Genomic DNA, 250,073 nt, shown 5'->3' with positions numbered 1-250,073 from the left:
AACCGATAGATTAGTCAGGAATTCTTACGTGCTCCACTGTGTGATCTGAGTCAGAGAGCCACGCCCTTCCTACACCAATAAACTGCTTGTCTGTCACCAGCAAACATTAGACCCAAGTGTCAGCCTGCATGTCCAGTCATGAAACTGGGTCCTACCCCTCAGGTTTGCACTCCTCCTGACCCACCCGATCCCCACAATCACTCTGGCCTGTCAATCACCCAGCATGCTCTCAAGGAGGGGAGAGTTAGCGCACAGGACGAACAAACACAGTATCAAAAGTGGCTCACACCACTGCGAGGTGGTCTCCACCCATTCACACTGACAGGTTAAACAGACTCCACTAAAAAAAAAGGCCTCCTCTGGGTGGTAAACATTACACACTATAGAGATGAGATTGCTGGACTGACAGATGTTTAGACTGCAGTTACAGGTGTCAGAAATGAGAACAGGTAAAAGATTAGAATGGCAGAAAAAGTCTTTCAAAGGCCTAATAACAGGTATATGTAGAAAATAGCAGAGTATAATTTTTACTGTGGCTGACTCTGATCCAAACGTGTCTCACACAAACACGACTGAATACATTGGTTATTACGTTGCATATGTATTAGTGTTGTCTTTTCCTGGTTTTTAAAGGCACATTACACAAAAATGAGATGTCATTTTCTGTTCAAAAATCTCATTGTGTTAATATTTTGTGAAAGGGCCAATAGTCATCCATACAATATTGTTGCAATGTCGAAAAAGATTGTGACATTTGATTTTTTACGAAGTGTTTTTGAGGCTTTTCACACCAGCAACGAAGCTCTGGGGATGGCAATCTCAATCGATTGGTCCATCGTCAACAGCAAAACACTTCAAAGATGGATTGACATGTACAAACACAGAAGACACATTCTACAGACTTTTTGTGAACCCTAACCGTCACAGGTTTCAGTCAAATATCTTAATGAATGGCCCTGAAGTTTTGTACAGACATGTGTGCTTCCCCCATAAGAAAGATATGACTTTGCTGATAAACCAACCTATATATCAGTTGACACCTATCACAGATATAGAGATAAATAGTATCAGTGTAGATGTTGTCTGATATGAGCTGATATAAAAACTTTGTTTTTACAGAACATAATGCAAAAAAGATGCTTGGAGTAGCCTAATAATATAATTATTACATTTCCAGTGGAGTTTACTGTTTCAGTGAACTGATGTCATTTTTGACATTGAAGTTTATTGTTTAACTGTAAAATGTCCAGTCTCCATTACATCATATCTTTGTCACAAGTGTTTGATAACCACATTTAAAGGATCTTTGCAAAAAGTGTGTGCTTTTTCAAAAAAATCTGTAATACTGCAGTTTAATAGCCACAAAACAAATGACATTCCCATGAGCCTCAGCTGCACTTTGAGTTCAGTGATAACTCAAGAAATGTTAGCATGCTAATATGCTAAACTGATATGGTGAACGTGGTAAACTAACTAACTGCTGCTAGCTAACGTAGACTCTTACTCTTTTTGTTTTCTTAGAGAAATACAAGGCACTTTGTTAAGGTTAGGAAAGTCAAGTATGGTGACGGTGAAAGATCAGGGTCTTGATAAAAAACTGAAAAGGTCAACAATGACTGAAGGCAGCTGTGTTATCTGCCTCTTCCATGGAGAAAAAAGTGGTTTTGAAGCCACAAAATGTTTTTTTCAAAATCAAATGAATTCCCCTACTTCCCTTTAAAGTTTCAGCCAAATCTGAGTTTGAGCAGAGCAGATAAACTGAGTGATGCATAAATCAGTATCAGATGTTAAAGAATTGTGACAATTAATAACTGTGAGCAAACATCGCTACGTACAAAGAACAACTTGTACTTAAGATAACAGCTATAATGACTCATTCACACCTGCACATATACAAAATAATACCACTCAACTGATTTATGCTCAAATCATTCATAGAAATCTACTAATCCCACCGTGAACTTCTACACCGACACATTATCAGCTGACCTGAAATTGCCATCGGCGAAATGAATAATTTCTACTGACTATTCATTCTTTCCATCGTTCCTCCCTTTCTTCCTGTTTTTCTACTAAACACATTTTTCCATAGGCCCCGGTCACTCACCATTTCCTCCCTGAATCACTCAGCCCCAAATCACACACTGTCTTACGCTTACCCTTTGGGACTATTCAAAAGCTTACATGTTCATCCTATCTCAAGATCCGTGGTCTCATTCCTTGAATCTTACTTATTCTTCCCAGTGAGCCTCTTCATCACCGACATACCCGTCAAACAGTCCCTTTTCTCCGGTGATGTATGCCTCATGTAGAGGTCTTGTTTTCTTGAGTTTGATCTACCCCCTCTTTGAAGTGTGTATGTTTCCAGGTTTGGGGCAGTGATGGCCTCTAGCTAATGTGGACATACTGCAGTTTGGTCCGAATACTTTCCAGAAGAGCTATAAATGGCCATATTTCTCATCATTTGTCTCCAGTGTAGCTCTTTTATCTTTGCTGCACGAGGCATTCCTTCCAACATGCATCGCGCCATGTGCACGTGTGCATACATGCGAGTGTGCACATGTATTTGTCAGAGTGTTAGCATTTAACACACAGTATGCAGTTTCTGCCGCAAGGTTGTCCGTCAATGGAAAATAATGAAACAAAGATGTAGTTTGATGACATCATGAGGTAGTGTCAAGTTGTATTCATGTTAGGTTTGGTCACATTTGCAGACTTCCTTCCTCACCGACACATCATACAGTGTTTCCTTGGAAGTTATGGCAACAAGTGACATGAAGCGAAATGAAACACACTTGAATAAAATAACAGATTTTTTTTTGCACAGAGCACAACTCAACAAAATATATCACAAAGGTCTCGTCGTTTTTAGACATTATAATGCTGAAATGTTTTACACATTACATATATGTGTGTGTGTATGTATATATATATATATATATATATATATATACACATGTGTGTGTATATATGTATATAATGTATGTAGCGTAATGTATGTATATAATACAAGGGTCCAAATGTTTTTTTGACTGCACGGTGCATTTCAATATTAGATTTATCTTCATTTAACCTCTGTCAACGCAGCAACCTTGACCATGAGGGAGGCTGAGATACTCAATCATTCACACCAAGAGACCACGCAGCAAGGAGACTCTTAATCTGTAGCCCTGGTTCACAGTTTATGTCCTGTCCCGTGGCAGCCCACCTGAAACGCATCCATTACATCTCCTCTCTCCGCCAGTTCGCTAAATCCCACCGATAATTCCATTATATTGTGTTTTATTAGCTATAAATCACACTGTGCTGTCACACCATTCGACATCAATGTTATTTATGTTTGTGACTATTTCATCACACAGATATGAGCAAACAGGAACAAAAAACTATCAGGTAAGGGAGTCAGTTTTTGTAAAAAATGGAAAGGATTAGATAAAAAGATGAAGAAAGACTTGACAGAGAGCAATTACCCCTAATGGTAATGAGGTAATGGGAAATATCTGGACCTGAACGATGTGTGCAGAGAAACTGTCACAGATTAATAACCTCAGAGGACGAATAATTTGCTGTTAAGAGATCCAGCTGAAACCTCCTCCTACAACAAAAATTAGCATCTGAAAAAAAAGCTGACATTCTAACTTGGCTGTGCATAAAGCAGTTAAAAACTAACAGTCGAGTTTTACAGCGGAGACCTAATGGCCTGGGCGAAATAATAAATCTGATGGATTTGGTGAGTGGGGAGAAGGACCTCACATTAGGGACAGAGCGTGGCTGAGCCTGAGGGAGAGCCGAGGAGCCATGCAGGCTTAAAAGTGTCCTCACTGCCTCTGACGTTCTTTAACCTCTTTTGTGGCTTTGAAACCTCATGTCTTTGGCCTCCAGTCACTCTCTATTTATGCAAGAAAATAAAGAAGAGAACGCTGCCCCTCCTAAATCTGTAAACTGCAATTAAGCTAAATTCCAAGTTTATTTCCAAAATGCCGTCCTTGCTCCAGACCATGTGAGAGACTTGAGTCTAAAATTATCACACTTTTGGTCTGTAGGCCAAGACGAAGCCAACGCTAGGACTGTCTTCTCACAGGCCACAGGATCACAAAGATTCTGTGGAGGGCTGAAACTATTGTAGTAATGATTTGGATTGTCATAATTTAGAAATGTATAGTTTGAAGCTCCTTTTAAACAGGAGGTACTGTAGTATAAATGACAAAGAAAGTATGATAAAATGTGACAAAAGGACAATGGATGCTGCTGCTGCGGCTGCTTTTAAGATGACAGAAGGATCAAGAAGAAAGAAGGGAAATGTAGAGTCACTGTAATGACATCTCAATGATGAAATGAGTTATGTTTATTGTCTTATGTTCACTCAGCCCCCAGAAAGCCAAAAGCCTTGTGCAGTGAGACAGTTTAACAAGAGGCATCCTTTTATGTTTGCCCCTCTAACCAAAGGTCTGACATCTGGGAGGCAAACAAAGAGAAAGCCCACGCGCCCCTGCACATCTGTCTCTCTCTCACTCCCTAACCGTCTGTCTCTCCATCATGTGTTTACACGTCGGTAGAGTAAGTGACAGGGCTGTAATCGGAAGTCTACTACCGTGTCATTTGGAAGACTGTTGTCTTTTCCTGGGAGCGTGGTGGTCAGCAGAGAAAAACAAGATTTACATCTTGCAGGGAGGGGCAAAGTGTCAACCATGCATTATCCCCTATTGGCTGTGGTCAAGGACGGGCGTTAACGTGTGGGAGAGGTAGACAAAAAGATGCAATTTCTTTAACTCGTGGAAGACATTTTTATATCACACACCAGGGAATGTTACAACTGGAAAATACATGCAACATATACAAAAACACATGCCAAGCCTTTCTATAGAAGGGCTTGTCTGTTGGACTTTTTCTTTGTGTAAAGGATAAACCAGGTGTTTGTTGTTCTTACCGTCGGTTGCATCATGTGTCAGTCAGCGCTTGTGCGAAAGCAAATGCCACCTACAAACAAGAGAGAGAGAGAGCAGATTTTTGTAAAAACACTTCATAAATTGTCAATCTGTGGTCTTGGAAAAGGAATTGGGGCATTTCTGAGGTAATTTTGTGAACTCAGTATTTTTGTTTTCTTTGTGATTGCCTTTGATATCGGAGCAGTTTCCCCCCTTTGAATTGGAAATAAAACCAATAACAACCAGCACAACTTCCTCTGTAGCGTTTTTATTACTGTTTATTTATTTCTTCACAATGTTTATTGTTTATTCTTTCTAAAACTATGAGACGTTCACAACCACAGGCCTTCTATCACCACCTGGAAAGAATTAAACAGAGAAGCTAGGAATGAACTATATTTCTCAGTGTGTTCGCCTAAACCTGGCAACATGGTGAAAGGACGGGATTTACAGAAGAGACACAGACTGAGATCTACAGTCACAATCATGCAAACATTTTAATGTGTTCCAAGCAATATACCACAAATGAGGTCTGTTTCCTTCATATCTGTGGACATGAATACATTGGCATCACCTCCGAAAACTGAGAACACACCCATAATTAAAACAGAAAGCCTCTCAGCATTGATTAGTCATGGACTAATTAGGATTTTGATGTTGCGGCAGATGGTTTTAGTCACATTTCATGTTGTCTGGAGGCTTTGTAATGTTCAAATTAATGCACAACAGTGACTTATAAACACTACAATAAGCGCTGTTTCCCATATTTTTGAAGTATACTGTGAATATCTGAGATAATGTGAGAAATATTCACCGCCATCTATCCATTCAACTACATAAATTGCTCATCGTGTGGAAATCCAAACTCCATTCATGTCTTCTTTTACAGAAGATATTTATTTGCATAAACATTTTGGATGAAAAAAAAAACATCTTTTGACTAAAGGGCAGAAAGAGTGAAATGCCCCAGCAGCGCCATGCCCTGCTTTCAGATGAATCCAGCCAGACAGACACGCTTAATCTTACACAGGTTCAAAGCTCTGCCGAAAGCACATGTGGCCTCAACCTGAACAGAGTTAAAGAATATAAAAGCAAAAGACCCCGAAGAACAAAAGAAGTTCGAAGAGACACAACTGTGAGTAATGTATTGCTGAGTGTTGTGTCTCTGGGAAACCTGCAAGACTGCTTATTTTTACTAGTCATGTGTGTATGTCTGTGTGTATCTGCCATGGTAATGCATTTCACATTTCATTGGTGGGTGTAGGTGAGCTCAGCATCCCTGCAGAGAACAACAGACTCTTTTTTGGTCAGTGATTGCTGACTAACATCGGGCATCTTTCCATGTTCATTCCCATGACTCACGCGGCTACATCACCCCCCACGAGACTCACCAAAGAGTTGAACATCCACCAACGCAGGGCACTTACTAAGACCAAATGGTCAATGAGGAGGCATTCACACGGATTTTAAAACCTAAAGCCAGACGTAAACCCACCAGACTCACTGCCACTGACTCCTCACAAAGCAGCCACGAGGTATTCATCTCCTAAAGAAAGGCTCGAGTCCATCCCCATCCATCCATTTAATGCACCATGTAGGCCTAAGCTAGACGTGAAAGTGCAACTAAAGACCTTTATGATAAGCCCTGCTGCAAAAGCATTCACACACTGGTATCCCAAATGTTTAACGTCCCCATGAAGTCAAAATCACTGTTTAAGTGTTTGTTTCACATATGTCTTGCTCCATACGTCACCTATACGCCATAATCAGGCCCAACAGTGGCAAAAAGTCATTTTCAAGGTACTGTAATGGCATTTTAGAGTTTGTAACTTTCTGGAAACACATTAAAAATGTTGATGACTCATCCTTCACTCGGGGGCATATATTCATTTTTTGTCCAGTAAATGCCTTCTTTATTTTATGACGCTGCCATGGATGTGTTAAAAGAAGAATGTTGCCAGAAGAGTGAGTTGCTCACTTTTTCTTGCTTTATAACTTGTACAAAAACCCACTTTTGTAACTTTATTCAGTGATTTGGGTGAAACTGGGTCATGTTTTATGGAGAGAATATTTTGCTGGTTTTCCCTCTGCAGCACCTCGGGCTGCTCTGCCTCTTGAACAACAGTGGACGGATAGTTTACTTGTTGCTAACGTTACTGCTAACAAATATGCCGATAACTAGCAGCTTCTCAATGAACACCACCGGACCGTGGCCGTACACGGCCTCCGAGAACAATGACAGAAGAGGGTTGCAGTACCGAGGTGATTTTTGGAGTTTCTTGGTAGACAGATATAATGTAGTTAGCTGCCATTAGCTCAGTAAGCGGTCCTTGCTGACTCAGCCTGGGTTGCCAGGTGCCAAACCTGGCAAGAAAACCACCTTGGTATTGTATTCCCTTACTCAAATTGGCCTTTGTCCTCTCTGATGCTGTGTTGTTCTGGCCCGGTCCGGCCTGTTAACTGGGAGTTGACTGTCCGGGGAGAGTCAGCATCATCATCTAAGCGGTTAGGGGGTGATGTGAGGCGTAACGTACTTTAGACGTTATTGGCTGCTGCCTGTTTTCACAGGAAACCTGTAACGATGCCAAGGCAAAGATCACTCGATTAGCCGTTTCATGGGGACTTCATGGGGAAAAAGCACATGTATGTGCTAAAGTTCCCATATTCAAGGTTGACAGAAGCTAGTTTGTGTCCCATTTAATTGTCTTTTAGAAGACCCAGAACCTCCACCTGCAAGTCATGTACTGTTTTTGCATAGAATCAGAGTGTAACAACTTAAATCACAGCACAAAGTAATTAGCAAAAAGCAAGGAGATATTCATGTTGGTTTAATTACCACCTGAAATCATGTATGGATTGATCCTGTATGAATTTTCCCATAAGATAACATCGTGAAAGAAGCGTGGATACATTTTACTGACACAACCTCCGCGAAATGACTCGTTTGATTGTCATAATTTGAGCCATTATAAAATTTGGAAAGTTGAGAAGAGCCGCACGATTAAATCAATTTAGTCCCGTTCAAGTTAGCCGGGCGCTAAACCAGAAGTTAGCCAGCTCGGTCGACAGTCTTTAGTGTGAACGCTCTATGGGCCCCACAGAATGGAAGATCTGGGTATTTCTATTGCCGGGAAGTCTAGCCATTTTGGCTTCAAGCGCCACTGAGCAGGAAGGAACGAGGCTCTGTCTCCATGTCTGTGTCCAGGTTTTAATGTAAGGTCCATGTAGTGATGTTGATTTCGCTAGAATGGCAGTCTGGTTGCGATGGTGGTAACTACAGATGACTATTAACCACGCACCCATTTTTGTTTGAGGGAGAAAGTTGACTTATACACACAGGAAGAAAAACTGACTGTGGGGGGGGGGGACTTTCAACACAAAAGGACAACAAAAAAGTAAATCATGAAATTCGATTTATTCAGTGAATTACACTAAAATACATCCTCAGAAAAACAAGCCAAACACTCGCACTGTAAGAGATGTTTTTGTTCATGTTTGAAAGGAGCTCTTCAACATCTGTGCCACATATTGTTTCACATACCAAAGGTTCCATATGAATTATTACCATCTTCACAGTGCAGGGTAAAAACAGTGCACACTGACAGGCAGACAGTGAATCTAAATTTAACCTTGGTATTGTGCACGTGTACAGTGTTTGGCGTATGAATTTAATGTCACACCTCTGCACGTCTGTGTTTTTGAGTATACATCAGAGTATACACACACACAGCTGAGCACTTGCAACTTATGCTCATTAACCTTGTGCTCTGGGACCACCCCAACATGTTAAGAGTGTGAAGGTAAACATTTCTCAATGACTTCGGCAGGGGGAAATCCCTGCAGCAGTGTGGGCTGCATTGTGAAGGCCAAATAGTGCTATACTCAATCTAAACAGACAATGTGAGAGCTGAGGGACTCTCTGAGTTCACGGTTCAGCACAGAGATGTGGAAACCATGCAACAAAAAAGAAAAGAAAAGAAAAAAAAGAATAGATCTACAGGCTGTGTAACAGCTGCACATGTTTTTCACTCAGCTGATTTCATGCGAAGATTTGAATTACTATTCAGAGGAGTTTAATTAGTCTTCTTTGTCTCGCTAGATTTATGCTTTTGTGAAGAATCTGTCGCTGTCATAAAATAGCATGAACTTTCAGACTCGTTTTTCATGCTGTGGAGAGACATTATGCAAACATTATGTTTATCCACCACAACAGGATTATGTGACGTGATGCCTTCTTCAAAAAAACAAACAAAAAAAAAAAACAGGTGTAACAAATAGCGTTATTTATGGCTGTGTCTCTAGGTGTGTCAGCCCTGGATCGGTGCATGCTGACTCACTGACATGGCTAACTGGGACACAACAATGGAACGAGGCCATCACTGATCTTATTAGTTCCACTTGTGCTTTTCCACTATGAAAACTCAAGATGTCTGCAGGAAAAAAGGCCTGTTGCATAAAATGAACATGCAGTTTCCATTCCTTTGTTTAATAGTCAATAATCGTAGTCGAATGAACTGACATTTGGTTTGATTTCAAACATTCATCAGGATAATGTGTTCATGTTAGCTCTTTCTTGCTGGGAGGGGTTTTGTTGCATTCATTTTTGCCCTGACCAATCAGTAACGAGTGACATGTTCCTCTCACCAGCTTTGTCAGTCAACACCAAGGGTGTGGTCGGAGAAGAAGTTTCCACATTGATCAAAAATATATGTTCATTTATGAATTTGTTTCAGCTTGTTGCCATTTTTCTGTTGCTATTTTTCAGAAATGTATGAAAGCTCAGTGTTCCACACACATTGACATTACTTGCCCGTGTGTACTAATTGCAGTCCAAGTATTTCTGTTTTTATTTATCTTATTATTCATCTGAGAGAACAGTTAGCTAGTAGACAATCTAGCTAGCTAGTAGACAATCTGCCCTTGCTCTACTCTGTCACCCTCTACTGACAATCGCACATGCTCTGCAGAGAAACCGAGAGAAAGAGAGATACTGCAGTTGAGAAAACGAAATCAGGGGCCAAATAATCCAAAATGCGAGGTGTGTTTTTTGGGCGACTTTATGAAACAGACTGCTGGCAAAGACAGTCAGTTCTTATATTCAGTTTGGGAAAGACTGAAGTTGGTTGGCGAGGTAAGAAGATGACGCCCCTCTTCTAATGCCACCAAAAAAGCTCTGATTGATCAACTGTTCCTCCACCAGGGAAAATAACCGTCAACGGGAACAAAAGACCTTTTCATGACAGACATTTTGACTTTGTCATAGCAGGGAAAGGATAGGGGAAACAAATTTTGTTGACAGTGGCTCAATTCCATCAAGTGTCCAAGTAAGTGAGCCAGCATGCACAATACCAGGGCCCTGGAAATATCTCAACTAAATCAAATGCAGTCATTTTTTAATGTGATCAGTTACACCTGTGCTTTTTCTTCTATGACGTGCCAAAACGTCTGCTGTGGAATAGACTTATTTGAATCGCTGAACAAATCTGTGATGTGGATTGATGATTCAGAGGTCTGGTACCAGGCTAAGATTACAGTACAGGAGGTAAAGCAACTTAAAAACATTTTAGTTTAGGCTAAAGCTAAAATTACACTAAATTTTGTAATCTACTCCTGCTCACCGGTATTTTCACAAATATCCACATGCAGCCCAAAATGCATATGTGCACATGTGGACACACAATGTTGTATAAAAAGAACCACATGTGTGTCCACTGTATGTCCTACTGCCCACATCCATGTCTGGTTTGAATTACATCAGGGCCTTAAGGGTTAAGTCAATGGTTATTAAACTTACTTAACTTTTACAGCCACTTTTGACCCCTCATCACTGGTCGGTAGGTGAGCTGTGAGCAGTACAACCTAAGAGTGAAATCCCCTTATCCCTAAAGGACCATTTCACCATGTTTTTAACTTTGCTGAGCCCTGTACCATGCTAGTGCTTTCCCACTGCATCCAGTCTTTATGCTGAGCTACGCTAATTGTGTCCTGGCTCTAGCTCCATGCTTACTGCACAGACGTGACAGTAGAGTCGATCTTCTTATTTAGCTATCATCAGAAAAAAAGCTGATAAGCTCATCTCCAAAATGTTCAACTATTTCTTTGAAGTCAGGCACTAAAAATGTGACTACGGTTCGAGTAAGGATTTTTGTGGTGGTCAAATTAAGAAAACCTTAACTCACTTGCTGATGAGCTTTAGCGAGCCAAATAGATTCATTAAAGATAATAATAATAATAAGGTACACCCATCAGCCACAGTGAACGGCACACCTTCACCACAGTATTTCACTGTCAACCTGCCAGCTGATACAGTGGTTATGTCTCATTCACATAATTACTCTGGAAAAAGCTTCAGGTCCATGACTCATCTCTAATGTGAAGTGATGCACTGAAAGCTGTGTTACTGTGTTGCACTGAGCCAAAACACTGTGTAACATCTTTTTGCCAAATTAAGCAACTTTTCAACCTTTGAAAAGTTGCTTAATTTTGCCAGAAGTTGGCTGTATAGGGTATGCGTGCCTGTATGAGTAGAACAAGGAACGGTCACAAACCAGAAACCAAACAATTTGTCAGCCAACCGCCAATAAACCAGATAGAAGAAGAGAAAGAAGAAGCAGAAGAAGAAGCAGAAGAAGAAGAAGAAGAAGAAGTAGAAGAAGAAGAAATAGAAGAAGTAGAAGTAGAAGAAGAAGAAGAAGAGGAAGTAGAAGAAGATGTAGAAGAAGAAGAAATAGAAGAAGTAGAAGTAGAAGTAGAAGAAGAAGAAGAAGAAGAAGAAATAGAAGAAGTAGAAGTAGAAGAAGAAGAAGAAGAAGAAGAAGAAGAGGAGGAGGAGGAAGTAGAAGAAGATGTAGAAGAAGAAGAAGGAACAAAAGCAGTTGCCTTGGCCATCTACAAGAGAAAGATGGAGAGGAAGGAAGGAGGAATCCAGAAAGACACTGATGGCAGACACAGGTAGTTGTTTTCTTCTTCTTCTTCTTCTTCTTCTTCTTCTTCTTCTTCTTCTTTGTCTAACCAGTTGATTAGTCATGTGAGTTAAATTCAAACCCAGAATTTTTTATATTTACACACTATACAAACACCGATAGTGTCTAGAAAGGTGGAACAGAGACAGTAAAACAGTATAAAATGTCTTCTCAAAAACTACATAGTGCACATTTTAATTCTTAATTCTTCTTCTGAAAAAAGCAAAAAAAACAAACAAACCACATATTGAGTGAGTTTGAAATTAACGAGGGTTTAAAAAACCTTTTCTAATGCTATACTTCAAAATGTTCATAGAATATGTTGATGGAAATATCTTTATTCGAGCTCCAACTGTCATTACACGACTAATTGGAATGGAGAAAGGAAAGCAATGCAGTAAAGAAAAAGGGGATCCGATTAAAAGTAATGATTGAGCAAATAAACCAGTAAAACCAGCAGATGAAAGAAAACTGTTTTGTCACTTCCTCACTGGGTAAATAAACAACCACACCAGATGTCCCCCAGTATTTCAGTCCCACCCTGCCTCTGTTCTCACACCAGAGCAGAAAGGAGGACATCTATAATCTAAGCCTTTCCCAGTCATACACAGCATCAAAAACAAATGTGCGCTTGTCATCACCACCAGCAAGGATGAATCACATGAAACGGCATATATACAAAAGACACAAATCAAAAAGCACAAACTCCCACAAATGTTTCAGACTTACCGAATGTCTCTATCGCACAATTAACAAAAAATCTCACCCAAGCAAAGCCAGCTATGTTTGACTCATGAGGAATGGTTACTGTTAACCTTCAAATCAACCACCAGTGACTCACCACTGTCTGGAGTATCGCAGGCTTTTTAATGGCCTACAGGTTTTCCATCAGCATGATCCAGCCGTGACCTTTCTGTTGCATTAGCACCCCATGTGGACCAATAGAATCAGATGCACGGACCACTGATACCATTCTGGACTTGTTCCAATATTCTCCCTGGAAACCTTCACACACACATCTCATTACACCTTTAATTCAGACAGTATGATGCCCTTGCCTGAGCATATTCACACCACTGCACGTCTGTTTCTGTGTGTTTCTGCTTATGCACAACAGACGGACGTCTAAACGGTTCCAGGATGGCATTCGCCAGTAAGTTTTTATGTTCTTCTGGAACTCCCTTACACCTTTTATCTGACACTTCTCCTTGTCACATATGTTAGCAAACCAGCCTCACGGTGCACACACATCTCTCAGCCCCCCAAGGGCCCAGGCTGCATCTCGTGAGCTTTCGGGCTCTCGGTCCAGATAACACAAACCATCAAAACACTCCAGTCCGCAAACCCAGACTCCAGCCCCCTGGCTATGCTTTGGTTAACCTCTCTATCACGCTCAAAGCCTCTCTTCCCTGCTGTTGTCCAGACACAAACACACAACCCACACAGCCAAAATCATAAACACAGAGTAAAAACCAGACTGCACTACTGCTTCAGCCCGGCGCAGACCAGAACAAAAATACTAATGTATTCTATTCGTCACCACTCGATCCCTTGATGTCACCGTCCATCTATCTCTAAGTGCTAACCGTTCCCCAAGACATAACCAGAGACCCGTGCATCTAAACAGGTGTGTGTGAACCGCTTGACGCTCAGCTTCGGAACAGCTGAGCAATCCATGTGAGCCAGAGAATCAGGCGGAGATCTTCTGTCTGTCAGACAAAGAGCAAAACAGATGAATCTCTGAGAGAGCATGAGAACGAAAAGCTATTTCCTGAACAAAAAACACACACACTAAAAAACATTATAGCTATCCAGTGCCAAAGAAAATGTCTGTGCCCATAAATATGTGCCCAAGAAACATGCTAACCAAGAAGTGGGTCGGAAAGCAACATTTCTATGAATGAGCAACAGTTTGGCTGGACTGCGTAATTACTAAACACACAGGACATTATCTATCATCCTCTCCAAGTCTATGAGTCACAACAGGCAGTAAAGCCTCTACAGTGAGGAAAAAACATGTTGAGAGAAAGGTCAAACCCAAGATAGCACTTATTTAATTGCACACACAGTCATGGAGAGGCTCATATATATAAAAATATATATAGTATCCATATATACATTACACATGCAATATTCCTGCTATTAAACAGATGTGAATTCAGCTATCAGATGTGGTTTTGAGAAATCATTTTCCTTTTATCCAGTCTGTCAGGCATGCGGTTCAAGGTTTGAAAACCCTCCAAAACCTGCATGAAGTCAGTCTGACAGCTCCCAGAAAACAAAGGACTTTTCAGAACAAGAGTAGGGAGAGTCAATACGGATTGGCAGCCGGCCTAGGGCACATTCATCATGCTATCTGCAGAGAGGGCCAAAGGCCTTCAATTCAGTTGTAAAATGTTTTTTGCTGGTTGTTTGAAAGTCACATCCTCTTGGATAGCCGTCTCGCTGGTTTCACCACTCACATCGTACCCAAACCGCACTGATCCCTATTTGAATATCTACGGGGAAGTCGATAATCATTCCAAGACAGATAATCTTTAGCGCATACGTAATATAGCCAGTCGCTGCATGCCTCATTGGCTGTTCCACTGCTCTCTTTCAGAAGTTTTGCCTCTCATTCTTAAATCTCCTGTGACCTTTATCCTCCCTGCTCTCTTTTATTTCCACCGCTTCATCAGCTGTGTTGATTAGCCGTTCCACAACGGGGCTGTTAGAGAGTCTAGACTACTGTAGACTGAGGTGGGAGTGCATACACACCCCACAACCACACTCACACTAATGTGTAATCTCTGAGCGTTTTGTGCCCCGAGCAGCTACACTCGTCGAGTTTTGTCTGGGTGGCTGTGGTATTCCACCGCTGTGTGTCATTACGGCAAAGCTAATACCACTCTGCACACCCTCAGTGTCCCACCGTAAGTATCTGTGTACATACATACGCATGCATGCAAACATACCTCAAACCACAAGCATACATATGCATCGCAGCTCATCCATCTTGTTGGGGTGAGAGGGACAGGAAGGCTTTGAACTCCCTGACCTCATTCTATCATGCAGACTTGCTATATGTTGCTATAATTGTGAGGACTCCTGCTTTGAGTGCTCACTTTGCGTTACCTCTTAAGACCTAAAACTAGTCCTCAGAGAGATATAAATACAACTCTCTATCTCACACACACACACACACACACACACACACACACACACACACACACACACACATATTCACCATTTCAAATTATTCAAACTAATATGACCCTGGAGACCCCTGAACCACTATTACTCAAGCACAGCGATGTTATCTGAAATCCATAAAGTGCTCCTTGTTAGCACCCAATCAACTCCTCATTTATGGACCCAGGGAAAAGAAAAACACCCCTCGGGGCTGTGAGCAGACGAGCAGTGAATGCAGACCTTTAGAGTGCTTAATTCATTACCCTCCGGGCTAAGTGGAGGGCACGATGCACTGCGACAGTGAAGGGAGGCACGAGAAGTGAAAATGAGCAATGGCTGCATGCTGAAATATGGGGGTTTGTGTTGTATGACTGTGGTATTATCAAGCAGAAACACTGTAATGCATGCACACACACACACACACACACATAGAGTACACATGTAATCATGTGCACTCACAGTCCACCAGGAACAGTCCCGTCTTTATCCCTGTCTTTGGCAACAGTCACTTCCTCAGGATATGGACCAGTTTTGTTTAACTTCAAACACTGCCTCTCCCTGGTTCCTGCCCTGTCCTGTTCCCTCTGTCTCACTCTCCGTCTGTCTCAAAGTATCCCATATTATTTGTTCTATGTCCTTCTCATTTCCCTTCTTCCTCCAAAGAACACAGCAACATGAACTAAAACAGGAAGAATGAAGAAAGGAAAGAGTGACAAGAGGAGGAAACCGCAGAGCTTTCTAATCGTCAGAAGGCCTGAGCTACCATTCCCTGCTGCTCACTTCCGCCAAGTCAAACCAACACAGCCATAACTTATAGCCTCACCCCAATACTAACCACAGACTCAACCCCAAATTACCATCTGCCAAGCATGACAATCTTGTGAGCCCACCCACAACTCCTGCGATGCCGCTACCTCAAAGCGGGACAAAGACCGACAACTACCACCTCTGCCACATTCTGCACACTATAATCAACCGGGGAATTATTGTGTGCATGTGTGTGTTTCTGTGTGCATTTCACATAAGAATGCGCATTGTAGTGCGTTTGCAGGCGTGTATTCATTAAAGAAACTGAAGGGATTAAAATAGCTGATGAGCAGGTGTGTGTACGAGAGACACCACAAATCCTCTCAAGCTCTGCCCAAAGTGTAGAGTCTTCCTGCGCCGCTGCACCTGACAGCATTGCTGCCTCTGGTTACTCTATCAAGCGCACTCCGCTGGTGCAGCAGAAGCTTCCTGATCTTATCTTCCTCGTTAACGTCTGCCAAATTTGTCACAGGTATGTACTGTGAGAAATTAAAGAGGGGGAACTGAGCCGGAGACTACGGCTGGAAAACACTCAAATCCCATTTAGTCTGCTCATCACCCCGCTGCAGTGTGTCTAAGGAGAATGAGAGCAGAGTGTCGGTAGCGCCTTTGCCACTGTGCATCATGCCAAGCTGTAATTATGATGATTTAAGGGCTGTTAAATGCAATCAGTCTGTCTGAACATAATGCCAGCATGTGATCAGTCGCAAAAGGACAAGACAACCATCTTGATAATGCATCTGACTGGATTAATCCATCGTGAAATCATTATCGTTGTCATTAGTGATGTTGTAACTGTCATTAACGTCGAGTCCAGCCCCTTCAAGAGAACAGCTTGGCAGCAGATTGGCTGAGATGCTGAGCAGCTAACCGTCAACGGTAGACTGTCAGATTTATTCCTGGAACCGAGAGGAGGGCAGCTTCAGCTTTATTTTTCCTTCTCTTTGCTCACAGCTGTACACGTCCTGTTTGATTAAAGCAGGTGATTCATTCCATTCCCTGAATTCAGTGTTTTTCTACTGAGTCATTTGTATTATATAAATCTAAAACACACTGCAGCACTGAAATTCACTGTAACACAGGCCGCTGGTCGGGGTTGCTACGTGTCACATTTTGAGACATTTATAGTGTGATGCTCCAAAGTAAATGGCTTACTGTACGGTGTTCACTTGCAATGTTTGCGTTATTTTCACGGCTGAAAAATTATACGAGGAAATTGTACTTGTGTGAGAGTGGGAGATGGAAGTTGGAGAAAGTAAAATGCTGCCATGAAAATACATCACGGTGTAGACAGTAAAGAAGGGGATTTATTTCTGCATGTCACTTCAGAGAAGAAGCGATGTGTTTTAGAAAAAACACAGGTGAAATAATAAAATTCATGATGGTTGAATTCCATATAGCTACTTCAGTTTCAGGGCCGTGTAAATGTGCGTGCTGGCTTACTGTCACGGCTTAATGTCACATAAAGGAGGGCCATCATTCATGTTATTACAAGGAGAGTAAAAGTTGATTTTCCTACGATGGGCAGTCAAAATGTCGGAAAAAAGAAAAGGCCTGTATAAGACTAAACCACCGAACAACCTGGAAGACATTTGATTGTCTCACTGCAAGACTTGTTATATTGTCCAAGTAATGTTTTCTCAAAATGTACGAGGTGAGGGGCAGCCGAGCAGTCATTCATAGGATTTTCCAACATGCACAACACAAATCACAGACGCGCAAAAGTCCTGGCCAACAACTGTCATCTGCCTCTCCATAGCCATCCTTACATTAAGAGAGATTATCTGGCTTTTGAAGAGTAGTGCTACTTACTTGTTCCACAGCCAGAAAATTGCTGTGCCAGCGCTGGAAAAAAGGTCTGGCTGTACATATTTTCAATTTGCTATAAGGTGCAAGAAACTCTCTGGCTTGTTTTTATATTTCTTTAAACCGATCACAATCAGGGTGCAAAGCCCTGGAAGCAGCAAGAGTCCTCCTGCAAAATAGTGTTAGGGTGAACTTATTTTGGCTGTGCATTTGCAAACGGGGAAGTGAGTCCTTGCATTATCTTCGCTTTATCCCCACAAAAGAAAAGATGACTGCTTACTTGTTTATGTTCGTACCACGGGCGACCACATGAAGGTTAGGGTAACTTTTAAGACATTTTCAGATTGTAGGTCGCTGGCTCGGAGGTTGTTGTTGTTGTTTCCACGAGAGATGAGATAAGAGAGGGTTTTTTCGAAAATGCTAACACAGATAGTGGAAGGGAGGAGAATGCCAAATGAAGGAGTTTTTGGCAGGCTCAAACCGAAAGTCTTCACCCACCTATAGGGAGGGAGAGTTGAAGGGTATTCAGTTTTTCCAATCTGCAACTAGCTGCCACTAAACACACTGGACCATTAATTATTGGATTATAGATTATAGTCAGTTATTAGATCAGTGGCATCTCTGCTCAAAGTTATGGAAACCTAAGTTCTCCAACAGAGAAGGTTTAAAGCTTTGTAGCTGTTAGCTGAAAATGATTTTAAATGGTTTCCTCTAACATGGCTCCAGACACAAAACAGGAAGTGGACTGGCTGTTTAACATAAGCTCTTTGTTAGCAGCGAATCTAGTCACTGTCCGCCATCAAACTTAATTATTAACTTAAGTATCCCTCAACTCTAAATATCAACAACATGTGAGGCCTTCACAGCCTCATCTCAGAGGCCCACAGGTCTGGAGGGGTTGGGCTGACAACTGCAGTCCTGGTGCTTGGGGCTCTTGTAAAAACCAGGGGGACCTGTCTGCACTATATAAAAAGACATCAGTAAGGCCTCAGTAACACTGGGAGTGATCCTCTCCAAAATAACAAGCATGACCTTCTGTCTTCAAACATGGGATTTCATCACCTACTCATGGCACTCATGGCAGGATTGCATCAGTGAGAAGGCCTTGATCTGTTGTGTGTACGTGTTGTACAATATGGTTTTTTTTTTGGTTTTTTTTGTCAAAGAAATTGTGCAACCAACAGTATTTTCTCTCCAACAGGTCTGGACTATTTCAAATTAAGCCAAATGTTTTGAACAAGACTCAATAAAGAGAATTAAATTAAATTAAATGAGTTTTCCGAAACTTTTCTACATTTGATAAATTTTCCTTTCCAGACCTGGAAAATGCAATTTAAAATTGACCCGACTTTCCCTGATTTTCCAGGAGTGTGTGAACCCCGGTGGTGCTCTCAGGTCTGGATGTCTTTCTTATTCAGTCAGGCAGAGTGGCTGATGTGTGTCTTGGCTCGGCCCCCAGTGAAATTGAGATGAAATATGAACGGAGACAGCAGGCTACCTGTTATCACTTTAAATATTTTCCTTCCACATACCCAGAGTTAAACTTCAACAAATGACTGCAAATTAGATTAAATACAGCTAATGTCATTTGAATCAATCTCTCCTCAGAGTTGATGATCTTAATGTAGTTCACCAGTCGTTGAGCGGTCAAAGCTCCATAGTTCATTGACTATGACTAATACGACCCACTTTAAATCACTGACAATAATTAAAACACAATGATGAGAACATGTGATTGATGTTGCGTAATGAATTCCACACTTCTGGAGAAAGTTCTGTCTCGGTTCCAGACAAGTGCTCAACAGATGTAACAATACTTATCAGAGGAAATATGGGATTTTGCGCCACTCTGGCTTTAACATCACAGGGCCTTCTTTTGCAACTTTCCTGCTGCACATTACTGGAAAATGTCAATTACTTGTATACATCACCCCTTGAAATTAATACAAGATACAGTCTCACTTTCTAAAAAAGGAATGAGATATTTCAGACAGCGGCCTTTTTTCACGCTGCCGTCTGAAGTAGCGGCAGAGAATCATCTAAATTTTGGCTGCACAGACGTAACTATTATCCTTTCAATAGCCTCTATTAAGTTGGAATCGTCTTGACCACTAGAAAATGAAGGGAAAGCAGAGACATACTGGCAACTTGAGCTCATCCTGCTGCTTAATATCCCATCATTGTGCTTGAACATCTCTGTAATGTTCCTATTAGCTCGTCATCAGTGGACCATTTCCACAGAGTACTGCCCCCTCCAGCTGTGGTGTGGGACAGCTGCCCATGTTGGCCTTGTTTTGCTTCCTTGTTTGGCTAGTTTAGCTTCACCTACCTGTCAACTGAGTGCTCTAATGCCAAACAATCCCAAACAGGCAGCGTCTGCTCTGCACAGGAGAATCAACTGGAAAACTTTTGCCAAAACAAACAGCGGCACAAGAAGTAACACTTCCACTGAAATGCAAAGGCTGGCAAAAATAGTTACCAGCACACAGCGGAGGATCACACACCACCTCACACTCCTGCACAACAGTAGCTAAGGCTAAGGCCCCTTGTCATATGAGGAGTTAAACCACACAGAATCAGATCGGTGAGGACAAAACGCCAGCCAATCAGAGCAGAGGATCCAGCCAGGTTATACAGTATGTTTTATAAGAGAAGGTCTCTGGCACTGTTAGTGATTCCTGCTAATAAAAAACCATCAGGGGCCTTCCTGTTTTGTCTTCACGCCGCTGTAAGAGCTGACAATCATTCAGGCCTGAAACATTCTTCAGTGTGTTTTCTTTACCTAGGCAATAAAGGCTGGAACCTGACCTCTGCACAGAACCATGGATATGCCTCTCCAAGGGCTTCAATAAGCATGTAAAATATAAGCCATACATTTGAAATTTTAGGTCATATGGGCTCTGCTCCATGAGCGCAGAAGATCGGCCGTGGAAGTGGACTGTCAGCTTCCAAAAGCATTGAAAAACATAATGTGACAAGCATGTCTGAAAATGTTGGATGAAAGCAGAAGGAAGTGTTGCACAGCCTGCCTCCACACGTTTTTGTCTTTTTAGTCTTTATCAAGTGTCTGACACATTTTTCTGCTTTCCCGTCTACATCCAGTCATCAGCACCTCCCTACAGACCTTGGTATGGTGAACATGTGGACTGTTGGCCACGTTGACAGTTTAGAACCAAAACCTTGCATAAAGCCAATATTAACAGATTGTTAATGGTCCACTGTTTGCAAGATTGCTTTAATAGTTTGTTTAATTTCAAGTTCTGAATGCAAAAAAATTAAAGACAAGGGCGATTTCAAAATTTCTCAAAGAGTTCATTGTTTGCTGCTGCATTGTCCAATCAATGTAAATGGTACCATATTAATGACTGACCACAAATTATTGCTTTATTTATTGAAACAGTTTCCTGGGAGCTCATCAGAAAATTTGGCTAGATGCTAAGGTGACTTCAGGATTAGGGATCTATTTGCAATCTGATCTGATGAACAATTTGTTGGTATTTTACAATATTTGCTTTGATAAGTATCGAGTAGATGTTAACACCATTTTACGACTGGCATTATCACTTGGCAGAAACGATTTCATTACAATCAGAGCTTAACCACATTAAACTCCAGGTGGAAATGCACTCAAGCATTCCTCAAACCATTTCCAGAGTTAATCATGGCTGAAATGCGACCACAAAGAACACAAGCTTAAATGGACTTATGTTTTCATTTACATTGTGAAATCAATGTGTTGGGCAGACACGCAGCAGATGGCGGTGGCTGCATTTCAACAGCATTTCCGGCTTAATGCCCTGAGGAAGTGATGTGATCGTGTTAAATTTGCATCGGAAACAGCGCTTAGATCTCAATATGGCCTTCAAGAAAAAGTTTGACATTTTGTGGAAATATGCTTAGTCACTTTCTTATCGAGATTTAGATGAGATGATTGAAACCACTCTCGTATCTGTGCGTTGAATATGGAGATATAGCTAGCGGCCAGTTAGCTTAGTTTAGCAAAAAGACAGGAAACGGAGGGAAAGAGCTAGTGGGCACTGTTAATGAGTTAATAAAAATCCACATACCACCACCTCTGTAGTCCATAAATCAACATGTTATATCTTCAAATCAAATCAAATCAATCTTTATTTATATGGCACTTTTCATGCAGTTTTGCAGCACAAAGTGCCTCACAGAGGATAAAAACAAACAAACAGAGCAAGACAACATCATAAAAACCCCAAGCCTCCCACACCCATAAACATACACACAAATACACAGTTACATACACACTCACGTACATACATAGACATACTGACATACATACACCCCCACACACACAAACATACACACACCCACAGACATACACTAGTTATTGCTAAGGAGACATGGCTCGGCACAAAGATCAGAGGTGAGGAACAGCTACCTATCTTCTTTGCTTAATCTAAATGACTATAACGTTTCACAACCTACTGGAACCTCTTATTACAGGTCATTTAACAGACAATATTACTTATAACAAGTAAATCTCAGGTTTTAATGTTTGTGGTTGAGGTAAAAGATTTGTTTTCATCAGTTATGGTTGAAAAAAGATGATTATTAGATCACAACACATAACTGCTTACTTTCTATAAGTCAAACTTTTCATTTATAAACGAATAGGGCTCTACATGCTATTAAAGTTAGAAAACATATATTACATCCTGTGCAGTGGAGTATGTTGGAGTATATCTCACATCACATTACTCATTAAATAGTTAAAAGGTCATAAAATTAAGTTCTGAGGGTTTGAACAATCGTAATGATGGATCAGTTGTTGGGTCTGAGGGGTTTAAATACTTCGGTTAGTATACATTATGACATTATGGCACGGACGACTGGCCGACATAGTGAGAGAGTGTGACTTAAAGGTTTCTATAAAGATGAGGTCCAATGTAACATGATAACATGTTAACAGCCAAACATTTACACAGAAGTAGTCATCGAGCCTCTCACACAAAGCTTAAACAGTCGGTCCTCAGAGCTGAAAAAACTTCTAATAAGCAAAAAAAATGTTCCAACTTACAATAACATCAAAATTCAACAGAAACATACTATATTACTCTCTGACAGATCTAAATCTGAAAACATGCTACAAACAACGCCCAACATCAATAAATACTTCAAACTCAAAACCACAGAGAAGACAAATGAAGCTCGCACACATTCAAACACGCAACATGGGGCGAGTGGACTGCCAAAATAAGTGCTGTGACCGTGCAGAAAAAGAAAGCTAAATGCACTGTAGCTCATTTGAATATATCCAAAGTCAGCCATGCTCATTTGCTTTTGAAATAAACCAAACATAACTTCTCTATTTGTGTTATAACTTAAAAAGAGGGGCAGAGATTAAACTTTGGGATTCTTGGGGAAAAAAAATTAAAGCAACAAAGTAAATCATTGTGACTCAGTGGCGGTTTTAGGGCAGACCATTTCTCTTCTCTTCACCAACATACTTACTGTTTTCAGAACTGCAAATCCAACTGTGCCAAGGTCATGGGTGACGGCCCGGCATCTGATTTGGATGTGCTGACATTCGCTGACTTTCCCTGACCCGCTTCTTTGTTTCCCTCACTCACCGACTCTATCTTTTCCTTACCCATTTTTTACTCACCCGTTCAATTACAGCCTCTCATCAGTCCTCCCCTCAGTCGCATACTTTGCACGCGAAATGGTAGTTCATGTAAGAATACAGGTCAGAGGCAGAATAAGAAAGACAAGAAGGCCTTGTTAGATGTCATGCACGATCGGTGGATGTTAACATGTTACTTAGGTGCATGAATACACATACATACCATGCATTCATGTACGCGTGGCAATAAAAAGGCTTCTTTTAAGTGCTGAATGTGCAAATGACGCTTATCTTAAAGGGGAGTTCCGTCAAATGTACACATGAAGATCAGATTATTCAGCATGGGGAGCACAACATGCTAAAACAGTAAAATAATGTCTCCTGTAGCTTTGGAGGACATTTTCTAAAGTTCAATTCTACATTGCTGGAGCAGCAGTTAAAAGCTCTACTAGGCCGTATTTTTGATATCAACATTGAATCCACTGCATCCCTTAAACTGACAATAGAGAAGTTTTCTGTTTCAGCGCGTCATTATCAAGTAAATGTTGATGATAATAATGAAACCATCTGCATTTACATTGGTTCCCTATAAACCTCACTATCACTATACAAGTTTGTTTGCCACCGGGCACGTTTTCACCCGGAACAAAAGAAGGTTAACTGGCAATCCAGCAATAATATCACTTGGAAAACGCTAGGGGGGAAAGTTGTCTGAAGGTTTTTCTGCATCTCTCAGCTCATTGTTTTGGATCACTGCTTTAGTCCCTGTGTGCTACATACTCAACACAGCAAGAAAGGCGAGCATCTAGTACAGCTTAAGAGCCTCAGTTCTCTGTTTTTTTGTTGTTGTTGGACTAATCAAGGCAAAGTGAGGAGGAACTCAAATGGGATGCCCCAGTTGCTTTGTTGCCTCTGGATTAGTGTTTGTAGGAATGTTTTTCTAAAAACACAGAAGAACTTTCCAAATCCTATTGTTGATACTTGATTAGTTTGCCAAAGGACTCCTGCTACTTTATTTCAAACTCTCTTCAAAACGATCCCTCTATGTTTATCTTTTGACAAGACTGTACAAGTGTTAATAATAGCATCATAAGTATGTTTATTGGCATTTTGAGCAATTCTAAGAAATGCGTCAACAGTTTATAGACCTCTACAGAATGTATATTACAATCACATTTATTGAGTCTTACATATTCTGTCATTGTTAAACCTTTACAAAGCTTTTTTTTTGGTGCTTTATTAAGGTTAAAAGGACTTCGACATTCATTTATAAGCAGTTATCTCTGTACTTATTAACAGTTAACCGCACTTTTTTTTACTGGATCTAAGGCAAGAAGAATCCCTATTAATATTAAAAAATCCTTTATTATGTACATAATATGAATAGATATTAACGATTTAACATAATTCATTTGCCGTTCTTTTGTAGTTTTCTGAGTTGTACTAGAAACTCACACAGTTAACCGCTGTCCGCTGCTGCACGTCCTTGACACCACTTTAAGAGCCAATGCAGGATCGTGTCCTGGGGACTCTGGCTCTGAATTTTGGGATCTGTTGGTTAGAGTCTGGTCACACTCTTATTCAACCTGTGGTGAGGTTCTGGACCTATTACTGTCCAAGTGGCCACGAGGCCACTCTGTGGTCCAGCTCATTGTGTTCTGGTGGTTTGCAGACCTTGGTCCTCACGTAGGGGATCTGACTGCAGCGCCGTTGTTTGTCTGGCCGCAGCTACGTACATGCTTTCAATCTGCAGGCTGCGTTTCAGAACAGTTAATGCTCTGTGGTCATTTGCATTTTATTTTCTGCTCTGGCTTCAAACTTTTTCCAACAGTGATGCAATGGAGATGTAATGCTGCTATCGCAGCCCATCAGCTCAGTGCTGTGTGTAAGTAGATGTTACAGGCATATGGCTCATTTGCAGTGAAGAGGCCTGTTGTTATGAGCATTATGTTGAAGAAAAGACACTGTGGGTGTGAACCTGATGGAGACAGGTGACTCTCAACATGTTCATCTTACTTTAACACTGCACTCTCTTTACCCCCACTGTCTCCTCTGCAGGCCACTCATTAAAGATTTCACTAGATGTTAAACCATCTTCTCAGAGGCGGGTGGCTTTTGGTTGGTGGTACATTTTCGATTTTATCCACAGATGTCTTAAACATCTAACATTTCTCAGTTATGTTTTTAAATATGGTTTATTTAAAGAGGGAGGCATCGGAAGACCAAGTCTGCTATGGATCTATTGAATTGCATATACATTATATTATATAGATAATACATAATATTTGAACTCTTTTAAGTTACTTAATTTAGTTAGATTTCTATAGTTTACTGAACCACACACATACATGCATGTTGGCTTATTTCAGATACTGCTTTGACCAGACAGTTTGCCGGGTTCATAACTGATTTATCACCACACTGCTCCACAATAAATACCATTAAACTAATTATTTTTGGAAAAGTTGTGTTGAAACAATGATCTTATCCTTTCTGTATATGGCATTTAATCGACTGTTCTATGTCACATGGCTAACGTTATGGACGAAACTCCTCAATACTTTTTATTTGTTCTCCTTGGACAGAGCTGAAGGTTCCCTTTGCTGCCGTCATAAACACTACCAGAGTAACGTAAATCACACCGCTTTCACAGAATTTCATGGAAGTAAGCCATTGCATCTTCTCTCGTAAGACATCAGCAGATGTCTGTTGCAATCAGGTTTGTATCTCTGCTCAGGGTATTTTTTATTTCGAGTGGTGTGCACAGGCTTTATAGTGTACATATGGAAAAGCTGTTGTTTAACAGCTTTACCATCATTAAGAAGGAGATTCTCAGCATGATTGTGCTGCTACCACAGACTGTGACTGTTGAAATTATCAAATCAAAAAAAACAAAAAAGGACACATTATTTATTTTGTTGAAGCAAACCTGATGACACTGACAGTAATCAGAAAGACAAAAATCTAACAGTAATCTTCAGGAGGTTCACTGAGCCACAACAAGACATGTCGGGAAACACCTAATCCTCCTGAAGACACCAGCTCTGAGATGTGAGACACTTACCGAGGCTCTGTCCTCAATCTCTGGATATCAGTCACCGTATTAGGTGACAAGTGGCTGCCTGCTGCCATTCTGATTCGGTCATTAGCCGATCAGGAACGGCAACGCTTCTCTTCCTGTTGTATAAGAACTTTGTCAGAGCTTGAGGAAATAATATCCTGGCATTCACTGGCTTGTTTGCATCAGCGGGTGTGACAAGAACAAATTGCTTGTTTTTGTAAGGATTTTCACATTAGTCTGTGTCAAACACAAACACAACATTGTGAGTCGGATAATACATTGGCACCCTACCACCCTGATCAGCAAATGAAAACCCTAATGCTCTGGGATTATCTCTGAACTCTCTCACACGTCACACCTACAGGGCTTTTTCCGAACAGGCCTGTTGAATCACTCAGATTTATCTGGGCCCTGTATAGTAAAATCAATAATAAATCAAATTGTTTAAGTGCTTTTTGTCAGTGTTTTGCTAAAGCACAATGTTTGTTTATAGACATACATTTGAGCAATAAGGCAGCGATTTCAGCTGTTATCGAGCAGTTTATAGAGCATGAGATGTAGTATTTGTTTAAACACACTGCATGCTTAACACATTTGTCGGATGAAACATAAATAGGATTTTGAACGAGGGACTATTACAGCTTGTAAAACATCAACTTATTATGACGTCTGGAAGCTTAAGAAGTTTGGCAAAACATGACATTCATGTTGTTGAATCAGTTTTCTATATACTGTAAAAAATACTGATCTTAAAATTAGTCATCATAACGTTGAATTGTACCTACCAGCCACCATAAAATAAGCTTTTTCACCATAGCCCTTTTTCACTATTGTAGCTGAAAGATACAATAGGACTAAGGTCCTCTTAAAATCATCATCGGTTTGATATTTTATGATACAATGCTGGAAAAGAAAGAACTGAAATTCATATTTTCTTTGGATGCGTCAATCCATAACTTGCAGGAGGTATTTTGCCGCTGCAGAACTGGAGACTTAAGGTCAGGCTTTAGACAGTCAAAAGTATTTAGTGAAACTATCGAGTGGAATAATTCATATCATGGAAGCTGCAGTGGAAGAAATGATATAAAATGTCCTACGAAAGAGATAAAAGTTGCAAAGAAATGTCTGGAAAAATATAGCAAAGCAGAATTATGGGATAAAGGGAGTGACCTGCTGCAGGATTAAGTAGTGATAGATGTATCCTGTAGGTTCAGCTGTACAGCATTATGTATAGAGCATTTCATTTTCTGCTCAGGTGTCAAGCTTTTGGAATCTTCATTTTTGAGTGAACTTATCCTTTAATACAAAATAATGTTAATAAGCATCTTATAAGGACTTAAAACAGCTGAATTACCGATTAATAAATGCTTATTACAAGGACCTAAATATATTGCATTACCAGTGTTCTGAAAAAATATATATATTTGGGCGTGCAATGGCTTAATGTTGGTAAAGATTTGAAGAAACTAGCGAGGAGGGACAGTAATTCCTGCAATTCCTGCAATTCCCTGAATAAGTGTTCAGTGTTGCAAATTTTCCATAAACATTAATCAAAAGGCAGGAAGGCGAGTGGACAGAGGCTGCAGCGTCCACAGAATTAGACTATAGCTGCGTGGCACAGTGCCAAGAGGATGTCCGGCCCGTAGTAGCAGGGGAGTGCGCGCTGAGGCTGGGTAAGGACAGACCAGAGGCTTGGAACCGGTCCAGGATATAGTATGAGGTTCTGGATGAGGTCCAAGCCAGCTGGGGAGCAGCAGAGTCAAGTCCTACAGTAACCTGGATCTGTGTAGCCTGGCCCGCAACGCTGACAGATTTATCAACCTGGACCCGGCTTGGCAGAATCGCCTGCTTAAACTGCAATATATCTCCAACTATATCTCACTCATTCACTGCACCACTGTTTCTCTGCTCTTTGCGTTCATTACTTAAGGTTTTTTATCATGATGTGATCATATCACATATCATGAACTTCTGCCTTTTGAAGCAGATTTTACTCACAGTCCTGACTAAATTATTTCAGCGACAGAAAAAAAAAAATCCCTCTCATACTGTAGTCATGTGTGCATAATTGAAAATAATTACGCAGTCAACACGGGTCCATTAATTTCCATGACTTTATGAGTTCATGGCACATCTCCTATGCAAACAATACCTCATGCTGTAGCAAGCTTTCCAATAACAATCAATTATTATTTTCTAATCCATTGATGTTAAAGCAAACTTAATATTGCTAACCATGGCTGCAGGCACATTAGCTGCAGTAATAAGACTGCATGAGGTAAGAGATGGCCCGGGAGGAGGCAAGGAGTCAAGGAGTGTGCTGTGCTGCTGGGGTGAGGCGAGTGCTGAGATGCACACCTGCCTGCCTGATTAAGCCACGGACAATGAGGTCTCTGTTGCTACCTGTCCACCTGTCTACAAAGTGGAGCCCCTCAGCTCTATCTCTGCAGCCCTGAATTCCTCTCCGCCCCTCCCTCGCTTCTGTCGGGGTCTGCTGGATATTAATAAGTCCGGACGCACACACAAACACGCTCTCATACCGCCGAAGAAAATTGATTTACAAACAGCAACGTCCAGCACATTTGACCGTCATTTGCACACAGAGCATATTACCTTTTTCTGTCCAATGCTAAAAAAACTCATAAGCTGTCTGGCCTGTTCTCGGCAGCACCTGTTTAAGATCTTGTGCTGCTATAAAACTTTCCCTGCTGACTTGGATATTAGTCACGTTAATGTCTCCATTAAGTTTCTCCTTCTGTGGATATCGATTAAAGATCAGGTCTTTAATGGGTCCTCTCCTCCACACTCCTCTCCTCCTTACAAAACAAAAAGGTTTGATTTCTGTACTTTCAAGCAGCCGAACAGAAGCATGCACTCCTGCTGTGTCCAGATCCTTTTTTATGTATGAGACATCTGCGTGGCTCCAGGTCAGCTCAAGTTGTCTGTTTTTTTGCCACTGTTTAGAAAAATGTGTGTGTATGAAAAACTGAAGAGAAGAATTAATGTGTGTTTTTATGTGCAAATAGGGACGGAGAATGTTAAAAGCTATCCCAGCCTGAGTACTTAAACTTCTTAAAGACACAGCACTTAAAACAATCAACATAATAATCAAGTAAAGATATTCAGTACTGCTGGATTCTCTGTAAAAGACCTGTACATCAGCCAAAACTAACAAAGTTCTCGCTTGCGACTGCCTTGCAAACTCCTTATTGTCTGTTTTTAACCCATCCTTAAACCTTTCCTCCCCACATACCCTGTCTAAACCACCGCTATATGAAGAATAGGCTCAGTATCACAGACGCCAGTGAACAATGATGTGAATATAACATTAACATTTAGAGGGATTGTTGGGTCTGATGCAGAGGAGTCTCCCCGTAACTGGAGGCATTGCTGTGCTGCAGAATGGACCATGTGTGTGTGTGTGTGTGTGTGTGTGTGTGTGTGTGTGTGTGTGTGTGTGTGTGTGTGTGTGTGTGTGTGTGTGTGTTGTTATGTGAGCACTTTCAAGTAAAGCTAAAATGATTAGTCAATGAATCCATCAGGTAATGCACAGAAATGTTCAATAACTGCTTACTTAATGCTTACTCAATCTCATCAGTAAGCAAAAATGACAAGAAATCACTAACTTAGCTTTTCAAATGTGAAATGTGTAATCTATGACAGTAAACTGAATATCTTTTAAGAAGATATCTTAAGATGCAGTCAATCTGCATTTAGGGAAACCATAACAGTCATTTTTTTAAACTATTTTCTGATATTGAGACAATATGAGATAATAGTTTACAGATGAATTGAAAAAGTAAATAGTGATTCATTGCAACTGTACTTCCAACACAAACGGGGAAATGTTTGAAAATATTTTTCAGAAGAAGAATAGTCCATTATGGCTAAGGTGCATTTCATTAGTGATTCATGATATTTTAACTCCACTGACATGTGGAACCAACAGATTTCGGTTTATAGAAACATTTTAAAAGGCAGGTTCAATAAGTTCACTTTCAGACTGTGGATCAGCAACTACGATGCAGCTCTGCTAAACTGATGCAAATAAATAACGTCTCTCTATCACAAAAGACAATTCCAAAATATAAATTTACAGCCGAGCAAAAACAATTTCTGGAACCAACAAATCCCCCCACTGCACAGCTGCATTCTTCAGTGTGTTTGTCATGACATTATACTCACAGGAAGTCAAAGCAGTATCATCCTGGGAACTGGTGTAACAATGGTGGTCTTGCTTTCTGCCTGAGAGGCCCACATCCTCAGCTTTACACCATACATACAAACGTCAAGTGTAATATGGCAATTAGCAAGGCCAATTAACAGTTATAAATCCACTCCCCTGTTGCGTATGTGTTTAAGAGAGCGTTCTCACTTCATGAGAAAAAGCCTCGATGTAAATGTGCTGTATGTTTAATGGTCACTCAAGTAGGAACCATTCAGTTAAGCACATTTTAAAAGCTACCAGACGCAGGATTTAACATTCTTGGATAACAATGGTAAATGTTCTAAATGTAGCGAAAACCTACAGAAGAATGGTGGTAATGTGTTCCTAAAATAAAATAAAATTTATAGTCCTTGTTTTTTTTCCCCCTCCCTTTCAAGCTCCCAAAAGGCACAGACACACTTTTAAAAAAAATGATAATAGATGTGAAACTACCTACAGTTAAGAGACCGTGATAGTTTCCAGCGAAACAAAAGCTCTGACATTCTGACCGAGCAAATTTGTCAAAAACGATTCGCCACATTTTTCCAAAGCAGACTAATGAAAACCTTTTTGGAGAAAGTGTCTAAGGCTGTATTGTTAAATGCCCACTTTTAAAGCCCTCCCAGCTGTGCTCTGTCCCGCTGCCAACCAAATCCATTACAAAAAACCTCAAGGGTTCCAACTTGTATTGTTTTATGTGAATCTAATACCCAATGTTCAGATTATATGGCCCCAGATCCAACTTCTCTGCAAACATAGCATCAAAACCTTTGTGTGGCTGGAAACTTTGTTATGGCCCCAGACTGAAAGAAGGACACATCAAAGTGGTGGTTTATCCCTATCACTGATAATCTTTCCCACAATTCTCCTCCTCATTGTTTCGCTTTTCGCCATATCAACACACGCGGATTGTCAGGAATATCATGTGGTCAAGTGCCAGTGGGGGGTTTGGGCTGGCGCTCTTTAGTCCAGGAGCAATAAAATAACCAATAGTAAGTTGAGCACTCACTCCCAGAGTTCATAAACCAGCTATTTATTAATGTGTTATTAATGGGTGTGCCAATACAAGTGAATAAATTACAATCCTTTCCCACAGTCTAAACATTTCGCCAGTTTCTCCTTCAACTACTGAGTGGCCGATGAATAAACTTTCTAAAATTTAAATCAATGTTTTTGCTCCGGAGCAGCAGCAACAAAGGTCCATTTTTCAAAAACAGTCAATCAAAAACATCCATGACGTTCTTTGATTCCATATTATGTTACTCACTCCACTTGAACAATATGCACAACAGACACAGAGCTCAGGGGGGATTAGGAGCACAATCGACTCTGAGTGGTTTCTGTGCCACTAAATATCACATGAAATTAACTTTGCAGTATTTTTTGTAATTGAAAACACAACTTGCAACGCAGATGTCGGGAAAAAGGCGTAAATATGAACTGTATGTCTGGGATAAAGTTCACTGAGGCGGAAGGTTTTATTCTGCTGTTTGTTATAAACATCACACTAAATCCAATCAGTGGCGGGTAGAGTGCTGAAAATCCATATACCATTTGAGAAACCTACTCAAGTAACAATAAAAAAGTACCGGTTCTTTTGCATTTTAATCATTTAGGTTGACTGCTATCTAAAGTACAACGATTTAAAAGCCCAACAGACCGCTAGCTATGAGATAAGTTAATGTAATTACCATTTTTAAGGATGCCCAACAAGCACGTCATCATGTGACTGATGTCTTTGTTAGAGTTTGGTGTGAGAAAGCATGGCCAGACCTGGCCGTGGATTGTCACTGGGAGCTGCCTCTTGTTCTTGGATTTTGCGCCGGCATCATCACATCATGGTTAAAAGACAGGTGGTATTACACTCAATAACCACGTTTAGGGTAGAATAGTTGTAACCAAGGTTTAGATGTCAAATTTAGAGCAGTAAAAAGTAAACTACTGGCTCAAATGTATACTCAAGTAATGAGTAGAAGTAAAGTTTAAAAAAATACTCATGTGCATTACTCGTAACATGCCATTACTCATCCCTAAATCCCATGTTCCCACAAAAAAATAGGTTTTAGATACAGGAATACAACTCTGTATAGAGAGGCTTGGACTGTCTTTATTTGACTTGTTCCAGCCTCTTTGCTGAGATAACGGGCCACACTGACATTTATGAATGTCTCTGGCTATATTTAGACAAATAAAGAGGAGCTGAGAGAAGAGGCAGACAGCAGAGAGGGCCACAACCTGCTCTGTACACTCCACATCATGGTAGATCTGTCCAGCAGAGAGCAGACTCACAGCGAGCCACAGCCCAGTGTTTTCACTCTAACAGGCCAATTACTTCAAGATGTGTGTGTGTGTGTGTGTGTGTGTGTGTGTGTGTGTGTGTGTGTGTGTGTGTGTTTGGTAATGAGTGCGGACGTGAATTCGTGAGTGTGTTCGTGCACGTTTTCAGGCGTTTGCAGGTGACACAAATAGGATTTTCCTCATTAACTTGTAGCATTACTGTTTTCTTGCGACTCAGAGTGTAGTGTGTGTGTGTGTGTGTGTCCGGCGCTCCGGTATGTGTGTGTGTTGCTACTGTGGTATGTCACCTCCCGTGATCTCAGGGGGCTGTTTTCACAGACTCGCAGTCTCATTAGTAGCTGGACTATTAGCTGTGATTAAAATGCTATCATGTACAGCTTCTTCTCTTTCACAGCTTCCTCTTCCCCTCCCCATAAAGGTCCAGGCTTGTCGGTTAATGAGGCAGTTTATCTGTCTGTCTGTGGACACGCACACACACACACACACACACACACACACACACACACACACACACGCCACAGACCAGTAGTTACCTTTTCACCTGAAAAAAGACATGCGGTAGGAGAAAGGAAAAAGAAGTAAAAAGTTGTTTTTAGACCGCAAAGCAGAAACAGATTTATAAAAGGATCCCCCGCAAATCTTTCATGTGCTCTCTCTCTTTCTCCCTCTCTCTGTCCCTCTCTCTCTCTTTCTCTCCCTCTCTCTCCCTCTCCTGCCAGACACATTAAGGAATGTATCATTTGGTGTGCTTTGGCAGCGGATCAGCGTTGGCTGGCTCAGCGAAGTGAGCGTGGCTGCAGATGGCTATCAGCCTTATCTGCTGCTAATAAATCTCACTAAAGGATCTTATGTTCAGACTAAACTCTGTGCCCTTTAACCTCGCTCTGTCACCCAACACACCAACACACCAACCTCCCTGCCCCCTAACACAACCTACCCAGGTTTTGACTGGCATTATATGGAGCTGATTGGTTTACCAGCTGCTGCGCTCATATCTAGCAGAAGGGGCCTCTGAAGCTTTTTCATTTTGGTCCATCATAGTTTACAGTAAAAGGGGCAACAATCAGATCTCTATAAACCACATGCAGTACACTGTATAGTCTGCCGTCTATCTGACTGCAGCCAAAGTGCAGTGGATGCTGCATGTTATACAAACTTGGCTCTAATCAAGGGGAGACTGACAGTCTGCATACAACAATGAAGTACAAAGACAAAAATACAGAATGATGGATTATATACAATTATTTTACCATTATGGTTGTTGTCTGTATAGTGCTGTTGAGTGTTTAACCCGCTACCATAGCAGACAAACTCATGCCCTTGATATAATGTGTCCTTCTACTATATCTCCCATTCCACCATTACAATACAATCATTTTATAGTTAATATTTTTATTTGGGTGTCTACTAGAAAATGTTTACATGCTTTAATGTTAACAAACAACAACATTATTTTTCATTGCTGCAGGAGCTCCAATCAGCCTCTGTCTCAGTGCCCTGTTTCTGTGCCTGTCTCTTTAAGGCCAGCCCAGTCTCCTCTGATTGGTCAGCTCTCACAGGCATGAGCACGCACTACCCACTGTGTTTCCCCATCAGCTCCACCTGTATTAATCCACTTAGACCAGCAACGCCATCACAATGTAAAGTCTACGGGCCGAGCGGGAACTTGCAGACGGGACCAGCAGGAGAAGCTCTACTCTGCATATTCAGAGGGCCACATGCCCAAGAAGTAAATCCAGATGCTAGCCAACTTTTTTCAATGGACTGAATAGGTGCCATCTTTTCATTCGGCATCTTGTTCTACTTCTAAATCTATGTCTGCCTGTGTTTATCAACAGCTGCTGTAAGGGTGGCATGTCTGAAGGTGGTGACTGTAGTTGTGACATCTCATTGTTATGTCCTGACAGCACATTCGAAGACACAGTTTCTGAATACGGGCTGTGTGCAGTTCTCCATAGATTGAGCGTTTTGCTACTTTCACAGTATTTATAAAACACCTAGACCTGCTTAATAATCCAAAAAGAAATGGAAATCTCACTTTCCACATGTGGGACCTTTTAAGGAATCTTTTGACATTTGGGGAAATGCGCTTAATTGCAATCTTGCAGAGAGTTAGATGAGAAGATTGAAAACATAAGTGTGGTATTGAATGTCAAACTATTACTTTATTCAATATTCATTTAATAGATGTTGCACAAAAGCGTGTAATGTTGCTTCACATTGAATTATCTCAATAACTTTTATTTTTTAAATTTCTGATGGTGTTTTTTCTGTCTTTGGACAAGGAACAGTTGAAGTTTATTTCTCCTAAAGGGAACATCTGCATCCCAGATAGGTCGATGATCAAAGAGTCAACTGACCATCACCTCCTAACCATACAGCCTACTAAGATTTGGCCAGGAGGTGTTTACTCAGGCAGGCATATCCACACCTCGGCATGGCATGATCCGAAGTCTGGAGCTGCATCCTTCCACAAAAAGTCAGGGTGGGCTGGATACCACCTCTGCCCTTTCAGTCCTAATCACCGGAAGGGAAGAAGACTCACTTTTACCGCAACCGCTGAATGTACTCAAACATACTGTTATAGTCACACCAGAACAATGCCACTACAAATCCAAGCACAACATCTGTTCCAGTCAGAAAGCAAGCCGCTGCCAGAAACATGTTCGAAAACGAAATAAAAGTGAGGGAGGGAAGGAGAAATAAAAGAAAAGAGAGACACATGAAAGGAAAACCAGAAGGTCTCTATTTCCATGTGATATTCAGTGTTTTTTGTGGCACGCTGTGTCATTTTCCAAGCCGACACAGTCTTCAGCTCTGAGTCCTGGATCTTTTCTCCAAGGTGATAAAAATCACTTTGACATTAAAAGGTGCTAATTGCCAGAAATTTAAGTGAAATTAATGAAAAGAGAAAGGATAAATAACATGAGCACTTACAGGAATGAACATGAATATTTATGGTGTGTGTGGGTGTGTATGTCAGTGTGTGTATATGTCAGTTTGTGTGTGTGTGCGTGTGAGTGTGTGTGTGTGTGTGTGAGAGAGAGAGAGAGAGAGAGAGAGAGAGAGAGAGAGAGAGATAGGGTATTTCGTAATCATATATTGGAAAAACTGCAAATCAATGAATTTTAATCCTTAACACAGCAAAAGTTAAATTTCTTCTGCTTTGTGCATTAAATCAAAGTAAGAGAGAGAAAGGAGGGTGGATGGACAGTGAGCGTGAACTTTCATAAGAAAAAATCTAACACTGCAGTAAAGTTCAATGAATAAATAAACAAGATAAGCTTAAATCAGGTAGTGTGATTCATTTGTAATGTACCTGTATATACACGCAGGCACAAAAGGGGGTTTCTTCTTTAAGTATGCAAATGAACCTAGTTGTGTGCATGACATTAAATCAAGTCTGTGCAAAGTGTAATAATTAACAAGGCCAATCAATCAATAAGACATCACTGGCACTAAAATGAGATAAACAAAAGGGTCTTTCTTCTTTGCTCTGAGATGTTTCTGTCAGTATGATGTGTTTGCAGAACTTTATGCGAGCTGCATTGTTTCCCTCTAAAAGCAAACTGGGGTCTTTTAAAAAAGTTCAGCCACAGGCAAAACTTCCTGAAAAAGCTCTAGAGCAGCAGTCACAGACAGAGACAGACCAAGCTATAGGTTTACAGCCCACAGAGCCCCTTCTCACACTTGGCAGGAAAAGTTAAAGGCAATTACAATAGATTAAACAAACGCTTTCTTAAGGCAGGCATGTAAAATAGGCTGTTAAAGTCAGGTAAGTGTTCCTCTGGTGTCAACCTCTTAAAGTGTGCCCATCTCCTCCAAAGGGAATCTAATCCACAACATATGGACATAATGACTGCCAAGGACAAGGGTGGAAAGACACATAAACTCTCAATTATATGCAAAGTCTAGTAAATAATTGGTTTTCAACTATTAATTCTCACAGACAATTAGAGAGGCTTTGCAAAGATAACACTACTTGATTTTTACTTGAAAGGGAAACTTTCAAGATTCACTGAAAAATGCAGAGTTTGTTTTGTGTTTTCTGATGAAAAAAAAAAACATTGATCACCACTTTTGACAGTAAACAAGCTCAGTAAACCCTGGTGCTTACAGAGAGTCAAGGGAGACATAAGGAGAAAATAAAATGAGCTTTTGTCTATTGATTATATTCCTACAATACACAATATTGAGTGGTTGCATTGTATTCTTGCATCAGATTTTCCTCTGTATCTTTCTATTACTGTACTTTATTAAATCAATCATCCATTTCCATCACCAGATTACACAATGTTTATTAAATGAATTAAGAAATGAGTATAGTATTCATTCCCTGTATGTTTGTTAGGAGAATAGCTCTAAATGAAGACAAATGAAAAGGTTTCAGACATGCAGTTAACAAGACTCGGTCCTCTTTGTGCGTTCTGGGCACTGTTACTAGTACTGGCTTGGTAGCCAGCTTTTTAAAGACCTGTGGTGAGTCTATCCTAATGACTCCCAGTGCGTGTATATATACAGTGTATATGAACACACAGCCGCAGAGGGCACTTCAGGACAAATGGCTTCTGTTAAGGCGCTGGCTGTGAGCACGAGGATGGGCACTTAATTTTTAAGGAGGCTGAAAGACTTTGGATAGTGGAACAATTACAAGATGGGGATGAATATTGAGCTGCCCAACTGCTTGGCTGTTTTAAATTTAGAAATCTGTGGAATCAGGTGTTCGCCAGGAGCCATATTAAAAAGAAATCAGGAGGGGAATATGAGAAGTTCAACAGAAACAGGTATAACGGTGGGAATTTTAACTTGTAAACTAACACACCCGCTCGGTGTCTGCTTCCACCTCTGAGATTTGTCGGGGCAGCAACCTAATTTTCTGTCTCTGGGGGCTTTGCGTCAGGCAGCATGTGGTGTATGAAAAAAGCAAAAGCTGGCAGTGAGTCATTTTTCTTCTACCCCAAAGGACAGTCCAGGTGATCTACGGAGTGATGGAAGTCATGGCTCGAGGTAACTCGGGAGTGATATGTGTGTGTGTTTGTTAGGGTGATACTGAGTTCACGCTTGAGAATTTATACGTGCTACATACATGAGACAACAAGCTAGTGCATAAGACAGAGAGGGAAAGCTCAGAGGAGCTGAATGCTTGGTCTGGTAGAAGCAAAAGCTGAACACACTGAGAAAAAGAACAAAAAAGAACTTTTGCCCCCACTTACATAGCCGGGTCATGCCCTCTCTCTTCAAAGGCCCTTCTCATCTGCAGCCCTCATTATTACTCCTCTCTTCCCAAAGGAGGGCCTGCTGTCATCTGCCCAGTAGCCTCTGCTGACCACCATCCATCTGTACACCCTCCCAGCAGCAGGCCTTTCAGCATACTCATAAAGGTTCAGGATCTACGGCATCAACACCACTCTAACAGGGTCTTTGTTTGGTTAGAGGGCACTTGGCTGCGCACACATTTTTTTTTCTTATTAATACCCTTCCTCCATGGTGAATTGTGCAAAAATATTTTTGGGGGCAATCTGTGTGTTAACTAGGTTTTTTTTTCTTCTATGTTCAATACAGTGGACACAATTTAGACAGCCTGTCCTCATCTTAAAAAAAAAACATATAGACTATATCGACTGTGCAAGCAGCTCGTTACAACCCACATCTATGATAGGACAGCAAAGAGGGACAAAGTCCGCATTAGGACATAACTGGGGTTAACTCGGAGTTAACCTATGTGACATGCTTATTTAAAGTCTAATTATTATCATTTCCTAAACCTAGCTAAGTAGGTTATTGTGCAAACTTAACCAACTAGTTTCCTTTCCTGAACCTAACCAAACTGTGACAACTATAAAGTAGGCCGCTACAACAGTCATGTCATTTTGGGAACACAAATATATGTAGTTTTGGCACTGATTAAAGCCATAAGCATATAAGCACAAACAAGTACATGTACAGTAGTAGAACAAGTAGATGGGGACTTGTTTTAAAACCTAAAACAACAACAGAAAAGCACATAAAATGGCTCCATTCAATTCGTTGGGTGTAATCCAAGTCTCTGGAAGCCCCAAGATCCCAAATTGATTGGAAAAGATGTTATACAAACCCTTTTTTAGAGAAGAAATCTTCACTGTAGCTGCTCAGATGACAGTGTTCAATCTGGCCTCTCGGGGCTTCCAGAGACTTGGATTACGCTGGACGAGCCATATGCTGATATTATATTGTTTTTTCATTTTTTTTCCATTTAAAGAAGATGTACCCTGACTTTCCATTGGCATGGAGATGAGTAGATTGGGCTTCATTTTTGGGTGAACTTTTTTTTTTAACAATACAAATGGTAGGCCTACTCTTCACTGACAAATGATTGGAGAAGCAATTTTACTAGGTTTTGTCCCTGTCACAATGTCACACTCATCTCAGTGGACTTGAGGGGTCTGAAGGGGTCCAGGTAGCATGTTTAGGACTCTGAAGATAACCATCTGGTAAATCAGACTACGATCAGACGGCCAAACGTTGTGTTAAAGGGTGAAAAATATTTTTCAAGCATCAGGCGTTGAAAAATTGACTGACCTACAGTAACTCTGAAGCCTGATGGAAACATGTGACAGGTCTCCAAATAGCGAAGAAGCCATAGAGAGGAAAAACTCGAATGAAAATGCTGCTTTGGAAAATGTGTTCCTGTAACCTGAGAGCCCGGGGTGGATAGTCATCTGGAAGCTCCGTTTACCTTTTCTCTCTCTGTTTTTACGCGTACGTCCTTGCCTGTGTGTCAGTGTGACCCAATGCTTTCCATGTGTGCGCGGGGAAGTCGAAAGTGTCATTTTTGTTTTGGTGGGACCAGATAGATCACCCATATGTCGAGGGCCAGGGAGCAGCACTACTGCTTGGTGCTGACGCCATCCTTCACCACAAAGCCCAATATCAACAAAGCAGGGAGGCTGTGTTTTTGACATTCAGTTTTCTTTTCCCTTTTTTTAACCAAAAAAAATCGTCATTTAACAATTACAGAGCATATCCATAAGCACTTTCCTCCTGCCCACCATTAATCCTCTAAATACTGCGGCTGGACGGACTCCAACTGCTGTCTCTTTGATCTATTAAATTGAGCCTAACAAAGGAAAATTCCATGACAACAGATGAGCAAATAAAGAAAATACTAAGTCACTAGCTGGGAAGATCAATTCACTATGTCTCCAGATTACTTTGTCTGCATTTTTAAAATTTGATCAAATAAGTAAACAGCCATGTTATTGTTTGTTGATTGTATTATTTAAAAACATAACAAATCCCTGAAAAGTGACTGGGTGAAGTAAAAAATGGAAAGAGAACCAGATTTATGGCCTCTTATGACTTCTGTATGACAATAATCTGGTGCCTGCAAGGACAGAAATGTAAAATGTATACATTGACTGATTCCTCAACCGCTTCAGACTAAACAAACAACAGCAATCTTGTCAATTTTGTTTCATTAGGTTTTCCATGTTGTTGTAATTCTATTCATCCTTTTCTGATCTGCGGCTTATCCTAAATGTCATTCCCCTCTGCTTCATATACACCCCGGTGGAAACAAAACCTTTCTCTCTCTCTCCGTCACACACACACACACTCCTCACTTTCCCCAAACGTATCCACATGCGGAAACAGTAGTGAGGTCGACGCTGTGGCTAAGGGATCCTGGTCTGTGTGATGTGGAAGCTGAACGTCTAGTGTTTCAGAAAATAAACATAGCAGGATTGTCCCAGAGTAACACACACTTGCCGGCAGACAGACTCATAATATTTCCCCCATCTGATGACAGCTGGGAGAGTTTTCCACAGTGATAACAGGAATGTTTTCACACCCTCTGGACACATACAGTCTCCTCATTGTGGCCAGCTTCATACAGAGACCCTGTTTAGGGTCCAAGGCGCATACAGTTAAGTCTAAATGAAGCCGGCACGCCCGCTGGAGACAGTGATAGAGGATACGTCTGTCGGTCTGGCTGCAGTGTTTCCCTCAGTCTCCTGTAGGGACTTATCTTAGATTCTTCTTTGCTCTGTTTTAGATCAGCTTGTAAGCCTCAGACTCTATTATTTGAGTCATTCTTCAATCTTGATTTCTCTCTTTGAGCCAAAACTGTCCTTTAAAGAACTCTGGGCAAGCACATACATCATCATATTGCAGCACAAGCACATATGCAATATGCAGATGTAATATAATACACACACACACACACACACTCGCATATCGCATCGCCTTTGGAATCGTGAGCAGCAGCGAGGCCTAACACAGCGGCAGCCATTGATAATTCTTGGGATAACACAGACCGGCCTCCATCGGCTTCCCTTCTCAAGCAAGTCCTCTGATATTACACACACACACAAAAACATACACACACTCTATAATACACTGAGACCATTCAAAACCACAGATGCACGATACATCAGTGTGCATTCAACAGCAAGGTGAGAGATCGCTGCCGTCCAAGCTCCTTTCCTCGGACTCCATCTAGGAATATCGTGCTGGCTTTCCCACTCTCTCCCAGCAGGAGCTTGCATATCAAGTACACTTTGCAAATGCATGCTCATAAACACACACGCCGCAGTCGCACTTCCTCTCCCAAAAACTGTTTGAGGTGGGGCCAGCAGTGACAGTGAATTGCTGATCAAACGGAGAGCCACGCTCACCTGAGGCGGTTCAGGAAGCCTTGAAGACCCCTGGGGTTCAACTGGCTTCCTGTGCGTTCCACGAGCCCCGTCCCAGCAGGTTCAGAGCAGGTGGGACGGTGGTGTTACACACACCTGATTGACTTCATTACTCCTTTTCCTGACGGGGGTAAAAGAACCATTAGCGCATTATAACACACCTGAGAGAGCATATATGCACACATGCACGCCCGCTGACAGTCCTCACATGAATACACACAATTAACACATTACCTGACAGGCTAACACACACACATACTATATAAGGATCAGGAAACTGGACTCATCAGTATTTAAGCATATCCTTGACTTTTGAACACATTCAGAAGAAGTACAACAGCTCTGAAACAGACAAAAAAATGCATACTGTCAAGTAAATGTCAAGCATGTCCTAAGTGTAATCTAATAAAGCATTGTCAGCAGCGTGAATGATCAGAGGGAAGATGCAGGAGATAATGTCGGGAAAGAATTTCTACATCTGACCAGCATAACACTGCAGAGAGGCCTCTGCATTCTCCAGAATTTAAGATAAGCAAAAGATAACCTTGAGACAACCAGAGTCTGTCAAAGCCAAAGCATTGGTATGAAGATTACAGTGGCTAAAGCTATGACAGGAAACTGCAGGTGTTGGTGACCCGGTGAAGTTCTGGCTCTCAATTCTAGTCCATTTCTCCTTGATGTGACAAATAAGGGATTGATTCACAGCCGGTACGCCATCTTATCTGCACTGACTGCAACTAACTTTTGATTAAAAAGGCAACTATTTTTAAAAAATGATTTGTTGTTGCACCATATCTACTGTATACATTACAATGCTATCCCGAGGCAGAATATTTTTCTTCTGCGTAGACAGTTGTGACACAAAACTGATGTCCCGGTAGAGCACTGCATGCAGATAAAGTATGACCACACTCTCCTAATGGCACCACGATGAGCTCAGTTGCAGTGGATCAGCCAGTGTCTGCTCACTCACAACGATGGCGGCTGAGTGCACTGACACGGTCGAGCAAAGACTTTATTGTGGAATAAATTGCATGGTCTGAGCAGAAAGAGAAGACTTTGCCACATTTCATTAACCTCACACTGAGCTGAGCAGGTCTGATGAAGTCATACGTTCTGAGGCTCCCATTTTGCTTTAATTTAAAAGACGTTCGCCACAGTACACAAGTAATCAATCATGTCCTCGCTCAGGCGGCCCCGGGGGCCAAGATACGGACACAGTCACATACACTCACATCTCTCCTGAACCATATGTAAAGACTCAAAAGCACAAACAGTTTACACAGCAGGCGTGCTGCATGTTCAGCCATTCTTTACTCCACTCTCACCCACAGTTTTTCTCTCATACATTCACTAATGCAGAAAACACATCTGTGAAGCAACATTCATGGACCGGTGAAGCCAACTATTTGAGGCTATAAACAAAAACAGTGATAAAGCCTCTTCACTCCGTGTTAAGCTTGAGACAGCAAGAAGCCTCAGAGCCGAAAATAATCACTGAAGCCTGACGTTATCTAATCACTTTCTACCAGAGCATGAAGAAGTTGTTGGAGGGCAGGCAGGTGTCGATACACACATAGAAAAAAAAGGATTGAGCAAAGGGAAAAAGTGAAGGAATAAAGTAAAAGGCTGCACAACGTGACGACGGATTTCATATAGTGTTGGAACGATTCATCGATTAGTCTATCAACATCAAGTGTAAACTCACCATTATGTCACCCGTTGGTTTGTGGACTACTGTTTCGAAACCCTGAATTTTGCATTAGGGCCGTCACTATTCTCACTCTTTGGAGCCAGAACTGACCAATATATATGAGCAAGAAGTTGGAGCTGGATCTAACCAGAGCCCTTGAATAGAGAGAGTCACGACAACGTACGTTTAAAATGTCGTTGAGTGATTCACGGAGACTTCAGATAGTTCCAGGAAGTTCTGAGCAGGCAATGAAAATGCATGCATACAAAGAGAGAGAAGTACGAAGTTTGGCAGTTCGTACATGATTGATTGATTGATTGATTGATTGATTATAGTAATGGACTGCAGCTGACTACCGGGAACTACTGAGAGGCGTAACGATACATCGGCCATTACTTTAAAAAAAAAGTACATTGTAGTAAACTCTTTCTACACAAGGGCTCTGGATCTGACTGAGAATCCAAAGACACACCGTCATTGATTTGCTACTCACAAGGTGTGCCACGCCCTAAAGCGTACCTTGCTTTACGTCTCTTTCGGTCTAAATGGGATCTTCATTTAGAAACTGAGCATCACGCTATCGTTTGAAACCAGAAACTCATTAGGAAAGAAGAAGGTTAATTTTCTCATACGCTTATATACACTCAAACTTCTTTTTGAAACCAGTGGAGGGTTAGGGTTAACCCCTGCTGGTCATTAGAAAGGATGCAAGTTTTAATCACTTCCACGTTGCCTTCACTTTTCAGATCTATATCTTTATTATATCCAGTCAATGATCAACAGAAAATGAATCCACTACAATTCTGATCATTTCATTGAGTAGTCTCGTTATTGTCTTATATTTTAGAGACTATACGATTAATTAGTTTTAGAAAAATTGTTTAAAAGTCTAAAAATAGTCAAAACTTTCCCTGACAAAGAAAATAATAAGTAGTTGCAGCCTTTTTCACGGGGGAGCTGAGTGAGAAAACAAGAGAAGCTGCAGTACCAGCGGGGATTTAGAAATATTAATGTGGGGGGAAAAACTCTGCTTCTTAATGAGGGCTGTAAATTGAAGTATATTGTGGTTTAAACTGGCAGCCAATGGAGCCTGTTGAGTACATGGAAAACAGCGAGATAACTGCAGGCTTTAGCAGTCTTAAGCTACAAGCAGAATGGAGAAGCCTGTCAGGCCCTTTAAAGCCCTCCACATCACTCACTCTAAGCAGTCTGTCCGCCTGCAGGAAATACCTCCTTACAGCAATACATTTCAGGACATCCACTGGACTTGTCCATTTAATAAAGTGTCCAATCTGCGGCCAGCTCTGGACCCGATTTCATCATAATTTCCTTCCCTCAAAGTCGCAGTGGAGCTAGTGACCAGAGTTCCTCATTTTTAATAATAACTCAGCGTATTAGCCCAAGAACGAAGATCAATCCTGTGTTTTTACTCCAGTTCTCTGGCTAAAGAGAACAAATGCAGCAGCTGAAGTATCCCACCACCAACCGCCATTAAAAATGCTGAACCTCCACCATCGTAACGTCTTTAGTGCTGCAGCTTTCTCAGCATGAGTTGGACGACGTCCCAGAAACATTAAGAGAAGCTTTGCATTCGTAAACCGCAGAGAAATATCGTAGGACAAGCTCCATGCTTTGCTGCTGTATCAAAGAAATATCACTCCAGTGTTGGCTAGATTTACGGCAGATCTTGAGATAAAAAGTCCAAAAATTCCGCTCTTCAAACAAGCAAGTCTGTATTACATCAAGTTCTGGCAAACATTTCTGTATATATTACAGTCACTGATCTCACTACTATTCTCTTCGCAGTACTCATCGCCATCATTGTTTTTAATATAAGTGAACTATGTCTAAAGTGAGGTGGAAGCGTAGACGGGGAGAGCGGTTCCTGGCCGTGTGGGGCTCTCGAGCCCAAAAAAAGCTCTGAACTTGTTCTTCAACCGTAGCTCATAAACATTCGGCTGTGTTTTCATTTCCGAGAGGAAAAGCTGTTTTTACCAGACTTTGCTCGTTTTTGGCAGATATGGCCTCTATTGCATAAACATTTACTCCACCAAAAATATTCTTACAATAATACGTGTATTCTTTTTATTTGAAATTGATGAACAATAAACTTACTGAGATACATACGGGAAGTCATCCTATATCCTGGCAGATAATTTGAAAGAATAGCAATGAAAGCTTTTCTTTTTTTCAAACCTTTAGAAGCACTGAGAGAAAAAGAGCAGGTCCAAGTGGGTTTACAGCGCTAATTGGGTGCTAACAACGTTCCTTGATTGTTGTTGCAGTAAACTTCCTCATAAATGTCACGTAGCAGAATGGTATATATCTGTACACACGTATCGCACCTCCGAGTGGCAGGTTTTTCAGTTCCTAAGAGATGCTCATTAGGAAAACTCATTCTTCTTTCTATCATGAAACAATGAGTAATTACAGTTGTATTGATAGGTCAGTGTTAGAGGTCGGGAAGAGAAAGAATTGCTTTAAGTTTCATTCATGGGCCATGTGTTGCTGTAAGGATATGACCGCAACTGCTGATGTATTGTTGGTCACTAGCTGACATGTTTAGAAATCCACATGGTTGTTCAAGAGTGTCAAACTGTCAGAGGATTGTTATAATATTGTTACAGTGTTTACATTTAACAACAAGGGTATCCGTGAGAGAAAAGAGGCCAAACACGACGTGTGGGTATGCCACAGAAACACAAAAGACACAAATGAGGCAAAAAACGGTGATGTGAATCTGGTTTGCTTTATTGCACCCTTTAAAAATTAGTTCCATCATAAAGCTGGACTCACACACTAAATTTTACTGCTTCCAATTTCTGGATTAAATTGTGGGAGACAGGAGTATAACGTTGTTGCTCTTACAAAACACAGACACACGAAGCTGAGAGGCTGGAAAATGATCGAAAAATATTGCTGAAGTTTTTATCGAGCAGCTCTTATTATACAAAGAGATGTGACCGGGGGGGTGGGGGGGGGGGGGGGAGTGAAGAGAGATAGGCTGGGAAAAAGTGGAGGGATCTGTGATTGGCAAAAAGAAAACAACTGATTTGGATCACTCGTATATGTAACAAAAGAGGCTCTATGGAGTTATCCAAAAGAATATTAGTTGCATACCTCGAGTATCAACCACTGGCTTTGTGGATACTTGAAAACACAATTGCAGATCAATAAAAAAACTACTGAAGAGTCTTCCAAGACCCTGGTGGAGACGTGGATTAAGACCCGAGGAGGGGATGGGAGACGGATGAGTCAGTGATGTTGTGGTGGCGGAAGGACAGCGCTGGGAGCCAGGGGGCTTGATGCCACAGGGAAGAGAGCCAGTCTGGCCAGCGGGCTCTTGAGTATACACTAACTAACCATCATCAATGTGGTAGCAATCAGCTGTGGCGCTGGAGGAAAATGAAGCTGAAGGAAAAAAAACCTCCCCCCACCCCCCCAACACAAGGCGCCCCTGTGTTTTTTCCCCCCTCTCCTTGAGTCAGTGGTGCCGATTGTTCGTTTGCAGGGATGAACAAACTAACATGGCTGTTCTGGGCAAGGGGACAGAGACAGACATGCCAGTGGTCGAGGCAACTGGCAAGACACAAGACACCGCAGCATCCATCCCAAACTTTGTTTTCCTTCTGCTTCCCCTCTTTACCCCAGAGCACAGATCCTCTACTGCTATCAGAGAAGATATAAACACTACTATTTCATGTGCCGTTTATGCTATGCCATAAATGCCTTCTGCAAGAGCCATTCTTGTGCGTTTTTAGGTTTTAATGGCTTCACAAGGTTGTTATTCCTGCCTGGTGCTCTGCCCAAAGCCTGAGGTGAAGAGGTTTTCATGTTAGGGTGTTGAAAACCATCAGCCAAGTGAGAAAGGTCTGACTTATGGGCGCTCTAAATCAGATCTGCTTGGTTTAGATCAAGGCATCGCACTGCTGTTAAAAACACACTCACAGCCACAAACAGACACAGTCGCAACCATTAACATAGTCCGAGACACATCCTCGCCAAGGAAGCACGTGGTAAATCATAACCCGCACACACACATACAGATAATGTCAACCCAGTGATGATTATCTTTACAGACAAGGATCAGCATGCTGCAAGCTTTAGTGTACATTTTGTAGCTTGAATACAGTGTTTCTGCAGCATAGTTTCCACTGAAAAAAAAGTGAAAATAAACAGTGAGACCTTCAGTATTGGTGCCTTTCTCGACGAGTGTGTGGACAGCATGGCTCTGCTATTTGTCTCTATTTAATAACCACTAGAGAAGCACCCACAGATCCAGCTTGATGTTTTTCAAAAACCCATTGAGTTATGGTTTCACCGCACTGATGTCACCGCTTAATAGCAATGCTGAATTCTGAACTTTCCTCTTGCACTTGAATCATCTCATCAGCACAAGAAAAAACGAAAACAAAGGACAGGCCGTCTTCGTTACTACTTACTGCCGCTCTGCTTTCTATGCAATCAGCGGGGCCATTTAGCGAAATTAACTTATTCAAATTGTGGGACCGAGCGTAGACCATGGGAATTGAAGAAATAAAAAGCAGAGCTGTATGGTCGGTTTATGGTTTTTCTGTCATTGTGTTTGTGTTGAGAAATACCAACCTCAACCAGACACATATGCACGCTCGCTCATTTTTATTCATGAAAATGAACATGAGCAAATTGCAGCCTGGACCTAAAAAAAACCAAGAGCTGCGAGTAAATAAGAAGCAGAACTATATAGTTAGTCTATGGTTTGCCTGTCTGACAGTATTTGTGTCGACTAAGAAGCCCCCCGATCTTTCTCTCTGTCTCTCTCCATCGCTTTCTTCTTCATCCTCTCTCTCTCCAGCTCTGACTCATTCTCCATTACAGTCCCAGGTCTGGCGTCAGACGAAGCACTAAGTCAAAATGCCCTAATCAAATAAGCTGTTTAAAGCGAGTAAATGCTGCCTCTTAGTCTCCATGGTGTCCTATTTGGTTGAACTTTTACCATGTCTGCCTCTACTGGCAAGTCAGCCACTGGAATACAAGGCTTTTATAGCGTGAGCTCTGCAGTATTGTTATATGTTTGCGCATATATGGTTTTAATCTTCCCAAATAGAGCATGAGCTCATATTTGGTTTTTGTAGAAATAATAAAAGAGCAAAGCAACTGTTCATATCTGTAACCATGTAAATGTGTTGTTTATGAAAAAACCAAATTAAGGACCCTGGTTTAAAGTTTGAGTGCAAAAACAGGAGACGTCTCAATAATGACATCATGGGTTTGCCAACGATGACATCATACGACCCATCCAAAACCTTTTGCTTCTTCTTTTGCATGATGCCGGACAGAAAAGACTGTCAGAATATACACTTTCACAATGCTGGAACAGAAGCCATAAATTAATGGTAAGCATGTAAGCAAAAGTTAACATCTTAACTTAACTTCCTGTGACAGAGGTCATGCAGTTTGAATATCTTACGTAGTATAACCATCTCCCTTTTGGATTTAGCTCTGGCTCCATCTGTCCTGACTCTAACCTTCCCTCCTGCTGCTTCCTGCCCTCTCTGACCACCTCGACTGCCACAGCTACTTCAGGAGGCGGCAGATCAAACGTGAAGCTGCATTTACATTACCATACTTTCTAATTACTGACATTTTTCAGTCTGACAGTTCGGGAGATGAGAGCAGGAGGAAAGATCGTCCTGGCTTAGCTCGCTGCTTTCAAGGGTCGCTGGGTTGTCTATTACTTCCCTCATGGCCTTTTAAAAGAGGCTCATCCATCACTCACTGACAGCATCTGTCTCACTGTAACCTCTTTGGCCTGATATAAAATAATATTTTTTAAAAAGTCAAGTCTGTCAATGTAATGGACAGCTCCTCCCACTGGGTGGCTGGAAGTCAGAGCTGTGAAGCATGTCACTCAAGTAATCTGTGTGTGTCCGTGTGTGTGTGTGTGTGTTAAGTGTGTGTTTTAATAGAAACAAATACACATTAAAGCAAGGCAAGGAAGAGCATGAGAACAAAAATAAGAATACATGAGAAAAACAAAGAGCTAGACATGTTTTTGTTGGTAAGCGGGCGACCCGGGCTCAGGGTTCCCCTCTGAATTGAATGACGGGGCGTGATGAAAGGTCTGAAGAGGAAAGCCCCAATAATGAGGGGCTGCAGCCGTGTGTTACACAATGCCATGTGTGGTGCCTACAGTAGCTCCCACACACAGACCCCCCTTTCAGTCTAATTAATGCCCTCAGGGCCCGTGTTGCAATTCCTATACTACTTAATGAAAGAAAGATGGCTCTCTGCAGTATCCAGCTCTCTTGCAAAGTCTTTAGGTAATAATCTGTCTGTACATGATTCATCTCTGCCACAATACCCTATTATTATATTCAAATGATGCATGCAGTGCATATGTGTGTGTGTGTGTGTGTGTGGGTGACTGTAGTCCATGTGTACCGCTGTGTTTGTTTTCTTTTTATGACTTTTACTTGCCTCGGGAGCATGAACATGTGCATGTTCTGGCCGCATCTTTTGTGTATTTCTGCACTTCTCTTTGTTTGTTTGTGTGTGTGTGCGTGAACATGTGAGCGTACAGCAGATTGCCTGTAGTGCCGTCAGGGCCTCTTCTGTGCTGTTTCAGTAGGTTCCTGTTTAAAACAGACAGGCAGGGTTCACGGTGTGCCAAGCTGGCATGCTCCCTGGGATAATGAGAGACTATGCCTTGGTTTGGATTGTTGATTAAGGATTATTCAGCAACACAAACAAGCTACTGTTCAGCCATGAGCGCACACATGAAGCGTATTGCAGCCTCCGGGCCAGATTTGGTTTTAGCGTACAAAGAATTGTCGAGGGAAAATACACTGAGAACGAGAGGAAAGTTAATACTGTAAATGTGAAGTTGTTAGATCTATGTAAACTCTGGATGAACGGGCTGGCATCCCCTTCACGCCTGCTCTCTATTTGTTTCTCTCTGCTGACAAAGTGATAGCAAGAAATGCACGTGTGCTGCTGCCAGTTACAAGGCAATTAACAAGTCAATATGGGATTTGTTTGTGTTATATTAACTGTCCTAATTCAATAAAAGCTTACTGTACAAACTGTAGAAATACAACATCTCATTAACAGCACCAGAGCACACAGTCATTTTTTATTTCTATTTACTGGACTTTGGGGAAGTCTGTTTGTACCTTGGCAATTGTTAGACAAATTAAACAGAACAACAGAACCAGTGAAGACTGACACTAGTTAAAGTTAAAGTTCTCTATAAAACATTACATTTTTCTGAAAAAACCAGCACACACATTAAAGTTGAAAGGCAAAAACGAAAGACTCTCATAAATATTAAAGGGCATCGGTCCAAATTCAATTCAAAATCTGTGCTATTCATAAGATTAACTGCTGTGATGTGGTGGCAGTGTTTTCACAGCTTACTAGTGCTCCCGCAGAGGCTGTGTAAAAACACAGATCACTACAAGAAGGTACCACCCAAAGAAAATAAATAAACCAAACTGTGGCCAATCATTAATTGTGAGTTGCAAGAGAGAGAGAGAGTTACACTTTTATTTGCTGCAGGGGAGGACTGTATGTTTGGTCGGAGCGACTCTGTTTATCCAACAGTAAAAACAGCACACAAACAGCATCAATCACTAACTGCATTAAGTATGCAATTACTTTAATCTGTTCTCCGACGACCATGACAAGAATCTTATTTTGACATTTCGGGATACCTCGGGTGGAAAGCTATTTTTATAATCCTATATCAATTTGTGCAAATTACTATAAAATGTCACCATATGCTAACTATTATGATTCCAATTATGACTACAATGATGATTACAATTATTGACCCATGGTTGAATCTCAGCCGGAACCACAAACTCAGCGAGATGAGACTTTGGAAAGCTCGAGAGGTAAAGTAGATATTCAAATTATGCAAGTAAGAGTGAGTCTTACCTCTTGCGGAGCTGCTATAAAGTCCAGGATAAAGGATAAAGGATAATCCCAAATGATTCACCGAGAAAAAATAAGGCAAAACTATTCAAATCTGTGTTTTTCCCCCTTTGCTACTTGTGTTGATCAAGCGCCTCTAGCTATATCAGACACAGCGCGGACTAAGTGGCGTCCAGCCGCAGTGTGTCAGAAACAGTGCAAGTACAGTTGGTCCAGATTCATTAATGTTTGGGAATCGATTTGATTTGTTCACTTGGAGGACTCAAGTCTTTTGATTCGTCCAAATGCAGAATCAGATATCATTAGTGGGAAAAAATAAAGGCTGTTTCCAAGAATGTGTACTATACTGTATGTCCCTAAAATGTCTTAGTCTACGTCCTGAAATGTGTCTACTTTTGTTTCGACAGAATAACTATGAGCCACAATACTGACCGAGATAGCTAGCAGAAGGGGGGGCAGGGGCACCTTGACAGAATAATTTGACCCTCCAGGTTTGCAGCATGAATCTGGTCCTGCAAGCTACATGAAAAGCATTTTTATTAATCCTTTCTCCTGCACTTTGCAACGATGTTCTTGCATAGAGTGTTTTGTCACATTTCTGAACTGAATAATGAGGTTTCACTCCAAGCAGAACATACTTGGACCTACATCGTCAGGGAAATTATATTTTGAAATATGCCTGTTTGCTTTCTTTTTTTTTAATTATTCTTTTGGCCTTTCATGCATTTTATTGTATAGGACAGCTGGAGATGTGACAAGAAAGGGCAGGAGAGACAATGAGAGAGAGAGACAGAGAGAGAAAGAGAAGGGGCAACATGCAGCAAAGGGTGACGGTTTGGAATTGAACCAGGTCTCTGCTCGGGACTAAGCCTTTGACCATGGGGTGCACACTCGCCCAGGTGAGCTATGAGGCACCTCATGATCTGCTTTTATCACCACCAAGAAAACTGACACTGCCATCATGTCTGTACGCTGAATATGACCCTACATGGCAGCAGCAAGTTAACTTAGCTTAGCCAGGCTAGCCATTTGCCCCTGTTTTCGGTCTTTATGCAAAGCTACCACACATCTAACTCCCCCTATTTACTAAGATGTTGAGCCCCAATCTTGACCAGGGTAATTTTGCAGGGTGAACTAAGCCTGACACTTTTAAAAGTTGACCCATGCATTTTAAGTCCAGTGTGAAAGGTGTGTTGAGACTGATTGAGCCTGAAGGTAGTCGAACCGCTGGACAGCAAGCACATAGAGTGGGAAGGGAAAGGCGGGATGGTATGAGATGAATTTTGGCATGAACACTTTATGCTGAACCATATGCACATATTGAGGGAGCATGTGGCCAAAGCAAAACAATTTTACATCGAGGAAAATAACTCTGTTTACATTCCTCATACTTCCCATTCCCAGAGTCGTGTAGTCCAGAGCAGAATCACGTTTGTGTCAAAATGTTTATTTAGATTTTTATATTCAGCTTGCTTACACACCTGAAAGCAAACACTGGTGAGGAAAAGAGTCTCAGTGCAAATTAAAGAGGAAGGAGTCTTTGGTAGCACACTGCTCCCTCGTGTTTCCATCCTGCTGTCTATCTTGGCCCTCGCAGAAGGTTACTCAGCTAATGATGCTAAAATTCACCCAGCAGTAAATTACACCTGGCGCAGGAGTGAAATCAGTGGCAACTGCTTTTCCAAGGTGTTCTTTTAATAAATAAATCTTGTGTACTTCCCATTTTCAGAACATATTGGTTTGGTTTTGAGGTGAGGGAGACAGCTTCTAATCAGCTTATAAAAACATCTGAATAATTAAAAATGAAACATTACACTGTTACCATCTGTCAAATACTCAGCGTGGACTATCTGCCAAAACGAGGCCTACCTCTGCCAGCATCAATCAGCATGAATTCGGACATGCAAGTCTGACAAGACGCAACACTGGTCCCCGCTGACAGGGCTGGCTGATGTGATGCACAAGGTCAACGAGGAAGTACGTTCAGAATAACAATATACCAAGTAACGTACTACAGCGTGTCACTATGTCACAGCTGACAGCAGCCACTGCAGATGGAGAGGTGTGGCTGATCAGATCTGGAGGAGAACAAAGGTAACCATCCTCCATGCACACATACTGTATGTCAAACTACAAATGAAATGGGTCACGCAAATTAACAATTTTCCCACTCCTCACTGGTGTCTACGTAGCGGAGTATTCCCCACTGATTTAAATGTACTCATTATAAAAACAAGACCTGGCAATGAAAAGTGCTTTAAAACTGCATTAAAACATAATACAGTATTTGTTGAGACCATGTGCCAGTAATTAGAGAAACCTTTCCACTTCCTCCATAATTTTGTAATTACAAGCATGCACACACACTGTATACACACACACAAACCCGTGAGAAGGAGGCCCTATACTGACCCTGTCCTTAAAGAACCCCACTGTAACTCTACGGTTCAAGCCAATGTCACATAAAGATTAACAAGCCTGTCAGATGTTCATTTTGTGAGAGCGATACACACACACACACACACACACACACAGATCTCTATCAAGGGCTAACGCAAGTCAAAGTACAGAAATTACTTAATTACTGACGGGCGGCAAAATAAAAATGATGTAACAGTGAACGGTCAACAACTTAATGACTGACAATGGATGGTGATGGTGTTACTATGAAGAATTTTACACACTAAAATCATTCAAAATTGTCAGTTGACTCCTTCCCGTGACTTTTAATGCTGCTTCATGTCATCTCACAGCACAAAATGTGGTATTATGCACACAGGCAATTCACTGAGCCATTATTTATAAGTTAGTCATATGTGTGTTAACCAAATGGTCAATTAATCCAAACAAGTCTCAGCAAGTACAGCCGTGCAGAAAACAGAAAAAGTGAGGGGATCACCAAAGTTGGTAGAATTCGGGGGACTATACGTCATGCACACCAACAGGCTGACAAGCTCTATGACAGGTGTAGTTAATCGTCCAAACTGCCTCCAGTAATAAGCATCGTGAATCAGCACAGTATGTCGGAAAAAAAAACATTGTCTTTATTAAACTTCGGTGTCATCCAATAGTTCTCATATTTCAGTCTGGACCAAAGTGGTGCAGTAAAAAAAACTTATTTATACAATATTGTACCATAAATCCACAAAAAATGTAAGAATATTCTGTCAACATTGTTTTACCTTTAATTGGATATTTTTCATGTGTCGACACAAGTGAAAATTTTACTTCCTGTTTCAAGCTGTTGTCGGGTCAAGTAAGGTACCTTTAAATTACTTGGTTTGATGAAAATACTGTATAGAACGTGATCACCCAATCAGCTTTCCTAAATAAATAAATGCAAAGGAACCACTCGACACATACACATTACACTACCTGGATTATACAGACTCACAACAAACACACAAAGTAAACCCCGGCCCAAACCCTGACCTATGCATCCTCAGCTCCAGTGCGACATTCTTGGTGAGGGGCACTGGTGGGAACCTGCCAGGCCCAGTATCCTACGTAGGGGCTTTAGGCAGCTGAGAGAACAGAGCCGTCTCAGGGAGCGGGACAGCAGCATCATTATGAGTCCCCAGGATAAATAACCCAGCCTTAATGCAACACGGCGTAGCCTGGCCAGGGCTAGCCAAGCCATGTCAAACGGGCCTCAGATAGGACGGCCCACAGGGCCCAACATCTCGACAAGTATACAGGAAATCCAGATAAATACATAAATAAATAGGAGTGTTGTAGTTGGCAAGCCAGCGTTGTTTGAGAATACCTCTGTATATTTGGATTGCTACTTGAAGCACCCTGCACTGCTGGATATTCAATGTCTATACGGGTCTTTCATGGGCCGAGAGTTAGGCTGAATGTGGGGTTTGATGATCAGGAAGGCAATTAAAATTAACCACACTTCAGGTGTTGAATCTTTAGCCTGTGAAAAAAATAGATTTAATATGTTCTCGATGTCATGATGCACTATTAATGTTAAAGGCGGTACATTTACATGAACACACGATCTAAATATATCTAAACATAGTAAACTATCACATATCATATACATGTGAAACGCAGAGTGCTATATCCATATCATGACAGGCTTTCATTCAGTTTTAAAAAAGGAGAGTTCATCCAAAGGCTCTCCCTGCTATCACTTTTCTGTCAGTATAAAACACTATGGACCCAGGGCCCAGGGCAGAATGAGATGGACTCATGTGAGCCAACACTTTATTAAAAAATCCAGCCAAATTATATTTGACTCACGAAATTCGTTCCAACAGCCCCACTGTAGAAACAATATTTCAATATAAATCCACAAAAAATTAAAATCTCATTGTTGTTTGTGTAAGTTTTTAAAGGGACAGTTCACCCAAATGCTGGTGGGTACAGTATGTTTGGTTGTACTCAGGTTATAAAATATACAAATTGATTGTTGTTCATGCAACTTAAAGTTTTAAAAAGTTACATTTGAGTAACTCAACAGCAGTGTCTTTTCCAGTCCCAGTGCGGGTTACTTAAAGATCCCTTCCAGAAATGTTTCAAGATGTACATATAATACTATATAATATATATAATAATAGATAATACTTTGTGTCTGATAGGGTTTCTATCCATGAATATGCAGATATTTTTCATTTCAAAAGTTTACTGATATACTGTAACATCTGACAAAGTGACTACTTAAAAAAATCCAGAAAACCAATTACCTCAAAATCACCAAGTAGACTAATATCTTAATAATAATAATTTGAACTTTACTTGGTAATTTCGAGGTAAGTGGTTTCCTGACTTTTTCAAAGTAAAGTCATCTTTTAAAATTAAAAAGAGGGGGGCTTTGAGGTAATCTGCAGGCCTCGCCGTCAACACTTTTCATATGAACAATTTCTCCAGTGGAAAATAGTGCCAGTGAAATCTGTTGACAGTGAAGTCTGTGGATTTTCTAAAGAAAGAGAGAAATAAGAGCTGCTGTCGACTTGTCAGTTCTCAATGCTTTGAGCACCACAAATTAAATGCCTTCACCTCAAATGTATTGAGATCAGAAAAACCCATCACATTTAACTGAAAATGCATGGCAACACATCAATCGTGGCTAAGTGTTTTGTAATTTGGGTGACCCTTTACGAGAAACTAAATTTATGCAATGATGTAATCACGTCAGCCTCTTGCCTTTGTGTCTTCCCTGCTGAATCTTTCATGCACCATGTTGCCCTGCTCTGATTCATTGTGATGCTCCGTCTTTAACACTCGAGAGGAACACAGCACACAAAGTCTCAGACTAACAGAATCTGCATGTTGGGAACGTACAGGCTGCCAGTTTCCCTTCTCCTCTGTTGTTCTATTCTTTTTCTCTGCCAAAGCTCTGGAGAAGAGGGGGGGGGGAAGAAATCCCCTTGCAAACGACAGCTGAGACCTGGGACATGTTTTAAATTTGGACACTAATGTTGGCTCTTTTTACAGCCCTTCTGTAATATGTTTTATGTGCCTCCCAAACACTGGAACAGGGCTTGCATCCCTCTCCCCACCCTCTACATCCATCTCATACATCACATATAGAGGTTGGATGTCAACACACCCCAGGTCCCCTGCACTTTTTCCCATTCACAGCTTAAGTCATGTGGCTCAATATTGCAATATGAAGCTGTATGGAGAGACATGAATAGAGAAAGTGAAGGGAAGAAGAAAAAAAATTATGTAGAGTGAAGAGCATAAATCTTCACATTCATGTCGTTTTAGTGAGGAGAAGAGATGTTTTGGGAAGAAAAAAAATGAGATAAGGGGTAAGGAAAGGTCATCATCCGCTAAATAGATCCAATGTGTCAAGGATTTTGCTGACCAAAGTAACAAATCGCTGGCCCTTTAATTAGCAACAGAGCATATTTGCGGACATGAAATGGAATATCTAATCTCCAATCGTGGTTGGAAAGAAAAGGGAATGACTCAACCACCTCTATTTACCAATAATATACTCAAGTTTGTTTCTTTCAACAGCTGAAACCCGTACTCTATCTTGGTTTGTCCTCAGAGAACTTTTGTACATCTGTAATCACAATACTTCTGTTTTTCTCTTTGCTAAAGAACATCTGAACTCTCGTAATATTTCAATTTAATTGAACATGAGTCATTTCAGATTAGAAATTAAATTGATTTGTTGCTCACAGGGCAAAGAACAAATGAAAAATACAGATGATGTGCTCTCTTTCATAACTAATGTCTCGTATCGTATTTTGAAAATACATGCACACACACACAGACACACAGGATGCACATAAATATGGTGTGAATAATATGAAGTCTGAGGGGGCAACTCCTCTCCTGTCTCATCTTTCTCTCCTGGTGAAAACAGGCCTCTCACCACGGCTGGATTAATGATGAACACATGTTAGGAGGAGGTCACTGTCTTCCAGTGGCTGCAATTTAGGATTAGCAGATGGAAACAGCTCAGCTCCCACTCTGCCTTTCACTTAACCCTTCTTCTTCTCCCAAGCCCTCCCCTCGTTTTAAACCCCCTCATTAATTTCCCTCAAATCACCAGTTGAATTGCAGGCCTCCTGTTCCCTCCAGGAAGGTCGGCCTCATTCTCCGAGGAGGAACATAAACAACACAGACAGACACATGAGGTGGGGAGAAGGGAAAGATGAGTCTCTGGATGCTAATACCAAAGCGCTGTGGCAGGGAAATGCACTGGCATTCAAGCACTTTGCGGCTCCAACATTAACGGCGACGGGCTGTATGTCACAGCCACAATGCATGCATGTACATTTTCTGTGCTGGAAGCAAAATAGCACCGCAAATGGCATCAGCGTGAACAGATAGGCGGACACACAAGCGCACACGATATCACGATAATCCCTCGCAATCCAGGCTACTGTCATGGAGGTATGAAAGCCTGCCAAGGACATGTGAGAACCGACACCAGACCAGAACAAATAAACCGCACCGTAAGTTTTTCCCCCACCGCAGAACAGGAGGAAAAAAGAAAAATGGAGTGAGTGGAGAGAAAAGCTACAGAGGTTTAAAGGGGAGAAAAGCCAACAGCACGCGGCCCAGAGTGTGCCTCGCATGCAACTGCCTCCCACCCACAGAGCGAGTCTCCAACACGCTGTGCTGGCTGGGCCTGGATGGAGAGAGAGCTGAGGCTGACGCTGTAAGGCTAGCACAACCAGAGAGGAGATAAACAAAGAGAGATCATGATAACAGAGATCCTTGCTGCGGTGCATCACACACAGGCCTAGACTGAGATCAGGTCCGTTGATTTAGGAGCAAAAGGAGGTGAAGGAGACAGAAATATGTCTGGGAAAAGTAGAAAGGAAATAAAGAAGAAACAATTGATTGAGTAGAGGAAACAGTGAATCTAAGGTCCACATGGAAACAGAGAGAAGAACTGGTTATCTGCTACATGAAGTCCATTTGATACTTGTTAGAATAAAATGCTTCTATTTAAGCTGCACTTATTAATATATTCATAAACAATAGATTAAATGACTAAGTGTAATGTTAAAGAGGTGACTCACAATGACAAATTCACAAAGGATAATGAGTAGTTCAGCTCTACAGAGCAATGTACAGTCTTTCAGCTTATTGTTTTGGGTTTCCAGCAACAACATTAGTTTTTTAGCTAAAACAATAAACCAACTATACAATATCATGCCAGCATCAAAAGTTAGTGACTACCTGATAAAGATAGTGGAGTTAGCGAGGAGCAAAACATAGGAGCAACTAACAAATAAGTCAAAATTCTGAAACTTTTAGTGATGTACTGAATGAGTTAGGCTCAGTGACACTTTCTTATGATTACAAGACAAAATGTCATTACAGATCAGCATGTATTTGCAGTTGCAAATTTTGACCTTGTGTCCAGGTTGAGGCTATTGTGCCGAGAGATCACCATTAAGAGGCACTTAGCAGAGCTCAGAAAAGACATATTGTCCATTATCCACACAGCTCTAAAACTGTCTGGCCATTTTCATCCATGTTTCTGTATTTATCTGGGTCACATGTTTCCCGTATGCGGTGGATATATTGCTCATTAAACCAGCTCAGGTCAAGAGTTTCTTTTTTGGTGAGGAGGTCAGTCCTAAATCCACCTTCTAAAACAGCCGGTGACAAGACATTATCTCCAAGTAGTGACCATAACTCCACAGGACAACCCAATTACAGACCAGAATGGGTACACATGAGGTGAGTGTGGCCAAAAGTTGGGGCGAATTGTGGAGTAAAGGGAAAAACTGCAATTAGACGAGATGTTATGGTGATGGGAGGAAGGGCAGATGAGGGGCTCCGACTGTATGTGTGCCTTGTGGACAGTGGGGGAAAGAGGCCCATGCCTGACCTCAGCTGCCGCTACGGAAATTATCCCGCCAATTATCCAGGACGTATTCCTCTCGCGCTCCAAACACTCAGCGGCCAGCCTTTACGACCTTAGGAAACTTTCTGTGTTGTTTTACTGTGGTGACCTCACTTCGGTTAGCGTGCGCTACAGCTCTGCTGGGAAGAGGGACTGCTACTTGTCACAACCCAAAAGCATGACGTCAGGGCGAAAGAGAGTTTAAAGACCCATGCAACATATAGACAATAGTCAGCATGGGCCGTAATATGTGTGCCTGCAGGCGGCAGACTAATGAGAAAAAACAAGAAAGGAATAAACATTTTTATTCATGTCAGGAGAGATTGGGGATGAATCGTATACTGCCCTGATTTATACTCAAAACAATGAAAACCTGTGCCACCGAAGGGCAATACTACAAACTGTTGTGGTCATCCACGCGTCTCTTGTGCTCCTGTGCCTGTTACCCGGTCCTTGTGTTATCCCAGTGTTCCAGATTTGGTTCTCGTGGTTTTCTAGTTTGGTATTACCCTTTGCCTGCCCTAATGTTACTTGGATTTCAGACTGTGGTTATCAGCATTAAAGCTTGCTTTTTTGTTATTCTGCCTGCCTGCCTGTCTAGCGTTCAAGTCCTTTCTGTGTAACAGTGACAGTTACGCAGAAAGGCACTCGAGACAGATGGATGAAAACAGGAGTTGGGGCCAGGAAAAGAGCAGACGGATCAACAAAGAGTGAAGAGAACACCAGATAACAAACTAAACTAACCAAGAGGATGTGTTCAAGTTGAGAGACACTGGGAACAGGCTGGGGAGGAGCACATACAACTTAATAATCTAAAGATTGTTTTAAAACACTATAAAAGGCCTTATGAGTGTCTTAACAGCATGACAAACAGATTTATTGACTTATTTTAACTTATCATTTGGTGCTTTACTAAGATGAATACATGTTTAATTACGATTTATTCACAGTTAACTATGTTTTTTTTACAGTACACTCACAGAGCGCTGGTAGCCAAGCAGGGCAAAGGGGAAACGGTTAATGATAGTTGGCGAACTTCAAGTCACGCTTCTGTGAGCTCTGGACCAATCATAATGATGTAAATAGTCCATCACAGCCAATCAAATGGCCTTGTGTCAAAACTGGGGGAATTATCTAATTTTATAACTGTGTTTCATTCAAGCTGTTGGCTCAAAGAAAAGACCAAATGCTGGTATGAGAGCCAGTCTGGAAACAGTCAGAGACTGATGTCAGCCAGGATCAAAGTAAATGGATGCCCAGATGTGATTAAGCCAATCAGTTCACTTGCCAGTCGCATTCTTGGTAAGTGAAACAAATTAACAGTAGGTCAATTTGTCTTGGTGACATTGTTGTTGGAAAACAGGGACAATGCACTTACATAAGTACATGACAGACATGATATATGGACCTTGCCTTTGGTGCAAGAGAAAAGGTAGAAGACATAAAATAGAACAGTTAATGAACTGTTCATATCACTTCGCATATATTGTGTCTGTTCAGTGTCCTCAGGGATACTGACTGCACCAAACGTTGCAGAGAATTTCACCTGATGACTCTGGTGAGTCAGCAAAACATCCTGGTGCTGTCCAAACCAAGTGTTTAAGACATTTCACTCACCAGACCCAGTTGTAGTACAATAGAAGTATCACATTCATTTTTCACAGGCAACAGAGCACGATTAATAATCCTGATCCATCCCAGTAAAACCATATGGGCCTACAGGACAGAATCCAGCAGTCAAATTATAAACATCAGTCCTTCTGTGCCTACAGGAGGGGAAGAGTTGGAGAAAGACACTCTGAAACAACTCTGCTGTTGTGGTGGAGGCATTGAAAAGTCCTGATAAGATCCGGCCAAACTGTGCAGAAATCCACTTGTCTGTTTTTGACTCAATCAGCATGCAAATGAGAAACAGAAACATAAACATGGCAACCAAGCACTGCAGAGGAAACTCAGAAATATAACAGTCAGCAGGCCGTTCTGGGAAAAGAGTATATGTTCAATCCAACATCCCAAACGAGACAATACAATCCACGTTTACGCTATTCATGATCACATCAGTATCCTTATCTGCCCTAAACACAAAGACACGTAGCCTTCAAGATATCTGCAGATGTGAGGTTTGCATGAGAATGCGCGTGCAAGCATGTGTACTGTGATGAAACAGGCCGATGATGTATTGGGTCTATAAATGAGTTCCACCCAATATCTTTCTTGTAAGTGCTGAAGAACAGATCCCCCATGACCAATAAAAAGTGACATCATTAAAACAAGGAAGACAGCAGTCCAACAATATCATTTTTATCTTTGACAAACACAGTGTTAAATATTTTAATAATGCCTTGATTCCCAGTCAGAGTCTCATCTGAAAAACCTGCACCTCATAAATTAAGCCTGTGGAGCATTTTTCCATCATTATGCAGCAAAATGTCAGTTGTCTGTGACGGTCACTCAGGAGGAGACACAAAGATCTACAGGTTCCCATGTTGGCAGCCAGAGAAACATATAGGAACAGTGCAGACTTATAGAGGCAATCATGTAACATGACATCAGTTAAATGTGCACTCCCTGGACTTTGGAAATAAGCTTGTCTTAGTGAGGGTCTGGGAGGGAGGTGGGTGAAAGGGTCAGGATTCGTTTCATCACTTGGATGTGGAGAAGGTTTCTCACCACTGAATAAACAGCCAGCTGTGCTTTGTGGATTTAGGATATATTTGATGCAACTTTACTTATAACTCTTTCCAAGTGTAGCTTTAGCTGCAGGTCATGACATTACAAGTAATTAGCGTCTTTGTTAACAACTCCAACAGACATCGGCTGAGGGCAACACAAATCAAACAAGGCAGAATATGTAAAGCAAAGTGGGACAAGTGAATGTACAGGTTTTCATGTTTTGTTTTTTTTATCTTTGCTTTTTATCCTCTTTGCTTATGAATGCAAATGGGCTGAGCTCTGTATCCCATGGAGTTCTTTCATGAATTGAACTCTTTCTTCTGTCATCACATTATGGTCTAATATGCTAAAAGCTATTAACTGAACCTTTAGTGTATTTCATCACAGATAAGTGTTCCCAAGGTCAGGAATGATTGCTCATGCTCATGATTTGATCTTAAGTATTTTGGCTATTAAGGATTTAAAGTGCGCTGGCTGTAATTTTAGACACTTAACTGTCAGTGAACATGTGAAATATAAAAGGATAGTGTGAGACCGCATGCAGCGTTGTGTGCACTGGAGGAGTCAGAACTTTAAATCTCAGCAGTAATATCTGGAGTAAAGAGCAACAGATTGAAACCCCCAAAGACAGACTCCCACCCACGCCTACACACCAGCAGTGTTTGCTTTCCATTCCTATAGGATGTCAGAAGACACGGCAGCAGAGAAGAAACAACCAGAGCTATGTAGGAAATAGCTTCAAAAATAAATCCCTTCAGGTGTATTATTAGTTGTCATAACAGTTCCAGTCATATCAATGTCATAAAGCCAGATCTAGTGCAGGAAATGGATAGAGTGGTAAAACTGGCAGCGATGTATAAATCCAAGGATTCATGAATGTGGATTTATGAATGGCTTAAGCTGTACCTCAGCTCAGCACACTGACGTTAACAATTTTTGGGTGGTGCGGCATTTTATATACTGTACGGTGTGTTTAATAATGGGGGTTTTACTACAGTACATCGGGCGTTTCATTGTCAAGTCTTTTACTGCGTTTGGTAACTGGCAGTGCGTTGCAGGCTGGCAGTATGATCTACATCCAAAAATCAATCAGACGAGTTACAGTTTGATCAAACTAAATTGAAAATACCCTAGGAAAGAGTCATAAAACAAAGCGTTTATGAGCATATACATAAAAAAATGTTAATGTCAGTGTTGGATTGTTGTTCAACTTGACATTCTTCTTTTTCATAGATCTACTGACAGTAACAAGATTGATTCATTGCTTTACTGTTAGGAGTGCAGTTATTTTTAATGGCCTGTTTGATAGATGGGCCAACCCTTCTTTGAGTACTTTCCCACAAAGGTTGGGGGGCAGGTAGGAGGAAAAAGAGGACGATGAAGCAATGGGTAGGAGGAAGGGAGAGTAGGGGGAAGCAATAGTGAAGGGAGAAGAGGAAGCAGACATGGAAGGCTGGAGAAGAGAGCTGCATTTATAAATGCATCCAGTCAACCCCAGCATGGTGGGGGGGGGGGGGGGGGGGGGGGGGGGGGGCTGCAGCAGCCTGACCACTCATATACTCCCAGCTCAGGGGGGGTACAGTCTATAGGCAGAAGGGGGCAGTCCAGGGGGGGTAAATGGGGGTGCATGAGTCCTCTCCAAAACTCTGATTCCTAGAAAAACACAAATTGTCATTCATTTACCTCCTCCTCCACCTCCTCCTCCTCCCCTGAGGCTCAGGCCCTCACTCACCAAGCCAAGGAAATGATCACTGACTGCTGTTTGGAGACAGAGGCAAGCCTAATCTTGTACACGTTATGCTATGGCGTCATTTTGGAAAATGTATATCCATCTCAGAGTTATAGTCCTGTATCATATCAGTATCTCAGAGCTTTTCTGCATGAAGTAGAGCATGGTACGAGAGAGCACAGAGCAAACACACTCTTGATATTCGTTTGGTCGTGACCCCATATTCTGTAGATATTTTCCTGATGTTGATGCTTACACCTGACACAGACCTGGGACGCAATCACTGTTCCGGGTGATTAAAGGATAAGCTCACCCCAAAAATTTACAAAACTCAGTCATTTGTACTCTCCCCTGTGCCGATGGAAAGTCGGAAGAAGTTTTGTATCCACAAAACATTTCTGGAGCTTCACAGCAAAACAGAGTTGCAGCTTTCTTCAAAACAACTGAAGTAGATGGGGATTTTTTTTTTTTTAAAAAAACAACTAAAAAGAAACATAACATGACTCCATACAGCTCGTCCAAAGTAATCCACGTCTGAGTGGCACCAAATTGTGGGTTAGGGTTATAGTTATATATACCCTCAACGTGTGGCTGAGCTTCTGCACCCACTGCAGATGGTTTTAGCTAAGCAGCTGAAAAAGTGGTGTCAAAAATGTCTTTTTTAAAATCAATTTGGGAACCTAGGGCTTTTGGAGACTTGGATCACGCCAGACGAGCTTTATGAAGCCATTTTTTAGGTTGGGTTGTTTTTGTAACATTTTAAAACAAGGCCCATCTACTTCAGCTATGCAGGAGAAACTACGCTGTATTTTGCTGTGAAGCTCCAGGAAGTTTTGTGGACTACGAAACTTCACCTGACTTTCCATCGACGTTGGGGTTGAGTAGATAGCGACTTCAACTTTTATTTTTGGGTGAACTTATCCTTGAAGGTCGCTGTTGTGTCTCTCAGGACACAATCATATTTGATAAGTGAGAACACTTCCGAGACCATATCCTCATTTTCCCTAAGTAAGCCACCCTTCCATATTTTTTCCACATTGGTAACCATTTATAAAAATGAATGAAAGCTTGACAAAGAAATTCCATATCACTCCATTTTCCACGCTGATTGTTGCTACTCAAGCATTCCAGACGGGTGCATGTCATTACGTCTGCCTAATCCCACATTAGTCTCCATTACCGAGACGTGGCTTAATGATTCCACTATCTCCACAAAATTAGGCTACTGCTGTTTTTCTCCCTCTCTCTCACACACACACACACACACACACATGTAGAGTCAGATATGTGTGCTCAAAAGCAAACAAACCTGCATAGAGTGTCACACGCATGCTTTTACTTCGTGCATCGCTCTTCCCTTGAGAACTCCTTCCCAAGCCATTTAATGCACGCGAGACTCTGAGTAGACATTAATGTAAATCTTATAACGTATAGCTTATAATGTATAACTTATAAAGTATAGCTTATGATGTCAGCCGCATATGACACACATTTCACTGGGAGATTTACCAGCTCCTGCTGAAACCCACCCAGCATTACGGAATGAATGGAATGAAATCTAAGCATAAATCAGCTCATGGGGTCACTCTGTGAGGCAAAACTCCAGTTTAGGGAATTGGGACTGTGCATGCACACACAATAGCACACACACACACACACACACACACACACACACACACACACACACACACACACACACACACACATACTACTAAGGCCAAGGATGGATATGCTGTAGAAAAGTCACGTCGGGCCAGATATATTGTGGCTTTTACTGCTGTTGGCTTGTGTTCCACTTAACGCCCCTTACTTTTATACACACAGTATATCACTCAGCTGCCTCTCAGCTCACTGAATTGCTAATCCAGTGCACCACTGAGTCACGGTGGAAGCCTGAGTGTCACTGGAGGAGGGGGTCACCAGGCAAGGCAAATATACAGAGCGGGTTAATCACACAAACTGTTATGACTGTTGTAGGCCTACATTTAAACATGTGAATGAGACAAACACAGACACTATACATAATATATAACACCAGATCACATCCACATGTTGTGCTCAGTATTATTATACATTATTAAATCCTAGTTTGTAGGGGTGCAAGTAAGAATTTCTACTTTTTATTATTCAATCACTTTTAGTAAGACTTTTTAAAATGTCCATTTTTTTGCCCGATCAACAGTCCAAAGATATTCAGTTTATTGATATTGATATAAAACAGAGACAGGCACAACATTCTCACATTTAAGGAGCTGCAACCAGATACTGTTTGGCCTTTTTGCTTGATCTAAGTAGATAAGTAAATTAATTGATTAACTTATTAATTGAATTAACAATTAATTCACTTATTAATACTCAGATTAACAGGTTTTCCTATAAAACTTCTTCAGCCATACCAGAATATGCCAAAATAAACCTGTTGTAATCAGGAGTCAACGAATAAGTGAACTACTAAATTAGTAAATTACAAATATGCTACATGCCAGAAATGGTAGAACTACAGACACATGTATGTAAGTACCAGTGAAGTATTGAAGTTTGATACAAAATACTTTGTTGTTACATAAAAACATGCATATAAGAGCACTAGTATATATACAGTATATATATACTTTATACACATAATGACACACACTACACTATACCACAAGCTTTGCTGCACATGAGATCTCTCCATCCATAGGGCAAAACAGATGTTTTGGCAATGCATGACGTATACATTTTACTGTATATTTAAATAAACCTCAACACCAGTTCATGTATGTGGACAAATTAGAGACCTTAACAGGAGTGACTGTCTGGAGGCTTGGTGGCACATCAGCAGGACAGCAGCTGACTGGACCTGAGGGGAGACCTGAGTCATCCAGCTGAGCAAACAGCTGAGACAAGAGTCCAGACTCTTTCAATAAGGCTGAGCTCTGAGCTAACACATGGACTAATGCAGTCCGGGAGGGCAAGGATTGGCAGGTTGTCTCAAAATGCACAACCCTGGTGAAGGGTTGCAGGTACTGACAAGTAAAACACAAATAACTGTAGGGAAATCAAACTGTGAGAAAATGTCTGGAGAAACGATTTTCTGGCATTATAAAAGATTGTTTTCTTTCAAACAACATGCAGTGGAAAGTTTTCTGTGTCCTGCAGACACATTTAAATTCACTATTGTTGCCCAAACTTTGTATTCAAGGGATCACATGTAAGACGTGATGGTATTCAAGAAAATTACTACTTGTTTTCTGAGAACTATGACAATTTACCGAGAAATAAACACTGTACAAATGCAAAAATGTCCGTCGAAATAATAAATAATAAGTAAACCCAAGCTAAAGAAAACCAACCTGAATACCACGGGGTTAGCAAACATTCTGCAGAATGGTGAAATTCAGTTTGGGGCCAACGTGGTCTTACTAGGACCAGTCTGTCTGTTCTGGCATGAGAAACTGTCAGATTGACGCCTTAGGTTGGACCTTCTTCCTGTAGCTACAAGGCATGGCTGGTTAGTTATTAAAAACATTTCACCTTCCAGCTGGCTGCACACAAGAAGCACAAAAATATGCTCACACACTGAGCGAGACCTGTGACACGGGCCTTATATAAGACTATCTGGTTATGAAAGTCCTGTCAACACTATAGCTCCTCTGGGGCTTCGGATGATTTGCGTAGTGCTCCCACAAACTATCAGCGCGGTGGCTCAGAGACCAATAGTGTTGTCAGTGACCAATATCTTTCAGCCGTCACATTATTGATACTACTGCAGCAATCTCACTGAGCAAGTGGAATAATCTCACCCAAATGGCAGAATATTTTCCTTGTTTAATGAAAAATTAAGCCCTCAAGGCTGAATAGGAAACTAAATGACTTGTTAAGAAGGGGTGGTTTTGTTGCATTGTGGGCAGCCTTGATGTAAAGTAAAAACAGCTGAGAGTTGATGCAGTGCAATCATCACCAGTTCTGGAAAATTAGTGTGGAAACTGTAGATTAGTTTTTGAACGGTTCCGTGAATTACTATATTACATATGTGCTGCAAGTCTGTCTTTAATATACAAATGAGTCTGTATGCAGTACACATGTGACCTGTTGTCTCCTCACTGAATACATAGTGTGCATAAGTGTAACATCACAGTTTCTATCCTACACCTGCAAAAAATTAAAACCATATGTCCTGGCAAAGAAGTGCACATGACTAATTTTACTCATTGTAAGTTGTTTTGAATGAGAGCACTTAAACACGTTAGACAAGTATTACTTATTTTTACAGACAGGTCCAGGTTGGTTAATGAATACAGCATGAATTGTTGCAGGTTTGCGTCATAAAAAGTTAAAAGAAAAAAAGAATGTTACAGTGGACAGATTATTACAATAATCAGTTCAAGTCCAAACACTAGAGAATGAGCTGTAAACAAGTATGATTACACTAAAGAGAGCTAAACCCTTCTTTGCGCACAACTTCTGCCTGACACGTGCAAAGCGAGGAAAGATTTAGTCCCATAAGAAATCCCTGAATCTCCTTGGTAGCAAATAAGCCATAAAATGCCGAGGCAAAAATCTCCGGCATCTGCTTTTCAAAAGGGCCATAAGGGAGTCTCGACTTTCTCTTGGTTACATAAACAATGGAGCTTTAAAGTCCAAATGCCTTTAACAGTACAGCTACTGCCCGGCCACTAAGTCCGTTTCCTCCTTCCTCCCTCTCTGCACAAACTGACCCAACGCAGGCCACGCTGGCTGCGCCGGAAATGACCAAGAGCCCAAATTCCAAAAATGGTTCGTAACTACAGTATACGCTCTGTGAGTATAAATATCTTCCGCATTAATCCAGAAAAAGTGGATGATGTGAGATATACATGTCACTACATTAAGGTCTGATAAGGTTGCAGGAAAGACCAAAATGACAGGAGAAGGAAAATAAACTCTACATGCAGAATTGATGTTGACAGAAAGAGCGAAGTAAGGGATTTACGAGAGGATGAACTAGAAAAGCAACATAAAGGGTGAAAGAGAAAGGACAATGTCATTCTCTTTTGAAGGCTCCCAGCCTGAGAAAAGACAACACCAGCTCTTGTTAAATTTGTTTACATCTTTCAAGCAACCCATTGTTTTTAACAAGGCCAAGAACTTTCTCCAAAACAGAAAAATGGGTTTTGTTTTCTTGTGAGAGGCAAAAGGGAAAGTGAGCATTTCCCTCAACGTGAGCCAGAATGCATTTTATTAGAAGTGATAGTACATGTGTCTATGTGTGTGTGTGTGTGTGTGTGTGTGCGTGCGTGTGTGTATGTGTGTGTGTGTGTGTGCGTGCGTGCGCGTGCGTGTGAGTGTTTACACAGCTGGAAGTGGAGAGCGGAATCACTTCACCTGGCGGTGGTTCCCGGGGTGTCTGCTGTGATCCCATTAAAAAGGCAGACAGGCTCTGGCACCCGCTCCAGAAAACAAGAGGACTTCACTTACCAAAGTATCCCTGCATTAGAGCTCAAAAAGCAGGCCAAATCCCTACAAACCCCTGCTGAATTAACTTAGGGGGGCAAATGGTTCCCTCTCTAAACTCCTGATAGCTGATTGCTCTGGCAGGGTTCAGGTGGATCTGCTGAGTGGCCTCCAGCCCAGTTTCCACTCCATTCAAGTTTCCAGTCAGACCCAGACTTGCCTCCACACCTCCCTCTCGTCTCCCATCCCACCCTCTTCACATCCTCCTCCTCAGGCCCAGTCCAAAAGCCAAAAAACACTCACGCCAGATTTAGTGCAACCTCCGTATCAGTAGGTGTTTAAGTATCTGTATATCTATCTGACTGTCTGCTCTCTCTCCCTCTCGACCTCCCTCTCTGTTTCCCACCATCATCCTGCACTCTAGCTGCTCCTGGGGCTTCCTGTTAAATGTGATTCACCAATGAGGAGATATCTTGCCGAGCATCAGTGCGGTGGACATCAACTCGTTGATTTATCCGTCTCACTAATAGCCCGTCTGAGTCACACAGTTACGGGATGTAATGTCCAGTATTACATGATCACTCCTGAGCAGCATCACACTCAGCCTGCCTGTTTCCAGGAAAACAGAGAGGCCTTAATGGCGCAGAGTGCAGGGGATTGACAAACCTCCAGGGCTTACTCACTTCTCTAAACAAGGTCTTTTCAGATCACACACACAGAAGGCAAACACGTACCCGATCGCACTTCACACACAAGCACACACCCTCATAATCATCCGCAGATCAATACAGAGCATGTGAACAAGCATGCTGCTCACTAATCTTCTGGTCACTGTCCTGCAGTCAACATTAATAAAGTGGGGAGACCAGAACCAATTAGCGGTGAGGGTGAAGTGGGGGAGCATGCTGCGGTCCAGCAGTGCCTGTAATGTGGATCAAAGCAGCAGAAAAATGGACTGAGTCTCTGTTTCATTGTGTCTGTGTCCCAGCCCTGCTCTGTTTACAGGCCTGATTGAGCTGCTCTGAAAACAGATCACTGGCTGCTCGCTTATCGTTTGAGCACCGTCCAGACCAATAAAACTCATATCCATACATAAACAAGCTGCCAGATCCTGCAGGGGGAAAATATGCTCACAGAACGGAGCACTCTTGCATGTAATTAAAGCAAAGAGCAAGCAATTAAAATCACAACATCGGATTCACACAGTGTGGGAGGCGAAGAGAGGGGGAATTATGGATTAAAATGATATCCATGCTTTTAACCACAACCAGACAGACAGACAGTGTGTGTGTGTGTGTGTGTGTGTGTGTGTGTGTGTGTGTGTGTGTGTGTGTGTGTGTGTGTGTGTGTGTGTGTGTGTGTGTGTGTAGGTCTATAGCTGCCCGCTTTTGGGAGAGATTAAATATTTTTTTAGCCAAACGTTTTGGAGGGTAGGATTCAGTTCATACCTGTGAGGCTTTTGGTCTTTTGCAAATCAGTCAAGGCGTAGGTCAAAACTGGGTCTGTGAGACAAAAGGAAAATATGTTATGCAGCTGTGGCCGGACGCTGCCAATAAACTCGGTCATCCTCAGGCCATTTACAGGAATCTACAGTACTGATTTCAGCAACTGTAAACTCTGATTTATCTCATCCATTAGTGATGTTGGAGCAAAATGAGCAGAGATCAAAGTGTAGTGGCAGCATTATTTCATTGCACTGAGCAGATTGTGTACACTGTTCTTCATAGCAGACTGTAAAAATGAGTTTTACTTCCACTGATAAACCCTCACTCCTCCTAAGCTGATTTTTGTGGCCAAATGCAACTCTGATGTCAGAAAGAGTCTCTTATCTCTCGAAGCAACTTCTCCACATGCAGAGAATCTTCAGCAGTCATAAACATTTGGCAGGACATGGCAGCAGAGACGAACGTGTGCCGATTATTGAGGGTACTGTAATGATTGAGAACAGGGCTGAGCAAGAACTGCCATCATAAAACAGAAACAGTAAATCTTTCTTGCTCCTGCGGGACGATCTGCTTTACAGCCAGTAGTCGTGAATAAACACGAAACAAACAAAGTAAAGACAGCAGCATCAACTAATGCGACAGAAACCAGGTATCTGTTGGTGGTAGAGATGGGCAACAGTATCATTAATATTTCAATACTTTTCAAAGTATTGATAGTAGTATAGTGGAATATCAAATGAAGTATTCAAACTCATGTGGTCTAAAAGTTTATCTAGTGTGGAGCAGCGAGTCCGGGAAAAGAGTTTGGCAAACGATATGCACTGAGGCCTGATAGTAACTATAGAACAATAAACTGTCTTATCAAAGATGACAGAAACAATAAAGATAACAGTAAAATCAGAACAGTAGACTTCAGTCAAAATGATTTAAAAGTTGAATATATAAAAAAATCAGAGGAAAAGACACGAACAAATGTAAAACGTTGTTCCGTTTATTTCCTGTCATCTGTACCTGCCCCAGTCGACACCCATACTGACATGTGATCGTGCTGTATATTGAGCTTATTTATGAAGACATGCAAAACACGAATAAGTCTAAAATACAGGCCAGCCTGAAATCTCTCTGTCTGGGTTTGTGATGGGATCTATCCTTCGCTCCACCTGGAAGATGCTCTGTGGAGTTTACTTGCAAATAAACAAAAGTTTTGTTCAGATTCAGTGTCAATAAAATGCACTGCAGGTATCCTGGTGGCTCCAAATGTGTGTTGCGAAAAGCCCATTTTTAAGTATTTCAAATCCAGCATTGTTTATATCAGCGTTTGCAAGCTTGCAGCTCTGTCTTTACTGCCTCTGCTGTCGCATTACTGCATATCTTGGCGTGTTACTGCCACCTGTTGATCAGTGGAATAGGTAGAGTGCGGTGTCTGAACCTGACCGAGTCCAAAAAGGCGGTAACAAAGCCCGACCTGAAGTGAAGTGTTTATGAGTTTATGTCTAGCAGTTGTTACCATGGTGCCTGTTTATTCTGATTACAGACATAAAAGAACTTGAAAACACAATGTGAACAGATGTAGCGTAACCCGACCCCAGCCCAGACATAATTTCTACATTTTTGTCCAAACCCGGTCCGGCCCTTCTGGTCCCGACTGGGTCAGGTATCAGTGCTCTAACTGGAATAGCTATGTGTCTCGTCACCCAGATCACACGTAGAAAAGCATATCTATAGATCTGCTTAAGTTACATGATACCAGAGTAGGGCTGCACGATATGAGCCATTATAATTGAGACATGATTCACGATTAGTGTGGATGATTATTTTTGCTTCCCAATTTTCATTTTTAATGAAAAAATATTAAAATCATGACAATGTGACATCTGTTGTGGTCGCCACCAAACAGACATGTTTTCTTACATCTTGAGAACAAGATTTGTAGACTGAGACATCTCTGCAGCACTAAAATACTTTGTTGCTTTAGTGCAGATGTTACTACTGGGGTTTCGGAATAATGGGCCATCAGAACAATGTCATGGCATCAACGTTTCCAATTTAAAAAAAAATCGAGGTCTCGCTTGGCTGACCCACTACTTTCTGCACAAAAAGGGCCTGGAACCAGATTGTGCCTCACATTCCCACGCCGTCTATCGAGTGTAGCAAATCTGTCCGCCGGCAAGAATTTGTAGTTGGTGCAAGTTTCCTCTGCCAAACATGTTGCTATTAGGTACGGGTATGGCAAACTATGGTGTGCAAATAACTAACCAGATCACATCGTGACAGCACATAATGTTCCCATCTGTGTGCGCCTTAAGAAAATAATATATCCCGTAGGCGTATCTGTCAATGCACAACTCAATTTCACAAGAATTGTTGAACAACACCCATCATAAGAAGCAATAAACTACACTGTGCAGGTTAACAGTTACACAATACACACTGGAAGTATCTCAGGGTCACATAAAAATGGTACATAATTTATTCCAGATCATTCATTTTGAGCTACAACTACTTCTGTCATTTGGCAAAAAACACCTCAGGCAAAAAGCCTGACAACATGTTTGATTTTTGGAACTAAGGAAGCCACAAAACAATGGTCTGGGAAACAACAATTTTGACAAGCAAAGCTATGCTCCAACATACTGCAGGTCAAAGAATTCATTTCTCAGAGTATTCTTTTAATAAACTAAATAACAAATAAAATACTCTTGAAATATCCTACAATCCCATACTTCTGCTCGTGGCACGGCGCTTCGATGAATGACACGTGAGCCATAAAACACCTGTGCACATTTCACTTCAACAAGATCTACGTTAAGCGCCTGCAGCACTGCACTGAACTGTGGAGAGGGTTAACAACATGGCACGTGCCTGAACTTACACTCTGGGAAATAACCCCTCAAATACAATGAGCACACACATACAGTGTACAGATGCATATAAAACACACATCCGCACACACACAAGTGCCAGACAGACCCTGCGCAGCCCTGTTTTGATAGGCAATGAGTTGAGTGTTGGAGATGAGGATGTGTGTGAAAGATCGGGTCTGCTCAGAAGCCGCTGTGCATGAAGCCTTGGAACGCACACATGGAACACGTAATTGAATGAGAAACGGTCTCTCGCCGGATCAGACAGTTTTCTGGCACCGTAATAAAAGCATAAGGTCGGTGCAGGCTTTAGTTTTTCGCTGCCTGTTTGCAGCATTTTTATTTGGTTAGCCCCTCCGAGCACTCGCTCTACATCCTCCCGGTGCCAAAGCATGCATAATGTCACGAACCTGTGTTGTTCAATGCTTAACAAAAAGTATAAATCAGATCTAATAAAGAGTGGAAAAGACCTGTTTCCAGGAGTGAGTGAGACAGAGAGATTGGCAGAATGGTTGGCCGTGCTGCTGCTGCTATTCTCCCTCTCCAGTGACGCAGATCTCCTGCCAAAATGAACGAGTGGTGTGCTCCTGGTTTCAGGATTTTATCACAACCACACATCCACGCTCACACACAGCCAGTCTTCTCTATACTTGGCTTCTCAACCCCACACCCTGACACTATCTCTGCCATTCACACTTACATAAACCGAAGACAGCCGTGAGGAATGCTGATAAGTATCGCAGCAAGAGGTGCAGCAGTTACATGCATACAAACAAAAATAAATGGTAATCTGTACACCAGAGAAGGGCTGATGAAGTCGAAGTGATTTACAGCTCATGGCCACAGAGAAATAAACCATGTGTGTCAACAAGATCTTAGTTTTACTTGCTTTTTGAGTGCTGGCTGCCACAATCAACAGAACATATCTCATCCTACTGACTCCCTGGGAAAGTTTTAATTGTCTCTTAGTGGAACCGAAAACAGCAGCCTATTGTATGGGGAAAGTATAACATAAGATAGAGAACTACCCTCCGACCTCTGTTTGCATTTTTCACAGTTTTTTCCACAAGAGATTTATTTAGCTGAGAGGCCCAAAGTTTGATCTTGAAATGCTCTCAGCTATTTATGGCGGCACAACAATGTGGGAAGTTTGAAAATGAACAGGCCCCAGTGACTGACATCCTGTCTTTGATGTCTGATGAAGTCAGGGCAACTATACACGCAATGCCAGGACCAATGACAATGACAGGATGAAGTCACATATGGGGTAGAGTGTTACTGATATCTTGCTGGTAAATGTAGAGATGTAGCTGTGATGATATCAGAGGAATTAACACAAACTTCCTTTATATTGACTGGGGATTCACCCATTAAAAGTTACCTGACTCCTAGCTTTTTAATCTCTTTCAGATTTTGGCATTCATCTATGTACTAGTTGAAAAAATGTGTCACAACAAGTTGCATTTGCGTTAATTTACCTGACAGGGATTCACTAGCTTTGATAACGCGAATCCTGAACAGTGGATTTATGTTAGAAACAGTGTCAGCTGTACAAGATTGGTTATTGATGAGTTCTTATGTGACCTATGAGATCAATTTTGGCCAGATATATGAGAAGGTGTTTGCTTAGCTGGTTTCTTGCACGTTCATCACTCAATCACAGCCTCGCTTCTCTCATTCATCCACAGCAATCAGCAGGCTGTTTGTAGGAAATTTCAATTTGTCTTTGTCACAGCGTTGGACGATCATTTGGACTCTTTTATACAACCAGTGGAGCCATGTGGTTTTTACATGCAGGATGTATCTTGACCATCTCAACTTGCAACTACTCAGGGACGATATTGAATATACCACATTTCTGCTCATGGTGCACAGACATCAGTATCGACAACCTTGTTCTTCTCTTTGCAGATAATTGTGCTCTCTGTGCTGATATAGGGCAGAAATAGGACATTGTTGATCGCTCCTCTAAAGAATGTGATAACCTCAGTCTCAAAATTGTAAAACGATCCCTAAGGACTGATCTGCTCCAGGAAACCCTGTTTCCCTTTTTCCACCAAATTATCTCTAGTTCTTGAATCGGGACCATTCAGGATTCCTGGAACCTAAGTACAATCGAGCAAACTAGCCGCCGTTTCAACAGGTTTTGAGCAGAACCATTGTAATCAGGATCATCGGCCAAGGGCGTTGCGCAGTGCTTAAAAGGAAGAAAATAGTAGCAGCCAGATGGCGAATTGATTGATTACCTGCAAGCTTTTTTATGTTCAGTGATAAGAGGTCACAGAAGACTATTACGTGCTAGACAAGCAAGCCATCTTCATCCTCTCTTTCCAACCTATGGAAAATGTCACAGTTAACACTGCAGGTTAAGGTAAGGGTGGATGATAATGGATTCATAATACCATGATAATTCACCATAATAAATGTTTTCACATGTTAGAAATAATGTGCTTTACTGTGGCTGCAATTGTTGGAGGCCACACTCGTGCTCATAGATCTGAAGATACATCCAGTAACTACTGTTTATTCTCGCTAACGGCAACTTTTGTAACAAACACGTGGAAGGTGAAGTAGCCCACTTCATCTGTTGTTTTCTGCAGGAACCGACACATCATCATCTACTCCCTTTGTAATACCTTGATACAATACCATCAAAACAAAAAACAAAAAATAAAACACCAGGATATAAATTTCAGGTCATAGCGCCCACCCCTAGGCCAAGAAAACCTACTATTTTTTTGGTAACAGCTGGGAACCAACTTCTCGAACTTCAAACCAATTTATTTTTAGCTGAAATCCTCCAAATAGTTCAAAATGAGATGTGCGAACCAGAACGGAAACCCGTGCCAGGTCGGTGGAAATGGGCTATCTGTGAAGCCTTGCAGTACTGTCAACTGAGAAACCCTCAATGCAGTTCAAACATTTGTCTTGGCAGCAGTCCTTGTTTAAGAAACATGAACATGGACAAGGAGTGAGTTGCGGCAAAGCAGCCAGATCTAATGGCGCATCAGGCCGTTATATTCCCGAGACGGTTTCCACTTTCATGCAAAACCGTCTCTGCACGCTTACAAGGCTCAAGTTACATAGTCTGTTGTGAAATATGCAAGTGACACTTTGTTGGACATTCACTTTTCACCATCTGACAGTCAGCTGAGTGGAAACATTAAACCACCCAAATGAAGTGTTACTGAAAATGAATCCGATAAACCTCTACTTGTTGAGTTATCTATTTCAGTTACAAGAAGTAACCATGATTTTTATGGATGTCACCCCAATTTCCATGGTACTGTAGGTGCTCTCGGATGTCAAACAGTGGCCAGATCTAAAATAAGAAGTCAGCCCTGGCAGAAACATGCAAGATGAATCGCTGTTTCACAACTTCAGACCACACTTGAAAATTAATACAAACTGAAACTGAGGCGATGGGGGGGAGGGTTTAATGGCTTTATAGGAAAGAGTCAAACGCTGTGAGTCTTAGAGCTGAAGTTTGGCCGTCATGTAAACCCAGACACCCCTGTGATGGTTGGTTTTAGTCACAGGTTTATATGAAAGTTGATTAGAGAAAGCAGATTTAGCGGGGCAATGAAAAGCAGACTGCAGCTCACTGAGCAACTTCCTTGATTTATTCCACATTTTTTTCTGGCACACACACACACACTCTTTTCTTCTGTTGCTATCTCTCACTGTTATGTGCACACAAATACACACAAACCATGCAGGCTCTACACTCACACAGAGCCCAGAGCAAACAAAGTGCTGTCCCGGCAACAGGTTCAGGAACTAATAAGACAAAAGCAACAACAAAAATGGTAGTAGCCAAACATTTACATCATGTGTGCACGACCTAAAACATTGTCTACATTCAGGGCCACTCGGGGCATTGGCTCAGAGTTTTGTCCCTTATAAATCACTGTCACAAGTGCATTTGAAGAGTGTCGACCTGAACAGGAGCCATGACGAAAAAATAAAATCCCCTTAAAGTGATCACAAGGTTGGACTGAGATATAACTGGATGATCCCAGTCCTTTAACTTGCTGAAACCATGACTAAATCAGTATGACACATTGTTATTCCTGTTTCTAATTAGGTCAGAATCCAGCTTTTTTTCTGAATTATTATTCATCTGAGGCTAAGACCCTGATGTTCTGCGGTCCCACCTGCATCACATACACCCGTTCCAAGACCTAGTCGTGACCCGCAAGTCTTTAATGCTGCTTCACTGCATAAAATAACATATTTCTTTAAAGCTTACAAACGTAATTGTAAACACATTGAGGACAACGATCTAAATATGAAGACTGAGGGCTGCCGATCGATAAGAAAGGAAGATTATAACTGTAAAAAAGATAACTTTAGGCAATGTTTGGTCCCATTATGATTTTTTTAGGTCAAGTAATCCATGTGTATTATGATAAGAAGCTGTATTATTCACCCTCAGGGTAAAAGAAGTTTCCACAATGGTTATTCAGTCCGTGCTTTGCTGCAGGGTTATGAGACCACGCTGATTTATCCCACAAGGGAGGTGATGTTTTCACATTAATTGACATTATCATGGGCTGTTTGAATACATTCTGAAACCCATAAAACAGATGATGGATAGATAATGATCATGACTATGAATCTAAGCCATAAAAGAAAAATAAAAGCAAGTTAACATGAGGACACAAATGCCACAAGATTTTTTTATGTTTTTTTATTTTTCCATACAGGCTTATTTATTTGTGCTTTCTTCACTTCACTGCAATCCAGATGATAACCTCAACATTCTGTATATCCTCCAGCGACAACTATCATGTTCGATCAGATCGCAAATTGGCCCAATGTGCATGTCAAAACAAATACCTTAAGTAATCCTCGATTGATATACAGCAGATTCACATAGCCAGTCTTATGATGAACTGTTTATGTGTATGTCGAATCTGCAGGAAGCATCAAGATCCTAAATCAAGATCGCGCTGTAATCCAAACCAACGTCCCACTTGAAACCAGTAGCCATGACGGCCCGAGGCCAAATCACACTTTTGTAGGAACAAAAACACTGCAGCAGTCTGCGCGGAAACACAAACACCGAAAACTGCCACACCACAACCTATCCTATCATATATCCCTCCACCAGCAGAACTAGAGAGGCCAGGAAGCTACACTAACCCACAAGTCTCTTCGGAATCAGAGGCAGAATGAATGGAAATCCAGACACATCCAACACACTGCTGTTTACCTGCCTGAGATCGGAGCTCACACATGTGAAATTGAATAATAGAGATATTTAAGTCTATGATCTCATTCTGAAACACTTAGTTGTGGTGTTACTTACAAATAAATCATTAGGATGCGGACTCACAAAATGCTCACATGCGGTCCAAACCAGCTAGCTCATTGATTTATGGAGAGCAGAGCAGTTGTATCACATTCCTGTTGGACCACAGCACACTTTGGCGAGTGAGACCGCTATTCCACCCTGAAACGGCAAACACGCGCTCACCCGACATCTTTCTCTAACCCCTTCCAGCCCCCCTCCTGGCTACTGGACATAATGACTTACCCCCGCCAAGTCAGAACTGTTTGTCAGGCACTGAACATAAAAACACTAAAAGTGGAGGTTCCTTTTTAGTTACAACTCGTTCTGCCAAGAAATTTAATTTATGAGAAGGTTTGTCTACAATAACACATTAAAGCCCTGTGAGATGGGAATGCCTGTTTTTATTCCGCCTACCGGAGGATTATTCAACGGAAAGTGGAGGAGAGAAGTACTTCTGGTGAGAGTCAAAGTGCGCTGCAAATGTACTCAAGTGGTTATTTGCTGTCGGAAGAGTGTGCGCTGGAACTGGACAGAGGCATGTACTGTATCTCTGGGGGGAGTGAAGACATTTGGTATCGTGGTCAGGTTGGCTCCAGTGCCAGCGCTAAGAGTGTGCCTCGTGTCACAAACAATGCTTTTGAGTTACAGCACATTGTTTGAGGTTAGAGCGTGTGGTTGAGTAGAGGTCTAGTGCACATTGTGAACTCCAGTGTCTGAACCTCTTCATTTAAATCTCTGCAGTCTAAACAGAAAATGGTGGCGATGATGTCAAAAGTTTGTGATGTACTCTCCTTCATTTTGTTCTTATGTAGCATGAAAACTGCAAGTGAGATTCATCAATGTGATACTTCAATTCGATTAAGGCTCTTTGTCGTGGGGTCCATCGGTGTTACTGCAGTATCTGAATGTATATACAGGATTTTCCCAGACTAGAGCACTGACATGTCAGAAGATCACAGCATGGGTGGTGCAGTGGTTAGCGAAGTCACCTCACAGCATGAAGGTCCTAGGATCAAATTCAGAAGCAGACGAATTCAGGAGCTTCCTTGAGTTTTCATATTTGCTCTGTCTGTATGGGAGGAAACCTAAGTCCAAACGTAGCCTCCTCCTCCTAATTATCAGTTATTCTTATTATCTATTAATCTGATGTTTATTTTCATGAGGCATCGTTTGATCTACAAAATGTAAGAAAATTATTCACGTGAAGTCTTAAAATTGCTTTTATTGTCCAACCAACAGTCCAAACTAAACTAAGAGACTCTTCATTTACTATCATAATTGACAAAAAAAGCAGCAGTTCCTCACAAAATACTTTAAATCAAAATAGACGGTAACTCATTCTCTTTTAATCGCACACTATGCTCCAATAATTGTGATCGTGAATAATATTATTGAAGCCCGAGCTGGATTTATAGTCGATGAAAGGGAGTCCCGTCATATTTAATGATGGTATAGGTTTTGATTTATACCTGAGCGACTTGATTTCACTCATTAATATCCCCTCTGCAACGCCACATGCATGTGTTAAATGATGATCAGACCATATTGTGCTTTATATTCCTCACAGTAACTGTGTGTACATTCTTCTGTTTACTTTGTGAAACAGATCGACTGTAAGCTGCACACACAGATCAAATTTATAGAACCGTCATATAATGTTATTTCACTGTGGCTCATTGCTTCGAAGGAGACTTTATTAACACCTAATTCAATGTTTGTCACTGAAAATGAGGAGACTTCTGAGGGTCTTCCTTTAATTCTTTTCATGCTGAGAAAACACAAGCAGCCAATCACAGTTTTTCCAGTCCCTTGACGCATTGAAGCCTGACACGTTGTTGCATTTTTGAGTAGGCGCTTGGCAGCTATGCCTATAACATAATCTCTGAGCCTCCACATGTACTGTAGCTGTCTTGGGTGTGGCGCTGCCCTTTAATGCAGAACTATGAATCTGTCTGTAGTCTTTAGTCCTCCTCTTTTCAAGTAATATTATGTTATGACATGTTTCCACGTTGTAAAGCTTCAAATCTGCTTGAATACAAACCAAGGTGTGAAACATCCTGACCTCACATTCACTTCTCCTATAGTGCGGCCTGTGTTATGTGAAGTAGGTCAAAGATTTTTCCTCCAGAGTGCCAGGTTAAAGGACTTCATTATCTGACTACACTGGCCACTTTCTTTAAATGTATGCTGTTTGTAAGTCGAGGGATGGTCACGCTGTGTTTCCCTGGAATGTCATCAGTGCTGCGAGCCACTCAGTAATAAATACTGCTATAGATGCGTCCTAGTTTTAAAAATCCATGACGGTGTGGGTCAGACACCCCGTCTGACCCACACCGTCATGGAGTGTATGAAAAATCACTTTTTCACTATTCTACCTGCGTCTCCCTCGTGGAGACAGCAGGAAAAATACACAAACAGGCTTCAGAGTTCATGTTTACTCTGCAGCGCTAACACCCAATAAACCTGTCTGGGAACGGACAAGTAACTGCTGGAGAATGTAAAAAGTGACTAGATACACATAGTGACAGCACATACACACACACACACACACACACACACACACTTTCACACTGCAGATTCATGCCATACTGCTAAGCTAAGAATGGAAGTGTATCCAGTGTTGCTAGCCAGATCCATTAACTATCAAAGCATATCACCAGTCAACTGACATCACTGCACAGTGAGCACAAACACCACGGAGCCAAGGAACGGTGGGAAAAGCTATTGCAGAAGTAGAGGACTGGAATTGTTGTTGAGGCATACCGGTCATATTTGACACTGACAGCATTGGTTACATGCCACCTACTGTAGAATTTATATTTCTATCATATTGTGCAATAAATTCAATAGCAGCTGCAACAGAGAGTATCAATTTCCAGCACCAATGGCAATTCCAGTGACAGCTAGGAGCCTGCCACATGGGCTGACGTTTGGATAGGGGCTTAGTAAAAAGAGGCTGGCAAAACAACATTCTCCAGCTATGCTAATTGGCATACTTTCACATGGGCTGGAATGCTATGATAACATCCACCTCAATTCCCCGAGGAGGCCTTGATCCTGCAGGCGTTTACTAGGTCAGGGGACCTTGATGTGGATGAAAGCAGGGTAGAGGGGCTCCATTATGGATATGCAGAGCGGGGGATGGTCTCTCACTCTTGGACAGACACGCGGTATTTGGGTATATTGGGGGATGCCGATGCTTCTAGGAATGGTGTTTTGATGTATTGGAAGGATAGAGAGAGGCTTTGGCTAAAAATTTCTGTCATTTAGGGGCCTCTGCTGTCAGGTAGCTGTCACGCCCCACACACAGTAGGGGGCTATGAGGCATGGGGACTACTGGGGAAGTGGGGTGGGGTTTTTGGGACAAAGTGGAGCCCTGTCTCTGCAGGGATGGTTACAGAGGCATGGGATTGATGGGGTGGTGATGAGAGACGGAGATGTCAGGGAACAGACACCCATTCAGAGTGGGACCAGTAAGAGAGGCCTACTGGGGAACTCTGGGGCCCATCATCACCTCCGCTCTCTGGGCTGGGCTCGGGAGGAGAAGTCAGGGGAGGGAAGAATAGAGAAAAAGGGGACTGTCCAACAGGGTTCACACACATCACCCCACTGTGGGTTTATTATTCTGGCGTGTGACCTGAGCAAGCTGCCACAGCGTCTACAAAACCTACAGTATGTGTTCGAGCAAGATGCTGTGAATCAATTACTTCTCTATGCTACCTAAGTAAAAACACAACTTCAAGGTGCACATATGTGTGACATGCTAGTAGGGTGTGCAGAAGAAACAACAAACCGAGCCGGTTTGCCCATTTGAAGGGCATGACATTTTAGATCATAGCTCAACCGCAGGGCCTCCTAGATATTTCTGAGAGCAGAGACACAGAAATGTGAGACTGATAAGAATCAGTCAGCTAAGGTCATACCAGGTACTCAGAGGGAGACTGGAGGTGAAGTTCATATATAAATATAAGTTGGCACACAGCAATCTAGCTGGGTATCTGCCAGTACAAAGGACTATTAGATCGCAGTTTTTCCTTTTGACCAAATCTAAAATCTGTGTAAGTAGAAGTCATTGGAATCATTTTGTACATTTTTCATTTGGTCTAGTCTGGCTGATTCTTGATCTGGTTAATAGGGTGAGTATAGTAAGGTGAAGTCCCTCCCCCTCTGGTATCCCCCATAATTGTTTTGGTCCCCTTTGAATTGTGCCATGCAATGTTAGTCAATTTAAAACACAATCTTGCAAGATTGTACAATACCATTTGGGGCGACTGTGGATCAGGAAGTAGAGCGGGTCATCCAGTTATCCAAGGGTTGGTGGTTCAATATACGGATCCCCCAGCTGCATTTCAAAGTATCCTTGAGCAAGGTAATGAGCCAAAATTGTTTGAAATATGTCTTCCATGAGCGGTTGTGTGGATGGCTGAGCGTAGAAATATCGTGGCTTCGGATAGGAAGTGCTGTATTGCTCCTGATGAATAGATTGGCAACTTGCATGTCAGCCTCTGCCATCAGTGGTTTAATGAGTTACATGTTGCAGAGCGCTTGGAGTAGTCAGTAGACTAGAAAAGTGAACTCCACTTACCATTTGCAACCATTTTTATCTTTTAAATCTACAAAAATCATCTGTGTAATTCATGGCACAATTCAAATGGGATGAAAAAATGTGCATATCAGATTAATCACTTATTCTTATCTTTTATTTGTGCATGTATGTAGGCGAGGCGTGAGGTGCGTCTCACTACCGGCGGCCTCCCCAGGCGTTCGCTGCAGGAGGACAGAGAGACGGATGAATCAGCCATTGTTTGGGGTGCATGTGGCGTATACGTCAAGGGACAGAGTAACCAGAGACAGACCTTCTCCACATCCCCACCAGGGAGCTAAGCCAGAGAAACTCGAGTCACGTTCAAATAAATTCTTTCCTGTCCAAATTGACACCCTTCCGTTGCCATGGTGTGGCTTTGGTTTAGTTTACAGTAATTTGGAGTCTGGGTGGCACAGGAATGTGGTGAGGGACAGAGGCTTATGGTGTACTTAAGATGACTTACGTGCTCAAATTATGGGGTGGGTTTCCAACACTTATCACATATACAGAAGAGGTTTACCTGCTGCTAGAATGAAGCAAGTAATTATTTATAATAGGTTAAATATAAATCTTCAACAAAGCCATACTCATGCTCTGTTGAAATTTAAACCTTTCTTAGTTCTTGCTCTGTAATAAAGGCTTAACTACTCATCCCTGTCATAAGTAAGATAATTATTGACCTGTTGATCCATATTTCTTTATAAATGTCACTCCTAGTCTGTGATAGTAAAAAGCTCTGATGGTTTTTTTTTTTTTACTGTCATTTGTTCCCTTCCATCTTATAAGGTACCATTTAGTTGGACCAAAGGGGCATAAAATGACCCATTTTGAGGCAGGATTAACTGAAGGTGCTAACCTCATGTGAAACATACTAAGTTCTGTCCTAAGTCAAGCAGATCCTATTTGAAGCTGCCTCGAAGCTGGGCCAAACCCGTTCCCCTGCCAATGCATCTGCTCTTGATAAAAAACATTAATCAACCTCACCAAACCAAAAACATCCAGCAGTGTGTGAGTGTGTGTGGTTTGCATCAGGTATAGTATAGACTGCCCCACAGCAGGAGTGAACTTTCACATGCTCACGAACAGTAAAGCTGGCAAACTCAGTTTTGGTCAATTTCAAACAATGACAGACCTGCATGTGGTGCAGTCTTCGTTCTCAACAGGCGAGATCTAATAAATGTTTCCCATGTACACAGGGAAGACGGACACATGGTGTTCATAAGCGACATATTGCTCTTACTGCTAAAAGGTAATGTAATCCCCCACAGTACAGATAAATTCAATACGCACATGGATTTATGCAAACGTCCAGACAACATCTCTCTTACACTCGCTCTGTTTCTTGTCTCTTCCACACTTTTCACTTTTTCATAAACGCATAATCTACAGCGTCAGCACTCTTTCCAAATTCCTGTTTTAATGTAAAAACCTGCATTGGATTGGGAGATGAGGCAGGTCTGGAGTATAGCTGTTAGTCAGTGTTCATCTTTCACACACAACGGGTAAAGACAGGGCGAGCAAGCACAGTATTACAGGAAGAAGAGTGCCCTTCATGTCAGTAACGTAGAAATTAAGGGTGTGCAGGTCTGCACGATGGATGGGTGTGATCTTTCTTTCATGCATGTGTCGGTATTTGACGACCTGAGAAGAATGAGAGTCAAAAAACCATCTATCTTTCTCCAGAATCGCTTTAATAGTTTGCCTACATCACACTGTGTTGCATCGATGGTCCAACTTAATGCAGGCACGCTGGCTTGCCTCACCTTTCTGTATCTCTCTCCTTTGTGTTTTCTCTCTCCCAGCAACAGTAAATGCTTTTTTTATCAGCGTTGTGCTTCATAAAGTCGTCCAAAATACACACCTCGCGTTTAGGTTTTTTTTCACCCATGATTTAGCTGTCATAACAGGAGGTGAGCCACGTATAGTGGAAGCTTGTTGATAATTATGTAGCCAATCCAAACCAATGTGCTAACCCTAATCCTAACCCTGGCAACAACCAGGTTCACTTACAAGTTTGTACAAAACAACGGCATTAGTGGCTCATTAAATAGGAGAGGTCACGTCACCATCAGCGGATCTACGGGAGGGATTTAATACCAGAGAGCGTCTCTCTCTTTCTGCAAAGCTTGTGTGATTGACAGTAGACGCGAGGGGAAGAGCGATGGCAGTCCACCAGTTAATTGATCACAGATGGCATCGTTTTCTTGGACGGATAAAAAGAATAAAAGCATTGTTGCTAACATGTATGTAAATATACTTGGGCGCACGATGGTCCCATTTATAGTAAAATAGATTGTAAAGCATGGGAAATGCTTTAGGTCATGGCTCCTTGGTGATTGACAAGTCACTACTACATAGTGCCTTCAGGTTCTCAGTTAGATCAAATCAATATCGTCCCCACCTCCATCCTCTCGTTCAAATATGGTCACTTCTGGCTCAAAAGCCACAATGGTGATGACCATAATGCCAAACTCGAGGATTCACAACGGCAGGCCACACGGGTGATGCCACGCCGGGTTTACACTTGATCCATACCTTAAACGTAGGTTAACCAAGCTTTATTTGCCATGCAGATATAAATTAGAAAACCAGGCCTTCCACAGTCTGGAGGTACGGTTGGGAGCACCACATTCATACATAAATAGTTGCAAACACATGAATCCCAGAAAAATCAGGAGGAGAGACATTTCCTTGTCAAGCAAGGTAGTGGGGAATGGACCAAGCTTTTCACTCCAGTATAGTTGTACTCAAACACGTAGATAAATCATGAGTCATTGTTATGCAGCGGTTATGCTTTCCAGTTACATGAAGATTGAAGCAGCCTGACTTGAGGTTCAGAACCCCTCTGTAGCAGGGGACGAAAGTAAGGCCAGCTATGCTTCAGTCTGCCACTAACCCCAAACTGTTTCCAGTGTCTGGATGCAGGCTCCCAATGGAAAAGCTTACCAAAAAACCGTGTTCTCCAGATGAGAACTTCTAGTCCGAGATCCAAACCATCCTCTATCTCCAACTGTGGAGTGCTGATGATGTCTGCAACACGGACCACTGGGGTTCCTACTCGTTTTAATGAGAGACTCGGCCAAATGTCAGTGTTTATAAAGGAGACCTATTATCATTATTACCATTGCGTATTTCCATATGAGTGTGCCCTGGCCATGACCGCTTACAACCTGATTATTACAATAAATCTCTCCAGGAACAGGACGCAGAGCAGTTAGCTTCTTTATGGCCACTCGTCGTCCTTCCAAGGCTGATCACCGCATAGAACAAAAGATCAAACGTGCAGCGAGCACAAGGCCGGGACACTTAATCTCTCTATTTTAAAGACAGAAAAACATCTCAAGTCAGTAAAACACTGAAGTAATGAAGTGTAGAGCTCACACTGTGCCAGTGGAACAATCTGGCCTTGCAGTGTGTGACAACAAGGCCGGGTTAGGTCCACAACAGTTAACGTTGATGCTGGAACATGAATTAAAGCTGGACAACTCTGATATATGCCTACAGCAGGAAGAAATACACAGTGGTGACTGGCTGCTGGGAGATGGAGTGCTGAAGGAACAAGGCTGTTGTTTTTGTGACTGCAGTCTTGAAGAGAAAGAGAAAATCATCCAAACACGTGTGGAAACTTGCTGTTTTACTTAATTCTCCCTCAGCGTCCTTTTTATGTAACCTTGCAGCTTAGTGTAAGCTACAAAAGATCCAGGTGGAGAGACCCAACAGAGAAATTCCAAGGAAGCAACATTAAATCAACCCTAGAGATAAGCTTCACATGTACACAGAGGGTGTCAAGAGGTCATGCAAAGTTCTTCAGTCATACAGTTCTGCAGGGGACAAGATATTTTTAGGTCATAGGTCAGAGTCTCTAGTCTGAACTTGTGGGCAACACTTTTCATCCTCACTCTGACCCCACTTTAGGTGTAACACTCTCTCTGTAATCATGAAAGAAATATTTTTCAAGTAAAAATATTTTTTTACTTGAGGCGGAGAGGGGATGGCACCTGCTCGGGGTGGTAGGGGCAGTTGGGAGTTACCAAAGATATAGGCCAATAAAGAAGCAGAGATTATTAAAAAGGTTTTAATGGATCACAAAACAGCGCAAGAAAACCACTTGACCTGGCCTTGGAAAAGATTTATAACTCCTCTGTTCTCAACTACTCTACTGGAGGACTAAACCAAAATGGCACAAGGCTGAGAGTGTGCACAGCGGGCTTAGAGCACATTTGCATTTTTGCACACGGTTTGAGTTAATGGCAATGTGTGTATCATTTTGTATCTTGAGCCGTCGCCTGAGTCTTTGGTGATGGTGGGTGGGAGCCAAGGCCTGGCTCCACTGCTCCATGTAGGATCTGGCTCTGTTTACCTAGTCCTGATATAGTCCAGATGGGCTTCCTATGACTCTCATCTCCTTTACAGGCTCGCTGAGTCTGGACCACCACTTCCAGCAGCCGAGGCAGAGTTGGGCAGATCATCTCTGGACGGGCAAGAAAGAAGACATATGGGACTTAACTGGAAGGGAAGAGACGGATGATGATCCGTCATGGTAAAGCTGGATGTCAGTTGTAGTGTTAAGTCCAGCTAGGGATGGAAAGATGTGATCCACAGGAAGTGACAAAAAGCCTTGGACTTTACTCTTCTGTGGGTTTAAGCTCTATTGGTGGAGGACTGGCAGCCTATTTCAGTTCCATTAATAATGCAAAGTACAAAGTGGCACATGACTTCTTGTGGGCCAGGTTTCACACTCTTCATGGTTAGTCTCAGAAGGAAACCAGGCTGTCCTCTCCTGCACAGAGAAGATAGGGGGCTTCAGGGGAAAATAAGCCCCTGGGCATAATTCATAGATGTTCTCCAGCCCCCATTCTCTCCATGGAAAAGCGCTCCTAAGCCCTCAGGGTAATAGCTTCCATGTGCTGAGCCCCAATATTCCAAACACAACTGCAATAACAACATGGAAAAAGATCCGTGTTATTTCATTTCATGTCATAATCTTCAAAGGCTGACACTTCAGCTTGTCTGATAGATGCACCTCTGATGACTGCTGAAGCCCTAATGTCAGGTCTGTTTAGACATGTCACTGAAAGCTCATCATCAGTCTCTCACACACACACATATATAAATTCACACAGAAAATATACATTTCCTTCACAGGAAGAGCGTTCATGAGTTTAATGAAGTATCATTATCTTGTACAATTGACATACAATGGAAGGTATTCTAGATTAATACTGACAAGAGTTGGGTACTGGACCGAGTACCAATTCACAACAAATCAAGCTGTGCCAGATTTCATTAACCTGGGAGCACATTTACATAAGAGACTATAGGGCAAGAGAGAGAGAGAAGTTACATCACCCGAGTCCAGGCAATGGTGAGCCAAAAGCAGTCGCAAGTGCGGCTGCACAACTCAATGCAGTAAACACTTATTTTGTAATATTTGTGATCTGAATTGCAATGCTGGGCATCAATTAAGAAAATAAAGAGAGCCAGGTTCTCCTGCTGCAGCTGCAGCAAACATCGGCAGGCCTGCAGCCAGCACAGAAGCTGAACCCTCCAGCGTAAATTTAAGTGAGGCAATGACAACTCAATCAACATCTTTAGCTAATTAATAAGCTTAGAGGATAAATTGTTGTTGGAGACTCATTACGTACAAACGAAATTACATTTGTGTTATTACAACGAGAGTGAGGTAGCAAAACAGGCACCACTGCGTACCAGTACCAAATTCCAGGTACCGCTGTCAATTCAAATGTGAACAGCACCCAACACTTATATAGACAGAGGTTATAGTCCAACACAAAAAGGCACATACTGTACATATATTCACTTAACTGACTTTTGTAAAAAAAAAAACAACTGTCCGTACATAAACCCAACTCTACTACCTGTGAATACAAGCTTAACGCTGGAATGGATACAGCTGGGCTCGTAACAGATACAGATATTTCACTTGTGACAGACATGATGGGATTGAAAAACTTCCAAATCAAATGAAAACACACCCTGACTTTGATACTACAAGTCTTCATTTTCCACCAAGCCTATTATTTGGCCTCAGGCTGTTACTGTAGCTGATGTCAGCATTACCAACTACTGATACCAGAGATACAACACACATTCATGAACTTATATCAATTGTGTACACAGAGCAGGGACCAGTACACGTACACACAGATGCACGGCAAAAAGTTCACCAAGGACATCAAGGACACACACTTAATAATTTAAAAATCAAACTGTGTTGGCCTTGAAACCTGAGATCATTGGTGATGTTCCACCCACCATCAGCTGGGACACATGTGCAAGGTAAACACCTACGAAAATGCAGATGCATGTGTGCGCTATTAAATTTCACCGATTGCACTCCATTGCTTCCTCATTGAATGGGCCCTGAGGACACCTCTCTGCTCAGTATCATTTCTCCAGCCTGAGTTTCACCAACAAAAAAAACAAAAACTATGCTGACAGTAATTCAGATTACTCTGGTCTGAGCCAGGTCAGTGCACAGAACTGCCTCCAAACATAAACTTGGGCTTGTCAGCATGGTTCTTGACAGCCGTGCTGTTTGGTTCCTTCCTCCACTTTAACTTAAAGTTGGAAATTTTTGTGACACCACTAATGCAGAAAAATGTTTGATTTCTGAGAGCAGGGTTTAACTTTGGCCTCTGAACGCTTTCAGCACGGAGCTGAGAATTAATGTAGCCTCAGTCTGGATCTGTACCATACAATAGATTGGAGGCAGACAAATGGTGTTTATTGAAGTCATGTGGTGACGGACACCGCATTCAATTCTGTCATGGGCATTGTAAGTACATGTGGCACACAACTGTTCTGAGCTCATATTTAATGAGCATGTTATTCATTCATGACAAGACGGAACTCAAAGAGAAGATTAACTCGATGACAATCATGACTTTGTTTGACCTCTTGAACCCCATCAGGGTCCTTACTTGTGGCAACCCTGTCTGCACATCCAGACTTAAATCCATGTCAAAAGAGCACTAATAACAGAGTGTCACTGTTTTAAGAACCACTTAGCGCATGAACTGGCATGGGCTGATAGATTGAGGGCTTGATGGGGGCAACATTTCAGACGTTTTATTAATCTTTAGGGTCCCATCGTTAAATAAGACACTTTGTTGTTATTGTCACTTCATTTTCCTGAACAGATGATGTCAGATTGCCACTGTCCAGCCAAACCCACATCTGCGAAATAATAAGGCATCCAACTCCAATGTTGCTGATTATTCCTCTCCTATGTTCCCCCCAAAACACCCGGTCTTCACCAGCCGCCTCCCTAACGGGTCATAAATGTCAAAGTGACGGACAGCCTTAGCACGAGTCATGCCCAAGACTAAAGGAAAGAACAAAACCAATAACTGTAATTGAAAAGGCATTTCACTATTTAATTGCATACATGGACATTTATATGCATCAGCATTTAAGCCAACTGGAGAGTTGCTGAGTTAAATGACACTTTCCATGAGATCCCTCCATTACTTAACACCCGTGTGCTGAGACGTTTACTTCAAACTTCACTGGACAGCGCTGCTGCACAGTGGCTGCCCAGGTCTTTATATGAATGACAGGTAAATGGATATCCACTCTTAATGCTCACCAGTTACATGAGCAAACACAGTTCTTCCGTCCACGGTAGTCTTTCTCACACATAAATGTCCCCGTTGAATCCTCTTTCATCCAAATTGCTCTTTTTTCTTTCCATTTCCCTTGCTGTGCTTCATGTAAAAAATGTAATCTGGCATCAATCAGCTCCAAGTTTTTACCTCAGTGTTCGTTATTCCAATATCTGACAGATGACAGAAATACTGCACTCACTCACCCACCCACCCTCAGCATTATGGCATGAATATTTCTGCACTGGCAGGTATAGATCCCTTGTGGCTACCTCTACCTCTTACATAACCCGCTGTCACACTGCTCCAGGAATATTTGCTAAAAATGCTGCGTGCCACCGCACTACTGTAACTGTGGAATGAGCGGGTGTCCAGGTGCACTCAGTCCCCCTTTCTGTCTTCAAGGACAACTGCATCACCATCACTCTCGCAGATAACAATGGAATGATTGGATCTTCCTGAGCCACCAACCTGACTCCAAATTCCATCTGCAGGAGAATAGAGACGGTATTGTTCCTTTAACACTCCAAAACAAACACAGTAGGCGATCTACCCTCCACAGTCCGCGTGCAAATATGTCCGAGACTTTGTCGGCCAATAATCTTTGTCTTTGTCAGTAATTCTGACCAGTAGGTCGCTCTCCCAATTCTTGATTCATATATTTTACTCTCTCCCATGCACTCTTTCTGTCTTTCTTTGAACTCCCTCACATCTTCCCTTCCCTTTTGCCCTTAAATAACAACAACACTGAGAGGTTCGACACACCCCTGTCAAGGTCAAGCAACACCCAGTGTTCGCTGGTGACCTTCACAGCAGCTGCAAATGTGAGAGTAGTCAGGGTCAGAGATGTGCTGTCCGCCTAACCCCAGCTATCAGTCAGGAAGACAATACTTTCACATGCTCGTGTATGCAAATACACATGGCAGGTCATCTGTGTTGATCCAGCACTGACGGGTAAACAAACAGATAGTCACGGACAGATGAGTGTGCCACACCCCCCCATCTCTGAAAATATACATTCCACTGCCCGCAATTTCTGACAGGTTGCATGAGGTCCATCAAAGTCCAGATGTTCACATGAAAAACTGATTGTTTTTGTACCTAACTGAGATCATGTTATAAAAGCACTTTAAAATGGGGACCACGAATGGAAAAGCTGAGTGAGCTGGAGATGGCACCCATCCAGTACTTCTGATGTGTGAATCAGAGGAGCTTGAACCTAAAAAGTTCAGCAAGTTCAAACACAAATGAAGACGGATTAGGCTTATTACGAACATACCAGCATGTCTATACGGTGGAAATGCAAACTCAAACAAGTACGATACACTGCTCTGTATCCTTCGTCAACTATAATGGCATTTGCTTCATGGGTATGACATCAACGTATGCAGTGGCCTGGTAGCAGAAACTTCACGGTGTGTTTTTAAAAGTAAGCGCATGCCTCGAGTGAATCATTCGAACCTTAATGGAATGAGGTCACGAGTGAAAGGTCAAAGCAGGTCACCTGAGAAACAACAGAGGGCCCTTTTTAGAGTCACACTGAATGACAGATATGGCAATAAATACATCGGAAATATCCACTTTCACCTGTAGTTGTTGCAGGAAGTAACTGGAGGATAGAAGCGTGGCGTTTTTATTAAAGATTTTCTAGAGATAAAACAGCCCACCTTAATGGATTGCGAGAAACGTCCCTAGTTTGAACTCAAAGTCTAGTCACACGGCCAGTGCAATCCTGCCAACACAAGCTTCAACCGTGCCAAGACAAGCCAAGAAATTTCTCTTGAGAGTCAAAGTTGGAAAGAGTGACAATGGATTGACAGTTGGGGGACAATAGAAGAACTGTGGTTCCAGAAACAATAGGACAAAAATGTTTTTGGGGATCATACACAATACAGAGGCTCGACTGCGGTTGTGCGCTGGGATCTCGGTGGAGGGATAACCATTGGGAGAAAGAAAAAGGCAGAAGCTGAGTGTGAGAATCAAGCTGAGCGGGGACGAAGTGCAGGGCCTCATAAATCTTCAGACACATGCAGAGACCATAAGAAAGAGTCCCCCGGCTGCACCCGTATGATGCACACACAGAGGATATTTGACATAACACTGACCTGACCAACAGCAGATCATACAAAACTGTTTATGTGACATATATATGACACATCTTGGCATGTGAACAGCATTTTTCTTTGTACAAATATAAAAACAGTGAGATGACGTGGTGAAAATTATCTAATGTTTTTAAGCATCCATTATCAGCCAAGTGATATGAAATAAACTTGCAGCCGTGTGAATGGAGGGTCCAATAAATCTTTTTTGTTGTGTTTGTGTGCATGCATGCATATTGTGCGTGCGTTACCATGGCTCCCGTTAAGGAGGACATTAAACACAAACTGATTAGAAGCCTTGTGATGCTGGAAACCTTCAGCCATAAATATTACTGCAAAATTACACAAAAATATCCCCCGCTGTTACGACTCATTCCTCTACGAAAAGATGTTTACTTCACATTATTTATCATTATTTCCCTATTATGGCTCGTGTACATATAATGGCGTGACTGACAGAAACTGAACACTTTTCAAGGTTGTTAGGGGAGCGAAAATGTGGAAATTTTCGCCTCCCCTCCAAAGCTGATGAAGGTCATTGAGGCTGATAAAGACATTAGGCCTGCACGAACATAAATAATAAAGGATCTGAGAGTCACAACTGCTGGTTTTCTCAATATGTGTAACATTGCGAAATTCCAACTTAATCCTAACTTCCCTTCCTGCTGTCATGCATCCGCATTTGGCGGAGCGAAGCGGCAAGTTGTTACTAATTGATCTCCTTCTCACTCTGCCATTTATTTTCCAATCTATCCTTAAATTCATTCATCACTCTCATCTTCCTTTATGAATACATAATCAGAGGCACTGCCTGTCTGTCTGTAACTTAAGGATTTAGAGGTGGAATTATTGAGGAAATGACCAAGATAACTTGACGCTGATGGGATAATAACCAGGTCCTTACAGGTAATGACCGGGTGCTCTTGAGTTTCAAGTCCTCCCTGTCACAGTGTGTTGTGCTCAAGTGCAGTTTGGGTGAGGGGTATGAGGGGTATGACTGTGCATGTGGGTATTAAGCAGTTTGCCTTTTGTGTTTATGCAGGATTGAAACCAAAACACAGCAGGAAGACACTGTCAGCTAAAACACATTCAAATTGGATTCATTGTGTCGCCGCTGGTCACTTGCTGAAACTCATCCAAGGCTTTGACACTGTATAAAGCACCATATGTGTGCTGAATGTCTACCCCCTTGTGGACAAAATACATATTGCTCAGTCTTGTACAGTCAACCAATAACCAGGCATTTTCAACCTAATGTGGGGGAATCTAAAAACAAACACTAAAGAAAAAGAAACACTGAACTTGGAATTCAACCCGGTTTGGTGTTGAGTAAATATAGACTGGCAGAGATGCAGCGCTGCAGTTGGTTTAGCACAGATGTGAATGCCAAGGTATGTGATTCCTTCAATCCCTGCTTCTGCCCACGCAGTTCTTGTGATTACAACTGTCAGGTTAATCTCCATTTACCTGAGACAAACCCATCGTTTTACCCTTTTACACCAAGCAACACTGAACACCTGTAAAGGCTGCCAAGTCCATGCCCTACAGGCTGAACTGTAGACTGAGCAGCAATGTGCAATGAACCCGTTTACACTCAGTTGCATAAAAATCACGCTAATATATTTGACACCTCAATGTGATAACTTAAGGCTGCTATGCCACGCAAAGCAGAAGTTCCCCCATCCTTTTTTTCACGCACTATTTTCTTCATTCACCCTCGCTTCCTCTTTTTACGTCAAACTAAGGTTGGCACACAAAGTTTCACCAGGGGAAAAAAGAGCCAGGAAAAGAGATTTATCTGAAACTGATCCTGTACTCTGATAGGTCCTACCACATAGACTATAACTCCAGAGAGAGAGAGAGAGAGAGAGAGATAGGCAATTTAGTACAACCAAAGGCCGCATGTGGGTGCAAAATAGTTCTTGATGCCTTCGGCAATGTGGTTAAACTGTGATACTGATCTCGGAGCGATTGCTTACACTATGACTTACTATGGCACAGGCTTGGCACGACGGTTAACCAAACTTCCACTTGGCACATTCTCGAGGATGGAATTGATTTGCTCACTCATCCATTCTTTAAAACAACTGAGACTATTTTCTTTTGCCAACCAAGTACATGTACTATTGCCAAATATTGCACATGCACACCTCAAACGATTTAGCTACAAGCTGTTGGACACTTGAACTGCTGCTATTCTAGTTTAACAATTAATGGTGGGAGCAGCTCAGTTGCACAAAATGAAAAAAAAAAAGAATATTGTGATTTCTTTGACAGATATTGTGGTTGGGAAATGATACTGGACTGGCCAGATTGTGATTCTGATAATATTTAGTTAACCGTGCAGCCATATGAGCAGTTTAAGTGTGTCACCGAGTGTCACACAGTTGATAGAAAACACTTTATTCTAGCCCCATATTGCAAAAAAACATTTTGTGTTTCGGCATCTTGCGTTAATCAGAGGCAGTCTCATTCCAATCATCTGCCATTATAACCATTTCTCTCAGGATGGATGTGCATGTGGTGGCATTTATCATGCAGACAGGGCAAATTATCCTGCAGTTCTTAGAAAGCTGATGACTAAGTAAAATATTTTTTTGTGACTCATTTATTTAAAAAACTTCATTGTTTGCAGTGGTGTGAACAAATGCACAAACAGCCTTTAAATACGTTTCATGAGAGACAAAAACAAAAGAAAAAGAGCTCAAACAAAACTATATATATATCAAGAGTGGTCAGGCAGTAAGATCAAATATCATTCCAATGATAATTGGGAGCAACTTGAGCCAAATTAAAATGTGGGTGTAGCTTGTGGGTGTAGCTACAAAGCAATGCAAAGTAGACATCATTAGTAAATCATAAGATTGTTGGGAATTGTTGAGTAACCAGTATGGATGGATAAAACAACACTTGAGTGTATGTGAACGTCTATGTATCTGTCTAATAACGACAGTATAGATACCTGTTATCTAGTGCCAGTGCTATGAAGGGGTTCCCATGCCGCCCCAGGGGACCCAGCCCCCGCCAAGAGCTCACAACAACAACTTCGAAAGCAAAACACATAAATAACAACAAGAACAATCACCATCCCCATCCCCAGTTTGCAGCAACCACACCAAGCACAGCGAGGGAGACGTGGGATCTGGGGATCTTGGAGCAAATCAAAACCAACACTCTCTTTCCTGGGAAGGTCCCAGGGCCTTTGTTATCTGCCTTCAAACCAGTATGATTCATCAGCTGTGTTATGGATGTTATTGTTGGCGGTGGGAACAGCCCTTCTCATAACCAAGAAGTAGGGCAGAAGATAAATGCCTTTTTTATATGACTGTATCCCTGTCCGCCCAACATTTACGAGCAGTATTTGTGTTGATCATTTCATAACAGCCTGAGCAGGTGAAGGCCTCTCATTCTCCTTACGTCAGCCATAAAAACGATGAAGCCACTGCTCAAGATCCTACACCCCTCTACCCCCGCCAAACACACACAAAGAATGCCACTAGCTGTCAATCATTTTAACTGACCCGGCCTCTCATATCCCACAAACCTAATCATCAGTGATTGTCAGTCGGCAGGTCTATAAAGCCTGGTGTTTACCCCGTCTAGACAGACTGGGGGACTGGCGGCTATGGGCATCTGAGTGGTATATTGCACCCAGTTTAACCACAGGTGAGAGCAATACTGTCATTTAACACCATAAATCAGCCCCTTGCACATAAAGAGCCTATAAGGGTTGGGGTGTGAAGAAACCAATTTGAGGAGTAATCTGAAAACAAAGTTTCAAAGCATAAGAAGCTCAGCAGAGGAATTCCCTTTTGATCAAGCGCATTAGCGCACTTGATTCCTGAGGCTAAACTGCACAGGGCAATAAATCATCAAGTTGAAGCAACAATATAGTTCCTGTGGTTCCCATACTATGAGTGTTAGCATGGTGGGTTGTTTTTTTTCCGCCTTCATGGATAAAGTGAGACAAGGCAGGATTGTCTCGGAGCTAAGAATGAACCGAGACAGCAAACATCGCAGAAAAGTGAACAGGGGTAAACTGTCGCAGCTATCTGAGCAAATAAGAATAGTTCTTGCTGTGGGTGAAGAGCTCTTCTCTCCAAAAAACAAATATTATTTCCCCCTTTTAACTGGCCAAGCACTGACAGAGACATACTGTACTAGGCCTCTCCTCAGTGTTTCCAGCTGAAACCTCACTCAGACCTCAATTTAACATGGCTCGCAGTGATGCCTGGAAAAAATTATGCCACCACACATATTATCATATTAATTACCACAGTGTATTTTCGCTCACCAGGAGGAGAAAGAATCGCAAAATAAAGCGTCACAAAAATGAAAATGCTGTCTGACCAGAGGAATTTGTTTACACAGAAGTTAAGTCGCAAAAAAAAAGTGGAGAAACAGTCGAAGAGAATATTTTTCAAAACACCACATTTTGCAAGAGAGGCTATAGAAAAAAAAAAAGACTAATTGCAGCATCAAGTTTGAACATCTGCTGGAGGATGGATTAACAGCTACGCGCTATGTTGGTGCTTTTCAAGAACACCAGACTTCTCATACTAAATATAGGCCTGAGACTGTATACTTGGGATTCTGTGAATGTAGATACAGGCACTGGGAGGGGAAATAACCCTCTACGGCTGTGGCAGGCTACTAAACAGTCGCTGCGATGCGGACTGATAGCGTATATCCCGTCTACAGCCCCTCTACTGGAACCGCTGCCATATCACTGAAAGGAAGTCGACCTGTTATTGTTATGACCTCAAAGGCTTTGGGTGGTCCACATTCAGACACACGCACACACACACGCACACACACACACACACAAAGAGAGAGAGAGCCAGAGAGAGACAAGAGACAGCAGGCACACGCAAATATTACTATACTAAAACAATTTGATGCAAGCTCGCCGAACACCTGCTATCTCCTGTGAAAGCATGCAAATTGCTGCTCACGCTAACCTAGAACGGCATGCGGCGCACAAAATCCCACAAAATGAATCCCTGGAATGCATTTTTCCAAGAAACCAATGCAAATTATTTACAATTAAAGCATCCACACACGCAAGCTTACCCAGTGATGACTCATACTGCCATAAACACTAGAGCCCGACAGATATATCGCTCGGCCAATGTTGGCTTATCACACATATAGTGGTATAGACGTCTATATGTTGTTGATATCGACCAATATGAACACTTTTTGGTTTTAAAGAACACAGTGCAGAAAATGATGCTTGGGGTGATTTATTAAAGGTTACTCAGTGCACACGTCATTTCAGACAGTAAAGTTTACAGGAACTGTAAAATATTCTGCATACATTACATACTTTTGTCATAAAAGTGTTTGATGACCACTTTTGAGGGACCACTGCAAAAAATGTTTGAATTTCAGCCGATATATCAGTATCTGAACTTCTTACCCCCTAATATCGGTATCGACATCAGTCCCAAAATCTGAATATTGGTTGGGCTTTCTTAAACACTTTGGAAAAAAATGACATTGTGATATTTTGGGTTTCTGCAATATATTTAGCTGCATGACAGGATTGATCAGAGGCTATGCATGCGATGTCAAAGTAGGCGGAAGTCACCATGGTTACAACCAATGAGTGGCAGAAAAACTACTGAGTGGAAACATTGTTAGTATTTATCAAGTGCTGCAATCTTAAACTGGCAATAGACAAGCTTTCTGCTTCAACGTATCATTATGAAGTAAATGTTGATTGCACAACGTAATGGATACAGAGTAATGAAACCATCTGCGTTTCCATTGGTTCCCTATAAACATTGCTATCACTATACAATTGTGTCTACCACTGGGCACGCTGTCAGCGGGGAAGAGGAGTGTTAACTGGCCATATTGACTGAATGACTAAATAAACGCACATTTTGTCCTGTGTTGCTGTTATTTGTGAATCTGATGCAGACAGACACGATCCAGCTGTCCTTGCAACTGCCACATTGACATTCATTGCTTGAATGCTGTGAAAACACTAGACACACATGTGTGGCTGAGTTAAATTGCCTCGTCTGACACTGCACGTCCTGTGATGTGACTATTAGGCATGTGCTCAGTGTGCGATGTCGTTGCTAAAACCGCATGGTGTGGCCCTACAACATTAAAAAACACATGCACACACAAGCACATGCAGAGAGATATGCATCAGCTACAGGCTTCTGTGGGAGCATGTCAGTGGCTGATGTGAGCTGACGCTGGCAGAGATTCCTCATGGCTAGAGTACAACACAGACCTGTCCGAACAACGACACACTCAACCTCGCCCAAGATAAGCAGGATGAAGTTAATCTCCACACAAAAGACACAAAGCTTTGCACATTAGCAAGACAAATCTAAGAAAACATTGAGGTGCTGCTCTTAGCAGGTCTTTGCTCAGCCGTACTTCAGGCCCATTAGTAGCTCAGTAAAGTGGCATTTCAGTGATGCACTCAAAGCCTTTTGGTTTTAGAGTTCACAATGCTCTGTTTTAAATACAATCAGCACCCAGCAGAGTAAAACATTACTGTATCCAGTTACCAGGAGTGAAACCCTAGAGCTGGGGGGACACACGCAGACAGGAAAACAATCACCTACCCTCAGACAGACTGAAAGAGACACGCTCATATTGGCTTTAACAAACCTTTACAGCAGCACAGCTCGCATTTTGTCATGTCCACACACACATGTAACACACAAAAAACCCACATGCACATAGACAAATAGTGGCAATCAGTGGGTGGATGTCAGCCCCCAGACAGGAACTGCTCCCAGCATTCGTAACGGAGCTCATAAATCACTGCACACATTGGGGTAATGATCCATTGAGAAAGAGAGGTGAAACTAAAATACAGTGGCCCTTTTAAAGACCACACCACAGCAGTCACAGCTCGGCCTCCTGTCTGGCAGTGCTATCATTAACACGATTATCACTGTGCACGGGTCTGACAGAAGCTCAACACACAGAAGCAAAGCGCAAACACACAGACTGGACAAGGGTTGTTATTCTTGCAGTGCTTCAGTGGAGGCTTTGTTGAAGTTTTACTAATATATTTTAAATAAGCTTTGTACTTATGAGTGAAAAAACTGGGAAACTGAAATGTTGCCACGATATCAGAGTCAAAGTTCAGGTTAATCAAAGCTTAATGGCAATCTAACCCATTATTGTTGTTGGTGTCTGAGGTATGATTGTTAAAATATCTTGAGAGAAAAGTTTGTTGAGAAGGAGGATAAACTTGTGTTGTTAAATGTTTTGCCAAAGGATAACCTATATTTTCAATGTTAATATGACCTGAAATTCTGGTTAAAATAACCAAATAATAGAAGAATTAAAGTGTAGTTAGGATTTGTCTTGTCTCAGAGCTTCATTCTGCTCAATGAAACAACTCACTGACATAACTCACCACTGAAGGAGTGCTTTCCATTAGACATTTCTCCAATGAATAACAGATTTCAATGAATTACAAAATGCTTCAAACTTCATTTGAGGGAAAAGCTTCATTTCAGGTTTATTTCCTGAAGACATGACTGGAATTTTGTTTAGGAAAATATTTTCTTAAGACGCTTTATATTCAGCTGGGAACTGTTGTTAATACTGCGTTCTGTGTGAGAGAGACCCTGAGGCCCGAAGTGAAGCGGATCCAGAAACTGGTCTGAAACCTGGTGTTCATATTCTGTGGATTTCCTCCACGTTAATTTCATCAATTATGTATTTACCTGCAATCTGCAGGCTATCTGTTATTCGCAGGAGAAGAGGGGCACATCCTACCTGGCAGCAATTTAGAGATTCAGGTTGATTAGCATACAAACAGCTCTTTGAGGGCTAATCATAAAATCGGATTTAAGGCTCAAGTTCAACAAGGGATCAATTACTCAAGACGGCATATCAATGATTGTTTTCAAATACTTGCCAATTACAGCAATACAGCATCAACATGTCATCAGTGTGCACACATGCATACCAGCTAAAAAACAGATAACATTACCTGTAAGTACCTGATCATCAGTCTGTGCCATCTAAACAATTTCACCACTATTACTATACTACTGCCCCCTAGTGGCCGGGCCTGGCATGACAGACCACCACAGCTGTGTACTGCTCTCCTCTGTTGGCTCCTCAGCTTCCCAGTTTCTACTGTATAGAGCACCCAGGAGAGCTGTGGGGCTGTGCTGAAGGTGTGTGAAGCTGCCTGCTGGTAAAATCCAAGAAGAGCTTCACCAAAATCTCTGAGGCACATTCTGAGCAACATGAATTTGATAGTGACCTTCGATGAGCCCAAGTGAGCTTGCATTCCTTAACCAAAATTATGAGCATGAACGAGTAAGAAGAGCAAGATTCATAATAGTGCTTTGACAGTATTCCAGTGGCACTGTCAGATAGAAGTCTCTCAGCACGATGCTCTCCTTCACACGCTGAAAATTAATCTTTCTTTTTCAACATCAGTTTCCACCCAATAAATATATTCCCCACTCACCTTGAGCACTCTCAAGATGTATCCACCGTTTGATGAAGAAGAGTTGATCCAAAAACTTAAATTCAGTCATTATCTACTCAAACTCATGCCAATCGAACGTCCACAAAAAATTTCTTAGAGGAGGTGATTATATGATACTCAAAGTTTCTTTAACACATCATTTCGTTGAGAGCTGAAGGCTAGTTTAAACTGACTATGCTGAATTTGGCTGGTATTAGTGGAAAAATATCAAGTATTTTCCCGTTAAAGTCCGCACCAACAGAAGCTCCTCTCTGCCACAGAAAACACTGCTCCTGAAACACCTTGTCGACAGTCTTGCATTTATGCCTCCCGACTAGTTTGGCATGTACGAATTGATTTAGCACAGCTGCTCTGTTGTTGTTGTTGATAGCGGTGCTGGCTCAGGCATGTTTGAGCTCACCAATCAGAGAGGAGTGGCCTTAAAGAGACAGGAGCTAAAACAGAGCGAGCGAATACAGTGCTGCAGCACTGGGCAGGTAAAACCGATGTGTTTTTTGAGCACTAAAGCATAAAGATCTATTTTAGTAGTAGCCCAAAATAAAGTTATGAACCTGGAAATTTCCATAATATGACTCCTTTAATATGTAAAGCAATAGCAAATACATAAACACACATCACAAACAGCAGTAAGAATAAAAACAGATGGTAAACATTAAAAAAAAAAATACATATATATATATATATATACATACATACATCTTCATCACTACATGCATAAAATATTCTACACTTACTGTTTGAGTTTCTGTATGAGTGGTATCACTGCTGTTTGGTCACACTCTCCTATCAGGGACAAGAGCAGAAAGAAACAATCATTTGTTACACACACAGTGAAAGAATTACACCATCACACCACTGGCTCATTAAAGCGCTTAATGAGTTTGATCTTAAAAAAAGACAACAGACAAACATCTGGATTAAGACAAATACACACAACAGGAGGGCAACAAGGAAATTACCAATAATTAATTGTTTAGAAGATCCCCACAAGGCAACACCCCCCAAACCCAACGTCCCTCCCCACTCCATGAGAAAGCTGACCATGAAACAGTAGGATTGCTTCAGTACAAGTGACTCTTGGACACACTTCAAAAGTTCAGTGAAGACACTTAATATCTCTTGCGAGATAAACAATGCAACAATGCAAAATAATACTAATAAATCAGAAGAATGACAACAGAATAGCCCGGCCAATTCCTCGCAGCGCTAACAAAACAATATGCAAAACAGAACAGAACAGAATCACTGTTAAGTCACAAAAAGGGCCCATGTGTGGACGGGCTAAATTCACAGAAACAGTTAATGGAATAAAAATGATTTCCATGTTTATCGATATAAAAGCCAAATATCTGAATGACTTGGAATGATGCATAAAGCGATGGCAACCACTTAGCGTCAATCAAAGAGCTCCACTCAGAGTGAGGGAGCCAATGAAAACACAGTGGCTCAAACTGATGACTCTCACTGTTTTCCTCTGACTCCGTGCCCGCTATATCAATTGGAGGAGGGAGATTTGTTCTGAAGCGGGGCTCCACACACTGTTTTCATTTATTAATGCATTATTTCAAGACAAAAACACATTCAGTAGAGCAATAAAAACATAAGATAGCAGATGCGAGGGGTTTACAACTCGTTATGAACAGTCGAAATTTGGTAAAAGAAAGCGCTACTAAATAAAAGCAGGATTTGTCGATTTTGGAGACTTGCAAGGAAACGATAGACAATTATATCAATCCAGCTGTCTACACAGGCTTGACAGCGCACAGAGAGCACTGAAGCTTCTGCTGAGCTTATGTGCAGCTCACTCGGTTACTTGTGAGAGCATGCACGTCCATTTGAATCAGCCGTGGGTCGTGGAACAAAGTATGCCTTCCTCCTAGCCTCCAGCATAGAGTGATGCATTAGTGGAAATGCTGACAATGACTCATATTACAGAAACAGCAAGGCACCCACATCTTAATTCCAACTGAACTCTGCCCAGCTAGACATTGACAACCTGTGATTTATCTGTGCTTCGGTTTGACACAAAGAGCCATAAACAAGAAGAAAATCTCAGTTCAAACTCTGAAATGAAAATTCCAAACTTTCGCTGAATCTCATCTGAGTGATGAAGTGACAAGGCTTGACGAAAAGTGGACTTAGCATGCTGTTTTTTCAAAGGGGACTTCAATACACTGGATTCAACACTGGCAGAGCATGCAGCACAACTCCCAGCTGCACCTTCACTCTTCAAAATGTATACCTGGAATTTGGTGGAAGTTTTTCTTATTAAAAGTACACAATGAAAGAATCGGCCACTTGTTGAATTCATAGAGGGCAGCATATCACCAGAGTAACCGCTAACTGCTGCCAACTGTAATTGCTGTTAGCTAGTTACCACAGTTAGCAGGCAGCTAGTTGTCCGAGCTGAGTTTTTGGAGACCCAAGTACTTGTTGGTGTTTTAGCACAGGAGCTTTGAACCTGGACCTGCAAGAGCTAGCTGGTTAGCATGCTAAACACTGCAACACCTGCACTGCAACATTTTCAACCAAAATTCTTAAATATTGCAACTTCAACATAAAGGTCCAATTTGTAAGAAAGTTGATTTTTGAGTCTCATTCCCAACTCATCAAATACTGACACAACTGGTCGGTTGCCATCCAAAAGCATCATTCCTTTACAAATTGGGATTCTTACAAATTGGACCTTTAATGTAAATGTACAAGTTATTAAGTGACGTGTATTTCAAGTTGTATAAATTTAAATTTTCTAGTTTTTATTTTCAGACCACTTCTGAACTTACACACAGGATGTCTTTTGACTAAAAATAATAAGTTGAATGAATATGCTGTACAGATGAACTCATGAAAATAAGTTCAGAAAGAAACATGATCAGCACGTATCGTTTGAGAACCTTTTTTTTTATAGTTAGAAGAAAAAATTTATGATGGAAACTCTTTAATACATTTCTAGAAAAGTCATGGTAGACTGTTTTTAACAATAATAAACACATTGCAAACCATGATGAAGGTTAGTATTGAATTCAGTCTCTACTTTTTAAAATGTTCACTGGGAGCAGTGTCATACTTTGTCTTTGTACGATGCTAAGGAGCAGCTGCAGCTGGTCTTTGTGTGAAACAAAGAATTGACTCTTCAAACTGAGGAAATCTAAAAGGAAATCAAATGTCTCGAGATGTTCGTGTGGCTGAGCAGTCACTGATTCAACTTAATATCCTAAGGTTACTGAAAATGCTTCCTTGAGTTCGGTTGACAATGGCTTCACAAAAAAAGACTCCAAAGAAGACTAATTATTCAACCTAAGTTAAGTTAACTAAAATATTTAAGTCACTAGTTGAACTTGTGTTTTTAAGTTGAAACAAGTAATTATTCGCAGGGTTGCTTTGGTCATAAAGCAAATTAAGGACCAAGGTTAAAAAGTCAGGGTGAGTACTGGTAGGTCTTTACAGACCCTCCCAATAACTGAGAACTGTAAAAAAAATTAAAAAAACATTTCTTCCAAAAGAACATCACCCGCTTTCACTTTTCTGATATGTGACACTTGGGACACTTCCCCGTCACATGATGTTCATGTTCATAAGGGGACTTGAGGACATCTCAGTTCCTCAAGCTCCTTGAGAAGAAAGCTACTACTTACTGGTAGAGTACAGCAACCACATATGGAAGACATTGTGGGCAATTACAGTACAGTAGTTGAAACACTTATACAAGCTATGCAATATGTACACAGGAAAAGCCACAGCATGCATCCAAAAGTCCAAAAGAGCACGAAGGGTGAATGAATGCTCGTAAACAAAGTGTTAGGGTAAAACATCCTCGTCCGTGCCAATACCCAGAACTGACTTTTGTCTGAGAGACACATAAAATAGATCATTAACAGGTGGAAACGAGGACCCAACAAACATCTGACAGACTTCTTGCTGAGTACTAATAAGAGTTTCACTGATGATGTGTGAGGTGAATGGAAAGTGTCACAGGTGAATGGTTAACTGCTCCTAAAGTGTAGTGTGTTTTGTAAACACAATCATGTGTAACCTTTATCTGATTGTGCATTGAAACAAACAGTCCCTGTCTGTTTATAACCACTGAGACCTTGCCATCTAAATATTCATAGAGGCAAGAAAATGAGAGCTTTCCAGTCAGACCCCTCGAGCCACACTGATTGGATCTAAATTCATAATGACAAGACAGCTGCACACGCCACAGTGCAAACACTATTCTTTAAAGACGGCGTTCTCAAAAAGCATTATCTTGTTTCATGCACATGGTTTAAATCACGGTGGGCTGGCTGTGCTGAGTGTGTAGTAGTGGAAAGCTGTTATTTTCGAAGACCCACGGGCCTACTTTTTCAGGGTCCATGTACTACACAATGTAACTTTCTCCGATCAAACATCGGGATGTATCTCTGGAACAGACAGAACAGATTGTGCTCAGCATAAACACTGGCTGCACATGAGGCTACACTGCTGCTCTCCAGCACCATGCCAATGCAGAACAGTGACACGCGAGCCAAAAAACTGCTGCCAAAGCCCGTGTAACACTTGTTTCTTATCAATGATTTGTGAACATCATTCTCAGGTTACCATGAACTGTGGCAGCAGAGAGATACAGTCTTCAAGCTTTGGTTCTTATTCACACTCAAGAAACCAAATATCTTTAGCCTCCTTCAGTCAGTTTGGGTGACGGTGTTCACACGCTTGTCTCGGGCTGGCTGGGTAATTGCTGAACATTGTTATCTGAGAATGGAGCTGTTCACTGAGTGGAAAGTTTTTTCGGAGCAATTTCTTCAGGACTGCAATCAAAAAAATATACGATATTCTCCGAGTTAACCTGACAGAATCGTAACAGGCAAAACAAACAAGCTGTGCCAACGAATGTTCTGAATTTTGAGAGAAAAAATGATTAAGCGCTGATTGTTGGTGATTGCTTGGGTATGCCATGGTTCTTTTCACCTCTCGGACACCTGCCATCAATCTTCACACAATTGCATATAAATGATTGAAAAAAAGAAAAGAGAAAAGAAAATGTTCAACTTGCTAAGGGAACAGTCGGCAACATTACTGGAAAAAACAATACTCCCCTATCCTCAAATAGGATGCCACAAATCAAAACATAGCGATTCAAATTGATCTTCCTTGCAGGCCTCCTCTTTTCCTCCTTGTCTTAAGTTTGGGGTCTCCTTCACCACTGACGCCTCTGGCTTCCCACCACCAACAGGACAGCTAGCCAGGAGGACGAGCCAAATAAATTGCCAAACAGTTTGTCTGTCATTTGATCACACTGAAGGCCGTATTTAGTGGAAAAAATGGTGGTGAGACTGTTTTTCGTGTATTCACGGACGCCTGCAGCTGTTTTCCTCATCTCCCCTGTGTTTTTTCCGCCACAGATCATTTGGGCAGATGTACACTTCACCTGAGGTGGAACTGACAACCGAGGCTCCCCTGTGCTTAGTATGGATGTATGAAACATATCCTGCCTTTGAGGAGGAAGGTGAAGGGCTTTGCTGAATTGACATGAACAACACATCGCCATCCAACACACCCTAATGGCAGGGTAATCCACCTCTCCCAGGGGCTTAGCACAAATATATACGCTGCTAACTGGAAACATACACACGCACAATACCTCTAGTGTGTATGTAGTCCATGTTTACGTATACATGTGGTAATCTATCTGGAAGCATCCATGATCCAAATTCCTTTCATCAGTACCAAGCGCGCCCAAGGATGTGTCTGCCCAAATCTTTCCTCAATCTCCCCTACCTCCTCTAACAACCCTCACATTAGCCCACTGCCCACCCAACAACCCACCTCTTCATCAGCAGGCTTCTGTGTCGCCTCCACTGATGCATCCAGGGGGAGTCCATGAGAGTCTAAACCCCATTATAAAGGCTCTTAAACCCCCCCCCCACACACACACACCCACAGATACTACAGCCCTGTGTGGTCACAGGCCTGTGGAGCCCCGGGCCTGACATGTGGAAGCAATCACAGCAGAGAGAGATGAAATGATATATAGAGCTAATACAGAGATGGATCAGTAATGACCGAGATCTGATGTCTAATCAAAATACATTCACTCAGCACAAGCAGTGACTTCATAGGTCTGGGTGTACGTCTGAGAGTGGAGGCCCCCGGCCCGTAATGACCTGGATCACATATCATACAATAATACATGGATTTGAGTGCCTCTATTACAAATATTGGCCAAAACTACTGTTCACACAGACACTCTCAATACTAAAATGATGCAATCCTGCTACCCTTTTACAGAGAGCATCCGGACGAGGTTAAATATGAATAATCGAGAAAGCTGCCCGAATATCAAATGTAACTTTTTCTGACCACTAAACTGTTCGTATTACCTGAGCCGCTCTCAGTTCAATCACAAAATGTGAACAAGGCCAACAAGCCCACTCTCATGTCTGGTATACTCTTCAGAGCTCTTGGTAGGAGTTGTGTTCAGCTGCCTCAAACACTCAAATTACACCTTATTATACTGAGGTACACAGGGTTGGGCTGTGATAGCTGGTTACATTTCAGATATTTAAGCTCTGTGTCCAACAAAGTTACCTTTTCATTCTTTTTACAGAAGAGCATGGCACCAAACATTTTAGATAGATCACAAAAATAGAAAATATGTAATCTATGTGGGAAAACTCTAGTTATTTTTGGCCTTCAAACTGAACACTAATGATAATTATTGTGGCTTTCTTGCTGAGAGTTCGATGAGAAGATCAACACCACTCTTATGTCTGCAGGATATATAGGACACTGCAGTGGTTACAGGTTAGCTCACCTAAGCATTAAGACTAGAAACAAGAGGAAAACAGCTAGCCTGGCTCTGTCTGAGGGTTCAAAAAAAAAAAAAAGCTGAATAATATGAACACAAACACACACATTCACACACACAACTTTTAGCTTTCTAGATCCAAAACTGTGGCTGCAAAAGTGTTAGGACATTTTTGTGGAAAGGTCCATCCAAAGATCCATCCAAGTCTGAGGTTCACTGATTAAGTCATTTGTCTTGTTTGATTAATTCTTGCAAAAACCAAAGTTTAAAAATGAAATGCATGTCAGTTGTGGTTTTGCTGAAGGGTTATGTGCAGGACTAAGTCTTGGCCGGGCACGGTACCCTCCCGGAGTCCTGTGATCACTGTGAGTTGCGGAAAAGCTACTGTACCTGGCCAAGAAACAGTCGAGCACAGAACACAAACCCTGTTAACCACAACTTCTTACATGTTTTTATGTTCAAACTAACAAGATAACTTGCTAATAAGTGAGACTGAGATCTGAATAGAGTCAGGCTAGCCATTTCCCCTTGTTTTCCAGTCTTTATGCTAAAGATAAGCTAACTGGCTGCAAGTTCAAGCTTTATATGTAAGGGATACACGTGAGAGTGTTATCAGCCCTCTCATCTAAGTCTTGGCAAGAAAACGATCATATTTCACAAAATATTGAACTATTCATTTAAAGCTATATAGAATTTTGTGGGATTAATAAAGGATTCACATGGATTTGACTTGAACAAGCAGATTCGATAGTGGATAGAGATTATATAAAATACGACTGGGACGCAGACCTCCATGTACTTCATGTCTGTCAAGCCTTAAAGCCCAAAGAGATCTGATACAGTTGCCTCTGCTATGACCAATATCTGATATCAATGTCAGACCCTGCAGTCTATTCACACAAGAGGTAACTCAATAAAATCTCTGTATTTGGCATGTATTTTCAAGCCAGGTCTCTCCTTAGAATAACATTACCCTGAAATCTAAATGAAACTCAGACATCCATATGTCCATGATATTAGAAACAGATATGAACGTGTGCCAGAACACGAGCCTATGCACCAAGAAGCATTTCCATCCTAGAAACCTTTGCCAGTTATTTAAAATCAATCGGCATTTGGAAAATTACTCGGCAATGAATCGCTCGATATCCACTTTCTTTTCAGCTTGTCTCATCGACTTCTACTTCAGTTAGCGTTTCATCACATTTTCCACACAGCAAACCTCAGAGGAGATGTGAACTTGTCAACTTAGACAGGCGGTACTACGCCTAAGTGTGTAATGGATCTGCTGGCCCACCGTAGCTGTCATGTCGTTGTCACGTTTTGCCTTGCCTACATGTGAAAACCGCATGCTCTTATCAGTCAATAATAAATGCAACGTCCGGTTAGACTTTCAAAATAAAGTTTGCTGAGAAACATTGTGGTAGTTACATAAGTTAAGTTACATGGCTCATGGACTGGGGGATGTTAGTTTTTTTTTGTCTGGGACATGCAGCTTTCATCTCAACCTTTTAATTAAGATGTTTTATAACCAGTCCACTGGAAACACTCAAAAAGTCAGCTGGAGACAGAGTTTTCAACAAATTCACAAAAATAGCTAATTAGCGAAATAGCTAATCGTCTGAATTTTTTAATTAATTAAACAATTTCGAGTGGTGAATCTGTTGGAGTCACCTGTCACTCGAGCGCTCACAACAGGTGAAGTGAACAGTCTAACAGGACACAGACACACAGTAGAGTGCACATACACACATTCTCGGGAATCCGCTGTCATGTTTCTGTCAATATATCCTCAGGTAGCACCGTCTGCATCATAAACTAGGAATGTTTCTGAGCCACAAGACAAAGAGAGAGCCGGCTCAGTAATCTTCTCTCCTTATTCATCTCGCGCACACATTTGCTTCATGTCTTTGGCAGCGGTCGATCCTTACGCAACATCAATAACAGCTTTGTGACCCAATTTTTTATAAATGAGTTCAGCAATTACACACTGAATGAAAGACTGAGCTCCTTCTGAATCCACCTCAGGATGTGTATCCATCATAACTTTAATGGCAGGCTGTTAATCACTGAGGTTTGTGTGCAGCACTGTTGTGAAGACGAGAGGAAGAAGACAGGATGAGTGATGAGAGACGGTCTATGCGTTATGTGGTACCACAGTCGGAAACATGGGTTAATAAAGATATTGGTCTGATACATGAGGTTCAATTGAGAGGACCTTTAATAAATTCAGTATGACTAAAGCTTCTCCAGTGTTGGTAGAAATATTGTTGACTATATTTGACATGATAAATCAAAAGGATTCAGAATACGTCTGTCTTTATTTAATACTGTGCATAAACCAGTTTTGCAGGTTAACGACGTCCCACAAACAACTGAAAGCAAAAAGGGTAATGGTAGTGAAAAATTTATGGAGGAGATTTTTTAGTCAAGAACGGAGTAATGGCTACTGTTGTTTCTACAAAAGAACAGATATCAACAATAAATGGAATATGTTTTCTTCTCTTTTCTGTCTCTGAAAGTTGGTTAGAAAATGACACAAACACGAAAACAGGAAATATTTAATGTGACCTCTAAGAGTATGTGTGTGTGTATGTGTGTGTGTGTGTGTGTCTGTGTGTGTGCGTGTGTTTGTATTGTAACCAAACTCCTCTACCCACTGATCATGTGAGCAAGAAGAGCTGAACCAGATGGTGGAGAATTAGTCCAGAAAATGAATGCTCTCACTTCAGTCCCTCCCACTACACCCCTACCTCCCTGAACACACACACACACACACACACACACACACACACACACACACACACACACACACACACACACACACAACACCACCTATGGTATCACTCAAGCTATTTACTGCAGAGCTTTAACACTACAGTAATTCATTCCCACACTAATCATTGCCACACACCTTTTGTCCTCCTCACAGATGCAGGTATACAACAACAGTCTCTGGCCAGTGTGCACTCTGTTTCTGCTGGACCTCATGAAACTAGAGATGGATGCAGCCTTCTGCCCTGACAACAAACTTTTTGAACTGGACTTTTTTTGAGTTCACTCAGTGCAGAAGTTTTTGCTAAATCCTTCAAGTTTACGTGAAATCTCTCCTTAGTCCTTCTTGAGGGCCACTGCCAGCCACACTCACTTCATCATGTTACACAGCAGTGACAACGCGGCCTTTGGGTGTTTCCTGATCTTGTCTCTCGCTCTCTAATTGCACTAAGCCACTGCCGAGCCAAGACACAGCTGGGTACGACAACATTCACCTCATTTTCTCGAGCTGAATAGGGCTGAGCTGAGTGGTGCGGGCAGGGCGGATCCTTGAAATGAAAAGGTTCTTGTTCGGCACTGATTGCAAAGATAATTGTCAGAGCTGGAAGGCAATGAAGCCCCCTTGCGTTTTCTCCACCCTGCTCGTCCACTCCCCTTTCTTCACTTGCATCATTACACGACACAGCCCTGAACCACTGACCAGCTTACAGAACTGGACCCTGATTAAACCTGAAGCAACATGAGCCGAGGGGTTAATGTCACATTCTCCTCCCTGTGTTTTCAAGCTGAAACAGCGCCTGTGATTTCTCTCAGAGTGCAAAATTTAACAAGGATATGTTTATAGTTTTCGCTTCTCTTGGTTTTGCCAAAATCTTAGCGGAGGTCAACAAAGAATGACATGACGTGATGGCTAGCAAAAGAGGCATGAAGGTGCTGATAAACCCCAGAAACCTACTCTTGTTATGGACAAGTCTAAAATAATTATTCAGAACAATGTCACATGAATGAAACTGGATTCTGCCACATACTGTTCACAAACTGATATTAACCTACATATAACCTTCACTTGGTTCATGTAAGCTGTTACAGCTGATGTCTAAACATCCTATATCAAGTTGTTGTAAGTCTTCGCCAGGGGAAATCCCTTGGGTGTGGTGAGGTTTTTTTTAAATAGATGAAGAAGAACATAGTAATTAGTATGACTAATGAGTGTCACGACAGCTAGGCTGACCATAAACATGATCTCTCTCCAAGAAACCACAGCAGTTGAAGCTACTTATGAAAGATCTGAAAAAAACTGATTTCAAATTACATTAAACCAGATTATTCCCACAATTGTGCTTTAGGAAGTGCGTTCAGTACGTAAATCAATGTTTCGTATCCATGCAGAGACACAAAGATAAACATCTTCTAACATCATGATAGCCAATATCATTGATACTGTTTATTCATCCAAACCAGATTAACCAAACTTCAATGCTTTTGTTGCTGTGAAGAAGTGTATTATTCAGGTAAACTAGATACCAGTAAAATGAGCCCCTATATGCAGCTGTCAGGGTCACAGGGCAGTGGTAACTTTCAATAAAAGTCCATCCCTGTCTTCACAAATGCCCTGAACCGCAGGACATCTGGATGCATCAATAGCCGGAAAAGCACAGGTGTAATTGATTACATTGAAGCAGACTGCATTCCACTTAGGTAAGATACTTCAAGGGTCCTGGGGTATCGCATGTTTGCTCACTGTCATAACTAACTGTGACGTCGTTAACAACGTAACACATGAGTCAATACTGGACATCTGCCGTTGTTAAAGTTGTGGAGAACCAGGCTTCCTTCCTTGTGAGACTGTTTCAATTGATGTTTTTTGATCTCTCACTCTCAGTCTCTCCTCTCACTCTTATCACACGTGATAAAATCAACAAGAGTTGGCTCATAAAAAGGAAAAAAAGACTGAGTGTAAAGATGTACAACATGATTCAATTTATAACGGCTATAATAAACAAAAGAAAATGAAATTCTCCTCAGTGGATGTCATTAGACTACTTTCCAGCTTGTATTTGGCATATTATTCAGCAGACACTGACCGACGTTAACTCCGCAGAGATTGTAATGGTCGATTCTCTGTCACGAAAGTATGCCTGCTCTAAACATCTGTCAACTGTTAAGTAAACACCTGCCATCACAAGTAAACATGCAGGTTTTCTGATGGTTGGAGGGCCTTAGACTTCTCCACAGCTCAGCTCAAACTGGAAATCATGTCGTAGATCTTCAGCTGTCTTGCTCCTCTTCCCTTTCTCTTCACATAATTCTTTCACCCTATTAAAATCTGTCTCAATCCATCTCTCCAATAACAAATCCTCTTGTTCACTTCACAGCTCACTGAAATGTCAGGAAAAAGGGTCTTTATCTCCTCAGAACACTTTGCTTGAGTCATATGTGCTGAGTCAGTCCGATCCCGTTGATCTCCCCATGTCTGGACTCTTTCTGAATGTGAAAACTCATTATCTCTCTATAGCGCTGTCATTTATCCAGCCTGTCTAGCCAGAGACTTGTTTAAAGACAGAACCAGGCTTTTCTGTCACATGTTCTCCGGTGTCTTTAGTGGAAGGCTGTGTCGTGCAGACTGGGATTATGGGAGCCAGAAAATGGCTTGGCCTGCGACTCGGCGCTTATAGTACAGGGCACAACCCCAGAATCTGAAAAAGGAGACTTTCTGCTGTAAAAAACCAAAAGGAGGCAAGGAGATCACTTTGTGAAGCAACATAAACACTCAAAAAACATGATGAAACATGTGTCTCTCCCCCTTACATACACACAAACACCCTGTGATTTAATATGAGCCTGACACTTGGTGGGTTAATGTGTGAATATAAGCAGAGACGGTGGGATGCAGTGTCAGACACTGGTGTTCAGCGGATTCATAAACCTCCGAGTCCCTGTTTTCCTGGGCTGACCTCTTGGTACGGCTGGACCGGACGAAAACATGCTCTGAGATATCAACCATGTATGGCTCCAGACATGGCCTTGTACTGCATGCCACATCTGGCATAATCATATTTATAACTATAACAAGATAAGAGGAGGCAAATCAAACACAGAGCACTTACACTTCTGCTCAGTGAAAAGCAAAATCGGAGTTTCCTTTCATCACATGAGAGCTCTCTGGCGCTAACAAACAAGCAGTCGTTCTCCCATGGAATCAGAGTCGGCCTCGGCCCAAGCTGGACAGCCTCTCTCAGTCCCTCATGTCTCTGAAAACAAAGGACCATTCTCGCGTGTTATAACTCACAAAGTGTGAACATAAATACACTGCAACATGCCATTTCCATCTCTGACCTATTTTGTCAGAACAAAATAGGAGGAATGCGTCTCACAAATTGAAGTTATCCTTACGCTGATGCATATTTACACAGACATTATAAATCTGGATTTTTCCAAAAGTTGCCATCCGCCATTTGCCAAAAAGCATTCCACGATAAGGAAAGAGAAATAGCTGCGGTGAAAGATGCAGTGTCAGGTACTGTGCCCGTGGTATTGACAACCAGGTTAGTGTACTCGCTGCAAACGTAGCTTAATATTCATTATTTTTCCGTATGGAAGTCTTCCCAGTAACCTTGTTGTGTTGACAAAGGCGGTACTGCACTTATTAAGTTTCCTGCAGCTTACAGTAAACAGCAGAATCTCAATAACTTGTAATGAGATTTGCTCATAACGTGACTCAGTGCGAATAAAATGTGTTACAGCTCAAACAGACCACAGTGCTCATCCTATAAACGCCTCTGGTTCAGACACTTAATATCTGCGAGGAAGATTTGATCTTTATGTCACTGAGGCTCATAAAAACAAGCATGGCCTCCTAGTTATCCATGACATGATTTCTTGCAACCCATATTAACATCACAACGCACACACACACACACCAAACACTGATGATATCTCCTTTACATAAATCAAATCACTTCTAGCTTGGAAGTTATAAATAAAAATAAAAGGGGAAGCCACCCCTCGAATCTCATTAGCAGTGCACAAGTAGTGATTTAAAGGCGGGCCACCTTCAATGAGGTTGCTTGAGTCATAGATCAAAAGGTCTAATTTTTCTGCCTTTGACTCAATATTTATAGGATATTAAGTGGATCCCAGTGAGCTAAATCACTTTGTTGTAATCTTCACAAGCTTCTTTTCCATGCATATTAATGTTAGGTGGTCCCTTGAATGATGCACTCTTCACATTAAAGGATATTTTCACTGAAAAATTATAACTCAGTCAGTATCTCTTCGCACCGATACTGACGAAAAGTCACATGATGTTCCTTTTCTGGAGCCTCACAGCAAAACAGTGTTGCAGCATTCTCCTAAACAACTGAGGAGGAGGACTGAGGTTGTTTTAAAGAGGTCATATGATGCTTTTTGGGCTTTTGCCTTTCCTTTATTGTTTTATGAAGCATTTTTGTGCATGTAAAAGTTTTGCCAAGCCTAAAGTCCACACCAAAGGAAGTTACTCTCTCCCACAGAAAACACTGGTCCTCTGCAGTGCCTGAAACGTCTGGTTTGGAGTCGAGCCTTTACTTCTGTAACTTATGTGCATCACTATGTAACAGGCGTTATATAAATATATATTTTGATATATCAATTATAAAATATATACACTCAAGTCACTCAGCAGACATACAGTTACTACTTCTGTAGCAATCTTATTTTAGATCACACTACCTTGCTCAGCATGACCCGCCCTACTCTGCCTCTGACTGGCTACATCCTGCCCATTAAGTAATGCACATGTGCAACTCTCACCAAAGATTGCACAGAGGCGAGATGTCTCACTCTGTAGCTAACCCGGAGCGTTCAAGACGCTGTGTGAAAAGTGAGGCTGCAGCAATGCACCACATGAGAAAAATAACGTGTTTTTTGAAAATTAAAGTATGTAAACCTGTTCTACTAGGACCCCCACAAATAAAAGCATGAACCTGAAAATTTGCATTATATGACCTCTTTAAAACGTAAAAAATAACACAACATGGCTCCATACAGCTCGTATGGAGTATCAGAATCAGAAATCCTTTATTTGTCCTGCAAATGGGGAAATTTCTTTGTTGTAATCCAAGTCTCCAGAAACCCTGAGATCCCACATTGATTTATGAAGACAATATTTCCACCCTTGACAAGCGGTCGTGCTCGTGCAATCACTTCATACGGGCTGCGTGCTAACCCTTCTAGCTAAGCAGCTACTGTGAAGATTTTAGCTTATGAAAGGATGTAAATTAAGTCTTTAAAAATAAATCGGAGATCTCAGGGCTTCCAGGGCACTGGATTACACCAGATGGCCATTTTTGTTGTTTTATTTTTCTTTTACATTTTAAAACAAGTCCCCATCTACCTTAGTTGTTTTGGTGAACGCTGCGACGCCGTTTTTGCTGTGAAGCTCCACACGAGTTGAGATCAGTGTGGGTGTGACAAGATAACGGCTGAATTTTTTCATTTTTTGGGTGAGCTTATCCTTTAAGTCGAAAAAGCTATCGTGTCACAAATCAAATATATCAAAAATAAAACTAAAAAGACTAGTGTGAGAAAATAGCAGTGTGTAATTTGCAAAAAACAGAAATACCTCCTACATTTAGCAGCCTCAATATACAGCAGGTTATAATGAGCTCAGCACCTTACAACAGAGATAATACAGTTAGACATGGAGAAGAAAAAGAGAATTAAATGTGTCTTTTTTGAAAATAAAAATACAAGCTCTTAAGTATCCTATTACAACAGGATCACATCCTATTCTATCTGCCATGCAGCCTAATTGAAGCACATCCCCATCTTTGGTAAGCAGCCAGCCGAGGCACACTGTGAAAAAAAAACAAAAAAAAACCTCCCACCACATTTAAACTGTGCGGGACCGGTTTTAAAAATGTGAAACCATAAAATCAAACATCACGAAGAGAGCAGCAGAGGGATCAGAAAGCACCTCGTGAGCCCGTCAAAAGCAGTTACCCCCCTCACGTCATCACGTCTTAAGTTCACCTCCAGTTCAGCGACGTAATGCGCACTTGAATTAACCATCAAAGCATTAAAGCACGCAGACGGTCCGGCACGTTTCCACCTTACCTTCCGCGCTAAAGTGCGAAGATTCAGTCGCAGGTCGGAGCTGTGAACTTTAGCAGTGTGTTGTTTGTTAGCAAAGTCTTTGACCAGGAAGCATTTAGCAGCCGCTGTCTGGATGAGTTTGTACCCCCTCCTCTCCCTCACATCTGGTCCCTGAAGCTGCAGGAGTACCTCCCATCCATCCACGCAGCTTCAGCTCGACTCTGCGCAACAAAACTTCTCAGTTCCTACTTTCTTTTTTCTTTTTTTAAAAAGAGTCAAGGAGTTCCCTGCCGGCTCTTATTCATTATGATTCACATCTTTGAAGCTCACTGCAGAAGACACCACCGAGGAAGAGTCGCTGTTTCCAGGTGACATAATCACCAAGTGTCGTGCTTGTTGATTGGATAAATAAAGGCTGGTCAGGATTAATAAGACCGACACAAGAGCCAATCAGGAGACAGAATCAAATGCATTCATATGATATACTAAGAAGGTTTAGTGTTCAGCATACAGTCTTTTACTTGGCTCAAGTAGTCTATTGTTATTTCATAATACATGGGTATTTAAAGTTACAGTATAATATACAGGGCTGGGGAGGGTTATCTTAAAATGTTAATAATAAAATTTAGTTATTTACATTTTAAAGTAACCCCCAATTACACATATTAAGATAGCTACAAATTACTTGTTAGTAATTGTAGTCAGTGACCCAGAAATATCACAATAATAAAGATATAGTAATAGTTGTAACATATTTAAGTTCCTGTCTGTTTGATCCTGTTTGTAATCCCCTTTTTTTACTGAATACAGTTACCATTTTTTGTGTCCTGATTATGTAATCCCATTACATGTATTCTGTTACTCCCCAAGCCTGATAATATAGTATAGCAGATATATAGTAGCCTATATATCTACATCTGTGTACAGCTCCACTACAGCACCGGTGAACTGGGGTGGTGCTCTAAGAACCGGTGCAAAAAAGTGCCCTCCTGGATGCCGTATGGTAAAAGCAACATGATAAAGTGGCTTCTACGGTGGCCCAGTGTGCAAGAAAAGTTGATAAAGTGCCCTCTGTGGTTCCCTGCCAGTGTAGAAAAAAGTGATAAACACTCCTTTGGTTGATAAGACTTGATAAAGTGCCTCCACAAGGGCCCTGCCAGTGTAGAAACCGTGATAAAATGCTGTACAGAGACTGCTCTACAGGCCAGAAAATTAGTTAGTCTCTAAGTGAATAAGTTGTAGTTCCCTGTGTTTTTTTTTATAAAAGAGATGTTGTAGTTATTCTTCAAATCTGAGTCATAACACACTCAAGTTTTGTTGTGTGAAGCTGTACTTCAGTTTCATGAAATCGGCCTCAGTGTTGAGAGGAGCTCGATATGAATCACTACATTGAAGTCTTGGACGCCTGCTTTTTCAGATGTGTAAGAAATACATCATCCAGTAAAATAAAAACTAAACAGTAAGTATAGTTGGAGCTATAAATCCTGCTTTAGGATAGAAAATGTCCATCTGTATTGAAACATTAAAAGATGCCTTATATTCCTGTGAGTAAATGTCTTCTTCCTTCCAAGAGTACTCCTTTTACCATCTATTATATTATTGGTACTGCTCATATTTAGATATTTACTGATGTAAAAAGCAAGTAAATGCGTTATAGGGCTGTGAAGAGGAGTACTTAACAGAGTAGGCTAATGCAAGACAAAAAAGGATGATAAATCGAAAGACAGCTCTTCTTTTTAGCTTGTCATCTTAGAGCAACCAAAAGGGAAGTTAAGTTATTGACTATGCTGTTCATTTAAGAATAAAGCCACCGTCTAGGATTCAGGACACAACAGGAAACACAATCAAGGGACAGAGAAGTTTCTATAGCCCAAAAATGGCAAGTTACTAACTAATACGAAAGGAATAAGAATATTCAGCAAGTGAGAAATAAAATAGTGAAAAAAAAAGTAAAAACTGATAAAAACGCAACGCCTGCTGCTCTGGTGTAATCTGTCCATTGGCGCGAGGCCGATAAATCCCGGCTGTGGGGAGCTTTGTTTCCCCAAGATTAACAATTGCTGATTTATGATCCTGGAGACACATCTTGTTTGGACATTTTTGCTCCAACAAACATGTTCACTCATCTCAACACATCCTGAGATAACTCCTACGGCCTTGTAAAAAACTTTGCGCCGGGGGAAGATGCACAGCCGAAGTCGAAACCTAGAGGGGGAGCAGAGGTTGGTACTCGATGCCAGCGGAGCCGGCGTCACTGCGAGGAGAGCAACTGCTGAGCTGCTGAGAGAAGGAAGAGAAAGATACACGGCTCGGTCTCCATCACTCCACTCCTTCTCTCCAAACATGCATTCTGCTTCCAAACAATCTCATCTCTCCATCCATCATTCATTTCTGTTTTCAGCAGGTTATCTTAGGGGCAGCCTGAGAGAGGGCCCGTCGCTATGGTAACCACTCCAGCTCCTGGATGGAGCCCAGGGTTGTAAAAGTGAAGAGAAAAAGGCTGTTACGAGCAGGGTCTGTTCCCTGTTCCAAGTCCAAGAGTTAATGGAGGGTTCACTAGGGGGGGGGAGACGGATGTCCGAGCCAACATTTGAACTCAGTTATGTCAAGATTATTTCAGAGGGGATGGACCCACCAGTCTATCCCACTCAATTTGTAGCCCAGCTCAGTGTATCATTTTAAAGAGGAGTAAATGGACTTAAACACAGCTTCTCAAGGAGAAAGGCGAAAACACAAGTCGAGTGGGAGAAGAGGAATACGTCAGAGAGCCGTGAGGGGAATGGACAGGATGAAGAGGCAGTGTAAAGGGGGGTCAGAGACAGCAACAACAGACTGAAAGGAAACAAGAGGAAGCAGCCAAGTCCGTGGATGTTGTTTTATCAAGTTCATTTTGTCGCCTGGTTCTTTCCTACACTCCAAAATACACTATTACATCACACCGAGCATGGGAAACTTCCCCAAACTAACACACAGCCTCAGAGTGTCTCGCTTATCTGTTTTATTGCTGACTGCAGAGATATTCGTCATTAGCAGAGCATCACTCCAAAACATTCTCCGTGTCTTTACAGACAGAAAAACAGACTCATGCAGTGGGCACAAAGTCAGGCTTCCCACTCTTTCTAAGAAACAGTTTTTTTCCAGGACCTTTTCCAGGAGTTTGTCTTGACACTACAGGGCAGCACTTTCTCACAAATCATATAATTTACCAGTTTAATTTACAAGTATGGACACCCAATTTTTTCTCCTTCTTTTTAATGATGCAGGTTCATTCCAGGTGATGCTGCACTCATCACTGCTAACTGCACAATAAGGTCGTCTGACCTCCATTTTTTATGAGACGCCATCATGACTGGTTTGTTTTTTTTGTGTGTGTTTTTGCTGACAAAGCTCTCCTAAGCAAACAAGCATCTTGTTTGTGCTCTATGTAACACCTACATGATTATGGTAGTTAAAATTCCAATCTCAAACACTGGCTCATATCAGGACCCTAATATAAAAAACTTCAAACTTGGACAAAATTTTTTAAAAAAGTTCAATTTCAGTGAACTATTTTGCCCCAATAAAACCATATGAGCTAACTGTGAAAGTGTGAAAGGTCCATTTCATTTAAAGGTGAAATATATATAGATTTTGGTTTAAAACATAAATACAACAAATACAACTAAAATTATTAACAGAATGTGAAGAAAAAAGTTTTGTCATTATGATGTCTTTATATTGTGTTGCGGAGATATCTACTTAAGCTAACATGCTAACCTGGCCCGGTCCAAAACCCCAGTGCCCTGAGCTCCAAGTCTGGACCGCTAGATGCATAGCTAACTAGCTAACTAGCTAGCAGCAGTCAGTGGTCACTCTGGTTATACGCTGCTCCCTTATTTTTTTTTGTGTATGAATTTAACTAGGGTTTCCAAATTCTTACATTATGCACCTTTAAAATCCATTTGAGTCTCAAATAAAGAAAATTAGTCAAAATCATTATCGTCAGCTCTCTATTAGCTCACTTAGCAGGTTTTTCTGCTGCAGTATCCTGCAAATTGACCGATTTACTCAAGTTTTCCTCTAACTATAATATCAAGTTGGCCACAACTCATGAGTAACAGTTCAAATTAAATTGACTTTATGTTATTTTACAGGAAATTAATCTTCTCACCTCTTAAAAGAAGTAGAAAGTGAAAGTGTTTGTTGCACATACAATTAACATCACTGTGCATGTATTTATAAACCACTACAAAATGTATTTTTGATCATTAATAGGCTGCATGAATGACAATACGACCATCTACAGCATTTCGGCTGAGCTTTTCTGAGAATTACACTTGCAGCTCTGGAAAAATTTGTCTCAAGTCTCCACATTTGGTGACTTGAGACAAATTTTGTGACTGACATGGTGGCTGAAATGACAAGGGAAGTTTTTCCATTCCACTGTTTGCAGGATATTTACTCATTTTTAATTTTGAATCAATTTCCAGGTGTTTCCATGACTGGAAAACGAGTCTCTAAATGTCCAGGTATCTCAGGACAGGTAGGAATCCACAAAATATATCAATTACATTACAGTTACTTGTGACAAAAACCTTGCTTGGACCAAGTAAAAGCTCATCATTTCTGTCTGTTTTGTCAGGATCGTGACAATTCAGTAGCCTAATCCTATGGTAATTTAAGTTGACATGATATATATTTACTTTTGAAAAGTAAATGAGTATGAAAGAGTAAATAAATTAGCTCATAGAAGCTGAAACACGACCTCAAAACCAAGCTATCATTTCATACTCTCTTGAACTGTCCATTTGTGTTGGATGAAAGCAAAGTCTTGTCATGGAAATCTTTGAAGCCATTTTGATGACCACAGTTGATGGAAATACAGAAAGAAACCAAAATAAAAACACACTTTTATGGCAACCACAAATATGTTTTATTCACATGAATGCATCATTCACAGAGAACGAACTGGAGGGAAATAAACAACTTCAAGGTTTCCTTGGTATTCTACAAGCCACTTGTACTGTCTACCACTGGCACCATCTCTTCTATTTCATGGTCTTCTACCTCCAAAATTAAAGCTCGTCAAAAAGATTTCGGCATGTCACAATTAGATCAATCGAACAAATAAACAAAGCTGTGCGGCTAAAGCAATATGAGAACAAGCTGAGGGAAGAAAATGAAGACGAGGCTCAGAGCCGGGAGACATGTATGGACCGAATCATGGTGAGTGACAGGAAACCAAATTAATCAGAACCAAGAGTAGCTGTCCTCAGCTAAATCTACTTTCCACTGCAGTCCACTGTGACTAGAAACGACGAGAAAGGGACCACAGTACGGGCTGTTTGAGCCGTAACAAACCCTCATGGGGGTTTTTCAAGGTTAGCCAAGTGTCTTGACCCCCAAAAAACTCCACTATTTTCCAAAGTTGATGTAAACAAGCGTGTGTGCTGATGAAGTGGCAGGATGATGGCCTGCATAAGCAGCATCCTCCCTGGATAGACACTAATCCCTGTGTGTATTCTGTGGCGGGGCCAGGTCGTTCTGGTGATGAAAACACCAGAAAGACCACAGTTGATTTTGGAGTATCGTAGTCTTTTTCAAGTTCTCTGTGAACATTTCCACATTGCGACATCTGGTTGGCAATGAAGTAAGCATTTTGCAGGGGAAAACACAAAAACTGAAAAATGCTGCTTCCCTGTATTTCATCAGTGACCTTCAGTTTATTGTTATAAAGGCTTTTCTGACTCGATTGCTTGTCAGACTGTTAGCATTCTGTTGTTCCACTGAGTCTCGTCGGGCCATGCTGCAGAGCACAGTTGTAGGCAAGACTCTCAGGTGGCCACAGAGGTGACGATCTGGACCACCTCGCCGTTCTCTCCGTGGATGGCACCCTGAATGGCCTCTTTCACCTCCATGTCTGTCTGCAGGGCTGGGGCCAGCTCAGCAGCCTGGCATGAAAGAGAAGAGAAGAAGAGGTGAAGTACGGGAAAACAGCGAGATCTTGCATGAGAAACTAACAGATGGCGACCCGAGCCATTCTGTAGCCCCCTACTCCTGTGTTATTGTGGGAGACAACCACAGTGAATGGACCGAAGATAGGAGCAGAGGAATGACGAGAGAGATTAGAGAAGAGATATATCAGAGAGAAGAAAGAGGACTGAGAAAAGAAGAAAGACAGTGCAGTGACAGGTGGAGAGCGACTTGACAAGAGATGAGCCGTTTGTATTTTAATGCTCCCTTACTGTCTGTATGGTCGCTGTCAGACAGAGCGAGGTATTGTGTGGCTAAAAACCCCTTAAAAGATGAGAGGTTCATGACTCAGTCCTGGATGATGACCACGAAGAGTGACTCACTCCTTCCCCGAATGCACGCCAAAGGTTCCCTCAAACACACCTGCAGCATTTAATCCTCCCTCCAGCCCAGCATGTTGTCACTAGACAACAGCACTGAATGGAGCACAGCTGCACCACAGCAGCATAATGTAACAACACATGAGGCGGACACACTGCAACCGCCGGCAGTAAAGAGGCCAAGTTAAACTCATTTGGATCCATGTTTTTCTCTGAGCAATTGAGACAACGAACATGTTGAACATGTCATAAAAAACTGGCCTCGATCTCCATTTGGAAATACTAATAGATAATGGATCCATTGCTTTGACTCGGATGTAGCAGAAAATGTTTTTGCTTTAAGCGTGCTTAAACCAGGCTGTTGGTGCTCTGTCGTCCCAACTTTAACCCTGCGCATGAGATGTTGTGTCAAAATTTAGCCGCAGATTATCACCAACTTGCAGAAATGCAGCGCAGAATGCCAAAATATAACTGTGTGCTGTTGTCCCCTACTTCATCTAGTTTAAAGTGTAATGGAAACTATTAAATAAAGAAAAAGCGGGGAAAATGCAGATGTAAATAAACACAAAAGCCTAAGTAATTTTTCAAGAACTTGTATAAATGCTACCATATGTCTGGAAACAGATGAGAGCAATTCTCTCGATTCAACACGTTTCAAAAAGGGGGGAAAAGAACAGCGCTAACCTTTCTCTGAACTTTGAGCTAAAAGTCAAGTCATGTTTACACTTTAGCACATCAAAACCCAACTGTGATAATAACCTGCCCTGTACCACCTTGAGAGGCCAGGCCCAGAATCTAGACTCCCACATGGGTGACCTGACGCAATGATTCTTGCTATGTGTTTTTTACAACACAGTTTAGAGCTGCATCTTAGGATTGTATTCACTATCAATTAATCTGCTGATTATTTACATAATTAATCAATTAATCTTTTAGTGAATAAAATGTCAAGTCTCAGAGCCCAAAGTGACGTCTTCAAATTGCTTATTTTGTCCAAACAACAGTCCAAAACTCAGACTCTTCATTCACCTTATCAGGTCTATGTAGGTTGTTCTTTGAAGCACACTTGAAAGTCTACTTGAACATACTGAATGTACCCAACTTTCTTCTTGGCGCATTAACAACTTACATTATATTTTGGGTGCGTCCTTACTGAACCCAAACTCCACTGAACAGAGAGTTAATGACTGATCAGGCTTCTGCCAGCTTTGATTGTACACAGATCTTGACAGAAATCAACAAACATTAGGGAAAAAATGAGACCTTTTTAGACCTTAAAATCCATTCAAACAAAATCAGTAGAGTAAACAAACAGTTTGATTGCTCACTTTGCCAAACAACATGGAGCACAGATCTTGGAATACAGTGCACGGGTGACAATGTGTATGTCCACACCCAAAAAATAAATAATCAATATCGGATTCTTTAATCACCTCTGTGCTCACTGGGGCAAGGAACCAATCACCTAGACGACTACAGAAAACAAAAAGACAACAAGGCAGAGTCTTACTGAGAGGGCAAAAATTTAATTAGGACATCCCAAAAAGCTGATGCTAGCCAGTCATCACATTTGCTCTCGGCATGTGTTGCAGTGAGGCAATGTAATCAATCACACCACAAAGTCTGCAGGAAGATCTATATCAGGACCAAACTGGTATTTTACACAGCCATGAATCATTTGAAGTTCTCTCTGTTTATACTTTAAAAACCCAACAAAAGACTTGACTCACATCAGGACTAGACTGTACTCATTTTAGCGCGGCACTTGAGGGAAGCGGTAACGAGAAAAAGTGATATTTGGGGAGAACAAAAAACAGAGAGAACAATGAAAAAGTGCTGTTCTGTCATATTCCTCGCAGGGTTAAACTGACCACTTCAAAGGCCACCGTGCGGTGCGCCTGTGCACCATTCCTGATTCCACATGTGGCTGTTCCTCGACGAGCTCAATCATCAAGGGATTTTAGGCTTATCTACTAATTACCACTCTTCTCCTCGCAACACTCCATCCCCTCCACTTTATTACGGTAAATTACTGTTTGTCAAAACAGCCATCATAATGACTGAAGGCTAAGTGCATTTTATTTCAAGTGAAATTATAAGCAGACCCATTTTTATCTGTGAGCAGTTGAGCTAAATTGTAGAAATTACGCTCATATTTCTATTTCAACATTACAGTAATTATCAATGAAATATTACAGGATGCATTCTGCCTCATTACGAAGCCGATCAAATCATTATAGAAAAAAAAAAAAAAAAAGAAGGCAGATGTCAGCCGCAACATCCAGAAACGTTGGCTGCTGTTCAGTAAGTAATTTATCATCAAAAAAAAAAAAAAAGGAGAAAAGAAAAACTGCACAGGGAAGAAGACATCTGTGGATTTATAATACTGGCAAATCTACAATAAAAGACATGATTTAAACTGATTGGACAAAAAGGTGGAGTTTTAGGTGGATGGAGCGAAAATATTCAGTGAAGACAATGGCCTACTGGTAATTCCTTTAAAACATTATTTTCAGCTGTAGTGAATATATTTTTCACTTAATCATTGACTAATGCAACTGCGAGGTGCTTTTTAGATCAAACTGTTGACACGTTCAAATACACTGCAGCACTTTCCTTCAGCAGGAAAAAAGTGTTTTGGGGCCTTGACAGAAGCACAGTGATCCATTGTTCCAATTGGGCGGCTGTAAAGTGTCAAAAAATGAAATATGTGTAACGATGGGTTATATTATACATTAGAAGGATTGCAACCAACATTTTTTTTCTTCATCAATCTTCATTTTCATCTGTACATTTTTTTCTTGATTGAATAATTAGTTGCACGTCATAGAATGTCATAAAATGTTGACACATGCTGAGGCTGTGGGACTCAATTCATCGCTCCACACGTCAATCCACTACAGAAAATAGTTTGTTTTTGTTTTGTGTTGTTTTTTTCTCCTTGTAGCACGAAGGAGCTTGAACTAATTTTTGTTTTTGCAACCACTTTTGCAAAAATACAAATAAATTAACCTTGAACCTTAAACCTTGATCAGTGTTTCCCAAAGACGACGTCATCAAATGTATTTTGTTTTCTTCCACAACTCAAAGATATTCTGTTCACTGTCATAGAAGAGTAAAGGAACAGGAAAATCTATTTAATATTATATTTAAGAAGCTGGAATCTGAGACTTTTGACTGTTTTCTCAAAAAATCTATCTATCTATCACATCATGAAATCAATGACTCACATGAGTAAAATGGACATGAGTCACTTCCAAAGTTAACAGGTCAGACTTTGCTCACTTTATCTGACTGATTGTTAACATGTGGAGTTTCTTTGCATAAAAGATTTTTGAATGATTGTGCTGTTTAGGAACAAATTGAACATTTCAGTTAATCACTGTAGCTTGTACACATCAGAGTACTAAAATAAGCAAAGCCCTTGTATCTTCTAGTGTAGTACTGAGCACACAGCACAGATTAATAGCATCCCTGATTACGGATCGGTACATCAGATTGAGGAGAAGAGGAGTGGAGTACAGTTATTTATTATAGATTGGTTCAAACACAAACACATGTTTAGTGGGACTGATTTAGATTAGTACTAGAGTCTGTTTCACCTCAGCCGTTAGCTGCATACTCCAGAACTTGGAACACTACCCAGCTACAAACAATCTGTGTTTGTGTACACGTGTACAAGAGCCTGGAAGAGTTTGTGTTTTGTGCGTGTGTGTTGTTTTACCTGTACGGCAGCTGTGTGATCTGCAACGGGCGCTAGTTGGACGTACTGCACTTGAATGTCAGGGGGGAGGGGGGAGCCCTCCACCGCTGTAGCACCGCCATCAGCTGACGCCACCGCAATGAGCTGAGCCCCACGGAGCACCTAGGGGACAGGAGAGAGGAACAGTCAACCATAACTGAAGTTTTCAATCCAATCTCAATATTATGATCAGTCAGTCAATCTTATAAAATTGTAATAGAGCTGATTGAAATGCCCCGAGTCAGCTTCATTCAGTTGAGTTTAAAAGGCAATGATCTACCGTACACACCACTGGAAACTAGAGCCAAATAATAACAAACAGCAGAAAGCCTCATTTGTGTCGTATCTGATGTGTTTATGTTCTTTTATTGATTACAGCCATCACTGTGTATAAGCACGGTGTCACACAAACACACCAAAGTAACTGCGGCAAGGAAAAGGGCCATGTGGTGGTATCGGAGTGACGTAAATAAACATTTCAGTCCTGCTGTTCTCATTGCTTATCATCCCCACCCTCTGTTTATACCTCGAGTTTGAGAACAACGTTATGGTCCATTCAATTTAATTATATTGTTACAAGTCTTATTTTCCAGGGCTCCGTAATATGATTGTGCTAGTTAAGATTATTTTTTTATTTGGGTTTATTTCATTGCAGTCAGATTGAGAAAAAGAAATAAAAGGAGAGTCAGACATCGCAGGGGGATCCTAATCTCCCACAGCGTTGAAAGTCAGCCAGGCGACATTAAAGCGCCGCCGTTATTTGACGCACTAATTACAGAGCAGCGCCGTGCAGCTGGAGTGTTGTTACGTATTCCTATAGTTTGTTGTTGAGGCTATTCCTATAGATAGACTTTAAACACAAGCACACAGAGGGTAGCATGTGTTTTTTGTGTGTGCACTTGTAAGATGTCACACACATGTTCTGGGATTAGCAGAGCACTGCTGTTAATTTGTGTAGCATAACTCCAATGTGACAACAGACGTACAAATTAACATACAATCATCCTGTCAACACAGACACAGAATAAGACAGATGGAGGGAAACATTCCCACAGATTTGTACCTGTGCATCATCGTTTTAATCAGATAGAAGTCAGAGACCACATTACGACTTTCTGATGTGGCCCAGAGCTTTCCAAAAATATCTCAGTTTGGGGGCTACTAATTTGAAATATAGTGCATTCCTGCATGAACTCACAGTGTGGTCTCATTTACATGTTTACCAGTTTCACAACTTTGTACTGAAAACAGGCCTCTTTCAGTGTTTCCTGACTGGCAGGTTTCACATGTATGTTGTCTTTGTGTGCTTTCTCTGCAATGCTATGTGAGGTCTCCAGCTCGGGCTTCTTCCAGCTGCGCTTGGTGCTGGGACTCGCTGGGACAGGCGCAACAGACTTTAAAAATTTAGGGGAGAATATGCAAGGCTGCAGAAAAACCCAAACCTCACAAACCTCAATTACAGATGATGTTTGTTGCCCCCCAACTCTTCCAATCCCAGAGTCCCACTCTGCCTCCCAACCCCCAGTCCAACCTTTGCTTTGAAGATCTGAGTGAGAGACAGGCCCCAAAGGTTCAGTTAACCCCCACTACCACCACTACCCACCGGCTTGCCTTGTCATCTAAGAGACTTTGCCGGTTTCACCGCAAAATGTGCCGCTTCATCGCCATAATGTACCAGGCTCGGCCGGCCCGATGGAAGTTATTAGTGTGAGAGGTCTGCCTGACTCACCCGATCAGACCATGCTTCAAGCAAAGACATGGATCCAGACTGAGCGAGCGAGACTCTTAGACTAGCACAAGAGTGTTAGAGCTGGGTCAAATGAATCACAGCATTTGATGGCCCAGAAAACATTCCTGATCAGTTGGAGCATTGGCCTGGAGGGCTGACATCAATCAGACAGTTGACAATTGAACATGTTGGGAAATCCACTTATTCAGTTTCTTGCAGAGATTTAGAAGGGAAGAGAAGATTGATACTGCTCCTACACTAATGGGCCAAAAGTAAAGCCTGGGCCACCAGTCAATTAGCTTAGCTTAGCTTAAAGTAGGGCTGTGCGATATGACCAAAATCTCATATTCCAATATCGATACAGCTCAGCGAGAACAGTGAGAAACCAAATGCAACGCCAGCTGTTTGCATTTTCATGGCAGACATCTATAGAGATCCACATGTCAACACACTGTTCTTAAATTGGGGAGTCAAATGCAGTTTCTGCCAAGTGGTCATCTGCCTGCAGTTGCATGTATATGAACATATGTGTGTAAACTCAAGCGGGATCTCTGTATTATCTAACCAGTGTGTCTAAGTGTATAATTACCGCCGTTAGAGTGTTGCCATGGCTGATACGTGAGATCGTAAAGCCTTGTCTAACTCAATTAGACTCTCGACCTCCATTTGAGAGCAGTTTGCATTCTCAGCTGTGAGGAGCAGCACACAGAGGCTCACAAAAGCATTTACAGAGTTGGAACAGTGTGTGAGATCTCTGCGGCGATTACACAGGAACTTCTCGGGTCCACATCCTGTCCCACGACTCGCTCGGTCAGAACAACTCGTCTCCACTGTTTGGGTGTAATGCTGTGATGCTTGGCTTTAAAGTATGACATGTCGAAAACAATCAAAAGCTAAATCTATTCTTGAGAGTTGTTCATCCATCTCATGGAGGCTGCCCAGAAAATGTACGGGGATAAAATTCAGTCTTGTAGAATAATATTTTTTTGCCATATCAGCATAAATTTTGATTTGTTGTCTATACTAATGATAAAAAAATAAAAAAATAAAAAACAAAAACATGTCAAGGAATGGTTTTATGAGATAGAAAACGATTCTTCTCTTAAACTGGGTTGAATCAGCAAATCAAGACTGCTAGTGGAGATAGATACACTACACCACAAGGTAAGAAATGTTTGATAGAGCACTATTTAGTCCACTAATTAATTGATCACAGATGGCATTGTTCTCCAATGTTGATATTGTGGCGGGAAATCACAAATAAATCAATGTATGGGAAACCCTGACACTGTATTGGATTTTTTCCAATATTCAATATGAACTTATTTTACAACAACTTTGTTTGACCGATTGCAGACGTTCCAACTTATTGCAAAGAACATCAAGTCTCTCCTGTCATGGAAATCTCTTATCATGAAAGCCCACTGGAAAATGCAGACATACAATGCCTTTTAAAAAGTAAACATTCCCAGAACAAAATAATAAACAGTTCGCATAACCCACACATGACAAGCATCATCTTATCGGCCTGTTACTGTATATCAGCAGAAATGTATTTTCAGGCTGATGTTTAATTTCAAAGCCTTTATTGGTCCATATGGTGATTTGCTGATAATAACAAGCTTTTTTGGAGCAGATGAATCCCCTGACACTGGAAAACCTTGATTTTTCCCTTTGATTGTCTGACTGCATCGGTTTTCAACTAAGAGCTGGGATGACTCAGTTAAAATGTGGCCCGATATATTAAATTTGACGTTTTGAGCTTAATTTGTCAGAAACAGGGCCGTCAGCAGGCCTTAAGTGCATTAGTTACTGTTGACCTCAACGTTCTAAGACTGGGACCTTTAAATTATCAGTGCTGGCTGGCTTGCCACCCCCATGCTGGAAGTCCAAAGAGCAGAGCAGACAAACAAGATTAAAGGGCTATGATACCGCAGCACAGTACTGGAAGGAAGAGCATCGAACAATTAAGAGCATCTTAAATCCTCCGCAGGCTTTGCGAGCTGCCATGGCCTTGAGTAAAAAGGGAAAGAAAAACATAAATCTTTCTCTGATGCTGTAATGCTTTCAGTAATGCATCCAGGACGCCAAGAAAATACAGCAATGTGAGAGGAAAGACACAAAAATGACAACTGCAGCACAATGCAGAGAAAGATTCATGATTCTGAAAGACAATAACCAACTTGATAAACAAGGCTTTGTTACTCAAACCTAATCTGTGCTCGTCTGAGGAGTTTAAAATGCACTTTCTCTCCTCTCGCTTCACATGAAACTAGTTAAACTCCAATAAAGAGTGCTTTATGAGCGTATGGGTTCAAAAATACAGCAATGCCTCCGAATTTCCAACTCTTTCCTTCGGTAACAAGGTCGCAGAGTAATGCGTCAATCAGAAAATCTGCTTACAAAATGCACATACTTAGTGCAGGCTGGCATCAATTCCCAGGCTCACAGGAGGTCTTAGTTAAACTCAGCTGTTCATCCGACAAATGCTATGAGTCACTCCCTTAGTTTGCACGTGTGTGTTTGTGTCTGAGTATGTTTTGCTTCACCCTCGCTGTAATCAAAATACACTGGAATACCCCATTAACACAAGATCCTCCTTTTAAGTTCACAAAAATTCATACAAATAAGAAGGTGAGAAGAAGAGAAAAGAACACCACAAATCTGGTTCCTATCATTCCCAAAGGAATACCTCCTCTTCTTTCAGATCTGAAAAAAAAGGAAAGAAAAAAAAAAGCAAAACAGGGAAATGAAAAAAGAAACATTTGGACTTTGGAGTGGCTGGAACTTCCTCTCAGCTTCACAGCCGTCAACAACATCTGCAACTGCCAACCGTAGACAGATGTCCAAGCAGAAACACTATCTCCGGGTGGGTAGGTGGGGTGGAGAGGGTGGACTAAGGCCTGGCTACGACTTGGCTGTAAAGATGCCCATAGACACAGCGGTGCTCTGAGAGCTTGTTTAGTGTGGACTGGGAAAATGGAAAATGAACACACTGCAGTCATTAACTGTTAGTTACATATGCTTTTTATTTTACCTCTGAGTCTGAGGACTATTCTGATCTCAGCTGGGCCTCGGCTCATAATATGACTGAGTAGACAACAGTGGGCTTGTGATGCAAATCAAAAAAATGTCAGAAGTTATTGAGCTTCGTTCCTTTAGGATTTGTCAAGTCTCTCGCTTATTTGTGATCACATGTTCAGACTTTTGACAAGTTAACGTACCATACAATACTAGAACACTATTCGTTAGAATACATCCTTATTATAAATCATTATGTCTTGCAAGACCCCTGACCCTGTATGACCCTGGCCCACTGCTTCCCATCTCCACCCACACCCTGACACTGTTTGTACACCAGAGCTCAGCACCTGCATCAAATCAACCCCTTCCTTGCATCCTTTGCTCCACAACTCCCACCAGCAGACTGGGAGTCAGATTCAGATGGGGCTAAGAGAGGTTTTATGACAAAACCAGCTTGAACCAAAGTCTGATCCAGAACCAGCAAATCAAACAGGGACCGATGACAAAAACAACAGCCGTAATTAAAAATGAAAAGAAAGAAAAGTTCCACTAAAGGTTCCCTCTGTTCTCCAGCGTAAATCCAAACTTGGACTGCCTAATTGACGAAGGCATTTTTACAATGCCGGTAAATTTCATGATTTAAGATGACGACTCTATCATGTTTCCAATTATCCCGTTTAATTCAATGGAGCCAGAGGAGATGATATACATCAGGTTGTAAAACTCAACTAACAAAATATCACACTGCACAAAAAACCCATCTTAACAAGTCATTTAATATGGTAATACACACTGATGAAGGCCAAAATGTTTAGTAAATCAAATCTCATTTTTCTGTGGCACATCTTATTTCCTTTTTATGAAGGTCTGGCAGTCCCCTTTAAATACTGTGAACAAATGAAAATGCACTGGGAAAAAGATTGTAACACTAAACATGTCCAGATGACCTAAGAGCGACCTTTTAAGCAGTGCACCCAAATCTCCTAACTATTTATTTTGAAAAGGGCGTCCCAAACTGACGTATTCGACACGACAGTGGCCAAGAATCCAACAGTTCTAATTCAAGTATTAGATCTGCCATGACGGACATCCATCATCTTTAATCAGCATGTAGCACACTGGAGTCTTTAACTCTGCGAGAAATCACATCTATCAGATACAATTTGTACACTTGTCAGCATCGGTAAAAGCAGAAGCAAAACAAACTCTAATCTAATGTGCAACATCCATCTCAACATCTGTCTCGCACTTTCTCTGGCATGTATGTCACAGTCACATTAATGTCCAGAGGAATGTGTAGTCTAAAAAATACTATACATATTGTTGCCATTTTTAACTTTTGTATTGGTGAAAACACTCCTCGCTGCAGAGTTAGTTATGTAAGTTGTTTTGCTATCATCCCCACAAAAAAATAAGTTTTATTGTTCCTCCTCTGCTAGATACTGCTCAGAGTTTGGCTCCTCTCTACTTCTTTACTGGACCATCAGCCATCTGGGAAACTCTCTCTCTCTCTCTCTGCTAGCTGTCCAGGCCTTTGGATCCGGATCATCTTCACCCAGGAGATTCAGCGTGTCTTCTTCTCTCCCCTCTCCCTAGCCTCTCTTTCTCTCTGTGTGAATGCTGTGCTGCCTCTTCTGTGTTTGTGTGGCCTGTTCTTCTTCCAGGTCTCCATGGTTGAGAGGTCATGTAGTTCAGGTTCACCTATCTGATGACAGCCAAAGCTGCTTAACGTCTTCCTAGATCCATACTCTTTACTTGGGCTTCAATTTACATAAACATAGCTGTTTTTGTCATCAACATATGTAGAAATTGTGATATTTTTTTTGCTGATTTATTCTGTGCACATGACATATTGAATCTTGACCATCCTGGGAGAGGAATACCTCTCCTGTTGCTCTTCCTGAGGTTCTCTTTTTCTCTTTCCTTTTCCCTTTGTTTAAAAGGTTTTTTGATCTCCAGGCACCTCATGATTCAATTCCAATTGAGAAAATATTAAAATATTTTGATTTCAATCCATTTTTTTGTTTTGTTTGTTTCCATCTTGTTTTGCTGGAGCCTGAAGTGACCTGAACCTGGGGACACACCATGGTAGCAACTTGTCAATCACAAGGTAGCCACTTCCTACCGCATACCCTGCTTTATCATCTATTGTGCTCTGAAAGGAACCATAATTTATTAAATAAACATAATGCTGTATTGAACAAGAATTGAAAAAAGCGATTGAGAGCATGAACTTACTGTATTAGGAAACTGTTTACTGTTAAAATTGGACCTATAAAATTGGACCTATTTTTGAAACCAAATGGTGTCTGCCCCTGCTGGCCACTAGAAAGAATACGAGTTTGAGGAATTTCTGCATTGGTTCCACTTTTAAGACTTAAAAGCTCTGGCCATATTTCATACAATCAATGGACTGAACTAACTTTTTAAGAAACAAGCTTACCCCAAGGCTAACAAAGTTGCCTAGCTTAGAACGTAAATACGACGCACATGTTTACGTCTGTTACATTGCACCATCCATCCATCCATAAAATAGAGAATTGGGTTTTAAATTTCTGATTATTGAGTTTTCTACGTCCAGACATAATCTTTCAAGAGAGAATAGTGATGCAATGGTTTGATTTTTCCCCTCACCCATAATTACAATTAACCTTGTAAACGCCCTATGGATAGCCGTAGGAATTACATATCCCTGTCAGGATCCTGTTGAAGTTGATACTGATGAGTTGATGAGCATTGTAGTCCTGGGACTGGTGAGGCAGGGCTGCACCAGGACTGTGCAGATGAATCACACTGAAATGCATCTAAAACATCTGGTCCCTCTTACTCACACAGCCAGCGACCCTGGGCTCTACCCACAAAGACAAGACAAGAAAACACCACTCGGGGTATCCTCCTCTGCACTGCTCAGATATGCTGAGTTACAAACACACTCACCCACACACATTCAGAACTAAGGATTCCCCTGTCGACGGCCCTTTATCTCCAGCCATGATGCCACAAGGACACAAATCAGACCACTACTCCTTGAAACAGGATCCACCTCTAAATCCTTGACTGCTTACGTACACCCCGCTTATAATAAACACTGGTCATAAAATATCTCGTTTGTATCTTTTCATCTGCTTTTTACCCTCCCATCACACTGTGGATCACAGGAATCTCAACAATCCCTCACACACTAGAAACAACATTCTTCAGCAGAGAGAAAGGACAACGGAGACCACATGCCAGCACAAATCACACCCTGATTCTGTGAGTACTTAATGTTCATGCATCTTTTTTTTTTAATGACATCTGGCTTCGAAAGAGCTGATGTCTCTGGCATAAAAGCACACAACTGCATGTACATCAACACGACACCATGAGTTCAGAGGAGATGAGGTCAAAACAAAATAATTAATCCTTTTCCTCCTTATCTCTTCATTGTCCTTTCTTATCCTCTTCTTTATTAACTCCCCTACACTTTTTTCTCTAACACAATATGTGCCCTCTTTATTTTTCCTGGTTCTCGACAGGTTCTGTGTTAATAGGTCCTGGCAGCACGGACAGAGGGACCAGTGCTGAGCTGGACTCTCTGTTCTGTGACCCAGTTCCCACACTGGCCATGAACAATGCTGCTTGGGAGGGTCCGACAGATGCACCGCAACATGTGCTGACAGAAAGGGATGGCAGAGGTTCAACTAGAGGGAGGAAGTGATGTGGAGGGGGTGGAGGGTGGCTGTGTTCAGACTCTTGACAATCACGTCTCAAGCCCCCGATGGGCGGCATTCAGGTCCATTATCGTTAAATGCCGCAGGATGACACGATCAGTAAATTTGGTAAAGCTTTATAGCGGCCTCTTGAGATGTGTTGGGTTTTTTTGAGACTGACACAGCATGGGCTTACAGCTATCTGACAGAAAAGAAGGCATCTGAGGACATCGTGAGCACACTGAATTTGTGCTAGCAGACAGCACAACCCTGTTCAATATTTTCTTTTTTTACGTGGTGTGTTTTTGTCCCATTCACAGCTTAACTAGTCTCAGCTTTGAATCATGAACGGGAAAAAAACATGTCTTCCAGACGGACTGCCTTCTTGGCTTTCCTCTCCCCTCCTCCTCATCAGTCGCTCCTTTCATCTTCCAATCCTCCATTTGGTCTGCATCAGCGCAGGGAAAGATCACAGCACAGAGAGAGAAGGGCACTAGATAAGAGGCTATGACAGACGGGTAGTGCAGTAAAAGACTGGTTATTTTATATTTTCATGGGTCCGCCTTCTCTTCCGTCTGCAAGGTTTTTTTTGGTTGTTTTTTTACAGGCCAGCAGGGAACTTGGGGTCCGGTTTTGTTCAGACTTTCTGCTGGCACAGCTGCAGTAAGTTGAACTAAGTTGGCATAGACTGACATGGAAGCGGATACACAAACATCTGCAGCAAAACTGCATAGATTTGACGAGAGCATGAGCAGTTAGACAAACAAAGTGAATAGTCAGATGTGTGGAGCACATTGTGCTGCTTGTTGCATGCAATAAATCTCCAGTGACAATGTAGAGCATGATGGCTGGACCGAGGGTAGACAGAGGGGTCAGTCTGCAGCCCTCTCTACATTTTAACACAGCCTGTCTCCTCAGCTACAAAGACACCTCAATTTCTTTTGTCAGCACAGCTGGAGAAGGGGTTTGACCCTCTATCCTTTAACAAGGCCCCAAATCCTCTCACTTATCTCTTACTGAGTTTGTTCTGCACCATTATGCAACAGTAAGCATAGCATACTTAGCACTAGTTTACTAACTTGACAGTACAATTTACTCAAAGACTGACACACTGAAACACACAAGCTGTCAGCGAAAGAATGAAGACAGCGGACGATCATTTTCCGTTTTCCTTGTTGTGACCAAAATGTTCTGTTTCCTGATTGCACAGCAAAGAAATCTTTTTTAGATATTCAGCACTTTTGTACAACATGACATCACATAAACACCCAGTGTTTTTCTCTATCCTAATAATGGTTTGAACAAAGTGTTCTGCCAATAAAAACAAAGAATTATATTGTCAAGTCAGAAATGTGAGTCACATGAATCCCACGTGGCAGTATGGAACCAGCCTGCGCGGCCTTACAAACAACTACAAACAGGATGGCATACCAAGTTGTTTTTTATTGATATAAAGTTAATCTTGTTAAAGAAATGTAGCGTATTTAGAGTTTTGAGGGAAAGTCAGCAGTCTGTTGACAATAAAATGACAGCTTTGAGGGGACAGCTCACAATCAGCTTCAATAAAATAACTGATGAGATGTCAACTTTTAAAGTAGCCAATTATTTTGATAATCGATTAATCAGTTTGTGTAGTTTTTTAAGAGAAAAAATTTCCTGGTTTGTTTACTCCTCTTAGACAGTAAACTGAATATCTTTGACTTGTAGAATAAACAAGACATTTGAGGATGTCATCTTGGGCTTTTGGACACAGTAATTGCCATTTAAAAAAAAAAAAAAATCAACAGCCCTACTCACAATAGGTGTTATTTGTCAAACAAACAAATAATTTAGCATGTGCACAAGTAATTAAATAATCTGTGACCCATCAGTGGAGGTAATTAATTAACTGCCTCTATAATGAAGCTTCTGAGGACAGACATACACTGGTTCTGTTTTACTGTCCATTTGTAGAGAGTATTTTAACTTTCTGCTTCATTTCCTCTGTAGTTAACAAGAACAATCTCAGTATGATTGTTAATATTTTTAGCAAGATTGCAGGTCAACGGTCAATCCTCAGTGATGTACCACACCCTCCCTCTCTATGGTGAATATGAGTTGTTATGTTCAGTATGTTCTCTGACCTCCCGTGCCCAGAAATCCTTTGTACCTTCCAGTTAAGCTCTGTTAAACAAATCCTTGTAATATGATCTGTGTGTCACTTGCACTCTGTTATATTTATATTCTTTTTCGTTGGTGATGATGTGAAGCACTTTGTTGTTAAACGTCTGTCTTTGACTGTAATTGTTGTAATGTTGTGGTTGTCTGTGTTTTACAATTGCCACAGACACAAAAAGATTTTTCGGAAAGGATAATAAACGAAAACTTAACTAAACTAAGCAAGGTGAAGACAACCATGGAAATCATGCGCATTAAATTTAGAAACCCTGATGGAGCCACAGAGTTCAAAAAGATCCATGAAGGCCACTTTTCTGTTTTCATGTAATGGATCTTAATGCGTTTTGACCTGCGTGTGTAGCTGACAGTTTAAGTGACCTGGAGTGATAAGTAGCGGCAGGTTGCCTTTATAACAGCTACACGGCACAGGGAAGACGAAAGAAGAGGCAGAGAGATGAAGAGGAGGGGAAAACTGCCCCAGAGATAGAAAAAAAATAAGAGAGCGAGCTCTTAAATGATAAATTGCGTACGTTGGGTTACACTAACACAGCCTCAGCACTATGCTGTCAGATTACAAAAACAGTGACATCATACACAGCCTGTTTGATGTAGACCCGTCTATAAACACATAAATTAGATATTTAAGAAAGCACATATCGGGATTATGTTTATCTGTATTATCTTTTACAAACTCTGGTCCAAGATACATCACACCAATCATGGTTAAGACATAATATGTTATTTGGATGCAGCCATATCTGGTCACCGTGATTTATCTCCTTGTGTAAGTGCTATCACTAATATACTTGTTTGAGCTTTTGTTTCCCCAAGAGTGTTTTTTATGTTCTTTCAGGGATTCATCAGATTTTAGAGCTGACCTACGAGTCGCCGCCCTCCATTTCAAGAGAATATGAGAATATACAAACGACGAGACGCTGCCACTGTGGTGTATCGCTGCATGTGTGTGAAAAGCTCGACCTGCAACATGAGGTTTAAAGAATAAGTCACTGTGTGTTTGTTTTGGCAGTGCATTCATATCATTTTACAGACCCAATCAAAGCATGAGCTAAAAAGAAAGGGAAAATAAAGAGAGCTTTTTATTGGACTAGGCTCCCAGACACAGCCAAGGGAATAGAAGCCTTTGTGCTGCTTTCTGTTCTCTTTTTATCATTTGGCATTTTGGTGTCTATCTGCAAGGAACCACACTGCAGTTTCAAATAATGTGTTTGTTTACATATGTTGCGTATGGCACAACAACTTAACAAGATAAAGCCGATGGAAATCTGCAAAAAAAGTTTATGTACACTGTGAACTGATATGAATAACTGCTGGAGATGTGTGTTGTGGTGAAAAATCAAAACCAAACTGTGGCCAAAACTTGTTCCATGATCTTAAAAAGAGACAGAAAGGAATGCTGCTCTCAGGCTCAGCGAGCGGGTCATTTGAGGACACGAACATGCATGTGTGTTTGAGTGTGTGAGAGAGGAGGGGCGGGAGGATGTGTGGTGACTACCTCCATCAATTGAAAACACACACAGAGCCAAACGGCCAATAAAACAATACAAACAAGCAGAACAAAAAACCCCTTATACAAAGCAGATGCATTAACACATAAATGTGCGTGCACATAGACAGCCAAAAGCGCCTTGAACCTATGAATGAATTGGATGATTTGGCTTTTAAATCAGACCATAAAATGGAGAATTGAGCAGTGAAAAGTCTATGTGTTGATGGGTGGCATTTAACTCCTTATTCCCAAATTTTGACATATTACATAGAAAGGGTGATAACCGTCTTAGTTTTTAAGTGCAGCTTCAAATCAGAGGTCCAGTAATTCCTTAGCAAGTAATATTGTAATGGCATTACTACTTACTGCACTGGAACAAGTTAGACATTATGATGCTGAGTGAACAAATACGGTTGTTACTTCCATTACCTTCTTAAGCCTCTTAAGTCTATCATTGGCACGATATCTATGGAAAAATCTCCGTCTTACTCTGCCTTCAGTTCACGCCAGAAAATTCTGAATTATGAGCAGAGTGCTTATGTCTGAGCCAACAGAGTGGCAAATCTGATTTTAAGGCTGTAGACTCTATTTTTGACTATTTTTACTACAACCCCGGGACTGCGTAGGTGTTATTTAAGGTAGTGGTGAGATGATGAAACATGAACCAATAAGGCTGGTTTGGGTAAAAGTTCCGTGAGCTTTGAAGTTTATCAGGTGCCAAAACACAGCACAGTGGTTTATAATACTGTGAGGGAGAAATTTGCCAGTCGGGGAAGGTATCATGGCGATAATCATCTCGTGCTCTGTTGCTTGCAGAGTAAACAGTAGATGACGCGGCTCATTGTACAAAGTAATTTACAGGAATGTGCACTTGTATTTGACTGGCCAACACCATGACACGCCTGCTGGTGACGCCGCATCGTGCTGCAGTATGCGGCATGGTATAGCATAAAACATATGCATAAAATAACATGAATGAATGAGGGGAGACTTAGCCCTGAAACATTGAGCGATATAGTCAGCGACATTACTAGAGACAAGATTGCATTGGCATTTTGAATAAAACAACGCTGTAACGCCAGAGGTGGCTGCTGTAGGACCCATATCCCGCCCCTTCCTCCCAAAAGCCAACTGAGAACCATGTCAGCCGATCAAGTTGTTGCACTAACGGGGGCGCAGAGTTGAGATTCATAACAGTTTCAAACAATTTTGAAAAACATAGACGTCTGCAGACGGCGTCATGTCACGGCACTCTGGACTGAGCCATAAAAGAAGTTGGCGTTGTGAAACCATTTACATGCTAAATTGAATCGGTTGGGAGAAAAAAAAAAAATTTTGGGCAAAGTCAACAATCTTTGTAAGTGTTGTTTTTTTAAAATCAGATTTGACTAATTGTTCTATGCATGCAGCTTTTTTTTTTCGTCTTTGTGACCACTTAAAGTGAAGTTCTGGCTCTCTCCTGATTAATTTAGATAGGGACATGGTCTTGTTATCCCGGAACAGCTGCCGGGGGCCTTTGTCAAGATGGCTTCCGAGTGACTTTAAATGACTCTGATCCACTTAAAACATCCACAATTGTTTTCAGGTGTGATTAAAAATAAGGTAATGAATAGTGTAGCTATTATTCTTATTGGGCCATGTGGAATTGATTGATTGAAAGGTCTACTTGTTTTATTAATGACCCTGACAGCTGAATAGCCTAGTGTTTATTCAGATTTTAGAAATAAAAATTCTCTGTTGGCTGTTAGATCAAAACACCTGTCCCAACAGAATAACACAAAACAGTTTAACCACCAGACGGGCAGCGTGAGAGACAACTTCCTTCCCTAAAGCCTTACTTCTAGACAAACACAATGAAATCATGAATGTGAAATTATGTGTTGGTCTTCAGGCGTCCACATGTGGTCTGCAATGGTCATACACCGGCCGGCTCTGCTTTGATCGTGACTTACTTGGATCTCAGAGGAAAGAACAGAGAAACAGGAAGGGCCCTCGGTCCAAAACATCCACGCAGAGATGGAGGAGGGGTGAGGGATGAAGAAAGACATAGAAGCTGGGCGGACCATAGAAACATCTAAGTGTGGTGTGTATGTATGTACCTTTTGAATAAGTCATTATTGCAGCCAACTGGAAGTTGTGTCAATCTGCTAATAAAAGGAGTTTATTGAGGTTTTCCAGATGTCCGCTTGAGGACAGAAAAGCAGACTACCTGTATCAACTTAGCAAATGCGTGTCACCTGGTCCTTCAATTACATGAATAGCACATATTAATAACAGCGAGCTTAAAAAAACTTTCCTGTGGAGTTTAAGAGCTCTAGTAGAACTCTGGAGCTATTTTTCTGTTTTGTTTATCTCGTTTCACTATATTACATTGATCTACCGGCGGCGGTAACACGACATGATATCAGCAAGCATCAGTGACGAAGATGACTGCTTGCACTGCACTGCATTCAAAACCATGTGTTCAAGCTCAAGAATACACACAATGTCTTGTTGAAACCAAAATTTTAAACTTTGATACATTACTGGTATTATAAAAAAAAAGATAAAAAGGACAATAAAAGTCCTAAGCACATAAAATAGGATGTTTTCTCCGCAGGGCACCTTTAGATGCTTAATTCTACTGAAAGTTATGTTTACTGCTTCAATAAACAGCGAGCTTATATTTATTTTTATGAGTGCAATACAAGTATTTTATTTGTTCTGTACAGTATATACTTCTGGCTACTGCTGTGTTTTCTGTCTCTTACTATAAATCCTACCTACAGATCCCAAAAATATAGGAGAATATATACAAGGGTCTAAAGTTTGTTTGCCGGGTGAATATGGCCTGTTGTAAATGCTGCATTGGTCAAACTTGTAAAATATTCAGCCAAATGTTCTTAACACACGCCCACATCAGGGTCACAACACTCACAACAACAGTACAACACCTGTGACATCACCCAACACACAAGTCACCACGGTTCACTACCCTCAATGACAAATGTGCAAACTTTCAGCATCTGCAAGGTACAGTCACATGGGAAAACAAACATCGAAAACATGGCTAAAATGGTAAGAGTTGTTGTGCAATCACTGTGCAAATAGATCCTGTAAAAAATTCAGCTGCACATTTTTTGATGAACCACCACTTTAGGCTGTAATGCATGAGGAGAGGCAGGGAAAGTTTCACAGCATTTCTAGTGAAACATTTGTAAGTGGCTGCCATTTCCTGTTTGCTACATTCCATTTTGGTATAAAATCATATTGTAATTGGACTGGTCATGTTTTGGGGGGAGAGTTTGAGAAACGACAGGGTGATTTGCAGAATCAAAGAATCAAAGAACAAAGAGCCTGTTGAGCCAGCCCTTAAGGTGTTGGGCCATCAGACATCCAAATCATTTGTGAAAGATCAGATGAGGACTGTACAAAGCTGACCATAATCTTTTAACAAAAACAACACACATCCCCCGTTAGTAATCCAGCCTTTTTCACTTTATGCACCAAAGCAAGAAGCGATGGGAGTAAGTGGTTTATCATTTACAGCATCAATTAATTAGTGCTTAATAAATCTATCTAATTTTCTGTAAATGTGGTCTTACCTGTCCATCCTGACCAACGTGCACCTGGTGGATCTGGAGATTTCCCTGAAATAGAGAGGTGACATGTCATGTCAAAGGCCTGATGCCAAATCATGTGCACACCATAGTTTAGCAAATTCAGCTATTTCAATGAGCAAACATAAAGCCATAAAAAAGAGACATCTTGCCAATTGTATTGCCCTGCTGTTCGCCTTTACCTGTGTGGACTAAAGATTTCTAAATCCTTAATTATCACTAGGTGATTCAAGCAATAACATAGTGCCAAAATGAACACGTGTGATCAATGTGCAGCATGACAGCTTCAATGTGTCAGAAGCATCAGAACAGTTTTTGCAGGATTTTGAGCATGCAGGGTTTGGCCGGTTTTACATAATGACACAAGAGAGAGAAGAGAACGCAATGTCTTTGAGTATATGTCAGCTATCCTGTCATTTCTGGCCACATCGGCGTTCCTGTAAACAAAAACAGATGCCCGTTCGCACGAGCCCAAGCCTACTGCTGTCTCATCAAGATGCAATGACCATCGTAAAGTTTCTGAACACCCACAGTGATGTTAACAAGACCACATGAGAGAGGACATCATATAAGCCATATTTAGCTTTAGTTTTTAGCTGTTTTCTCTTGCTAATTGTATTTCATGTATATATCAAGTGCTGTCTGTGCTGCCATATGGTCAGAGACCAGTGTAATCTTTCAAACAGCTCATTTCCTTTTCAAGCACGCTAAAACCGATGTCTTTGATGAAAGCGGCCCGTTCCTAATGAAAACATACTCTGTGAGTGGCAGTTGGGAGAAGTGGGATTTTGTTGCTAAGCTTTGAACTCCAAAAACAAACAATATCATGGAATAGGAAGGAGAGAGGAGAAGAAAATCTGGGCTCAGCCACAAAGAGCAGGAAAGGCTTTAGAGGTTTTCTGCCTCAAATTGACTCTGTCGCTCTCACTCAATCGTGCATTTCTTCCTTCGAGTGTTCTTTAGCAACACCGAATAGGAAATGAGAAAAACACTCGGTCAAGGTGTCGATTGTTTTTGCATAAATGTGATGCGTGTGTGGCACGTGTCATATACGGTATGTTATAATATGTGTGTAAGTGTACACAGACTGGCGCCCTGAAATAAATCACTCTCCCACATCCTTAAAAAATCCCTAAATATAATGCTGATATGGAAATTCCTCATCAGCAGTCGGTGTGGTTTGGAGTTAGATTTCGATTTCAACTGGCAGGCCAGCAATGAGTGTGCATGCAGAGTGCATGTTTGGTGGGGGACATGAGACATCTGGGTATTGTGTGGAAACAAAAGTCATAACCCCACGCATAAGCAGGCGGATATATCAACATTAAAATGCTCTTTAAGGAACATCTGTTCTCACTAAAATTCACTAATGACTTAAATGTTGTTGAAATAGCCAGTAGGGTGCATTATGCTTCACTGGGATAGCTGTTTGCGTGGGCAAACAGAAACAGACAGGGCTCAAAGGGCACATAAATATTTCCTTTTTACCAAATTTATTTGACAAATGAAAAATAGTTAGCCCTGTTAGATGGCTCTTCCTCTTCTTTCTCTGAGAAGTAGACAAGCTTATAGTCTCCAAAATGTGAGTTGTGCAACCTCAAATTTGACCAATCATTGGCAAATGGGTGTAGCTAACAATTAGAATAATTTGTCCACACAGCTGTACTCTCTGGAGAAACATGAGCTTTCAACATGACCGAGAGATTCAAAAAAAGATAGTGTATTGCACTGGACAGCACTATTTAATGACCTAAATTATGTATGAAAAAACTTCTTGTTGGCAATTAGTTCTGTATTGCTCTAAATAAGTTCAACCAAAAGTTGATTTATAATCATGCTTAAAATGCCTGAGGGCAATTAAGGGTGCATTTGGAGAATCTGCATGTTCACACAAATATAATGGATTATTTCAAATACCCATTAAAATAATGCAAGTCATTAGCTAACCATAAGTCGACCAAATTACAAACCAGACTTCCAACACAACATACTGACATTCCCACACTGAAGTAGACAACATTATTTTTCTTCCAAACAAACCGCTTCTTTCTCAAGCATGACTTCACTGTAACAGTTATATTCTGTTTGGAAACAAATTCTCCTGACTGACTAGTTTGCTAAGAAATTCAATATACCAGATGAATGACTCAAGAAAAGAAGTGGGTTATTGTTTCTTTTTTCTGGGTCTCATTCTTACACACACAGACACGCACGCACACAGACACACACGCACACAGACACTTGCCTCACTGTCCTGTGTGATCTGCACCTCCTCTCCTTGTGGCACCTGGGCAATGTGCAACTGACCCTGTGGGATCTGAGAGACACAGACGAAGGATGTGAAACAGCTGAAGTCGAAACAATTACACAAATATGATCAATAAATCAAGAAATGTGCATGTTTTCCTTGAATCCTAAAAAACATTTTCAATTCCAGAGAAATCTGCATTTAATTATCATTCGATTATGAATTGTGGTTAAAGGATAACTTTACACATTTTCAAGTCAGTCTTAAAACAAATCTCTGGTGGCCATATGAAAACTGAAACAGCTTTGCTTGCTGTAATCACTCCTCCTGTTCATATTGGCCATTAAGAAATCCTCATCTAATGCGCTTCTAACGTAAGTGACAGGGAACAAAATGTTGACTTTTCCTCCATGTGTTTCCCTGTTGAGCAACAGTGGAAGGATATAACAGAAAGAGGGATTTTGTACTTAAAAGATTGTAATTTCTACAAACTATTCATCTCCATGTATATGCAGAATCTGCAGGCATGATTTTTACCTTAAATCTTCACTTAAAATGTACATAATGTCGTGAAAATAATGAACTATGCAGCCCCAGTGTGACACTGATATTGGTTAAAAAGTATCAGACAACGGGTGCAGCCCTGAATCACAGCCAGTAAGCATACTCGATTTCCTCCTCTGTATTAGCAGCACTCATAAATTTCAGGCTCAGCTGCACCCTGTAATACTCTGCAGAGTGTCGCGAGGGTAATATAACTGCACAGTGAGCTCCTGACAATCATTCTCTCCCACTCTTCCAACATCTCCCTAACTTCTCTTCCTGTCTGTCCACCCTCTATCTTTCATGCCTGTTCCTTCCTTTCTCAGGCGAGTCACCTATCATCAGTACCTCCAAACCCATGTATCACGTAGCAACCTACCTACAGCAGAAATACTCGACGTTGTAAATTATGAGGTAGCTTTGTAGCACTGTCATTACATACAGCGGATGTGCCAAACAGTAGAGGTGGAGCCTCACAGCAGAATGAAAATTACCTCTGTCCTGTTCACACAGTATAATCAGAGAAAAAGAAAGAAAATCCAATTTATTTTGCTGTCACTATATCAATTTGATCAATTCAAAACTGCAACTTCAAAACTCTGATATCTTTGGGACCTTCATCATGCCTCAGTGTTCCCTTAAAAGGGAATTTATGATTATTATTCTGTCATATACCAATGTTACATGTGGGATGTTCATATTAAACGTGGCCGAAGTTTCAAATAATCAAGTAAACATATTTGAGCTCAGGTTTCAGACTGCTTTGAATATGAACTGTTTTACTTTGTTTTTTTTCTACTTATCTTCTACTTATTGGTCATCTGTTGAGACTAGGGATAGACCGATTATCGGCCGGGCCGATTATCGGTGCCGATATTCAGCATTTTGAAGCATATCGGCATCGGCCTTTTTTTTAATCCGACGGCCGATAAGAGATCAATTTAAAACTGGGTTATTTTGGCTCTGATGCAGCCGCGCCTCTCTGTCTGCTGTCACTACTCTGTCTCCAGCATTGTCCCACCCACAGCACCATCTGATTGGTTACACGCTCTGGTTACACGCACAGGTAACAGCCAATCAGCAGTGAAAGCTGTGCATGCACAGTGCTCACGTGAGTTTCGCTACAGTCTGCTGAGCGTGTAGAGCCAAGCGGACCGGTGGGCTGACGTTACGCTAATGCTAATCAGCCTTCACCTCAACGTGCTTCCCTGCAACAAAACTGGACTGAATTGAGTTCGTTAGGTTTTTACTCTCTCACTCACACACACACAGACTTCTACTATCACGGACTATTTCCATATCGATATTATCAGCAACCTTGTTTCGAGCGATTAACACGCACGTCTGGAGGGACTGCGAGCGAGCAGAGCTGCCGCTTATGTTTATATAACGTTAATGGGCTCAGTAATGTTACTAGTAGTGGTTGAGTGTAGAGGACTGGGATGTTTATTACAATTTCGGGAGAGTCTGACCGAGCCCCCAGGAACAGCGCCGGTTCCGTTCGGCAAAACTTGTTCTCCTCTCCAGACGTGCTTGTTAATCACTCGAAACAAGGTTGCTGATCATATCGATATGGAAATAGTCCGTGATCAAAGTAAGACGTGTTTGTGTGTGTGTGTGTGTGTGAGTGAGAGAGAGAGAGAGTAAAATTCAGTTAGTTTTATTGCAGGGAAGCACGTTGAGGGGATGGCTAGAGAATAGTGTGTGTGTGTGTGTGTGTGTGTGTGTGTGTGTGTGTGTGTGTGTGTGTGTGTGTGTGTGTGTGTGTGTGCCACATGAGAAGCTGCAGGAACTGACAGCAAAGCACCGTCTGTCTGAGAGAAAACTGTAGGGCAATAATGGCTGTTTAACTACCAAGTTATTTTACTCTACCTTTTTCTGTGTTGATTGAGATCCCAAGCAGCAGAAATGACATATTGTTAGATGAAGTGTGTCCTGAAGCTGTCTTTGACAGTTTCTTGTAGAGAGGAGCAGGATATTGCTGTTCAAGACTTAAGACATAATGTAACTGCATCAAGGCCAATATTTTCCCTTTTACTGCAAATTAATATCGGCTCCAAATATCGGTTATCGGCCTCCTTGACTACTAATAATCGGTATCGGTATCGGCCCTGAAAAAACCATATCGGTCTATCTCTAGTTGAGACACAGCATGCCCACTTAGTATAGGGACATGCAGCCGCTCTGTCTGTCTAATGGTACAGAGTTGATTTCCAGCTGCTCTGACCAGGACTCTGGATCAAACTTTATGGAGAAAATACTTTCTAGTTTTCCCTCTTATGTCCTCCAGTTGCTCTGCGTGAACTCTCTGTGATTTATGGAGTTTCCTGATGGATAGATAGCTTTACTTGTTCCTCAACTATATCCTAACTGCTGTGTGTAAGTGTAACAATAGCTACCATTGGCTAGTTAATTCAGTTAGCAGTGCAGTGAGCGGTCCTATTAGCTGAATCTCCTTATTATTATTTATATCCCCAAGCTTGAAAACCACCTCCTCCGAGAGATCCAAAGCTCCTGTGGTAGAGATGTAAACACCTTTCCCAGTCCAAACAGAATCAGCTAGCTGATAGGACCGCTAGCTGTAGCTGCTAAATGAACTAAACAGCTGTACGGCTAACTGAGCGAACTAGCTAAGCAACAAGTAAAGCTGTCAATCCATCAGGAAACTCTGGAAATCAGAGTTATTTTCTCCACAAAATATGATTCCCTTTTACCAGAGTCATTGAATGAAGTTATGCAGTTGTGTTCGGCATAGTAGTTGGTTAGGCCTCATTAATTTCAGTGCCCCATTATCACTATGCCAGTAGACCGGCAATGCAGTGCTCACTGCTCACAAGCACTGGGCGATTCCCCTCAGCAGGCTTCTGGAAGGTCCAATCTGAAAAAAGTGGACTCAAAGAGGCCTGGAGCTAAAACGGCTTGTTTTAGGACTAGATGATGAAGTGAGGGGCTGCATAAAAGGGCCAGCACAAGATAAAAAATGAATTTTTTGAACTGTGTATCATGCAAAAATATAGAGCAGGAAATGAGCATAATAGGTCCCCTTTAAAATTAAGGCATTATGGGTGATTTCAGAGTACAGTAAGGATAAGATATGAGAGGTCCAGTGACTTCCTCTTTGTCAGCCCACCCATAACGCCGTAGTGGGCCTGACTTTGACCTTTAACCATAGCAGCTGTACAAGGTCATCGAATCCCTGAGCATGGGAAACTCCTCTATTGTCATAAGCTAAACTATATGTCTGCAGATTGCCACATGTGTCACTGTGCTGGGTGGTGTGATCTATCCCCCTGCACTACAAATCCTGCTCTGTGGGCCGCTCATATGACAGCAGCAAGAAAAATAAGTAAATATATCAGAAAAAGAGGGCTAAAACTAAGATGTACATCTGTATCTTAGAAACAGACTGTCGGAGAATAGTTTGTTGTGTGTTCAACGATAAATAAAATTGATTCAGAGAAAGATTGAGGGATGAAATGTCTGACACTCACCACCTGAACTTGTCCATCTTCGCCAATACGGTGAAACTGGACCTGCTGATTGGCCAGTGTGTAGTGCAAGGTCTGCTGGGTGGCAGTCTCTATTTGGGCTGCTTCTTCTGCCATGCCTGCCTCTGGTTAGGAGAACAAGCAGCATGGTTATTAGTGCGCTCATGTGTACAGTGGAAGCAGGTCAGGAATACAGTGCAAAGGATCCCTGGACACATAAAAAATCAAAACGAGGTCACAGACACACAAACTGACACACACCCAGACATGGTGATGCAAGGGGCCTTAACAACCTCTTGTTAAAAAAAAAACCTGGCTGACACCCAGACCATCTGCTGGATGATAGCGTGTTTATACTTTATCAAACGCCTAAATACACAACAAGGACTCTCCAACTAGCCATCCAAACACACTCGTGTTCTAGCAGCCAAACACAAACTCCAGGCCTCAGTCTAAACACGGGCTATCACAGTCTGAAAACAGTGCACGGACCCGTCGCATCACCCACCGAAGCTCCAAACCAACCCAAAGACATCAATACACCACGTCAGAAATCAAAGATAGCAGAGGACTGCAGTGTACATCACGGTAGATAAATCACACCTTTAGATCTGAGGTCAGTCAGTGTAACAGAACTTGCAAGAAATGCTTTTTTGATCAAGTCAAAAAAAAAGGAATGTCGCTTTAAATGATATGAACCATACAGCACATGTCACATACACCTCAAAAGTTCTGTTTTGCATTATGTTGCCTTGAAAAGTAAGGCTGTGTCCCATCTTACGTAATTACTGCTATGTATCGTTTTATGTAAATAATCCTCAATGCTTTTCTTTGCCAGAAAAGGAAGTGAGAGCCAGGTGGCTTATGACGTTTTACAGTTTTGGTCTGAGCTCTACTTTCCGGTTCACTGATAAAGAGCACTTTAAAAAGCAGAAGAATTGGCCATTTCCTGTCTATTAACACGTGACCAGATTAAGGAAGGAATTAATTTGTATGTTTGGCTTTGCATGTTTGTGCATGGACCATCTGAACTAGTATTTGTGTTGTACACTCTAGGGTGTGTGTGGCCCTGAGAAGGCAGGGCCCACCCCTCGTGTTTGCTCACAGGATATTTGGGTTTCCCCTGTAGTCTCACTTCTCCCTGGTCAGAGGTGAGAGGTGATGGCTCGCAGGGAGGGAAGGACAGCAGGCATTGTGTGCAGATTACAACCATCTGCAGCAATACACACTGTATCTGCTTTTGAGTTTCCGGTCTTAAAATAGCTTTCATATAGCTGATGAAATAGGAGCGGCCTGAGCTCAATGTGTGTGTGACTGTGTCTGTTTGACTATTTGCATCCAGTCATTTTCCTGCATTAAATTAATTGAATAGGAAATGAAAGAGAACATTTGAATTTTAAATGTTTTTTGGTGTTAAGCAGCCAAGCAATAAGAAAGAGTTAGACTTGGTAGGCAACTAGTCATGCCAAATGTTAAAACTTAGGGATGCAAATTTTAAGTAATTTCTTTAATCGATAGTCGGCTGCCTTAACAATAGATTATCGATTATTCATTAATAATATATGAAATTTTTTTTTTTTCCTTTAGAAAACTGTTTTAACCACTGACATGATCTATGTTTGATGCAAAATCAGAGTTGGATAAATTACAACAGTTAACATAAAGTTACTTGAATTTTAAATGAAATAACACAAATTAAGACATCGTTTTAATCACGAGGCTCCCGTCTGTCGCTGTTCGACAACTGGCAACAAAATCCAGCCCATACTGAGGCGACTAAATTGCTAAAACATTGGGATATATTTGGAAAACAAGTATCTGTAATCTGTTACTTTAAGATACTCTTTAATGTATTTGAGCCTGTCTCTGACTGTCGATTAGGCCATTTTTAATCGGTTAAATTCTTAACGGCAATTAATCGATTAATGATTAATCATTAACATTCCCAAACTTCATATAGATAGAAAGCCTCTAGGTGGATCACCAACATTTCATAAAAATAATCATCATCATCATCATCATCATCATCATTGTATAATAATAATGATAGCCAATGATAATAATAATAATAATAATAATAATAATAATAATCATTATCATTGGTAGCTATCCATAGTAAACTTTGTCACAACCACAAGAAAGCTTTGGCTATCAAGATGATAAAGTTCAGAGGCTTCCATCCATTCCTTTCAAATTGGTTGAAGCCGGTCCAAAGTTGAGAAAAGAATTTTTTTAGCTGACGGCAAAAACTTAATAAGTCCTTTAACTACGAGCCAACTAATGTAACACGCCGCTGTGCTGAAACCAATACAAACTGAAAACAAATGGTGGCGTCATTGGCAAAAGAAACAGCAAATGACATCTCTTGATTCTCACAACCTTGTTTGATTAGAAAACAGGAACATAGCAACGTTATCAGCTGATAAAGACTCATGTGAGTGGAGCCAGGTAGGCGTTCATCTCTCAGACCAAAAACAGATAAATGTTAATGTGCTCACTCCCACAGCATTTCACAAGGAAGGTGTCAGGAGGTTCAAAAGTACTTTGATTTCTTAAATATAAATATTTACAAGATTAAAAGGTTGACATTAATGGGATTTTTATGTGCGATCCACACACATAAAAAGTCCACACGTCACTCCAGTCTAATACTCTGCGGACACATCTGCAGGATCCTTTGCCATATTATTTTGCTTATAATTTTGTATGTGTTGATTTGACATACTACTTGGCTAATGCTGACTTCTTCACCGTTATTTTTTTCCAGATATATTTGGATAATGAGAAATACACAGTAAACTCCGTCATGGACCAAATGTAGATGTTCTAGAAAGGAACTGGAAGGGAGGTTATCTTGGATGTGAGAACTATTAATCATTTTCTGACACTGTTGCTGTGTCTCTCTTTCTTTCTGTCTCTCTATCTGGCTGCCAGATAACATAAAGGTAGTGTTAATGCAAAGTCTGACTCTTTAAGCGTATACAGTAGTTTTAAGCAGATCTGTACTTTACCTCCGCCTGAATTGCGAGGGGTGCGTTTGGAGAAGCTCTTGACAGCCAGACTTTGGCCACGCTGCTTGCGTCTCCAGGCGGTGCGACACTTGGAGTCGATGCTTTGCTTGATGCGGTACCAGTCTGACTCAGAGATGCCAAATTTGTGGAACAAGTGGCCTGTGGGGGACACGGAGAGTTCAAAGGTCATTGCACACAGTATAAATAATCAGTTATTGTTTTCCTGGACATTCAATGCCAACTGTCACAACAGACTACTGCACCAGAATAGATACAGGGTGGGCATAATTTAGCAGCTATAGGACAAGGTGTTTGTAAAAGGGCCACTTCACATGCAACTGATGCACACTTTAATGGAAAGTTAAAGAAACAACTGTCCTGATTCTGTTTACTTCTGCTCCACACCCATTGACAAGCAATGTTTACACAGGACTGCGACTGTGCCTGTGCCTCATCCCTCCCTCAATCGAGATACGTGCAGGTGAGACTGGATGCAGCTGTACTTAGTGGCTGTGAACCTCAGCGAACTGTTTAAAGCCTGTGAGCCACTTGACAGCCCTGTCTAAAAGAAATTAACAACAGCCTGAGGGGAGAAAATGAGAGAGGGGGAGCTCATGGGTATCTGGGCAGAGTGAGGGATGGCAGAGGATTGCAGCCCTTTTACACCTGATGGGTCCTGTACAGGCAGGCAGGCAGGCCAGTTGCTCCTTCATTCCTTTCCCCTTTTTTTTTTTAAAGGCAGCCAGAATGAGTCACCCAAAATTCACCTGGCCCTGCTCCAGCTTCTACATACCTCTATGTCAGGCCAAATCTGTGTGTAACTATACACACCCACACTGCTGAGAGGAAATATAGGTAACCACGCATACAAATCCTTATGTGGGCCATAGGGTATATTTACTAAACCCTCCTGCAGGGGGCACAAGCCTCACACTGAAGGAAAGGCTATAGCTGACAGATCCCCTCTATACACTGCAATATGAGCCATATAAATATAGCATATAGTCACAGGACTATATTAAATATCCGTCTGTCTATCATCATAATTCCGACTCTGCTTAATCAAAAATCAAAGAGTTGAGTGAATTGAGGGTGACTCCATTAGGATCTTTCTACCAGACATGTGCTTGTCATTTAGAGTCTGGTATGTTATAAAATGTGTTGCACATTTATGCGTGTGTGCAATGATGAATGCATGTTGTTGTAACCCGTCTTGGGAATACAGACTGCAGTCTATTTCTGTGTTCAATCCGGTGCCGCTTTGTAATGGGAACGGGTATGAAATGTGGGAAGGTCTCAGAGAGTTCATTCATTGCTGTAAGGGGGCGAGGATTTAAACTCCGGCTGAGTGCATTTTGTGTGTAAAATTTAAACTGTGCAAAAATCATGTAATAACCATGAGATAAACAGCGGTTGCTTGGCAGCTATAAGTGGGTCATTTTGCCAATTAAGTTATCACCAACTGGCAAGTTCAAACAGCTCAAGAACACTTGACAAGATTCACTTCCAAGGCTTGATGACGTCTGTCAGTGCCAGCAGCTGGTGCACAAAAAGACACTCCTTTTTGTAAACTGGCTTGTAATTAAATAATTTTTAGCATAGAGATGCACCGATCCATTTTTTTTCAGTCTCGATCCGAGACCCAACACAGTGTTTACAATTCATAAAAACATTAGACTGCAGAGGCTGTATCGGTACGTGGTACTGTTAGTGATTCATCAGATGAGTGAGTTATGTCAGGATCGGCGGCTGATACTAACATTGGATCGGCTCCATCCCAACTCTAGTTTTCCATCAGGTTAGTCACGCATAGTCAGACCAGACTCTCCAGGAGAAAGGTCGGGCTGCAGCCATTATCATTCTGCTATAGGGGAAAAAACACTCCACTGCAAAATATTGTAGCTTGGGGACTTGTTTTCCACGTGGGGGAGGCGAGCCAATAAAATGACTGAAACCTTGCAAAAGTAAAGGTAACAGGTGGGACAATGCCGAGTGAAATTGTCAGCCAATGACACGCTTATACCCACAGTCTACATCTGGTCAGTCAGATTACCACCAGGCCTCTACTTTGTCAAAAACTTAACAAAAAGTGAAGCAGGTGGCCTAAAATTGCAACACTCGTCAAGGCAGGAGGACTCACATCGAATGCCATATATCATGAGCGGGTCCAGCTGCTTCTTGCAATGTTTGCCCTGACCAGAGAGGTTCGACATAGCCTGGATCTCCCGATGAAACAGGTAGTCCAACAGCGTCAGTGCCATTTTCTCTGCTGTGCGGCAGTTTGTGGTGATATGGAGCATATCAGCTGGAGACACTGGGCAACGAACTCGCATCTCTGGGTTGTTCTCGTCTCCCAACCAGGTGCCTGTTGGGTAATCATCTAGAGGAAACAGGAGAAGGAGCAGTTATTCAAACTCATCTACACAGCTTTATTGTATTGATTCACAGCCTGACAAATACTGCACTGGTACACAGCCACTCAGATACTTCATGTAATACAATAGCACACCCTTGTGGCAGTAAAGAGGAAGTAGGTGAATTATGGGCAAAACTGTGATGTTATTATTAAAAAGGTATTTTAAAAAAGCAGAATATGTGGTTTGGCTGTTTGCTCACGGCGTATGTTAGCTGTTAAGTCCACCACACACACAAACAATCATGAGACACATATGGTACCATCTAGCTAATGCTGACTAATACAATTTTATCATGGTAACCCGCAAATGAAAATAAATGAGTAATAGTTTGCCTTTGAAGATACCCAAGAACTTCCTCAGTCAACTGAAAATAACCAAACTAATAATCGTAACAAATGTAACAACAATGTGGACTTCATTTAGGTCTGCACAATTAGAAATAAACTATTCTCTCTCAGGCTCTGCCAGAACCAAAGCTACTGAAAACACGGATGACCGCACAAAGCATTTATCGATGCAGCCTGAGTCAAAACCACAGCGACATGGACATGACACATCAGCACAGTTTGTTTTCTATCCAATATGGAGACCATCTGACAGAGTCACGTTAGCCATGTTAAAGTTAAGTCCAACCACAAAATCAATCAAAATTGATTACTTTGGGGTGGTTGTGATGCAGGAAGTACAGCGGGTCATCCACTGATTGAAGTGCTCTTGGGAAAGACCCCAAACTGCTCCCCGCCACATGCTCACTGCCATCAGTGTGTGTATGAGAGGTGAATGGTGAATGCTCTTAACATTTGGTCTAAAAATAAATTCAAGGCAACTAATCCATTGCAGCACTGCAGAGTTGACTCAAATTGTTGCACTGTATTCAGTTTTGTTTTTAGTGAAATGGGTGACTTGAGCCTCCTGGTGCCGAGAAGTCATATTGACGGCCTAAGTCGAGCGAAGGAAGATTTGTTGTTGGACGTTTATGGCTTATTTCCTTTGCCTCACAGGAAAAATTTGGCCCAAAGGTAAAAACAAAATTGAAACCAGTAAAACTGTAGTTGTTCTTGCTGCTCAATCTGTGATGGTACTATTCAAAATGCACAACAGTGACTGGCTTCTAAGTAAAAGCAGAAATATAATTTTGTGTATAAGCGTGTGAGGAATATTAATTTTAAATCTGTAAGGAGGGCCCTTAAAAATACAACCTTGTCTTTATCATTGTCAATGTAGCCAATATGTTAATTGCTATACACTGATAGACTACCAGAGAACAAGAGTAATAATGTACATACTGTATGTGTGTTTCTGTGTCTGTGTCAGCAGTGAGAAGTCATACCTTCTGAGTTGAGTGTGATGAGTGTGACATTTTGGCCATTTTGCGCATTGCTGGATTGGCCACCATTAGAAATAGAGTCACTGGCCTCTGAGCCGCTCTCTTGTTCCTCCTGACTCTCCTCAGGGCCCGGCACCTTTACAAGGATTGTGTTCTGCCGCCTCCTGGTCACCGTGCTGAAAAGAAAAACGCAAATTTGTAATCACTAGGTCTAACATACACAGTGTGTGAAGTATTCAGATTCTCCACAGTCCTAGATTGCCTGGACTGAAAACTGAGGCAGGCTACATTTGATTAATGTTTTCCAGTAGCAACCCCAATATTGTTAATTTGAGCCACTCACTTGCTGAGCAGGTTCTCCAGTGGGGTGTCTTCTTGGCCAGTGGCCTTTGGGGTTTCACTGCTCACTATCACATTTGTTTGTGGAACAACACTGAAAAGGAGAAGATCAAAACACTTTTGTTAACTGGCACATGCATGCAAACTTTACGATACTCAAACAGTTTAAGTCATGTGATTCTGTTAGCTCCTGTAAGCAAAGTACAGCTTTGTACAATAGTGAAAATGACAAATTCTTCAGAGTGCACTTCTAAGCCTGGATACAGAAAACGTTCGATTTGTGCTTGTTGAGCCTTACCATCGCACTTTGTTCCAAGTTTGAGTGGCCCCCTGAGGAGACCCTGCAACCATAGGAACCTGGATAGGACTCTTTGCACAGGGCACCATGCTGTCCAGTTTGCGTCCAAGGGCTTTGCATGTAGCATCCAGAGCCTGTAGCTTTGATTCAATTCCCTCCAGTCGTTGGGTAATTGATGCAGTGAATGAAACCAACAGGTTCTGTAAACACAAAGAACAAGATGTAGTATGTGCAATTTATCTGCACTCAAAAAATTAACAAATGTTGTGTACTTATTCTAAATAATAAATGTAAAAATAAAAGAGCTGGTACCTTTATAAAAGATATATCTTGGTTACTGTTGTTATTCTCCTGGCTGGTGCTTAATTTCCTCTTTTTCTTCTGAGGTCTTTCTTCATCATCTTCATGATTGTCCAACATGTCTGCCATGAATCAAATACAGAGACATTGTCAACAACACGACAGCCATCTTGTTGGATTTTCACTGTGCGATGCCCTGATTGAAGCTGCGCTCCTGCACCAATCCATAGCAATGGTATTAAGTATATGCTGATACGGAAATTGTTACTGATTAAATGCCCACGTTTCATAGTGCAGCGTTTGCCTAATAAGGAAACTGAACCATATCTGGACAAAAGAACAGAGAACGTCAACATCCAGCAAGAAAAATAATACATTTTCGTGCTGTTTCACAAGATTCTTACCTGGACGGTCTTCTTGGTGAAAGTCCTCCACTGTTATTTGCACTATATCATCCAACCCTGGTTCGGACATTGCTTACTGAAATAAGACAAAAGGAAAACTTTGTTAAATTCACAAGACAGAAAATGATGTATTTACTGACATTCACTTAAGTAATCTCAAACGGCATATACTAAATTTCACTAGTTTGCACAATACAGAGATGTTAAAGAGTTTCTTCCAGGAATACTGCAAGTTACTACTGACCAGGAGGAAAACTGCTGATCAAGAATCAAGGCTTGTCAGACTCACGTGCATCACGCTCATGTAAAAATCTGCTATCTAGCAGTTTCACTAATTATATCACAAAACGGTATAACAGTGATTTCACTGCTGAGTTGTGTATACCATTCAATCTGTAATGGTATGTACAAGTGGTTGCAAAAACCAGTAACCAACTGATCTGAGACATAAGAACCCAAGAAATATAAATTACACAAAGCACTCTTGACAACATATCGAACATTTATTTGGATTATACTTTGTTGCTTTCCTGTCCCCTGCTGATATACCTCTTTGTCTTAACTTGACTGCAAGGATACCTCTCTCAATATTATATCAATAGTGGTTAGAGAGAGCTGTAATGTAATTTAAATGGGTTTTTTGAATTACAATCATGTAATTTTCATTGTGTGAGTTAACATAACTGTATGGGCTGTTGATACCTTCAATTCAGAGTCAATCAGGAATGCATTCATTGTGTATTTGTGCAGCATGAAGACATGTACAGGGGGCATGTATCCTCAGAGGAGAGCCATACACAAGTAGGGTGACGGTAACAGTGTGAAGACAGATACCCATAGACATGATGTGCCAGCCTTCTCCCTGGTCAATTCCTCTAGTTAGGTTAACATTAATGACAAATTCCCGCCCAGCATAATAACATATGGGCAATGTCGTGATGATAATGAAAAGCAAGACACTATTAGTGGGCTTGAATCTGCAAGAACTCTCAAGGCTAGCATTTGTATTAGCATTGAGGTAACTCTGGTGATGTTGGGGAAACAGGGTAGCAAATCCCCTGCTTCCTCAGATAGCCAAAGTTACCCTTTCAGCTGCTAGGATCAATAAAATGTCACATGAAGCTAGTAGTCTTGCTAGCCTGGCTGTCTACGTTTAGATAATGTTACTCCACAGTTTAGCTATCTGTGACAGTAACGGTAAGCTAACTGGGCGGGGGTCTCTCAGCGATGTGAAAACACTTTATAACAACATTATAAACTGAAGAAGCGGTCTAAATTGACGTGTTAGCTGGCTAAGCGTTTATATAATTCACTGAATGTGTCCTAGCTTGCGTTATTACTACTACACTTCAACAAACTGTCGTTTTCGCGCTAGCTAAATAGCCTGGACCGAATGTGGCTAACGTTAGCTGCCGCTACAAAATCGGATTTGCAAGCTTGCGTTGCTAACGTTAAAGCTAAGCAGCGCAAATGAGTCACTGTTTAAGCTAGCGCGGTGGTTAGCATGCTAGTCGGGCCTAAAGGCCGCCGAAATGTAATGCAAGAATCTGTCGGAAGAAATAACGATTAAATATGATTTTTTGGTGCAGCTTCTCCTCCCCAGCGCTGGCACACAACACATGTACCGTGTAAGATTGGGTTATATTACCGTGTGAATGATGAATTCTCGTGTTGTTTGTAGAGATTCCGATAACGGCGTCGTTCCTCGCGAGAGATGAGCCCCTGCCTTCGTGCGCTGCTCTCGCACGGGAGGTTCAGGAGGGGAGTCGGAGACGGGCTGCAAGCCGCCGGACAAGCACAGCAGCTGCACACGTATTCATCAGCAAGTTTACCGTGAAATACTCCTCGGTTCACCTTTACAGCAGGAAGCTTTGACATGCAAAATTGTTTAGCTAGTTGTTTCATATTAAGGAAAGATTTTAAAAATTATTCTATAGAAGTCACGTTGGTAAGGATTTCTGCATAATCGCTAAATAACCTCATATAAAGTGTCGCTACTTGAAGAGGAAAAACTTACTTTATCGATCGGGGTTACTTAATAGTAATTTTAAATGTGCAGGTGCACCAGTGGAAATTCTCTATTGGTGAGCGCCCCATGTATCTATATAGACTTTTCCATGAATAAGTTTAATTCGCAACATTTGTCAGATGTTAGTAGGGTGCTTGTTTTACAAGGTTGCTGGCAGGGAGATGACAAAACTTTGTCTTGTGTAGAGTGAGGAAAGAAAAAGATCGAGCTAGCCAGGAGTCGAACCTAGAATCTTCTGATCCGTAGTCAGACGCGTTATCCATTGCGCCACTAGCCCGAGTTGTATTCCCGTTATTCCACTGGATCTTTTAAAGGCTTATGCCTGCGATCTGTCTTCGCATTTCTTGTATGAACGTCTAGTTCTAGTCTATTAAAGCTCCCAAAAATGCACCCTGACATCGTCGTATCGAATCCCGCTCGTTGCTAACTCAATAATGTCTAAGATAACACAGAGATGTGAAGTAGGCCTTTGTAAAAATCCAATGCGAAGCTAATACGTGATGATGAAGAGAAGAAGTATAAATATTAAGGATTTTTGATATTGATCTATAGTTAGACTTCAGACAATCATGTCTTGTATATGAGAAGATTTCGATTTTTGTGAAGTAAAGTTTAATAATTTAACAATAATAATAATAATAATGAAAATAAGATGTGATGGTGGCTTTCTCTTTTCCTTGCAGTGGATCACATCCTCTGCAAAGGATCACATCTGTCTGCACATGCATATATATACACCATATCCCAATATCCCTACCTAATTTTGAGTAATGTATTTGTTGTGTGCTCCCTCTCCTGTTTTTAATCTTCTTGTTGAGCGGTTTAAGGAACTACCTGACCCTGATGTCTGCATCTGAGCTCATGGTGGCATAGCTGAAGGAACAACATCTGCGAGGTTCCAGGTGCAGCATTTGCTGAGACGGTCCAGGCACTGTAGGAAGCTACCGAAGTTGGTGTCTGTACAATAACAAGAAGAAATAAAATGCAAAACTGACCAATGGAAAAAATGCTAAACAAGGTCTGCATAAAATATCATGCAAAGTAAAGTAGTAGTCTTATACCAGACCTATTCAACTGGTGGCACATGGGCCGAATGCGGCCCTTAAACAACCCCATTCCAGCTCTTTGATCATTTTCTTAGTAGGCTCATTAGTCCATTCATTAGTTATGTCTGTTGCAAAGCACAAAAATACTCTTATTTCATTAAAAAGTTTTAACCCGGGCTGTTAAGCAGAGGTAAAAATCAAACTTATAACCAACTTCTAAGATTAAAAAGGAGCATTGTCCTTTACTTTTGTGTAATGTTTGTCTTTCAATTGTTAGAAGAGAAAAAAAATAAAATAAAAAAATTAATTGTTGGGACATTTAAATTCTGGGCTTCATTGGTCAGACATAGGGAATGTAAAAGTCCCTAACCCTAACCCTGAACACAGAGTCTTTCAGGTAAATAAGGAGTAGCGGATGAGGGGAAGGCAACTTGGCCTTGAGAAGTGCTCTGTTATGATTCAGTGTATTTTTGTTGTATTTTATTTTGAAATCAGGCCCTGGTGTGTCTCTTCTTTCTTTTCAATTTCTCCTGTGTGTTCTTCCCTCTGTGTTTTTCCCTTCGTTACCTCACCTGTCCTCTTCCCTCCTCACTCTCCTCACCTGTTCCTCGTCTTGTCATTAGTGTGTCTGTATTTTTTTTGTTTTTGTATTTAGTCAGCTTTTGTTAATAAAGCTTGCTCTTGTTTCCTCCATTTCCTGCCTCCTGTGTTTGTGTCTGCATTTGGGTCCTAAGATATAACCTCACCTTAACATGCTCCACCTTTTTTAACAATGTTATTTGAGTCTGCTATCTTAGCTATTCATCATTCATTTACAACACACTTATGTAACAGCATGATAAGCTGAAATAAAATAAATAGGGCTAGTCAAAGTAGGTCGTAACCTTAAGGCCCACTGTACTTTATACCTACTTGTGACTCAGTGTTCATTTAATTACTAAGCTGGTCAACAGCAGGCAGGTTAAGTCTTGTCAGATATATAGACGGGTGTCAAGAGATTAGGTGGTAGACCTTTTTTTTTTTTTTTTTATTTTCAAACCTGTCGAACCTCTTTTTAAACCTGTATGCACTGTATGTACCTTTCCCCAGGCAGTTCACACAGCCTGGGATTTGAACCATAACCCAGTAAATTTCATAATGAAAAATAATGCCAGTAGCAGCCACTCTAACTGCCAAATAGGCTGTTTAATTTTTAGTTTCTGAAACTTTGCCTTTTGAACATTAAAGTTCTGGAGACTTTTTGATCAGAGGTGAAAAATGAACGCAATGGCAAAAAACTGAACATATGTTTTAGCCTATTGAGTACAGTTTGCAGTAACTTAAGCCTTCTATGTCAGTAACTTTTCTCCAAACTTGATCTCTTGGGTGCAACAGCTATTATGATCATTAGTAACTGTGAACAACTACGGTTCCCAAGAGCCCTTGTGTCTGTGTGGCTCGTGGGAGATGTTGTTCAAAATGTTTGCACTCATGCTTTCTCAAAATGGCACTGAAACGAGCATCAGTGATAAATATAGGGCTTTAATTTTGAAAATCTACATCAGAATGTCCTGAAAATGTCTGAGTGACACTCTTGGGTGGTGTACTACCAATGTGAAGTGACACTTGTCTGTGGAAACAGTTTCCATTTAATATCTGTATACATTTTTAAAACTATACAGCTTTTTTTTATTAAGGGCTTTAATTTTGAAATTCTACATGGGAATGGCCTAATATTGTCTATTGCATGAGAGGGCATTTCAATTATTATAATTCTTTAACTGTATTGATTTTAATATTTTATTTTTCACTCAGTTTGTATTTTTATTAATCTATTTGTTCATTCCTTCATTATTGACAGACTGAATGAATGTGAAAACATGGTCACCAGAAAATCGCTTTAATTTTGAAATTGGTTCCTCGTCGCTCTTACCGTAATGCCTAGCGTATACGCGCAAAACAAAGTGGAGGGGCTTGCTTTGCCATATGGACAGCTTCATGTTTTGTTTTGTTTTTTGAGAAGGACGGATGAAAAAAACACCCTTCATGAGAGCCATGGCGGCGGGTGACACAGGACCTTGACAAGAGGCGGAAGGTCCCACCTCGGTTATCACCTGTCGTGGTGGTGTCAAACATGATGATGTCATACTCTGAGCTGCAGCACCGCCGACTTAAAAAGCAGGAGGCTTCCTGGGTGGCAGCACTTCGTCTCTGCGCTTTTTCCCAGCAGGGTGTCGCAACCCGACACAGCCTCACCATGAGCCCAACCATGAAGTTCCGTGCGAAGCAAACTTCCTTCTTTTTAATGTCCTTTTTAATTCTGCACGTGGCTGCAGACCTACATGGTAAGTAGGACAAAACTACTTTATTTGCATGATGCACGTCGACGACATTAATTAGCACGCATTGCTTGTTAGCTGTAGCTCTGACTGCACTGGAGAGAGGGGGTTGTAGCCGACTACGTAGTCCGTGCCAGGCACCATGGTCTCTGGCACGGACCAGTGGTTACTGGCACTAGGGGCGCCAGAGACACTGGTCGCGACCAGCTCATCAGTGGTCGCGACCAGTTGCTCTGTGGCACAGACCAGCTGGTCTCTGGCACGGACCAGTGGTCACAACCACCAGGGGCGCTAAAGACACTGGTCTGTCTGTTGTGGTCCTTGTCATCTGCCTGGTCTTTGGAGTAGTTATTGTACATTTAATACATCTTCTCCCTTTTCTCATTGTGTTGGCAACACTGTGCTGAATAAATGTAAAAATAAATAAAAAATAAAAATAATGATCTTTTCATAATAGAATAGGACAGAAATAACTTTATTGTCCCTGAGGGGAAATTTGCCTTGGGCACAGTGCTACAATTTGTTGCTTCACAGAAACAAGCATACCTCAACAACAGACACAGATAAAAAAAACAATTATAAAATCAACATAAAAACATCTCAAAATATGGAAGACACTATAGATTTTAACACTGACAATGTGGCAGCTTAATTTTAGTTTTGTTGTTCAACAGCTTGATAGAAGTCGGGACAAACGGTGGCCATGCAGCCATGGCATGATCAAAAAACCAACTGAAAATTAATCTTCAATTCTCTTAAAAAAGGAGTTAGGCTAAATTATCCTGATTGATTGATGATGGAAGACATGGACCTGCATAATCGAAAGCACTACTCCTACAACTACGACTAATATTAATAATTCACTGACCCCAGCTGCAGTGTATGCCCCTTTTTTTTAAATGCATCTCTGAGTGCCTTCTTACTTGTTTACCCTCTCACCCACATACTGGTGATGCTCAGTGTGTCCAAAGGTGAAACTTAAAGCCCTATCAGGGTGTGACTTTCAGATATGTAGGCTGGTCTTTTCTTCTGCTGGCTTTATGCAGCTTAATATTAAAAAAGAATAACTGTGGGTGTGTTAATAAGCACCATACTCAATGTGGTGTAGAATGGAGCAATGTAATACCTAATGTAATATCTTTTTTTTTTATGCTGGATGTTTTTTTTTAGTTTTGTAATTGTTTCTATTATAATATGTTATCCACCAGGTTAGTTGTAAAGATTATTAACAGGACTTTACAAATGAACTGTTTTAAATAAATACCCAGCAGGCAATTTAGTCAAATTATCTAAACCACTTATGTCCAGAGAGGATGTCAACACACTTTAAATGTATGTAACAGTCATTGCATTGCTCTGCAACACTGCACTCAGTGGGTCACAGTTAATCAGGGTGTAACTCTGCAGCCCGATAGGCACAGAGCCTGTTTGAAGTGCGACACTTTATTAATGATTAATATGTTGGTAATACTTTGATTAATCATGAACTGTATAAAGTTTTAGTTCAAATAGTTGAACCCCCAAGGTGACATCATCAAACTGTTTTGTATAAACAGTCTAATTCCAGTTAAATTTGCAATGATAAAACAGAGAAAAACAAGTCACACTGGAGAAGATGGAACCAGCAGATGTTCAGGACATACACGATTAATCTATTAACAAAAATGCTGTTTAGGTTTCTGTCTGTCAACAAATGCCATAACTTTACAACTAGAAATGAGTTATAACAGCCTGGCGAGCACGAGAGAGGAACTGATTCTCTCACATTGCTCAACAGAGTTGAAGTGGAAAGTAGCTGTATTATGTAACTCGTCACTTGCAACATAAACTACTTTAAAACCAACCAACCATGCAATATTTGGAAGAAATATATATTTTTTGTACTTTTAATTGTAAATGGAAAATGAAGTGTCACATTATGAATCTGCTTCAGTCCACACAAAGCTCGGCAGCCTGAGAGGTACGCATGTGAGCGTAAAGGGGAAGGAGGCTGGAGTCCATGCCTTCCTTGGTATCCCATTCGCCAAGCCACCTGTAGGTCCTGCTCTGAGACTGGCTGCACCACAGCCTGTAGAGGGCTGGAAAGGAGTGAGAGACGCCACCCAGCAGCCACTCATGTAAGGCTTCATTTGTTGCATACCACACCTGGAGAAATTATGACGATACTTATTGATAAAACATGTCTCTTTTTTCAGGTGTGTTCAGAATGTACAGCAAGTTCATGATCTGCTTGAACAAATCGGTGTCTTGGAGGCAGAAATACCAGAGATTTCAGAAGACTGCCTTTACCTCAACATTTACACTCCTGCAAACAGAGCTCCCAACGCCAAGCTCCCAGTAAGAGCCCTTCGCTGCAGGTGGTGCTGCTTAGTTACTGAGATTCAGCTCTGGATAGTGTTCATGGAGAAGCTGACTTTGTTTGCTTTGAAAGAGGTTCCACCTGGAACATTTCACAAGGGTTCTACCTAGAACCCAACATGAAAGGTTATACCTTGAACCATCTACCCAGAACCCCCCATGACAAGGTCTACGGAGAACCTTTCTAGGGTGTAATGGTTCCACCCAGAGCCCTTATTGGGTGTTCTATCCAGAACCTTTCCATTTTCTTTGGGTGATAACAAGAACTGACCCAGGTGGTTCAATGGAGAACCCTTTTATATTCCAAAAGTCTCATATAAAATCATTTTAACGATCTATGTTTGAATGACTAATGTTTAAATAGAGAAAACAGTCAGATAAAGTAAAACATTTACTTTTTGGAACAATGATGGATAAGGACGGGAGGCTCTTATTTCTAAGAGTGTGTTTGTCAGCATCAGTTCTGTTTTATTCAGATAAAAGTCTTTGTTTAGTTTAACGTATTTTGATTGAGATTCTTATGAGCTCAGTTAGAATAAAGTAAAAACATCCTTATGTCTTGCCAGGTCATGGTCTGGATCCATGGTGGAGGGTTTGGCATGGGGTCAGCTTCAATGTATGATGGCTCCGCCATGGCTGCATACCAGGATATGGTTGTGGTTCTGATCCAGTACCGTTTGGGACTTCTGGGTTTTCTCAGGTAAAAAGACTGACTAAGCACAGGTAGAATGAGCATACTTTGACATTTCTTAATTGTGTCTCATGCAGTCTTGCAGATTATAATTGTATGTTCTATCCAGCACTGGCGACGAGCACATGTCAGGGAACTTTGGTTTGCTGGACCAGGTCCAAGCTCTGAGGTGGGTCCAGGAGCACATTCACAACTTTGGAGGAAACCCAGATTTAGTGACTATATTTGGGGAGTCGGCTGGTGGAGTGAGCGTATCCCTCCTGGTAAGGATCAATCAGCATAAAAAATACTTTATTACACAGTTATGTCACGGTTGTTCAAATAACCTCATTTATTTGTCACTTAAATCAACAGCTTCTCTCGCCACTGTCCGACGGCCTGTTCCACCGTGCCATTGCTGAGAGTGGCACTGCTGCAATTGATATACTCACTACAAACGATCCGCTATCTATAACACAGGTTGATTATCAGTTTGATTATTACCTCTGCTAAGGAGCTTATGTTTTCACCTGTGTCTGTTTGTTTATTTGTTTGTTGGTTAGTTAGTTGGTCAGTTGGTTTGTCAGCAGGTTTACACAAAAAACTGTTGAACAGATTTGGATGGGTCTCAGCCCAGAATAGACCCATCAACTCCTGGTCTAGATCTGGACAAAGGGACGGATCCAGGAAAACAATTTTTCACTTTCTTTAACATTGCGAGATAGGGCATAATTTCTCAGGGAATAATAAATGGAGTGCCATTTTAGTTTTTGTGCACAATACTGAGAATATAATAACATGTTCGGTTTTCTACATTGTTGTCCTCAGATGGCAGCTGATGTATCTGGCTGTAGCTCTGAAAGCACAGAGAAACTTGCTGACTGCATGAAAAACCTCGATTTTGAAACTTTTGTGACTGTTGGGAAGGTAAGATATTGTATGCAAAACTGATATGCTGAGTTAATGGGACTGTTATTATGTCATCATTTTTATGTTGTGTTTTTTCTCAAATGTATCTCTTCATATATTTTGTTCTCTCAAGAATGAACAAATAAGATATGCCATAAATGTTGATGGACACTTCCTGACCAAACCTGTCGACGAGCTGTTCCAGAAACATGAACTTCTCACTGTGCCATTCATGACTGGTGTTAATGACGATGAAGGGGGCTGGTTACTTCCTGGTGTAAGTGTAAATACTAAATTGATTGCCATATGAGCCCATTAAACATTTTGATTTTGTCTGAAATGTTAATTCCAGCTGTGTCTTCCCTTAGTTCTTTGCTCCTCCAAACTGGACTGAGGGAATGGATCGGGAGTATGTCCAGAACGGAATTTCCTTCTTCAGCCCTGATGTAAGACAGACACTGGCCTGATACAGTATTACTGTTTCATCATGCTCAAACTTCTATTACACATGTGTTGCTCTTTTTCTCAAGCCCATCATCAGTGGTTTGATTGTAGAGGAATACATTGGTAACGGTGAAGATCGTGTGAAAAATAGAGATGGGTTCACAGAGATGCTCGGAGATCTCATATTCACCATTACAGCCATAAAGGCAGCTAATGCTCACAGAGGTAGTACATTTACTTAAGACTACTCAAATCTATTTCAGAACCATTATTTAATATTTACTGTGACACAACAACATAATATCACACTCATATGTCTGCCAATAGATGCAGGCGCCCCCGTGTACCTGTATGAGTACCAGTATTCTCCCAAACTCCTGCAGAAAAGAAGGCCAAGCTTTGTCGGCAGTGACCATGGAGATGAAATCTTTTTGGTATTAGGATTTTGCTTCACAACTTCCCATGTCAAGTTAAGTGGTAAGTGCAACATATAAATCTTCAAAAGACAACCAGAGATCTGGGTTCTCTCTGGGTTTCATAATGCAGAGTGTTTTACCAGATTGTCATTGTTTTTAGATGAATGCTCTGAAGAGGAGATGCAGTTGAGCAGAACCATGATGAGCTACTGGGCTAACTTTGCTCGCACAGGGTAAGAATTAACCTCATTATACGTTATAATACGACCTGAGATAAGACATACTTGTTTATAACATCTGTGTGTGTGTGTGTGTGTCTAGGTCTCCTAATGGGGACGGTCTTGCCCACTGGCCAAAGTACGGAGCAGAAGAACACTACCTGCAAATTCGTTTAAAGGAGCAGGTAACTGGTCAGAGCTTGAAGAAGGACCGGTTTGTCTTCCTGACTCAGACGCTCCCGGAGAAGATCCAACAACATAAATCGCCTGAAGTCCACACAAAGCTCGGCAGCCTGAGAGGTATGTTTGTGAGCGTAAAGGGGAAGTTGACTGGAGTCCATGCCTTCCTTGGTATCCCATTTGCCAAGCCACCTGTAGGTCCTGCTCTGAGACTGGCTGCACCACAGCCTGTAGAGGGCTGGAAAGGAGTGAGGGACGCCACCCAGCAGCCACTCGTGTAAGGCTTCATTTGTTGCATACCACACCTGGAGAAATTATGACGATACTTATTGATAAAACATGTCTCTTTTTTCAGGTGTGTTCAGCATATGAAGTTCACTTATGATCTGCTTGAAAGTTTGGGTGCCATGTTGCCAGAAATCCCAGACATTTCAGAAGACTGCCTTTACCTCAATATCTACACTCCTGCAAACAGAGCTCCCAACACCAAGCTCCCAGTAAGAACCCTAAGCAGCAGATTGAAGAGTGGTGTATGGAGTTATAATTGTTGCAAAACTATTTGCAAATGCGTATCTCAATTTGTGTGTGTGTAGTCAGATCTGTGTGTGCGTGCTTTATCATTTATGTGTGTGTAATCAGATCTGTGTGTGCGTGTTCAGATCTGTGTGTGTGTGTTCAGATCTGTGTGTGCATGTTCAGATCTGTGTGTGCGTGTTCAGATCTGTGTGTGTGTGTAAAAAAAAATCTGCATGTCTGTATTCTGTAGTCTGTAAATGCGTACATAGATCTGTAAATGTCTGTCATCAGTTACAACTCAGGCAGGAGCTCTCGATTGGCTGTCTTTTTACACGTGACTTTTGCTACACTTCTGCCGTGGCAGATCTGCAAATGTGTAGAAAAGATTCGTGTGTAACTTCACTTTTCCTCTGCCCTGAGCTCAGGCTCACAGGCTCACGCTGCCTGGCTGCCAACCGCGGGCACAACGAGCGGTTGTGATGTTGAGAGGCAGACCACAATGGATTCTCGATTGTTTGCTGTCAGTAAAAGTTCATGTTTTAGCAGTAACTTAGTTGTCAGCTTTTGACAACTAAGTTACTGCTAAAACATGAACTTGTACTTACAGTAAGTTGTTCGGGTAACGATCATCTGTTACCCCAACAATGACACCCTTAACATCACTGGGTGCTACGTGCCAACTGGGTGTGTAGGCTGTACTGCTACTGCAGCCAGGCAGCATGAGCCTGTGAGCCTGAGCTCAGGGCAGAGGAAAAGTGAAGTTACACACGAATCTTTTCTACACATTTGCAGATCTGCCACGGCAGAAGTGTAGCAAAAGTCACGTGTAAAAAGACAGCCAATCGAGAGCTCCTGCCTGAGTTGTAACTGATGACAGACATTTACAGATCTATGTACGCATTTACAGACTACAGAATATAGACATGCAGATTTTTTTACACACACAGATCTGAACACGCACACACAGATCTGAACACGCACACACAGATCTGAACACGCACACACAGATCTGATTACACACACACAGATCTGATTACACACACACAAATGATAAAGCACGCACACACAGATCTGACTACACACACACAGATTGAGATACGCATTTGCAAATAGTTTTGCAACAATTATAACTCCATAGTGGTGCTGCTCAGTTACTGAGATTCAGTTCTGGATACTGTTCATGGACAAGTTTACATTTTATATTCTTTTGAAGAATTCCTAATGGAAATGAATACTGATGTCAATTATTTAGAATTGGGCTGCAAAGGGATCACCTCTAAATATACCTGATTTGTCACAACCAGCTTTGGTCGGATAAAAGTCTTTGTTTAGTTTGTTGTAGTTTAGTTGAGATTCTTATGAGCTCTGTTAGAATAAAGGAAAAACATCCTTATGTCTTGTCAGGTCATGGTCTGGATCCATGGTGGAGGGTTTGGTATGGGGTCAGCTTCAATGTATGATGGCTCTGCCATGGCTGCATACCAGGATGTGGTTGTGGTTCTGATCCAGTACCGTTTGGGAGCTCTGGGCTTTCTCAGGTAAAAAAAAAAAAAAAAAAAGACTAAGACTCACTTGCGTTGTACTTCTTTTGATCCCATCTGTGCCAGATGTGATCTACAATCCATTTTTTCAAACTTTATTTTCTCTTTATTGTACTTTTTATTTACTCACTTTGACCAGCAGTTGTAAATGTAGGCTTGCAGATTATAATTGTATGTTCTATCCAGCACTGGAGATGAGCACATGTCAGGGAACTTTGGTCTGCTGGACCAGGTCCAAGCTCTGAGGTGGGTCCAGGAGCACATTCACAACTTTGGAGGAAACCCAGATTTAGTTACCATATTTGGGGAGTCGGCTGGTGGAGTGAGCGTGTCCCTCCTGGTAAGGATCAATCAGCTGATAAAGCACTTTTTTGCGCTCACTGCAAAGTTCCTACAAAGTTCCTGCAGCTCAAATAACGTCTCATTTTTTGTCACTTAAATCAACAGCTTCTCTCGCCACTGTCTGACGGCCTGTTCCACCATGCCATTGCTGAGAGTGGCACTGCTGCAATGGATGTGCTCCTTACAAATGATCCTCTGCCTACGACACAGGTTGATTATCAGTGTGTCTATTATTTCTTTTGTTAGGTTGGTTGGTTTATGAGCAGGATTACACAAAAAATACTAAACAGATTTCAAAGGAACTTGGATAGAGGATGGGTCTCAGCCCAGAATGGACAAGGGACGGATCCAGGAAAGCATTTTTTCGCTTTCATTAACATTCCGAGATAGGGCATTTATTTCTCAGGGAATAATGGATTGATCTTGATGAAAAAAAAACAGGTGCATTTAGGTGGCTGGTATCTATCAGTGAGTACAATTTGATGTGGTTCCTAGATCTGGTGAGCTCAAATTATGGTTAAGCAGTTATGGGTGGTTTAGAATTTAGAGTGATACAGGACTATTGAGTTTCATTTCATTAAGTGCCAAGTTTTTGTGTACTATACTGAGAATATCATAAAGTGTTTTGTTTTTCTGAAATGTCCTCAGGTGGTCGCAAATATAACTGGCTGCAGCTTCGAAAGCACAGAGAAACTCGCTGACTGCATGAAAAACCTCGATTTTGATACTTTTGTGAATATTACGAGCGTAAGTTATTGTATGCAAAACTAATATCGATTGACTTGATGGGATTGTTATTATGTAGCTGGTTTTTAATAATTTTTTCTCTTCATACATTTTGTTCTCTGAAGAATGCACACTTAAGATATCCCATAAATGTTGATGGACACTTCCTGACCAAACCTGTCGAGGAGCTGTTCCAGAAACATGAACTTCTCACTGTGCCATTCATGACTGGTGTTAATGATGATGAAGGGGGCTGGTTACTTCCTGGTGTAAGTGTGAATACTAAATTGATTGCCATATGAGCCCGTTAAACATTTTGATTTTGTCTGAAATGTTAATTCCAGCTGTGTCTTCCCTTAGTTATTTGGTCCTCCAAACTGGACTGAGGGAATGGATCGGGAGTATGTCCAGAACGTAATTTCCTTCTTCAACCCCGATGTAAGACAGACACTGGCCTGATACAGTATTACTGTTTCATCTTGCTCAAACTTCTCTAACACATGAGTTGCTCTTTTTCTCAAGCCCATCATCAGTGGTTTGATCGTAGAGGAATACATTGGAAACGGTGAAGATCGTGTGAAAAATAGAGATGGGTTCACAGAGATGCTCGGAGATGTCATATTCAACATTCCAGCCATAAAGGCTGCGAATGCTCACAGAGGTAGTACATTTACTTAAGACTACTCAAATCTATTTCAGAACCATTACGTGATATTTACTGTGACACAACAACATAATATCACACTCATATGTCTGCCAATAGATGCAGGTGCCCCCGTGTACCTGTATGAGTACCAGCATCCTCCCAAACTCCTGCAGAAAAGAAGGCCGAGCTTTGTTGGCACTGACCATGCAGATGAACTCATGACAGTACTAGGATTTTGCTTCACAACTTCTCATGTCAAGTTAAGTGGTAAGTGCAATATAAAAATACATTTTTCAGCAGACCACCAGAGGTTTGGATTTTCTCTGGGTGTGTAACAAGATTATCATTGTTTTTAGATGAATGCTCTGAAGAGGAGATGCAGTTGAGCAGAACCATGATGAGCTACTGGGCTAACTTTGCTCGCACAGGGTAAGAATTAACCTCATTATACGTTATAATACGACCTGAGATAAGACATACTTGTTTATAACATCTGTGTGTGTGTATGTGTCTAGGTCTCCTAATGGGGACGGTCTTGCCCACTGGCCAAAGTACGGAGCAGAAGAACACTACCTGGAAATTCGTTTAAAGGAGCAGGTAACTGGTCAGAGCTTGAAGAAGGACCGGTTTGTCTTCCTGACTCAGACGCTCCCGGAGAAGATCCAACAACATAAATCACCTGAAGTCCACACAAAGCTCGGCAGCCTGAGAGGTATGTCTGTGAGCGTAAAGGGGAAGTTGACTGGAGTCCATGCCTTCCTTGGTATCCCATTTGCCAAGCCACCTGTAGGTCCTGCTCTGAGACTGGCTGCACCACAGCCTGTTGAGGGCTGGAAAGGAGTGAGGGACGCCACCCAGCAGCCATCCATGTAAGGCTTCATTTGTTGCATACCACACCTGGAGAAATTATGACGATACTTATTGATAAAACATGTCTCTTTTTTCAGGTGTGTTCAGCATATGAAGTTCACTTATGATCTGCTTGAAAGTTTGGGTGCCACATTGCCAGAAATCGCAGACATTTCAGAAGACTGCCTTTACCTCAATATCTACACTCCTGCAAACAGAGATCCCAACACCAAGCTCCCAGTAAGAACCCTAAGCAGCAGATTGAAGAGTGGTGCTGCTCAGTTACTGAGATTCAGTTCTGGATACTGTTCATGGACAAGTTTACATTTTATATTCTTTTAAAGAATTCCTAATGGCAATGAATACTGATGTCAATTATTTAGAATTGGGCTGCAAAGGGATCACCTCTAAATATGCCTGATTTGTCACAGCCAGCTTTGGTCAGATAAAAGTCTTTGTTTAGTTTGTTGTAGTTTAGTTGAAATTATTATGAGCTCTGTTAGAATAAAGAAAAAACATCCTTATGTCTTGCCAGGTCATGGTCTGGATCCATGGTGGAGGGTTTGCTATGGGGTCAGCTTCAATGTATGATGGCTCTGCCATGGCTGCATACCAGGATGTGGTTGTGGTTCTGATCCAGTACCGTTTGGGAGCTCTGGGCTTTCTCAGGTAAAAAAAAAGAAAAAAAGACTAAGACTCACTTGCGTTGTACTTCTTTTGATCCCATCTGTGCCAGATGTGAACTACAATCCATTTTTTCAAACTTTATTTTCTCTTTATTGTACTTGTTATTTACTCACTTTGACCAGCAGGTGTAAACGTAGGCTTGCAGATTATAATTGTATGTTCTATCCAGCACTGGAGATGAGCACATGTCAGGGAACTTTGGTCTGCTAGACCAAGTCCAAGCTCTGAGGTGGGTCCAGGAGCACATTCACAACTTTGGAGGAAACCCAGATTTAGTTACCATATTTGGGGAGTCGGCTGGAGGTATAAGCGTATCCCTCCTGGTAAGGATCAATCAGCCGATAAAGCACTTTTTTGCGCTCACTACAAAGTTCCTACAGCTCAAATAACGTCTCATTTTTTGTCACTTAAATCAACAGCTTCTCTCGCCACTGTCTGACGGCCTGTTCCACCATGCCATTGCTGAGAGTGGCACTGCTGCAATGGATGTGCTCGTTGCAAATGATCCTCTACCTACGACACAGGTTGATTATCAGTGTGTTATTTCTTTGTTAGGTTGGTTGGTTTATAAGCAGGATAACACAAAAAAATACTAAACAGATGTCAAAGGAACTTGGATGGAGGACGGGTCTCAGCCCAGAATAGACAAGGGAAGGATCCAGGAAAGCATTTTTTTGCTTTCTTTAACATTGCGAGATAGGGCATTTATTTCTCAGGGAATAATGGATTGATCTTGATGAGAAAAAACCAGGTGCATTTAGGTGGCTGGTATCTATCAGTGAGTACAATTTGATGTGGTTCCTAGATCTGGTGAGCTCAAATTATGGTTAAGCAGTTATGGGTGGTTTAGAAGTAGTGGCAAGTTTTTGTGTACTATACTGAGAATATCATAAAGTGTTTGTCTCTCTGAAATGTCCTCAGGTGGTCGCAAATATAACTGGCTGCAGCTTTGAAAGCACAGAGAAACTCGCTGACTGCATGAAAAACGTCGATTTTGATACTTTTGTGAATATTACGAGCGTAAGTTATTGTATGCAAAACTAATATCGATTGACTTGATGGGATTGTTATTATGTAGCTGGTTTTTAATAATTTTTTCTCTTCATACATTTTGTTCTCTCAAGAATGAACAATTAAGATATCCCATAAATGTTGATGGACACTTCCTGACCAAACCTGTCGAGGAGCTGTTCCAGAAACATGAACTTCTCACTGTGCCATTCATGACTGGTGTTAATGATGATGAAGGGGGCTGGTTACTTTCTGGTGTAAGTGTGAATGCTAAATTGATTGCCATATGAGCCCATTAAACATTTTGATTTTGTCTGAAATGTTAATTCCAGCTGTGTCTTCCCTTAGTTCTTTGGTCCTCCAAACTGGGCTGAGGGAATGGATCGAGAGCAGGTCCAGAATGTAATTTCCATGTTCGGCCCTGATGTAAGACAGACACTGGCCTGATACAGTATTACTGTTTCATCATGCTCAAACTTCTCTAACACATATGTTGCTCTTTTTCTCAAGCCCATCATCAGTGGTTTGATCGTAGAGGAATACATTGGAAACGGTGAAGATCGTGTGAAAAATAGAGATGGGTTCACAGAGATGCTCGGAGATCTGATGTTCAACATTCCAGCCATAAAGGCAGCTAATGCTCACAGAGGTAGTTTATTTACTTAAGACTACTCAAATCTATTTCAGAACCATTATTTAATATTTACTGTCACACAACAACACAATATCACACTCTGCCAATAGATGCAGGTGTCCCCGTGTACCTGTATGAGTACCAGCATCCTCCCAAACTCCTGCAGAAAAGAAGGCCGAGCTTTGTTGGCACTGACCATGCAGATGAAATCTTGACAGTACTAGGATTTTGCTTCACAACTTCTCATGTCAAGTTAAGTGGTAAGTGCAATATAAAAATACATTTTTCAGCAGACCACCAGAGGTTTGGATTTTCTCTGGGTGTGTAACAAGATTATCATTGTTTTTAGATGAATGCTCTGAAGAGGAGATGCAGTTGAGCAGAACCATGATGAGCTACTGGGCTAACTTTGCTCGCACAGGGTAAGAATTAACCTCATTATACGTTATAATACGACCTGAGATAAGACATACTTGTTTATAACATCTGTGTGTGTGTGTATGTGTCTAGGTCTCCTAATGGGGACGGTCTTGCCCACTGGCCAAAGTACGGAGCAGAAGAACACTACCTGGAAATTCGTTTAAAGGAGCAGGTAACTGGTCAGAGCTTGAAAAAGGACCGGTTTGTCTTCCTGACTCAGACGCTCCCGGAGAAGATCCAACAACATAAATCACCTGAAGTCCACACAAAGCTCGGCAGCCTGAGAGGTATGTTTGTGAGCGTAAAGGGGAAGTTGACTGGAGTCCATGCCTTCCTTGGTATCCCTTTTGCCAAGCCACCTGTAGGTCCTGCTCTGAGACTGGCTGCACCACAGCCTGTAGAGGGCTGGAAAGGAGTGAGGGACGCCACCCAGCAGCCATCCATGTAAGGCTTCATTTGTTGCATACCAAGCCTGGAGAAATTATGACGATACTTATTGATAAAACATGTCTCTTTTTTCAGGTGTGTTCAGAATATGAAGTTCACTTATGATCTGTTTGAAAGTTTGGGTGCCACGTTGCCAGAAATCCCAGACATTTCAGAAGACTGCCTTTACCTCAATATCTACACTCCTGCAAACAGAGATCCCAACACCAAGCTCCCAGTAAGAACCCTAAGCAGCAGATTGAAGAGTGGTGCTGCTCAGTTACTGAGATTCAGCTCTGGATACTGTTCATGGACGAGTTTACATTTTATTTCCTTTTAAAGAATTTCTAATGGCAATGACTACTGATGGCAATTATTTAGAATTGGGCTGCAAAGGGATCACCTCTAAATATGCCTGATTTGTCACAGCCAGCTTTGGTCGGATAAAAGTCTTTGTTTAGTTTGTTGTAGTTTAGTTGAGATTCTTATGAGCTCAGTTAGAATAAAGTAAAAACATCCTTATGTCTTGCCAGGTCATGGTCTGGATCCATGGTGGAGGGTTCGCTATAGGGTCAGCTTCAATGTATGATAGCTCTGCCATGGCTGCATACCAGGATGTGGTTGTGGTTCTGATCCAGTACCGTTTGGGAGCTCTGGGCTTTCTCAGGTAAAAACAAAAAAAAAAGGACTAAGACTCACTTGCGTTGTACTTCTTTTGATCCCATCTGTGCCAGATGTGAACTACAATCCATTTTTTCAAACTTTATTTTCTCTTTATTGTACTTTTTATTTACTCACTTTGACCAGCAGGTGTAAACGTAGGCTTGCAGATTATAATTGTATGTTCTGTCCAGCACTGGAGATGAGCACATGTCAGGGAACTTTGGTCTGCTGGACCAGGTCCAAGCTCTGAGGTGGGTCCAGGAGCACATTCACAACTTTGGAGGAAACCCAGATTTAGTTACCATATTTGGGGAGTCGGCTGGTGGAGTGAGCGTATCCCTCATGGTAAGGATCAATCTGCTGATATAGCACTTTTTTGTACTCACTGCAAAGTTCCTTCAAAGTTCCTGCAGCTCAAATAACGTCTCATTTTTTGTCACTTAAATCAACAGCTTCTCTCGCCACTGTCTGACGGCCTGTTCCACCATGCCATTGCTCAGAGTGGCACTGCTACAATGGATCTGCTCGTTGCAAATGATCCTCTGACTATGACGCAGGTTGATTATCAGTGTGTTTATTATTTCTTTGTTAGGTTGGTTGGTTTATGAGCAGGATTACACAAAAAATATTAAACAGATTTCAAAGGAACTTGGATAAAGGATGGGTCTCAGCCCAGAATGGACAAGGGACGGATCCAGGAAAGCATTTTTTCGTTTTCATTAACATTGCGAGATAGGGCATTTATTTCTCAGGGAATAATGGATTGATCTTGATGAAAAAAAAACAGGTGCATTTAGGTGGCTGGTATCTATCAGTGAGTACAATTTGATGTGGTTCCTAGATCTGGTGAGCTCAAATTATGGTTAGGAAGTTATGGGTGGTTTAGAAGTAGTGGCAAGTTTTTGTGTACTATACTGAGAGTATCATAAAGTGTTTGTTTTTCTGAAATGTCCTCAGGTGGTCGCAAATATAACTGGCTGCAGCTTTGAAAGCACAGAGAAACTCGCTGACTGCATGAAAAACCTCGATTTTGATACTTTTGTGAATATTACGAGCGTAAGTTATTGTATGCAAAACTAATATTGATTGACTTGATGGGATTGTTATTATGTAGCTGGTTTTTAATAATTTTTTCTCTTCGTACATTTTATTCTCTCAAGAATGCACAATTAAGATATCCCATAAATGTTGATGGACACTTCCTGACCAAACCTGTCGAGGAGCTGTTCCAGAAACATGAACTTCTCACTGTGCCATTCATGACTGGTGTTAATGATGATGAAGGGGGCTGGTTACTTCCTGGTGTAAGTGTGAATACTAAATTGATTGCCATATGAGCCCATTAAACATTTAGATTTTGTCTGAAATATTAATTCCAGCTGTGTCTTCCCTTAGTTCTTTTGTCCTCCAAACTGGACTGAGGGAATGGATCGGGAGCATGTCCAGAACGTAATTTCCTTCTTCAACCCCGATGTAAGACAGACACTGGCCTGATACAGTATTACTGTTTCATCTTGCTCAAACTTCTCTAACACATGAGTTGCTCTTTTTTTCAAGCCCATCATCAGTGGTTTGATCGTAGAGGAATACATTGGAAACGGTGAAGATCGTGTGAAAAATAGAGATGGGTTCACAGAGATGCTCGGAGATGTCATATTCAACATTCCAGCCATAAAGGCAGCTAATGCTCACAGAGGTAGTACATTTACTTAAGACTACTCAAATCTATTTCAGAACCATTACTTGATATTTACTGTGACACAACAACATAATATCACACTCATATGTCTGCCAATAGATGCAGGTGCCCCCGTGTACCTGTATGAGTACCAGCATCCTCCCAAACTCCTGCAGAAAAGAAGGCCGAGCTTTGTTGGCACTGACCATGCAGATGAACTCATGACAGTACTAGGATTTTGCTTCACAACTTCTCATGACAAGTTAAGTGGTAAGTGCAATATAAAAATACATTTTTCAGCAGACCACCAGAGGTTTGGATTTTCTCTGGGTGTGTAACAAGATTATCATTGTTTTTAGATGAATGCTCTGAAGAGGAGATGCAGTTGAGCAGAACCATGATGAGCTACTGGGCTAACTTTGCTCGCACAGGGTAAGAATTAACCTCATTATACGTTATAATACGACCTGAGATAAGACATACTTGTTTATAACATCTGTGTGTGTGTATGTGTCTAGGTCTCCTAATGGGGACGGTCTTGCCCACTGGCCAAAGTACGGAGCAGAAGAACACTACCTGGAAATTCGTTTAAAGGAGCAGGTAACTGGTCAGAGCTTGAAGAAGGACCGGTTTGTCTTCCTGACTCAGACGCTCCCGGAGAAGATCCAACAACATAAATCACCTGAAGTCCACACAAAGCTCGGCAGCCTGAGAGGTATGTTTGTGAGCGTAAAGGGGAAGTTGACTGGAGTCCATGCCTTCCTTGGTATCCCATTTGCCAAGCCACCTGTAGGTCCTGCTCTGAGACTGGCTGCACCACAGCCTGTAGAGGGCTGGAAAGGAGTGAGGGACGCCACCCAGCAGCCATCCATGTAAGGCTTCATGTGTTGCATACCACACCTGGAGAAATTATGACGATACTTATTGATAAAACATGTCTCTTTTTTCAGGTGTGTTCTGAATATGAAGCTCACTTATGATCTGCTTGAAAAATTGGGTGTTACGTTGCCAGAAATCCCAGACATTTCAGAAGACTGCCTTTACCTCAATATCTACACTCCTGCAAACAGAGATCCCAACACCAAGCTCCCAGTAAGAACCCTAAGCAGCAGATTGAAGAGTGGTGCTGCTCAGTAACTGAGATTCAGCTCTGGATACTGTTCATGGACAAGTTTACATTTTATATTCTTTTAAAGAATTCCTAATGGCAATGAATACTGATGTCAATTATTTAGAATTGGGCTGCAAAGGGATCACCTCTAAATATACCTGATTTGTCATAACCAGTTTTGGTCGGATAAAAGTCTTTGTTTAGTTTGTTGTAGTTTAGTTGAGATTCTTATGAGCTCAGTTAGAATAAAGAAAATAAACATCCTTATGTCTTGCCAGGTCATGGTCTGGATCCATGGTGGAGGGTTTACTATGGGGTCAGCTTCAATGTATGATGGCTCTGCCATGGCTGCATACCAGGATGTGGTTGTGGTTCTGATCCAGTACCGTTTGGGAGCTCTGGGCTTTCTCAGGTAAAAAAAAAAAAAAAGACTTAGACTCACTTGCGTTCTACTTCTTTTGATCCCATCTGTGCCAGATGTGAACTACAATCCATTTTTTCAAACTTTATTTTCTGTTTATTGTACTTTTTATTTACTCACTTTGACCAGCAGTTGTAAATGTAGGCTTGCAGATTATAATTGTATGTTCTATCCAGCACTGGAGATGAGCACATGTCAGGGAACTTTGGTCTGCTGGACCAGGTCCAAGCTCTGAGGTGGGTCCAGGAGCACATTCACAACTTTGGAGGAAACCCAGATTTAGTTACCATATTTGGGGGGTCGGCTGGTGGAGTGAGCGTATCCCTCATGGTAAGGATCAATCTGCATACAAAGCATGTTTTTGCACTCACTGCAAAATTCCTACAAAGTTACTACAGCTCAAATAACGTCTCATTTTTTGTCACTTAAATCAACAGCTTCTCTCGCCACTGTCCGACGGCCTGTTCCACCATGCCATTGCTGAGAGTGGCACTGCTGCAATGGATCTGCTCGTTGCAAATGATCCTCTGCCTACAACACAGGTTGATTATCAGTGTGTTTATTATTTCTTTGTTAGGTTGGTTGGTTTATGAGCAGGATTACACAAAAAAATACTAAACAGATTTCAAAGGAACTTGGATGGAGGACGGGTCTCAGCCCAGAGTAGACAAGGGACGGATCCAGGAAAGCATTTTTTTGCTTTCTTTAACATTGCGAGATAGGGCATTTATTTCTCAGGGAATAATGGACTGATCTTAATGAAAAAAAAAAAACCAGGTGCATTTAGGTGGCTGGTATCTATCAGTGAGTACAATTTGATGTGGTTCCTAGATCTGGTGAGCTCAAATTATGGTTAAGCAGTTATGGGTGGTTTAGAAGTAGTGGCAAGTTTTTGTGTACTATACTGAGAGTATCATAAAGTGTTTGTGTTTCCGAAATGTCCTCAGGTGGTCGCAAATATAACTGGCTGCAGCTTCGAAAGCACAGAGAAACTCGCTGACTGCATGAAAAACGTCGATTTTGATACTTTTGTGGATATTACGAGCGTAAGTTATTGTATGCAAAACTAATATCGATTAACTTGATGGGATTGTTATTATGTAGCTGTTTTTTAAATATTTTTTTCTCTTCATACATTTTGTTCTCTCAAGAATGCACAATTAAGATATCCCATAAATGTTGATGGACACTTCCTGACCAAACCTGTCAACGAGCTGTTCCAGAAACATGAACTTCTCACTGTGCCATTCATGACTGGTGTTAATGATGATGAAGGGGGCTGGTTACTTCCTGCTGTAAGTGTGAATGCTAAATTGATTTCCATATGAGCCCATTAAACATTTTGATTTTGTCTGAAATGTTAATTCCAGCTGTGTCTTCCCTTAGTACTTTGCTCCTCCCAACTGGACTGAGGGAATGGATCGAGAGCATGTCCAGAATGTAATTTCCATCTTCAACCCTGATGTAAGACAGACACTGGCCTGATACAGTATTACTGTTTCATCATGCTCAAACTTCTCTAATCCATATGTTGCTCTTTTTCTCAAGCCCATCATCAGTGGTTTGATCGCAGAGGAATACATTGGAAACGGTGAAGATCGTGTGAAAAATAGAGATGGGTTCACAGAGATGCTCGGAGATCTGATGTTCACCATTCCAGCCATAAAGGCAGCTAATGCTCACAGAGGTAGTACATTTACTTAAGACTACTCAAATCTATTTCAGAATCATTATTTGATATTTACTGTCACATAGCAACATAATATCACACTCATTTGTCTGCCAATAGATGCAGGCGCCCCCGTGTACCTGTATGAGTACCAGTGTCCTCCCAAACTCCTGCAGAAAAGAAGGCTGAGCTTTGTCGGCAGTGACCATGGAGATGAACTCATGACAGTACTAGGATTTTGCTTCACAACTTCTCATGTCAAGTTAAGTGGTAAGTGCAATATAAAAATACATTTTTCAGCAGACCACCAGAGGTTTGGATTTTCTCTGGGTGTGTAACAAGATTATCATTGTTTTAGATGAATGCTCTGAAGAGGAGATGCAGTTGAGCAGAACCATGATGAGCTACTGGGCTAACTTTGCTCGCACGGGGTAAGAATTAACCTCATTATGCATTATAATACAACAATATTACAATATTAATACAAACTTGTTTTTTAACTTATGTGTATGTGTCTAGGTCTCCTAATGGGGACGGTCTTGCCCACTGGCCAAAGTACGGAGCAGAAGAACAATACCTGGAAATTCGTTTCAAGGAGCAGGTAACTGGTCAGAGCTTGAAGAAGGACCGGTTTGTCTTCCTGACTCAGACGCTCCCGGAGAAGATCCGACAACATCAAGCAAAGAAGCACAGCGAGCTTTAGAACAGCCACCTCTCCTTCATCCAGTCCATCAATTCCAGTTTTTTTTAATGATTCCATCTTTAACCTTAAACAAGCCACTAAAATGCACTTGAATTACTGTGAAATCATTATTACCACTGATGTGATGTAAATAATATTTTAACTACTTGATGCACTTTTTGTTGCCTTTGCAGAACACATTGTATGAAATTTAGAACAAGGTCCTTTCAAAATGTATCTTTAGAGTATTTTCCCAATTCTAAAATTTACCTCAAAGTTGTGATAACTTTTTTTAGCTACTGTGAATATTGAACATCAGTTTGAATCCAAGGCATTTTAATTCAGGGAATTTTTCTATAAAATCTAAAAGCCATAAAAGAAATATGTAGGGCAGCTTCACCACCAGGAACCCACATATTCAATATCTATTTTAATGATCCAAAATAAAAAATAAAAAATTGAAGTTGCTGTGTAAAATCGTGTATTATTCAGTTGTGTTTGTATCTACCTGACTCAACATTGTGTCCAACTATTTCATTCTCTATTCACACACACAAACAACAAAATTGTCAACACAGAAACCGACTCATGATGTTTGAGGGGCAGGGGTGAAAAATGTAACAAAAAAAAAATAAAGGCACCACATGTATCCCTAGAGGGCACTTTATCATGTCTTATCTACCATAGGGGCATCCAAGAGTGTACTTTTGCAGCATTGTTTTGAAATGAGTCCACCAGTGCACACAAACAACAGTGTGGGCACTGATGTGAAAGGGTTAACATGGATTACCAGACAGTCCAAATTCCAGGGTTTTTGTAGGTCCGGCACTCTCGTATAAGAGGTGAACAAGGGTCACTTAAGCTCATGCTTAATGGAGATAATAGAAGTTTGTTTGCAATTTTTGATTCCTCGTATCATGTGGGGCTGTATTGTGAAGTGCAACAACATTTAAATGTCTCTCCAATAAAATCCCAGTACAAGAGATAATGGGTTTTTTTAGGGATAGTTGAGAACAGTTTACATGCATCATTGCCGTAATGTGATACACATAGAAACCATAACAAAATAAATAGATATGACAAAAAGGTTCCTTTCAGTTTTGTATTTTTTTATTACTGAGAAGAGCGCTTAAGCTGAAAAGCTCCCTGAAGTCCGATGTGAGCAGATGAATGAGTCAAACTCAGTTTTTTCATAAATCAGGCGTATGACATCGAAAATGGTACAAAGCAACATTTTTCAAAGGCAAATCATTCAAATAGCTGGATACAGAGGGCTTACAGAGAGGAGAATGTGTCAAAGAAATGCTGTAAATTGCAGAGCAAATTAATAAAATGTGGCTAAATTAAGTCGATGATGCTTGAGCAGACACTTTTTTTTTTTTGCAAATGTTAGTAAAGCTGCAGTCTTGATAGAAAAGTGCTGGCCAGTGGTTTCGAATGATTCACTATACTGCCCAGAAAAGTGCACTTGGAGTAGGAAAGCTACTGGGCACCACCATCAGGCCGTGATGAGACATACAGACATTTACTGGGTACTTTGAGATGCACTTTGAGCTGTTAGTTTGTATAATGTTCAGCTAGCCTGGTCTCAAGTTTGTAATTAATCGGAAAACTGGATAGCTTTTGCAGGTATAAAGCCAGGCAAACATCACGTCAGCCATTTAAACAAACAACAAATGCAATACATTTTAAAAGGTAAGAGACGTTTCAGATCATAATACATAAGCACATAAACCGTATTATCTCGATTGAATTTAGTTTATGTATAGGTTACATTATTCTATTGCAGTAAAATACATCTTTCCAACTTAGGTAATGCTATGGCAGGTGTGGCGACATTTATTATCTTTCATGTATGACCATGAGCCAAAGCATATCACTGAAAAAGATATCTCCCGAGTTCAAAGGGTAAATTGATGTCAGTCTGATATAGCTACAGTGTTTGATAAGACAGCTAATTATCTCTTGTCAATGATTAGAAAATTGCACGGTTGTAAAACTCTATTTCTATTGGACTATTAATGACATTTTTGTTATACACATTAATACTTCTGTCGTGTTTTTCACCGACATGTGGTGAAGAGAAAAGCACCTGAGATGCTGTCTTTTGTTTCTTTTAATTCTGATGTCTCTAAAGCAAAAAAAAAAAAAGGCATGCTGCTTCATGAAAATAAAACATCATGTTCAGATAATGGTTATGAGTTTAATGCAGTTAGATCTAAATAAAACGCAGCATGCAGTTTTAATATGTTGGGCACTAAAATCGGTATAATACTATATAGTAGAATACATTGGACACCTTTATCTTCTTCAAGCACTACCAAGTACAGACATGGTTTTAGAATCAGAGGCACATACAGTTTGATCCATAATAGTTGGTTTCAAATAATCATTCCTTTTCTCCTGCAAGGGAATAAATAAATAAATAAAAAAACACATTTATGTGACCTGTTAATCATGCTGCACGGGAGGATTAAGGTCATACTGAGGTGAGGTGATGAATGGTGACTTGGGGGGCCTTTCAAAGTGCTTGGGGGTGGTATAACTAGCTTAATTACACAGTAGAACCCAATGTGTTGGGACAGAGACAGTACCTGGAGAGTTAAGATCATGAGCTATCGTCGTAGTAACATTTCCAGCGGAGGACAGAGGTGATTTGTGTGTCATGGTGTTGTGGGAGGAGACTTAAAGCGTGGTGCATCAGGATGTCCAGGACTGCATGTTGCGCAGCATGGCCTCAAATCGCTCCATGTTTGGGGCGTGAGCGTGGGCCAGGTTGTCCGTCAGGCGACTGTACAGACTGAAAGACTTCAACTCAAGCCAGATGAAACCAAAACGGTCCTGATCAAACATCACAAAGAGCCCCGGGGTGCGCTCCGGACTGGTGAAGCCATGCCCGGCAATCAGGCCTGTCCCATAGAAGCTGAAATGGAGGAACAACAACTTGTCAACAATTTGATGGATATGAGTCATGAGTACAGAAAACAGTAATAACAACAACAACAGGTAATGCTTATGATTGCAGTATTTTACTTAAACTAATAATAATTTATAACAATTTCTGAATATCATTGTCCAATGAATGCAGAATAATGCAGACTAATTGATTTTGAATCTGTAATAGAAATGCATCACAATTACACACATCCAAGTATTTCTGGTGTTACTGAAATCCAGCAGAGTCGGGAGAATCGGGTCACATGACCTGACTCGAGTCAGACTCAAGGCGCAAATTTAACCTGGCAACCTGGGGCTAATCCAAAAATAGTAACATTTGGATTCAAGGATTATGTTGTCAATGACAGTAATAAGAAAAGAAACAAACAGCAGTATGCAAAGTCTGCAGCTAAAAGTCCATCACTCCAAAACCCACAAAGAAAGGTATGTGAATGTGTCTTTTTAGTGAACTTCTTGGCTCACTTATTGGCAAATGCTAACTAGATAGCTAGAGTCCTGTTATTGGTATTCAAATATCAATAAGATTTATAAGGTGTAAGCATGCTGCAATAGTTTTCGTTAAATAAAAAATTGTTGAAAATAAAACAAAACTTTTCATGACCACTGTCCTTGGTGCAATATGTAGGAATTTCAATTTAAAACATTCAAAAAATATCTTTAAAAAACAACTAGAATGTGAGGAAATAACAGTTTTGACGTTATGTCAAAGACAGTTTTGCGTTGCAGAGATTATCCAATGAAGTTAGCATACTAGCCAACTAGCCCCGGCCCGTTGTTTCTCCTAATACCACTAAGAGCTCCCAGTTCAGACCACTAGCTGCAGCTGATGATCTGCTGCCCCCTGTTTGTTTGGAGCATGAATTTGACATGTGGCCAATTCTTACATGTTGCACCTTTAACTAATTTAAATGTAGTAACTGGGGTAGATCATCATTTTGTATAGATCTGATTAGTGACTTGTTTGACCTGAGCAATAACTTGACTTGTCTAGCTTGACTTATAACAGAGACCAGACTAGACTTGATTGATTCTCACCACAGAAACGTTGTACTTGCTTGAGACTTGAGGGTTAAGACTTTAGACTTCCACCTCTGGACTGAAGTCGGGACACTGGACTATGGTCAAAATAACTGATCAAACAAATAACCCTGATTTGGTGCACCAGAACAGGCACTCTGCATCATCCATCCATTTCGCACAATAGCAAGTTTAATTTATTTTGGAAGCCAAAAATAGTCATAATTACTATCCTTATTTGAATTTTCGCACGCTCAGCTTACATTCAAAACGCACACTGACAGGCCATAATGAGAGACTGATATGATTTCAGCATGTTGGCCGTGAACTTTCAACAGCATAGTAGCTCAGCTGAGTACAGCTCAGGAACAATAGGTACACTGTCACTGGGGCAAAGGCAGCCACAATTAATCCACCAGTGGAATTTAGACTGTATACATTTTCCACGCCCTTTTAGACAAGTCCTTACCATTTCCTACAGGTGCGAGGGTACACCTCGTTGCGAGCCGTAACCCCCAGGGGCAGGACGAAGGGCTGGGCTTCATTAACATTGGTGGTGGTGCTGCTGGGCTCGAGCTGGCAGCTGTCTGAACAGGCACCGTGATCTGCATCCACCCCTGCTTCTGCGCTGGTGCTACCACAGGCCCCCTCTGCTGCACCTCTAACTGTGGCAGAAGCGCCCTTGGCCCGTTGTTCCGCTTCTCTCTGTACTTCCGCGTGTACCCCCAGAACGAGCCGGGACAGCTCCTCTATGTTGCGCTGTTGCTCCAAGTCTGGGAGGACCACGGGCCGGCTCAGGTCGACATCTAAAGTGAGTTGGCCTGCAGGAACATTGGGGTCTCCCTGCAAGGAGGAGAAAAAATTACAGTCTGCATAACTAGCAGATGAAATGTGGCGGGTCACAACATTGAGAATGTTCCGTTCAAAGGCACTCGGTTGTGTAGGAGTGACTGATAAAAGCCTGAGTGATTACATCAGGAACTCTGGCTGACTAGTTTGTTGTTGGAGAGGAGGAGGATGACCTAACGGACATGAACAAGATAAATGATTTCCAGGAAAGTAGTCTTTTGTGGAAAAAATCAGTGTGTTCACAGATCTGCTGTGAGACTGTGAGTACTTTACACTGCAGGGCCAAGATGCACACAATTAATTTATTTAATTAAAACAACGTTTCATTTAACAACAAACACGGTGCCTGATAATGATTATTCACTGACTTACAGTGAGCTTGGTGGCTCTCGCAGAAGTCTCGTGGAAACTGAGCATGACGATCTCCAAGCCGTGACTGCCGTAGGTGCCTTTGAAGAGGCCTGGCTGCAGCAGGTCAGAGGGCATCACAGGAGGCAGGTAGATCCTCCGGTATGTCAAGCAGTTACTGTATAAAAAAAAAAAAAGCAGATGTAAGCCACCGCCTTTTTTTTTTTTTTTAACTTGAACCTCTGCTAAGTCCATCAGATCTACAAGTACAAGTTACAAATTAATCCATAGGTGAAATCGGGGACAAATCTTAAGATAACGGGTCTGTTTATTAATGTTTAACCTATAAGAGCTACTGAGGACGTTACGCTCCGACACTCGATTTCAGCCTCGGAGAAAGTGTGATGTGAGGAAGAGACTCGTACTCGTATTGACTAGTGTAAATGAACTTCATCAGGATGAGCTCCTGCATGTGCTCATGGAAGATTTCTTCCAGCGTCCGGCCCCATTCTTCCTCCAACCATGTCCTGAACTCCTACGCACACACAGACAGACATTATAGAACATTAACATAAAAGTTGACATTATCAACGTATGTGGGCTTCAAAATGAGTTAGTGTTAGTGTCTGTTTTGACCCACCTCCTGTCTGCCCCCTGGCATGCGGTGATGATCAGTCTGGTTACACTTCGTTGAAAACTCGTCCTTCTTCACAGTCTAAAGATAACACAATATGACACATATTAAAGGATGATCTACTTTAATTAGCTTCTAACCTCAAATTAAAGTATTCTTTGGCGCACAGAGAAGCTTTTATGCTGTTGTAATAATAAGCCCTGTACCTGTATGTCTCCTTTGTGGGGACCTTTGTGTCCGTACATGCACTCCACAGTGGCCTTTTTGCTCTCCCACATGTGGATACGGAAGAGCGGCCGTCTTCTCATGGGGTCCTCCACACGAGGGTCATGAGGTGGCAGATACATCCAGCCAATGATGAAGAGCCCGTCCACCTGAATGATAAACACTTTTTTAAATAAATTATCACCCTTTGAATTGATGCTAAAACGCCTTTTTCTGCTGCTTCCTCGATGACCAGCATTTGACTTGCACAAGAGATCAACTAACTGTACATTGCGGTCATTTGTTCCTCATTTTACTACAAATGAGATTGAGAAACACGCTACTTACCACAACATTGAGCAATCCCCCATACGGCCCTATGTCAGGCTGCCACAAGCCCAAGATGTGTCTGTATGGGTGAAGCACTGCAACACAAGAGCACAACATTGCACAGCGCAGATCAGTTTCTGGAACAATGCACTCATTTTTTGTTTTTTTTAGCTACACCGTGCATGGTTAAAAACAACAGAGCAGAAGTTAAAGCCCACAGACTAACCCCTTTGTTTAATGTCTGCCAGGGTGGAGTCTATGAGATGTAAACCCAAAGGGAAGAAAGAGTAAACTGACCACGCTCCCGTCAGCCAGTCCAAACAATACACACACACAGCACACCAAGTTAATATGAAAGCAAACAGTGCTGAGGAGAATTATTAACAGGATGCATAAACACTGCTGCAACTGTTGGCTTGCAAATGAAATCAATAAAAACGCTCACACACAACCCGTCATGCTCAGGTCAGCCACTCTGAGGCTCATGTACATACAGTGTGTGTACACGTCTCTATAGTCCATGTGCTCGTAGTCCGGGAGGAGCTTCATAAAGCGCCCAGACTTCACCCGCGGGTTGACACCTGGACAGGCACAACACAGGCATGTGTAGAGCAGCCACCAGGACCGAGGCGGGCTAAGTCCAACTGCAAAAATAGTATATTCAAAGAGCCAACAGCTGCCACCACTTTGCCTGGCGTGTTTTTATGGCAGCTGGAATTTCAAAATGCAAAAACGAGCTCTATATATCTGCTGATAAACAAACGAGGAACGGATGGGAGAGACTTCACTAAGATTTACCACATTCATATCAAAGAAAGCAATATGCTGGGACTATTTTCACAGCATATTGCTTTAACTAAATATGAGGGTGCAAATGTTAAATGACCTGATGGAGGAGAGATGAACCAAATGTTACACTGGGTCACAGAATAACAATTTTTCAAACTCACGTTTAACGTAGAGGTCCCGGCTGGATACTCCTCCAACCTCCATCTTCCTCAGATCATCCTTCATACCAAACTCTGCAGAGAGAAAACATGTATTATTATTATTTGGCGCATAAACGTGGTGATGTAAGTGCTTACGCTTTTAACGATGTAATCAAAATCCTCCATACTTAATGGATTCATAATGTGAGTGGGGGTGTTACACATTACGGCAGCTCCACAGCGAGACAGTAAACAGTGGCAAAAGTCCAGATCAACTCTGACTAATGTTGTGACTATAAAAGCGAAAGCAGCTGAACAGGAAGTATGCATAGCAGCCAGAAAGATGGAAAGTCCACACTGTGACCCGATCACGTCCCATTCGTGATGATTCACAAGAATTATTAAAACACACAGCCGGCCTGAGGCATACAAGTGAGCCGAGCAGCTGTTAAAGGCCGCTGCAGCCACAAGAACCGTGAGAAAGGACATTTAAACGTTACGTTTCTTGGAGAGCTCATGTTTGTGTTTTTACTGCCTTCAAAGTGTTCTCAACCTTTAAATAAAGAACGACAACTTCCATTCACTGGTTTTTCATACTTGTTGTTCTGTACCGCACATACAAGTGGCTTTCCAGCTCACCCTAAATGCCTGGTATGCTGGTTGTTGTGTAACTTTTCAGTACACAACATTCCTAAAGGCCAACACATTTATCTCATGCTGTCTAGAGTTTGCAGTTTCCTGATTGTGTTACAGTGCAAACTAATGACCAAATCCAGCTTCCTGCTCATGTTACCTGCAACTAACTCTTAACAATATTTAGATCTAATATATCTATAGATCTATAAATATCTTAATTCTGATGTCACACTGGAGCGGCTAGAGCGAGCAAGTAGTTAGTATTTTTCTTCATAGACGACTTCGAGTGTGGCTTAAATAGTATTTAATTTGTCTCCCGTTTGCAGTTAGTTATATCTTGATATTCATTTTTATAATATTTCTGTGTCGACAAGTTTTCCTGTGTGAAGGCTACTGTGGGCAATGTTGCACATCAACAATCAGAACGGAATTATGGCAATATTGGATATTTCTTTGGTTATTTTATCTATTGCAGAATCACTTATCAGAACATATTCAAAGAAAAAGAAAAAAAAAAGTTGTTATCTTTCTAAATTAACTGATATATAACATTGTATTTGTTCTACAGATTGATTTTTGCAGCGATACTGGCTACTCGACATGGCGTTTCAAAACAATAACAGCGAGCTCGTAGAATATGACATTATAAATGTTTTACATGGTATTTGCGTGTAATTATGTGCACATTATAATACATATTTGTTGCCACAGTGCAGTCCTCTTTAACAACATGGGGGTGCTTATGTGGTGGTTACAATAATGCTCAAGGCCCCCCAAAAGGCAAGGGCCGGCCCTGCATCAACAGTCTTATCAGCTGCACAGAATGGCTGACAGGGGCCTGATAACAGTGAGAGAGCTCGGTCCTTTATTTATTTATTTATTTATTTATTTATTTATTTTTTACAGCAGTGACTAAGGACGCAGGGGGTTAGTGGTCATTTCCTTCACTGTTCCCGTACAGATCGATAGAAAGGCTTTTAAAGGGGGGGGAGAGAGAGATTTCTGAGGAACCAGAGGCTCAGCTGTGCACCGAGCCAGACACAAATACAGAAGGAATCTCACGCTCAACAACACATCTGATATTAATATGAGACTCGGGGCTTTATTTAGCAGTCTATTACTAGAAGGTTTTAAAAATGCATCCAGTAATCGCTCGCTATATTTACCTTCCATGCACCGCCTCCTCCAGATCGTCTCAGTGTGGAGGATCTGTTTGAATTTCTTGCAGACCAGGGCAACGCTTGGTAGCGCTGTCCCGGGGAGCAAGGAGAATATTTCCACCAGAAGCTCCGGCGGCAGCTCCACTAATGACTGCGGGTGCGGAGGTCCCGTGCTTGTGCGCTCGGGGCAGCCTCTTCTGTTGACATGATGACCGCTGCCATATTCACAAGCGTCACTCGGCCCTGCAGTGGCGACGCCGCTCTCCGGGCCTCCGCCGCCGCCGCCGCCGCAGCCGACGTCGCCTTGCTTCTGGCCCACGATCCGCTCTTCTTCTTCCTCGTCCATGTCGGAATCGCTACCTTGATCCTGCTGGTTCTGCCGCTGTCGCCTCCTGCACCTCCGCGACTGACCCACTCCGCAGAGCCTGGCACAAACAGCCATCCGTAGTCACCAAACAGGCAACATTACATCACTACAACACATCTATCAGCTGCAGTCTGGTCTGTTCTCCCTCCTGTCCGCGCGAGCATGGGCAGAAGCGTTTCTTCTGACGTCACATCGATGCACGTAAAAGAGCGTAGCGGCGCGGGTTCGAGTCCAGGCCGAGGCTCTGTTCTGCATGTCATCCCCCCTCCCTCGGTCTCTCTCCTCTGCCTTTTACTCTGTGCTCCTCAACTGTCACTTAAATCATACATAAATCAGATTGGAAAAATAATAATCGTATCAAGTATAACACTGTAAAAATACTGCAAGTATAAGTCCTGCTTTCAAAACTCAAACTGTACATAAGGATAAAACTTATTATGTAGATTATTATTATTATCACTAATTATTACGCATAATAATAATAATTAATAATTATTATTATGTTTTCTTTACATACTTTACACCTTTAATGTGATCATCATTTGTTCTGTATGTAAAATCTTAATCGGCACAATAATTTGTAACTAGCTGTTAAATAAAAGCAGTAAAAAAGTACAATATTTTGTATCCTGGTGTAATAATCCTCTCCTCTACAGAACACATCCATAAAAAAAACATAACAAATGCAGGATATTGTATTTTGGCGGTGCTAGCTACAACATGTAGTGAACCTGGGGTTTTTTGGGGGCCCCAGGGGTCTCGGTCCCCCAGAGCATTGGGTTGGTTATCCAGCCTCGTTGGGGAATATCTATCAAAATGACTATCAGCAGGCTATGGACAACTGCACACATATAATAGGAGCAATATGTGCTTTAAATAAAAGATTAGGCAAGAATATGCTTGCACAGAGTGGAGGTTTTTTTTCCCATTTGACAAACCTTATTTTTAAGCAGCTTTAAACACTGGTGAATGATCTATAACAGTTTAAATCGCCGTGTATTTACATTATGAATCAAAATGATTATCAAAATAATCTATTATGTGGAATTTGAATTAGATATCACAGGAATCGTCGTCAAGTCTTCCAGATAAAGAAAAAGATCGAGCTAGCCAGGAGTCGAACCTAGAATCTTCTGATCCGTAGTCAGACGCGTTATCCATTGCGCCACTAGCCCGTGATGTAAACCAGTGTCGCCGCATACCAATTTAACCCTCTAGGCGCCAGAGTTTATTTAGGAAAATATTCCGTTTGGATTGTAAGATTTCAAAAGGCTGTAGCTTGGAAGTGATGAGAGATAAATTCATAGTGTAAATGAGAAAAATATTCATAATGACCTAAAGTTTGTGATGGGAGTAAATTTAATCATCTAATTTGCATATTGTGACGTCACCAGGTGACTGAAAGTAACTTTCAGTAAAACTGATTTTTGAACATATTTACACAGAAAAAAAATATTTATATTGTCATCTCATCCTCAAAATAAAGGAACAGGAGTTTGATTGGAGTAAATTTACTAATCTAATTTGTATGTCACCAGGTAAAAGTCAGTAAAACGGAATTCTGAACATATTTACACAGTAGATTTTTTTTTTTTCATCCTCTCATCCTCAGAGTAAGTGAACAGGAATCTGATAGGAGTAAATGTCCTAATCTAACTTGTAAAAAGAAAAGAAAACTCTCGCAGTGATCAGCGTGTGTTGCTTGTGTGACAGTGTCTGCAGCTGCAGCATCGTCAGTCACTCGTCTCTGACGAGCGATCGTCATCAGAGGGCAAATCGTCCCCTTCTGAATCGCGATCAGCAAAGATCTGTGCAAGTACCTCATCCACACTGTAAAGTCTTTTGGGCATTTTGTTTTTTATTACAAAAATCGCTATCTGTCTCTCGATCTGTCCAGCACACTTCTGCCACCGCTCCGCGGCTCTCTCCTCTCCCACTCTGCCCGCTTAGCCGCTGCCGCTCCGACAGCCGGTGTCGGGTTTCAAACTTTTTTTTCTCAGGTATTTTGCATAGAAACACACCCCCAAATGACGTCAGGATTGAAGCTGAATCTATTGGCTATCTAGTGGTAGCAAGCAGTAACAGCACAAGGCAGTAGATTTAAAGATACAGGCTGTTTTAATGAGCAATGTTGCCTGTCGCAATAATGCGACTTTGGCGCCTAGAGGGTTAAAGGATTGCTTTATAAAGGATTGCTTTATAAGATTGTTGCGGTTTCTCTACTTTAACTCATTGATTATTTGTAATTAGGCTATTAAACACTGCCAGAGAGCGGGCACATGTCAGACACCCTGATTATTACAATCAGATACTGTTCCCCCTCTGTTCAATATGAAAGGAGGCTCACACATCTTTCAAATTCACACTGCTGACTTCTTTCCCCACAACAGATAAGTCCTGTGATTTTCAGGCTGATATCATTAAATTTGGGGGAATATTGTTAGTGGCAACCCGGCTGGCTGACTGACGTTACGTCTGTAGGCGTGCTGCGTAAACGGGGTTGCCAGATCTGCAGAAATCAGGTTTTTTTCTACTAAATGGCTTTCACTAGCAATTATACAACAGTTGATACAGCGTTAAGTTACTGAATACTTTCACGTCAAACCTAAACGTATAGCATGTTATTACACGTATTTTACCGTACAGTTGAGTGTTGTGCTGGCATGAATATCAAATAACGTAATGTGGGATACTGTGAGCAGAACGTGGCAACCAGGAAGCGAAAACAGGAAGTGTCCACTGGCGGGAAATTCGCCACATATTATGAAAGCGTTACTGAAGCTTGACTGTGTCTGTTTACGAAACAGCTCGCCAAATTAAACTGAATGTCCAATATCACGTTTGGCCGGACGATAAGCAGAGGTAACCCGTTTCATTTGTGCGCTTTTGTTTTCCCAAATTAAACATTTAAGCGAAGGTTACTGTAACAATACGCTTGCTGAGGTTGTCAACAAATGAGGATTTCTTGCTAGCTGTGTTTTTGTCTGTCTGCAGGTTCATCATGAAGGCTGATATGGATACAATTATCTCACTGTCAGATCGAAACAGCACTGCCGAGCTTCAGAAGTACCTGTCCTCCCTTACTAATGACCAGGTAATGTTATTTTGTCACTTTAGTCGAACACATTTTCTGTCAGGTTGCTTATAAAGTACTTCCCCCTAAATCATCTCCTTTTTTTTTTTTTTTAGCTAATCTCTGGGATTACCAATGGGGCACTAAAGGGAAAGAAGGTCGGGGCCACGATTAAAGGCATATTCAAAGGTGAGCCCTCATCATTATAATCACAATCTGTTATATATCTCCATGCAGAGTCATTAAACTTATTAATAAATGACCTGCATTGTTTTCAATATCACACATGGTGTCCTGTACATTTAAAAGTAAAGTTGTTGCTCTTGTGTGAAGGCTCTCCGCCCAATTCCACTGAAGGATCAGACCGCAGACTTCTTGTTTATCAACACTGCATCCCTCTGTGTGAGTCTGGGGATCTTCAGACTGAGGTGGCGGCTGATATCATTGGGCTACTGATGCTGGAGGTAAAAAAAACCAAGAAAAAAAGTCTGATCGTGATGCTTTTTTAGGGTATCTAATGACAAATGTTCCTCCGTGAAAGAGCAGCAACAGGTAATAGCAGGTGTATAATCAAGTAATGTCTAGAAACTGGCAGGATTGTGGTTGTACTGGGTAACAAATGCATTACTCTTAAAATAACAACCTGCTGTGAACTCTCTGCGATGCCTAATGCTATTCAGATATGAAGATGTGAGACATGGGTTAATACAATATGACTTTAATAACTAAACTGTTAAACATTTGGGGCTACTTGATTTCTGATCTTGTGTCTACATCTTTTCCCTTTATTTTTTATTAATTTTCTTGAATTGTAGTCAGTTTTTTCAGTTCTCTTTTCCCATCAGCATAGCAATTTGAATGGCAGACATATTTTTACACATTGTGACCCCTTGTCCTGTCTGTCTAATTACCATTTTGCATTGCAAATGTTATACACAGACTCACACGCTGTCCGGACCGTCTCTTGCACAACTGGCATCCATTTTCGTTGAAGCCATTAAGGTGGGAAAGATGGGCAGTGGGAAATCCCTGGAGCTCTTTCCTACTGTACTTACTGCCCTCTCAGCCTGTGAAGCCTTGTCTTATGGCAAAGGTTAGTGCAAATTACCAGTCTCAATAACTCTATTATAAGTTATATCAAAAACATCAACATCTTAATGAGAGTGCAGATGTTAAAAGGTGATGATTTTCTGTCTGTTGTGGTTGCTTGTTATTTTATCATAACTTCAGGTGAACTCAGTGGCGAGGAATACAAGAAACAGCTGATCAACAGCCTCTGTTCAAGCAGGTGAGAACATCTCATATTTCAAACAGCTATGTGTACAGTGTTCATATAAATATGCAATTTTTCGTTTTGTAGTGCTTCATGCAACATTAATAGGGAGTTTTCGGTTAAATTTGGCTATCAATAATAATTAATGATTATCAGGGATGAAAGTAAAAGTTAACTGCGTATAATTTTGGGTCAGTAGTACAAAACTAAAATATCAGTCGTGCACATTTTCTCTGTATTGGTTAAAATTGGTTGCCATATAGCATAAATGTCAAATGATGTATAATGTGTGTAATTTATGGCTTTCCTACCAGAGTATAGTATGAGTATAGGTCATCAAGCTAAGATATGTCATATTTTTGCCTTGGCAACTAGGATGTATATCTTGTGGAGCTACTCCAAATGCTAGTAAGTGGTGGAGTTTTGAAAGAGGTCTTTACTGTGATTTTTTGACAAGGCATATATGATAATGAGGTCGCATCAACGCCCCTCATGGAGATGAAATATTCACGCATAAACCCCTAGATATGGATCATTTACAAACATTAAAAGTGGTTGTTGAATGTACTTATCTATTCCTTTTTTTCCATTCAGATGGGACCCACAATGTGTTATCCACCTGACAACCATGTTCAGGTAAGACCTTTGACTATCAGACCATCACATTCTTGCTTGTTTATTGCAGTACCTTATCTTTTCCCTTTTTATGTGTTCACACTGATATCACAATGGTTTACCCAATTTTAATTTTCTTCTTGTGCTGCCTAAATCCAGAGATGTGCCCTTGTCATCAGAGGAGCTGCGGTTTTTGGTGGAGAAAGTCCTGAGGATGTTCACCAAACTGGATCTGCAGGAGATCCCACCTCTGGTTTATCAGCTGCTGCTTTTATCTGCAAAGGTGTGTGTACCAGCATGTTGATTATCAGGAGCAGGTAATCAAGTTCCTCTTTTTTTAATGATCTAAAAGTCTGCCCTGCACTGTGTCTGTTAGGGTTGTAAGAAACAGGTCCTGGATGGAATCATCAGTTATTTTCAGGAGCAAGACGTTCGCCAGGAAGAAGAGCAGAAAGATGGAGAGTGAGTGGCTCATAAACTGCAAGTGGCATAAAATATGTTTACTCTAAATCTTACTGCCTTTTTTTCTCTTTACTGATGATTTTGCTGTTTCTTTCTCAGAAGCTTGGATCTAGAGGTTCAGTCCATCCCACAGGACCAGTTAAGGCACGTGGAGGGCACTGCAATCCTCCACATAGTCTTTGCCATACGACTCGACCATGAACTCGGGAGAGAATTCCTTAAAAGCTTTAAGGTTACGTATAACTCATCTGTCAGTTATTTTGTGACTATTGTAATTTAGAGTTTGCCATAAATCTTGAATTGAATTTCTACAGACATCTTATGGGGACCTGTGCCCTTTCAGTGTTGCCCTGATGCTCTCAGTGGCTCGCATCCAGCGTTATGAGGAGCAGGTGAGACACCTTTTTTTCTGTATACTCATTTTAATATTATTTTATCTTTCCTGCTCACTTATTGTTTTTCATCTCCTCTCCCTGATTTGGGCAGGTGTTTGACCTTTTGAAAGGGGCAATCATCAAGAGCTTCAAGGACGAGCAGCTGCAGCAGGGGTCAAAGTTCCTGCAGGACCTGCTGCCTGGACACTGCAGTGTGGCTCAGATGATACTGGACACAGTAAAGAACAGGTCAGAGAATCAAGACAATGTTAAGTGTGTTGGAAATGTGTTGCTCTAACAGCGAAAAGGGCTTATCCCTCTGTCAATGTAGCTAAATACCACGTGGACTGCCTGAGATTCACACATACAGATGTATTATTGTGATTGTGTGTATTTGTACAAGTTTTAACAACAACAAAAAAGATTCTGAAGTAAGAGGTAGCAAATTTGCCGAGTTTAAATCATTACAATCAGGGTTTCCGTTGACCATGCAGGTCAGCGTGACCTGGAAGATTTAACTGCTCGGACCATTAAATGTGTTTATTGAGGTTATAAATTCACAGAGACTGCTGATGTCATGCATCACCAATCTAAAGTGTCAGTATTTGACAACCTGGAATAGGACTAGAGACATTATGATCAGAGAAATTTAAATTAGCCGACTTTAAAAGATTTCCCCAAGAAAAAACAAACAGTTAATGGATAATGGTAACCCTAATTATAATATTTCATCAGAATCATGATCACTGTGAGTAAACAGAGTTTCTCCACAATAAAGTTTAGTTTTCTTTTTGGTCTTTTCTGTATTTCCTGTGTTGTCTGGCAAAGAGTGATAAAAGATGGTTGTTTGTGAAAAATAATTGAGATGTATAAAGTGAAGATGCACATCTCACATCTGTCATGAACTCAGTATTTGTAGTTGATCTTCTTCCCATGAACTCTACTCTTCCACCCATGCAGTGTGTTTGGTTGGGATCATGTAACCCAGGGGCTGGTGCAGCTGGGCTTCTTCCTTATGGATGCGTTTGGACCCAAACCTGGACCCTTTGGCAAGACCACAGAAGGGTCTTCTACCATAGCCCGGACCCCTGCTCAGCAGGCATGTAAACTGGGAGGACAAGTGCTTTTACAGGGCTTTAAGGTAACATTTTTTATATTATAGAATAACCACAATATAAATGACTGGTAATTGACTGCATGTTTGTATTGTATTTTCTCACCGGAGTGTGTTTGTTCTTCTGCGACAGATGCACGAGCCTATCAGAGGAGAGATACTGGAGCAGGTCTTGAATCGATTGGTCACAAAGACAGCCTCGCCTGTCAGTCATTACTTAGGTAATGATTAGTCCCAACTTTCAGATGTACACCAGTGTCTATTAATCAATCAAGATATAGAATACATGTTAATTTTCCGTCTTTTCTTTTCCTGTTTTTGTTTCTGTATCATCAGACCTTTTCTCTGACATTGTGGTCTCTGCTCCCATGATCCTCCTTGAGTCATCCTCCAAGGTGACAGAGACATTTGACCACCTGTCATACCTGCCCTTGGCCACGGTTCAGGGTCTACTAAAAGCTGTCCAGGTACCTAAAGAGACAAACGCTTAAACAGAGATGATGTTTCCGTTGTTTAATAGTTCCTCTCTGTTTGATCTCCAGCCCCTGCTTAAAGTCAGCATGTCCTTGAAAGATGCTTTGATTCTGGTTCTACGCAAGGCCATGTTTTCCAGGTGTGGTACTGCTTTGCTCTGTATCAGTACAGATGATGAATCATGCTTTTGTTAACACATTTGAGATTAACAGTAATTGAAAACACTGTTCTCCTCCCATACATGTATCTCTACTAGCCAACTGGATGGCAGGAAGTCTGCAGTGACCGGCTTCTTGTTGCTGCTGAAGAACTTCAAAGTGTTGGGCAGCTTGGCGTCGAGCCAGTGTAGCCAGGCAATCTCGTCTAGTCAGGTACAGTTCCAGTTGGACTATATGCAGTTCATATGCTTGAAAACACCTGCAGCAGTGGAAATATGTGCAACCCTTAACACAGTCTATCATGTAGTAACTGTCTGCCTGAACTCTGGAAAATAGGTTCAAGTGGACGTTCATTCTCGTTACAACTCTGCTGCAAACGAAGCGTTCTGTCTGGAGATCCTCAGCAGCCTGCGTCGCTGCCTTGGCCAGCAGGCTGATGTGCGCCTCATGCTCTATGAGGTTAGAGCTCTATTTTTAATGCCATATTTACTAGTTGTTAATTTAACAATTACTAGCCATGATTGATAGTCTTGATTAGCTTAGTCACAATTTCTTTTATGCCATCTGGAGCATCTTATACTGTATATAAATCTTTTAACTGTAGACAAAATTATGAAAAGTAACTCTTCAACATTCGTGGTGTGATTAACATTTAGGGTGTGTTAAGATATGTTTTATACTGACAAAGCAAATTCTCACCTATTTCAGGGTTTCTATGATGTTCTCCGTCGCAACTCTCAACTTGCAAGCTCCATCATGCAGACCCTCTTCTCACAGGTATGTGTGTGCGTACTGTGTTCATTATAACGGCCTTGTTATCATAATATCTATAATGTAGACAGCTGTATGTCTTTGTATCTTTAGCTGAGGCGGTACTACGAGCCTGAACAAGACCTCCTGCCCCCAGTGAAGCTGGAACCGTGCATCACAGCTCACGGAGACCAAGTCTACCTCCAGGAGCCGCTGGTATGCTCGTCTGCTTTGTAGCATTATTGTGCCTGGGTGTTTGCTGTGTTAATGGCTGCTATAAATAATGTTTGTCCTCCTTCAGGCCCATCTGGTGAGCTGTACTGTGCATTGCCTGCTGTGGCTGCAGAACATGCGGCAATCAACCAACCGCAACACTGACGACAGCGATGACGATGATGAGGAGGAGGAAGAAGGATACCAGTCTGAACTTAAGACAATCCTAGAGAGCATGACAAGACGTATGATAAAGAGTGAACTGGAGGACTTTGAACTGGTATGCATTCAAGACAGGAGCTGTAAACTGTACACTGAACTGTATACATTGTATATATTGTACATTGGAGTAATCCTCCCAACATGACCTGCATAACATTTCAATGTTCTCTTACTGATTAAGTGTGATGGTGACCTGCACACGGCTGTAAAATGAGAGGCACTGACAGTTTTTGATTTTAATAAAAAGATTAGTCTGGTTGAAGGAAATATAGCTTAGACATGTGCAAGAAAACAAATAAACACTGTATTTTTATTTTGAAATGTTCATCACTTGTACTGTAATGCCAGTGATCCTCAGCTTCCATGCTTTCCTCTTAGGACTGCAATCGGTTTGTCGTTTGGTCTCTAAAGTGTAAAATCCTGGAGCTGCTGGAACCAGCAAATGTTTGTTATTTTGCTTGAAAAATTTACGAAATGATTAAACTAGTTGGCATCTAATTATCTTTCAATCGACAAATCGTCGCAGCTCTATTTCTACCCCTGCCCGTTAATAATGTGACACTGGAAGCATCATCTGAAGCCATATATACTGTCTATGTGTTGATCAGGACAAGTCAGCTGAGTTCTCCATGGGATCCAGTGTTGGGGTGAAGAATAATATCTACGCTGTGCTGGTGATGGGAGTGTATGAGGTCCTCATGGAGTACAACTTCATCCAAGCCAACTACAGGTAACATCTATCTTGTTTTGTATGGTGAGGGCGTCGTGTTGCATTCATGTATTTAGATTTGTGATTTTTTTTTTTTTGTGTACTTTACGGCAGTAAAAGCCGCTTCGAGGAGCTCATGGAGCTGTTCAATCGCTACCACAAGCTGTCTGAGATCCTGAAGGAGAAAGCCGGAAAAGGTCGAGTACCTTCACACAAGACCCCCCGCAGTTTACTGTCTTTGGGCTTCATATCAACTCTACTCCCTGCGCTCTTCAGGTAAATGCTTTCCATGCTTACCCTTACATGGATTACTGGTACACTTACTGGTTTTGTCTGAATATAAACATCACATTTTATGAAATTAAATCACCTGAAAACAGCTTTTAAAATACTGTACTCATTGGGAAATGCACTCATTTTAGTTAATTGTTTTGCATGGCTTTACTGGTTTGCAATTTGTAGCCAGTAAACAAATACACTTTTATTTAGCATTTATCAAAACGTTACAAGTTTTGAGCAAACTGGATGAGCTAAAAGCTAACTGGTCTCCAGAAAATGTGTGACAAGTATACATTAATCAAGAATAGTATTGACAACACTGAAACACTAAAAAAATTGTCAAATGTTGCTTTTTGTCTTTCAGAGACAGTGCTCAGAGCAGAGAGGAGGCTCTCTCGGTGCTTCGCTCCAGTGGTGATTTTGTGCGTTATGCAGTGAGCGTGGCTGTACAGAAGATCCAGCAGCTGGAGGAAACTGGACACACGGACGGCCCGGATGGACAGAACACAGACAGAACTTTCCGCTTCCTCTGTGACATGACAAGGTTGGTGAACCGAGGCCTAAGCATTCAGTTTGACTGTTCCTGGTTTTATTTTCTATAACCAATGAGAGATCTGTCTTTATTTAACTGTCATCCCAGTGTGCTGATATGGCGTTACACCAACATCCCGAGTGTTGTGGAGGACGCAGGGAAAAAGGAGAAGCGCTCCAGCCTCTCCCAACTGTGTCTGGAAGGTCTGCTCAGGATCTTCACGACATGCCAACAGCGCTTTCCAGACAGGATGGCCCAGCTCCTCTCCACCATGGGTCAGACTTTTCACACTGTAACAGCAGTGAAGTTTACATTTTACAGCTAAACAGTATGCAGGAATTCATCACATTTTGTGTTTCTTGCAGACACCTCAGAGGAAGATGACGAGTCAGATGATGGCGCTGAGATGAACTTCTTTTACATCCGACAGTTTCAGGTGCATCTACACAGAATGTATTAAGTTATTTTTACTTTAACCTGTTTCAGAAACCTGACTTTTATGATAGAATGTGTCAGTTTTGTACCAGGAGCCTTTAAAGCGTCAGATATAAACCTACTTGATTTTTTTCAGACAGCAGTGTTTTGCTTAGGGTGAGGAATGTTCTACCCCATCTGAGCATCTACACTAAAATCCAATTTCCTTTGCCCGTCAACAGAGGGCGCTGTTCACACAGTTAAGTGGCGGCGAGGATGAATTTAACAGCAAAGAGGCTCAGCTGCTGGTCAGCATCTTGACTGTGCTCTCCCGCCAGCTGAAGCCCTCCTCCCAACAGGTAGGTCTACCCTAACTGCACTTCATAGGATAAATGGAGTCGTACTTGTTCCACTAACACACATCTACATCTTCAGTTTGTACAGATGATCACGTGGACTGTGAAAATCTGCAAGGAGACCAGTTTTGGTGAGTGACAGCTGACCTAATATTTGTCGCCATGTTGGGTTCAGTAGGGTAAGGTGTGTTCTGAGGTCTGTTTATTTATTTCTCTGTTTTAGAGGATGCAGCGTTCTCCAAAGGCCTGCTTTCTCTTCTCTTCAACCAGCATGTTCTCTATAAGAGTCCTGTAAGCCTGCTGCTCGAGCTCTGCCAAGACATCCACAGCCAACGGGGAGATATTGATAGGGTACACACAAACATACTTTACGTTGTGTTTCTTAAAACGTTTGTTAAAAGCTTCAAGACACCCTGGACTGATACTTTACAACAGCAATCCACAGCTATCATTTGGCAGCAGTCAGTGACAATTATTTAGCATTTCAGTCAATACTGGTTTGCCACTTTTTGACAAGCTTTTATTCTGCTTTTTCTGTCTTTATGCTCAGGATGTGGAGGTGGAAGAACACTCTCACTTTGCCATTGTGAACCCGAAGACTGTAACCACTGCAGCAGTGAGTGTTGTTTTTTTTTTTGTGTAACTGGAGGCCTCTGATTTCCAGTGACACTCTGAATCTGTTTGCGCAGTGTGCTCCCCATAATCACCATCGTCATCTTCGTCATCGTTTTTAATCTCTTGCCACAGCTGCTGGTCCTGTCGCAGGTGGACAGGGTGCTTGATGAAGTGGACTGGCTGATTGCCAGAAAGAAAAGCCAGACACCCTCTGACAAATCGGGCTCTGGTAAGAAACCTTTTCACACAGGTGCTCACGTTAGATTAATGGTGAGAGTTCAGAGGGGACACGAGGAAGAAATGCATCTTTGTCAGGCCACAGTACTAAAACTTCTGTGATGTTAACGTTCCTGACGTGCAGGTGAGGCCACCCAGACTGCAGGCCAGCAGGATCCAATAGAGAAAGCTGTGACACTGCAGCTGGGGACTCTTTTGACGGCATTAAACGAGCTGGTCCAGACATCCCTGCTGCCTGGCAACTGCACCATCACACTGCTGAAAGAACTGACTCGCACATACAACATCCTCACCACCCTCGTCAAATATGTGCGTATCTCTATACTCTGTATTGTAAAACTGTGATCTAAGTATTAATGTAAAGTTTGGGAAATGTCAGGGTTCATAGAGTCTTGAAAGTTTGAAAAATGCTTATTTTTCACAGTTTTTATATATCGATTGTTGTGGACAAAAGAATTCTGTGAGGCTTTTTTTTTCGCAATTTCATTTTTAACAATGAAGATTTGATGATACAGGCTTCAAGAGACTGGAAATGTTTGGTTTTGGTATCTTGAAAGTGCTTAAAAAATGCTTGAATTTACTCTTAAAAAGTTGTACAAACCCTGAAGTTTGTCTAGCGTGACATTTGTTTCTCCCTTTGTCATTTTAGTACATCCAGGTGTGTACAAACCAGCCCGTTGCACTGCCTGCACGCTTTGAGAAGCTGGTGAGTCTCATGTGTTATTGTTCCTCTCCTCTGTTTGTATCTTCTTGTCCCGATGATGTCATGCTGATCTGGTGTTTTCTGTGTAGGTCAAGCTGTCCGGCTCCCACCTAACACCACAGTGCTACGCCTTCATCATTTACGCACAGGTAGACCACACTCCAGTTTTAACATGTTTGGAAGTTCTCACACAAATAATATTCTCTAAATATGACTGTGCCGTTTCTGGTTATGAAATTTCCACCCTGAGAAGGAGTATTTAAGTTTAAAAATAAAATGTGTTTTATGTTTTAGAGTGGAGAAAACGGTGGTGGTGGTGCAGATGACAAGAAGAAAAAGAAGAGGAATGAAGGGAACACTATTACCTCGGTCAGAACATTTATCTCCTGTGATTATAATGATTAATGTGATTGATTTATAACAAGACATTTACATTTTCTGTTTATTTATTAAATCAATAAGAGTGTATATACACTGTACAACCCAAAGCTTCTAAGCCTCAAAAAAAATCTGATGATCGATCCTTTTATTTTTCTCTTGGTAGGCAAAACTTCTGCGAGAGACAACAGGCATCCCGAACTTAATCTTCAGCATCGAGCAGTATGAAAAATACCTCATCACACTCTCAAAAAAATCTAAGGTATGTGTGACATAAAGAGACTTGTAAAGATCGATGAAAACACAAAGCTCCCTGAACACCATCAGTACTGTATCATCTGTTAGACCACTCGTACAGTGTTTCACCAACATCGGTTGTTGTCCAGGTAAATCTGATGCAGTACATGAAGCTGAGCACCTCCCGAGATTTCCGCATCAACGCTACCACTCTCGACGCAGCCCTGCAGGAGCAGGATAACGATGAGGAGGTAAGTGTAATCTCACACTGAAACTAGCAGCTCCAAAACTCCTTTCTGTCTGTCCTTACACATTCACAGTGCCATAGTTTTCCCCCCTTCGCTCCTGCAAGGTAGGATCCAAGTGTCTGTTTCTTTTTCCTTTCAGACCACAGAGTCACAAGACGTAGAGGAGACACAAGAACCCAAACAGAAGAAGAGAAAGCCGTGAGCAAAGACTCCTCATTTCTTAGGTTCTTCCGACTGCTGACTTTTTTTGTCCAGAGAGCCTTTAGTGATGCTGATGATTTGGTAAATGTCCAGAGCCTCACCTATGGAAAGTTTGCACACATTGTTCAACAACTTGGTTATGTTCCTGTAGATCACTTTATTCAAAAGAAATGTTGCATATGACATGTATTTCTAAACATGGTGAATGTGTCACACTGTCATTTCTGTTTTACATTATTTAAAGAGTTGTCAAGGAGTAAATTGACTTTTTTCAGGATGACTTCATGATGAATAAGCTGCTCTGTTGGTAATATAAGGGTCACTGTTCATTTAAAGATTGTATAGTTGTTATTACAGAACTACGTACTTAAGATGACCCTACTTTATCAATCTTTGGTTTCCAATATACGTAATTTCATCCTGAAGAGATTTTCAGGCATTATTATAAGTGCTGTTTTGTTTTAAAATAAAAATCGTTTATATACACTGTTTTAGTCAACATTTTCGATTCATTCAGTACTCTTTTTTACTCTTGTGGCCAGCTCACACAAGAATGTGTAATGCAGTACAAATCAACCAGTCACAGACAATGTAAAATGGCTTCTTTGATATATATTAATTTTGTACTACACGTGGATATATTTGGGGTTCTAGTAAGACTTTCATGTCTTTAAGGTACCCTCAAAGTTAGAGTTCGTGCACTTTTATTTCAAATAGTTACACACTGCATGTTATATGTATGAAAAAAGATGCATTTGTGTGAACAAATCGAGAATTGTGTGCAGATGTGTGGTCAGTAAATATAAAACACCTTCCACAAATGTAAACTCATTTTTTGCAAATATTAAAAAAACTAAATCAAAACTTAAATATATAAAAATAGATCCATGAATACATTCATTTACATATACATGAAAAGCATTTGTGTCATGTTCCTAACATATACAGCTTTCAAACAGACATTTGTGAATCTACTTTCTATTGAAAAGGTGTGGATCTTAATTCTAAGCTTGTGGATTTGTATTTTACACACAATATTCTCTTATTTGTGGAATCTGTTTGTATTTCCAGATCCATTTTATATTTGCTAAATATTTTTGTGAGTTTAGTTATTTGTATTTGTGGAAGGTGTTTCATATTTACATATTATACATGCACACAATTGCTATTGAGACAAGTCTATCTATAAAAATAAAGGCTGATGGTGGTGTGCAGAACTCACCAGGTGGCAGGCCGTATCTCCGTTCCAGACCTGTGGGGTTGGACGGGGTCACACAGTCCATGTTGACCTCCTTCCTCAGACACTGGTCAATGTCAACTGAACTAAAGAAAGCGACCGACTGAGGAAGGTCCTGCATGCCTAACGCATGAGCGAACATACTCCTGCAGGAGACACAAGCACACAATCAGAAAAAGTCTCAAGTTTACAGCCTGTTCTAGGGTGGATATTTTTGACAGGGAAGGATAAATACTAAGCTGTGATCAGACCTCGTCAGCAGGTTTGTGATCTGCATTGCCAGCGCTGCTCTGTAGCGGTCTGTGCTGCAGACGAGGTACCGCACCTCGTCATGGATGCTGATGCAGAAACGGGCATCAATGTCGTACTCCTCACAGAGCCACTTCATGGCCACCAGCATCAGGTGCAGGTAGTCCACTGCAGAGCTCTGCACCACCCAGTTCACTCTGCTCGTGATAAACTGAGAAAACAAAGCAACGTCTTAGTCTCAGAGCCTCCATTAGCAGTAACAATGGACCTCAACCAGTTAGGGCTCTTAAGCAAGATGTGTTATTCATGATTTAGGAAAGAACGGCCATTTCTATGCTAAGAATTTCCTCTTCAGAACAGTTTATAATTAGATTTTAGGACTTAGCCTTCCCTTAATGACAAAGTGGGCCCTTGGCTAAGGGCAATAAACATCTCTTACAATGAATCTCCAGAATTAGACTAATAAAAAAGGCTTTTGTTGATTAGATTTATGCAAGTCTGTCCCCACTGATGAGCACTGCCTCACCTCATCCTTAACTGCCTTGGGCTCCAGCGCTCTGCTAATCCTGCATCCAAGAACAGGAGTGGCCGTCTGGGCTGAATGAGCAATGCTCTCGAGCTTATTGAACATGTCTGACTCCGTACCTCCGGACCACAGACGTTTGTCGACCATGTCCCACCTTTTCCGCCGAGAGCTGAGGGGTGTCAGGAACATAACAACCAGAGACAGAGGGAAAGGAATGAACAGAGCTACTGAGATGGTGTGGGAGAATATGTTGGGCTAATTTAAAAAAAGCAAGAGACTGTGGATGTTCGTGTGATGTTTTACTTGCTCCCTCACCTCTGCGAGGCCCGTCTGGTGATCCTCCGCAACTCCTGCAGAGAGACACTTCCATCTTCCTCCCTCTCCACGTCAATACACAGTTCCTTGACCAGCCACTCAGCCTCATCTGTCAGATGGTATCTGACAAGACATATAAACACTGGAGCTCAAGTTTGCACAAACAACTAAAATCGTTCCTCAAACAAACAACTGTTCAGCTTGTTGAATGTACCTGCGTACGCCCTTTGTTAAGGCGTACATCTGCTTGGCTTTACTAGAAGCTCCTTCCTGACTGAGGCGGTGGTTGAACTGCATTAACAGCCTTTCAGCAAAGGCTTGTCCCGCACCATAAATGCGTCCATAGTTGAACACCTTGGCGTGCTCTCGGCTGATGCCAACAGTGTCAGCAGTGCGGCTGTGCAGGTCAGTGCCCTGACTCTTCTTCCCCTGAAGGGTCATCCAGCCAAACGCTGTACAGCCTGAACCCAGCAGAGACATGAGATGAACACAGTCAACATCAGATGCTCTATATTCAGATTATGGCCGTATTTACAACAACATATTTTTATGCACATTTTAAGGTCATTCATTAGTAATTAGAAGTTGGATGGACACACAGCTTATGGCAGATAAGGAATGGACTGTCTTCTACAGCTTTAATTGTATGGTGTTTAATTAAGGCCTATACAAGATTTCAAAAGGGACAAATCTCACCATGCATGCCAGCAAAGTGAGCCTCTCCAAGCACAGCAGCAATCCACAACTCCTGAGAGTCTACATCTGCTCCCACCAGGTGATATCCAGGAGGTACCTGCACCATGGCCTTCAGCTCACTGCCTACCCGATCCCGCTGTGGATACCACAAAAAACAGACCATACCAACAAAACTTCATGACTGGCTTCTGATGAATGCTAAGTGATGTGCAGTTTGTCCTCGTCAGCTCTGACTCTTACCCGAGCGTTACTGGCAGTCAGCCACGTTGGCTCCACAGCCCGACGCGTCACCGTTCCAGCGGTGATGACCTGAGGGAGTATGGCACCGTACTGGGCCTCTTCATCAAACTCTTTGTGTCTACGGGAGACAGAAAGGTTGTTATGTACAGTAGAGACTTATCCTCTCCACATGGTTGATCAATAAATACATGATAGCTATTGATATACCAGACAGACCTGCTGACAATCCGAGGAAGCTCTACCTTTCGCAGCCTCAGCACCATCTGAGAGCTGTGAGGAGACAAAAAAAAAAAAAAAAGGTATTCATCATCTTCATGCCTGACAGAGCTGAGATTATCCAATTTATAATGGAAACTGATGTTACCTTATACGTTTATGGGCATTCCTCCAGAAGGATATCATTTTGTTGATCTCCAGAGCTCGCGTCGCATTGGTTCCACTGCTTCCTGCACTGAGAGTACCATCCTCCATCTTAGACAGGAAGTCTTTTGAAAAAGGACTGCCAACATTGTTGTCGTTACCATCCTGAAACACACACAGGCACAGTCAAACGATGAAAATGAATCATTGAAGCAACAATGTGCCAATGCTAGTTATTGAAAACACTCACCTTATGGGGTAATTTGAAAAACCAGCACCCTGGGATATCTACATCGTTGTAGGGGCCGTTTCCATGGTGATAATGGCACTGATTTTCTGCCGAGACGTCATTTGGATCTTTGGACTATGTCAGAAAACAAAACACAATAACTGATGTTCAATTTCAGCACAGTGAAACAAGAAACACATGTAGAATACAAAATGTCTGTAGTCATATTCTAGGTCGTCATCACCTGGGTGGCACCTGACCACTGTGAAAATGTTGTTTGTGAAATGCTAATGCCAACAATTATGGATTAAAGCAGACAAATAAACATTTTTGGAACCGATTCCACTGATCTTTGTACAATACATTTTGACTTTACAGCGGCCTGTAGTGATTGGAAATGTTTCAAACACACGAGTCAGAAACAATCCTACGTAGCCACCACTGGAATCTAATTCTACAAAGAGTATCATACTGATAAAATTATTGTAGCCTAACCTTTATCTGCAACTGTGCATACATACTAGATTAAAACAGAATAAATAGAACGACCATTTCACTCACCCCGTTTTTCTTCCTCGCCCCATTTTTCATCACTCTGACTCCATTTTCCTCTGACAGACTCTCCGTGGAACCAAACTCCTCCATCTTGAGATTAAGTTAAAAAAACCCACCTCTGTCATGATACATATTCTATCATTCAAGAGGCCATGGACCTGATAATGATCCATAGCACTGATTAAACACCAACACCTAAACACCTTTTTTTTTCTCGTCTGTAACGACAGACGAGTGCAGACAATCACCAAGATTACTTTGTTGTTTTGGCTTGATCTAAAGTTATGATAAACACTTCTTCTATATGATTTGTAAACTGTATATTTATGGATATTTATGTAAACACTACACAGCTAAGGTATATGACACTATGAGCCTACGCACCTTGTTCCACACGTCACTGTCTGTCCACACGAGGTCATCCGGATATTCAGGTCGCTCTTTGCTGTTCTGCTCACAATACTCCCTGTAAACACTCTCAATAGCCCTGTGGGACAAAACAATGCTTTAACAAACCCAACACATATCCTATGCTGTGTAATTCTAAATAATCAATAGCCGATATCTTGAGGATGTAATCACAGTGTATTACAAACCTGTGTGGGCACACAGGCCCTGTATTTTCCTCCTGAGACACCAGGTTATCCCTGCGTCCGGGTACCAGGTATCCCCACCCGTGTTTGTCTGCGTAATGGAGGGGGAAACCATCCCACATCAGACCCATCAGTTTAGGAGTCACTCTCATCTGCAGGCTGATGAGGCTGGCTCCAGGTGACCAGCTGTCCTCCGCAGACATCTTCTCACAAAGCTTACGATACCACCTGAAGGACAAGGCGAGAGAGAGAAATGGTTATTGAAAGATACTAAATATTGGACGACTCTCTGATGCTTGAGGTGGATCTTACCCTGGATGTCCTGGCAGATGTTGCCTTCTCTTAGGAAGTCGATTAACTGTTTCCTTCAGCTTCTCCACAGCCAGCCTGCTGGGGCAAGGGCTCTCCATCTCCTCTTCAGAGGGTGGACCTGGGTCTTATGTCACGACAACACAGCTGAATCATCTCATCTGTTGTTTTTAAAACACGTTTTCCTATTATTGTTGTAAAGCAGCGAAGAATGTACCTTCATCCAAGTCTGGAAGAGGAGTAGCGACTTTTGTTTCTGCTTCTTTTTTGGCGCTTTTCTTTTTGCTGGCTGCCACTTTCTTCTGCTTGAACTCCTGCACATCCCACTCAAGATCCCACAGCCAGGGGTCTTCTTTGTATCTTAAGTTAAAAACAAACATTAACATACATATTTTTACATATTTATACCTTGGAGTTATGAAACTGTACATTATGCATAATTCTATATTTCATTTTACCTTCACATACACTTTAAATTTAAATAATCAGTCAGAAATAAATAGCTGCTTTTCTCACCTGTCGCCCTGCAGCAGCTGGCAGGCGTCATCCGCTAGAGCCATCAGAGATTTCTTCATCTCTCGCTGGAGCTCTTCGTAAATGTCCTGAGAGTCTTCCAGGTAACGGCCCCAATTCTGATTGACAGGAAGGTAGCTCACGCCCATCTCCAGCATTCCTGCAAATGTCACTGGATGAGGACACCTTGGAAAAGAAAAAAAAAGAGACATGGTGAACAAAGTAATATCATACTCTTAGCTAAACAATCAATACATAGAAGCGTAAACTAAAAATGTTTGCGGGTTAGGATTTACTAACCTCTCCATGAAAAGTGGAAGCTGTTCTGCAAAGACTTGATGCGTGGCCTCAACATCCATGGCGCAATACTGCATCAACTCCTGCAGAGGTCAGCAAAGCCCACATTATTTGTCTTTACTTCATGATGAACGCACGTCATTTAGACCTGCTAATATATATAAATATGGCCCATAAAAACTGATAATCTCACATGGGATTTGTTACGAATCTCTGACCTGGAAGTTGTTTCTGACATCCATCATGCTGCCCTTCACAAAGGTCTCTCTGGCCTCCTTCTTCAGAGGCTCCCCTCCCACATACAGAGCGTGGACATCAGCCAGGTTATTAATGCTGCCAATATTCACCCAGTCCCAGGAGCCAATCTATACACAAACACATAATGTCATGGCGGGTTTCACTGGTAACAGAAGTCAAATAACTAACCCTACTTGAAGATGCAACGTTATCACTAACACTGCACGTTGTAGCTGAAATATGGTGAATAAAAGCACACAAACCGCTGGGCCATCTTTTTTCTGTCCAGCTTTCTTAATGTGTTCCTTGACCTCCTGAAGACCCCTCCTTTTACCCATCTTATTGGCCATCCACAGTGTGCGCTGGAACCCAGTCAGCCCAGAGATGGCCATGTGAAGGCTCATGGTGTCCATGAAGCGCGCCTTAGAGCCCTGTAGGAAAGAAAACACATCTTTGTTCTGTACATGAACTTAAGTCATGCGAAGGCATGTGACTCAATACAATAGTAAGAAAAAGGTGTTGGAAAGCTGAGTTGATGGAAACACACCACCCTCTGAACATTTTACCTTTAGCAAGTATTGCTCCTTAATGAAAGATCGGTCAAAACTGACATTGTGGCCCACTATGAGCCTCTCCTTCCAGCGACCACCTTGCGGCCGGACAGAGTTTCTGGGTGTCTCCAGTGGTATGAGGTTGGATAGGTCCAGCTGATTTGACCAGGTGTACCGCTCTTCAATTAGACGCTTACTGCACCAGGAATACCTAGCAGGGGAGAACCATACACATTAAAATCCTCTGCCTAATAAACAAAACAACCCATAACGAAACAATAAACAGAAGCTAATCGATCCTCCCCGTCAGTGCATTTCTACCCTTCACACTATCTTTCCAGTTCTTGCTCGTTCCTCACCAGTTAGTGGGAGACACAGCAACAGCCAGTGTGGGACATTTCCCCTCCGACATGCACACCTCCACGTCAAACACCAGTGCCGACTCCCCTGGGAAATCAACCTTCTGACTCTGCCCGTTGGGCTCATAACGTGTCCAGCCAACCTCCCAGCTCCATTCCTGCGGCATAGGAGGGAGCTCAGCCAACTGCAGTTCGTTCGCAGCCTCAAGGTAGGGCAGACTCTGCGTCTGGGCCAAGGTACGAAAGTGCTCATCAATATTTTCGCCGTACATCTTGGGCAGATTCAGCTCCACATCGGGCAACAGGGAAGTTTCCTTCCCCCACAGCTGGTGTTTCTGCAGGTGCCTGATGCTGCGCTGCACATCTTCCTCTCTGCACTTTGGTTCAAGGCCTCTGAAGATCTGCTTGTGGAGGTTCCTCGAAAGCATCTGAATGTTAAGGGGGTTCATGCGGGTTTCTGCGGAGTCCTCGCCCTGAAGGGACTGAGGCTTGGTGGAGTAGAGGGATCGGAGACACTTCCATTGTGGAGGGATGAGAGTCCTCTGCAGAGGACAGCGCAGCACATGCAGCATCACCTCATGAAGACCTCACAGTCCAGCTGGAAGACATAAACATCAACAACATCAACACTGTGACATGATAGGCTTAGCTCCAGACTGGGACAAGATACTGACATAACATCAGGGTATAATGTATCTGTAATCTAATTACGATACATCTTACCTTTTTGTGTATGCTGTTTACGTGATCTCGTTACATGTAATCCATTACTCCCCACGCCTGCATAACAGATACAGATGCATGTTTGATTTTATGTTATAATGTGTATTTTTCTAGTGTAACATTGTTAAGTGGCTTAATTTGTCCATGCCGACACACATTTTGGTCACATTATTGAGGACGAGGAGGTAAAAACACTTTGATATTTCACACAATTACACCAAAAACAAGTTAGTTAGCTAGCTTAACCTACAGTAGCATAAATGTTAGACAATACTGCTAGCTACTACTTTAATTGACTTAATAATGAATTAAATAAAATAAAGCAACTATTTAAAGTCATAACATCTGACCCATGCTCGCCTCCATGTGTGAGCCATCAAACTACGTATTAACTGTTTAATCCTAAATTTGGTAGCTGGACGTCGCTACAAGCCAAAACAGACGCCGCACCCGATCCGTGTTATCAAGTAAAACGTCAAAGTAATCAACTAAAATATGTTTTAAAATCCAAAATGAGCGAATGCGAGTGTTACCTTAGCATGTTTGCTACCCACCGAGGAGGACGACCCAGGGTGATGTTGTGGGGCTGAAGCTACAGCAACACGCGGCGTTAGCGACCCCAGGCGGTGTGGAGGAATGTATTTGTTTTTTTAAGAATACAAACAAATGTTTGGTTGAACACGACGTTGGACGACAGCGGGCAAACGTAACCTTACATTATCCACAACATCTTGGGTATAAATACACTTAATCATGTATAAATTGTGGTATGTTGCGGGTGAAGTATATCGGCGGGCCGCGTGGCCTAATGGATAAGGCGTCTGACTTCGGATCAGAAGATTGCAGGTTCGAGTCCTGCCGCGGTCGCTCTTTTTGATTAAATCCTGTAGCGACATCTAAATACCTTATACACATTTACCATACCACACTGATATTTGCAAGGCCATTTCATTTCATGGTATTTTTTTTTTTCTTTACCCCTTATTTTTCCATTTAATCCCCGCTTCCTGATGTGGATGCAGTTTCTGAGAAGGCACTGTCGGTCCTATTTCACTGCAACACCTGGCTTATTCCAGCCCTATAATAGAGCTACGCGTTCCCCTACATGGTACCTCGCTTGGTTTTAACATTCACAATCATGAAACCGATGAGTATTTTCTACCTGCCTCTAGCTGTATCTACTGTGTGTTGTGCCTGCTTTGTATCGGAGAGGATGGTGTGGCATGATTTTGTCCTGCTGTGTGTTTTTTTTGTCTTTGCTTCTCGTCAGGCGATGGCGGACGACACGGAGGATGTGGAGCTGGACTTTGCTGCTGACGAGCAGGAGAGGGCGCGGAGAAGCGCAGTCATAAGGTGCACTGCAGGGGGAGGCTATCTATCATGTCTCACAAACTCATTTATTTTTGTTTTTATTAGTATACAATCAGCAGGGATATCAGCCAGCTGGGAGATTTTTTTTTTTTCCAACTTGTTATAATGTGGAATTTAAAGAAAAAAAACTTTATAGGACCAATGATGCTCTGTTATACAGTCTAAAAGCTATGACTGATTTTCAGTTATATCCCATATGATTTTATGTTTACACACATCATCAGAGGAAATCACAGCCTGCAGATTTACTGTACATCAAAGTCGACTCTTCCTGCCTGACTTTGCATTTTTTTAGTCTCTCCATCATCTGTAACCCTGTGCATCTGATTTCAGACACCCCCTCGCCTCCTTTTTCCACCTGTTCTTCCGTGTGGTTGCCATTGTCACATATTTGCTCTGCGACTGGATCAGCGAGAATTTCGCGCCGTGTTTCGTCCTGATCATCACTCTGCTCTCTTTTGACTTCTGGTCTGTGAAGGTGAGAGGTCAAGCTGTTAGGTCCCCTCACTTTCCAACGCCTCGCCACTCTTTTCTTGCTCCCCTCAGTAGTTTAACCCCTTTTTTTCTTTCACTCCACCAAACTCACTTTCATCCTGTGTTTTCAGAATGTGACTGGCCGGCTGTTGGTGGGGCTGCGCTGGTGGAATCAGATTGATGATGATGGAAAGAGCCTCTGGGTGTTTGAGGCCAAAAAAGTAAGACACTCTCGTTATTGTGAGTATGGCAGAGCATTTTTGGAGCATTAACATTGGGTTATTGCTATGTGTGTGCAGTCTTCTCGGGGTAATAACATTGGGACAGAGGCAGAGGCGAGGATATTCTGGCTGGGTCTCATCATCTGTCCTCTTATATGGATATTCTTCTTCTTCACCTCCCTCTTCTCCCTGAAGATTAAATGGCTGGTGAGACCCATGTTGCTTGTGTGCATGCCTCTAGAAATGCTCTGTGGAGATCTCATACCTAAATTCATCTGTTTGTCTTCCCCAGTCACTTGTGGTGGCAAGTATTTCCCTCCAAGCGGCAAATCTCTACGGTTACCTACGCTGCAAGGCGGGGGGAGAGGACGGCCAGCCCCCAGACACCAGCTCTTTCACGGGACAGCACCTCCTGCAGCGTGTGAGTGACTGACTGCAGCGTGAAACATGTGCAGCATTCAATCAAATCTGACATAAACTCACAAATGATTTCTCCTCTTCCAGCCAGACATCATCTTTGGGATACTGTGAAGAACTACCTCCTGCACCCATACAGCCCACTCTGCTGTGCTTTTCTGTTTTGTTTTTTTTCATGTGTGTCTCTGTGTGTGTGAAAGAGACAGAGGGCAGGATGGATGAGGGCTGCCTCAACCCCAAAAGTGTCCACAAGCTGCATCTACTTGAACGGCCGTGTGCCCTGTGCATGCCTTATGCTGCTGACTGTTCACTTCACATGTTGCCCATGGATCAGTCAATGTCAATAAAAGATAAGTGCATTATACACATTTTCTCTGCGAGTTAATTCATTGAAATCAGTAAAAAGCATTTAGTTTTCAGTGATGTACAGGTTTTTTTCCCACCGCTTTAAGTAAAGATCTCCGTGGCTCCATGACCTACAATAAAACACAGGGTTAATCTGACGTAAGGACCCTAAACTAGACTTATTACCTCTTAAACATAAGAGACAGGGTGTAACTCTCCAGTGAAGCCAGTTTTCTTTGATTGATATTGTCCCAGAACACCCCTAAAAGTTTCACCAGGGAACACGGACGGCACCTCAGATACAGTGTGAAGCATTCGTTATACTTTAACAAACAAACGACCATTAAAGTTTGATTGAAATGAAGATATTTGTATTTTGCAGTAGGCCTACACATTGTGGCATGTGTGCTTCAGTGCTGAAGGATTAAAAACATGAGCAAAAGCAGACAAAAGAGTGGGAACAACAAAACAACTTCGTCTGAGTGATTTAAACGTTCAAACTAACTTGTTAATTCGAAACTTTTTTGTTTTGTTTGTCTATTAGGTGAGAAATTTCATTTTAGAGGTAGTAATTTGTGCGTGGCAGATTACATTCTCACTCAAATGTCATTAACTTTCATTAATCTGTATTTACAAATCAGTCTGGCTATTCATTCCTGCCAGTTTGATCTCGTCCTGTTTCATCATTTTATTCAATGTCCTATTGTTGCCTATCCCCAAACAGGAATGTAGTGGGAGCATCAGAAAGCATACACCTCATAAGTCTATGATTAATCACCAGGCACTGGGATTAAATCCTGAGACAATGGGGTTGTCTTAACTATAACCGTCATGTGTCTTATACTCTGACATTATTTCCTGCAAACATGGAAAAAAAGAGCTTAATGTCTTTTAATCTGTCTCCAGTTTGGTTTGTTACATTAAAAAGTGCTTTTGGTGACACTGTCCTCTGACCGTACAGATTTGGAGGGAACCGTTCACAGCCTGCTGCTCTTGGCCGTGGCCCCTGAGCTCTCCAGCCATCACTTGCCACATACAAATGCCTCAGATCACAAAGATGTTTTATGCATCAGGAGCTCTCACTCCCGTATTTACCCTGTTTAAAACATTGGGCGGGAAATCATTTTCTTGCATCCACTTGTCTGAACTTACAATAGCCTACTGTAAGGCTTTGACAAGGAGATGGTAACTTCCAGAGAGAACATAAAATTGTAACGCATAAGTGAGTCATCCCACAAAACCGAAACCGGCTCCAATTGAGTCACTCTGGTGAAATTCCCCTTTTAATAAAGTGTAAACGTGCAAAATCTTTATCTGTGTATCAGAAAAAAATCTTGTTCTTTTAGTTGACACCACCTATTTTGTCATGTACCTCACGGCCCTTGATGAAAGTGTACTTGGGATATGAAAAAAATCCCATACATTTTACTATTCCCATAAACATTTTGCTGGTAATATTTTGTTTTTCTTTAAATATATTCATAAATATTTTTCAATGTACATTAGCACATTTTGGCAGCCTATGATCACCAGAACTGCTGTATGCTGGAGCAATATTAGGCCTTGCTAATAAATGTAAATCAGGAGATATGTTGAATTGATTTCAAGAGAAAATGTCAGTGGAGCTCAATAACTTGGCAGAAGAACTACAGACGTATTTAAAGTGGGGCTAGATTCTTATGAAGACTGTAAAACCTCTCACAGATGATTAGAAAGCCCTTGGAGGCTCTAGTGAGACCATTTGTTTGAGTTTTTTCAACTGGAAATAGCAGCCTAGTTCATAATCTTGTTATTCGACTCTGTTTAAAATAAATGCTAAATACATATCATTATATAGAAGGTTAATTAATATTGCTACTCCATGTACTGGTGAACATAATGTGAAATTATCTAACTGGACCCTGAGGTGACATTTTGTCAAATGCTGTTTCCAAGGTCAGGGACAAACTTTCACTCTCAACTTTCTTGAAACTTTTTTTTTTTTTTTGAAAGCCAGCATGGACAAAAAAAAAAAAAAAAAAAAAGTGCTCTGAAACAAATGGAAACTTCCACGTCTACAATTTTTATATATAAAAAAAAAAGTGGAGGAAAAAATCGATTTATATGATCAAAAATCTCCAGTAAAGTTCTGAAATGGACCTTTAGGTAAGATCGTTTTGAAAATAAGATCTGCTGTGTTCAGTATTTGGTCTTTTTTTAAAATATATTATTAGAGGTAGAAGCCTAGTGATGAGGAAATCAATAAAAAGCATAAGATTTTTTTATTTTTTTTTTGGAGTGAGAGGTCTTGTTGAACTCGGACGGTCTTTGGAAGCAGCGGACTCTGTGATTGGTCAACACGCCGCCCCTGGTCCTGGCATGACGTCAGTGCGGGGAGCGAGTAGAGGAAGCGCGCAGGCTGGAGGAGATGCAGAAGCTGGAGGAGCGAGGATGAGACTGGACTCACCTGAGAGCAGCAGCGGCGGCGGCGGGGCTGACTCTCCACAAGGGCCCGGTGTGAAGGCGGAACAAATCATCTGGAAAATTCTTTACGAGCTGAAGTTGAGGACATTTCCCTCCACGAGCCGCTTTGCTCCCGAAACAGGTAAGAAAACGCAGACAGGATTTTTGCACGTACATCGTTTTTTATATTTCCACCAGCTTTGAATCTGCTCTCGTGCCATCTCCATGCGAGAATGAAGGCGCACACGAGATGCATTTACGTTTTTTAGTTTATTTTTCTGCACGTTTTAACCCTCAGAAAACGCCCTTGCGTTTCATTTAAAATGAGAGAAAGAGAAGAACAGACAAAAAAAAACAACAACCTTGTTCTTTAAAGTGCCAGAAAATTACCACACGCTCCTTTCTCGCCTTACAAATTGCTTCCTGTAATAGCTCGTGCGGATAATCCTCGCGATGTGAAATAGTCTAGTTTTAGAAGAAGTAGGCCAATCGCAACTCTCATTAAAAGTAGGGACCCGTGCCCCCCACCTCCCCACCTCCCTACCTCCCAGGAGCACTAAAGAGCCAAGAGCAAATTAAATCAGCTTCATAAACAAGCTACATTAACACTTCTTTTATTATTATGTTTATTTAAAAAGAGTGAGTTGTAGAAATTTCGGAGCGTCATTGAACCTGCTGCTGCATCTGTCAGGTTCACGGTCATGCTCTCAGACACGTCCTGTATAGTTTCCTGATCATCCAAGAGGCAAAAACAGACTCTTACTTAACATTACACGTGTGTAAATAGAGACTTTTAAGTTTTTAAATCATTAATATGTGTGGTTTTTACAACAATGTGTCAGTCATGAGAGTTCAGATGTGACAAGTTGTGTGAAATAAATGAAAAATACCTCGGGTTTGCTCTGCAGGAAACAGGCCTGTCCGACACACTCACTGTATCGGTGTGTTTTATAAATTACCTCTCTCAGTGTGCATGCGTGTCCCTGAACGCAACTTAACACGTGAAATGTGTGAAACGTTTATTTATTCAATGATTATAATTTTTTTTTAAAGTCTCTCAGGAGTTGATACGAATGAACATTTCCTGCTTTGCAAATTATGTAATATTGAATCCGATTTTTTTTTGCAGAAATATAATACAAGAGATGCTTCAAGTTATTATTATTATTATTATTATTATTTACCCCACGTATACATGCAAAATAATATATGTTTTTTAGTTCTCAAGAAAATCTACTGAAATCGTTTAATATTTTTGAACAAGTCTTGTTAAATTAAAAACACACGATATTAAAAGAAATGTGCACAAATTACAAAATACAATTATGTCACTGTGACTAGGCCTTCAACCAGACACTTGAACGTATCACGACAGGGACATTTGACGGATTGAGCTCCTTTAACCAATAAAATGTGTTTCACCTTAAATGTTTAAACTCATCTTATTATCATGGGCTGTAGTTATTATTTATTCTAGTTAGTCTTAGTTATTTTTATATAATTAGAAGAAAAGTGTAATAATCTCACAGGCCTGCTAACACATCTTCACCTCCTCCTAGATGAGGCCAGCAGCAGCTGCAAGCCTGACAGTGTGTGAGAGCAGGAGGTGTGTTTCTGTCTTTGGTTATCTAGCTGTATGAGTGTTAAATACCTGTCATAAAGCTAGATAACCGAAAGTAGAAATCACTTCCTTTGACGCTGTGTTCATTCCCCTGAAAACTGAGAGGAGAGGAGACGGATTTTTTTGGCTTTCAGCTCAAAAAGGTAAGAAAAAACAGCTTTTTTATAAGATTAGAACAAAGATAATCCAAACTGCTTGTAGTTTTACACGTGGTGTAAAATTCAAATAGCCTAGAATAAAAAGTGAGTTATTTACTAGAAGCATGTAGCAGATTTATATGAGTTTGCAGAGCTTTCTCTTTGCTGAAAAATGTTTATTAGCCACATATCAGCCTGAGATAACAGAGAGACATTAGAAAAACAAAAAAAAATGGCTTCCACACAATATGTTTCTTTTAATCCAGTGGAGGAAAGTGTTTCAAAGTTCACCCAGCTTCTATGTTTGGTATCAAATCTGTTTTATTTCTCATCTCACATCAGTTTATTTTGAGGATTCAGTATATGATTTGTATGAATTGTCAGAGGGCCTGCAGTTGATAACTGGCCCTGTTTAGAGTGGTTACAAGGGTTGTGGTGCATTCAGGGTCTCCGCAACGTGGTGCTGAATGTTAAATAGTAGCCTCAGCTCAAACTTTCTCTGTTTTGAGGGCTCCCAAATGAATATGCTACAGATTTGAGATTTAGTAACTTCATCTGAGAAGAAATTGGTTTTAATTTTGTGAAAAAAAATCAAATAATGTTAACGGGGAGGCAGCATGAGGTCACAATTGGTCTTCTTATACAGCAGACATTTTGACTTGTCACAGTAGGAGAAGTACATCGGTGAGCCAGCATGCACAGTACCAGAGCCCTGAAACTGCGGCAGCTAAATGGATTTCAGCCATCTTTGATTTGATTATTTACACCTGTGCTTTTGCTACTGTGAAAAGTGAAAGTGAGGCCTCGTGCTCACCTGTAGTAAGTGAAGTGAAGCCTAAATCCCTCCAGGATTTCTCTCAAGGATCCCAGGAGGTAGCTGCTTTGGGACACACTGGTGTGTTGCCATGTCATCCTGAGTCAGTGTTTAATTTATTTTTTTTACCAAAGCAGATCCTCCGGATTTATCTTTTGCAAATATTTTCCAATTTATTTCAAAATAAATTACACCACATTTTGGATTCAACCTCTGAGAATCTGTTTATACAAGAAAGAAAGGGAAGGCTAATGCTTTGTCCGGGCCACTAATGTCTCCAGGACTGCTTGTAGTGCAGTTGAGTGGTGTAGCAGCCTACACACACACACAGGGTTAAAAAAGACACTTGGCGTCTGTATTTAAAGCTGTAGAGAATCTCGGGACCTTTGGGAGACATTGTGTCTCGCCTCAAAGAGAAGGCCAGGGCCATCCTGTAGACAGGAGCTGAACTTTTCAACTTGGTACTTCAGCGCTGTGCGGTGCATACGCTCGGCCCGGAGAATGCCACTAAAGCCTAAAGAGCACCAAAGTGAGATGAGTTTTCATTCACTCCGTTAACTACCTATTGCAGAAGAGCTCGCTGTCAAACCGGGCTAATTGCTTCGTTTCACAGCGAGATATTGGATATGTGAAAAGGCCGCCGTCCAAGTCTTTTTCCCTGAGCTTTGCCTGGTAGCTTGTCGACATGGCGGCCGCCTTAATGAATGGGAGTAAAAAACGCTTGAGACTTTATTTATGGGACGGTCGGAGGCACTCTTGTTTCATCCTGTGTGCGCGTACGATGCAAATGATTCTTTTTGTGCTTTTATTGTAGCAGAAACACACACTCGAGGGCGAGAGATTTAAAAGTTTTGGTTACTTTGTGAAGGTCTAAACAGAAGCTGAATCAATTTTTAATTAAAACCTGTAATCAAAAGGCTTTGTTTAGCTGTACTGATGGCTGAAATGTGCTTTTCCTGTTTTATTCCTCTGTTTTCTCTCTTCCATCTGCTCTTGTTACAGGCCTTCCGATTAACAGCGTTGAATGATCGGGGGGATTCCTGAAAAGAGGGCAGAACCATAATTAAAAGAAAACGAGGAGAGAAAAACGGTCAGTCCGGAATTGCCACCTCCTCCCCCCCTCCCCCCACTCATCACCCTTTTTTACCCAAGAGCCTCTAATGCCATCTGCACTGCCAACGGGGGGACGCTTTCGCCCGTGCCAGGAGGCGGACAAAGACCCTGCCGGATCCTTGGGAGTATGGGCGCGCTCGGAGGAGCCATCTTGGGAGATGTTGCTGCGACACCTAAAATGGCTGGGCTGGCATATGAGGTGAGCTGCATCATGGTTTTTCTGTTGGGTACCAGTGATGATGGTGGGCAGGAGGTGGGGGAGTGTGAGTGTGTGTGCGTGTGTGTGTGTGTGTGGTTGATGGGGGATGGGGGCAGGAGGAAGGACGAGGGAAAGAAGAAGAGTTACCCATTTCCTCCCCAGTCACACATGGCCTCCCCCCTTTTCTCTTCTATCTTCTGCTCCTGCTAATTAGCAGTTAAGGGGTGATGCGAAGGTGGGGGGCGGGTGGGTGAGGAAGGGTGGTGGTGGTGGTGGTGGTGGTGGTGGTTGTGGGGGTAGCAAACAAAATTAATGAGCTGGCACTGGTTGAAGGAAACCTGCCATCCTCTCTTGTCATGGTGCTTCTTTACTCCCTGATGCACACCAGGCTGTGTGTGTACGGCGCGTTTCCACCCGACGAACCTCGTAGATTAATTCATGCAAACCTGCTTCTGTTATGAAATCCACATTATGATATTTAGCGCAGGATCTTAATGTGTCGAACACCCTCCGGTGAATTTTTGCCGAGGAAGGGGGGCAATAATCTCCTGTTTGGGAGATCACATTAGTGTTTTTAAAAGTGGAACCATTACAATTTTTCGATTTAATTCACGATTTGAAGAAGGATATTTTGGCTTACAAAGCGGCCTTTTATATGAAATATCTTGCTTTTAAAATCAATTATATTATGCAATCATCAGAACGTTTGGAGTGTTTCCAATGGTGTTTTTAAAAACCCCTTCAAAAGACTGCTCACATGTTGGATCTCGTCTCTTTTTTTAAGCATTTATTCCCAAACATTAGATATCAACTCAATTTATAACATGGAGGAACTTTATTTGACGCCCACACTCAGACATCACTCGTGTATGTATGTCACATTCTTCCAAAATCTGACTGTGGGAGGAGCGACCGCCAAATATCACAGCTCCAAGTCTTTACCACAGATCGAACAAACGCTCCTTATCATGGCGTAGAGCTGCTCTGTACCCCCTGTGGCTCTGGCAGCAACCTGAAGCAAAAAAAAAAAAAAAAAGAGAGAGAGACACGTGAGCATGTGTGTCCAGGGCCAACATGTGCAGCTGCAGTGCTTGTGTGTTAATGAACAGTGCCGTGCGTTTTCACATTATCATTCAGCTCCGCTCTCTCTCCCTCTCTCTACCCCTCAATAGCTGTTTAGTCCACCACCACCCCCCCCCCCCCAAACCTCCTCCGCCCTCCGTACAGGCCCTGCTTTCCCACCATTGTGGGAGCTGGTGCTGCGGCGGGCCTGGGCTGGGGGGCAGGGTGGGAAAGACCCTCCAGACTAGACATGAGCAGATGCCTGAGACATTAGACTGTCGTGCGGATCACCGGGGTCGGGCGAGCCGCTGAGTTTTAATGTGTGTGCGAGTGTATGTATGTTTAATATGTGTGTTTGATGGGGGGGGGGGGGTAGTAGTCCAGACCCTGGAGTGCCACCTGACTGTTCATTAGTCTATTCAGCCTCCTCTACATGTCTGAAAGGCATGTAGATGCAGTTTTTTTCCTGCTAAATGAGACAGATTTCACTGGCATTAGAGATGCATTCATACATGATATGCATATAGGTGCATACATCAGGCCTCCACCCTGCCACACAGTCGAACAGTTTGCCATCAGAGGTGTAATGCGATGATATTTTAACAACCGCAAAGATGCATTTTCATGTTTTTGACATTGAGAATCTGATTTTATTTAACGCAGGGCGCCTGTCATCAGCCGTGCACTCCTTTATCTCTGCTCAGTTAACCAGCGGGATGTGATTTGTCCTTCGTGCAAACACAATCTGCATATTTTGCATCGCTCTCAGGTGGCGAAAAAAGACACACGTCCTGAAAATAACGTCGGCACGGCGTACCACCGAGAGTGACTCAGCTAAGGCGATGGGTGCGCCTAACAAGCTGAATGATGTAACCTGCGGATAATGATTATTAATGAGCCTCGTACTGTATGTGTGCCTCCACCAGATATGTAAGGCATGTGCAGCCCACGTGTCAAAAGATTATAACCTCTCTTTATTCACATAAAAGACTCAGAGCCGTCTTTATAATTGCATTTGTGCTGCTCATCTGTGATATACAGCGCGTTGCTCCGGGCAGACTTGACAGAAGAGAGAAAGCAACGGTGAAGGCGGGAAATTAATCTCGGAGATACTGTAGCTCGCTCCGTGCTACATCTCTGTTGCATATCTCCATGTTACGTTAGGGAAAACTGAGGAGCGGGAGGGGCGGGGATGACAAAATTGTGGCATTCTTGTGGAGTACAACCAAAAGATTGGCTGATCAAGGAAGGGTTAACGACAGCGGAGACAAATGTGTATGTAAAGGAGGCGACGGAGGCAGGTGTAGCACATGGGCAGCCATGTTTGAGCCACCTCTGCTTGTGCTGATGAAGTTAGCTTGTGTTAGCTTGTGCAGCAGTGCCATGCTAAAGCAATTTGCAGCAACGAGGAGCTGGGCATGGAGGGCTGGTGTGTGTGTGTGTGTGTGTGTGTGTGTGTGTGTGTGTGTTTGAAAAGAGTAAAGGGGGGGTGCTAGTGTGCAACTTTATGTGATAGCTGCAGCAGTCGACAGAGACAGCGTGGTCAAAGAGAGGGGGTGACTCATGCAAATCAAGAAAATGTACTCACCTATTCAGAAGAGCATTCACTTTTTCAAGTATTTGGAGGATGTGAAAACGAGCGACGCGCGCACAGAACAGTTCCTCGTCTAATGATAAGTGTCGACTAATTGCAATACGCGGGTTGAGGCAATGTGAAATAACGATAGGGAGTGAACACGGAATTAAAATACGCTCTCAAGGTGAGCTCATCTTGGTTCGAATATGTCTTACGAAGACGAAACTGCTTAGGAGTTTGGTTTTAATCTGCTCTGACACAAGGAGAGTTTTTCAATCAAGATCGCCTGAAAACCAGAGCGGCTGATCGGTGAGGTCACGGTGTCAGGAAGGATTTAGGACACGAGCGTCCCTGAGTCGACACACGATGGCAGAAGAACTTCAATATTCATTCTTCAATTCCTTCTTGAACATAACTTTCAAAAAAATGACAAATGTATTCCCCCTCCGGAATATGGCAGAATATAAATGATTACCTTTTCGGTCTTCTTTCCTCTGTTATTCATTATTAACCATGTATTGCTTTTGCTTTGTGGGCTTTTCAGTGCTGGGAAATTATAACGTGTGACAAGATGAAGTGACAGTAGCCGCCGCTCACTTCCAATTCTGCGCAGGTGAAGCAGCGTAGCCACAGCGGCGATAAAATGTTAATACCATATAGCTCCTGGGTTACCTCTTCGGATTCTCCTCGCTATGTGTGGACACTATTAATGTTTTAACGGCTCTGCTGTGATATATAAAGCCCAGCTCATGGGCCGCCCATAGTCTTGGACGAGGTCCAATGTGGGTCAAGCGAGGCTCATCTGGGTTTTTTTAATGCAACTTTGGCCGAGACTAATCTAGCACAAAGCCTGACATTAAGTATCTTAGAGGAAGATGGAGAGAAGTTCCTACATCCCAGGCTTTTCAGATTACGTCTGCTGGCCGTGGCGTCCCCTGAGTAGGGGTCCTGTGTGCTCCAATGAAAGTAGAAGAGAATTAGGTGACTGAGCCTTTAATACAGCGGCCCTTTGTAATCATATCAGGAGGAGATGAGGTTCTAGGGTGAAGAGAATTAGGGGGAATCCTTGGCGTGACCTCATTTATACATGTTTTTTACGTGACTGGTACAGTGCGTGAATTCGATACCAGAGCGACGGGTGGAAAAGTGAAAAAATCCGGAGAATATTCTCATTTTCATGCCACTAAATGGACATGCGTCTCCGTCACTCTGTCAGAAATCAAGTCAAGTTCAAGTTCGTGGGTGCAGCCGCTCTGTCTGCACCCAGTCAGGGAGTTAAGACAAGTCTGCGGCCACCCTGGAGCACAAGAGGAGGAGGTGGTGGTGGTGGTGGGTGGATGGGGGGTACATAGCCTTTGACCTCTGTTAGGGTTGCTATGGGAAAGAGGCCGGCCGGCTCAGTAATGTACGACTGAAAAGGCCGAACTGTCAGAGCTGTCCAGCAGACGTCAACCCCCCACCACACACACACACACTAACTCGAACCCATTCACACATACTCACAGATGGCACGGGCCAGCTTGGGAATGTTAGCGGCGAGAGAACAGACACCGTTATAATTCATCCGGCCTTTAGAGTTACACATTACCAGTCTGCACCTCTTCCTCAGTGCAACGCCGCTATTGTGTTGGACCATTTTTCAGTCTCGTCCTACACATCTGAACAGCCATTGTGCGTTACAGTGTGTGTGCGCTGTGGGCTTATACGACACTAAATATACCATTACTGTGGTGAAGGACTTCTTAGATTGCAAACAAAGAGCTTTGTCTGAATAAAATCAGACAGAAAAAAGGGCTTCACAACTCAAACATCAAACTCTTTTCAACAACAAATCAGCGGAGATGAAGGACGTTTTACCAAAAAGTCGAGACGTTCCCAAGAAAGTTTTAACTGAAGTGTAAACTTAAACTTGTTGTCTGGTCTTAAAGTAAGAAAACACTCAGGAAACAGTCACAACTGAGCACAATTTAATCTGTAAGGTTAAACATTGTTCAAAAAGTTATTACCCATATTACATCTCAGACACATCACTTAGAGTTAAGTAGCTTCAGGGAAAACATTTTTTTAATCATTAAACAAACTCTCTTTGTTTTCATGTCTGAATAAACTAACCTTGAAGAACAACACACTTTCATACTGTTTTACTGTGTTTATATGTGGCGGACCCTGCCACCTTCCTAGCTTCAAACAGTGTCCTGGGGACCTTATTTTCCTCTGAGAACAGCTTGTTTTTTCAGTCATGGAAAAAATAAATATTTCTGAGTTTGTATTAGTAACTCATTAATGTTGTAAATATTAAAAATCTGAGTTTGAACTTCCTCTTCAAAACTACACAGTGCCCGTCTTAACGTAATCTAATCCATTAGTAACATTATAGTGCAGATAATGTCGAAATGTAACTAGACGACTTATTTTAATAAGCAAAAAAACATAATATGGACTTTGTACTCAGTCTCAGTTACATCATATAACAAAGAAACTATTTCCTCTTTGGGAGAAAGTAGCAGATGGTAGAGATACTTGATGTATCTGTGGACATAAAGATCTTTGACTTTTTCTCAAATTCAGCTTCACACGAGCTTCTACGCCAAAATGTGTGCAGCAGCAGATCGTCTTTCTTTCTCTGCACATGTTACACTGTAAAAAATGTTATTTATTTTTTTAAAAGTACATTACTAGCCAACACCTCCAGTCTGAGATGTCTTGTCTGTGATCCATCAGTCTGGGTAAACAGCCTGTATAGATAAAATAATCTGTGACACCATATATTCCTGTCTGCTCGTTTTAAAACTGTCAGCGTTCGACGTTTTGAGTGACTGCATGTCAGAGAGGGCATGCAAATCCACTGATTGTAATACGTGCGTGTTTCCATGCTCCACCCCCCCTCCTCCTCTGTAAATGTGTGCAAGTGTGTCCTCATTTAAGGTTGCATTCATTCAGGGGAGGGGTCTCGGGAATAAAAGAGCGTGTATTTGCATACGCTGCATGCTGTCTGCAGGAGAGGGAGCAGTCAAAAAAAGATGTCAGAGGTGGACAAAGAGAACGAGGACAAATCCTTCATTGTGGGCTCGGTGTGAGAAAGGGCTCGTCTGAATTGGGGAGTGGGTGAAAATTGACAGAGAAAGAGTTCGGCCTGGTTCCCCGTGGGGATAAAAGCCTTAAGATCCCTCCATGCATACAGCCTGAAAATGGGAGAGAAGAACAACATGCAGAGCGCAGGGGCCTATTTTTAAAACATTTTTTTTTTTTACCAGGCATGAAAAGGAAGTTTGCTTTTTCTGAAATGCCGCATTTGATTTTCGTACAAAACTTTAAAATCATGCACAACAACAAATTCAGTATTGTCCAAACAAAGATCGTAGGTCTGCAGAGTCATTATTGCTTTTTTATATACTTGGGCTTAAATTCATAACCTCCATAGACTCACTTTTATATGACCGTACTTTATGTGTGGGGGGTTTGTTTACTCTTTTTATGTCGTTTCACCCTGTGGCCCTTTGTTTTGTTTATCTATTTTATTGCAAAGGTTTTATTAAATGCTTTGCTCTTTGCAAGCTTTCAAAAAAAATTCTTTACATTAAAGCTTTTAATTATTATTATGAAAGTTTAATGTGTGCTTACTTTTATGCTATATCCATTATTAAAGAGAGGAAAAAAGAAATATAGTGGAAAACTCTTCACAATCTTCTGCTAAAAAATGTGAGATATCTTTTCTCTCCATGCAGAGGAGTTTATGGAGTTTGATTGTCATGCTAATGATTTCCTCTGTCGTTTTTTTCCCTTCAGGATTGGACAAGACCTGCAAAGCCCTTCTGCACTCTGTAGGAACCGTGGATCAAACTCAACGACACGTCGACGTCGGAGACGAGAACATAATGATTGTCAGTCATGGAAACACTGCTGAAGGACTGTAAAAAAGATTCTGTTGGCGTTAAATGTATAACACGAGATATGCCTGTGATCCATGAAGATGCTGTACTAAAGAGGCGATTAGACAAATCTCTTGTTTACAAATGATAAAATAAAGAAGCCTTGAATGCGCCTTCTAACTCAATACACGATGTGCATTTTCATAGCAAATAAATGTTTTAATTAATTCAGTTATTAATTAATTTCTTCTCCTATGTCTGGTAATTAATAGGATATAAATATATCACCGGTAAAGTGTGTTAATTTAAGGTTTACTGCTGTTAATGACACTGAAATATGTTGAAATAAAGATAATTAAAATATCCCTGTGTTAAAGTTCTGTTTTATTGATCAAACCACGTGGATTTTCATGTGGAATATTTTGTCTTTTATCTCGAAAGATTAAAAATAAATCTAAAATGTAAAGTGTGTTCAAGGGTGAAGCCTGCAGAAGATTTTCTCTTTTCTCTCTCTCTTTAAGATTCACATGGTAATGTGTGTGTGTGTGTGTGTGTGTGTGTGTGTGAGGATCGTGTGTGACAGTGTGTTTGAGTGACCCCGCATTAAGTTTTAATTAGGAGGAGCAGACAGAGGGGGACGTGTGTTGAATCAGTGGGAGAGAAAAAGTTCATCAGCCACAAAACTCTGCGGACAAAAATGACCCTGCCCCGCTATTAAAATATATAATGAGCTTTTTTTTTTGTTCATTCCCCTCATATTTTATTTATCAGGGAAATGTAAACGAATCTCTCCCTCTCTTTCTCTCTTTCTCTTTTATAAAAAAAACATTTTGCAATTTTTTTTCGCTGCACTTTGAGGAAAATTAAATGCAGATATATTTTTAAAAAAAGATAATATGGATAAAAAGATGCGCAGGCTTCACGTGTTGTTGACTTTAAATCCTAATGTAGGCCTATCACTGACCCATCAGGGCCCAGTTTGGACGATTAATCAGGTTTTGGGGAGGATTACAGGCTGTCCCGGTGTCAGTCGGACCTCAATCAGTGTCCGACTGATCTGTGTCCGGAGTCAAACAACAGATGGACACGCGCAGGGTCAACGGGGGATTATTATTTCCGTCTGTGAAAACAAGAGAAACCCTTAAAAGTGTCCATTAGTCACATCTGAGGGCAGAATTTAGTCGTTTCCTCTCTCTCTGACAGCGAAAAATGTTTTTACAGGCGGCGCGTTTACGCAGAAAAATGTGACACGTGAACGCACCTTTTTTTTTTTTTCAGTTTTAATGTTAAATTTTTAATTTAGACTGTTATATTTTAACGAATTCATATGTTTTTATTTATAAAACAACGAAACACTAATATGATGCAGGTCAAGCATTTAACAGGCTAATTAAAACTTTGAGTATAAACTACATTATGCAAACATTTAGGGTATTTTATTTTGAAATAAATGCTGAAACGTTTTCTTAAAATTTACAGCAACCTGTTTTTTTTTTTTTGTTTGTTTTTTTTTGCATTTGAAATTAATAAAGTTTTGCATTGTCCTCATGAGAAACTTTATTGAGATCAGGTCAAGGAAAAGTGTCACAGCAGCAGAAATTCAAGAGCAGTTGCATGACAATAAGTAAAAAACTGGAACGTTATACACATTATAAGCGTCTGCTGTTTACTAAAGGGAGCATCTAGAAAATAAAAATAAAAGTTTGCTACTGAATACAACATATACCAAACATACATTACAATAAAGAGACAAAAATAGCAAGAAATAAAGTGAGAAGGAAACTGCACAAAAAAAGGAAAAGAAATCAAATAAGTCACTAAAGTGTGAATGGTGCATAAAACAATATTTTTCTCATCTCTTTAAATCTAAAATCACACTCATGCAGCGGTGGAGATCACAGTCATGGAGGCCCCCGTGCAGGAGTCAGCATGTTTTCAATCCATCCAAACTCTACAGCGGCTGATTTCGGTGATTAGTTCCCCTCTCTGGATGAATGGAAACCAATTAGTGAAATCAGCCTCTGTAGAGTCTTGGCTGGAACGAAAGCCCCAAATGTTCAAAATGATTTTGTAAAAAAAAAAAAAACTGTTACACTGGCTTGATTCTCATCATTAAAACCGAAAAAAATATTCTGTTGACTTTACATCAGACATTCTGCAAATGTGTGTTTTTTCGGTCTCTTTCTGCAGGAACGATCATGACGGCTTCAGCATCCTGAGGTAATTGCTGCTTGAATCGGCTACTCAGGTTAAATATTGCTTTTTGATGAGTGTCTTATGAGGCGGGGGCAGCTGGTTAGGGACCTGTTGGTGAAGTCCCTACAGGTCAGGAGGGGTCAGGGGGTCACGATGTGGACAGTCCCACGGAGGACAATAAACAGGCAGGAGGAGATGCTGAGGTCAGGAGCCGGCTGAGCCACAGCCAAAGGTCAAGGGCCGCTAATTAAGTGGCTATTTCCTGCTATTCCCCAGTGACCAGTGGACTCAGAGTGAGACAGGAAGATGCATGAAGAAGTCTATTCACAGGAGGGTTAATAAAACTAGTTACTACACAAAATTAGTGACTGGAACAACAGATTGTTTAAACAGCACGTTCACCTCACTGGAGGAAATAAAGATCCACCTTCAAAAAAAACGGTTTCACACTGACTTAAAGAGGACAGTTTCTCACATCTAGAAAGAATAATGCCATGTTTCTTTTCTTGTAATATTGCTGAACATTTTCTTTTACATTAATTAGACTTTGAAACATCATTTCAATTATCAAATGCAATCTCCACTTCAGAAGCGACAAGAAAAGAGAGACACAGAAGGCAGGACCTCGGAGCTCAAGTCGAGGAATCCAAACATTTTGGAGGGAAAGTCTGCAGAAAGCTGTTTATGCCTTCGCAGCCTCTGAATGAGCCGATGTGTACATGATCCTTTAGCATAAGAATGGAGATGGGGCCTGTGAACTATTCTGACACTGACCTTCCTCCCAGGATGTGAATAGTATCACTCGAGGGCTGCCCGGCAGCCTTTTCAGCCAGACCTGAGCCTTGCCCTCTCCTAAACTCCTAATCAGGCTGATTTAATGTGTCCTACAAGTCCTTTCCTCACCGCCCACCCCACTACTGTTTCAGAGGAGTCGCTCTGCAGCCATTTACTGGAGGCACACACACTCCACGCAAGCCCTGCCTCTGGGCCCCTGCACTCTGGGACGTTAGGAGAGCTGGTTTGAAACAACAGGGGGCCCGGTCTCCTTCCATAGGGTCTCTTTATTATAAATTAGTTCCTACCCTAAGGGTGAGGGCTGATGCTTAATCCAAACTACAGTGGATTTCTGAAATAGTTCAAGTGTGGAGGATGGAAATATGTAAAACACATCTGATATTTGAGAGGATCCAGTAGGATGGATCATCTGAAGGCGAGTTCAACATCTGTAATTATTCTCAATGAAATATTATTTTGGATCATATACGCAGCTTTGTTGATGGTAGAGTAAGAAGAAACTCCCTGCAGAGAAAGGCGTTCAGTGCTGAAAGGACAGCTCCAAGTAGAACAAGATGAACCACTCACACACCTTTAAACCTCATGTAACAATCACCACAAAAATACAATATCAAAGTGAGATAAGTTCTCACATAAACAAGGGTTAATATTTCCAGAATAATCACGTCAAACTGAATACGTAAACTATATCTGCGTATCTCTGTACCTGATGTGCGTTATTTTTATTTCTGTTTCTGAAGAAGAAGGAAACGTCTCAATCCATTCATCTATTACATCTATCATTTATCTTTTCATTCTTGTAAGTGGTTGTCTGAGTTGACTGCATGTTCATTTGCTCCTTTTTATTTACAACATTACATCAGTGTTTACAGCCAAAGTGCCTCCCTTGATTGGTGCGTAATAGCATCAGTGCAGCGAGCACCGCCTCTTGTTGCAGCTCATTCCGGGGCCTGTAATACAGTTAATGGACAACCGGTGTAATGTAGTGTAGTTCCTCTGAGAGCCAACCTGTACAAGCTCTGTGTACTCTATCAGTCTTCTATTACGGGCCTGCATGGCATCGTGAATGATCGTCCGGTGGGGATTTAATAAGTAAGTGGTAACGTGAATGTAAAAATAAAAGACACGTGGCTCGTTTTCATGCAGTGATAATAATTAATGATGCCACTCCTGTGTGAATAACCACACATTCAAGTGTAAAAAAAATACAGTACAGTATTTTTTGTTAGACAGGCCTGTGTGTGTGTGTGATAAAATATGTCATAACGTGCTTTTATTTTCTTTATAGCTAACTCTATTGAGAAAAAAAGGAGAGATCTTTTCTTATTAAACATATTTTCTGAATTGTTTTTTTGCAAAGCGTTTTTATGAGAATGACATGATAAACAAAGCCCGTCAATTAACTCTGTAACAGGAGAATAAAGAGAAAAGAGTTGTTCACAGGTGATAATTCAGGATTAAGCTTGTATATGTGAGACAGTGTAGGAATATTTATTTTCATTTACCTTGATTTATCCTTTTATGAACTTCACTTTTACTTAACCTCGCGTGCTAATTGCTCTTCCACATTATCTTTTTCACTTTTCACAATGCTAATATGAAGTGTACTCAGGAGGAAAAGACATTTACATTCAAAATGTCATCTAGCAAAGCATCTTTTTAAGAAGCTCTAAAGACAAAGGGTTAAAAAAAGCAGGTGGAATCAGCTGATAATCTGTGTGTTGAGGGTTCGTGGGGCTGCACATGCAAAGAAACTTGCTATCAGAACCACTAAAGGCTTTACATTTTTTTGTTCTGTCTCCAGCAGAAGACTAAACGGACTCCCCTCCTGAGTGTGAGAGCTTTGTGTGTGTCTGATTTTTTTATGTGCTCTCTGACACGAGATAAAAACCCCACTGTCCCGTCCCTTCACTCCTCAGATTATGTTTTACACCCACACCATCAGAAGGAAACATCACATTGAATGTAAAATGTCTGCCAAAGGAAATTAACCGATTCAGAAAATTCACATCTGAGCAGGGAGAAATTGTATTTGTTTTGATAAAGAAAACGGAAATGCGTGTCTGTTTCCAAAAAGAGGAAGGAGGGGATGAGCAGAGTGATGGTGTGTGAGAGGAAAGAGAGATGAGCCCTTCATGGAGACACAGTCAGCTCTGTGCGCATGCTCACACGAGGCTCGGAGAGGCTCATCAGCGCTTCACACTGTGAGGAGGTTGGCATTTTTCAAAAAGCCACGTGAGGATGCAGCCGTTCCCTTCTCCCCACAAATCTGCCGTGACACGCCGGCAGCTTCGGCTGTGATTGGCTGAAGACGCTGTGAATCAGCAGTCAAAGGTGAGAAGTAAAATGTAGCATGGCTGCAGGGAGAAAATGGTACTAAACGAGGGTGAACGCTGATTCTCTTCATGAATAAATTAAAATTACAGATGTGCATTTAAATTTTAACAAAACATGCATTCAGACTACAAATTTCTTCTACTTTAAATCAATATTCCTGCAGGACTAGACAGAAAAAAGGCAACAAATCCGACCGTTTCTTTAATCATCTTCATATCTCGTCACAGTAACTTCTCTCTGAGGTCTTTGGGTCCATCTCTCTGCAGGAATTCAAAGCCACATTCCAACAGGCTGATTCTAGTCTGATTTACCATTCAGCATTCATATGGACACAAGGGACTTGAACCGTGTCTGATGTGTGGCTGCTGTGTTAGCCTTTGACCCCAGACTGTCTGGAGGGCCACGGTGACAGAGAGTCAAGGTCAAGGGGAAGGGGGATGGGAGATGGGGATGGGGGCGTGTGGAGCATCTGACGGGTGTAAGGGCTCCGTGTCTGGGAGTGCAGAACCCAGACAGTCCCAGACGTCTATCTGAGGGGTGACGGTGTCGTGTGTTTAGATCCCCTCGTCCTACCCTGTCTGTTCCCACTCACCTCCATGGCCCTGGTGGGGGAAACAGGGGCCCGCTGATGTCTAGAGTACTGGCGGGGAAATGGTTCCCAGGATGGAGGAAGAGAGGCACCAATTTGAATATCACTAATCCTTCAGATAAACACAAACACAGACGTTAAATTCAACTTTTAATTTACAATCCGCTCCCTCTGTCTCACTTACACAAAGGTTTTTATCTTTATCTCTGACAGTGAAGCTTTTTACTTAAACTAGGTACGACTATAACCACAACTTCGAATTTCTGCATATAACTATTATAAAAAAAATGTCTTACTCGCACATATATAACTACATATACGTATATGTCGCTTTAAAGTATATTTATTGTCAATTCTTATTCTCAGTGTTCATCTATATATTTCCAAAGATGCACCAATACAAGACAATTAGAGGATAAACACAATTTGCATAACCGTATTAAAGGCTCTATAATTGTTTAAATATATGGTTTTAGTTTTTAGTTGTTTTTTTTTGTTTCGATTCAGATTTTAGTTTCTTTCAATTTATCGACAAAATGTATAATTGACTCAATTTTTATCTAGAAAATATTGTAAATTTTTTAAGATTGAAGTCTTCTGATTCTGAATTTAGGACACTGGTTACAAAAAAAAAGTGTCCACGTGTGAACACCCTGCCATATTTTCAGGTATAAAAAATGATCTATGAATTGTTAGCAGTTCCACCAAAGTGTTACCTCCACGCTAAACTCCTCTGGTTTCATTTAAGTGTAAGAACTTAACTGTTCAGAGGCCAAAAGATGTAAAATATTTCATTATTTCACAAAATAGCAGAGATTTCTGAGGCATAAATTACCACTCCTACCACGTTAATCAAGTTTATACCCCTCAGATTTATTGTGTGACTCTTTGGAGGGGCCCAACCACTAACTAAACTACCAGCTGTATATAAAATAGTTATAAAATGCTGCTCATCATTGCTAAAAATGCTTTTGTACTTTTCAGTGATGATCCATATAAAAATGTACGATTACAGTGCTTGGACTTATAATTTGTGTCTGGTGATGTTTTTCCACAAAAAATAAATATATAAATAAATAAAATTACCTGGTTATAATTCTTAAATAATAATAATAATCCTTCTTCCTCATTAAAACAACAGAATATGTAAATCAAAATATTTATCTTTTCCAAAGTGTAACTGCAGGATACATCTACTTCACTGCAGAGCCAAAGTTTTCACATCATGCTGAATACTGAACCACGATGACGGCTTTCCAACTGCGACTGTGACGCGTCTTTACATGTCTTAAAGGGTAAGTTCACCCAAAAATGAAAATCCAGTCATTATCTACTCAGCCTCATGCTGTTATAAAGTCGGGTGATGTTTCGCAGTCCACAAAACATTTCTGGAGCTTCACAGCAGAACAGCATTGCAGCAATTTCCTAAACAACTCAAGAAGATGTTTTAAAACACCTTTTTTAAAGCTGAAATCTTCACTGTCGCTAAGCTGAGAGCAAGATCAAGCTCGACCGTGCGTCGACGGTGTAAATAATGTCTTTTGAAATCAATCTGGGACTTCCGAAGACTTGGACCAAAACCCCATCTTCTTCAGTTGTTTAGGGAGAATGCTGCACATCAGCACAAAACTTCACTAAACTTCCCACCGTGCAATGAGGGTGAGTAGATAATGACTGAATTTTCATTTATGGGTGAATTTTCCTTCAAGAAGGGTTTTGGATGCAGTATCTTTGGCTGCACCGGTGCCTTTACATCAGTTAAACATGAGCACTACTTCCACCACTGCCAGCCAGACTCACAGGCAGTGACACGAACACACTACATTATTACAAGCTGATTGAACTTGAAGCAGCTCCCTCTACAGGTAATAAACGGTGCCACTCTCAAAGTAGCAGAAATGGCCTCACAACCCCCCTCCTGTTCACTCTGCCAACCACCATAACCTGCCATAGACACATACACACACATATCCACACACACACACACACACGGTCACAGATATAAAGCCCCCTCAGACCTCCCGGGTGATCCGCAGTGGAGCGTGTAGCCACCTGTCAATCACCAGATCTCGGCCGCCTTAAGAGAGACATTTCGTCTGGGACAACGGCAGCCCGTCCCTCCCCATACATTCTGCCTCCCCTAGCAACCATCGCCGGATGACTGAGGGGCTTTGTCCCCTCACAACGGGAGTCCACCATTGAACCCACAAGCCCGTAGCAACCAGAATTAGAGGGTGCCAGAAAGGGGTCTTTTCTGTGAAACGGGGGTGAAAGCTCTGTTCTTGTCCCCACGTCTGGGATTCATATCAGGGGCCTGAATGGCGTCCCCTCCTCCTTTTAAATGCTGGTGTAACGGAGCGTATGAAGGGGCTAGCGGTGAGCGGATAGGATCATGGTTAATCTGCTGTTCCTCTCCGCTGTGGTCCGATAGGGACACTTAAGCAGCCTCTGTGGACGGTCAGTGGCGTGGGGAGGCCTGTGGATACCTGGGGCGGGCAGAGCTGGGAGGTTCATCAGCAGGTTGCAAACAGAGGGGGACAAAGTGATGGGCAGAGGTGGAAGAAGTGCTCCCATCATTTACTCAAGTGCATGTACCACTGCACAGTATAAAAATGATCCACCACAAGTGAATGTCCTCCATTTAAAAGCCTTCATATGTGAAAGAACAAGTTTTGTCAGCAAAATGTACTCAAAGGTCCAATTTGATTGTTGAGTCTCGTTCCCAACTGAACCTTTAAACTATCAAAAGTTAAAGCACCAGTTCTGCAGCAATATAGCTTCTTTAACTAAAATGTTATAAAATGTAGTGAGTAAAAGGTACAGTAATTCTCTCTGCTATGTGGTACTAGAAGTAAAAGGTAGCATAAAATGGTAGTGCTCAAGTAAAGTACCACAAATTTGTACTTAAATGCAGTACGTACTTACTTTCTGTGACTTGAGTGGGTCTCAAATCTGAAGAAAAAACTTTTTTTTGCTATACAAATTCACACGCTGAAAAGTAAGTTTAAAAAAAAAAGATAAAAAATGAAATTGCCACCTGAAAATTCTCTCAAAGTTTACCTTTCCCTAATCTTTTGCCTATTTAAGGGAAACAATCCGAGCTGGAATCACTCTGGTGCTGTGTTAGTTAAGGACGACCACAAAAAATAGTCATCAAGGTGCTGACTGGTGTGACGTGCGCAGTTTCCCACAATCACAGGTGATGCTTCCAAACCTACAGTCAGTTAATCACAACAACACGATGAGACGGAGAGATGCCGTGTGGCTAAAAATTAAGCGGGACGAATAAAACCAAACTCAAGAGACGCTCGAAGGCGGACCACCCTGCTATTATCGCCACGGTGAGTTAGCAAAGTCTAAATCCTAATGCTAACTCAGCATGTAAACTTTTCTAACGTTAAGTCAATGTTTCTGGGCAGTCGGCTGTGTCAATTTGTGGCAAATTTTCTAGCAAGTCACACTGGCTTAGCTGGTTGGAAGCTAGTTTTTCTTTTCAGGTTGCAGGAGCAAAATAATGAACGAATGAGCCAAGCTTCCAGGCTAACGTTGGCTGCGTTAATATGTTTGCTTACGTCAGTTCGCTAGCTTCAGAGCTTGTGAATGAAACATGCAGGGCTCGACAGTTAATGTTATAACTCGTCCAGGAAAAGTAAATCTTCTGGTTACAATAAATGCTTTATCACTAAAATGCAATGAGATTTCGTCGACTAAATCTTGACTAAAATGCTTGAGCTGTTGTGACTAAAACCATGAGAGATAAAAATTAGACTAAAGACTAAAATGTGACTAAAGCTTACGAGGAATTTGTCTATTCACTAAGACCAAAATGAACACTGCCCTGCTGGAACTGCAAACATCTCTGACACGTGATGCGGGGCCCCAATTGGATTGCGAGCGAACACATTGCATTTTAATAGCGTATGTTTTTCAACGTAAAATCTTCACAGTAGTCACTTTCCAGCACTGGCGACGAGGACAAGACTGATAGCTGGATATTACTAGATTGGGCATCCAAAAGACAGTCCAGATCTAAATGGTCAGCAAGGTTTTGGAAAGTCAGATGCACCTGCTGAGACGTAACCTTTAGGGGACTCTGAAGCTGTACAGAGAGAAGAGAGTAACAGCCTGAATAGTTTATGAACAAGTTCTATGGACTTGTGGTTGCTTTCAAAAGAGGATTTTACTGCTCTCTTTATAAGGGAGTGAACACGGATCCCTGAATACCTCTAACTGCTGTAAATCCTCGTAACTGTAAAATGAATTCAGCGGGGTTTTTACTGCAGTGACTGACACGTATCTGTAAGCTACTGCAGGATTTTAAACAAACACATGAATACGCTGTAAGGCAACGTAATCACCACTATACGTATCATGTTGTTTTCTGAGAAAAACAGAACAACAAAAACGCGACCTCCCACGTTGTACTTTGTGTTCTTCACATTTTACATCGGCCATGTATAGAAGATTACAAACTAATCTCAACCTACAAACAACATTGCTGGCATGCAGAGAAAACATGCTTCTCCTGGTATGTTCTTTATCATTAATGAGCGTCTCCGCAGCCCCCCGTATGGGAGTATGTTTTGTGCAGCTCCCATTCTAAGCCTTCGTCCCGTACCCTGTTTCCCACCCTCTCCCTCCCCTTCGACCTGTCAATCAAAGATCATGATTGAGCCCGGATGGCAGGCAGTCAGTCATCAGCATGGAAAGTGAGGCCTCGTTCACTGCCTGTCCCTCCCTCCCTTTTCATGCCCCCTTGCCTCCTGAAGTTTTTCCACCTCACCTTCTCAGTGGCCCCTCGGTCCCCGCCTCCCTCTCCTGCTCCCCTGCTGTCCCTGTTCAGTTATCCCCCTTTGGAAGTCACGTCCACGGGCAGTACCTGTCCAAACTTCTTCAAAATGGCTGCCACGATGCCTCGGCCCGCTCGACCTCAGAGAGGAAGGCCTGGTATCATTAATAAATAAGTCTGATTTAGTTTTAACAGGCCTCTGCATTTGCCCTTTAAGTGGCTGATGAATAAACATGAGTAGAGTTGGGGCGGGAACTGCATGGGGGTAGGATGAGAAGAGGCCCGGTTTGTATGTGTGTATATGTGTGTGTATGTATTGGGAGGGGGTATCGAGGGCAATGGGGGAGCCTTTCTTCCCAGCAGGGCTGCATCTCGTTTAATTGGAGCACTTGTGGCACCATTACCTCCTTTACTCAAACACGTTACTGATGACAAAAGAAAACAGCACTAAGCCTGCCTTTGTTAGCGAGGAGACTGGACGAGGAGATGGATTCCTCGCTGCTACTCATGTGTGGGAATCATTCGCACTCCCACCACGAGCTGCCGAGCTGCTGCTGCTGCTGCTGCTGCTGCTGCTGCCTTCGACCAATCAAACACTGCAGCCAGGTGGACAGAAGACGGCGCACATGGAGATTACATCAGAAAATGATGGACAGAAGGATTACAGAAATAAACTATGGAGTTAGTATTAATAGACATTATGTTTCATTTATTGAAAGATTTATTTTTGAAATCAATCCACTCCTTCACATTTCTACCCAACCGATAGCACCAGTAATCAGAGTATAAAGAATCCTGTGTATCAGTGTCATATGATTGACTCCAGCATATGTCTTCAGCCCTGTCAGTGACCTTGCCCTTTGCCACCCTTTGACCCGAGGACACGATGATGAGGCTCGTCTCTAGTTTGTTTTTGGTCACCACAGTGTCCCGAGAGAGCAATAAGGGTGTGACCTTTCCCGTCAGTCTGACCCCACGAGAGAGGAAACAAAATGAGGAAAACACGTCACTGCTAACGCTCTTTACTGGTAAATCTTGATGCTTTAATCCATTATTTTCTTTAAGTGGTTGCTCAGTTATTAAAATACTTAGTTTGATGAATTCAAATGAAGTGGGTGCAACATATATCATGGTATTAAAATGCTTTATTTATAATTCTTTATTCATTTTAGAAATTACATTCCCATGAGAAAACTTTTCACTTTTCAAAAACAGCACGACAACACAAATTTTTTCAAAAATCTGCAAACGATTTACTTTGACCCATTTATTTAGCATTTATAATCAGTATCTAAATATTGAAGTAATGGTTTATAATACACTTTAATGTATTTTGTAGTGGCAATTGTTGACAAATGCTGTAAAAATAGCATTTTTGTGCTTATTAACACATTATAGTATCTTACAAACCATTTATTAAGTTTTTATGAATTCCTAGAGAGCAGGGTTAAAGTAAAGTGATGGTAAATATGCTGTTTAATAACTTTGTTCAAATATCACAGCTCTTATTGTTAAAACTCCATATTCATAACTCTCAATATAAAAGTTCTCCATGAAGACACACTAAATAATTGAAGTTCTGGTGTTAATGCATCTAATGGCAACATGACACACAGAGTGAAAACATGAGATCAAGAAAAAAATAGGATGTAAAAAAGCTCCAGAGGAAAATCTTCACAGTGCAACTCAACCGGCTCTGAAGCAAATGTAATTTTAAATATTTTGCCCTCAACCACCTAAAGGAACCGTGGTTATGTTCCCACAGTCATGTTTAAATCCATTATATCTTGTTTTATGTGAAACAAGAGAAAGATTCTCAAATGCTGAAATAAAGGAAAACACCTATAAACGATGATAATGTCAAATAATTTACATGTTAGTATTTACATAAATATTTGATTGAATATTAACTGATTTAAACTGAATATAAATAGCTTATCTTATTCTTTTTTTCAATTCAGACAAACAAACCAAGATATTAAGATTAAATTCAAGGCTAAACAACCCTGTTAACAGGAATTAATTTACTGTATGAAAAATAACTCCCAGTTTTGATTGGTGGGGAATTAATTGTATGAAATGAATATTTTTGTCCAGTAGGAGAATTAAAGGAACAAACGGACCATGTGTGTGTAGAAAACAGGGAGCCACCAGCATCAAGTCCTCACGGCCTCCATGTTGAAATTTGAGTCCTCTCTGGAAAAAAAAGCATTACATAATATGTGAAAAACAATCGCTCTTCCTCGGACAAGCTCACAGTTATCATGTAAATATTATCAAATCAAATATTTTCATTTACAAGTGTTGATGAATGTATTTTATGTTTTGACCTGTATTAAAATAATTTTATTTATCGAGATTTGGCCTGTAGATGTTTCATGTTTGTTTGTTTGTTTTACCTGACAGATGTACATTTTTAAAAAGAAATATTTATATGTGTGTAATTATACATATGCAGTTTATGCAATGTATGTATGTATTTATATATTACATTTATAAAACAGCATACAAAACCCCCTAAATCCCTGACACACCAACATATACACACCCTGCCTGCAGGTCTGTAAAGTATGATGAAAAAAAAAAAATGTTGCCAATTAAAAAATAAAAAAGGTCACTATCAGTATATCCTCTCTTTGTATATTTATTTTTCTCAAGAAGAGAAAACACAGTATGTCTGAGCAACTGAAGGATGGAAGGTTAGGAGATTTTACATTGAAGGAGACGTGAAATCAATCATTTCTTTAAGAACAGAATTAATCAACCTGATTCATCTGAGCTCCTGAACATAGCAACTACTGGACAGGGCTGTAGGTGTTTCCCCTCAATGGCAGATATATTAAAAGTCGGGGCCAAAAGCAGAAAAGCATATGGTTGAAATGACAAAGTGGGTTTAAACATCAGTTATCCTCCAACTCTGGGTACATTCTGACAGTCTCAAGAAATGGACCCTGTGACAACTACAACACATGACAGTACGTATCCCACGCAAAGCGTTCTCCTATCACTCCTTACTCCTAAGTCCAGCTCCCAGCTCTACTCCCAAGCCGGCCCTTGTTTTGGATTTGGACTAATCTCAAAGATGCAGAAAAATAGTATCAATTTCATTTCCACAATAAACATGACTTCTGTTGCACACCTTCAAGGTCACTTTGAAAAGCTGCATGTGTGGAGCTCTGCTTTCAATGTCCCCTATCAACAAACAGCACAGGTGAGCTTCACCTGGAAGCACAGAGCACGTGCAGGGTCTGCATCAGCATTTCATAATCTCTCCCACACTGAGTGACGGGGACCAGCAGCGGCGCCATGCTGTGTTCAGCCGCATCCTGATTCCCACTGTATTCAACACTGTGAGTAGATATCCCCCAACACATGTAGTCTCTGCAAGTTTGGATCTGCTGCCACCAAGAGGACATTGAATGCAGCACATTTCCCAGCAACAAAGCCAGTATACCTGCATCGCTTGTTTGGTGTGAGAGAAGCACATCTCCATGACCAGAACACTGTTGTCAGATACACTTAAAGGACAACTTACACATCTTTGTTCCGCATGTGGTTGTTGTACTGAAGGATTGGTGGGACGCTCTCTTCATCATCAGGTAGCTGTGAACAATAAGAGTTTTAACAAAATGAGTCAGAAGATGTGTAATAAACACATCATCAACAAGAAGTATGAAGCTGTGAGAACTTAATAGTGTCACAAGGTGGAAAATTATTAGGTGTTTCTTTGTGTAAATAGAGGCGGCAGAATGACGGTAGATCATTCACTGAGTGTAAACACAACCACGGGATAAGCAACACAAGGAAGTAAAATGTTACTGAGAAAGACTAGCATAACAAACTAATCTTTCCTGTAAATCAAAGTCAGTCATCATATGTCCATACAGTACGAACACAGTATCTCTCATAATGCATCACAGCCTGACTGACCTGAATCTTCTGGTCAGATCAAATTGTACAAGACAAATCTGAAAAGCCTCCAATCAGCAGGTTTGACCAGAGCAGCTGATTGGTGCTGTTGATTAATCAAGGTCCAGCAGAAAGAATATGTTTCCAAACTCAGCTCAGCAAATGACATTGTAACAGGGCTGCATTTGTCCAACATTAGAAATGAAAACACTCAAACCAAACCAACAAAACACATGTGATTTTTAAAATATTAGATATTGTGTTTTAATATCAGCAAAAACCTCTTCAGAGCAGTAAAGACTCGTCTCTCACCTCCCAGTAAGGCTCGTCATCAAAACAGTTGTCATCTGCAGGATCTCCCCAGATGGGTAATCTCAAGATACAACCTGAGGGGAATACAAATAAAGTCTTTATCCCAACACACAGTCTTTAGTCCACAGTGTCTGAATACACCCATCTTGTTCAAACACAGTATTTGCATACGTACTGTTTAATTTAAGTTACATGGTCAAACTGAAAGGCGGTTGCAGCAGTTATTCCTTACCAACAATGATGCCTCCGCCTACACCGAAGCAGATTGCCACACAGAGGCCCGCAGCCTGGAGCCCACCCTGCCGTGTGGGAGTCGTGTCTTTGAAAGCACCCTCGAAGTCAAAGGTGTTAATCAGCCTTTAAAATAAAAACATTTAATCAAAAAAAAGTTAAAGCTGCTCTGACTTCTGGCTGCAGGTTTACTATTTTGCACGCAAAGACCACTCACCCTTCCCTGCCGTAAACTGGCTCTGTTGCAGCTGCGGCAGTAATGGCCCCCACGATTCCACCTATGACTCCCGGCATGGCATGCAGGTTATGGACTCCACATGTGTCCTGGATCTTCAGGTACTTCTCCATGAATGGCTGAGAGAGACGCAACAGTTAAAAAGATCTTAACAGCTTAGATTGACTTGATTTTAGGGTACATGACAGTTGTAAAAGCAGTGACAAGTGGCATAATGAGGAAAGCCTGGAAACTCTGACAGTTGCTTGTCTCATTATAGCTAGAACACAATAAACCAACCAATACCATACCGTGAGGTAAATATATCCCAGTGTGGAGATGATACCACAGCAGAAGCCTACAATCAGGGACCCATAGGGCATCAGCATGAACTCTGCTGCAGTTCCCACTGCGACGCCTCCGGCAAGAGTGGAGTTCTGGATGTGAACCTGAGAATCAAACGCATTGGTCACGGAAAATAACTGAGTTTGAATAATCTTAGTGAATGATGTGTTCATGGTATCAGGTAAAACAACGTATACACTCCATCTCTTTAAGGCAAAATGAAGGTTGAGGGTGTTCAGGTGGGCCAACAAGGAGATCTGTGTCAGAGTACTTTCAACTTGACAAATACACCTCCCATTATCATAATCATGTCCATCATACACATTATCTGAAATTCATGATGCAAGTGTTTGTGACTGATTTGAAGCATGTCGTTACCATGTCTAGTTTCCCATGCTTCTGGAAGAGGCTCGAGATGGCCACAGTGGTGAGCACAGTTGAGGCCAAAGCCAGGTAGGTGTTGATGGCTGCTCTGTGCTGCCCGTCCCCGTGGTCTGTGATGGCTGAGTTGAAGCTGGGCCAGAACATCCACAGGAAGAGGGTGCCTGATCAGAAAGTGGTGGGGAGATCATCAGGTAAGGACCTTAAAAACCCTGCTGTTAAAGTTGGAAAAAATAATTACCCACCAATCATTGCAAAGACATCCGAGTGGTAGCAGGAGCCCTGCAGACGACTGCTCTGGTCCAGGTTTGGCCGATAGAGCATCCACGAGATGGAAAGGCCATAATAAGCTCCAAATGTGTGGATCACCATGGAGCCTCCAGCATCTCTGGCCTTCAGGTAGGAACATATTAACATTAGTAGTAGAAGTAGCAATAGATACATTAACTACAGATATAAGGATGTTTTCAGGTGTTTGCCAGGATGTTACTGGTACTTTATGTGCTGTTTGTCAAACCATAAGCAAACAAAACAACTTCCCCATCTATGTCACACAATTTTATTACATCACCAGCTACATTTGATGCATAAATATATAAATTATATTTAAAAAAGATGAAATTGTCTCAACTTACATGTATGAGATTCAGGATAATGTATTCCTCTACAGCAAACAATGTGACCCCAAACAGAGTCATAACCAGCAGCTGGACCGGACTGACTTTACCCAGCACCGCCCCGTAGGCTATTAAGCATCCGGCTACACAGAAGTCAGCATTGATCAGGCTGAGGAAGGGGAAAAAAAGTCAGATGTCAAGTATTCATACTGGCTAAAGATGTACATATTCAAGAACAGAGAATCAATAAGAGTACAACTACATTCAAGAACGTTTGTCTTACTGTTCAAAAAGCATGACTTTCATTTGTAGTAGCTCCAAACTTACAATATATGTCAGTTATGAACAGATTAAGGATTTCTTGTACACACCCACTATTTGAATAAACATCTATGGAAACAAATCCATTATCAAACATGAAATAAAAAGAGTTCAGGCATTCGAGTCGTCACGTCTAAAGTCAAGTCACAAGTTGTTAAGTCCAAGTCGAGTCTCACTCAATCTTTTTTTTTTCTGTCAAGTTGCAAGTCATTAAAACAGTGATTTGGGTCCAAGTCACAATGACTCAGGTCCATATCTCTGACAGTCACACACAGGTATCATAACATACACACCTTTCATATCTGTTGACACACACACAGTGACTTGGCTGCACTTCAGCAGTATCATCACTTCTCCTCAAAGTTTCTGTTTACCTTCTAACCACGAGTCCACAAACACTACATCTGAATTATCTTTATGGGATTGTGTCAGTCAGACAGGTTTATCTGCCTCACTGTGTATCCGTGTGTGAAACCATGCAGGTACAGAAACATATTCCTGTCAGTCATATTTCACAGGAATTTCCCTAAACTCAGATGCCCACAGTTATCATTGAGCCGTGACTTTCTATTGTTAGTTACTTCCATTAAAATTAAATAGAATAAGAAGAGGGGATTTTGTTCAGTTAATTTACTTTTCAACTCCTATTTTGATCTTTCCATCACTGTAGTCCAGGGAGTGGAACCAGCCTTGCATCAGCAGCGCCCATTGGATGCCGAAGGCTGCGATGAGGAAGTTGAAACCCACTGCACCGAAGCTGTACCGCTTAAGAAACGTCATCAGGAAGCCAAATCCAACGAAGATCATCACATGGACATCCTGAAAACCTATAGGGCGAGAAGAAGACAGAAGAAAGGAGGGATATGGATGACCATTTATATTGGCACATTTTGCAATGACAGCTTAAACCTGCTTAACCCTCCCATAAAGGCACCATACAGTGCATTGCTGGCACCTCAATTTCGTATATTTTTTGTTGGTGTAAAGTTATTTATAACATTAGGCTGATGACAGCTGGTTGGAGGGGCCCCTTGGATTTTTTTAGCCTCGGGCCTCAGCAGACTCTGCCACTGCTCTTGTTGAGATGTTTCCTCTGTTAGACGATCAATACACATACTTGGCTTCTGACAGCTACATCCCTCTGCTTTCTGGAATAAGTTTTCCAATTTGAAAGATAAAAAACACGTTATATGCAAAACAAATTACAAATGACATAACTTTTTAAATCATATTTCTATCCCATTGGGTCAGCAATATCGGTTATGATTACCTATTATCTGTTACGTAAGCACTATTACGTACAGTACTTGTAAATGAATTGACATGCCAGATATACAGTACATGAGCTTTATGTATGTGTGTATAGACAGTTTGCTTTCACAACACATCACCTGCACAGTCACATGAGGGCATATTAGATAAGGAGGGGAAATCATGTGAAGATGACTCAAGGACATAATGTATTTACTGTTACTCTCTGATTCAGTATGTTATTATAATAGAGCTATTTTAAAGGTCTAATTTGTTTCAGGTCGTCATGCTTTGGATTGGTAGGTCAGGCCAACCACTAACCCAAAGAGTTGATATTTGGCAAGTTGGGAATAAGACTCAACAATCAACTATCTTACAAATATGATCTTTAAGGTTTTTGCTTACAGGAACTAAAAACATCTTTGACACAACATTTTGACATGGAGAGACAAGAGTTTTTAAATAGGTTTTGTTATAGATTGCTTTAAAATTAAATGTGCATATACATTTATTCAACAGAACTACAGGTGTATGTAGCCTCTAACAATAAACAAAATACTACGAGGAAAAATTAAGGATGCCTCAGTGATAACAGACAACAATGAGGAAGTCCTTGAGATGAGGTTGAAAGCTTCAGAAGAAAGACAAACAGTAAGAGAGCTTGTGTTGAGAATTTCTAAATCAAACAGCTGTTTCTAAGGTCAGTGATGAACCCTCAAGCTCCAAAAGTAATAATAACCATAATTAAAACACATACAGTACGTCAAACAAGGGCGTGACAGAGTGCTCGATCTATTGTTGGAAATGAAAGCATTTCTGGAAACAGGTGGCTCTTCTTTGTGAGACAGTAAATATCTTCAATAACCAGCAAACAACAGTATGAGGGTATCAGCATAAACCAGCCAGTATCATTTACAACAGAGCACTGTAACCGCCCGACACACCTCAGGGCACAATAGGTTCCCACTGTATTGAGAAACATTATAGTTTGCATAGAGGAATTTGCCGCAAACAGCCCTTTATCATATCACAGTGTATTTTTTTTACAGTCTGACAAAAAAGAAAGGCTTCAGACATTTCAGGCTGCCAACACTGATGGGGGGGCGTTAGGAAAACAAGGTTTCCGTGACTCTGGTCCCGTGACAAACAGACTGTGTCAGGACATACATTTATCATCTGACATCCAACACGGTATCTGAGACGGCTGCACGATAGCTTGACACCGGCACCGTGGGTTGTTGGGGAAGTGTACAGTTCAAACCACACCCTATACCCAATACCCTAATTAACCCTAACCCCAAGTGGCAGGTAACCACGTTCATATGACCAAAATGTTTTTATCCATATGAAGAGATTAGTGTTGACATGTCAGCTTCAATTAAACTGAAAAGAGAAGCCAGAGAGGAGTCAAACCCCTGGGGAAATGTGAACCTGTGGGTGTCCTTGTCAGCGATGCAGGAATAATCTGAACAACGCAGTCTAAGAACTATCAACATGGTACCTCAAGTAGAAACATATTTTACTACCAGGAAAACAGAAGATGTATAGCCAGAAACAAATTAAACAAATAGAAAAAAAGAAAACTAAATGTGGATGTATAAAGATATTGATGTAAAGTCAAGTAAAGTAAAAAGGCAAGTGTGTAAAGATTAAAGGACTTCTAGTTCAGCAAATTGACAAAATAAAAGCGATAATTGAGATATTAGACATTTGGAAAATAAAATAGAAAATCTAATTGAAATCACTTACTTGGATATCTGAAGTAGAAGTCATTCTCGATGTCACTTGATATATTTTGAGTTCTTCTGTGCTCTATCCAGTGTGTGTCCGATTCTTCATTGTAACGAATAAAAACCCCAAACAAGATGATCATGGCTATTTGCCACACGAAGCAAACTGCTGGAAGACTCAGGCGAACATTAGTATTTTTTTGACCGTCACACAATTCCCTGAAGCTTTGAATGCAGCCCATTGCCTCTGGTTAATCTTTTGTATTTTTTTGCTTTGTTTTTAAAAGAAAGACTTACTTAATGAATTATTCAAGGTAGCTGTGCAAAAGTGACAATTAAAAAGCTCCTGAGCATCTTGAGCACAAGTGAAGATGAGCAGAGGTGGGCGTTTGCTTTAACGTGAGTAATGACCCTCCCACAGTCACTCCCTACACTTAACTAGACCCACCTGTCAGGTGTGGATACATCTTTAGTCAGAGAAAAGCTCCATTATTTGAACCATAATGCTTTTATCATTTCTAATTTAATATTTTTTTCCAAGCACTTTGCATGGGTATAAATCATCATACAATGTAAAAATGGCAACAATGTAGAAATCTACTGTTTCTAATCTACTGGTTTTGTGATAAAGGACGGATGACACATGCTTCAAATCCTGATCAAACAGGAGAAAGATGACATCCTGGAAATACTATACTAGTATACTATACCTGCTGTACTAGTCTGCTTAGGTCTTATAATTAAAACACAAACACTGCATGTCAGAGAAAGATAAACAGAATTTTTGTACATGTGAAGCTTCTCCATGTAGTAAATATCAGCCTGCAGGCAGGCGTGTACTAGTCAGAGGGTGGGGACGTTCTCATCCACTCTGTGCAGGGCTGGTTCTGTGAAGCATTAACTGTAAATAACATGTAACCAAGCTGGGGCCCATTACAAAGATGCACGACAGGTTTGCCTTAGTCAACCATCACAGCTGCAGGGTTCAAGGTTGAGACAAGGATTCAGTTCTTTTTGTTTGCTGTAGGAAAATTGTCTAATAAATACTTGTATAATCATTTTCCTCAGATATATATAAAGTGTTAAAACTGGAACAATTAAACTGGAATAATTAAAATTGTGCTGTTGAGCCAGTTTGTCTCTGGTGAGAATTTACATTGCAGCGGCAAAGTTGGATATGTTGCAACTCATCACATTTAATATGTCAGACAACAGATTTGATTCAGCAGATTGCGATGCTGAACGTGATAAAATCGTG

The 250,073-nt window shown here is 41.4% G+C and overlaps 7 protein-coding genes and 3 non-coding genes across 17 annotated transcripts; 4 read left to right on the top strand and 6 right to left on the bottom strand.

Moving 5' to 3' along the window:
* Positions 1 to 122,200: 122,200 nt before the first annotated feature.
* banp (BTG3 associated nuclear protein) lies at positions 122,201 to 159,225 on the bottom strand. 2 transcript variants are annotated; one of them, XM_073472479.1, is made up of 13 exons: positions 159,118 to 159,225; positions 157,470 to 157,545; positions 157,078 to 157,187; positions 156,766 to 156,965; positions 156,472 to 156,561; positions 156,132 to 156,304; positions 154,525 to 154,764; positions 152,385 to 152,543; positions 149,377 to 149,498; positions 145,340 to 145,411; positions 143,080 to 143,124; positions 127,369 to 127,509; positions 122,201 to 123,242 (listed from the first exon to the last, which is right to left on the bottom strand). In XM_073472479.1, the coding sequence occupies exons 2-13, from the start codon at positions 157,537 to 157,539 to the stop codon at positions 123,126 to 123,128; spliced, it is 1,539 nt and encodes a 512-aa protein (XP_073328580.1). In that variant the 5' UTR covers positions 157,540 to 157,545; positions 159,118 to 159,225; the 3' UTR covers positions 122,201 to 123,125. The 2 variants fall into 2 exon arrangements, with proteins under 2 accessions (XP_073328580.1, XP_073328581.1); XM_073472480.1 differs by having other exon boundaries at positions 158,172 to 159,126.
* A 477-nt stretch (positions 159,226 to 159,702) lies between these two features.
* trnar-acg (transfer RNA arginine (anticodon ACG)) lies at positions 159,703 to 159,775 on the bottom strand. Its single transcript has one exon. It is a non-coding gene; the product is annotated as a tRNA-Arg (tRNA).
* Positions 159,776 to 162,642: 2,867 nt separating this feature from the next.
* On the top strand, positions 162,643 to 182,542 carry ces2b (carboxylesterase 2b). 4 transcript variants are annotated; one of them, XM_073471397.1, is made up of 57 exons: positions 162,643 to 162,868; positions 164,796 to 164,979; positions 165,058 to 165,199; positions 165,787 to 165,920; positions 166,021 to 166,174; positions 166,266 to 166,370; positions 166,719 to 166,817; positions 166,933 to 167,076; positions 167,168 to 167,245; positions 167,330 to 167,468; positions 167,571 to 167,720; positions 167,820 to 167,892; positions 167,981 to 168,334; positions 168,413 to 168,554; positions 169,978 to 170,111; positions 170,301 to 170,454; positions 170,562 to 170,666; positions 171,105 to 171,203; positions 171,308 to 171,451; positions 171,543 to 171,620; positions 171,705 to 171,843; positions 171,946 to 172,095; positions 172,185 to 172,257; positions 172,344 to 172,697; positions 172,776 to 172,917; positions 173,213 to 173,346; positions 173,534 to 173,687; positions 173,784 to 173,888; positions 174,286 to 174,384; positions 174,489 to 174,632; positions 174,724 to 174,801; positions 174,886 to 175,024; positions 175,120 to 175,269; positions 175,359 to 175,431; positions 175,520 to 175,873; positions 175,952 to 176,093; positions 176,389 to 176,522; positions 176,710 to 176,863; positions 176,971 to 177,075; positions 177,476 to 177,574; positions 177,679 to 177,822; positions 177,914 to 177,991; positions 178,076 to 178,214; positions 178,317 to 178,466; positions 178,556 to 178,628; positions 178,715 to 179,068; positions 179,147 to 179,288; positions 179,586 to 179,719; positions 179,905 to 180,058; positions 180,166 to 180,270; positions 180,676 to 180,774; positions 180,880 to 181,023; positions 181,115 to 181,192; positions 181,277 to 181,415; positions 181,518 to 181,667; positions 181,756 to 181,828; positions 181,917 to 182,542. In XM_073471397.1, exons 1-57 carry the CDS (start codon positions 162,658 to 162,660, stop codon positions 182,098 to 182,100), a joined length of 8,085 nt encoding a protein of 2,694 aa, XP_073327498.1. In that variant the 5' UTR covers positions 162,643 to 162,657; the 3' UTR covers positions 182,101 to 182,542. The 4 variants fall into 4 exon arrangements, with proteins under 4 accessions (XP_073327498.1, XP_073327499.1, XP_073327500.1 ...); XM_073471398.1 differs by lacking the exons at positions 165,787 to 165,920; positions 166,021 to 166,174; positions 166,266 to 166,370; ... (6 more) ...; positions 167,981 to 168,334; positions 168,413 to 168,554; XM_073471399.1 differs by lacking the exons at positions 177,476 to 177,574; positions 177,679 to 177,822; positions 177,914 to 177,991; ... (6 more) ...; positions 179,905 to 180,058; positions 180,166 to 180,270.
* Positions 182,543 to 183,171: 629 nt separating this feature from the next.
* On the bottom strand, positions 183,172 to 191,679 carry fbxo31 (F-box protein 31). 2 transcript variants are annotated; one of them, XM_073471403.1, is made up of 10 exons: positions 191,151 to 191,586; positions 189,370 to 189,441; positions 188,914 to 189,000; positions 188,438 to 188,514; positions 188,092 to 188,259; positions 187,892 to 187,966; positions 187,677 to 187,786; positions 187,276 to 187,429; positions 186,524 to 186,897; positions 183,172 to 185,002 (listed from the first exon to the last, which is right to left on the bottom strand). In XM_073471403.1, exons 1-10 carry the CDS (start codon positions 191,584 to 191,586, stop codon positions 184,780 to 184,782), a joined length of 1,776 nt encoding a protein of 591 aa, XP_073327504.1. In that variant the 3' UTR covers positions 183,172 to 184,779. The 2 variants fall into 2 exon arrangements, with proteins under 2 accessions (XP_073327504.1, XP_073327502.1); XM_073471401.1 differs by lacking the exon at positions 188,914 to 189,000 and having other exon boundaries at positions 191,151 to 191,679.
* Positions 191,680 to 192,613: 934 nt separating this feature from the next.
* trnar-acg (transfer RNA arginine (anticodon ACG)) lies at positions 192,614 to 192,686 on the bottom strand. The gene has a single exon. It is a non-coding gene; the product is annotated as a tRNA-Arg (tRNA).
* Positions 192,687 to 194,298: 1,612 nt separating this feature from the next.
* On the top strand, positions 194,299 to 205,160 carry fanci (FA complementation group I). The gene is made up of 38 exons (XM_073471908.1): positions 194,299 to 194,373; positions 194,506 to 194,605; positions 194,701 to 194,773; positions 194,918 to 195,048; positions 195,524 to 195,677; positions 195,815 to 195,872; positions 196,452 to 196,493; positions 196,632 to 196,755; positions 196,849 to 196,934; positions 197,034 to 197,166; positions 197,249 to 197,326; positions 197,421 to 197,557; positions 198,269 to 198,449; positions 198,556 to 198,643; positions 198,759 to 198,889; positions 198,965 to 199,035; positions 199,153 to 199,267; positions 199,391 to 199,513; positions 199,763 to 199,831; positions 199,919 to 200,020; positions 200,106 to 200,297; positions 200,848 to 200,969; positions 201,063 to 201,224; positions 201,592 to 201,771; positions 201,868 to 202,034; positions 202,125 to 202,195; positions 202,416 to 202,532; positions 202,609 to 202,660; positions 202,753 to 202,880; positions 203,080 to 203,145; positions 203,277 to 203,373; positions 203,506 to 203,690; positions 204,031 to 204,087; positions 204,174 to 204,233; positions 204,379 to 204,453; positions 204,629 to 204,724; positions 204,849 to 204,950; positions 205,087 to 205,160. Exons 2-38 carry the CDS (start codon positions 194,513 to 194,515, stop codon positions 205,147 to 205,149), a joined length of 3,981 nt encoding a protein of 1,326 aa, XP_073328009.1. The 5' UTR covers positions 194,299 to 194,373; positions 194,506 to 194,512; the 3' UTR covers positions 205,150 to 205,160.
* On the bottom strand, positions 204,513 to 213,708 carry polg (polymerase (DNA directed), gamma). The gene is made up of 24 exons (XM_073471909.1): positions 213,671 to 213,708; positions 213,138 to 213,194; positions 212,415 to 213,012; positions 212,071 to 212,266; positions 211,768 to 211,935; positions 211,486 to 211,632; positions 211,271 to 211,350; positions 210,974 to 211,156; positions 210,675 to 210,817; positions 210,461 to 210,584; positions 210,152 to 210,376; positions 209,940 to 210,042; positions 209,562 to 209,645; positions 209,022 to 209,135; positions 208,776 to 208,936; positions 208,628 to 208,681; positions 208,412 to 208,529; positions 208,172 to 208,307; positions 207,690 to 207,936; positions 207,476 to 207,598; positions 207,161 to 207,329; positions 206,637 to 206,845; positions 206,371 to 206,531; positions 204,513 to 205,249 (listed from the first exon to the last, which is right to left on the bottom strand). The coding sequence occupies exons 3-24, from the start codon at positions 212,984 to 212,986 to the stop codon at positions 205,161 to 205,163; spliced, it is 3,606 nt and encodes a 1,201-aa protein (XP_073328010.1). The 5' UTR covers positions 212,987 to 213,012; positions 213,138 to 213,194; positions 213,671 to 213,708; the 3' UTR covers positions 204,513 to 205,160.
* Positions 213,650 to 215,734, top strand: LOC141000871 (Golgi apparatus membrane protein TVP23 homolog A-like). Its single transcript, XM_073471753.1, has 7 exons — positions 213,650 to 213,709; positions 214,408 to 214,490; positions 214,842 to 214,986; positions 215,114 to 215,203; positions 215,282 to 215,410; positions 215,496 to 215,624; positions 215,708 to 215,734. The coding sequence occupies exons 1-7, from the start codon at positions 213,650 to 213,652 to the stop codon at positions 215,732 to 215,734; spliced, it is 663 nt and encodes a 220-aa protein (XP_073327854.1).
* On the top strand, positions 213,932 to 214,004 carry trnar-ucg (transfer RNA arginine (anticodon UCG)). The gene has a single exon. It is a non-coding gene; the product is annotated as a tRNA-Arg (tRNA).
* Positions 215,735 to 236,942: 21,208 nt separating the features above from the next.
* Positions 236,943 to 249,057, bottom strand: rhcgb (Rh family, C glycoprotein b). 3 transcript variants are annotated; one of them, XM_073471938.1, is made up of 11 exons: positions 248,835 to 249,057; positions 246,469 to 246,661; positions 245,532 to 245,682; positions 245,142 to 245,289; positions 244,894 to 245,060; positions 244,482 to 244,619; positions 244,174 to 244,310; positions 243,958 to 244,082; positions 243,726 to 243,799; positions 243,040 to 243,107; positions 236,943 to 237,132 (listed from the first exon to the last, which is right to left on the bottom strand). In XM_073471938.1, the coding sequence occupies exons 1-11, from the start codon at positions 249,055 to 249,057 to the stop codon at positions 236,943 to 236,945; spliced, it is 1,614 nt and encodes a 537-aa protein (XP_073328039.1). The 3 variants fall into 3 exon arrangements, with proteins under 3 accessions (XP_073328039.1, XP_073328041.1, XP_073328040.1); XM_073471940.1 differs by having other exon boundaries at positions 237,022 to 237,046; positions 243,055 to 243,107; XM_073471939.1 differs by lacking the exon at positions 236,943 to 237,132 and adding an exon at positions 241,661 to 241,700.
* Between the last annotated feature and the right edge of the window lie 1,016 nt (positions 249,058 to 250,073).

This window comes from Pagrus major, chromosome 8 (genome assembly GCF_040436345.1).
Source record: "Pagrus major chromosome 8, Pma_NU_1.0".
NCBI classification, from domain to species: domain Eukaryota; kingdom Metazoa; phylum Chordata; class Actinopteri; order Spariformes; family Sparidae; genus Pagrus; species Pagrus major.
The sequence above is the reverse complement of the archived record's forward strand: the minus strand, read 5'-3'. Positions and strand labels throughout refer to the sequence as shown.

Bases quoted from the DNA above. Each gene is read 5' to 3' on its own strand.
- banp (XM_073472479.1), bottom strand. From the start codon at position 157,539: ATGTCCGAACCAGGGTTGGATGATATAGTGCAAATAACAGTGGAGGAC. The intron at 154,765-156,131 runs GTATGACTTCTC...TGTTTCCTCTAG, and splicing joins CATCACACTCAACTCAGAAG to ATGATTACCCAACAGGCACC. The intron at 149,499-152,384 runs GTAAAGTACAGA...TCTCCTAACCAG, and splicing joins CCCTCGCAATTCAGGCGGAG to AGGCAGGCATGGCAGAAGAA.
- ces2b (XM_073471397.1), top strand. From the start codon at position 162,658: ATGATGATGTCATACTCTGAGCTGCAGCACCGCCGACTTAAAAAGCAG. The intron at 166,175-166,265 runs GTAAGGATCAAT...TTAAATCAACAG, and splicing joins GAGTGAGCGTATCCCTCCTG to CTTCTCTCGCCACTGTCCGA. The intron at 180,271-180,675 runs GTTGATTATCAG...AAATGTCCTCAG, and splicing joins ATCCTCTGCCTACAACACAG to GTGGTCGCAAATATAACTGG.
- fbxo31 (XM_073471403.1), bottom strand. From the start codon at position 191,586: ATGGCTGTTTGTGCCAGGCTCTGCGGAGTGGGTCAGTCGCGGAGGTGC. The intron at 188,260-188,437 runs GTAAGTAGCGTG...TTTATCATTCAG, and splicing joins GGGGATTGCTCAATGTTGTG to GTGGACGGGCTCTTCATCAT. The intron at 186,898-187,275 runs GTAAGTCAGTGA...TCCTCCTTGCAG, and splicing joins CGAGAGCCACCAAGCTCACT to GGAGACCCCAATGTTCCTGC.
- fanci (XM_073471908.1), top strand. From the start codon at position 194,513: ATGAAGGCTGATATGGATACAATTATCTCACTGTCAGATCGAAACAGC. The intron at 195,049-195,523 runs GTAAAAAAAACC...TGTTATACACAG, and splicing joins TTGGGCTACTGATGCTGGAG to ACTCACACGCTGTCCGGACC. The intron at 199,832-199,918 runs GTATGTGTGTGC...TTGTATCTTTAG, and splicing joins TGCAGACCCTCTTCTCACAG to CTGAGGCGGTACTACGAGCC.
- polg (XM_073471909.1), bottom strand. From the start codon at position 212,986: ATGCTGCATGTGCTGCGCTGTCCTCTGCAGAGGACTCTCATCCCTCCA. The intron at 208,937-209,021 runs GTGAGTGTTTTC...TGTGTGTTTCAG, and splicing joins TTTTCAAATTACCCCATAAG to GATGGTAACGACAACAATGT. The intron at 206,532-206,636 runs GTCTGATCACAG...TGTCTCCTGCAG, and splicing joins ATCACAAACCTGCTGACGAG to GAGTATGTTCGCTCATGCGT.
- LOC141000871 (XM_073471753.1), top strand. From the start codon at position 213,650: ATGAGCGAATGCGAGTGTTACCTTAGCATGTTTGCTACCCACCGAGGA. The intron at 214,491-214,841 runs GTGCACTGCAGG...ATCTGATTTCAG, and splicing joins CGGAGAAGCGCAGTCATAAG to ACACCCCCTCGCCTCCTTTT. The intron at 215,204-215,281 runs GTAAGACACTCT...ATGTGTGTGCAG, and splicing joins GGGTGTTTGAGGCCAAAAAA to TCTTCTCGGGGTAATAACAT.
- rhcgb (XM_073471938.1), bottom strand. From the start codon at position 249,057: ATGGGCTGCATTCAAAGCTTCAGGGAATTGTGTGACGGTCAAAAAAAT. The intron at 243,800-243,957 runs GTAAGGAATAAC...TATTCCCCTCAG, and splicing joins AGGCGGAGGCATCATTGTTG to GTTGTATCTTGAGATTACCC. The intron at 237,133-243,039 runs GTAAGTTGTCCT...ATCGGACCACAG, and splicing joins CACATGCGGAACAAAGATGT to CGGAGAGGAACAGCAGATTA.